This window comes from Larimichthys crocea, chromosome XVI, assembly GCF_000972845.2.
Source record: "Larimichthys crocea isolate SSNF chromosome XVI, L_crocea_2.0, whole genome shotgun sequence".
NCBI classification, from domain to species: Eukaryota; Metazoa; Chordata; class Actinopteri; family Sciaenidae; genus Larimichthys; species Larimichthys crocea.
In genome coordinates, this window is record NC_040026.1 from 2,740,880 (window position 1) to 3,000,112 (window position 259,233).

Genomic DNA, 259,233 nt, shown 5'->3' on the forward strand with positions numbered 1-259,233 from the left:
ATTTGGGAGACAGCGTTTTCAAAAGAAACTGGGTCATGGTATACTAATGGCAGAAGAACATGGCATGTATAAAGGATCGGCCCCTGGAGAGAAGAGCAAGAGGAGTCAAGAACAATGGTGGCCTGCTCCGACGGGGTTGCGCTTCATTGCTTTGGCAGTGCTGTAACAGCAAAGTCTTGTCAGCTGAAAAAAAAAGGTTTTCGTCAGCCTGCCTTTTGGTTTCCCACACATAGGTAATGTGGATCAACTCAGGGCAGTGTGTGGGCACAGAGCTGATCCCAGGTCATTTCATAAACAAATAAGAAGCTTAAAGTGATTCTTAGCCTCTAATGATTGTAAAGTTCAGAGCTTTCTCTGGATGGAAAAAGGCCCTTTGGTGGTCATGTGGAAAAAAGGAGAAATTCAAGCCACTCTGAACGTGTCTGAAGCCTTTATTCTGCATGGCCAGTCATAATTGCAAGCCTAAAATTACTGGGAGGGGGAGTCTAAAGCACTCAAAAAATCAGTTAAAAAGCCTTTATTCTGCTCAGCTGGTCACTGAAGTTTTCAACTTGCAGAAAGAGAAGCTTTGAACTGATTTTTGCAGAGTCTTGAATCTTTTTCTAACTTGACTATAAACAAATCTCAGAAGTGCCAGACTGTATCAAAGATAGAAGAGAACAGATTGGCATGGGTTGACAAGCATTTATAAGGAGTTTATGACTTAATATTGGTTTATAACAGACTGCTGGTAAACTGCAGGTCTTTGACACATCCTGTTACATCCTGAATGTGGTTAACCTGAGGCAACAAAGTACATTGCGGTTGAGGTTAGTGAAAGATTGTGGTTTTGGTTAAACGTTAAAGAAGTCAACCCATCAAGTTTCATTGTCCAAGTGACTTTATCTTTATTCTTTTTTGAAGGACCAGATGTGTAAATGTAACCACAAGGTGTATTTCCTCACCTCAACCACCACCCAAAGTGTAGCACCCACCTGGGTGATGCGCGGAACACATTTTGCCCCATAACACTCATGACCCATCAGCTTAAGGTGGAGAGGGAGGGAAACAAAGAGCCAATCAGAGTGGAGGATGACAAGGTGTCCAGATGGAGAGAGAGCCAGGTTGAGAATTGTGCCAGAACACCGGGGAACCCCCCTACTCTTTGCGACAGGTGCCATGGGATCGTTAATGACCACTGTGAGTCAGGACCTCAGTTTAACGGCTCATATGAAGGACGGCGTCTCCTACAGCACAGCATCTATGTCACTGATCTGGTTTTTTTTTAGGACCAGAAAGAAGGCTGCTTACTGATCAACCAACACCACATCCACCAGATGCATTCTGTATGAAGAGTAATGCAATACATTACTCTGCCTTCACTCCACTCAGCTCCCTCAAAGCCTTTGAAAGAATCCAAAATGTCACATTTTTGTATTGAACACTTGTTGAAATAAAAGCTATCGCACAATTCAGAGGGATTTACTGAACATCCAGCAGCGAGATTAGCCTCACGACTGCTCCTCAGCTGTGGGATTCACACACCCTCCAACTCTGATAAATGTAGTTGACTCCTGAATATACATTTACCATTGGCTAATATTAGCAAGCCAGGTAAGAATATCTAGCATGTGAATACGACAGCACTTCTCTTATGGTGCAGGTTAATCTAACATCAAACTCCTGGTAAGACAATTAAATGTGTGGAAGGGTCAAACATAGTGTTGCAATGCAGATTAGAATTAAATATATAATGAATGCCACCCATATAACACACCAAATGCACTCTCATTCAGGTCATTCACGTCTATTGCAGGAACAGATGAGCTACAATGATCAGTCTTTGCTCTTCTGGAAAGTGGGACAATTTTTTTGTCTATCTATTTGGAACACTCAGAATTTTTTAATCTGAACCTGTGGTTTGACAGTTTTTGTTGTTTAATAAATGAGTCTGCTTGAATGTTTTACAGATTTCTGCTGCATTCTTTCATAAATGTAAAAAATAGGTGAGTAAGTAAATAGCCTTTATAATAAATATTCACTGTTCACCATGGGCAGTTTTAGAAGAAGCATTCATTTGTTTTATTTTTGGACTGCACTTTGTTGTGGTGGGATGTTTTGTCAGGACAAAATGGCGGAGGCATAGCTCTGCTGCAATGGAACGAGCAATCAAGTTATTTGGTATAATTGATAATGCTAACATGTTAAAAATAGTAAGTACAGAGGAGTCATAAAATTAGCAAACTTTAATATTGTCAGTTTGCTAACAAACATTAGCCACCATATGCTACTGGTCATACCAGACCAAATTAAAGGTGCAGTGTGTAAGATTCTAAGGGTCTTTATTTTCAGAACAAGGCAGACATAGAACATAATATTCATAACTATGTTTTCATGCATGTATGATCCCATATGATCCCCTGAAAATAAGTAAACATGTAAGTAAGAATGAACATAATGCAACCAAAGACCATTTTAACCTACAGTAACCCCACCGGGAATGATACACCCATAAGAAAAAGAAAAAAGCAGAGATGTGATTATCACACCAAATGCAGCCTCATGCAGGATGCATCCTCAATCATGTTTATTGCAGGAACAGAAATGGATCTGAAACATTAATTGAACATCATCCCAGACGGTCACAAACCACAGCACACAACTGTAGAAGACTCGGCCTGAAAGGAGGAAGGTCTGTATTCCCACTATGTGCTTTTATTTGATGTTTGGCTTCCAGCCCTGATCCATATGTCTCAGAGCACATCTATATCTCACGTCCAAGTCCCACAGAATAGTTCAGTAGTGAGTTTAAATTTTTCATTACAACAAGTATGGATGGCATCGTAAAACGTGGTTACCAAGCAACTGCTTCTCGGTCTCCCAATCAGCGGCGTTGTTGGTTTCAGATTCAGACACAAATATCATCACACTCTCTTTTCCTCCTCTGCATGTCACTCAGTGTGCAAAACATACACTGAATGGATTAATTTGATACGTAGTAAATGGAAAAAACAAAGTGCCACTGATCAAGTCTTTCAGTTTGGTCTCCCAAAGGACAAATCTGTTTCCTAAAGTCACGCTATCTACTTCAGCCTGATGTGCTCAGGGTGTTTAAGCCATTCAGGAGATACTGTAAGTAGAGGGAAGGCTCAGACTTTAAATTAGGATCTTTTGGTACCCTAACCTGCTGCCAGTCACCCCACTGGTGATAGTGAAAAAAGATGCTTATGCAAAGCATTTTTTCCCCCTACTGTTCCTGTCAGAGAGCTTTTGAAATCCCTTTTCTAATGAGAGCTGGCATTCCACCTTCCTTCAGTATTTCCTCAGGAGGGGAGGCAGGGAGGGTTAGCGACAGAAGGATGACAGCAGTGAAAGTGCCGCAGTCAGGAAAAGTCTTCTGCTTTCAGTTTATGCAGAAGTCATAGTGAGGTTTGAGATTTATCTTTTTTATAAACAGAAATCTCGGAGCCATCGGCTATCGCTTGATGACCACTTTTGCAACTACTGATGTTTCTGTGCTTCCTGTGTAGCCAGCAGATAACCAGAAAATTGATGAACAAATAAAACTTCCTCTGTAGTACGATTAGCAACTTCATATGCAAGAATGACGATTAAGACATTTCTGCTGATCTCTATGAGCAGATATTTTTAAAAGAGCGAATACAAAGCTCTCTTTTGCTCTCTATGTGGACTGTTATAATCAAAGATGCTCAAACGCGATTGGTCAATATCACTCGAACTACAAATGGAAACCAGAACACTTCTCATGCCGACATCTTCATCTCTCGCCTTCAGATTCTGCATTCTTGTGCAGATATCTTAGAGAGATTGTATGAACAATATCATGATTTCAAGGCAGCGGTCGGCTGTTTGACCTCCATCTGCAAGCAGCGATATCTGATCTGGCTCCACTGGCTGGTTCCTGCTGATGGAGGTGCATTCAGGCAACTTTTAAATGTCCCATAGTTATCAGTTGTTTCAGTTGTTCTTTTGTTTTCGATAATACAGAAGCTCAGAAAGGATTGTTTTGTAAAAAGAATATGAAATGTATTTGTAAATGTAGTTTAAGTTAAAATATTTGAAGCATAAAACTGGTGTCTTATGTTTTTTGAGTTTTCTGGCTTCTCAACACTGACTTTGACACTCATCAGCAACCCATCTGGTTCCTACTAAAGATATAACTTTTCAAAAGAGTATTTAAAGTGTCATTTAAAAAGAAAGTTTGATTTTCTAAAACAGCTGGATACTGCAGTTTAACAGAGGAGCAGCAGGAAATCGTGGGTGTGTTAGGTATTACTTTCAGCTGTGCATTAATACTTCTCTGCTCCAGTGGGTGTGTGTGGCAGCAGGACAGTTTATGTGGGACTGAGTCAGAATCAACTACAGTGTGTGTGTTCATGGTGATGATGGCTCATTGATTTACGGCATGGAGGAAGAAGATATATCAGACTTTGATACACACACACAAACACCAATAATATAACAAGCTGAAATCTGCATAGGTCGAATAATAGTAATGCTTTATCCTGATTGGCCGACACTAGGTCACACCATATGATTTAAGACTTGATTTTAACCCTTTGACAATGAGCATTTTCAAGATCAGTGTGAGTCTGCACTTATTATCAGTGAATAAAGCGTCATCCCGGGCAGTTGGTACATAGTAGCTTTAATTAGTATGTTGTCATCTCCTGACCTGAGTGCTGGCTTTCCAGTTCAAGTACTGCAAACTGGCCATGCTGCAGTAGGCTTTAGTAACTGTTCAAGGCTGGTGCATACACAGATCATGCCCAACTCAGCAATGATTTGAACTTGAGCAGAGTGGAGGCAATCAGTCTACGCTAGTTGCACTTACTTAGTTATACTGGCTATTTAATGAGGAGAGTGGGCAGCTGAATCTTTCATGTGATCAGTGAAACACGTTTGTTTTGAATCCTTTATCCTATATTTTTATATACCCAGAACTGAATTTGCAATAGAAGAGGAAGGACTTAAAGCTGCATTAAGTGATTTCTTTTGCCACTTCAGAGCAGTGAAAAAAGCACAACTACACAAGTGTGTAGTGTTGCCTATTTAAACATCTTGCAGACACAAAGCTAGCATTATTTGGAGTTGTGTAAATCTCTCTTTTAACTTTGTTTTTGGTCTCCACCAACTCCAGTGAAAACTCATCTGTCTCTTTAGCTGCTAAATGCTCTGCTACGTTCACCAGCTAGTCTCTAACTGTGTCTGCCATTCACTTCTGGGCATGTAGTGTACAGTGGATTTATCAGAGCTGCCTGCTGCTGCTGCTGCTGCTGCTGCTGCACACAAGGTTGGCGAGAGCGGAGTTAAGGGCCAGAAAAACCACGAAAAAAACTATTAGGCTTTGAGTTGAGCGGTAATCCTCTGTGGGTTTGTCACTACAAACAACCCTTTTCACATTAAACACAGTCATTTATTTAATCTTTAAGTGTCTATTAGTGCAGCTTTAAAGAAAAATCAACAAACTCAGTGTCAGTTTTGTGACTGAATATTTTCTGCATCTCAGTAATGATGTGAGTAATGCTTTCTTTGCACATCATAAGACAAGACTACCGCTGTATGGACTCTATGGACATTTTGTTTTAGAAACACTCTAATGAGGCCGGGTGCATCACAAAACTACTCTTTAGATTGTAGCAGTGTCTTGTATAAGACTGCACGGCTGCAGATTGTGTTTATCTTTAAGCTTTTGCACTGTTCAGTCTTTCTAACAAAGACTAACAAATAGCACTTTACAGTAAGGATACAATTTATATGCTTAAGTAATGCATAACTAATGACATGACTCATGATTATTTCATTCTTATTGCTCACCACTAACAAATGATCTCGACAGATTATAGGTTAAGGAACGTTAATATATAGTTACTTCATACATTAATTGACGTGATAAAATCAGCTGCATTCCTAATACATAGGAGTTCATTCTTTTTGTAAATTTTGGGTTGTGTTTCTATATGTATGGAAATAATAAAGGGTTACAAGAAAGAAAGAAAGAAAGAAAGAAAGAAAGAAAGAAAGAAAGAAAGAAAAATGTATAACATGTTTGCTTCTGTCAAAGACTGCTTTTTATTTCTATGAGAACAGGAGGTACTTTTCTTCTTTCAGAGTGGTGTGAGCAAATATAAATACACTTCTTATGTAACTTGAATCCAGATAACTTAATGACATTTCTTCACCTATGATCTATTGTGTGAATGCATCACATGAAGTCATAGTGACGTGGTCATTCTTTAGAGGTTGGCATCAGGAATTCATGATACATCCTGCATGAATTCATGTACTAAATCATCACGAGTCATGCATTACTTATTATTACTATATAATGTGTAGCCTCATTGTAAAGCGTTGCCTGTGTGTTGCGATAAGATTGCTGGAAAATGGATTCTGGTGCAGCACGTTTAAATGAAGCCCCATAAACACAGGCACATTTTAACAGTGTGTACAGTAAACACATGTTAACTGTATAGAAATAAAGACAAACTCCTCCAACAGGCTCCCTTTAGATTATTTTCCAGCATGCTATCTCTCCAGAGTCTTATGACACTCTCTCCCTCCTCTCCTCTCCTCTGATCTTTACGAGCTCCTCTTTGGCCCACATCATCACAGCCTCCTGCCTGCCAGAAACACTCCCCAGAAACAATGCGCTGTATTCTCATCACGTTGCACGCGTTTTCCCAACCAAGGCAGATAACTGCGATTTAAGGTCCCTCTTCTCACCCTGCAGCTTCCACACCTCTCTGTAGCTGCTGATGTCAAGACACCCTCTGTAAGCTTTTGATCGAAAAGTGTCCAGTGCAAATATGGTGTGCAGTGCTCTTCAAAACCCAGAGAGCAGTTATTCATCATAATCAAGTCTGCTACCTGCTGGTCTGGACTTCCACTCTGGTTAATAAGGGAAAGTGTCAAAAATGGAACATGTGATTTTGTGCTATATGAATAAAATTGTAATTCAATTTTATTGAATTGAATACAGTAGACACTGCATGGATATTGATGTTGCCCAAGAAGATTAAAATGCGTTCTTTAACGAAGAACAGAGTTGTGTGTAGGAGTGTGCTGTACTGTACAGCTTTGGTTTATTTCAGTGCAGCATTGTTGAAACACACTTCACTGGTAATTTAGCCCTATCAGTTCTCCATAATCCCCCAGGTGCCATTACTTGGCTGCAGACCAATATGAACGACTTTATCTGGAATGAAGAGTATTAACCGAGAGAGCGCAGCCAATTACTGTTTCATCCTGAAAACGATGCTTGTTTACAGGCATGTAGCTGCGACATGATAACAGCCAGCTGTGCGTAAAGGTCGAGGGATTGTGTGAGTGAGAGTGTTGAGTCGTGCATAGAGCGCAGAGGTTTGTTTGCAGGAGGCAGCAGCTGTAGCGACCATGTTCTGGCTGCGGACAGAGAGGTCTGTGCGGCCATTTAATTTGGAAGTGTTAATGCCAATAACCAGGCTCGCTTTCTTGCTTGCTTGGAAGAGGGAGGTGGGGAGGAGGTGGAAAGGGGAGGGAGGAGGGGGGCTTGCAGTTTGCCGATACTTGGCTGAGTTCTGACGCCAGCACTGAAGTGATGTAAGAGACGGAGGGAGGGAGAAAGCCGAGAAGGAGGGGAGAAGAAGCAGCGCAAGAGAGAGAGAGAGAGAGAGAGAGAGAGAGAGAGAGAGAGGGGGGAGGGAGAGAGGGGTTCAGGGCTCTGATATTCTCCTCACTTTCGGAGACCCAGACAGAGAGCAACTCCCCAGCGGGTCTCCTAACTGAGGTAGGCTGGCTTTCTACACTCCCACCTTTTTCAATATAAATGAAGAAATTATATGTTAAAGTTATATTTGATATTTTTGTTGTTAAACATTCATATAAATGGTCCACGTTCAGGTTAGCGCACAGAGAGGGTGTAATGCTTAACAAACAGATAACAGTCGTTCATGTGGAACATGCTGCTGCTGTGTGGGTGTCACGTAAGTTGAATGCGTCGTGCAAAACAGCGAGAACGACCTGAAGTAGGATCATTTCTCTCGACTGAAATCTGCTGTTTGGACGTGTAGAAGCCTACTTATTAATTAATGACGTGACTATGACGTGAGGATAATACCTAATGAGACCATTTGGCTTGTGTGTTTTTTTTCTCCAGCATAACTTTGACTTGAGCACAACTGACTGGGGTCTCCGGGATTCAGCACCTTGGACAGCGACAGAGCGCGGACTCTCATAGAGAGACCCGGGAAGAGCGCACAAAGCCCGGCCACCCGTCAGCATCACTCCCCGGTCAGGATATGGTGCGCTCCTGCCACTCATTCCCGATGGGTCGCGATGGGCTTTAGTTTGTCCATTGCGTAATAAGAGCCGAGAAATGCCCTTGACAGCAGCAATCTGCACAGAGTTGTATTCAGCATGACGGCGGCACAGGACACTGAGCGAGTAGGGGAAGACTCGGCGGCGAAACTTGCACAAGACTAAACCCCCTGCGTGTCTAACCAGAGTTAAAGTGTCTTTGCCCAAACAGACTTCTTGACACTACCATGGGGATACGGCACCTTTTGTTGCTGCTGATATACCTGGACCCGCTGAGTGTGCTGAGCGCCGCTACAGGCGGTAAAAAGCCCAAACAGCCGGCCAAGAAGGTTCCCAAAGCCACTGCGGTCCCCACGGTGGTCCCGCAGAAGACCCCGCAGCCGGCGCCCGCCAGCAACCACGACACCTGCCTTGGCTACTACGACGTGAGCGGACAGTATGACAAAATGTTCGAGTGCAACAACACGGACCACCGGTACTGCTGCGGGACGTGCTACCTGCGCTTCTGCTGCGAGTACAAGAAAGACCGGCTGGATCAGAAAGCCTGCAGGAACTACCAAACACCAGTGTGGGTAGTGACGGCCGCCCCGTCGCCAATCCCGACCGGTGAAACGTACGATCCGAGCATGGATCAGACCAACACGGCGGTCTATATCACCTGTGGGATCATAGCCTTCATCATAGTGTTGGGAGTGTCGGCCAAAGTTGCGTACGACAAAGCTACAGAGCCGCCTCAGGAAATGAATATACACAGGTGAGTGGGCAGAAGTGTTTAAAAGCACATAGAATGTGAGAAGTGGTGAATCCACGCAGTGTGTCTGCAGCACAAAGGCTCAAGATTTTCTCTCAGATCGTCTCCCCTCATAGAAAAAGACATTCTAACCACTAACCTCTAAGCAGACAGGGGTCAAAGGTCAGAAAACCTGTCAGATGCAGCATTTCAATGCACCAGAATACAACTTATCATCATTACTTAGTCATATTTCTGTCTTAAGTTGAGGTCAGAGTGTTTTTTCCCACACATCAGAGAGAAGGAAGCAGAAACCAGGCTGCCCATGTGTTTTAATTAATGAACAGATTGTTATTTAAAATCAGACCTGTGTGCAGTTTTTAGATCAGATTCTATCAGATTTGCAGCAGATGTTGAATCTGTGACTAAAATAATCACCAAGGTGCTCAAAGAGAACTATTACAGTTATCGTGGTGGTGGTGTGGTGTTCATGAAGCGCGTGCATGTGTGAGTGTGCGTGCATCTGTTGTGTGTGGGAGAGAGTAGGACTGATGCCCAACGTTTACACTGGATGTTTGTTAGTTTGTGTTGCAGAAAATCGAATCTTTTAAAAAAATGCCCTCTCTGGTGTTTGAATCTAACTATAGTTCAGATTCTTTGCCAGGACAGCTGTCAAACATCATCACTCACACGGCCTAAACCCCCGCCACACCCGCCCCCACCCTCTGCACACATCAGAACATGGCTGTCTGGTGTGTTCAGGTGGGGGCGGTTTGACAGGAGTGTTTAGCAGAGCTGGGATACCATGGCGAATGTTTTCTGCATCTCACCCTCTCAACTGGCTCTCATATGGTGCTTCCTCCTGAGGCTGCACCATATGAGAGTTATCATACATGAGTGGACCACATGTCGTAGACTGTACCCACATCAGTGAACAAATGCTGACACACATTATTTCCTCAAGATTGAATAGCGTTTTTTTTTCATTGGATGCATTATTCAACACTCGGGCAATCTTAAGACTGTGAATAATGGATAGTGTTAACGTTGTGGCTGTATCAAGGTCGTGTGACATGCATGCACCGCTGCACATTCAATAAGTAACAGGAAGAAGGGAAGGGGAGGATGGAGGTGAAGGTGGAGGGGGGCTAAAATATTAATTTAAAAGCAAAGGTTACGTCGGTAATACATTTGTTGTACAAAAGCTTTGAGCTGCTGCCGTGCCGCAAAAGTAATTTGATTTCCTCTTTCAAAAGCGATGCCAAAAAAAGCAAACAAACACTTTTTGAACTTTCTTTCATCATGATTGCTTCTCCCTCTCTCCCACTCCCCCCCCCCCCCCCCCCCCCTCCCCCCCTCGAAGGGCTCCATCCTTCCATATGCACCTGGTGCGGTCTGAAAAACATTCAAATTCAACCCAATTAGACGAGATGCTCGCACATCCAACGTTGTTTCTCTTGCAAATGAATATTCGGCATGTTCCCAGACGTAAAGGGAGAAAAAAAGACAGAGAGAAGAAGAAACAGAGCAGTCCCGAATCACCCATAATAGCACAACACTGTCTTAACAATTAGCAGCCATTCGTCGTGCGGGAAAACAGACGTGCTATCACTTCGTTTTTAACTCGGTTCAGCTGCACCAAGAGAGGGGGGAACACTGTACAAGGAGAGAAACATCTTTTTGGTGCAGTACTAACAGCCGTTCTTGTTTTCTCTTTGCTTTCCAGGGCCCTCGCAGACATCCTGAGGCAGCAGGGGCCCATCCCAATATCGCAATATGACTGTGAGAATTTTGCAGCGATGAACGGCTCACCCAAAGACAACACACCGGTCAGAACCTCATCCAAAAACCACTACACCCCTGTGCACACCTCCAAATCCAACCACGGTAAGAGCTCTCGCCTCTCCTTCCACTCAATACTCAAAGCCTCACAAGCATCCGCTCCAGTTTATGTGTCATGACTGTCGGTCCAAAACAGCTTGAAGGCAGATTTCAGCAGTTCAGCCCTTTGCCAACAACCATCTCGCTGTGTATGTTAAGCATGTGCCATATATGCATTATATCTATGCAAGATTCTGCATTTTGCCTCCAACGAGCACCCACTGTGCTCACCCTTTCAGCTGTGTAATCTCCAATGTTAACATCCAGTAATCATCCTATTTGAGCGAGGGAGTGCGAGGGAGAGAGCGACAGAGGAAAAGAGGGGCCTGCTAGTGGAGATAATTACAGGCTGGCGAGGTAGCGCGGCCCTGCAGTCTCTGACAGGCTGGAAGTGATGACCTCTCAGTCACTCAGTGGGTGAATCACGCTCAGCTCACGCGGCGTGATTTAACCCCACGATGCAGCAAACAGACAGGGAACATAAATCGGCAACATGGCCGAAAAAACTGTGCGGGAGTCCATGTCGTCCAGGTTCTTCCGACAAAGCAGAGCGGATATCAGATGCACTCAGGGAGAGGACACAGATGAAAAATCTTGAGATATTAGAAACATAAAGAAACGCTGAGATGGACAGGAAAGAGAGAGAGCCTCCGTGTGCAGGACAAATACACATATTTTCAGACATCATCTTAGTGGCTGCAAATCAACACTTGATGATATGTGATGTAGCTGCACCCTGATCTATTTGGTAAACACTTTTTCCAAAGCTCCTAACATTACACTATGTAAAATAGGACGTATTGACTCTTTCCCCTGGTGTAAGGCTCCAGATACCTTCTCATCAATCAGGGAGACAGGAAAGAATGTGTCCGGAGGAGGAGGAGGCCTCTGCTGGTTCTGAAAGTTCTGAAAGTCAAACATCACAGTAGCCGACACAATACACGTAGCTGTTTCAGTTGATTTAAGCTACAAGACAGCAAAAATATTTTTGTATCCTCATCTATGAATAATAGATTGCGCAGACTTCCAGCTTTATTTGGATTTACAGACTCTTGTGCGTGTGTGTCATGTAAACTTGGCCTCTTTCTCCCACAGTCCCATCCATCAGATACTTACTGGGGACATTTTCCTGTAGCTCAGTGTTCGTTTGTGACCGCAGTCTGCGTTCATTCACTTAGTGTCTCCTCCGCTCAGACGCCGCATCAGTCTACTGCTAATGGCCGCCGGCTGGCCATGCAGGGGACAGGGCTGGTACGTAGCTGCACGTGCTTGCAGGCTGCCTTCAGCGCGACCTTGCGTGCATTTATACTCAGTAAAAGGTCAGGCATCACTTTATCGCTGTATCTGAAGCTCTGCTCGGCTGCGACTGTTTTGCCTGCTTGCTCACAATTGCTCAGTCTATCCCAAGCCAAGCTCCCTCCCCACTGCTCATCAGGGACCACAGCAGTCCTGATGGGGTTGGACATGAAGGGCAGAGACAGCTCAGGCGAAAGCGTGGTGAATGCATGCATATAAATTGGGAGCTCCGCTCGGGCCCCAATGAACGGGCTCCAAGGTGGTGTGGAGAGGGAGCCCACTCCCTGTCACAGAAAATGCATATTCATGTGCGCCTAAATGGCCATTTAATGAGAGGGTCCTCGGCTGGTGTCGTCTCTGCTGAGAATGGCACTTCAGATCCGGAGGCTTTAGAGACTTTTTAAATCAGGTGGAGAGACCTCATAAAGAAGTGGCTAAAGGGCCAGAGAGGATCAACTTCAAGAGTGGGAATAGCATCCGTTTCTCCTTTTGGTCCTCAACATGTAATGATGCCCAGTTGCTCTGAGCAGTAATCACTTCCTCACCTAAGCTCCGTTCTAAAAATACACTTTGATTTATTTTTCTCCACATTGCGGGCATGTGTGTTACCCTTGGTGCACTGGAAAACTTCCCTGCATTTTGAGAAAGATAGAAAAAAAAAAAGAAAAGGGCCTAAAGCGAAAACACTACAGACAGCATAATATGATACCAGCGCAAGTGCTGCTATATTTATTCGCATCCACTCTGCATTGTCGTGGAGCTCAGATCCTCTTTTAGGTCTGGGGTGTAAACACAAAGCGCCCCACAGCCACAACACGGAGCAGACCTTGAAAGGGAGGAGTAGCTACCTTTACAGGAGTTCGCCTTTGGTTAGAGTAAACAATCACCGCTTCTCTGAGTAATGCAGTTTGGCCCGCAGCTCTCTTCAGATGAAGTTGATTTATTCACCGCACACCGCAGGCAAAGATTTGCCTCCTTTTTTTTTTCTTTTTTTTTTTGGCTTTTTTTTTTTTAAATGCTTGGTTTCCTCTCTGACATTTTCTTAATGCGCAGAATGATGAAATATAGTTTTCAGGTAGTGCAGAGAGTAGCTGTTTCCTCTGTCTCAGTTTACTCAACAGAAACCAAAGAAAAAACAATTACTCCCATATAGCAGTTCTGCAAAAAAAAAAAAAAATAGGCAAATTGGATTATGAGTTATGGAGCTGCGTTTACTGCACCAGAAGAATCAGAATAAGCAGAATGGGATGAATGTCTGTGTGTGTCTGTGTTAGAGTGCACGCTCATGCTTCAGCTGGTATCTCTACGTGCTTGAGCTTCCTATACAGCGCTGCAGGACCTGAGCGCTCACTTCCTTTAGTTTGAAATGAGCAACCTCCAGAGCTGAAAGGTCAGCTGCTGTGGACAATCAGAGGTCGTGATGATAGAATAACATTTCCAGCTATTTAGCAGCTTTGACATGACCTTCAGATATTTTTAAAACACGCAGCTTTGTGTGTGTGTGTGTGTGTAGTGTGTAGTGAGTGGAGTGTGTGCTCTTTGAGTTACCCAAACAAGAAGTTTTGCCTTAATAACAAAACAGTGATTTAATTACTCTAATTATTCGCCAATAGGCACTTTTATAATCATATTCAGTGAGCCCCCCCCCCTGCCCCAACCACTACCACATACACACACACACCTCCGTCTTCTGCCCGCAACCTCCCTCCAATTAATCCTCAACGTTTTCAGCTATAACATCTCCACTGTGGCCCCGCTGGCTCCCCATTGGCTGGATAATCATCACCCACATGTTAAAAACAACATTTCTGTGCTGACTGCATCAACATGTTTAATAGAAGCTTCCTCCTGAGTGCACCTGTGTTAAACCTCAGCATCTGAGAGACCCCCACCTATTTGTCTCTTGCCCTAGATTTCATTACTGCACCTTATTATGCAGCTGGACCTTGCCTCCACCCACCCAGTGTTCACGTGTGCTTGTGTGTGCATGTGTAAAGTTTCAGGTGTAGAGGCAGGGATCCATCAGCATCTCTTTTCTAGTGACAGTACCAGTTAATTATGGAGCGGTGTGGATCCTGACTTGCTGCACTGCACCATTAATTTCATGAGAGGGCAGGGGCAGGGTTAAAGGAAGAGAGGGCCTTGTATTTGTCAAGATGGCATTTAAGAAGCTCTGATTTTTTTCATGCGTGTGTCTCAGACAGAGATGGCGAGAGGAAGGTAAAGATATGAAGACGCTCCACCTGGACAACTCTATTGAGATGATGTACACAGCCCCACGTCTACTCCAGCAGATCAGCATCTGATAACGCTATAAAATCAGTATACCATGTAAATTACCCCTGCCCGGCTGTGTTAAAACTTAATCGACCTTGGAGTCGGATAACCTCCCCGATGACAGCCACACAGCATCACATGGCATCACGGTTCATGATATAATTATCTTATTATTCACATTTTCCCACTCTCTGAGGTGTCCAGAGAAGAAGCCTGATTAAAATAGTATTACCATATGAATCCTCTGCACCCGGCAGCCCCGGTGCCTGGTTCATTTCAGTGGCACATGTTTGAGGTGAAAGTCACGATTTTCTTTTATTTTTTTGGTATCAAGGACGATAAATTCACAATGCGTAGCCTTCCCCCTGCAGTCTCTTCATGCTACCTCACCTTAATGAGCTGGGAATGGGAGCAAGGGGATGGGGGAAAGGAGGGGATTGCTTTTGAAGGGTCTTTCAGATTCGTGGGTTGTCGCAGTGGGTCGTGGAGGGGCCTACCAATGACAAAGGTGACAAAAGAAGACAACAATAAGGTGTGTGTGCTCATGCAACATTGCTGGTGGTGTTGGGAATGGGAAAAATAAGCCCAGCAGATTCTCGATCTGCAGCCATGAAAGCAGCGCAGGGAGAGGTGTGATTGAGTTCAAAGTGCAGTGGTATGTGAGTGGTTGAAACATATTGCTTTTTTTTTTTCTTCTTCTTCTGATGTTTGTATAGTTCACTTTTCTACCTTTTCCCATCTATCTGTGCCCGAGGGAAAGACACCACAGGGAAGTTCCCTCTCTGACGCCATGACAAAGACACAACTGGGGCCACTGAGGATGATGGAGAAGCACTATTTTCTTCTTGTTTTGACAGGAGCCCTGAGGAACTTTAATTCTTTATTTTAGCTTAGGGATCCCCAACCTTTGTGTTATGTGACCCTTCAAAGGTGCATGTATTTGATTTAAGCCGTAACACTGCACATATTATATTACAGTATATAAATATACATATGGTAAATATCCTAAAGGGAAAAGACGCCAATTTTACACATCAAAGTGTGTTTCCAGGTGTTGGGGAGTACGACTGCATATGTATGAAGCCTTTATTGTCTCCACAGGGAGCAGTGTGGAGTCCTCAAGTGATGTCACTTGAGTCAGTTGAAGAAAATAAAGACATGAGCTTGCCACACCTCTGGAGCCTCGCTCCTCATCTCTACTTCAGGCTACATTAGATGCCAAGAGCGCAACAAACCTGAATCTCTGACCAAACTGTTGGTGGTAGAGTTGGATTGTGGGTAATGCCAGTATTTGATGTGTGAAATAAAAAAAAGACGACGTCCCTGCAGTACTGCTGTATTGATTTTCTTCTTTTGAACTGTTGTTGGACCAAACAAGAAACCTGAAGAGTCAAATATTTCCTGACATTTTATAGACCGAACTATTAAATGAAAATAAACAAATTAACAAGAAATATGTGTTATTTGTTGCCCTACAAGTGACTTAAGCCCCTCACACAACTACCAACATCTAGCTTACAGTCAGCATTCATTCACGGGTCAGATGATTGCAGTGGTCACAGGTATCAGCTCCTGCTCCAGTCAGCACTGATTGAAACATGATGCTCGGGTGTAAAAACTCATTTTCACACTGGTTCCGGTGTGATGCCGTAATGTGAGTTGAAAGTTCCATACATTAGCACATAAAGAAACAGAAACATTACTTATTGTTTTTTTGGAGTCTTTGCAACAACAGTTGTGTTCTTACCATCTTGCATCATGCAACACTTTAAAGTAAAAAATAAAGTCACCACTGTAACTGGACCCTATGCTGCTTATCAACCATGTTTCCCAGCAGCTTTTGTAATGTCAAATGTGAAAAGCAAATTCGTCTACAGGCAAAAGTAAAGGAGTCAGTCAGCTCATTTAGGGGCTTTTAAAAAAAAAAATTCTCAGTCTTGGTTGCTTATAAAAAAATCAGGAAGCTGCTGACTACGACACTCAACCTTTCCTCCATGTCACATAGCTGAGTTAAAACAGTTTAATAAAAATTGAACCTTTCTCAACTTCCCATCACTGAAATTATCACATTTGAAGGTCACAGTGAATGTCGGGGGTGTTCTCAACATGGCTCATGCTCCTGAGAGAATATTTATGTTTTAGTCTCATTAAGTTATTTATCTTAGTCAATTTTATTGTTTTAAATATGATTTTAGAATCACATTTCTGTTGAATTTATTTGAGTGTTGTCTGTCTGGTCTGTAACCTGTAGCTGTTGTTGCCTATTTCGGTCAGGACGCTCTTCAAGGAGAGGTTTTGAATCTCCTGTGTTTCCTGCTTAAAGAAAAGAACTGACGTTTCCCATAATGCAACGTGATAGTGTCTTTTGTTAGACCTTCCCCATGTCCCTGCTCACGTCTTTCCCCCGGTGTTATGTTTACATGAAAGTCATCCTGATGACCTCACTGTGACATCCTCAGGGTTACAGTCTGAGACTCGAGGAAACACAGAATACATGAGACAAATGTGTTCACACACACTGCCCTTAGTGTATAAAAATGGTTGTATTGGCCCTTTAAAGCTGGGAAATCTCTTCTTGTCACATATTGTCATTGGTTAAATACCTCGATGGGCATGATGAACTCTTCAGGATATTAAGACTGTGTGTGTATGTCTTTGTGTGTGTGTGTTTCCACATACATGTGTGTGTGAATGGATCTGCATGTTCCTGTGTGGTGGCCCTGCATGTATGTGTGTATGTGTGTGAATAGGTCTCCATTACGGAAAGGAGAGTGTCCGGAGCAGTGGGGGCACCGAACTTCACAACTTCATCTCCTCTGGCTTTGTGACGTTGGGTCGAGGCCATCCGAAAGGTAAACTGCCTTTTCTTTCAGTCTTTTCTCCTCTCTCCTCACACAGCAGATTGAATGAACTCTTATCTAATCTAAACACCATGCCGTATACCTGCTGAATGCTAAAGCGACCTGTGTAATGTTCCACTTGCAACACCGGTGATCAACAATAAGACACCTGACGGAGGTGAAATGTTTCCAGATTCAATTTCCCTCCCGAGCAATTCACATGAACTCCTGCCTCCTGCGTTTTTGCAATTAAATACAAGCAAGCACGCACTTAGTGCTGCTGATGGGCGACGACGAGGTGGAGAAGGTGAACTCACGCACACACATATCCCACAAACACACACATACACATGCAGCCATTAGTCGGGAGGCAGAGTTTTCCCATGGGTAATACACTGATTAGTATGCAGCCATGTTGGCCGAGCTCTTGTGATTTATTCCCATCCATTTTGGCTCCACAAACTAGACCCTGTATGTGTGTGTGTGTGTGTGTGTGTGTGTGTGTCTCACCTCGTGGGGGTTTGCGAGCCGAGCTCCTTTACCTGATACTGCTTTCCAATGTTTAATTGAATGTGTTTGTGCCGGAGCGAGTGTGTAAGAGTGTAATGTTTGATGGTGGCTGACTGCTTTGGTAAAAATCGACATGATCTGAATGTGATCTGGTTCCACTGCTGCGCACGCCTTTCCACTGCTTCCTCTTTGCTCACTAAAACCCCGCTGATTTCCTGTTCATCATCCTAATTACTGCAGCTGATGACCTGTCGTCGCTTTAATAAATACCCGTTCAGATTTTATGTGTCGCTCTGCGGGCATGTGTGGCTTTTTCCAGTGGCAGAAACTCATCTTTTTAAACAGAACGGCTTTGTTTCACAAGTGCACAAAAAAAACTGCAGGGGCCTGGAAGCTTCCCTCCACTTTTATTTCTAATGAGGAACCATCGTATTTATGTTTACATGAAATTAGCTGTTTTCCTCCTTGCTTTTTGCTTCGTTTGTTTTCATCCCCAGAGGGGGTCCATTTCACAATGGTATTCATAGGCAGCCAGAAGAAAACAAACTCTGCTGATATTCTCTGTAGTCCCCCCCACTGCCTACCCCTGCATCACTTCCAGAGATTAGTAATAAGAGAAAAAAAGATTAGGTTTTATGAATCCTGATTATTTTAAATATATTTTCCCCTCTGCATAAATATCACAACAGAACCACTGTGGCTGCATACTTGTCACAGCTGCAGTATGGGGTACGGTTTAAATCAAATCAAATCAAATCAAATCAATTTTATTTGTATAGCCCAAAGTCACAAAGTACATTTGCCTCAGAGGGCTTTACAATCTGTACAGGGAGTGACACCCTCTGTCCTTAGACCCTCGGTTTAGCGTTCAGCATCTGTGCAGTCAAATCTGTTTTCTTGCAGCGGGTAGCCTTTGATTCCTCGGCTGCAAAAACAAATGAAACGTGACAGATTGAGATCTTGGAAAGGTCTGCTGATGCTAAAATTCAGTACAAAAAACTAAAAACTGTATGTGAAGCAGCATTCAAGAGCCTCAGTTTTTCAACAGTATTCTTCTTTCTAACATCTGTGTTTGACTGTCTTGTGCCCAGAGGCGAGTATTACTGTGGATTGAATCCCAAAATCAATGAACACTGGTCTGAAGTTTGGTTTGGGTATTGTTGCAGCTTGGTATTATCTTTAGCATTTCACCAGTGTACAATCACTTCAGGGTGGTGCAGTTTAACCAAGCCTCCCCCGCTCTCTCAGAGTCTTTACAAGCACTCTTCAAATCCACCAAAGCAGAATGGCTTCAGCTGCATAACATACTACCTCTCTATGTCTGACTGAAGGATAGAAACTGTTTACACTGACAGTATATACAAGGTTTTGACAACACACTATCATTTCTCTTTGCAGTTTAATGATTCACAAATAGTCAGTAAATCACTTGATCCTTCACTTGACCCAGCTCTGAATTTATCCAAAATCTGTGGACTGGATTTGAACGTCCAGAGCTGTCAACCTGTGGGCTGGTGTGAACTCGCAACGATGAGATGGAGTCACGTTGAGGTTAACAGCAAGTAAACAGTCCGGTTGAATTTAAATCAGACCGAGCTTCATCATTTTTTGAAGAGGTTTGCACAGCTTGGTTTGCTCTGGATGAGAGTAACAACATTTGTTGGAGAAAAAAAAAGAATGCAAATAGACAGTCACCGGTAAGTCAGTGGAATACACTCTGTTTTCACGTGAACCTGGAGACAGATGTTGTCTCCTCTGTTCTTCTGTCGTCTCGGTTTGGCAGACTTACAGAAAAAAGGTGTAGGAGTCATGATGGACTCCTCTGGCATGGGTATGGCAGCTCTTACGTTGCTTAATTATACAGGCGGAAAGTGTGTTTGGTTGTTAATTATATGGCAAGCTGTGTGTCTGTGTGTGTGTCTGTCTGTGTTGCAGCACAGCCCTTGGGGAGGAGATGTGAGGTCAGAGCAGCTGGATGCTTCACATCTGTGTGGTGGGGTACAAAACAACCCCTGTGCTGAACTCTAAATGAGATCTGCCATGAGCACTGGTGAAATAGGGAAACTAATATCCAGCCTCTCATACTGCACTCCGAGAGTTTGTTTGTTGTAATATACGTTTTGGTGTGGTGACCTTCCCCTCAGCTTACCCTGCGTAGTTCTACTTCAGTTAGTGGTGTCCTACATTTCCCAAAATGCCTTTTAGCAACCTTTATAGAAGGGTCAGAAACTTGTTGTTGCCATCTCTAGGGTACACAGAGTTTTCATCTGTGTCCTAATTTCATACCACGTATCAATTCTAAACTAGATTGTGTGTTTACGCTGGAAAAGTAACAGAACTGAGCTTTTATTGTGAAGCAGCTGGAGGAAATGCAATATATCTGTCAGCAGGATTAGTGGAGCTTTGTTAGCAGTGTGGGATGACAGAAAAAAGAAGAAGACAAAGTAAGTACATGATGTTTTCTACATGCATTGTGTATGGCTGTGTTTGTTTCCAGCTTAAAATGACACAGGTACCTGTGTATGGAAGATAATTGAAAAAGAAAAAAGTATCACATTAAAATGTGAACATTTATTGTTAGAGAAGATATTTCATGACATACAAAGTTAACACATTATAGCAAGAAACTTTTCATGTTATAAGAATATAAAATTTTGCTCCTTAGCCCGACTATATTTTGCCCACTTGACCAACTCCGGTTCTGGCACGACACCAGCTCCTGTCATGCAAACACTAACACTCCCTCGGTGCTATGAGCTCACAGCCCGTGCAGCCCGGATAACAAACTGAGATAACATTAGCTAACAGCAGCTACAGTTGAGCAGTTTACTTTACTGTCGATCAGAGGGAAAACCAGAAAACATTTCCCCCATGAAATATGTATCCAGTTTCACTAAAATCAGTCAGATAGTTGGTGGTGTGTGACTGTAAAGTGTATTTTTTGTGGGTGATTGGTTGCCTGAATGGTGTATGGGGTGCAGAGTAGAATCTTTCACCTGAACATGTTTTAAAATCTTTATCATAGAAAAATGAAAAACATCTCATGTTTAACAATAATCTGTAATAACGTTTTAATGTGATACTGATCTAATTTCTTTTTCTGGTGTGGTAGCATTACTCAACCACCAAATCAAAAACAGCACAAGTATCCAAAAAATGATGCTTGATTCCTGAGTGTGCTTTTTGATGCATATCATTCTCCCACAATGCAATTCTCACAGAACCAGAGGGGCTACACACATTAATGCTGTCATCACTATTTATAGTTCACTATACAGTGTACGTCATGTCGTCTAAATGTCTAGTAAGAATTGTTGGACCCTGTGGTCGACCCGATTCCATGTGAAAACATGAATTCATGCGTTCAATAAATCAGCAGTCTCTGCTGTTGTAGCGTTCTGAATGAATGATTAGTTTGTGCAACATGGAGAAGGAAGGAGACCAAGACACACAAAATCAGAGCGAGGGCCCTTTTTTCCCATTTCATTTGCGGGCACACTGTGTCTTTAGAGTCTACTTTACACCAGCTTACAGACCAGAGCCATGTGACACTTTTACGTCCCAGCAGTCAAAGCACAAGCAAGGGAACACTTTTAGTGTAAGAATATTTAATTTTCACAGTTTCTTGACTCCTTACGAAACCTTCTCCTCCTGTACAGAGTCAGGTGTAGCGTGAGGGTGGGTGGCCATCTGTTTCCCTGCATGATCTCCCTTTGCTCAAAGTCCCGGCTTTCTCTCAACAGTGAAGAACACCAGAAACGCAGCCTGCAGAGTTGGTTAGAAGGTTGGATTTTTTGGCCTGAATGCTTTCTTTGGCCTCGTTTTGAGGCAGGACTTGACGGCACAAACACACAGGGTCACTTTTGTTTTCGATTTCATTTTTTGTTTAATTCCCTTCTAATTGTTTAACTCCAGTTGAGTGTTTTCCTAGAGTGACAATCTTTTAGTCATGCTAAACTTTATTTAGCATGCACAGCTGCTTAACTCACCCCTGCCCCCTCAGCCATCTGTCCAGATCGATGCACCGCCTCGCAGATTCCTTTGCTCCTGTGTATTCTGTTGTCCTCTTGTCCAAAATTAGGAGGCAGCAAGGTTGAAGCTTCTGTCAAACTGAGCCAAACTAATGAGGATGCTCACTGATCTGTTGTGTGTATGTGTGTGTTGGTGTTGCTGTTAGATGGGACTGCACTCTTACACTGCCTTGGGTGTAAAAACTGCAGAACTCAGTTTGAAGCTTCAGAGTGGCGAGTAATTGTATAAAAGTTCTCTGGAAACATAATCTTAGAAGATAGATAAGAGGGAGCAACTTTTGCTTTCCCCTGTTTGCTGGCGGTGGTGATGCAAACGCTACACCACATCGTCGCTTCGAGCCTACGCAGACTGAAGCCCAACCGCCGGCTTATATTAATTGTTCTTGTCACAGAAGAACTGCGGTATACTTTCCTAGTCACTCACTGTCACCGACTAAAACTCTGCACTGTAAATCACTGTCACGTTGTCACACTTCTTTCTCTGTGCTGGAGTGGGTTTAAGAGAAGGAGAGTAGGTGCTTCGGATTGAGAATCCCTGCTATTGATGTAGCTAGTTTACAAATCAAAACACCTTGATTGATTGGAATTTCCTGCCTCTGTCAGGAGAGTGGAGTGACAGCCGGCGTGCATATTTTGATATTGTATTAAAAATGCAGCTTGCCAGCTGTTATTGGTTGAATGCATCCGTTTTAATTATTTTTCCATATGTCAGTCTTGTTGATATGAAACGCAGCCAAGCCACAGCATCCGGAGAAGTGATTACTTCAGACAAAGCCTCCATCCTTGACTTAGCGTGTGCCATACTTCATTACCTTGCTAAGCCCAACTTTTAATTCTGCCCTGTGGAGGAAGTCAAATTGGTTTTCATGGCAGGCAATTATTGTTTTGTATGAATATGATGTGTCTGGAATGGTGGATAGCGGCAGAATTAGCGGGGGATGTTATCACAGAACTTTTATTTACAGTGCAATTTCGGCGCATTAACCAGTGCAAGAGTCACTAATTGGCATTCTCCTTATGTAGCAAGTTGTGCTGTATAACAGTAAGAGACCATAGGGACCGTCAAGGGAAAGGAAAAGAATCTAACAAAGCAAACACTAATCATTCGGTTGTGCTGTCACAAACTAACAGCTGTTTGCCTCTAAATGTGTCCTTTTTGTTTACCTTTTGTGAAGAACTTGATGACAGGGTATAAAAAGCCCCTCTCAGCATTTCAGTACGTCCCTCTGATTGTGAAACAGTCATCTCCTGTTCCTCCGAAATGAATCAGATGCCTTGGAACAACAAGCCCACAGGCAGTATCATCATTTCCAGCCTGTGTAATCAACACTCCAGGCTAATGAGGCAGAAGATGAAAACATCCTCTCTGTGAAAACCTTTGGTGTTGTTTAAGGTACACAAGGAAAAACAAGCCCAGAAAGGAACTGATTCATATGTTGACCATGAAAAAAAGCTTCCAACGGCGTCATCAAACCGGCGACAGAAAATTAAACTGTGATGCAAAACGCTCATTTTCCAGACAATCAAATAGTGTTACAGTCACTCACTTGAACTTTGTGCCCAATTTGTTAGCTACTACAGACTTGAGGGTTTGTGAGCCGGTGTGTCAGTTTAGACAAATATCTATGAAATAAAACCGCAGTAAACAACATAGTAAGTTGTACCAAAAAGATTTATTAATACTGTATAATTATATGCGTCTGAAAGGACTGCTACAAGGGTCACATTACAGATCGTTGTTACAGAGCTAGTGCTAGTAAACTAATGCCACATTGTGTTTACAGCCTGCAATAATCAATATTTTTATTCTTAGAATATTTATAGAGAAAAGAGCTTTGCGTAATGTGAGAGGGTGTTACTTGCAGTAATGAACCCACAGAGCTCGATGGATCTGCACTTCCGCACGATTTCAGTGTCGTTCTGATCATTGTTCTGGTTTTACCTCCTGCGATGTAACTGTTTTAGCTCACAGTCTCGGCACTTTCATCAATTTTCCAGCAGTGGAAGGCAGCTGTTTTCAGTAGAAAAGCTCCATTGTGCACTACCTGCTCAACACCAAACATTAGACAAAACAAAGTTAGCACCTCTCTGGTGAACATAATGGAACATTTAGCAGCTAAAGAGCCAAAAGAAATCAATGGAGGTTTAAATAATAAAACACCATTGGCTCTACAAGCTATTATGTCACAGTTAGATCACTGTCGGCTTCCATTTGTCTTTTCTTAGAAATCGTTAAAATGTGTGCAGTCACATTTACTGAAAAACAAAGTCTTGTTCCTGCCTTGTGTTTGGGCTGTGCATCATTATTATCACATAAACCAGCAGACCAGACTTGGTTGAAAGTTTTCTCCAGCAGCTAAAGAAAATCGTGTCATATGGACAAATCCATCAGCTGATTTATGTGTTGGTGGCGGAGTAGGATGTTTGTGTTTGTCATGGTCAGACCGCCTCGAAAAGAGAAATTCACAGCAATGTGAGTGATTGTATGAGTTGTCCATTGGAAAAAAACACAACAAAGAAACTTTTATCTGACCTCCACAGTGTGAACGTGAATGAGCCGGTGCATTACTTGTTATTTTATGATTCTAAATGTTTAAACTTGCAAAGGATGGGTGGATGGATGGAATACATCGTTTAATAAAACACACTGACACTCATGAAAGTGTAAGAATGATAGTTTAGCTGGTAATTTTGCACAGAGAGCATTTTTAGACAGAACTAAATCCAAGGGAGACAGATTAAAATGAAATTGAATTCATGTAGTCTTGTAGATTTTGGTCTTTTTTTTTTTATATAATGGGGCCGTCCAATAAGAGTAGGTTAAGTTACTTTCAGGTAAAAAGACATCCATCTTTTAAATGTGGGCTAAATTTTGTAAGTCTTAGATGATAGTTTTCATCTGGGAGGTACTTCACTGATTGTATTTTTTAATATGTTTCAATAAGTTCTGCAGGATCTGGGCATATTTTCCATCAAAAATCAAACAAAAGCAGTGAAAACCTAAAGCAATTTTTTACAAGCACCACAGTAATGTCGGTCTGTTTAATTCTGCCCACAACCTGGGAGGTGTCGTTACCCTTTGGGTGTCAAAACATGAACAAATAGATGTTATGTTAGCTGTTATGTTGTTATGTTAGTTATGTTATGATATACCAATGCAATCAAACATCCCTGCATGTCCAAAAGTGACGCTATAGAAGCGTACCTGCATCCTCACTTCTTGAACCGTAGGGCCACTGACCACACTGCAGTTTTAGACGAGTTGGGAATGATAACGTGTTGGATATACACAAATATATAAATTTCATGGTCTTTCAGCTTTCAATTTGTTCGTATCATGATGACAATGGGCATTTCTTTGTATGTAAAACTTAAATTTAAGGAAATCGACAGAAAGACAGCTTTTTTTTCTGAAAACAGTTATGTTTTACATTTCACGGTCGGTTCTGTTTTGTTTTCTTCACTGATTATTTGAATTAAAAACAGGTTGTCAAGTTAGCAAGGCTACTGACAGGTAGTCATCATAACAGTCCATAACAAAAACCTTCTTGAAAATGAGTTCATTATCTGATAAGATATTGGTGTTTGCTTTTCCTCGCCATGATAAGAAGAGCTCTGAGTGAATCTTATCACTGCTTGCCCTTTTCTTCCCTCACTGACAAAACTTCCTATTTAAACACTCTGAAACCAGGTCCCACTTCAGGGAGTGATCTGTACCCCCAAATCACTTTTAGGGGCTTAAAAAGTCCAGGCCAGGCTGCTCACTTTTTCACTCAGTGGCTGTTTTTGATTGACAGCACGCTTCCTACCGGGCAAAAGTGCTCCTGCTCATACAAATTGATGGTCAGGTTCAGGGGAGGTGGCACGGCTGACCTGCTGGCTAAGCACTCTGCGGAGTAACCAATAAAAAAAAAGTGTTAATAAGGTCCTGGGGAGAGCAGGGCTGGGGCTGTGGCACTCATTAGTGGAAAGAGAGATCAAGACAGATTTCTTTTACCCACAACACAGAGAGGTGATCGGACATCTCTATCCTTTGCCCTGTCTCTGGAGCTTCCTCTGCTGAATATGGAGGAGATGCCAGGATAAGGACAAACTGTGCTGCTGTATAGTAGAAACGCAGGAAGGAGCAGCATATTTTACTGGTAAACATACCGTCTGCTCAGGTAGGGGTTAACAGGGCGTTGGTACAGTAGGTAAAGTAAGTGAGTGTGACATGCCTGTTTTATCATTCACTTTGAGCTGCAGCAAGAGCAGAGCAGAGTGGAAAAGAAATTGAGTGGTAAAGAGTGACTAGCTGAGCCTTTACCTCCACTCTGAGAAGGGTTCTGTTCACCCTCATTTACACATCTCACAAGCGATCCTCGGTGTCCTTTAGCCGAGGACTGAATTAACATCTATCTGTGGGTATTGAGAAATTAACACATGTGACAAACACCTCGTAGCATTTTCCGAAATACCACCCAATCTCAAATATGTTGAGGTCGGTGAATGACAAGCCCCCCTACAATTCCTGACAAGACTCTCGGGTATCCTGAGGAACAATAGCACTTCCAGATACACTGCAGTCAATTACAGTGATGTGAGATGTGCGGGGGCAGACAGAGGAAATGACAGTTGGGAGACAGCTCTCTTATCATTGTCCTTCTGTTGTGGCCACTTTGAAACAAGTGGAGCTATTTGTCTGGCAGTGAGGTACGCTGTAGGGAAGAGAAAGAAGGCTTTTATCTCAGAGAGAGAGTTGGGAGAAAGGAATATGCAAGGAATGTAGCGCAGACAGAATATCTGAGCGCTAAAAAAAAGTGAGCGAGCTAAACAAGAAAAGGAGATTTTGAGAGCAGGAGTCTGGCAGGTAAAATGGCAGGAGAAGAGATAGAGAGTCCTTGCAGGCATGTAGTCGGGGACAATAGGCTGACAAGGCTGCTGTGATGTTTGCTCGGGCACGGTAGCGTACTCTTAATGTGCAGCATCAATCAAGATGCTGCCCAACGCACAGCGTGGCAACTTTTATCGCCGCTCATTAAAGTAAGTGCAGATATTTTATGCATCAGTTGGAATGCAAGGACTTTTTCATGCTAATTTCCCTCCTTTAGATTCGTTATTCATCATCTTTGATCAACGGGGTCCTGTACACAAATAAAGTGGAGTGGAGGCTGTGCGCCTGATGAATCTGGAATCTGCCATGTGCTGAAGCATCACATCTGTGGATTGCTACCACTGCTTAAGTTTGTTTAGCAAGCTCAGGACTTTTATATATGTTTAACAAAACTGTATAATATATTAAACCCTCGTCCAGTTGTTTAACAAGGCTTTTCTTTAGAGTCAAATTAAAGAAGTGGTTGCATTAACTTCTTTTTAAAAGGGAGCATCTATTATCCTTAAACAAAGATTTGGAATCGAGTCGACTTGAGTCACTCTTTTGATGACTTTCAACTTAACTCGATAGAAAATAAATGACTTGAAACTCAACATGGACTTGGAAATTAAAGATTTGTAACTTTACATGAGACATGATGACTCAAATTGCGTGTCTGTGTTTACATTTAAATATTAAATATAAGAAATGTTCAATGTTGACGGTGTTGACATGACAGTTTCCATGTAAAGTTATCTGGTATGCAAACGCACACTGGGAACAGAATTTTCATGACTGGATGATGACGCCGTTAGTTCCTCTCCATGCTACCTGATGGTCCCTGGATCACATCATCATCACCGTCAGTATCTTAGGGCGAGGCGGTACTACTTGACTTGCCTTAACTAATGACTTGACATATTCTGTGAGTTGACTTGCCCAAGAAAAAAAATTACTTGGGACTTCAGTTCCATGTCTGTCCTTTAAAGAGAACAAATAGAGTCTGGAAATCAAGATTTCTGTCCTCCAACTGACCCTCTCCCCATGGGAGTGTGTCCCTGATGAAAAGAACATTTAACAATTTTAAATCCACACCTTCTTTGCCCCAACTTCTGCAGGTCCATCCAAGACAGATAAAATTATTTAAAATGCCACGACCTGCTCTGAAATACAATGAACTTGTGAACTTTGCCCCAAATATCCATCCTTGTGGACCATTTTACTTCCCTTGCCAACGCATTGGCAGATGAAAGAAGGATGTTGAATTGTGCTTTGGGTCTGGTCCCAGTCTTTGAATTTCAAGATTCACCACACTGGGGCTTTCTTCTTCTTCTTCTTCTTCTTCTTCTTCTTCTTTACATTCCTCTGCATCACAGCATACACAATGGGAATTGAATCCAATGTTTAGTTTGAATTGATTTTTTATGACCGAACGTGAGCAGTGAACACTCATTAGACACATGTGCGCAGATCTGAGAGCTGTTAATCCACTGCTAAAAGGAATGTTTTAAGCCTTTGAATCAAACAGTCCTCTTTGAACCCTCCTTTTTGAGATTCCTCTCAGTCCTGAGTACATTATTAAATCACACTTGGCAGTTGTTTGAATTTTTGTTTTCTCTGAGTAGCTCTAACCTGGTAATCAGCCATTGTCGCTCCCCACCAGCTGAGAATTTAACATAACAAGCACTGAGGCGGCCAAGTCTGAAACTGGGGGGATAAATGTGCACAACAGAGAAGTGCTCCACAGCCTTGGTTACCAAATATTTAGCAAGGGGAGCACCAAAAATAGCTGGCCCAAGCTGTTTATCATACTGAAAAGCGTGACATTGTTTATTGAACAGCCATGTCCTTCACAGAATTGCTGGAAGTGATAAACCGGCCGATATAAGTAGTCATGCTAAGGGTGTTTTGAGGATACTTCTCCAAGTGTTTCAGAAAGGTCTGGTAAAAGACTGATGTTGACTGTGCCGCACTGACCTCATGCAGCTTTATACCCACCTCCCTGCGAGGCAAAGTCCCGCTCTCATCTGTAATCTATTATTCATAACGAAGAGGCAGAAACGAAGACTGGGAAAAGCAGATAACTTGGTCGCTTTTTCCTCCATCCACCTCCACCCCCATATTACTATTATCCAGAGGGCATTGTGTGGGAAAACAAATGGAATGATTGCCTTTTGTTGTATAGGAGGGGGGGAATTTTGTATTCTGTGCAGAATTTGAATGTAGACTTGCTATTCAGAGCACACAAGCTATGACTGCCAGTTGCATTGTGCAAATAATGATGCATGGGAGGGATCAAATTAAAATTTATCAGCTCTGGGTTGGGATCCATCTCCAAATCTATTTCCAGCAGATGAAAAATTGAAAAAGGCAAAGGGAAGCGCGTGTTTCGAGTTTGGTGTTAATTTGCCCTGTCACTCCGTCTTGTTTTTGATCAATTTCTGGTTAAATGTTAAGTCTGTAGTAGATTTTACTGTTGATTTAATCTCTTCAGTTAAGGCATGCACATTTTGAATATCCTTAAATACTGTTTGACTTTCAACAGTTAACCTTACCTGATATGTCTTAACGCCAACCCTGACCCTAGATAAGACTCTAGTCTTAATCTTCACACTTTACTATGTGGGGACCAGCTTTTTGTCTCCAAATGGTTGATAAGTCCTCATAATGTGGGTGCTGCAAAAAATTATTGTCCCCACAATGTAGGATATACAAGTACACATCTAAATATTAACATGCAAAAACAGTGGACCTGCAGATGCAAACCAACAACCCTTTATAGCAGCCCTGGTCCTATTGTGGAGGCTGATAAATGTCTCCCGTTGTGGTGATAATCAGTAATCATTATCAATTTACAGTGGGCAATTGTTTACTGAGCACCTAAACAATTCGCTAATTCCGCATTCACAGATGATAAACCATTATGAGCCACCTTTTGCTCATTGCTCTCAGTGAATTAGCACAGTGATAATCCAATTCGCTGAACTGGGCCGACCAAACCTTTAAACGTACTTTTTCATTATCTCTGCAATATATTTAACAACAAGCTGAGTCTCTCTGCTTCTCCATAAAGCAGGTGGTGTTTTCCTGGGCATCAATTTCACACCGTTGTTCACTCAACACGCAAACTGGAGGGACGAGGGATCAACACCTTGTCAAGGCTGGCATTAGGCCCCAATTTGAAAAATCACATGAGACATGAGAGACTTGACATGCTGAGAGGAGCCCTGTTGGGCTTATAAAGCTACTCCATGAGCTGTTGGTTGCAGAGAGAAAGCAGAGCCATGTCTACATCTCTTAGCTGTCAGTGACTTTATTCCCACACTGCACATAACGCCACAGTGGTCCCGGCCCTCTCCGACCAGAGCGGCAAAATGCCTCCATGTTGTCGCCGGTGCGGGTTCTGTGAACTTTTCACATGGCGGGGCGCTTGAATTATCGCTGATAGAGGCTACAGGTATTCAATCTACACGCCCTGACTGTCGGGTAATAGACAGGGAGGCTGAGGTATTATAATTGAAAGGCCTCTTCAATAGCGATAAATAATGAAGTTTCCCTCGGGTCCATTAGAGGTTGGGGAAGGGAGTGTGTCAGATGAAGGGGGGTGTTCTCACATATATCGAGCCAGCCTGTTAACCCCCCTCTGGGTGAGGCATGGTGGGAATATGATACGGGTGTGAAAACACAGGAGGGGGAGTCACTCACACTGCTTCATTATGAATCAACCGGAACAGGTCTATGCATGACATAACTGTGGTATTGCTGTTAGATGAGGTGTTATTTACTGGCATTATCATTTCAGCTATAAGTAGACATTACGGGACCACACCAGTGATTTTGCGTGTTATAGCCCATGTACTACAAATCATACATACTTCAAATGCTGCTGGGAAACATGTTCAGATGTTGGAATTTTTTTTTGGCAAACACTCAAATATTATATCACACTATAATAGATTACAGAAGTCAAGCAACGTTTGAAAAGCGTGAAAATAGATTTCCATATGGAAATGAATGGAAACAAATGGCTGTCAGAGTGGTAGCCATTGACTTGCCATTGACGATTCAGTTTCTGATGGTGTGACCATCAAATTAAACTGTGGTCTTGTAAAATGGAAACCAATGGCTCCAACAGTCATTCGCTTTCATTCAAATTCTTCTAGTAAAAAAAAAAATGGTACATAGTGTATGTAAAATATCGACATTTGTAGTTAAAGAGTGTGGAAACATACTTGTTATGGACCTTTAAAATAGTAGCCTGTCCTATGTGCGTACTTAGTATAAAAAAATTAAAGTATAAAAAAATAACATCAATGTGTTTTGAGTGATGTTGGAAAGTTGGATCTACCATTCCCTCTGGATTTGGAGCAGGAAGCCTCTGCAGAAGTATTTAGTTCATCATGTGACATCAGAACCACTGACACCTACGCTTAGGAAATTCTATTAGGGGTTTAGCAGGCTCATAAATCAGAGTGACCCACCCTATCCATTCTGTATTAGGGCTGTCTGTGGGATGCATGCGGCATTTAAATGGAAATTACATTTTTCAATTTCATTGCAGGTTTTACAGACCTTTTTATGTAGCTGCTGTCAAAGAGAAACCTTAATCTCATCAGATGTGGGCAAACTGACGTCTGATATCTCAGATTTAATCAAATATAAACATCATGACTGACTGTTATCTGATTTTTATTACAAGCTGAAGATCATGACTTGCTGCTATGTGAATTTTAATTAAAAAAAACAAAAACATATCTATCTGTAGCCTGTAGTTTAAAGCATTGCGGCAGAGGAGGAACATCATCAACATGCAAACAAACTTTTCTTTTTCCCAAACGATTGCGCACTCCTGCCATGCAAGTCACATGCCACTGCCTATAGTTTATGCACATAGTAATTGGCACACCCTTGAAGCGCTTTCAAATCAGGCAAAATTAGCAGCATGCTGCCGCTTCTGACAGATATGAGCTTTTCAATCCTCTTCCCAACTGAGTGGAGGAGTTTTCTGTGTCTTAATTACCTCACATTTTGGCACAGTGCACCGCAGTGCTAGCGGGAGCCACGGGGAGATGGGGGACTCAGCTGAAACACTCCGACAGCGGTTGGTGACAGAAGCCAGGGGAGGATGCGGTGGAGAAAAAGGCTCACAGCTAGCATGCCTAGGATGACAGGAGCGGTGGTGGAGGGGGCCAGAGATCCCCGAGGAGGAGCAGAAGAAAGAGGAAGAGCTAGCTCAAGGGAGAATTCCCCTCAGGCACATATGGCAGATTTGAAACATCCATATGCTGGCGCAAAACAGAAGATATGTGAGAGTGTCGATGCTCTCAGTCTCTCGCTTCCTCTTCCTTTTGAGATATTGTGTACTAGCTGGTCTGTTTTATTTTGCATACAACTCCGAATCCCTCTGACAATAGCTGAGGCATGGCAGGGATGTTTCAGAAGCTCTACACTGGGAATACAATGTCATGGTCAGTGTGTGGATGGAGTTGTAAAATACAGGCTGCTGTAGACCAATTTGTAAGAGATGCTAAATATAAAAATATGTTTTTTTTTATGTTGTAATCATTTTAGTTAAGTTACAGCTAAGCAACCCCTGCATTAGTGTTCTCCAGAATGTGTGAATTTTGTGTTGGTACTGTAATTTAATTGGCACAATATCCCTGTAGGCCGGCACTAAAAATTGTGTTTTGCATCACAACGACCTAATAGGCACTTTACCAGCTGGGGGGCAGCTTTTCATTTAAACATCCCATGCCGTACATTCTGGGATTTGAACCACAGAACAATTTCTGCAATCACAACACTACCTGCTTTAACTTTTGACACTTATCCTCATGTCATTTTAACTGAAAGGAGCAGCTAGCGGTAGCTGGACAGCCTTCCGTCTGTTATGCTGGACAAACTGAACACGGGGGGAATCAGTGCTTATATAGTTACTTAGCTTCTACTTTCTGAGTGGAATATCAACTGACCAACATAATGGATCTTTTCAAGCGCTGAACGCCGTAAAGACTGAATTACTAACTGTGCCTGTGGACTTGGATAGAAAAAACTGCATTGTTTGTAGGTTACGCAGTAGACCTGTGACCTACATCGTTCAGGCTTCCAGCATTTTGTTATGAAATCCTTGTTGTACCAGAGGCAATGCAACGCAGCAGAACAACCTTGTGAGTGCTCTTACATTTTGTATTAAAGTAAATCAGTCGTGTGTATCCATGAATAGTTGTCGATAAAACCATCAAGTTAATGAATTCAGCACCAGTTCGCTAGTGAGCGGCACGCCAAAAAAATATTTCATTTAAAGGTTTAATTGAAATCTGTGAGGTTTGATGTTAAGGACAGATGGATGGATGTCGATGTGGGAGGAAAAAAAAATTGTCTGTTAGGCTTGTCTGGCCGGGCAGGAGGGGACAGAGTGGGGGTTCCGTTTCAGGCATGTTTCCACATGAGCTGCTTACAGGTCCCCCGACGGTACCTAAAATGAAATGTGGAAGAGGTATGCACTTCATTCAATATTAAATAGAAAGGGATGAGGGGAGGAGGGAGGAGAGGATGATGGGGATGTGGGCAGGGATGAGCAGAGGGAGGGATAGGGTAAGAATGAGGTTAGGAAGGTGAATAGGAAGGGAGGGTGAGTCAAGAAAACTGAGACAAACAGGTTTCCGAACCCTGCAGAACAACTGCATTATAAAACTCAATATGCACAGAGTGAAACTGCAGTGCAATGCTCTGTCTATGTGACGCACTCCATCCATGTCACACTCTGCTTCCACACATATCTCCAAAACTGGTTTTATCCTCTTTCCCTGAAAGGCTGAGAATGATGCAGTTTGACGTAGTATGCAGCAATATTTGGAGCACCAGCATAGTTTATATTTTCACCCACATATTCTTACTCAGCTTTAATACAGTGTGCTTTGGCTGCAAAACGGCTACAGGATCACGTCCATTGTCAACATCATACCAATCAAATGGCAGATTTAAACAAAAATCCTCTCAGCTGGTGTTGAAGCACTACATGACTCACTTACGGGCACTTAAGTCTCATGTTACAGTCAAAATTAGTACAATAAAAGCATCTACTGAAAATCCATTACATTTAATAACTCCTTTTAGGTAGAAACTTAAAATAAAAGACTAATGTACTGTACACATATTACACTCAAGTAGTTTCCAGCCAGTGTTTTCTCTGAGCTAGTTGATAGTAGAAAAGCACAAAAAGACCCTGCAGAGAGAATTGACTCCTGCAGCCGTGGGCAATGAACCGCAAAGGCTGACAGCGAAGCACTCTAGGTGTTAGTGTAAAAAACTGTTCCTGTATCCATGCTACAACACTCTGCTACCCAAACCCATGTTTGCTTGCTCAGTCTTTTAATTACAATAGTCAGCTGATTGTGGGTAAATCGTGCATGAAGACTGCAGTGACATGACAACACTGATGCGAGATGTCGTGACGCTGCAGAACACAGTTGTCCACATAAACAAGTGGACCCGCGGTGGATGTATAGCAGCGTTGTCGCAGAGGCTGTTTTTGTTCTCCTGATAATACACAGCCCGCTGAGGCTTTATGTTGTAGCCTGGCGTGTATAGTTTCTGTCCATTTTAAACCACACAAAGTAGATCTGCCTCCAGTTCAATTGTGCTCCCTTCACTAAACTGCCTCTATTCCCTTGATGTGGCATTGATCCGTCTACTCAGAGCATTGTCTGTGCCAGCCTGACCAGCGCCATCAATATTGCATCAGGTTCAGTCTAAACAGCTCAGAACTCTTTTGCAGTCCATCTCGGGAGAGGTAATAAAATTCATGCCTGTCTTCATTCCCTGGGCGAGAGGAGTCACATGGCAGCTGATCTCACCCTACAGCTTTATTTTGTACACCAGAGGACCCAATAATTCAGACACTCTCCTTTTGAGAGAGGTGAGGTTAGGAAATGATACTCTTGGGCCGTGCAAAAAGTGACTTTTACATTATTAAACGCCTCAGACATTAATTAGTAATCTCTGCTAATTAGTATTTGGTCCTTTCATCACCCAGATTCAGCTGTTGAGAGGAAATTAAATGTTTACAAGAGAGTTAGTCAATATTTGTTCGCTGGAAGTGAAATTGAATTATCACAAGAATTGCTTCTGTGCGCTCAGACCCACCTGAGCAGCATGGGGAGGTGATGGCGTCCAGCTCGCTCCTCTGGAACACAGTTGGACCTGATTTTGGCCTAAACTCCGCCCGACTTTTCATTGTTCTTTCTCTTCATATCTCCCACAACCACGGTGGTTTATCTGGCAGACACAGCAATCTAGGGAAGCATGAAGATATTAAATTATACCAGGAGGAATCAGCCATGCAGCTGCCACAATGCCTCCTGGGAAATATGGTCAAAAATGGGAAGAGATTCCAGAGGATGATTTCTACAGTGCCGGCGGTTCATTGACTTCAAGCATTTTAGCTAGCTCATTAGCCTCTTAGCTGTAACTCACTCTGCAGACCTTGGTGGTTGTGCTGATGTTATACTGTCTTGTTTTTAATTAATGACCTGAGAAGATCTCAAAACCCCAAAGTGTGTTAGGATATAACACAATGTAATTTGATAGCCATGAATGCACAGCGAGGGTCACGTGGCAGATGTGACTCATATCTAAATTGGTTGTTTTGGTTGAGCAAAGGGACCAGCCAAGGGCACGGCCTCGTTCTGAGGGCGTTGTGGCTGAGCTGGCTAACGATCTCGTCCATTGCAATAACCCCGGGCTCTATTTTAGGAACACTAATTGAGGAAATGTCATTTTCCCATCCACTTAAGAGTTGTGAATCATCTGGATTTGATAGGCCACAGATCTGCGTGGTGAGAGATCTAAAATGTATTTGTAAAAAAATGTCTTATGTAAGTGTTCTTTGAAGTAACCCTGCTAATCATTTAATAGGCCATCACTAATGTCCTCTAATTTGTTCTAATTGGATTTGACTATGCTGTTTGACTGGAGATGCATTTGTGCAAAGAAGAGCTACTTGTCTTTTTCACTGTTCAACAACATGAAGGAAACAGAGCTGCAGTATCAGGATATGTCACTTTAATTTGTATATTTGAGTGACAGTAATGCTGTTTAGTCTAGTCTAGTTAGTGTTCAATTAAAATCATTCATACTGTTTTTTAAATAAGAGTATATAAATAATGGCTTTATTAAAGGTTAATATTAATTCTTCATAGAGCAGATAGGTTGTAAGTCATTAAAGGCCCTGAAAACGTGCTTTCAAATATTCCTACACCAAGTAAGAATCAATCAATTATAAAAAAATATTCTGGTATTTTTTTGGGTAATTATTTCTCACGTCAATTCTCACCAATCTGCCTAATCAGGATTGCGACCAGACTAACTTTGAACTATCACCTGATTGACTGTGCTTTGAAGAATGTGACATACCCTAACCTCTTTCCAACTGCGCCACAACCACTTTAAACCAGTGAGAATTTAAATAATATATCTAGATATAATCAAACCCCCATCACGCAGCTATATAATGTATCAGATGTGAAAACAATGCAAGGTGTCACCACATTACCACATGAAACAGCAGCTTTCATTTTGTCTTTTTGCTGTCCGGCCACAACTTTACCGTTTTGTTTACTCTTGCTGCTCTCATGGATTCATTTTCAGCCACAACAGGCCAAACCAAACGACAGACAATCAACGTCTGCAACTAGCTGGTGACCACGGTTGAACATTCAGCCACTAAAGAGCCATATATTTCCCTCTGGAAAGACACTAACTGTTCACTAACCACCAATATAAAAGTCACAACTTGTCTTTGTGGCCCAGAAAAAATCTGATATTGAAGGTTTAATAAGTATAATAATTGCTTAATGAAATATTCAGTATGAATTACTTCTCTCGATGGCTTATTAATAACTCACCAGCAAGAGAGAGACACAACAAAAGTTGTTTTTTATCGGTGGCATTGTTTAATGATTCAACAGGATGAATTAAACTGTTAGCTAAAAATATTAATCCTTTGTAAAGGGCGAGTTATTCGCTGGCAGTACTGTCTAATTTGAAATGATGATTTTTTTTAAATTATTATTTCAATTTAAAAACCTCTGGAGTAAATGAATAGTTGACCTGTAGTGATATGTTTGATTTCAGCTGTCAATCTAGCAAGTCTGCAAAACACTGAATTTTGACACAGACTGAGCTACATTCAAACCTAATTTCTTGAAACAGCCTCAGTGGTGTAAATCTGTCAGGCTGCTGTCAGTAGACGTCACCTGTGTGAAGGGTCAAGCTAACACTTTGTCACTGTTGCTCTCTCTCTGATGGCATGCAGAGGCTCGCCAAGGTCAGCGCAGGCACAGTTTCTCCCAAAATACCTTTGACAGGTAACACAATGACATCCAGGAGACAGAATGCGAGTAATATTTCTAAAAGTCCTCCAGCCGCTTTCATAAATAGCACGGCTGCCGTCCGTCCTTCCTGACTTCGTTTTCCTTGGCAGCCTGATTGATGGGAATGCACATAATCCATTATTTTGGCCCATTGATTGAGCCCAGCAATCAAAGATCAGTGTTGTGGCAGAGGTAACCGGACCCTCCTTTGAGACGTCTGCGTCGCACAGGCGCAAGAAGAAGTGTCAGCCGCTGGCCTACTAATCACCCTATGCTGTGAGTAATGGCTATGAAAGCAATCACAGGGGAAATGCATCATCTCTACAGACCCTCGATCTATCAACCTGACTCACTCTCATTTGACTGAAACGCATGCCAACATGAAATATGACGCTTTGTCAAAGGAGGCACGTTGGCTCCGGAGCTGCAGAATGTAATAATTAAACACACCCATAAAGAGCCATTGTATTTCATGCATCGACATGTACGTGTAGCACAGTTCTGAAGCTGTTTCCCTGGGTAAACATTTCATGCTTGGCTCCGGTGCATAATTACAATGCCTCACCAGTTTATACAGAGTTACAATATACTAACAGTCATTTTCCACTTCACTCATCTTTCAATTTGTTTCCCCGCACGATATCAACAGAGTAATGGTGGCAGAAGAAAGAAATGCCTCGCTTGCACAGCATCAAAAAACTATTTGTCAGAGAGTTTGATGTGTTTTCGCCCCCAAACAAAAGCCACGAGCAGGCGTCCTCGGGTAACTGTTGCTTTTGCTTCATGAAGGAGTGACTCCCTAGTTTTTCTTTACAAATCCGGGATGTTTGAAGTTGTTTGTGTTGCAGTTTTAGCTGTGCAGATGTAATTTCACACAGTGGGGAAACGTTTTCCTCTCCAACCACAGGAGTCCCCGGTCCCATCACCTCGCAATCTGCAGGCTGGCCTCTTCCTGCCCTCTTCTCCAAAGTGCCTCTCCATTATGCAGCATGTTGTAACTCTCAACAGGTGCCCAAAAATATTTGCAGAAGGAGTCCTAGATTTGCTAGTTGAGGAGAAAAATAAAGCCAGACGACAACTTCGAGCCAGAACTGGAAAAAATCCAAAAAAGACAGTCTGTCTTTCAACAAGTGCTAATGCGCCAATTTAGCAAAGCAAAAATGACCAACAATGTCAAATGGGGTCTGTTGCCCTATAACAAATTCAGAAGATGATTTATGTTTTTGTACGTCTAACGAATGCAATCTTTGTCATTTTGAAACAAATTGCCACTGCATCTCTGGAAATGAATTCTATAGATTTTCCTCACGGCCCATTCTGGTTTTCTCTCAGCGAGGGTTATTACTTAATTAGATCGGAGGAAGGCTCTGTCAGATATCAACCCCTGCCTCCGACTGAGACTCACTTCTACCTCAGTCACTCATGCAGAATACTGATCACTCGGTAGAGGCTTCAACCAGTTACCTGACATCAATAAAATATGACATAATACATGAATATATTTCCACAAAAACAGTCTCAAACTCCTTCCTCCCTCCTCCCCATTGTTGTTGAGGGGTGAGTCACCCTCTTTCAATATTTGATGGAATTTTAATCTTCAAGTTTTACTGCTCATTAGTGAAAACAGTAAACTTGATTTGGGAGCGGAATCATTATAATTAGAAACTAAATATCAAACAAAGGAAAGATTCCCGCAGCATTTCATGACATTTTCATGCTCATGATGTCTGAGTGTGTGCAGATCATTTCTGAAACACAGTATGCTATATCAGAGCTTCATCCCAGGAAGGGAGCTAAATTACCAACCAAGAACATTTTTATGATTGCTGAATGCCATTACCTGATCCATGTGGAATAAATAATTTCAAGTGTGAGACAGTACACAGCGCATACATAAAAAGTTATCGCCTCCATTTGGAGGTTTTCATTTTAGGATGTAAGTTCACTTTTGACATCAGGAGAGATATTCCTTCAATTTGACCTGACAAATTGTAGAATGTAATGTGTTTTTCTTATTGTCACTCTCCACAAAACTGCGACTAGTGAAGCCTCAGGCCAGTTTTTGTACAGGCGATTTCTGATCTGAAGCCCCAATCAGCAGGGCGTCGACATCTGTCTGTGCCTTTTATTATATATATTATAGATGGTGGTCAAACAAGTTTGGTTAAAATGACTACCTCTTCATTACTACTTCATGAAGGTTCAGAGATCTTTGGTGCTATGGTTACAATAGTAACCACTTAGTTAAGGCAAAGGAGAGATCATAGTCATGACTTAAAAATGTTGACTCACAGCTGGAAATGGAAAACAGCAGTATCCTGTGTTCATTCCTTCCCTCCAGTCCTAATTCGTAAAAGTCTTTGTCACTTGAGCGTCAACATGTTTCGTTGTTGGGCATTTGTTCAGATGACTCTGATTTTCTTGAGAGAAGTTGTCATAGGTCACTTGGTGTCCTCCCTCACTAGAGTCCTCCTTGCAGGCTCAGTCACTTTTTGAGGACGGTCTGCTCTCGGCAGATTTACAGCTGTGCTGTACTCTTTCCATTTCCAGCTGACTGATTTAACTGGACTCCAAGGGATCCGTCCTCTGACTTGTGTTTCAATCACGTTTGTTCTTTTGTCTTCATTTTGTCACGACACTGACACGCTAAATCTATATATAGAATATAGAAAATATATCTATAAACCTATAATCTATATAATAAGAACAGCTGATCTCCATCTAACTAATTATGTCACTTTTATAACCAATCATCTGTGCCAGTGATGATTTGATGAAAAGACCCCAGTCGAGGTTCAAATCAGGAACCTTCTGTGAGGTGACAGTGCTAAACACTGCACAGACACAGTGATGTTTTGAACTAAATGCTAACATACTCACAATGACAGCGCTTATATGCATGCTAACATTTACTATTTGATTAGGCTATAAAGAACTGGTTCATTTTGTCCTGATGATGGCCAGAGATGAAAAGTCAGGGCATCACCAAAGTCATTAGGATTCACCATCCAAGTTTCATGAATATCTATTCTATTCATGAATATCTATATATACAAAATTTCACAGCAATCCATCTTAGAGTTGTTGGGATATATACGACGTGAGGCGTGTGTGTGAACTGCAAATGAAAAAGCAGCAAAAAGAGAAAAGGATTTACTTCCCAGTGAGATCTAATCATGATGAAATATTCAAATGTCTACACATGGTGCCATAAACCTCGCCCCACCTACCTCTCTCCAGTCTGATCTGGCAGGCCACAAAATTAATCACCATTCCTGTGATCAGTGCAACTGATGTGACCAGTAGCACTTTTTCTGAAATGTTAATAAAGCCATATTGAATGGTGCACTATTCTCGGCAGGAAGTCCGTAGCCTGTGGCTGCTCACTAAATCTCAATGACTTCATTAACTCATTACCATGAGTCACGGCGTGCAGTGCCAACAGCAATTAAAACATGACAGAAAAGAGCGGTGTCCTTGGGCCACTGTTCGGCTCGCGAGACTGATACGCTTTACTAGATTTAGCAGGATGATTGACATATCAATAGGAGCCGAGGTGGATTAAATGGATTCAATCAATATTCAGATTTGTCTCACTCACACCTCGCTCCTGAAGCAAAATGTGCACGCTGAGTGCTGTTGGCTTTTCTGCTGCAGGCTGTGTGACAGTGCTGCTATTATCAATATCCTGTCTGTCACATTCCGCAATATGACGTGTCTGTGAAGATTTTATTAGAAATTTTTAAACGCTTAAAAAAAAAGACTTTAACTTATGATAATTGAAAAATTATCAAGTGCTAAACAAAGTGGAAGTCTGTGAAAAAATCCTATAGGGCGTGAAAGGTCACAAAGATTCTCTCCCAGTGCAGAGACGACTGGTTAATATTCATCCAATTCTTTTGTCTTTTTATTCAACCAGGAGGCCAGAGGAGACGTGGAAAATCGTAACTTTCAATGAATATGTCAGGGCTTTAATTCAACTCTCTCTTCTGTCTTTTGTAGAAACACATTTCTATTCATGAAGCCAATCCTCCGTAGTCATGACACTGCATACTTATGTTTCTTTTGTAAAACTCCAGCAAAATGGTAATTAAATTGCAACTGTGGGCTTCTGTCCCCTATGCAGACTTAAAGAAGCCTTTATCTTAGCAAATGACTGACAGTTGATTATGAAAAACTCAACATTCCTTTTTCTCCCCCCTCCTGCATGAAGGCAGTCCACCCACACCTTCTGCTTTTGTGCGCGCTACAGTATTGTTATGGCTCCATTGTTAATGACTTTAGAATTAACTGGCTGTAATGACTGGAGACTGGAGCCCCTGCTGAGTCTGATTGTGCTGTTGAATGGGGAGCTGGAGGAGTAATGTATGGACGGATGATGTGCGCTCTGTGTGCAGGTATCTGTGTCTGTTGCTCGCTCACTGGGATAAAAAAAAAAAGAGAAAAAAGCAGAGCTCTGCCAGAGCTGGGAGGGTCGTTTTCAGGACCGCCACGCCTCGATGCTCGTTGCTGCTGTACAACCTGACATCAGGTGTCATCCTGTGGCCATTCATCCACTTTAGGGGATTGGTTTTATTGTGATTTTTGATATCAGGCAGACATCAGCTGGTAAAGCTGTGGCCTGGGGACATTAACCTGCTCAAACTAATCACTCTGAGACACTCTGAAATAGTGCTGTTGGCTCATTCAGAGACTCGGTATTCCAACATTATAGATGTGGATACATTTATTAAAGAGTGCTTATATTTTCTTGGGTTGTTGGGTTGTAGCCCTAGAGTTTCCTCCTCTGAGTCTTAGTCCCAGTTTAACCCCAACCACAAACCACAATCTAGTAATTTAATCATAGTTTCCTGTTTTGAACAAGCATAAAATAGCGATTGGATCATGGTTCTTTAATGGTGTCTGTAACTCTGGTGCATCTGGTCATCACAACATTATCCTTTGACCATGAAGTCATCTGACAGAGTGTGTTAGAGGCTACAGGTAGTTGAGGAAGTTTTGTTTTTATTTTAACTGCCATGCAGCGCTCGATGAGGCTAGTTTCCCATGTTTATACTACAGTAAAACATGTCACCAGCATTTTTTGAGATTTATTAACTGTGGAGAACATTTTGTGTGCTGAAGTCCAAAACAGAGAAAGAGATGTGTTTTAAAAATGTAGCCACTTTAGTGTCAATGCCTTCCAAGTAATCGTGTTGCTTATTATGTTATTAATACTATAGTCTCATATTCCTCCACACGAGTGCTAAGCTTAGGAGGAGTGATAGTGTCTTTGCAAAATAGTGTCAGAGGGATCCATTGCACAGAGGGGAGCCCTGGAAAACAGTCATAAAACAGTCAAATCCCTGCAAAAGAAAAGGTAACTGCGGCTCGCTTGTTTACTTTCGTACTGTTAACAACCAGGTTTAGGGTGTGATGGTTGCTAGCTCTGTGGTTGTTGAAAACGACAACACACTGACAGTGGAATGGAAGGAGAATGCCAGATGAAATAGTCGGCCAGCGGCAGCCTTATCCCAACAGCCCATTTTCTGAAACTGTTAATCCCAAATTTGTTTTTTTCAGTTTGAGTTTGAGGGAGTTTGATAGGAGGATTCATATCGACTGGAATCCACTAAAAGAGAAAAAGCACACCTTCCAGTAACTCCTAAGTTTTCTTAAATTCATGCTGTGTCTTGTTATCTGGCTAAATAGCCTCAGCTAAGACTACATTTAGCAATAATTGGGTTTGTTCAAGATGCAACCTCCATGGCAAACCAATTTGTAAATGCCAAATTGAAACTGCAGTTTCTCAAACAGCCACTTGAATCTGGCTACAGAACAACTCCATAAGTCTCCATGTCCAAATGTCCAACTTCACAGCAGAAATGAACATGTTTACAGCCTGGTACAAAAACAGTTTTTGCCTCTATAGCTCATCATAAAGTTATGCAGAATTAAGAGTGTGGCTGCTTTGATGGACAGGTGGGTGGGAGTAGAGGTGGCTTGTTTGAGCACCCAGACTTCATTCAGCCTGCCTCAGGTCCACTGATGATTCACATCTTTGACCATTCTTGGATTTGGCAGGAGGCAGGAAGGCCGGACTGCCAACATGGCGATGAAGAGGGTGAAGTCACTGATACTACCTCCAGGGTTTATACAGTCTGTGGTTTTGTTCAGTTTTGTTGAAGGGTTTGTGCGTTAAACACTGGTACTCTACTGTGAAGACTTTCAGACGGCTGCAAGCAGCCATCACAACTCTGCTGACATCAGTTGTTGGTACAATAAAGACCTCCATAACCACAGGCAGGCTGCTCTTTAAACACCAAACATGGAGTTACTTACTGTACAAGTGTAAAATACAGAGGCTATGGTGTGCAGGTGTGGTGGATTTAGAGTACTTGGAAGGCAACTTTGATGAACCTGAGTAGTGGAAAGCAATGAAACGACTAAGGCAGCTTATCACTACAACTTACTTACATGTGCATATCAAAGTATGTTGTATTGAAGCCACCCCCCCTGCTAGGGCTGCCCCACTGTGAAATGCTGCAGGGTTGAAGCAAAGGTTACGAGTGCCTGTTTACAACATCTCAACAGTCCAGTAAAGGTTAGCTGTACATCTGTGCTTAACAAATGAGTATTTAGTACTCTGTGGTAGATTTTGGGGTCTTTCTGTGTCTCTTCTGTCTCTCCTCCTCTCTTCGTCTCTCCCCTTCTGTCCTGCAGCATAATTCTCTATAATGAGCTTGTGGACAGGAGATGAGATATGATTCTTGGAATTAAAACAGCATTTTCTACTTTGATCATCCAACAGTGTGTGAAGCAGTGAAATAAGACTCTCCCCTTCTTTATCGAATCTTTGCTCTCACTCTCCCACTCTTAATCTTTCCCATGCTTGCTAGCCCTGCTCTATCTGAGCTTGGGGGATTGCTGTATGAGATGGAGAGTTAATGAAGAATGCTTCTTTTTTTTTCCTCCCCTGCAAAGAAGACTGGTAAACTCCAGCAACTTTGTACTAGGCTTTTGTTAATCGCATCACAATCTGCTTTCGTGCTTTACAATCCCAACCCCTGAACCAGTTAAGCATACATATTTAACATTGAGCCCCTGAGAATCTGTCTTAAACAATGAATCAGAGGAATATTTCACTAAAGTTGGCTTCAGTCTTCCCAACGACATCACCCCTTTTATTCTTTTTCATTACACACCATCTTATTTTACACCACTCAGGGGCAAAACAGCAGTCACGTGGCCCTCTGGCTATCACGCACACACTCACACACATAAGTGGGCTCGTCTGCTTAAACTGCAAGTGAGATGCAACATTGTCAAAAAGCCATTTAAGATGCTATCATCTAATATGGAGGCTGACGTGGGCTGGTGCTGGCAGCGTGGTTATGTAAGCAGCTTTCTCAGGGACTGATAGCAATCCAACACACCCAGCAGGGGAGCAGTGGTGTGCGTTTATGTGTGCGCGTGTGTGTGTGTGTCGGGTAAGGGGCGGGGGGAGGGGTGTGTGTGAAACAAATCACACATTCAGTACACTACATAATATTGCACACAGTGTTTTGCCACAGGTACAGACAGAGGCACTCCTTCGTGCCAATTGATTTGTTAATATGCTAATGCACCGTGATTAGCGAAGCAAGAGACCAGGCGCGTCTTTGCTCAGTGAGGTGTTGATTGAAAGAAATCAACAACTGGGGTGGCAGACGAGAAAGAAATGCACATTTTGGAAATCAAAACTTTGAACTCTTTACTGTAGTTACAGGCCAAAGTAGATAGTTAAAGGATAGGTTTGGATTTTTTCCAGTCTTTATCTTGATAAAATACTTTGTAAACCGGTTACTGTGAATTTTACCAACTGGCTTGCTGGTTACTGTAGTTTTCACAATAACTCTATAATTACTGTAGTTTTAGACTGAATACACTATATTAAATGCTTTACAGTAATTTAAATGGTCTAGTCTTCCGACCACTCAAAGCGCTTTACACTATATATCTCATTCACCCCATTCACACACATTCATACACTGATGGCATTGGCTGCCATGCAAGGTGTCAACTGCTCATCAGTTTGAGGAGCTAACCATTCACACACATTCACACACCGATGGCACAGCCTTCAGGAGAAATTTGGGGTTCAATATCTTGCCCAAGGACAATTCAACATGCAGACTGGAGGAGCCGAGGATCGAACCCCCAATCCACAGTCATAGCTGGGCACAAACACAGTAAATCACTTTAGATTTCCCAGACGAAATTTACAGTGTTCTCACCTTATCTCTCTATACTTGTTATCAAAGAATAACCCTAACCCTGTGTCATGACTACACTGAGAAATGCGGGAACAGTCCTATTGCTAGCAGAAGCTAATATGAAGCGTTGGCAGCCCAAGCCAAACTGTGTGGATATTTTTCAATTTTCCAACATTTTTAGCACAAGTTCGCTCTTTGACAGTATTCTATGTGAGCCACAGTGGAGGGATACTTTCTGGTTGTCTTCATGTGGCTGCCAGGCATCGATTTGGCTAACTAAGACCGCTGTAATTGATATTATCTTGCCTTACCTTATTATGCCTTGGTGTCATCTTTGACGCAGTTCTAAACAGTGTAGGTTTCCTTCTTCTCAGACTGCAGCAGCAGGACGGTAAAACAGTGAAGTGTGCTAACAGCAGCTTGGCATGCTACACTGCCAACTCCGAGTTAGCACATTACAATGATACATTTGTGGCGATGAATTAATAATCAGTTTGTTTGAATGCGGTTGCAGCTTCCAGGCTTGTGAGCTGAATGCATCAGAACCATTAGCAAACATGGTTTATGAGATATTACATACACTACATTGTGTGTTAATATAAAATGCAAGACTATACAGTATGAAGTCTTACAGTCATAAAAAACATTAAGCTTTATTGCAGCATAGATCACGGGATGGCAGCAGCCCCTGGAGTCACTATTCTTTAGCCTTAACATCACAGAAATGCCCATTACTATCAATGAAACTCACAGCTATGATAGTTAGATGAAGTTCCAGCTAAAATAGTTGAACTTACATGTGTTTTTCTTAAATTGGAGTTAATTAAAGTGTGCCCTCAGTTCTTTTGGCTGAATTTGTATCTTGAAGTCTCAAAAAAAGCCTCTTACCTTGGCTCTGCAGACATTTTGAACGCATGACACGTTTTGCGGCTGACATTTTGGCTGGCTGAGTCCATATCATTGATTTCAGGAGATGGCCCTGCTGATATGTCAAGGCCATCCGGGGTAAGGGTAGCTGGAAATGCAGTGGAGCCCTTGTAGAATGAGTTACCTTGGGCTGAAAATTTGAGCAAACATTGTTAAGTGTTGATGGTGGGCATGCTGGCAAGTAGATTTGCCCTGGGAGGGAGGTCTCCTCAGTGCACTGACTCCTCTGCAGCGCTTCACTCGCAGTTGGCTTTCCCCTCTGTGTTGCTGCACCAGAAAGTCAGGAATTTCTGCCTGTTAGAGCCAACATCGCTCCTGCTGACATGTAGGTGTAGCAGTTGGATGTAAAAACACAGTCCTATTCCAATTAAGGAGCATAACCAATGCTGTTTACTGTTGAGCTGCCAAATACACTTATGTCATTTGTAGCCATGCTTTAAAAGCTTTATAAATTCCATCCCTCGACTGACAGTCAGTTTTAAACCTTTTGATTCATCTCCTCTGCCTGCATTGTAAGAAGACGTCAAATTAACTGACTGCTTTACATGGAGGTGCTGTTGAATGAGACGATTGTTTGCTTGTGCACCGCTGAAGGGAAATGCTGAATCTTCCTGTAGTTCTCTTCAACCTTACAAGTTTTTGTTGACTAAAACACTGCACGCATCATAAATATGCTGCATAATGTTGAGTCAGGAGAACTGTTACTAGGTTGTTCAGGCATCAAGGTTTCTTGTCACATTTTGGTTCTGAATAACCGTGCAGGAACACTCAGGCCAGTAAACTGGTGTGTGAAAGACCACAAATGGATGGGTTTGGTCTTCTGCAGCTCGTATAGCAGGGTCACAAACTGATGAATCACCTGCATTATCTCAACCAAAGCAAAGGAAATACATTCTGCAGCCACTGAAGCTGAAGGTGTGTGGCAGATACAGATTATCCTGAGCCTTAAACCACTATAGTGGAATTCGCTGGGATCACCATGCCCCTCCCACATGATAGGGATACATCTACATCATCTTCATTATCCCCCCTCACCAGAAATAAGGCATCAGATATGGACCAAAGAAAAGATGCAGGAGATGACAGAGTGTGTCCTCTGGGGAAAACATTCACAACCATCGATACGTCAGCCTTGCGTTACGTGTCTGATGGATTTATCACGCCATCGATAAGTTATTGACCGGAATAACGCTCAAGGTTATCCTGTACTGTAGGATTCTCCAGTGTCCTTGCTTAGCATGGTATGGGCAGTCAGAGGTAAATGTCAGTGGCCTTTTCCTCTTCCTGTGCAATGAGTACAGATTTCACTGCCTCAGGAGGTCAAACCACCATAATAAATCTAAGAGGCTTATCAATACCTGCTGATCAATACTCAGTATGGAAGCTCAGGGATGCTAAAATAAAATATTCTGGTCAAAATGGATCGCTGTGTATGACACAATGATTAAAATAAAACAAATTACATGACTGCTATTTGTCAACAAAGTCATCCCATTCCACTATTTCACACTTTAATACAATACATCTTTGGCAGACAGTTTTGATGGATGTTTGCTCTAATTAGCTAGTATATTCTTCACTAATGAGCAGCCTCATTATTTATGTCAATTACAGGCAAATGTCATTGTGTTTTATTCTTTGGTTTCTCAATACGGGTTTTAAAGGATTAAATTTAACAGCAACATAATAACCTTTGTTCAGTTTTTTTTTAAGCGCTCATTAATACAATTCTTTAGAGATACATATACAAACAATGAGTACATAATTACTCACACTTGTACATAAAACATACAACACATATAGTGTTTGCAAGATGTTACATATTATTACATTTTATTACTAATTTAGTAACATGAATAAAAACATTGTTTCATTTTTAAATGTAGTGAACTTACAGAAAATAAAAAAGAAAAGTCATCTTTAGGGAGGAAGCATTTTCCTGTAAATAGAAATAGTGTATGTATGCAATGGTTACTTTAAAGTGTGCCTGTTACAGTATGTTTACTATTAGCTACTGGTCATACCAGTCCAAGTAAGCCTGCAGCAGTAAAACTAGTGAATGTATTAGATTAAGCCAAGTGTTATGAATTAAGCTTTTTAATTGCAACAAAATTGATTTCAAATGCTTGAAAAATAAATTAAAAAAGCAAATATTGAAGACCCCATGCTCAGGCTTTCCTGAAAAGGAAACACTAGCGTGCACTGAATCTAGCAGCGCAATGTTAATCTGCAGTGTGTACCCTCTGCGTGTTATGTGTACTTTAGCATTTTAGTGCAGAGATGTGCTGTTTGCATATTCCTCTCACTGGGGATTTCACCTAAACCTCCCACCATTATCAGTACAATGATGTGGAAAAATCTGCAATTCATGCTCATCAGTGAAGCTACAGCAGCACTCCCACCTCTTATCGTGAATGTAGTCCAGACCATAAAGGATCATTTTGGTCACTGGGTTTAAGGTCAAAATCAGTGTGCATATCGTTCAGATCCGAGGGAACGCATCCCTGTGGCCGTGCTCTGCTGCGTGGGAGGCCGTGGCGTTGAGAGGCTGATGGTAAATCGATAGTGATGGATCAAAGTGCCGCATGGCTGGAGCCCTGCGGTGTCAGGGTGCGGGGAACAACAGTGACTTTTTACACCTCCTCACTTCTTCTCATTATCCTCTTTCCCTCTCCTCCTACCCCAATTCTCTCTTTTCATCTTGAAATTCCAAATCCTCTCTGTCTTCCTCCTCGCTTGGTGGCATTTTACGTGTGTGTGTGTGTGTGTGTGTGTGTTTGAATGTGTGAGGGAGAGAGACAAAGAGAAAGAGAGAGGTGACTTGATGCTTTGTGTCATGGTGTCAGGTGGCATCAGCCTGTAGTTGATGGGAAAATAAAAAAACACAATCGATATCCGAGCACTAAAATTGTTCTCGTTTCCTGTAGCCTTCTGCCCTGTGTGTGTGCCCACATATGTGATGCTGTAACATGTATGCAACATTTGACATTTGAAAAAAAATGAAATGTAACTCATAAAATGTATTTATTGTACTGCTTTATTGTTTAATGTGTGAGTGCAACAAAGACTGGTGCTGTAAATTTAACCCCATCCCTGCCTTTCAGTGTAAATACAATAATTGCTGGTTGTTCATTGTCACTGCATTTTCTGGTATATCATCATATACGTAGCACAGTCTAATAAATAACCACTTGGTTCTGTTTTCTAGGAGAAAAACATTGGCCGGTCCGCTCCCAGAGTCACCATGGTAGGGATGGCTGTTCTTTCTTAAAGGGTCAAAGTTGCCTCTAACCACTTCTTCATGATTTCTGTACTTCTCTTATGAACCTGTTAATGATTAATAGTATTAATCAGAAGTAACATCTGGTCCCTAATCAGTGTTTGGAGGCAGCTTATACCTGGAGTGTTAATTGTAGTGCAGTGCCTTCCCGTTGACCTCTATCTATCTATCTATCTATCCATATGCCTAACCTGTGTATTTTCCCCTAGACATTTAGCTCTCCTGTCTGTGTGATGACTATGTGTGCAGTCTGGTCTGTGTGCACTGCTTCTAAGGGTGGAACGGTACACAAAATTCATGGTTTGGTCTATTAATATAAGTGCATTAGGTTTATTATTAACTTACACTTTATGCCAAGAATATGGAGGTGGAATCAGGAGGCAATTAGCTTAGCTTGAGTGAGTCCAAAGTTCAAAAATATGCCTACCAATAACTCTACGGGGAGGTACAACTGTTTGCCGAATATCAGCTAGCAGCTGCAGCTTTCCAGATTCTTGTCACTAGGCGGATTGGTAAACTCCTAATTTTTAACACTGTTAGATTCCACTCTGTAGTCCATCTACTGAAAGAGTCGCTTGTACTTGTTTAAACTTTACTTTGAAAGGACTGCAAGCAGTTTTATGTTATGTACGTTTCAAGAAAGCTCAAATCCAATTTGACATGTCAACAACCAGATTTCTTGTCTAACCCATCTCTTTGTCTAGTGTCATTGTAGCTTATTGTGAAACCCTTTAGAACAATAGATATCTCTAGAGGCTAACTCAACTAGCACAGTCTACTTGGGGACTACCTGGGATTCTCATTCTTTGGATTCTATGCTCCCCACGTACCAGAAGGTAGATCAAATTAAACACTATTAAGCTGATTCAACTGTAAACTAAACCGAAGACCAATTGTGGCCAAACACATGTACCGTTACACCCCTATCTGGTTCAGTTCACTCAATGGTGTGGTGATGTGGGCTCGCTTACAAAGAAACATTGTAAAGAGGAAATTTCAACTGCAATGATGTTCTTGTTTACGACTGCAAAGTCCATTCTATGAGTTTTGGGCCTAATTAATGAAAAATGTAACCAAACTAGGACATGCTGTACACTATGTAAATAAGAATATTATGTACCTCTTGGTGTTTGTTGCAGCTGGCCCACATTTTCTTTTCATTGTGTTGTGCCTTAAAACCCAAACTGGTCCCATGTCACTCTGTTCTAATTCCTGCCCTTTAAAATGTATGTTTTGAACTGTTTCACTGAAGCTTTTTCTATGTGTCATCCACTTTACTCTAATGAATGTCCTAACCTCTATGGTGTGCGTGGTCTTCGACTCTGTCCGTCTCAGTGGAGAGGAGGGCTGGTCTATAAAGGCATGGATAAAGGCAGTTTTGATGATGTTACTTCTTTTATTTTAAGAAGACATCAGATAAATCTGTGCTTATCCTTGCTTAAGATATACGGACCCTCCTCTTCTTCCTTCTACCTCTTCCTCGTCCTTCGCCTCCTCTCAGAGGAAGTCTGCTTTTCAACAGCCCACAAATGGAACCGGGTTGGTATGTCAATCAACTGTTGAGAGAAATGGCTTTTTTTTTTTTTTATCATGTGACATCCGATGAAAATGCAGTGCTCTTACATTGTTTGATTTTCAGGAAAGATTATTGCCCTTAAACCCTGTGAGTCACCTCTGCGTTGTAGTGAGAGAACACGGTGAAACCAGATGAGCTCTGCAGGAACATCATGAAGCACTACTTCAATAAAATGGATCTCTTATTGCCTTTTAACGCACAGGGTCACGATAGTCCATGTGGGTTCACTGTCTATCACATTTCAAAATGAACTGGATATGAAGTCCATCTCAACCTCCTGCCCTTCCCCATCCCTGCTGAGACTATCATGGCACATTTGTCAAGCTGCAGAGGCAGTGACATGTCAAGTAACTACTTGGCCTTTGGTGTCCTGGGGGTGATTGTGAGTTATGAGATAAAGAGTGATACTTACTGGCAACATGGATAGAAACAGTCTGGACTGGGATTTTTATTGCACTTGGAAGACCGCAGAAACTTTGCAATCTGCAGCTCTGCTGACTCTCATTAATGGAGTTATCTATGAATGCATAATCATATCTGAGTATTTCAGTGTAGCTATTTCATTTCAGTCAACATGTGTAATTGGTTTTAACTCATTAGCAGACATGAGATGTAGATTAACAGACAAGCACAGTCATTTAGCAATATACTGTATTTGCAGACCTGCTATACAAGTGGTTATAGCAGCAATACAAAACTATAGAGCCAGACTTTGAACTATGTTTCTTAAATGGCACGCTCTAATGAGGGCCTCTACTACAGAAATGGCTGAAAACGCTGCAGTGGAACATAAAAGTGACCTGTTTTTGTTTTAATGTTTCAGTACTTGTTGATAGTCATCAGTTCCACTCAGTTCTACAGAGCACCACCTGCCAATTTGTCAATTTTGGCAGAAACATGAGTTATGTCTGGCCAAAAAAAAAACAAAACAGAAAGTGTCTTGTTTTAAATAAGCTGTCATAATGAGCTCATTGTTCCTTCTAACATCTGTTTTAAGAGTGTTGGAAAACATGATTTGCCTGTCTGAGAGCTGATGGATTCAGTGGTGGGGAACGTTAAACAAAGATGAGGCTCTTCATATACGTAAGCTAGCTGAGATGGCTGGTGGAAGGACGAGCCACATCACTCATTATTTTTAGCCTTGTTACAGTCGGCTTTGCACATAAAGTACACTGCTGCTCCCGGCACACAGTGCTGTACCACAGCATTGTGAAACTAGTGGCCCGAGAATAAAATTAAAACAATTGCACTTAGTATTTGGACATTTTTGACATTATTGACATTGTGCCTAACTAAAATAAAACATCATGCCATTACTCTGCCCAATCTGACCCCAGCACTCTGACATAAATGGGGCAAATCGACAAAAATACCTGGATTTTCTACCAACAAAAACAATGTCATCAGAACAATTAAAAAAAAACATCAAAATTCTACACATGGCTTTAGACTGGTTTTGTTGGAGCCAGATCATGCTGAAGTTGGAGCTGAGTAGTTTCTTGATTTTGTTTTCTTTTTCCACAGCACATTCAAATTTAAATTTTTATGTTTGCAAGTATTGACTCTGAGTAGAATTTCATTTTATATTATTGACACCTTTGGTACCAAACAGTTAATGCAATTCTACAGTAGTTTTGTACTATGCTGCTGTGATATGAATTGTCAAACCGTGTTCCCAGTTTTTTAATTCAATTCAATTTATGTGCTTTATTGGCATCCCTCTTGTTAAATACAGTATTACCAAAGCAAGTACGAGGTGTACAATGTAAATTAGTGTTGTTTCAAATCTGTTTATGACATCTGAGTTTATTTCGCTGGCATTCTTTTTGTTGTTAATTATGGTAACTGCTCAATTTAAATTACCCAAAGGTTGACTCATATCAGACAGTGACAAAAACAATTAGAAAACCTTTGATTTACAGATATGGGTTAAGCCTTTTATCAGGATACATCCATGTTTTTAGAACTCTCACTCATAGTAGCCATTCAGTTAAGAATGTGCAGTGGAAGCTAAAATTAGCAGAGCTTGGAGTGCTATAAATATAGTATATAAGCATAATCATAAGTGCTGCAATTGGGTCAGAGTTAAGCCGCCTGCTCTTGCCAGTGAAATCAATGAGGAGGTGGGAGCTACTTCTGTCCAGGGGCATGAAGCTTTGTCCCCTACTAACCGAGTGAAGTGGGGCTATTATGGCAGTTAACATTTAGCGATTAAATGTGAACACTCTTTGTCAGTTGTTAAATGTCAAGCCCACGGTGGCTTCCCTTTCCTCCGCTTCTTTTGCTGCAAGAGGAGGGCAGGGACGTGTTGGTGGCACCGGGCTGTCAACAGAGCCACTATAGGACAGAGACATTCATACCTGTCACACTCATTTTGCACACACACACACACACTTGCAAACACACACACACACAGTGCACTCTGTACCCCCACCGCCACCTCCACCTCCTCTGGGCCTTTCATAACTCCAGTAGCTCCACTTGGCAGGGCTAATGGGATGGCAGTGCTGTTGGTTTTAGAGAGGGATGTCATGAGCAGAGTGGAGCAGAGTGCTGAGGATGGCTCTCTAATAGATTCTGGGGTGGGTGGGTGGGTGGGGTATGTGGGGTCGGAGGGGTGGAGGGTTGCCTTGTGATCACTGGCCCATGTTGCTGTTTCTCTCTTTTTTTTCATCCCATTGCCCCACCACATCTTCCCTTTTCATACTTTTCCTTCTCTTATCTGCTTCATGTCTCAGTTGATCTTGTGTCCACTGTATTTCTGTCCCCACCGAGCCTTTCACTTACTTGCCCCCCTCCTCTATGTTGTTGAGATACCAAGCCTTTAGGGTTTCCATTAAGTTGTGGCTGTCTGTCTGCATTGTCAGTGTTTTGAAGTCTGTCAGTGTTGACCATGATTTCCACTTAGAGTTTGCATTTTCAGAGCAGTGAAAGGGTTTCCTGCTTTCTGGTGCATGAAGCAAACGCTGCTGAAGTTTTTATTTATTTATTTATTTATTTTAATGTTATAAACATAAGAGACATAAAAATATGAAGCTGAAGATTTGAGGGAATTAAAACTATCTTGTTAAAAAGAAGAAAAAGTGACACAGGTAATGCCTTCAAAATACTTCAAAATAAGATTGTTGGAACACCCAAACATCTTAAACCCCCTCCACACCTTTCCAATGTCAGAACTGGGGGGATTGTAAGATGTGACGTACAAATTCGATGCTAGTTTCAAGCATTCCCTGGCCTAAGGTGTTGTGCCATTGACTCTACACATCCATGCACATACAGACCCCCAAACCTTAGTTTATACGTTGCTTCATATAGGATCCTTCCTGCATTGTTTTCTTTGGTTTGTATCTGTCTGTACATGTTGCTTCTTAGTGACCCATTGTGTTGATTTTTGGTCTTACTTGGGTCTGACATTCAGCAGCTCACATCTAGAGGCAAATACTCTGTCAAGCAAATATTCTGATGACACTGTTTGTTCAGGTTTTACTTGCTTTTAGTTCTCACAGAGACGATGCTTTTCAGGGCTCCATTTTGCCTCATATCCACTCTCAGGATGATGTCCCTATTCACAGAATTACAAGAGATTGTGGTTAAACACACTCACACACAAAAAAAACCTTTTCACAGAGATCTGGTTGGACATCATGACGTGGCTGTTCAGTTGTTGGACAGAATGCAAATTCTTAGAAATCAATGTTCTGATGCTTTCCAAGATACCGCTTAGCATGTGACCGCAATCGATTGTGCAAATGCTTATTTAACCTTGGCACAGGGTTCAAGGTGTTTTGTGGTTGGCTCAGCATGCCTTCTTTTGCCTCCCCTGTGTACTGTATGTGGATGTGATGTTTGGAAGTGCTATGTGAAACAAAATGCCACGCCAAATGTCAGATTAGTGAGTCACTTGCGTGCCATCTGGATGCTATTATGCAAACTCTGCATGGAGGTATTCTCCAGACATTGGTTATAACTGAAGGGAAATTCAACACGAGTAATCTTCTCGCGGAGGTGAGGTCGACTGTATCCAGCAGACAGCGTCTAAGACTGGGCTCTGCAGCCCACCAATGATAGATATATGGTTGATTCAGACACTAAATCTGACTGACACCATCTGACAAACACACAGCTGCGTCATCAACATACTGACAGAAAAACATCCATTTAGCAATTTAGATAGGGACCCTGTTTAACCCAACAATCTGGAGAGCATGTCAATCATAAATAATCAACCCACTGTATGATTAGACAGCAGCACGGGCTTTGCATCTATTTTAACATGCCAATTTAAGGAGATGAAGGCAATAACTAATGGACAGCAGTGTATCCAGGAGGTCTCACCCTCCTCTGTGAGCTCCCCTTCATCATTGACAAATAGTTTTCTGCAGCTGCTTCACACTGACACGGTGTGTGGAGGTTATTTTGCGATGTCAGCTCAAAGAGTGGAGGAGGAAGATGGTGCGGTGGGGTGTTCGGAGACGATAAGAAACCTCACGGCTCTAAAAAGTTGGGTTGCGACGAAGGGCTGGGAGTTTTTCTTCAATATGGCTAATTGGCCCCCAGATTACAGAAGAGATCACTGAGCATGGACGTCCAGGTTCTTAATGAGCTTCAGTCTTCTACGTCTTCTCAGTGGGCCATTCAGCCAGGCCTGTCTCTCCAGACCCCTTAGACCAGACTTTGAGTGGAAAATACCAGACCGAGGCAGAGATGAACATATTGGTCCATGTCTGGGTTCTCAAGCTGTACTTTAAGTGAAAGACGGATAGCTGTGCTGATTTTCAAAAACATAATATCATCATGATGAAATGTGGGAAAGTTTACTTATTAGAGTGACCACTTTTGTGACTCTTTCTTCTTTTTGTAAATTATTTTCTGTGGTTTCAAAGAAGCTGCAAGTTGCAGAAACTGTTGATTAACTCCATTTTCCAGTAGCATGTTGCAGTTTATGGATTTTTTCACCTTTTATGTCTACCTATATTTTGCTATTTATTGTTGTTTTTAAAGCTACTCATCACATCACAGTATGCACATACTCATGCAAGACTGGTGACAGACTGATGACATGTTCAGGATTGCCTGCCTTTCGGTAAATACATTTTGGACATGAAGAATGAATGTTTGGATTGAGGCACATCACAGCAGACCATTTTTCAAAGCATATAAATAAATACATTTTCTAACCCTGCAGTCAGCTTTTTTTATTCAGACCATGATGGGATGGAAATAACAACACTGTCTGCAAAAAAAAAATGCATTCAAATACAGTCTGTTCTGCAGGAAACATGATGCTGCCTAAAATTGTGTTTTTATCAGCATGACATGAACATTTACATATTGAACACATCTGGAAAATGTTCACTGGCATTTTCCATTTGTTTTCCACTGAGAGTTAAAGAATGATTATCATTATCATAGCTGTGTGTAGGCACTCTGTTCAGATTAGAAGAAGAGCATGGTCTTGATTAAATGTCAAAAAATGTCAATGTTTCATATTTATCCAAAACAATTGGCCTTTTATGATAAACTGCAATTTGTGTGTTTTAGTAGTTTTAATCTGGCAAACCGTCAAAGTCATGTTTTACATGTTGATGTGCTCTGACTGACTAGACTTAAGACTCAGACAAAAAAACAGACAGAAAAAAAGAAGAGGAAGATAACCAGCAAACACTTTAGCTTTGTAATAACTGTAAATCCTTCCAACTACCAACCTCTCAGCATAATAATCTCAAAGTATACAGGTTTTCATTTTTGCATATTTGTTGTCTTCCTTCTCACATCAAATAAATTGGCTTAGTTTCTAATCCTGTGATTTATTATCACGGTTTTAAAATCCTAAAGAGACACTGATCAGTTTGTTGAGAGAACAACTGTCAGGTCCCCAAAAGCAGTGTGCACTGAAATATGATAATTCATAACATCATTTATTTCAGCCCAATATTCCTGCAGAACTGCACAGGAACAGGACATATGGGTGGTTAGCTTCTACCACCCAACATTTTGACCAGTACATGTGTCTCCTTAAAGTACTTTGCTTGGGCAACAGGTGTTATGACGAAATGTAGCTGAACTCCAAGACTTTCTTTTGATTAATGAACACGTGTTTTACTCACAATACATGATATTCAATATTTCTGGTGATATACCTGAATTCAGCTCTTTCTTCCAGCTTCCTGACTTTTAGATTCTTATTCCAGAGTGCGTTAAATCTGACCTCGGATGTTGTTTATGTTAGATCTGTTAGACACCAGCGATGTATCTTCACTGTTTTTTTAATCCAATTAACAAGCAACTTTAAATATTTAAAAAAGTGAGATTTTGCATTTGATTTGACCATCTGTAATTTAATCAATCAGATTTAATAAAGTGTTGTTCAGAGTAGGTTTGAATTCTCAGCCCATTACAGTCACATTACAGTGCTTTTGATACTTTTATCCAGACCGTTATTGTGCTTTTTATACATGTATTTTCAGTTTTTTCTAAAAATACACAGGCACTTTTATGTCAGGAGAGGAACCTGTTTTGAAATGAGCAGTGGTTTTCAAAGAGCGGACCGAGAGTTTTCATGGACTTTAAATTATTAGCGGCGTGATTTGTCGAGGACAAATTCTGTGCTCGGATTTTTGCTTTAGAAATTACAGACATAGCAGAGATGTTTAATAAGTAATGACCTTCACAACTGAAAAAAATTCACAAAGTTAACATTCATCCACTGACGATCTAATTTTATGTGATCGGGGTTGTGGTATAACGGCATTTTCAGCACTTTTAGTGATCTTTTCCTTCTGCTGGAAACATAAACAGCTTCTACAACCCGGCTGTGGCTTCAGTTCATCTTGTTACACAACAGACAGTAACTAAACAGACGTATATTTATATTACAAGTCTGTTTAATATATTTCATATATTCAGGAGACTGAGATTCACTGTTAAGCAAATATGAAAAAAGAGAGAAAGGCAGTGAAGGAGCACACAGGCGACATCTATCTCCATAGCTCGAGCAAATATTGAAACCCATGATGTGAGAGCGCGGGCCTCCCTCTCCTCCTTCACTTCTGTGACAGATGTAAATGGACGTTTCAGCAGTTGGCTGTAATGCATTTTTAAACAGGCACAGCAGCAGACAGCAAATGAACGTGTCGCGACGGCAACACTCCGCGACGGGGTCTCCATCTATCGCCGCCTCCTCCTCGTACACAAATATACAAACCCACACTCACACATACACGTATAGATGCACGCACACAGCCCTGCACACTGTCGAGAATAGCCGCCATTCATCAGCTATCTCAGTACAATGGGCTCAGTAAAGGTCCCATCTTTCAACTAAAGCACTTCCACACTGCGGTGCCCAGCCGAGCACTGTACCACTGCATCACATTCCCTGTCAGCCGCAAACACTCCTGCACAGTAGGATGGATAGATGATTGGGCGAAGCTGCTGTTTATTCTCTGAATTAAAATGGCTCTGCTTTCCCCCACTGACAACACAGAAGACTGTTCCTGCTGATTAGACCACACTCATACACACAGAGAAGCCGGAGAAGAAAGACCAATGACCAGAGACGGCGGACGAGTCTGTGTGTGAATCTTTTAATGAATTTTACCGCGGCTGAGAGAGCTCAAAGGATTGCAACTTAAGAAAACACGTATCACCAGAAATACATGCAGCTGAAACACAAGCACTTCAAAAACACGTTCACTCATCATATTCAAACGTTAACAGACCAATAAAATAATGAAACACAACTTCAATACAGACGTGCTTTTGTCCACATGTTGTGCATAACAAATATGATTTTTAATATGACTGTTTAGTGCACCCATTGGGCCATAACTGAAGACTGGGACTACATCAAGGGTGGAGGGGGGACATTAGTGCATAATAGTACGGACACATTATCTCCACAAACAAGGCACACACGTTTACCTCCTATGTCGGTAAGCCTGTGTGCCTTGTCAGTAGTAGTAAGTCCCTGTTCTCAAAGTCAACTTTTGGTTTGGACATTTTCTGGGGGGCTTTAATGTCGCTGTGCATTCATCCGCTGACCGCTGATTAGTGTGTCAAACAACCAAAGCAGCAGGGCGAGGGGTGGTGCACAGGTCTTGACCAATGACAGTATCCTGACCTGTGTGGCAGCTGTTGCAGTGCATTGTAGGATTTGTAGTATGAGCGGTGGGAGTGCGATTTACCGGCGGGTCATTAATTATAGACATATGAAATTATTTCTGGCCCCTGAGTTTGACATGTCTAGGTTGTCGTTTAGCTCAGTTGGTAGAGCAGCCGCCCCATGTACAAAGGCTCAGTCCTTGCCGCGTCAGCCAAGGGTTCAAATTCGACCTGTGGCTCTTTCCCGCATGTCATTCCCCATCTCTCTCTCCACATTCCTGTCACTGTTCAAAGCTGTCTCCATCAAATAAAGGTCAAAAAAGCCAAAAAGAAAAGAAAAAAAAGCATTTGACATGTCTGGTTTAGTGTATGGAGGACAATAAAAGATGAAGACAAAGATCGCATCAGCGTCTGCTCAGTCGCTTCAGTTGTCATCAAATAACCTAAGTGTGGAACGGTCCTTGTTCATCGTACAGAAACTGAACCAACTCCATGTCAACCCTGAAAGCCTGTGTGACTGAAAGTCCTATTCTAAAGGTTTGGACCGATTTTTCACACAAACTGCACATTCTGAATGCTGGAGCTAAAAGGCTAATGTTAGCTGTGAGGCACTAATAAACACCTCGGTCTTCCTTGTTCTGATAAAGAAGGTGCAAGCTCAGGGACGTAAAGACACTTTGCTTCAAATTCTGCTCGATGCACAGCTGACAGCAGGCACAAGCTTGAGATCACACTGTAAAGAGCTAATAATACAATGTGCACTGTAAATGAATTTACTCTAGATTCTGGATCTACTTCTTTATTTATTTTTGCTGCAGCTCTGATCTGTCGTCTTCTTCATAGTGAAGGTGACTGAGGCTCTTGGGTATTGTAGTATTTAGCCTACCCTGTGTTCCAAAGTGACAAAGGTCACAACTGAAACAAACTGATGGTCATCACTGAAACATTTAGCCACTTACCAACACTTTTGTTTTTTTTTAATTGTCCAAGCAAGAAATGTAACATTTGTGCATGAGTGCAAGTTTAGATACCTGTGCAGGTGTGTTGTTGTGTGTGTTCACGTGAGTGTGTATGAGGCAGGTGTGTCTGCAAAACAAACAGTTTGAATACTCTGTTCCTCTGCGTGCTGCACATGTTGGTCGATGTGAGTTATATTAATGTGAGCTGGGGTTTTTTCTGTGTTGTCAAGGTGATAAAGAACTGTATCATTTCCTTGTGTTTTGATCGTCTGCTTGTCATTTCCTAACTTGAATCACGATGCCCGCTACAGAATGACCACATTTTAAACCCGCTTTTTTTCATGATGAATGCATAGATTAACATAGTCTCTGTCTTTACATGCAGTTTTCAAAGCATATGAAGGCCAGTGAGTTCCAGGACAGGATGTGATAAATATTGTATACAGCCCTGTTTTCTGCTTTGTTTGTTCATCCGTGAGGATTCCACTGTAGCCTCTGACTGGGATTCTGTTTGATGTAAACATGTTTCACAGGGTAACACCGAGGTTACAGCCGACTCCTCCTACTGTAGTTTCACTCATCCCACAGTCTCTCTCATCTCTCTCCATTGCCTTCATTTGAGGAAATTAAAGGGATATTTCACCCACTTAATGAAGTTAATCTGTAATTGCAGAATGGTGATGTGGCTTGTCTATGCCACATTTCTCCACATAAATGTGAAATATGTAAAGGCATCTCTCAAAATGCCGCCAAATTACAAGTTCAACATCATTTTAGTGAAATATCTCTTTAATTGTGCCCCTCACACAGACAGTCTGTTTTTGAGCTTTCCTCATGGACACTGAACAGATCTTTCATTGCTTTTGTCATTGCAGGTACCCATCAGCACAACTATAACCATGTGGCTCTAGGTAGCCCCACACGCACACCTAAGAATGGTAAGACAAACTAGCGGGAGAGGGGAGTGAAACCACAGCTCAGCTCAGTGTTTGAGATGAAGCCTGGACCTGGGCTTTAACTTGAATATAGCGCGTGACATGGATGTGTGAAAAACCTCTTGGCACGGTCCTCTTTTCAATTCGTCCCACTGTGAAACCATTCTGTTATTGAAAATGAGGCTTTTTTTTGGTTGGAGATTGAATCACAGGAGTGTCACATCCCATAGTGATGAACATTTTTCTGAGAGCGGGGATCAGGCCGCGCTTGCTCGTCCATCTCTTTCTCTTAAAGCGAATACAAGTGGCCCAGGATCAACTTAATGTTCTGTCAAGGTCATCCGGTCCTCTGGTTGACAGACCATGTAAAACCTGTGACGCTCCCTGCGTTTTTTTCCGAGAACAAAAGTTACCACCGAATTCTCACACTCCCCACGAGGTGCATCACCCTGAATCGTTTTTATTACTGATGTCACGCAGCTGTTTTTTGTTCAAATGGTTGTTGTGAGCGAGCCCAGGCTGGCCGGGGGTCACAGACTGGCAGATGTGAAGAGTGTAGGTTGCATACGGATGCAAGGTGGAATCTGGTGGGAGGAGAGAGCATAGATAAAAAACAAAGAAAGGAGGCCATACAGTGAATATTAACTGCCTTCTGTATTAATTAAATCACTCTGATCTTACCATGTGATTTATATTTTATTTGTTTCAACCACAAATATATATAAAAGAAGACCCGCTTGCTCTCGGGGACTCGGGGGCTATGTTTGAATTCTGCAGCCAGAATGCCCCCTTCTTTACGGATATAACTGACCATGTGGATCATTTCACATGGTCACACATACACACTCACACACACTGATAAGCAAAAAGCAACTGTGGAGAAATGCCTTGGAGATCCATGGAGAACATGAAAAATCCATTTCAACAACACATCTATCCCAGAGACTTTGATCACAGGGCCCCTGAAAGACTTCAAATTTCAGCACACAGTGTATTTTCTAGATAAAAACCCGCTGCCTTGACCACCCCCTCCCATACAGCCTGCGACTGAAAACAACCAAGGATATACACAGCTGCCAATCACAAGCAGAAAATGTGCATTCGTACACACAAGTGTACATCACATGCCGCAGGAAGTAAAAGCTGATTTGAATTCTTTTTTTGGGGGGGTAAGGGAGGGAGGGAAGGAGGGGACTGTAGGGTCTGTACTAGTCGTGCTGAATGTGAAGTCGCTCTTAGGTAGGTTCTGTTTTTCTTACCATCAACATGTTTCTGAAATATTTGTTTTTCACTTGGGTTTTGGTAGCTCACCGATCATTGAGGCGTGGTAAGTCATACATACATACGTTTAATTTGGTGTTAAAGCTCATTCATCACATTCCAGCACACCCTTGTGTACGCACCAACCCCCCTCCCTACTGTACGTTTGTGTCGTCTTTTCTGTCACTTAAATTAGTGTTTTTTTTTCTTCAGACCTGATTTAAGTAGCATTTGCTAAGAAGTCTGTTTGTCTGAACATGCTTTAACAAGAACATTTGTGGTTTGTCATGTCTCAGAATCCTTTGAACACATGAAAGTCAATTCATTGTTAATGTACAGGACACACGCTGATGCATTCATCTGTGTTACTCTATATTTTTCTTATTGTCAGCACAAACCAACAATGTGTTTGTCCATCTCTCAATACTATGTGACTACTACCCTGTAGTACCACTCATCTCTACTGCAGATATAAATCTTAACATAATATAACTCTTTAAAATATATAGTTTTATTTTTAAAAAAGGACTCTGTAATTTCCTAAAACAGCTGGTCACTGTAGATTTTAACAAACATTACTCAAACAGTATGAAGTAGTTAGTTGGGGCTTTTAGTCGTAGATTAATGGCATCAGGTTTGTATATATTTGCCTGGTTACATTTGAATAGCTGCTCACATATTCATCTTGTTCAGATAGTCAAATAAATCTATTACACTTACAGATGGCTGTTTCCACTCGATGGAGAACCAGCCAATCGTTGCATCAACTTTGTATTAAGGAGTAAGAATGAGGATGGGATCTTCCTACATTGCTAGCTAGCTCTAGCTAAATCCATAGAACAGTGATAGGAGGCCACAAAAATGGCAAAAGAAGTATAGATGAAATCTCTCTGAAGCTCTAAAGCTTGTTGCAGGTCAACCTAGAGATAGAACATCAAATGGTCATCTTTATTCAGCTGTTCCCAACAACTGCTAATGCAGCTAGCACCCATGTGGAAGGAAGCTGGGGTCAGCATATTTCTCTTCCTGCTGACAGACTGAGGCAAAACAACAAAATAAACCCCATCCAACAAGAAATTGGATAAATTGAACAGAGTGTCAGGTAGAATGAATGAAGCCAAATGGTAACTCAGTTTGAGTATCAGGATATTATCAGGTTATCATGAAACTACAGCACCCATGTTTATCTCAATGTAGGAACGTGTCATTGTTGGTTTTGGTCTTTACATTCAATTTGTTGGCAATAATAAAAATATAAAACATCAGCGGCTGTATCCTTGAAGCACACATGATTTGCAAAGACTATTTGAGCCAGGTCTGTGTGGTTGTACTGTCCATTGTGATGAAGCAATCAAACGTGTTTGCTATTGACGTAGCTAACAGCATGCCACAGTCTGAGTCGATTCTCCCCGTATTGATGCAGTGTGGCAGACAGTCCACTCACTGATCGTTCACTTCCTTCGAACCCCCTCCCTACAGCTCCGAGGACCCCCTGCTGTCGCCCCGGCCCTGTCACCACCCTTCCGTCCTACTCTGTCAAGCCTCCTTCTCACCCTTCTATTTTCCTTCCTCCTTTTATTTCAGTCTCCTTTTCCCCTTTTTAGATTCTCTTATCTTCATCTCTTCTCTTTCCTTTCCTTTCTCTCCATCTTGCAGCAGTTACTAAAGCCCTATTTTTATCTATCCATTGGAGGCTGGTCTGGAGCCGCACCCATGCCCGCTGCTCTGCACTGCGTGACAGACTCACGGTCCACTGGGGGGAAGGCGAGATAGAGCAGGAGCGAGAAAGAAAATGAGAGAGAAGGGAATACTGAATGGACAAGAAAGAAATAAGGAGCCAAGGAAAAGTGGGTGGCAGCATGACAGGACAGATAAGATTGACAGAGCAGGGAAGACGGTGGTGAATGGCACAGACTGCTGATGTTTGTGTGCCTGAGTGTGTGAGAAAGAGAGATAAAGAATGAGACGAGGACAAGAATAAAAGGGGGCTTTGGTCGAGTCACCCATCCCCCCCTACCACATCCTCTCACGTCTTCCCGGCATCATATCACGTCACATCAATGACAGCCAGTCCAGGCACTGCTGCCTGCCCCCCATGTCCCAGATCACATCACAGCACTGTCACGAGCAGGGTCACTCTCCAGCACACATCTGTTGTTTTGTCATTTGGTGTGTTGTCTCGTTTTTTTTCTTCTTCTTTGGACCACTGTTTCCTCCCGTCAAACCACCACGATCACCTGTCAAGTCAGTCCCGCACCACACACTCACTGAGTGCCTTATGTGACCGCCTATACTCCCCCATCACCGCCACCAGCAAGCTGGAGTTTTAGGTATGCAACCATTTCTCAAAGGCCGACACACTCAACTCATTGGCTCAGGCAGAGAAACTGTTTTCTTGAATAAGTGATGTTACACTTAAAGGCAAGAAGAAAGAAAGAGAGACCCAGTGCTTGTTGTAACTCGCCTAAAGTGCAGCAAGAACAACTGAGGCAGGACACAGGATTTAGCAATACCAAGGTCATAGTCCAAACTCCCCTCAAAAATCTTTTTGACTCGTCTTTCAAGCATTTGTTCATTTTCTGTAAATTCTATCTACCTGTTTCAAAGCTTCCACAGTGCCAGTTTGTAGTTCCTGGTGGGGATGCACTCAGTCCCTCTTTAATTTAGTTTTTGGCCTAAAAATGGTCCAATAATCAAATATTTGACTCTAGGGTTGGATTCCGATAGCCAGTTTCATTTTTGGACACAACTTCAGGCTAACAAATCTCTTACTGAGCCTTTGGTTCTCCCAAACGTTTAGGTCTCTTTTTAAAGTGTGTGCTGCGGCAGGTTATTTGAACCAGAGCTGTCAGCGATACACAAAATCTAATCCAAACTAACACGTGATTCATGCTAATAAAATGGATCTTAAAAGAATTAACATTGTTCTGTGAGGCAGTTGTAATTTAAAAACAGCCTCCCTGTGAACCACATTTTTTTCTACAATGCTGAATCCAAAATCTCAGATGATCACATGCCATGATTATCCATTCAGCTGATCAGCTCGCTAGTTTTCTGCACTTTGCCTGAGCAAAAAGAACAGGAATAGTCTAGTTTATTATTATTTCCCAACACATTAAAATTCCAAGTAGCAAAGTTCCTAAAAGAGCAAAATAAAACCTTGATAACTGTGTGATCTGTTACTATGTTGGCCGAAGATCACTTTAGAAAAACAAGCACCAGTCTAAAGTCACTTTACAAGTGAGTGGTCTGTAGTTCAACAAGCCAAACACAGCAATGAGTTTCCTGTAATGAAAAGACTGATGATTAAGTCTCATGAATTTCAGAAAACTTCATATAACATCATATATATTGCATCAGTAATAATAAGTAACTCATGAAAAACAAGTGTGACTGTAGATAAGATGAAATGCAGCTGAATCCTGGTCCTAATCCTAAAAACCTGTACGTTAGTGTCAACACACACCTGTGTCCTCAGTAGTAGCTACAGCCCTGGCAACAACACGAATTTGAAGAATATCTATACTTTGTAGTATATTAAGCCAATTTGACTTGCACAAATTGTGCGTCCACGTATCCAACCATGAAATCCTACTTCATATCAATCAGATTATTGCTGAGATTTTTGTAAGAAATATTTGTAAAACTAAAACTCCAGCCTGCCCGCTGGCTCAATCTTCTCCTCTCTGCCTCAGCAGGTGGTCTTCCATGATGGTCTGATCCTGGCTCTTTTTTTTTTTTTTGGTTGGTGGGTTGTGGGGTGGTTAGGAGAAGCCGCCTGCCCATTTTCTTCTCTTCCCTTTTCTGTGTCTGTATATGTATGTATGTGTCTCCAGAAAACAATCGGATAAGCGGCATCCTGACCTCGCAGACGGAGCCCTACGACCTGTCTTTCTCACGCTCCTTCCAGAGCCTGTCACACCTGCCGCCCTCGTATGAGGCGGCCGTCAAAGCCGACCTCAACCGATTCTCATCCCTGAAGAAACTCAGTAGGTCCAAGTTCACTGCACTAATGCGAGAGTAGGCTCCCTGCCCCAACGCCCTGCATGAAAAAAACAACCAACGACTGCATTACGTGTGCTTTCCTGACTCCTGACTGGGACTTACTGAGTGTTTCAGCTGTGAAAATCATTTGCTTGCTTACTGAAGACATCAAACAGTTAAAAAAAACAAGTATTCACACATTTTTCTTGAGATTTGCAACTCTCCATTAAGTAAATATTTCAGTGGATGGACGTAGCCTTGAATCTGAATTAGAAAATACCAATTTCTCAACTCTGATCCTTCATGAAATCAGCCCAGTCATCTCAAGAAACTATGAGTCATTGAAATTCCATGCTTCCCTTGTCTCCACTTAAAGGCTGCAGCCACTATTTCTCTTGGAGCGTATAAGTACATTAAGCGGCTTCTTATGCCTGGCCCAGCTCGGTATTGATTTAGTGGTGCTATGCTGGATTTCTGCTGCGTAATGAGGTCTCATCTCATGATATTCTCCGAGTGGAACGCAAATATTCCTTAAGGCTTGTGTAATTTCATCATGACTGCCCCACTTCACTGCTGGCTCGCAGTCAAAGTGAAGGATGACAATCTACAACTCATCCCGTCAGGGCTCACTCCACACTGGCTCCCACTCGTTGCTGCCAGGCACCATTTCAAACTAAATGGAAAAACGGGTTTGCAGGATGTGGTGCTGTTTACTGGTCCTCCATCTTATTGGGAGAAAAAAAACAAAGCATTACCGTCCTTTCACTTGAAGAATGCTCGTGAGAATTAACATAATCGCTTTTGATAAGCGGTAAAACAAAACCAAATGAATTCAGTTGTCAAAGATTGTCGCCCACAAAAGAGACACAGTGTCAAAATGGGAAGATATCCTTAGGCAGCGTCCTTCGGTCTTCGCAACTTTGTTTCTGCTTCCAAAGCAAATTATTTGTTGGAGCAAATAGCCAAAAGCATGCGTGGCTTCTTTTTTTGTTGCACAACTAGTGTGCGCACACTGATAGATCATGTTGGATTGTGCTGGAGGGAAGATAGAGCACCGTTTTCATTGTCGGGATAATAAAAGAGAAGAATGCTACTGCTTATTAATGCAAATTGGTATCAAACTGGAGAAAAGCATTTAGCTCATTGCAGCGCAGGACAGTATATATCACGAGTTATTCATTCACTCTATGGTAATATGGTTGATGAGTTTGCAATACCGTGCGCAGATCTTGAAGACTATTATGCTTGAGAAAGGAACATCTTGTTTTTATTATCTCTCATAATGAATCGATTTGCAGCAAGCACTCGTGGCTCGCTGCTGAAGGGGATTTTGGCTGGGTGTAATCTTGACAGGTGGTGCGAACACTGCTGCACCCATTATTGAAAAAGACAGGCTCGGACTCAGAGTCATCTACGAATTCTCAATACGGTGGAGAGGTCTGCTCTCCACAGTTTATTCCAACCGCATAAATGACATTATTATTATTGTTCACCTGGTCAACATTCATACTGGTGTAACAACAGACTTATAAATGTTTCCATTTTTGAATGATTCGTATTGCATTTTGTCTCTTTGTCTGATACGGTTCTTGTAAATGTGCGTCACTATGTGTGTGGTTTTGTACTCAAAGACAAGTCTTTATGCATGAGTTTGTGTTGTGTGGCATGAAGTTGGAGCTACATTCACTCCTACACTCTACTGTCTCTGGAAATGTATTCTTTTTTTTCTACATCTGCTTCTAAATGCATGTTTGTACACACGAATCAGGTTAAAACATCCACAAGGACATCAGAACACACAGCAATTCTCAATGTGAAGTCATTGTGCAATAATACAATTAGCTTTCCAGCATGTGTATATGAGGTGCCTGCGTGCTTCCCACCATATCTGTATGATATGATCGTGTTTGTTTATAGACTTTCACATGACCTTTGAAAAGTTTGCCCCCACAGACAGAACTGCCTGTAGAATCCCAGATGAAGCCTGGATGTGTGGATGTTATGTGCCTAGCATGTAATACAGTCGGACTGTGATTCCTCTGTTTCTCTCTGTTTTCTATTCCCCTCCATGAGCTTGGAAAGGTGAAACACAGATGGCTCCGCCAACACTATTCACTGCATTGTGTGCAATGTGCTCCTATCCCACTTTATCCGATTTCTCCCCTTGCATTCTAACACCTACCCGTGTTTTCTCTTGCTTTCATTCGCTGAATCTCCTCTTCACCTCTCGCTTCTCTTTTTTATCCCCCGTCTCCTCTGCAGCAGATAAAGACGTGGAAGACTACTACACTCGTAAGCGCCATCTGCCCGACCTGGCAGCGAGAGGCACTCTTCCCTTGCATGTTCTCAAAATCAGTCAAGACCAGGTGGGTATACAAGTGGTTGGTTTAAGTGTGCAGGCGTCTAAACAAGGTCATGTTTCTTGCTTTTTGTGCGTCTATGAGGCATAGCAAGTGTGCTTTCTCTTGGTCTCCACATTTGAATTAGTTAGAAGCTATAGCTGCAGTGGTGGGTGGCGAAGCCTTTTACCCCTCAGCTTGTGAATAAACTCACCTCATTCATCTTTTACTCAACAGCACCGAGAACAGCAGCAGCTCCAGAGCCAGCCCCCGCAGTCCTCCATCTCCCAGGCCCCTCCCCAGGCCCAGTCCTCTCAGCAGCAGTCTCAGCAAAGGCAGAGGCCCCGTCGCGTCCAGAGGGCCATGTCCCAGGACCGCGTCCTGTCTCCGCAGAAAGCCCCGCAGCAGGAATACAGCATGTCTTCTAATGGTATGTCGCCGTACGGAGGCAGGATCCTCTCAGACGAACAGCTCTTGTCCGCTGAACGCCTTCGATCCCAGGAACGTCTTCTTCCACAGGACCGCCATACTTCCCAAGATCGCCTGTACTCCAAAGACCGCATTTACTCCAAGGACCGACTCCTGTCGCAGGAACACCTCTACTCAAAAGATCGCCACTACTCTCAAGACCGCCTGTATTCACAAGATCGCCTGTACTCACAAGACCGCCTCCTATCCCAGGATCCTCTGCTCTCGCCGGACAAGCTGATGATGTCACTAAAGCGTGGCATGGTCAGCAGCATCTCTGGCGGGTTTCGTGGCAGCGACTTGTCAATGTCGCGCGCCATCTCGCACACAGACGTGTTCATACCAACCACGCCTCTTATGGATCGCTACAAGATGACCAAAATGCACTCCCATCCCAGTGCCTCTAACAATGGTGGCAGCGGGTCACAGGGAGCAGGAGGCACTGGGCACTCCAACACTTTAGCCATGAACCAGACAGCATCTAAGAGGCAGGCGTTTGCCTCCAGACGGACTCATACTGTGGAACAGCTCCACTACGTCCCACAACAACACCACCAGCAGCAGCAACAACAGCCACAGCACTACCGCACAGGCAGCAAGACTGAGGTGACTGTGTAATGGCAGCCGGGACTACCTGAACTGCACAGGAAGAAGCACTGCTGTGTGCCATGGGGTGGGATTGATTGAGGTACATGGGTACACTGGCCTTCTTTTAGAGTAGGATGGTGGCGATTCACTTTCTTTGACTGAGGTTCCTGCAAAGTCAGAGATTCCAGGACCAAGAACATCCACTAGCTTACTGTGAGAGACCGGAAAAACGTGCTACACTGTACACTGCATACACAAGCCCAGCTAGATCTGAAGCCAGAGAGGGTCGTGGATGACGGAGGTGTGGTATTATCCAGCTAACTTGCCTAATATTATTTCCACTGTCTTGATTACCCTACTCATCCACAGGCTACAGCCTCATTCTGTGTATGTTTTAGTGAGAAAACACTGATTGTGTCCGTTCGAACCTTTATCGGCCCCCTTTGTCCAACAAATCTATTCTGTGACCTTTTCTGGCAAATCTCAAAGGGCTTTGCATGGTTAAACACATAGACCGATTCCTCCGTGACTTCTGTTGTGCAACACAACACCACTACAGGTGATGAACAAGGATGAGCCTGTAATAACTTTATAAATATATAAATAAATGAATAAAAAACAACCATTTGTACGCCCTGTCCTACTCATAGCTCTAGAGAATCTCAATGAGAGAAATCGAAATGGATGTTATTAGCACTTCTATCTGGTGCCTCTGACAGATGTTCCATTTCTACAAACGAAGTGGTTTTGTGGGTTACAAAGCACAATCAATAAAAAAATATTCTGTTCTGTTCTTCATTTTGTTTTTGAGTTTGAATAGTGATGGCTAGTTTGTTTTGTTCTTGAAGCAATGGCAGGTTTTTTTTTTTTTTTTTTCTTCCAGTAGATGATTGTAAATAAGCTATTCTAGAAACAGTATTATGGACAAGTCTGTACTGGATGGACTTTGTATTAGACTGTCTGTTTTCAATAGATTCTTTAAAAAACAACTATAAATCATCACTGTTTCGTGAGTTCAGACTAGAAAACCCACTTAACCAAGTATTTGACAGGATAAATTAATACTATATTGTGTGTGTCTTTGCAAAACTGTTTGTAGGATGAGAAGTGAATGAATGTGTTGTTGATAACAGATATACCACTGTTCATATTTGGATGTAGACTGTGTTCCATTGACATCGGAGGAGTTGAACATCATGGAAATGGATTATAATGCTTGTTACAGTAGGGTCAAATAAACCATCCATATTTTTCTAAACATTCAACATCGTTCCCTGAGAGATGTTTCCTTTGTGTGTTTGCTTCAATTGGTACACCACATGAGCTCTACATATACAGTCAAATGTATTGAAGCCAGTCGACAACAATCTCTGCTGGCATTGTTGATTTAACTACGTTTTAAATGTGCAGTTTGTCAGATTTAGCGGGGTCTATTTACAGAATATGGCAGGAATTGAATAAAATATTCATAACTACGCTTTCAGTCCATAATCATGTGAAAATAAGCATCATAATGTTTTTGTTACCTTAGAATAAGACTTTTATATCTAAACATATGGTGTAAGTGTTTCTACAGTAGCCCAGAACAGACAAACTAAACTATGGCCAACATAGTTTCTCCTTCATGATATAGGCAGGTGAAGATGAGGTGAGGTGTTCGCAGCCTGCACCTACACTGTGTCATGACTTAGCAAAGAAACCGAAAAATGAGACTCTGACTGACAAAAGGAAAAGGTTTATTTGAGATGAGGGGAGTGTGGGGAAGGAAGGGCACTGGTCTGAGGAGGGTGATGAGTTGTTGTGAGCTGGTCCGGGGGGGGGGGGGGGAAAGGGGGGGGGGGGGGGGGGGGGGGGGGGGGGGGGGTAACAGCTGGAGGGCTTGAGGAGATGGCTGGGCTGGCAGGCAGGGAAGATCTGAACAAAAGACAAACAGGTTTAACTTCGACACTGACTGGCACAGAGCACAGGTTCTAAAGGTTTAGCTCTATAAGAAGTCTTCTTCCAACAAACCGTGTTCACATAGTGACGATCCGGCAGAGGCTCAAGGTAAGGACAAGGAATAAATGCAGACTGGGTGATGAGCTCATGGATTGAGCAGGGCAGGTGTGGAGTGGGAGGTAGGTGGATCCAGCAGAGGTGACAGAGTGCAGGGGGGGAGGGGAAGGAAAGAGACATGCAAACAGGTAGAGACAGAACAGAAACAAACAGTACAGACAAACACCACACCAAAACTGTCACGACGCTGGCCTCGTGACTACAACCTAAACACTGGTCCTTAAATGTTCACGTTTACCTTAAAATATGTTTTGTGACATCTAAAATGCTTGACTAAATGCAGACTGGTCTCTAACATGCTTACAGTACTTGGAGAAATGTGGCGTTTGAAAAGCTTGGGCATGGCCATGGAGTCTGCACTGTTGATTTGCTTTATAGGAAGTGTAGTGTTTTTTGGAGCTTGACTAAAAATCAGGATAACTGGACCTCTGCTTCTTTAATTTTGACTAGTCTCTTTCAATCAGTCTCTTGTTAAATCTGCCTAAATTTATGGAAATGTAACACTAAATCTCTCGACTATTCAACCTTTAAGATTTTAGCAGTGTGAGATTGCAACTGTGCTTCCTGCTCTGCCACAGAACATAGAAATAGTTTGTTTAAAGCAGTTTGAACAAGCGACCAATGTAGTCATTTTTCTAGTGGGGATAGCTGCTAAGATTAAATTCAATTTCTTCTTTATAACCTCCAGTTAACAAGCTTGCGGCGTGTCGACATCCTTTTTGTCCCTGCCCACTGAGGTGTAACGCAGCCAATGAGATTATTTCTGCCTCCGGAGCGGCTCTGCCTCAGACAAATGTTTGTATAATCACAACTCCAATGCAAACTTTAAAAGGTCTGAGGTGAAGCACACCTGAAGTGATAGCCAGATCTACATCTTTAACAGACGGTGTCACCATGATGAGTGGCACCAGCAGTGGCCGGGGCGTTACTTCAGTTTGACATCTGAATTAATCTGACTTTAATTCTGGTCAGTGCAATTTCAGACCTTTTTTAAATTCATGGCGGTCCATGGGTGCAAATTACAATTCTCACAGCAAACAGCGGCGCCTGGAATTGCACTCCTCCACAAACACAAAAGGAAAGAAAAAACTGGACAGGAAAAAAATCAGAATAAGTTTGAGTTTCCAATTTACACTGATCCTCTAGCCCATCAGCATTTAAATGAAAATATGAATCTGCAATCAAAAAGAATCTATGGCTGGGAGAGCAGCTGAAGCGTGAGAGGTAAGATGACTACGATAGCCTGAGACAAGTACGGCAGCTCAAGCGGAGGGAGGAGGCGGAAACTGGCCAAGAACAAGACTCTCCATAAAATAATCAGCAGCTTTCAAACCATCTCTCCACATCTCTCATGCTACACGTTTCTTCAACTTCAATGTATTTCATTACCCGTCTATTCCACTTTAAAGCAAACACGACCCGGCTGCAAAGGGCTTATTTTTTTGTTGGTTAAATATTTAGCTCGCTCTCTCTGAACTTCTCCATTTGTCCCGTGCTTCTGCAGTCCCGGCGGTGCTGTAGGTGAACTCTACACTCTACTTTCAATTCTGATCATCAGAAAGTTTTACAGTGACATTCAGAGGATGTAGCTTTGACCAAAAAAAAGAGACTTATTGTATTTATTATATTTCACTTCTAGTCTGCAAACTCAAGGATGAAAAAGGTTACACTCTGATATAATAGAGGGAGACAACAGAAGTAAAGGATTTATGCTGTTGCTGTTTTTCACACTAACTGAAATTGAAGCTGTAGACACCTCACAAAAGGTCAAGAGAACACAACAGTGTCCCGACCCCCGCCAAAAGCTCCACTGCCTCGAGCAGACTTCCAGTAGACTGCGTCGTTTAGTTCAACTGCCTCCTGTTGGAGTGCATCGTTTCTTCTGTCTCTTGAAGGATTTCAAGTGCTTGCCACTTTCCAATCTTGTCATTTTTTCCTCCTCAGCCACTTCTTTCTGCTGCACTTCAGAGCGGCTGGCAGTAAAACTCCATCGTTTTAGTGCAGCGTACACACACGTCGAGTAGCACACACAGGAGAAGTAGATACAGAAACTGAACAGTGCAGGATGGCGTCAGATACAATGCCAGGAGAAGGAAAATGCTCATGTCCCATTTAAAAAGAATAGAGCATCACTTAGTGACGCACTGTGATCAGTGGGTGTTCACACTGAGCTGCTGGGTCAGACTAAAGTTAGCTCACTTCAGGGGGCGTCGGGGCCAACGGGAGTACAAAAACAAACCATAAAGTCAATCTAACAAACCTCACAATATGATGAAAATGGTTACTGTGCTCTCCATAAAAATGGGAGATTAATGCTAAGCATGTAACCCTCTGTACTGTGAATGCACTTGTAATGTTCTGCTCTAGTTCTGAAATAGAAATATCCATTTTGTTTTTCTGGGGTGGTCAAAGTTCTCTTTCTGCAGCCCTGAGGAGTGTCTGCAGGTCCTTAAACTTTAAATTGCCTCAAAAAGGTAAGACAGACTGTGACCTGAGAGGCCAAACCCAGGACAAAAAGTCCTCAACTGTAACTAAACTACTCAAACTATAAAAGTGAAGGTCCCCCCAATCCCAAGTGCAAATGATGTCCTTCCAAGTTCTGCAGCTTCCGAGTTGATGTGGACTCCATATCTCTGGATGACTGTGGAGGTATCTCCTGCTGCTGATTCGACTTTAAACAACTTGATAGAGTTTTCCACTGCGCCTTGTGTCTCATTAGGACTGTGCACTATATGAAAAAGTAGTCTGCTCCTCAGCAGCACTTTTCTTTCTAAAAGCATCTCACTAAAGCTGCCTACATCACATTTCTTCTCAAACAGACCTCCCGTTCGTCAGAGAACTCGTCGGTGAGCCACCGGTAAATACTGCGCTCTGCCTTCAGCACTTTGCACCTTCTGAATGAAGTTAACTTCAAAAGGACGCTGAAAGCGGAAAGTCTCTTGTGCAAACTAAATCTTGATCTCAGTGAGGTTTCCTGATTAAATAAAGGTTACATAGCTAGAGAAGCAACTTTTCAGCTGGCAGCGACCAAAAATATCAGATCAGACGAGTACCAAATGTGGAATCAACCAAGCAAGAACAAGAAGAAGAGTGTCTGTGATTAGTTCAGGTGGAGCGCCGAGGGAGATGACCTCACATATGCTGTGCTAACCCAAAAAATCATTACAGAGAAGTATTTCTCTCCAAAAACAAGGACTGGGGATAATCAACACCTCTTATACAGACGAATAAGACAGCATGTTCTTAAAAGCAGATCAGTCTTTTCCTGACCCTCGTTAAATATCTAACATCTAATGACAGTCTGACTTTGATTGCAGAATTTCTTATTTCATTTTTCATATTTCAAACTTCAAAATCAGACAATGATCTGTGACGCAAATGATACAAGCTGCAGCCACGCTAGTCACATAAATTTCAGAGTGTGTTAGTGCACAAGTGCCAGCTTGACTGTGGATGGAGATAATCATTGCCATTATGAGTCACAGTAAGCTCCTAACATGCACACAGTAGGTGCTGTTGCTGTGACTACTTTCTGCCTGACTGCTCCAAACGTGCCCCAAATCATCGTCCTCTCCCTGCTTATCTCCCCACATGCAGGGACCCAACCCCAGTTATTTGTGATAATCCACAGATTGTAGGCAGCTAACAGACATTTGTTTTACGACAGATGCCAGATTTAGATAAACATTTAATTAGCAACTCATCAGCTCTGTCAAAGCCAATTACCCCGGTCTCTGGCACTAGCCAAAAAACAGGCTCCTCTCGCAGTTGGTCTGCACAGCAGCCGACTTTGCTGGCTGCGGAGGGACGCGTGGAGCCAAAGGCGGCGCCGAGCCGAGGCCCCCATACTGCACCAAGATGGGCGAGAGGCTAATCCGGCCATTCTGCCGACTCTCGGCCCGAGCGGTAAGGAGAAAGATTTAGATAGAATTACAGGCCGAGACAACATTGTGCTATTTATCAGCACTTTACACTCCTGTTGTGAAAATTATTGCTAGCGAGGTGTCTTGGCAGCGCTTTCGGTTGTCACGACAGCACATTTTCTCAGCGCTCAGAAGGAGTGTGATTCGAATTCTGGGAGGCGCGATGGACACACTGTTTGGCTGACAAGTGATCTCCGGGCAGAAACGGCACAGAACTGACGGCTTAGCTGAGGATTAAAAAAAAAAAAAAAAATCTGAAAGTGACTGAAAGTAGTGATAGCAATCTGCCTTCCACCAAATGACCACAGCATAATGAGGCTGGCCTCCTGTCAGAGGATCGCGGTGGGTTCATCTGTATGAAGAAGATGTGAGGAATGGCATGGTGGACAGCCTGCGTGGTCAGAGAACAAAGGTGGTGTCATCTTAGTTATTGTTGAGCTGCACAATCGCATTAGAACTCTGCATGCTTACATATTATACACACCATGGCATCTCTATAGCGTTCACATTAGAGGCTTCTCTGCACTGACCTGTAACCTAGCAACCGACTGACGTCTCACACAAGCGGATGATTAAAGGTACCTTCTTTTCCATTCTGAGCATGAACCCTTTGATAGATCCCCCCTCTCTGACTCCGGCATTCTCTCTTCACTGGCATGTCGAGAATGCTCATATTACATAAAAATATGAAATATGAATCTCCACACTGTTTTTTAGCCTTTTTGAGGCTGGAGGGTCTGGAGCTGCCGCAGTCTGCAAAGCCCCCGTCATTAACCGCTCTGGAGAGCTGTTATGCATCTGGCTTTATGTGTCACGCCACGACAGCAGAAGTGCTGCGGAAGGGGTGGGCTGAGAGGACTGTGGGGTCCAAAGAGGAGCCTGGAAGGCGGTGTCATTTTTTTTAGCCTTTGCAAAACCAAAACGACAGATTTGTAAACAGAAGATTCCTCAGCTCTGATGTAAATGTTAGCATGCTGTAATAACTGGCTACAGTAGTGACCTAGAGTTCATTTCCAGGAGCCTCTCTGAAGACGTCCACGTGATGCACGTGTTCACCTCTGGATGAACTGGAAGAACTTTGTGATGTCTTGATTTTTCATCTAGCACAATCATGAGGTCAGAGTTTGAATCTGTCCAACCCATAATGACATAATACCTGAAAATGTTGAGCATCGCCGTTGTTGAGTATGAAGATAGCTAATCATTTGCTCCACAAGCATCCAAACTACCTTACACTACATTTCCACGTCCACATTCTGACAGGACATTAATGCAAAATCCAAACAGTGTGAAAAAATATCTCATTGGACTGAAAGAACATTTGTCCAACAGTCTATTAATGCCCGTTGCTCAGAGTTCTGTACTGTCCGCATCTTGGTGAGGTCAAATGTGAAAGTGACACGATAGCTATATATCTAAAAAATAAATATGTTTAAGACTTTCAAAATAAAGCTTGCTGAGAAACATTTCAGGAACCGGTAACAGTTTGGTTTAGGGAAACATGGCGGTCATAAACAGCCTATTAAGAGCAAATCCCCACTGACTTACAACCATGGACCGACAGTCACTGAACAACTGCAGTGAGAGTGTAGCTCCTGAGCCATGAGCATTTGTTTTTGGGATAATGGGCTGTCGGACAAATGGGCTTTTGGTCCAATGGGACATCTTTGGAACTATTGGGTTCTCAGAATAACTGGCAATCGGAACAACAATGGCGTGACACCTAACTATCTACACAAGAAACACAATACTGAGGCTGCTCTTCTCCATGCCTTACACATGGATCATCAGCTGGTGAGGATCCCTGGGATGTATCACTTTAGACTTCCTCCCACGTATGTAGCTGTCAAGTGCATATAGAAGAACTCTCTTACTGGGTTCTTGTTTAAAACTTGTCACCTGGAACATTAAACTCGGCTGCAGAAGGAGCTTTCACGCAGCTCTCGGAGTTGGGCAATTAGTTGATACTAGCTACCGACAGCTGATCTGTTGGAGCTAAATCTGTTGCTGACAGTCATTATCTCAGGCAACAAAGTCGACGGTTGTCAGGAACGAGGAGCCGGCTACAAATTCTGAGCAGTAAATCTGCCTCTGCTATCACTGCAAACTGCGTGCGCCGTGTGGGAAGAGCGCCACGCAGAGAGCTGTAACTAAGGGAGTAGTTTAGCAGAGAGTCAATTGGACGAGTTAGTAACACAGCGCTGCTGCAGGTCAAACTACTTCTCCACACTGCAGGTGCATGGGGCGCTGTGCATGCGTGCACAGTAGAATCCATTTTCTGTAATGCCACCTGAAGGTATAATTTGGGGGTTGTACATAAATTGCCTCACCCCGCATCATTGTGTTCTCCCCTCGTCCACTCCTCCTCCCCCTCCTCCTCACACCTCTCTGTCTCTGAGTGCATTGTTAAGGCTCTCCAATAACCAGATAAAGGAGACGCCGGGGAACCTGGGCTGAGAGAGCAAGAGAACGAGGAAGAAAGAGGGAGGGATTTATAGAGCTGTAATATGTGTGTGTGTGTGTGCGTGTGCATCTACTGTACATGCTGTTGAGGGATATCTCTGTGAGGCTCCACACTTTCTGCTCTGGAGAGGGGTTACTTAATCTCCAAACGGGGAGGAGGGAGGAAGAAAGGAGTGAAGTAGAAGGAGGAGGCGGGAGAGGTAGAAAGAGTTGGTCTAAAGGCTTGGAAGAGAAGAAGCAGGACTGTGAGACTGGAGAGTGGAGATAGGGGAATGGCTGCTTATTGGCACTAAAGTGAGATTCATTGTGGAGTATGTGAAAATAAAACCAAACGCACAATCTGGAAGGACAAGATAAAGAATCTTTATTCTGGAAGTTTTCTAGAAGAAAGTGGAAATGAATGCAAAGTTCCATATAAAAAAATACAGACTGTATATGATGACTTGATTATGTCATTAGAGGATGTGTGCATGGTGTAGGTAGTTTTCAGCTAAAATGTGTGAAATCACCCAATAGTTTAATTTATTCTGTGATATTCCCCAACCAGCTTCAGCTCTACAACACCTCCTCATGAAGTGACTCACAGATACATGATATGACTAGAATTCATCCTCAAACACACACACTTATAGAACTTATAGTACTCATGGTCATTTTAACTTGGACACCCGGAGGCTCAGAAAGCTGCAGCTAAAGACAATTCAGGAGACGTGCAACAGTGAAAAAAGAAAAAGTGAAAAAGTGAACTGGTACTTTGTGTCTTTGGATTTCACTCTCGATATGATGTGTCACTTCCTGTGTGTGGGTGAAGAGTGCTTTCCCGCCACTCGATGTGACACCAGACATTCATTTGGGCGAAAGCTGCAAGACTCAGATGTGTTTTTATAAAGGAGTGAGATGTAAAGTGAAGTATGCAACTGTTGCCTCAGTGCACTTACAGCACATGGCACAGAGACTCTCCATGGACCACAAGGCATGCTGATCAGCTAACATATGCAAACTAGTTTTGATGTTCATATGACTGTTCATGAAGAGTACAGTATGTCATATTGTGGAGAGCAGTTGGCTTGATTATTACACATATTCCTTTCATAATCGTTCATATTTGAAAATGTTTGGCTCTGATTTGTCTTACATGTTTCTACACTAATTATCTTACAGTACAAGAATGCCTTTAGCCGTGGAGTCCACGAGCAGGAAAGCAGAAACACGTCTCCTCATGCTAAAAGTAGACATGAGTCATAAAGTTAGTAAACTGACTCGTCTAACATCCGCTGACATTTGCTAACAGTAGCCATCATAAGCTGCTGGTCATACCAGACCAGGTAAGATGCTGCAGCAGAAGCTTTGAGAGCACTCAACTGAGCATGACGTGCTTCATTTCTCCTGAACTAACCTGTCAGTCTGTGGGAGGATGACTGCGTTCTTTCTTCTTTCAAATATCACACTCTGAATCTGACCTTTGACCCTGTTGGCACCGTAATGCCACACTAAAGCACAAACTCCTGCTAGATCTGCAGAAGCAGCGCCACTCCAGCTAAAGTCCACTTGGAGGGATTCTCTTTGGTCTTCAGGTTGAAGGTCCACACATACGTGGGTCCCCTCTGTCGGGTCTTGTAGACGGGACACTGGTACACATTCCTGTTCTCCTGCTTGTCCACAGGAATGGCTCTGATGAAGATGACCGGCATGGTTGGCGTGAGCTCCTTCAGCCGGGCGTCTACGATCATGCCAGTCTGAAAGACAATTGTGGCAAGAAGAGGGAGGGAGGGAGGGAGGGAGGGAGGTGTGGGGGGATGACAAGCCAGTCAACCACAGACAGAAACATTTCACAGAGTGGAGGCAAGTTATAAATTAGTTTGGAGGTGCAGCGAAAAAACTTCAGACACTGTCCAGACGCTGTACTCGCACCGAGGCTGCATTTAATAAAGTTCTACTGTCGGAGAGAGAGAGAGAGAGAGAGAAAAAGATATTCCACTAATCTCAGCTGGAACAAGCTGCTTTAAACTTCCAGTTTGCAGAGCGCTGTGTATGGTGGTACCCTTGGAAAGTGGTGAAAGTCAGCAGAGTGGAAGTGGAGCTGCCCTGCCTTCGAATAAACACTCTCCAAACACCCTGAAACAGAGTGGTCTGTCTCATTAATTAATCCTCCTACACTTAGCGCCTGACAAACAGACGTTTCTCCGTGCGTGCGCGGTGACTTTCAGGAATGAATGTAAATCCTGGTGACTTTGGAAAGCTCCGAGGACGAAGCCCTAATTGCATCTGCATTAGCTGTAAAACTTTAAAGAGGCGTTAAACACCAATAACTACGTCTGTTGGAGTAAATACAAGCGATGGTATGTTAAGGCAGGCCGTGTGGGCTCATTCATTCATTATCATTAGTTTAATGACACTGTGTATACGCTGTTACTACGGTAACACACATCTATATTTATTGAAGAGTCTCCAAACATATTGAGAGAATAAAACATGTCCATCACATAAACACACTTCCTGTGTCTGCTGTCTATATTTTTATCATGTCTATTCAGCACACACACAGACTGTTTATCATATACACTATCTGACTGGCTTTGATGTCTGATACACCTGTGAATAAAATGTATGCTTCATTAATATAGATGAGCACGTTTATCATATATCTTTGACTTTTATTGCTGCACAGAGCCGTGTCCAGATGGAGCGCTGCTTTCTCTTCCATTCATTCTCTGCTTCTCACAGCCAGTGACTCACAACTGGCCTTGGGGGGGCTGAGGGGAGGACACAAAAAAGGGAGGAGGAGGTAGAGGAGGACAGTGGAGGAGGAGAGTGGAGGAGTTGTGAGGAGAAGCTACCCGTACCGTCTGTCCGCCTGTCTATCCGCCTGCATCTCTGACTTTAATGAAGAAGAAAAAAAAAAGGAACCTCCTCTAAAGGGCGATCTAAGTGTTCAAGTGCACACTCTGCACATTCCCTAATTAAGAAGTCTACAGGGATGCTCCTTGAAAGCTGGGCGCATACACACTAGCTGTATGTATGTAGATAGATAGAGCCCTGGGAAGCTGAGTAATGCACTGCGCTGTGAGAGCTGAACGCACGCAGGATGCTAAGCAGAACATTGAGCCACAGAGGGAGGGGGCAAAATATCCAAGTTACTTTAGTTTAAAGACGCATTCTGAGGTCCACTCACCTCATGTTCACGTGTTAGTCTGTCATCCATCACTGGGAGTCGTGTGTGAAGGAATATTTCTGTATAAGGTGCTTGTGACTTATTATTCAATTATTTGAATTGGAGTTGTACTTTTACACTGTTATATGATTTGAAATCCATGTGTTGCTCTGCACCACTGAGCTCACAGTTGGAGGATCACTCAGGATCTTCTCTTTGTAAACTCTGTGACAGTCAGATCAATGAATGGCTCGTACCTGTGTGTCCCAGCGTGCACCCTCCATGTACAGCCCGTGTACGTAGGCCCCTTCACGAGGTGGCACGCTGAAGTCCTCGCGATTCTTCTTGGTGACGTCACACTGCAGACACATGCGGTCCAGAGGCCACTCATTCCTGGCACAGAGACACACACAGATTTACTTTATGTCGCACCAAATGCTTCATATCAGATTCAAACACCTCATGTCCAAATGCACGGCAGACCTACCGTCGAGCCATAGCCTGCATGATGGCTGTGAGGAAGGACTGCGGGTTGAAGAAGCCAGCCAGCCACACTACAGAGGGTAAGACGAAGTCCGCTGACCAGGCTTCCAGCTCCTTGATCCTGGCCAGCAGGTCAGTGAACCACAGGGCCAGGCCAGATATGGACGGGTACGCCCGCTTGGTCCAACCATCCGGCACCATGTCCAGGAAGACAGCATTCTGAAGGTTCTCCATGTCGCTGGTCATAGTTAGCTCTCCCTAAAGGGTGGAGGTCACAGGTAAAGAGAATGTTTCATGTCCAACTGAAATCATCCAGTTGCAGTTTATTTCCATCATCAGAATGATTTTATAAACGATTGTTAATATTTTGTATTATTGCTGAAAGGAAGAAAAAATCAGTGCTGCCCCTTTAAATGTCAAATGTGGGATTTAGGGACACCTTGTGACTGTGAAACGTGCGAAAAACACAAAGACTAAAGCAAATGTTGAGTTTGTCCATCTTGGGTTACTGTAGTACATAGTGGACTCTGTGACCTGCAGCGTCTGATATTAAAGGTGAATTCTAAGGTAACACAAACATAACCATTCTTATTTTCAGGTGATTATACACCAGTGGAAACATACATATAAATATTAGTTTTCATTTCTGTCATATTCTGTAAATCTGACACACCGGTCCTTTAGGCCGTGGTCACACCAGAAAAAGGCACAGTGAATTTCTTCCACGTGTCCTTGTGAAATATGGACATATAGTAGTATTACTAAGTTCATGAACTTCTGTAGCTGGTGTAGTAACTGTTCACATGCAGGATAGATGGGCTAAGCTACGTTAGCTACTTCTCTCTTGGAAGGTCGACTTATGTCGAGATAATGTTTGTGTTTGGATGAGATGCTTTGGTGAAAGTTAAGATAAGGCAGTACTGGGGTGGTTTACCTTGCCGGGTGGTTACCTTTGAGTGTTTTTGGCTTTTTATGAATAGAACGATAAATATACAGAAATGAAAACAAACAGTGACAGTGTGATGTATGAATGTGGCTCTTGCTGTGTTAAAAAACAACCCATCAGACAACAGTCAAATCTTTTGATTTGTCGATGCCTTTGAAAGTCCCAAAAAAGCTGCCATATGTTTGTGTTGAGCTGGTTTTGTTACTCCACAGGTGTAGAGGTGTGTTGAATTGTAGTCACCGGAGCCTGACTGAGCTTGGTCATGTCAGCAAGAACACTATTGTGCTGGTTGCTAATTGAATGTACTGCTACCTCCCAAGGACAGAGTTCGGACTTGGCGTGCTCTGTAATAAGAGGCCTCATGTTTGTAGATAAGAAGAATACATTAGCTAAAAAGCTTATGTGGGTTGCGGTTCAAAGTCTGTGGCTTTTTTTTTTTTTTTTTTGTGTTGTGTCACGGCTGCTGTCCGACTATAAAATAATATTTCACCCTCTTGGGAAGTTATATTTGGCTCAAAGGAGACCACATGGCATGTAATTGAAAGATCTCTTTGCTGTAGCAGAATCACAACATGCAATTTCATGTCAGATGGACGTAAACTTTATTACTGCTGCAATTCGAATTTCCCAGTGTTTGCCACACTTTGATGAACAGGCTGCTTGTGGATATTAGAAAAATCTGTTGTATAATTTGTTTTTTATCCTCATTTTGATCATCTGGATAATAGCTATTTTAATTAGGACAACTGTTCTCAGTGACAGACTCTTAGCTGTGAAATTTTATCACAGAAAGGGTTCGACGTGTCACTTCCTGTTTGTCTCGGCAGCTAAACGCTGGAGGTGACACCTCCCAGTCACATAAGGTGTTGAACGGTAACAAGCCCTCAGAAGCTATCGATGCATACACAAAGATGAAGAGAGGCCAGATAAGGAAACATGCTGTAAGATAGCCAAGAGAAGAGTAATGAGACAGAAAACAGTGGTGTCCTTCACCCACTGATACTGGAGCAGATGTATTGCAGATGTACAGATACCCATATGTGACAGCCATAACAATTCTTTATAAGGGTGATAAGGTGCTGTAAGATTGATCTACATCTGTGCGTTTACCGTGAACCTTTCACCTTCCCAACACCCAGCCAGCCACAGCACGGTCTGACACATCATGGCACTATGAAGCTGCACCATCTCACCAAGGCTAACATTCTGAGAGTTCCTATTTATTTCACTATAAAGACGAAATATGATTCCATTTGCTGGTACAATAGTCTACATGGCTTTTAAATCACTGAGCCGATTTATTGAGGCTTGTAGTGTCGGAAGATCGAAGCCTCATAACTCCTGACAAACGCTTTTACACATTTTTTTCCCTTCCGTCTTTCTCTTTTTCGTTTGTTGTTAACATGACTCAGTCAGGCTTGACACACACGGCGCAGACGTCTCATTTCTTTCTGTAAGTCAGATCTCTGAGTCATTCTGAGGACTGGGCTTCTGACAAACAACACAGTAAAGGTTTGGGTTATGCAGGAATACTAATGCAGCAGCACGTCACTGTCAACAGCAGCCGAGCCGACGTGGTGGTGTGAATCATAGGTGTAGACCATAGTTGAGGGTTTTGTGGTGGATTTTGATGAATGGTCCACTTGTTTTACATATAAGGTGTTTAGCTCTTTCTTGCTGGGTTAGTGGGTCCCAGGATGGGATCTGTGCGACACCTCAGGGTGATTTAGGTGATCCCAGGGAGTCCCTAACCAAAGAGAAATATGTCCCATACAGACAGGATTAACATTACAGGGGGACGTGAGGAATGAAATAGTCACTGTGCTCCTCTGTAATTTAATTGTTCCGGATAGCATTTTAACCAACGTGAAATTATGTGATATGGTCTGTAATAGACATGGACATTCAGCAGGACAAAGCCTGAAGCCTCCAGGGGGGGGACACGGGTGAGGCAGAGATGCTGCGTGAGGTGAATTAGAGTCAAAAATCCTGCTCCTTCTCAAAGTCATAACTCAAATCCGAACACACAGGCACGAAACGCATATTGATATCATTCAGTGCGAGGATATCATTATCTCTGACGTCCAGCGCAAATAAACATCAATAATTCGGCTTAGAAAGACGCTTCTACCCTAATCCTGCATGGAAATCATCACGTTTTCTTTAGAAGTTATCCAGTGATCGTTGTTTGTGCATCCATGGGGCAGAATTGGCACCACTTCTATGGGACACTGTAAACAGGGACTGCTAATGTGGCATAGTGGTGCCAATATTGGCAAAGCAGGGCCTAAAAAAAGAATAGCAGAACCTACCTGTAGCTGAAATGACAGCTTTTACTGGGCCTTTAACTCTTTCTTTCATATTGGTATTATTGGCCATAAAACCACCACCGACTTTTGGCTGCCTCCATTTTTATATAAAAGTCAAATTTCACATTGAGCTGATAAAAAAGACAGAGAGAAAAAAGGAAGCTATTTAATAGTTTATAACTATAATACAGCTTTAATAGCTTTAATATATATTTAAAAAAACTGAAATTTAAATGTATAGAACAAATGTTATGTCATGTTATAACAAGATATTTTGATGTTATTACAATAACAAACTCATCCTGTTATAACAATAAAAGTTTCATGTTATTGCGTTATAACGTAAAATGTTATAGGTGTGTCATAACCATAGACAATATAAATGGACATCGTATCCGTGACGTCACCATAACACAAAGTTAAACAGTAGATTGTTATAACAATGAAAATTCTCTCATGTCATAATAATGTATCACATATCATATCTTGTTATAATATGAAAAAGATCTAGTTATAACAATAATTCTAACTATATACAAAAATAGTCATTTTTATTTTACACTTCTTTTTATACTTGTTTATACTTCTGTAGACATGCAGCTGTTTTTACAAAAAAAACACAGTGATCCACCTTAAAAGACGGGGACACGTTGCTCCAGACGAGATTTAAATTACAGGAGGACCGGCGAGTCCTCCGAAAAACAGGAGGTGATTGCGGCTGTAATTATGATTGGGGTGGGGATGAAAAATCACAGACATACGGGCTCTGGACGTGATTCAAATCACTGATCAGCATGGGTGTATATACCCTGCCACCTCAGGTTCTTATTAGATGGAGTGTGCACATCAGATTGATGGCTGGTTCATTTGACTACACATTATACATTATGATTATACTCATCCGATCTGAAGTATTCTGGGACACCAACGTCAGCTCGTTTTCCTAAAGACGATCAAGTGCTGTGTATTTGTCTTTACCACAGCTACACGTGGGATGTTCAGTAAAACACAGGGGACGGAGCACAACGCATGTTTTAGAGTGACTGAAAACTGGATCATCCTCCAGAATGACAAACATCTGAGCAGATGTGCAATTTAAGCAAGTAGAGAATTCAGAACGAGCAAAACTAAGCTGCACACACAGCTGTTGTGTTCACTGTTGCTGGCTCACCAAGCTCATGCTTCATGTTGGTGTTCATGTTTTACTCATCCAGCCTTTCGGAGTTAGTTTTACACTGAATATTAATGGTAACGAGCAGCTTCTTTCTGACAATCTAATGATGGTAAATGGTAAATGGACTGTACTTATATAGCGCCTTTCTAGACCACTCAAAGTGCTTTACACTACATATCTCATTCACCCCATTCACACACATTCATACACTGATGGCATTGGCTGCCATGCAAGGTGCCAACTGCTCATCAGTTTGAGGAGATAACCATTCATACGCATTCACACACTGATGGCGCAGCCTTCGGGAGAAATTTGGGGTTCAGTATTTGCCCAAAGACAATTCAACATGCAGACTGGAGGAGCCGGGGATCGAACCACCGATCATCTGATTAGTGGACGACCCGTTCTGCCTCTGAGATGATGTGTGAGGTGTCCGGTCATTACAAATATTGAAAACAGGGTTTACCACTTTTTATATATTGGAGAGGACATGACCCCCTGTGCCTTGTTGTAATTACACGCTTGAATAGAGCTTAAAGAAGAGTGAACACTGGACTTAACATTAGTCGGGTGACCAGAGACATGACACCATATGAATGCTAATGTTACTGGATGTGTAAATGAGCAACTGTTTGCTAACACTCATTGTCAGTGTTGCGTTTACAGTTACACACTGCCCCCAAAATGAGCATGAATCAAATGATTCAATGCAGCTTTAAATAGTTCACGTCACTGAAAACCAAAAGGCTGCCCACTTTATGACATTTGTGTTACTCAAGACTTTTCTGTCGCTCACTCAAATGATACATTTAAAAGTCTTGGTTGATGAAGAAGCTAATAATTATGTTTGATATGGAAGCAAAAACAAACTGAGGTTAAAGAACCTCCACATGATTCTGACTGAGAGTGTTTTATATGCATGAGACAGTGAGGCCAGGCATGGATAGATTTCAATCAAAAAAATTATAAACTTGGTTGAACTGATGTCACAGTATAAAAATACTTATTAAGTTCTGTTTTTAAAATCCTTCAAGTAAAAGTTGCAGAATTATTAGCAGTTAAATTCATTTTAAGTATGAATGATAAAAGTATTACGTTTGTTAATATATAAATGAACTTCTCTGAGTTTATTCTTGGTGGAACTACTAACAGAGCTTCAGCTAGACACCTTGAAAGTGAAAAGTGACACGTAGCTAAAGCTGTACTATAAGCTCCTCACCTTGAGTCCCAGGTTGAGCTCTCGGAGGGAGCGTCTGATCTCCTGCGTGAGGAGGTTCATGCGCTCGCACTCTTGCAGCGCCACCACCTGGTAGGGAGTCCTCTCCTCCGCCTTCCCCAGCAGCTCGGCCATGTTGAACTCCTCCGGGAGCTTCTCCATGATCTCCTCCAGCAAAGCGCGCACCTGGTAATGTTTGAAGGAATGAACAAACCTATGCATGAGTTCATTGGCAGTAAAAGCAACATTGTTTGATTCATCTTACTGTTACAAGACACTCAGAACAAGAAACACGCTCATTGAAGTAAGACTCACAAGAGATTGAGGTTATCTGTGTCAGATGATTTCAGTGCTGCCAACGCTGACAGCCTGAGAAACTGTTTTAGTTTGAAATAGACTGTTCCATAAATATTCATGAAGATATATTTTGCAAGGCAGCACTTTGTTTTCAATAACAGTCTAATCCCTCCAGAAAATCAATGCTCACATCATATTTTTGTGGGTAAGTGATGAAAGCTAACGTCTGTGTCAACATTTTCCCAAGGCAACCAACATTAGTGATCAATCAACGGATTATGTGCCGAACAAAGGATATGAGGTCATCATATCTATGGATTTTTCAGTTCAAATATCTGATCCGGGTTTGGCAGCCACTGAGCATGCTGAATACAAAGTGAGCCTGGTTGGTAAGCTTAGCATGGCTGTCTGTCATCTGTTAAGACAGGAGTATCTAGGCTACGGAGCCAGAAAGGTCACACATCACAATGCATTGTGGAAACAGAAGCGCGCGCACACACACACACACACACACACACACACACACACACACACACACACACACAGTCATGCAGAAAACACACAACATGCAGCGGCTAAACTGGTTGATACCGAGTGGCAACCTCCCAGACTGTGGAGTGAAGCCTATACGAAAACACCAAAAACTGCAGTTCCTCAAATGGCCACTCGTATCCATAAGTCCCCATGTTCAAATGTCCAACTTCACAGCAGCAGAAATAAACATGTTTACAGCCTGGTACAAAACCAGACCAGTTTCGGTCTCTTTTATAGAACTCACCTGTTCAAATGATATAAAAGCTTAAAGTTATGCAGAATAACCACTGCTGCTGCTTTGATTGACAGGTAGGTGCTGTTACAGGCGGCGTGTTTGAGCACCCAGGCTTCATTCAGCCCACCTCAGCCCCACCAATGATCTACATCTTTGCTGATCTTAAAATTAGCCAGGAGGCAGGACGAGGCAGGACTGCCAACATGGCGGCAGCTATCACAGATTTTGAGCCTCAAATTGGTTCTTCAGAAACCTACAGGCGACGTCACGCAAGCACTGTCCATTCTTTATACTGTCAGTTAAACTCATTACACTATACTCTATGCACACTACATTATACACTATATCCGTAATATAAGTTGACATCTGATCTAAGTTACAATAGAAACTTGCTTCCAGACTAGCTTGGTCCAGTCACTTATTGTGAAAGGACTGCCTTGATTAAGTCTAACAAAGTGAACCAGGACTAAACTGTTTCATAAGTCTGACTTAGAGCTAATGACACCATTGAGCCTATAACTATATATCACTGAATTAAACATGGACCAAAATAGAAAACCTTTGGCAACATGTGGTGAATTCAGACTTCGTCTCAACTCAACTGAACTTCTCTGTTAGCTTCAGAAGAGTAATCTGGAAGGTATTTGTATCATTAGTGCAGAAAATGAATAATGTTTGACATTAACATTGTCTAAAACTCCTCTGCTTGGTTTGTATAAGTAATATAACAGCCTCCATATGGTGGAAACAGTGTTTGAATAGCTAGCTGTCTGCTTGTCTGTTATTTACTGTAATAAACAGATTCCAGAGTGTCTGTTTCTCTAATTTATATCTAAAGAGAACAAATGGTGTTAATGTTTACTATGACACTACAGCACTTAGCTCAAATTACTGGCTTTATCTAAAAGATGTAATGCATGTTTGCTTTAGACTGAAAGAGTTCGGATGAGAGAGGTCGGATTTGAAGCACAAAACAAGTGCAGGCCTGGTCAAGATGTGATCAATTAAACATGCGCAGAAAACTGAGTGGTGTTCACAGTGCAGCAGCACAGCGGAGCTGTCAGGGAGTGTTTCAGTCTGTCATATTGATTGAGGTGAAGCCGAACGTGAAAGCCAGCTTGATCAGTACCAGGGTACACGGATACAAGCTCATGGTGACGGGTCAGCCTTATTTAAACCATCTTTATGAAACAGATTTTCAATGAAAATAGGCCTGGTATATCTTTGCTTTACCTCGACAGTGAGATTCTCAATGTGAGAAACAGCAGACAAACATTTTTTTTCCATCCAGATGATTCAATACATGCTGTGAGCCTTCTGGATGTGTCAAACACTTCAGAGCATTTATCTTTCAGAGAAACAGATCAGAGGAATGTAACTCTGCACTGGTGATTTACATGGTCTCTCCACTGACCAGAAAGCAATCATTAGTGTTTTCATTCCTTTATTAACATCCACGCTGATGCTGACTCCTCAACATTACTGTCTTCTCTTTTTAGCCTACAACAGGCTAAATCTAGAGTGAAGATACTGGTATCATATGAGACTAGAAGACCTGAGGCACTGCTACGTGTATTGTCATGCTCGCTTGTCGGGATGGGAGCAGAAAAACACCAAAGTTAGGCTAAATTATGGAAAAACTGGCATGGCCGTTTTCAAAGTGGTCCCATGACCTCCCACCTCAAAATTTCTGAGAATGGGTTTCACGGGAGTGTCCTCTTTACAGATGCTAATCCCATGCAGCTTTGGGCAAAATCCATGCAGTTTAAATGTCATTTTCGCCTAGTGTATTTGAATATTTCTGCATACTGGCATCCCTAAACAGCGTGAGAATTGCATAAATTGGGTTTGACGGGAAAAGCTGAGACTCAGCGAGCACAATTTCATTCATGTGTGATGATGTCAGTCCCCGTAGAAGCCATTTCACTGACGTGAGAACAGTTTTGAAACCTCACAACCAGAGGATGGATAGCTTTTCTACGTATTTCAATTTCCAAGTAGTGCTTGTTGCAGTCGAGTCGTCAGTAATGCAGTTTTTACAGAAATATGGTCCAGAGTGTGTATAAAGTTCAAAACACAGAAACGATTGTGCTTTGAGGATATTTGTGGTTCCATTCATGGTTGAGACACAGTGGGTGGTAATAGTCTGCACCTGTGGGCTCTGTGGATCCACTCTGAATGAGGTCACAGTAATTAGTGTTTGCATTCATCCGTCAACTGACCTGGCACCCTTAAGTAGGGATTGTATCCCTTCACAGATGAAGGCCGGATGTCTGAAAGCATTTTGTGTCATCCCAGACAGACATTTTTGAACTTACTGAATGACAGTTTGAGCGACTAATTTTCTCTCTGAATGAAAGGTTTTTGATGCCAAATCACAGCATGAACTTTTCTGTGGTGGTCCTCAAAGTCTTAGTGTCTGAATGTGGTATTCTGGAGGGTGTTTTGACAATTTCTATGAATTTTCCAGCGGTCAAAAAGGTTACATTTTGTATCAAATCTGTGTAACCAACCCAAAACCTGCTGCAACAACTTGAGACAAAATAGAGAATGGAGATGTCCATCATGTACCTCAATAATAATGTTCTAAGTCCTCAGATGATATCATATCTGTGTGGCATACTACTGAGCCGCCATATCAACATAAATGTCTCCTGCTCCCTCTACAAAAGACCAAATGTGCTTTTATAGGAGGGACGGAGAGGAAGAGGTTAAAAGATATTTTAGAAGTTAAATCAGAAACATAACTCATATTATTCTGCTTGTTTCAAGCAACAATAAGCATAAACAAGTTTTTAACAAAGCTAACACTCAGACAACCAAGACCCTCATTTATGATATTAAAAAAGTGACACGTAGCCGGTTGAGAGAGTGCGCAAGGCTGCACTCTGACAGAATAGTTGTTTGAGCTTTTACACCCAAATAAGCTTTATTTCAGAGCACTGCTGGACCAGAAAATGCACCAGAAAATGCCATCCCTGTAAAAAAACAAAAATACCCTGGGTGCTGTCACAGGCCCCAAACAGTTGGTCTGCAATTTATTTTCAATTCAGTGTGCAGCGGCTACAGAAAATGTCACCTGTTGTCATCATACATTTTCATACATTTAAGATTTGGCGCTCTGGCCCAGAGTTAAGTGAGACGGACGACTTTGTGAGCGGCCTAGGTTTACAGCTCAGGATATCGCCTCATGTACGAGGGCTTGACTTTTCAAGTCAAAATATCACATCAGAAACATAACAGTTCAAATGCCACCTTTAACCTCACCGACCTGCCACTGGATCTGACATCATGAATTCATGTTGGGCAGCCAAACACTGTTCAAACCTGCAGAAGCTGATTTTAAATTCTAAAGGAGATCCCAAAGTTTCCGAAGGTGCCAAATATGTCAAACTGAATTCTAGGGAAATGTCTGTAAAATGATGCACAGAACGTCTAGAATGTGTCCAGCTGAGGGAATGGTGCAACCATACAAAAACATGGAGCCTTAGGTATGAATATCACACTCATACATCACACACAGCATTATTTGTTGCTTATTTAAAAAGGTCACATTTGGTTAATGAAACAAAATGAATCATTATGCTGTACGCCTCTGACCTCAGTGTTTGTAAAATCCATACCCAGATCAAATAACGGCAATGAGAAGCTGCAACAGGCAAATATTTCAATGATACTGTTAGACCGTGTAAAATTAAGTTGAAAATTCAAACCCTAAATCTGCTGAGGGATGAAATAGAACATTTCACTGTCAAACTCTCAGTTCAATATTGTTGCTTTGGGGTCCCTGTGAGACCACTTTGTAGTCCAAAGGGAAATAAGGGTCAAACTACCAAAACAAATCCAATGAATAATGATTGAGCACCTCCTGACCACTCAATGTTTTATGAAGATTCCCTACAAGGTTTTGAATAAGTAATGTCTAAAGTGACCACGCAGACATTTGTCTTTGTCAGTGTAGAAACAGTGTTCAGATCCTGGAACAAACAACTGAGGTTTGGAATCTGAGAATAAGAATTTCTACGAGAGCCTGCGAAGCATTTGGCCGAGAGTATTTCCTTATAAGAGTCCATCATTCTGACAGGAGATTCATTTTGAACTCTCATGATAACTGATTAATTGTTGCAGTCCTTTTTCAAGCAAAAACTGCAAACATTAACTGGTGCAGCGTCTCAAATGTGAAGATTTGCTGCTTCTCATGGTCATATGTGATTTTAATGTTCTATATTAAATGATATAGTATATAGTAGTATAGTATATATGCTTCAAACTCTGTTACAAGTTATTTTCTTTTTTTTTAATAATAAAGACAGCTCCATAAAGAAGTTTGCTGACCTGAACCTGCAATGAACTGGAACACTGCAAGCTTACTTCACCTTACCTTGTTTTGGTTAGCCACATACCTTTGCAGATGTGGTGTACAATATATACTGCCTATCAAGCAATGAACCGAAATGCCAATATCAACCAACCCACCCATCAGTCTATCTCTTGTATCGACAGATTCTTTTTACCTTTTCTTCACGCGTTGTGCCGATGCCCTCACCGGCTCCTCCGTCCCTGGGTTGCATCTCCAGCACCGTGCGGAAAAGCTTCTCGGAGGTTTGTGTGAGGAAGCCGATCTCAGCGTTGGGATGAAGGCCGTACAGGTAGGGTGACTCGGCAGGTAGAGTGTCATCAATGTACTGGAGCAGAAGAAATTCACGTCAGAACTGTGCAGAACCGTGTCATCAGAAACCCTAACCAAGATTTATGGATTGTTGTTGAGATGAATTCAGGAGTTTAAGAAAGTTTTCAAGAATTTCTATATTTATCTTCCTGTCTGTCTGAAACAGTGCTTTTTACCTGAGCAGGACTAGGGTTGCAAAGGGGTGGAAAGTTTCTGGAAAATCGGAAAATCGGAAACTCCATGGGAATTATGGGAATTCATGGTAATTAACTGGAAATTGGGGGTAATTTAAACAAACATATCAATGTATCATATCCAAACATGAATCTATAAATTTTGCTTTGTCATAAGCAGACATGCAAAATAATACAATTTAAAAAACAAGAGATTGTTTTTGTAAGTAGAACTTTATCAAGTTTGAATTATTTTATTGAACAATATTATGTAGTCCATGAGCTCAAATGTGTGTCTTCAATAGTCTCTGTGTGCTCTGGGCTCTAAAGTGTGGTCCAGGTCCAGAAATCACCTGTGCAGGTAGGGGGCGTGGCCTCAATAGCCCTGCAGTAAGCAGTGTGCTATGTGGATGTGATTGAGGAACAGCAGATATTCAAGTGGACCAGCATGACATCTGGTTGATTTAGTCAGGACTACGCTAAAATATATTTGAACAACTATATATAAGTTCCCTGTTAAAGGGCCAACCTTCAATTTTGTAAATTCACAGTTTGTTCCCATATATTCCCATTAATTCCCATGGAAAGTGTCCAACTTTGAAAATTCCCAGAATTTTGCAACCCTAAACATGACAATATTCACACTAACCATAACTTACCCCTAGATTATTTTATAGTAATAGCATAAAGATTCGGAAGTGAAGATTTTCTCTCTCTCTCAGGTATTTGTTCTGAAGTACTGCTGACAAAGAACAAGAACGGAACCATCTAAGTGAGGAGATATTTCTGGGTGAGATTCAAACACTCAGGATCAATTGACAGACTGTTAATGACCATAACAAGGGGAAGGAAATGTGGCATTTTCCATCTGCTGGTCCATAATGAATATCAATGTGCTTTTAAGTTAGTGCAGATGAAAGTGGAAGCTTTTTTTGCGGGGCACTTACATTAAATAAAAAAAAGCTCTTCTAATCATAATGTCCTGATGAAAGTTTTGATGGAAAATATATTGGCCTTTAATACAGAAACACTTTGTAGTCAGCTTGTTTGATCTCTTCTGTACTCGCTGGATAACTTCTGCTGATTGCATACACCTGTATATTGTTGAAAGAGGAGTAAAACTGCTGAGTCACCCTTCTTCACTCCAGCCCTCTCCTCTCCTAAATATACTGTTTGCTCCAGATGGTTGTGAGGGAAGAGATGGCCTTAACAGACCCCCGGGGACATGCAGGCCTTTACAGCCCCTGTTCTCCGGCCAAATCTCAACCACTGAGCCCTCAGTTTGGCTGTGTGGTGACAGCCAAATGTAAAACGCTCTGGCCCTTCCCGCTGGATTCACAGTGACAGCCAGGATGTGCCCGCCAAACAGCACCCAGACTGAGAGAGAAATAAAATACAAGTCCTACTCCCTCTGCCTCCGAGGGGACGTCATGGGGGGAATCTGGACAGTCTGCAAGAACACATTTTCTGAACCACCGTTATTCATATCAATGTTGGCAGTTGTCAGTTTTTCTTAAGGGACACCAGTGAAGTCGGTCCCTGCTGTCATAAAATGAAGCCTCAAAAAAAATAAATAAATAACCACTTCAAATTCAGAGCTGAAATGTGCACAATATGCTCGGCTTTGCTTATTTTTTTTTATTTCTGAGGATGATACATAATATGTGAGCTTTCGGTGCACTGCAGCAGTTGACACAACAACCTACATCATTTGTGATTTCACCCTGTCAATCAACTTTTGTGTTAAATGATAGATAACAAGGTGAAGCACACTGAGGCGAGGCAGTAACTCGATGCTGCCTGGAGCTGTCAGGACTTGTGTATGAAGTGCTGTAAAGAAAAGTCAGCCTTATTAATGCCGATCACAGGGGATGGAGCTGATGCATGATGTTTTTTTTACTCAGCATTATTAATGTTTTACTACCAGGGCAGCATGGTGGCTCAAGCTTGTTGGATCTCAGTCCAGGCACACCAGAAGGTTGTAAAGCCAAATTCATCTGTGCATCTTCATGAAATAAGTGGTGCTGGACGGTTGGTGAATGAAACCAGACTGCCAGATCAAATCTGTTTTTTGTGGCATATCCAGATATTTGTATTTATTGAGAGTCAACCAAAACACATGAAATGTGATTGTTTGCAAATCGTGTCAAGCTGTGTCAGCTCGTGTTGGATTTCACTGGATCACTGACAACAATGTCCAAAAAATGCACTTTGTGGGAGGCTTCTGTACAGATGAAACTGCTCCACCCATGCAGATATATATACATATATATACACACAAATTCAATCATTGCTAATCATTTATGAACAACTGCCTTAAAGCAACATTGTGTAAAAAGCAGTTTTTAAATCATGTTGGTGCAACAATGACGTGTAGTCAGGTGAACTGTGTCTCTGTCATTCTCACTATGTAATGTGTGCTCCATAGATCACCCAAGTATGTAAGGCTGTCCTGGACTGACCCTTGGACTCCATAGAGGAAGAGGCAGAGAGGATGATGATGATGGATGTCAGCTTTGCTAACATCCATCATGAACAACTCCTCTCACCCCCTGCATTAGACTGTTAGGGACACCATGTAAGAAGGAGCGCTTCTGCAGGTCCTTCATTCCATCAGACTTTTTAACACCAGGATGACTTCACGACTTTCTTCTATAGATTTCTTATTTATGAGTCATTCATTATCAACCTTGTGTATACGAGATGTTGTGACCTTAACTTAACTTAACTTAACTTAACTTAACTTAACTTAACTTAACTTTTTCTCTCATGTCCTCCACTTCAACAACTGTGATTTACAGTTTCCTGCTGGACAGTAAAGTAAACGGCTGCCTACTCTTAGCTGCTGTTAGCTAATGTAAGCTCAGTTTGCTAGCCGGGCTGCATAGACTGTGAGCTCAGAGCACAGAGGGAACTCAATGGGAGTTGGAAGCACTTTAATTTAACTTATGACTGATAAGCTGTTTCTGCTCAACAGATGCCTCAGTGCTCCCATGGCTCTATAATCAGCATCACTGTTCACATTACACTTTGTCATTTAGCACATTGCAAATATAAAAATTGATTAGTGCAGCTTTAAATGTGCTGAATTCTGACTGTTTACATAAATGCTGATGAGCTCTGCAGTGGACTGATGTGGTCTGTTTATCCTAAGGCGTGCAGAGATAGGCTCACCCACCTCCGGTTTAGTCAACGGAAAGACAGAAGTACATCGCTGCTGGCATGGAGTCGATTCTTTACACCATTCTGTTGTGGATGTATGATGATATTTTGTGTGACTCATCTAGTTCCTCTTATTTTGACTTACCCTGTTAGATGACTTCGTAATCTCAGTTTGCTAACATTCAATATTTGCCAGTTAGACTTACTGGCAAACCCTCTCCACCCACAGAGCTAGCCCCACCTCTGAGAAATATTTATATAACTCAAACTACAATCTGTTATGTCCCAGGGACCCATATGGGAAGAGTTTTATTGTTATTGATTTAGCATTGAATTGCAGAACTCCACACTGTACGCGGGGAATAGTGATGGTGAAAAAACTTTTAATTATAGTGATTCAATTTAAGCAATATTAAAGCAGCATTTGCTGGATGCCACACTGAAGTCCCCTGGTGACCCAATCAAACCTCAAAAGTGCCACTGGGGCAATCATAATATTTTAGTGTGTTGTACTGTAAATATGGCTTACAGTGCCTGAATTCACCTTTTGCTTTTTTCTTTCCTGTTGCTGGAATGAGTTTATATTTCACGCAGTCTGAGGCCTGATCTGAGTCACTGTTATATCCGCCTCACCTCGTGGTAGCTGTTGTAGTCCATGTTTCCAGGTAAGGGGAAACCAGGCGCTAGATACAGCTCTCCCTCCATCATCTCTGGCTTGATGTACTCCTCCAGGTAGGTCCGGCACAGACGGCGGTCCCAGTCGTCCGTGATGTGACCCCCGTACATGATCTCACCGAACAGGTAGCGCAGGTCATCGAACGGCACCTGGGATTCAGAGACAGAGGGGATGTTGCTTTGCTAGGAGGCGGCCTGTGTGTGTTTAGCTGAGGTCACGTGTTTAGATTTCCAATTAAGATTACACACGGCGGTCTTTGTAATCCTTTGCAAAGGGATAAAACAGAAACACGTCTACCTTAGGATTGGCTTCCAGGTAGTTGTAGAGGACGTTGATAGAAATGGTGAGGTCTCCGGTATTAAAGGGGTATGATCTGTTCCAGCCCTGAGGACCAAACTTCCTCCTCTCTGCCACCACAGCGTGGAAGTAGCACAGGGCAAACAGGATGCTCTTGAACTCGTTCTCCCGCGCGCACATTTCCAGCGTGTCCTGGAAAAGAAAGATGACAAAGAGTGACACATTCAAAAGACACCCTCATCTCCTGAACTGTACAGCTGCATTACCGCAGCCACGTCAGCGTGTTACGTGTAAAAAGTTGTGGCAGTCAGCCCCTGTGATCTGTTTTATTTTGTCAAGCCCCGGCACTGCGGCGCACTAACAGACAGGCAATGAGATGACTAGATAGCAATAAACCGACGATGAGATTCCCTTTTAATTGTCACAACTTGTCAGGCGCTTTCAGCCTCCAACTGTCTCCTGGGCTCATTATTCCAGACAGGCAAATAAAAAACTGGACGTAAATGGCATTGTAATCTCTAGGGGGGAGAGACAGTTAAATAAGCATGCCAATAACCCCTATGGAAACAGAAAGGCTAAATTCTCTTTATTCCAGCATGTGTGGTGAGTGCGGCGGTGAAGGCCCATTCACTTCCCCTCTGGTGCAATGCCCCAGGGAGCTGATTCCTACGATGCACACACACACGAGTACAGTGCAGGCTGACTACTACGCGCACACGCACACGCACACACACACACACACACACACACACACACACACACACACCCTCCCTCTGAGGTTTAGTTAATATTCTGTGCGGTACTCCTCTGCTCAACACAGCTGAAAGAGATGCATAGCCTCCCTATTCATGACCTGTGGACCGGAGAGACACGACATGCAGTCACATCGCAGAGAGAGAGAGAGACGCATAAACATGCATGTGCATGTACATGACAGACACACCTCCATATCTGTGAGCAGACAGAGCTTTAAGATAAACACCAGGCTACGTGTGAGTCTGAATAACCGGAACATTTGAAAGATAAACTGAATCGTGAAGTGTGTGAAGTCCATCACAGCTCATCTGACAACAGCACTACACAAACCTCACACGTTTTGTCATGCAGTTACTTTCAGCACACACAGACTAGCTGCTGCAGACGGAGGCATGCGATGGAGTCGTACGCATCTGCCTGCGAAAAGGTCAGGAGGGAAGACACTGTCATTTCTCGGGCTTAGCGCTGGCTTTAGTCGCGCAGGTGGGCTATTACAGAGAGTTAGCCTAACATCGATTATCTTTCACAGAGAACACATGACTGGAATACCCCCCCACCACCCTCACCTCAGAGGACCTCCCCGTGGCTCTACGTAAGGCGGGGCTCCCAGGCATGTCGCACTTATCAGGCAAGATACACATCGGCAAAGTAAGGATCGTGGAAATGGAGTGGGAGGACGCCGAGCACTCAGGTGATGGTGCGGGTGGTGTGGAGGAAGAGATGCATTGGCAGCGACGCACTGAGGTAATGGTATGGCTTAGATAGAGAGGAGAACTGATAAGCTGGAGAAAAGCTGGGAGAGGCCACTGCAGTGCGCTGATCCATTCTGACTATAGGCACCGGAGAACAGACAAGGATCACGATATCGTCCGGACACTCGCCGATAACAAACACACACAGTAAGCAAGCTGACTTTGTTGTGATCGCCATGCTCACATAAAACCACCGCCTCCCTGCAGAACGCAACCGCAGATGTTTTAATGTTAGCGCGTGCTGCGCTCACATCTGTCCTCCGTGGGCCAGAGGAAACTCCAGTGTGAGTGAAAGGTGACTCCCGCCATCTGCTAGCTGCTACAGTTCTGCAAATTGGCAACTTGATGAGAAATCTGGAGTTGGAAAATTGGCATGTGTTGCCTCAACTGCCACTCACAACAAAAACATGTACATGAGTCTGTCAAAGGAAGGTAGCATGTATCGACATCAGTCGCTCTCACATGTTAAACATCCCATGAAATGTTCACTGGAAAACAGTGGCTACAGTCACGGGTCAAACAAAAATGACTACGGCACATTTATTCTGGCCATTGGTTTCCAATTAAACGATTTCAACAGGAAATACTCATGTTAAGAAAGAAATGTTACTATTTGATGGAACCTTTAAAATCAAAGAACCTCTTTAGAGTGTCTAAGTGTTATGGGGCTCTATTTACAGAATATAGCAGAAATGTAATATAATATTCATAGCTAAGTTTTCATTTGTGTGTAATCACCTGATAATAAGATCTGATATTGTTTTGTTAGCTTGGAAACAGCCTTTTATTACTACAGATGTGCGTCATCTCCCACTGTGTCTGCCATGTTCAACCTTGATGTTTCTACAGTAGCCATGAATGGACAAAGTAAACAGTCCCTCCAGTTTTTTGCAATTTTGCGATCGCGTGGATTACCGCGTAATCAGCAATATGCCACATATTTTCGCATATTTCCTACTATGTTGCACAATTATTGCAAAATAACCAAACATGCCGCTCCCTACGACACATATGTTTTCCACCATAGATCAAATAAACGGCTCTGCCATAGATGTGTCTTCCACACCACCTGTTTGACACACACACACGCAGCCATTTTTACACACCGCCGTGGGAAGTTAGTGATGGCGACTAAGTCCCACTGGCCGCCATGTATATCGGCAAATGACCGAGCAAAATGCGTAAATGCGTTTTTACACTCCAGTACTAATGTTAGGAAACAGTGTTTCTCAGTTTGTCTGCCTTGTTTTTGTCTTATTAAGCCTGTTTAGACTTTTAGATGCGGTTTAAAAGTAAAGAAAACAACAAAAAAGGGACGCAAAATCCTTCACATTTTGTCGTCGCAAAATCAGTCATTTTGATCGCAAAAATCACAAAAAAAAAAAAAGGTGAAATCCTGTTGGGACTGACTAAAGACTGCACATTTTGTAGCTTCATGCTGGGAAGGAGAGGTTGAGGAGACAAGGTTGCAATTAACGACTACACTGCTAGACGCCATAAAATCCTACACACTGGACCTTTAAATACATTTTTTATGTAAATCAAATAATGATTTCAAGTGATGCATGGCGTTTTAGGCCTCGTGTTAAGGTTGACGTGGTTTTAAAGTTAGTAATTGATTTTTTTGGCCACAGGGGCAGCAAAAAAGGCTGTAAACACAACACTAATATATTATCGCCTCACATAGTTGTTGTGAGGAACAAACTGTTGCCTAGTTACAGATCCACCAGCATTAATTTGGATTTGTGAAACCAACACAATCAGCTGAGGATGCGAAAACACTCTGTAGAGCCGAGAGGAACAGCAGAGTTGGGTGATAATTGTCTCACACACATTACACACAGTGATTTGATCAAAGATATATTGATTAGTGCAGCTTTAATTGAGGTAACACTTGATTGGATAGTCAGTATTTGAAACATCTTGACTTATTAGTTAAGATTCAACACAAATCAAACTGTTTTCTGATATGACACCACTGTACAAGATTTGCCACTGGAGAGTTCATTATTATTACATAACCTCCACCTGTGGGTGGTTGTATTACCTGGGTGAAGTTGTCCAGGGCCTTGTGCAGGTTGGCGAGCATGCCGGTAGGCGCTTCGTTGGTGATCTTGATGGAGTTCTCCAGGATGCCCTGCGGGATGATGTGTCCCTCGGGGGTGGAGGAGGGCTCAGCGCTGACAAACACCCTGAAGTTCTCGTGGCTTCCCTGTGCATGCTGCTCCAGAAGTTTCTCTAAAGTCCCCAGCCAGCGAGCCACCAAGTGGATATTCTACAGGGGGAGGGACAGGGAAAAAAGGATCAGCATGTGCAGGGTTAAGAAGAATTGCAGTGTTAATGGTTGGGATCAAGTTGTTGCTTAAAATGAATTCTCTCGTGCTGGCCAATCTAGACCGAAATAATGTTTTCTGTAGGATATCTGTGAGGATAACAGATAATAGCTTAAGAAGGTACTTGATGCTGAAATCGGCTGTAAAAATGTTTGTAATGACAACTAGCAAAAAGGAGCAATTAAAATGCTGCATATTCTCCTCTCCTCACTGTGACTTTGATGTGGCACCAAATTAAATGGTACATAGCACTTGAAAGCCATTTGCAGGTTGCTGACATTAAGCGACCGCTCTTCGGTGTAACTTCAGACCCACTTTTCTGCATATTCATCTCTTGGTGCGGTGGCCCAGCCGTGGAGCTGACTTGTACTATCACACAAGCATGGATGAGCTCAATTTTCCATCTCAACTGTCCTGACACTTACAGGATATCCTGTGAATGATAAGGAGTCAGCCAAGCCCCCCCCCCCCCCCACTACATCTCACACCATGCAGCACTGCCCATTCCCTAAATCTAATTACAGCACTAATAACTCCAGTCATTAATTCATAAGCCTCTTTACTTTCTCATTTCCCTTTGCTCTCCATATTTAATCTTCCTTATGATGGCTGAAGTTAGCCCTCTTTCCGAGCGACGGGACGGGGGCAGTGGAACGTCAGGGTTTTTTTGGAGAGTCGCTGGAAAACAAAAGTTTTACATCGTGCGAGAGCTCGAAGCTCGAAGCTGAGAGTGGGATAAGTTAGTTTGCCTCTTGATGCCTTAGAGAATAATGAATGGTATACAAATTAAAAGTCTAAATTCAAGCGCTTTTTCATCAAGCCCGAGTACAACCCCTTCCTCTTGGCATGTAAATAGTTTGGCAATAAAGGGAGCCAACAGACGAAGTGAAAGACTGCCTCAGAACTTGTCACTGTAATGAAACCATTCATCCTCTGGCTGCGGGGGGCGACGGGGGGGAGGGAGAGGAAGGAAGGGAGAGACAGAGAGACAGACCAGCAGGCCGACAGACAAACAAACAAGACGGAGGAGCAGCCACTATTTTATGGCTTTTTAATTAACTTTCAGGTGCAACATTTTTTGTTCCCTCAACGTCGTCTTGATAAGGGCCTTCCAGCCCCCGCGATGACTGCGCCGATACTACATCAAAGAGTCACCTATTTACATAATAATATAAAAGTTGAATCTAAAACCCATTAGAAGACACCACTAGCAAGGTCTGTGATGCATTGCTATCAAACATAACCTGAGGGAAAGCACAATGGCACATCGAGCTGCCTGTCACACACACACACACACACACACACACAGCGTGCACGCTCGTACACAAGCATATGTAAAGCGACGCAGGTGCACGCGTTCCTTCTCTTTCGCACGAGCAGAGACACATTCGTCAAGGAGCGGTGGCGAGGACAGCTGCACAGCTGGGCTCCGGCGCTGAGGAGGCGGCCCTGCAGTGGAGAAGCAGTCAGACTCCAGACTGACGTAGGAACGCGGCTAACGGGACTGAGGGACAAACAGGACTGCCGACACACTGCAGGCGCTGACAGCATGACAGACTGCTGAGTCTAAATTTAAAAACGTCGCGGAGAAACTCTCAAATATGCAGGACACAGTTTGGCTGTTCTGGGCTTTCAGGGTGTTTATATTTAATGGTCGCCTAGCTCTGTGTAATTCATATAAATGATATTTCACACACACTGTCATTATGTAAAAGGACAAATCTCAGAACAAACAATCAATGCAGGAATAAGATACTGGAGTAGTAAAAGTGCTCTGTGTGTCCTTTTCACTTCCTGCATAAAAACTGTGAGATGACTGACACTTGGAGCTCCTCCAACAGTACAGCAGATGGACAAACACATTAGAATGAACATTGTTTACATTTCTGTTAATCTCTATAATCAGATATGTGCCTATGAATGTAGATGAATAAAACAAAATGTAACACACTGATAAAAAACTAAATGAAAGCCTGCTCTAACATGATTGGTCAAGATGACTCATTCTGCATTCATATGAAGACATCTGTTTGTTACAAAATTAGCAGTGGTGGACAAGGAAGGCTGCTGCTGCACCTCTCTCTACCACCCTGACCTCCTCCTTATGTAATATTTGTTTATATAGTTTTATATATTTGTTTGTCTGTTTTGGGGGGTTGGGTTTGTTCTCCCTACTTGTTGCTGCTCTGATTCTTTGGGAAGTCAAAGAGCAAAACCTTTCCCAACCAATCTGAAGACATACTCTTTGATATAAATTGCTAGTTCCTAGACATAAATGACTTTGACTAAATATATTTAATCAAATACACGACTATAAATATATTTATATACTCTGTTGCTGAATTATTAACTGCACAAATCAGACAAAAAGAAAACATGTATTACTCAAATCACCTGCAGAGTCTAAAGTTCACCTCAAACAGTGTCTCTGTGCTCCGGTCCTATTTGTACATAATTAAATTAGGTGAGATGTGTACATTTGACACCAAATTGGCCCCTTTCTATGCAAATGAGCCTCATTGTAAAAAAAGTCCAATTCACAAACACCAGCTCTAATAGCCACCTGCAGTTAACACAGACACAGTCGTTCACACTGCAGAACATCATGTGCACGCAGAATGCACAGAACACCTGATATTCACCACAAGGGAATGAACCTGTAAAACAACATAAAACATACTGTTGTTAGGAGAGGAGACGATGGTTTCACTCGCTCTGTACCAGCCCAGCAGAGAGCAGAGTAGAAGAGAAAAGAGCTTTCCATGCACCAAGAGGCATGAGGGAGACAGTTAAAGCACCCCAAATAACAATCAGCCTGACACAACAGTCAATACAGAGTGAGTCATAAAATAACCAGATGAAGGAGCAGGGAGAGTTAATAGATCATTACAACAGTTCTAATTATAATTGGAGGAAGTTCAAATCAAACATCTTCATCTCTGACTGATAAGTATTGTTCTTCTGTATTTCTAACATGATATGCTACATGAATACACATTAAGGACAAATATTACTGGACCACTACAGAAAGCATTTCATCAACATTACACACTGCTGCTGACCACACATGTTCCAGCCACATACTTCCACACCGTCTGATTCTCAGATGCAAAACTTCATGGCTATGTTTGCACTACAGTGTCATGAAATCATGGTGCTATCAGCAGCTGCAGTCCATTCTGTGTGTTTCTGTTGATGAACATTGCAGTCACATTATCACTAAAAGAAAACTGTAAGGTACTGTACATTCAGAATAATATTTGCAACTCTATTATAGAGTACACAATGCAAAATAAAAAGGTTAAAAAGGCTCATCTCTTCAACAGATGAATGAATTTTGTCCAGTCTTCAATGTAAGATTTCAGAAAAGAGAACGAACGAATCTTTTATGTTTCTAAAGAGAACAGAAGCTATCTGGCTCGTCCTTACAAAGTAAAGTAAAGCGAGACAAGAGAGGACATCGAGGGAGCATTTTTCCTCAAATTGTCTCTCCAGCTTTTCTCTCGTTTCTGCACTTCTTTCTGCCGCCGCCTGCAAATAGGGGTGGCTTTAGGAGTAAATGTGTGAGGAGGATGGAGAATTTAGGCCACTCCACTCGATTCCCGCTGCCCAGCCAATGTGGGATATTCAACTCCAATCTGCCCGATTGATTGCCTCTCCGCCACCTCCCTACACCTCCTCTCTCCCAATGGGCTGCTTTCAAAGTTTCTGCATCCCTGTCTCACAGGCCCGTTTGAGCGGGAGCTGCTGTTCTGCAGTATAATTACCCGTCACTGAAGGGGAACCTGCCATTGACCTGGCCCTCTTGCTGATGGAGCCGGGCCTGGCTGCGGGCGAGTAAAGGTGGACTGTGAGACAGGAAGGAGGTTTGAGCGGGGGGGTGTTGGATAGGTAGGTGGATAGCTTAGATGAGAGGGTGAGGAGGGGAGCGAGTGATAGCAAGGTTTGTCGGTAAGGCGGGAGGACGTGAGGATTGATAAGAGGGTAAGATGAGGTGTGAGAAAATGATATAACCAAAGTATGAACGTTAGGTGATGGAACGAGAGTGTGGGAGGAGGAACAGCGAAGGGAAGATGGAGCATTACATGAGGAGAAGATAATGTTGGCAAAAACAGAAGAGAGACGAGGATATGATACCTCCCCTCCCCTCCCCTCCCCTCCGTTTGCCTCAGTGCCACAGGGGTGGCTCTCAGCAGGCTTACAAACAGGCAGCCGATGATAAAGCGAGTGGGAGGTTTGTTGCCAGGGGGACGAGGCCTTTTTAAGCCTATCGATCGGGATTCTTATGCAAAGGTAATTAAACAACTGCTTGTCTTTGCTATCCGGGGTCTGGAGCAGAGAGTGATGGCGTCCCAATCTTTTTTTTTTTTTATTTCTACCAGCTGTGTGAACTAAAAGAAAAGGGTGTCCTGCAGTCTGTGGTTCATATCTGTCGATACTCCCCATTAGAATTCAACCAAGGTTTCCACTTAAAATGCAAACGCAAGCCTTGCCCTCCAGATAAGAGGGGAACAGACACCGCGCCTGTAGATATTGTTACTGTATAATGCCGCTGCCCTTTCAGTTAGGAAATTTCCGCTGGAAAATTAAATTCACTTTTCCCATGCAGACAAAACCTGGGAGAAAAGCAAACATTCAGTTGAGTGTGCGATGAAAAACAATATGATAATATGCCTCGTTCACAACGCACACATAAAAGAAATGCCACATAAACCCACTCCTGAGTGAAAAAACCTTGAAACAAAATGAACCCTGTATTCATTTTGCAAAATGTGTTTCAGATAGACACGTTTGTTTCCGTGAGTGTCTCTAAGTCATTTTTTATTGCAACTGTATTTTTTATGATTTGACATCTTTTGTGTGAGGTGATGAGGTTCAGCATGGAGGACACACACACATTCACTGAGAGCCAGAATGTTTTAACAATCATATTGAAGTGTCATTTTATACATTTCATATTAGTGTTCAAATATCCCCCAACTATAATTGGATCTGCCCGATATGATCGTCGGAATGTTCTCATGAAAACAAATGAGGTGCTGTGCGAGCTCTCTGTGAATTTATGTGGCGAGCGTAAAATGCACAGCAGTATTTATTGTACATTATATTTATTACTACGGTGAGATGTGTGTGTTGGTACAATATGTGTGTATACTGTACCTGTAATATAACCCAGTGGCCATTCTTAGCTGCCAAGTCGAGGGCTTGCTCAGCTATAACCTCCTGACCCTGACCCAGAGAAACGTTGTGGAAGTTCTTGTTGTCAAACGTGTAGCCCAGCTTCTTCCCTGAAAGAAAACCCACAAGAACATTTCAAACAAAAATACACTCATATAACAGAAATTTGGTATTTTTAAAGACATTTTATCCTCCTAAGAGTTCAACTAAATGATCAATGTTTATTTTTTGTCCATGGGTTCAGTTTAGTTCAGGTAACACTGACACAGTGCCGTGCTAGTGCCCATTATTATTAGAAATCCCCAAAGCCTAAGAAATGTCCCATTGGACCAAAGGCCATTACGCTCAATGCTCTAAAGACTCTCATATCACCAATGTATGCAAGGTCACTGAACTGACCTAACTAATGTATTTATTATGTTTTCCTAAAGCTAACCATTTCACAACGTTAAGCAGGTGTTTGTTATTGTTACCAGAAGACAAAGGTCATACTTTGTCTTTCCCTACACATCCAAAAGCACTCAGATATTAAGGACAGGCCTTTGCTGCAGTCAGCTTTGGTTCAATTAGACATTTTTCTGACTATAATAATGGCCAGTCCACCTCTGAGAATCTGCTGAGCTTAGCAAGTCACAGTTTGTGTTTTGGAAGTGTCCCTGTTCAGGTTTGCACCTTGATAAATGAACCTGGACACCGGCTGCTCTGCACCCCCTCTTCTCCACCCACATACCCACACCCGGAGCAGACCTCCACTCTACAGAGTGCACTTCTCTAGTTCTGTCTGTTTCAATAAAACTCCAACCTGAAACCAGGGAGACAGCAAGGTTTTGTCTCAGAGATATTAGTCCCCTGCAGAGCAAACAAAATCACATCATCTATCTAATGAAAATCTAATTGAAGCCTAATACCAATGAGAAAGCCAATAGTCACAGTTCTAATGGGAAAGCACCTCTTTGTGGCTCAGTGTAATGTGGCTGCTGCTACTCATCACCACCACCACGCTATCTCGACAGCGATTGGTTACTTTGAGCTTTGATGTGATAGGCTATGCTCAAAGTGAGGGTGTTGATAATCAATAATCACACCCCTTACAGGCAGTTCCAGTAAGAGTGCTCCCCCTTTTATCATATTAGGAAAGGATGGTGGATTTTTCATGGGGCCAAAGGTCTGTCCATGGCAGCTCTACGGCTGATTTAACCACCTGCTGGTGCCTGGGCTCCAAGTTTTTGTAAAAAATCTCTTGATACAATCTCTGAAATCTGAATATTTCATACAGCTGACTTCAAATACAGTCTGAATGACTTAGCAGATTCAAAAGTGTCAGCCTGTGATGGCGCCTCGTTCCAGGTCAGTACAAAAGCTTCGACTTTTGGCATATTTGTGGTTAAAAATCAAAACAGCACGTCCTGCTGCCATCCGCATTATTCAGACAGGAATGTAAAGTAACTCTAAAACCAATGACATTTACTTTCCGCTGCCCCTAATATACCAGTGGTGTCGTCTCATATATTCGTGACCTTTAGTATAATCCCTTCAATCTACCCAGAGCCTGTTGTGCATTGGCAGTGATGGCTGATATCACAGCAGAGACACATAGCAGATGTGTTGGAATGACTGCTGTTCTGACTGATAATCCCATGCAGCAGGAATCAAAGTGGAAATCTTGCATGTAGGTATGCCTGCACTTGACTTCAATAGGCTGTTCTGTGAAAATCCTGTATGTTCCCACGGCAAAGAAATGAAAGATAAACTGGTATTATGTATGCGCTGATAAAAGTCCAGGACCAACTCAGAGGCTGAATTTTATGGCGTATTAAAGATAAAACAAGCGAGTGTATTACCATGTTTCTCCACATCCTTCAAAGGGTCAACTCCAGGAGAGAGGATGAAGAACATGGGTGTAGCTGGACCCGACTCTTCAAAGGAAACGGCGAAGTCCAGTGATCTGCCAATCACATACTTGCTCCCCAGTTTCTCCTCTACGAAATCTCTGCGGGGAGAACATGACTCAGTTCTCCTCAACACTTTTTTTTTTATTATCTTTGACCGACAAGCTGAATAACTTGAAGAGTGGGAATCTTGTGCAGCACAGAGAATTATACAGACAGCTGCTTATAGATAAAAACTCCAGCCACGACTGTGTTGTCAGTAACTAGTGTCACTTTCACTCTTAAATAGATAGACATTACATGTTTTTATAAGGAAATACATGCTGGGAGAATATGTGAAGATACAAATGCCACATAAATTATATTCTGATGGATGACTCAGAAGTACAGCAACTCAATAGCTTCATCATGTGTGACGCATACCACAAATCTACATGTAAATTACATAGTGGTCTACCTCTTAGCTCCCAGCTTACTTACTTACGGCATATCACATCTCTCTGGGAGCAAGAGATTCTTGTCATTAAGCCATTTCCACCTGCTATTGACACGTGATTGGAATTTAAATACATTACCTGGATAACATCTCCACTGTGAATGGATCTCAATATGAAAATGACACATTCAGAATTGGTGGATAACAAATAGTGCGTGTCAGGTCAAGGGAAGTGAAAGAGAACGCTCTCAGGGGAGTGGTGCAAAGAGGAGGGTCACAGATGGAGACCGACAGCCTGAGGCATCTTTTTGGCAGCCTTTTTATCTTGGTGAACATTTCATTGCAACTTTGCAACCCCAGTCAGTTTACTTATAAGCTCAGCTTACAAGACCAGTCAAAAGTGTGGACACCTTCTCATTCAAAGGTTCTTCTTTATATTTATTGCTGTCTACACTGTAGATTCATATTGAAGACATCAAAACTATGATATATATATTATGCATCTACCTATAACTTTCTGAAACTGACAATCTGATATTCACACCCATGCAGGGATTGGCTGGGCATGCTGAGGTGACTTTTCTTGCTCACAGCTCAGTATACGATGAATGCTTTTAGGAGAGACTGTCATTCCTATGTTGAAATGATTACCCCCCTCTATGACAGCCAGCTTTCCACTGTCACTTTTCTTTCCAACGTTGTTGGACAACACATTGTATAAACTAGTTCTTTTAGAGGATAACCCACTCGAAAATCCAATAATTACTGTTTCACTCTCCCCTGACTCTTGAGAGAAAATATCGGGTTCTTAACTGCTAAATGACACTCACACAGTTAAGTCATGTACTTTGTCTGCTGTTTGGTGCTGAGCAGGTAGTTTATGGCGGGTTTATCTGAGCTTTTTAGTTGAACAACTGTCTGTTATGGCTGGGTACAGGGCTGATGTGAGCCATGGGAGTGAACCAAAACAGCAAAGTTAGGTTCTGCAGAGGGAAACTGTAAAGTGCAGCTTTAATATTTTGTTCTTACAGTTAAAATCAGTGTAAATATATGAGTCGCTCCAGGCGTTGCTTTATTCTTTATGCTTCTTTGTGTTTTAATATCCAGGTAGAGATTGCATGTTAACACCAGATGGCTGGATGACATTCCTAGACAGAGGTTGAGCGTTTTTTTTACAGCCTTGTTGAATAATGAGGCTCATTGATTGTACCCGCAGAGTGGTGTAATCTTCTCAGCAACAGACAAACATAGCAGCAGCGAGCACAGGTGCCCTGTCAACTCAAACTAGAAGCCAAAGGTTAAGATGTTTAACCTTTATCCTTTCACCGAACAGCACAGGGCAGTAAGATCCTTCACAGATCACAGAGCAAAGGGCAAGTGATGATGCTGCTTCTCACCTGACGGCGTACGTCATGCGGTCGGGCCTCAGGGCTCTCATCATGCACAGTCTCTGCAGCGAGGTTTTGTTCTTCCATTCCTGTGGGAATTTCTCTTTTTCTGGACACTCGCACTCCACAAACTTCTTCCAGCGTTTGGCCGAGCCCTCGATGTCTCGGTCCAGGTTCCTAAACTCTTCCATGGAGCACAGGGACTGGTGGATGAGGGAAAGAAAATGATCCATACAAGAAACTGTATTTTTTTTAAAAAAGTGCTGCTACTGTGTGATCAGTGATGCACACTAAAGTTTTTTGACCGCCTCAGAAACATTTCACAATACACAGCAAAGGGACTAACTTTGTTTGCAAAAGTTGGCAGAAAAAAAGAGACAAAAAAAGAGTGCTTATCGTTCCTCACGCCTGTATAAATAATATTTATTCAAACAGAAATGCTGAGTAAACACGATCCCTTTCATAACGGGACGGGGGGTTGAGGAGGACTGAATATGCATCCTTCGCAGAACCGGTGGGAGCTTCATGTGATGCCCCAGCTGACAGGCACCTAATCTCATCTCTGGAGAACAGCAGTGTCACGCAGTGCAGCCTCAAGCAGGTACACTCCATGACGAGGATACACACACACATGCAGTGTGTACGCTGTCTCCCGTACTGTATAAACTGTGACAGGGGGGTTCTGAAACTTTCCAATAGCAAAAAATATCCATGTGAATCCATAAAACCTGCTTTTCTACAAGCAGCAGTGGGCTCGAGAGTGGCTCAGCACACACTTCAACTCGGTTTGTTTAATTACCACAGGCGGCTGGCCTCAGTGAGGAGAGAATACACTGGCTCTCATGGGATGCCTGCTCCACTAATATCATCAAGAGGGCCAAACAATCAGAGGATCTTATCCTCCTTTAAAGCTTTCCAACAGATTATGTTTCCAACGGCGATAAGGAAATCGAGTGACAGGATTTGATTAGCGGGGCCTTAAACAGCCACAGTAGGTTGAGTCCAGTTGGGGAAAGGCCGTCTTCCAACCCTCAGAAGGGTTTAGGTTAAGTTAATATTCTAGGCGGTACAGATTGAAAAATTCATGAGAAGGAGAGGCTAAAAAACAGGCTGCCGTTAGGGTTTAGTTTTCTGCTAAATTGATCTGACAAGAGAGGGAACCTCTGCTGCTCCACTAGGACTGCGTTGCCAGGCGTCTGTTCTTTAAGAGGAACTGTGGTATGCAGAGTTTTGTTCTGGTGCCCTTTCAATGTTATAGCGTACCAGGCTTCACAGAGCCAACCCAGATGCTGTCAGAGTGGAGGTTTGGGGTGGAACAGAGAAGACAGAGTTGTGCTGCCAACTCTTTTAAGTATGTTTAATACAAAAGTTGTTGCTGGGAAACTGGGCTGCACAAATTGAATCATAGGAAGCAACTCCACACAAGTGCTCAAATAAGTCTCTCATACATGACAGACTGGAGGGTTAGTTTACTAGTGGAGACTTCAGATCTTTCAGGAGTGTCCAGGATGGGACTTAAAAGAGCTGACGTAGCATTTAACACTCTTCCTGGCCCCGGGCGATCCATAAGTATCCATAAGTATATGCTAAAAGTTGACTCTGGGCCCTTGTTCACACAGGGCTATGTGAGTCACACTGCACTTCTACCAGCCTCAGGTTTGAATGTCCTTTGGAACACTGATGTTTACATGTTTAAGTTCTGTTTGCTTTAGCTCTGTTTCACACTGTTATACACTGTTTATACTGCCACATATTAGCCCTGTGGGGCTCCGGAGCAGGGGCAGCAACCCCTGTGCTATGTGCAATATGAAAAGCCTTTATTTATACATGCATTAAAGCAACAACAAAAACTTTTAACTGAAAGTTTTTTTTGGCATAAGTCAGCTTGAACAAATGTCAGAAATCTAGCTTAGCAACAGAGAACTTCATTCTGTGTTTATATTTACAGTTGCACCAGCAATTCAGTCAGTCAACTCATACAGAGTGGAAAATGTACTGCATTAATATTCTGTATTGTGTCTCTGACCTTGTCACCCCCTAAAAGGTAGCACAAGCTCAGCGCAGCAGAGTTGGGAGTGTCGATGCTGGTCTACAGGTGGATGCTGGGAGGAACTCTTTACAGTGTACATGCTATTAAAACAGGATCTGTATCTAAATAAGTCAGAATAAAAATAATAAATAAATGATCAGATCCTGCCATAGTGATATACTTTTCTGAGAAAGGTTTAATTTTTTTAGAAGATGAAATTCAACGTAGAATCTACGACATATGCTTTCAACTTTCTTCATATAAAAACATTAATACTAATTCGACCGTGTGTTACAGTACTGTTGTGTAGACTACTTACTACTTTGACTAGATAAATTATATGCCAGCAGATCTACACAGATCAGTGCAATGCACAACGTCATGCACATGTCCAGATAATATTTTAATACCAGGAGTAAATGGGGTCTAAATGGTAGCTTGAATTAGCTGGCAGAGAAGTTTCAGAGCTAAATGAATTCATCTGTGCAGCTTTCTTGCAGAAATAAACTTTTTTGCCATTGAATTATTGCAAACATTGACAGTGCCAACTTTCCAGGGGATGGAGAGCTGGAGAGTAAAAAAAAAACATCTTAGCTCTGTCCTAAGATCCAATTTTCGCTAACTCTCTAAACCTGCTGGTTCCCCCTTTGCATTTCACAACAAGAATTCAGCTCTTCTCTATTGTCATGATATTCTAGTGGTGGCAAGAATACAGCCATCTCTGCATCTCTTTCTACCTTAATCCCACCCCAGGAGTGGTTGGATAGGAAATCCACCGGTGATGTTACACCTGGTTGGACAGGGTATCTCAGAAGGAAGTCCAGCTCGGCAGGGTTTATTTCTTTATTCATCAGCAGGATCTGGGGACACAACAAACAGGAAGCACTTCGAAATGTTGTATTTTCAGCACAAACCACATTTCCTTTCCACTTGATTAGATCCAAACAGGGTCGCTGGTCTCAGGAGCAACTGATTCAGTGGCAAGCTTGTTCTCAAAATAAACCATGCAGAAGATGAAGCCGGCTTCCTTTCCTACCTGGAAGGCGAGCTGAGCAATGTACGTGAGCTTGTCACACTCAAACAGGCCTCTGGTGGTGTACTGGAAAACCGAGGAGGTGATGCTGTCAATTAGGTTGGACACCCGCTGCTTCAGAGCCTCGTCCGGCTCGGCCTTCAGAACCGCTTTCTGGAAGACCACACTGAACGCCTGAGGACGCACGAACACGAGCAGGAACAACACTGAATATCTCTGACCTCAACATCATGTTCTCAGTACAAAGAAACAATACTGCGGAGTCATTTAGAGGGAACAAAATATAAACCAATAAATCAAATATCAATCAGTAGCTGTGCTGTGTTCATTTGTTTCGTATTGATTATAAATCAGATATCATCAAGTGAGTTATTCACTTCTGGCTTGATGGATATGATGTGGTTTGTTCTAAAGATGAACTAATCAATCCCACATACAAACATTCACCAGAGGACCACATGTGAATAAATCCGCCGCTGAAAATAGTCCACAACTAATGCAAAACACAACATTTCTAACCGCGTGCTTACCACGTTTAAAAAACAATCACAACTATATTTATGCGATACGTTTTTAGAACAGTTTTCTATTATTTTTTCTTGGCCACTTGGGGGCAGCACAACAAGAGCTGCGAACACATCTGACATATTATCACTGTACCAGTTTATATGGTGGAACATCCAGCAGACATGGAGCAATATTGTTTATATTTGCCACGCAACAAATGTGAGGCTGATATTCATTTTCCATACAGCTTTGATTTGGTCTCCACAAGGTCAGAAAAATATAAAATAAAGATGCTAAAATGCTCTGTAGAGATGAGGAGAATGGAAAATTCAAGATTGTAAGTCGCTGTTGGTGTTCTCATTATGAGTGAGTTTTTTCACATTGCACTGACACAATGACACAATTTGAACCTTGAACCTGTTAACGTAAAGAGATTAATTCATGCTGCTTTAAACATTTACATTGGTATCAAATTTACAGTAAGATCATGAAACCGCGCTGGGATCCATTACGCCAGGCTTCAGGCTACACGTTTGTCTCGATGGTTTGGGCTAATCAGCAAAAGCTGTGTGTGATGATGGTGTGTGACATGTGACTGCTTCCTCGAAAACAGAGGCTGCTAAAGCTTTTAGTGTGGATGCTGCTAACATCAGTTATATCAGAACTGAAGAGTATTTGTTAACTGAAAGACGAGCAAAGAACCACACTGAAGGTTTTTCTTGATGGAAAATATGATTTCAAGATTGTTACGTGACTCTGTGCAACAATACATCTGGGGTAGTGAGGTCAAGAACCAACTCACAATGAGCTCAGAGGCACAGACAGTGTAAGGAATTCAGAGAAAGACCATTGTTGGTTTTGACTGATTCATGGAATTTCTTGACAATTCAGTTGCAGTTATCCTTGGTACAGTATGCCACAGACACCGGCAACTGCCGTGGCACACACACACACACACACACACACACACACACACACACACACACACGTAGGTGCTGATTGGCTGAAGAGGCGTCCTGTGTATCTGCACTCGATCTGCCTCAACTACCTGGATGTTTGTCACAGAAAATTAAAATTTTGAGAACTAAATTTAAATTGTGAGAATTGAATGTATAACTAAACTAATAAATTCAATTTCAAATTACAATTCAGATTCAGTTTTTCAATGCAGTGATTCAAATTGAACAATTTAAATTCAAATTATGTGATTCAAATTCAGTTTTTTGATGCAATTATTCAAGTTAAGCAATTCAAATTTTAAAAAAAATGATTCAAATTCAGTTTTTTTCATTCAGCAAAAAAATTAGAACACATTCAGATATATACATGAACATGTTCTTTCAAGGGGTTGTTAACGAGGAATTCGTAGCTCAGTTGCAATTAAAATGATTTTAAAAGATTCAGTGTGGGCCATTCTGAGCTTGTAATTATTACAGCACGATTTCTTGAACATACCAAGCAGAGTACGTGTGATATAACATATATATGATATGATTACTAACCAAAGGTGCAAGTTCTAGTCTAAGTGTAATTTTGAAAAGGTTCTACTGGACTGACTGTAACACAGCTAGGTAAACAGAACACATCATTATCTTCTCCTCTGTGTGCTCGGGTGTTATTTCGGTCAGTTTAGCAGCGTCACGCTTTGCTCTAACTTTGTGTGAAGAACACATATTATAACGTATTTCATTTTATTCACAAGGTCAAAGGTATATATGCTCTGAATGTGTTTTCATTTGATTATGTTGGGAAATAACTTGGGCCAAGGCAGCTACCTGCAGAGTCGGGAGTGATTGCAAACCATATCTCAGGCTGCCTCCTCTCAGCGCTTGCTGGCTGACAATATGAAAGACATTACGCTCTACATAACCACATTAGGGAGCCACAAACACAATAAAAGCAGGGCAAAGAGCATAAAACATGGTGAGCAAATGGAAGAAGGAGGGGCGCGACAGAGGAATGAGTGTAAAGAGGGGTCTCACTGAGGGCCCGTGAGATAGAGAGGAAACATGGCGTGTCAATAGAGAGCCTACCTTGAGAGAGAACTGGTACATGGGGTGGATTTTATTGAGGTCGTTCATTATGAAGTACAATAAGGAAGCCCTCGCTGCCGCTGGTCGGTAGTGCTCCCGTGCCTCATTGATTTTAGCCTCTGTCACCTTGGCTTCTTTTACCTACAGTAAAGAAGCAAACAGAAACACAATCACACTCACAGACATGAGCGTACACGGGCACAGATATGCACACACACACACACACACACACACACACACACACACACACTCAGGATCCATCAATCAGCTAATGATGAAACTGTGCACCATCCAATAAAACACCCTCCAGTGAAGAGCAGAGCTATTCCAATTTCACGGTTCCAGCCAAAATGTTCTCACACTGCGTGGAACACGACAATTATGTGACTTTTTTTTAAACAGCAAAAGCCTGCGCAGTTATGCTTAAGAATGAACATCTGCAAAGGCAGCTCAGCCACTCGCTGACAGAAGGCTCGCTCACATCATCATACAGCTCGTTCTCTCTAGTATCAGAAACATCAGGAACTCTTTTCTGAACGGACGTGATCTGATCTGCTGACCAAAACAATCTACATCATGTGTATCTGTTAATGACTTTGTAATTACTTTAGATTTATGGATGACCAATGAAATACTTAGCGTGTATCTGCAAGTAGAGAAGACGTATGGAGGATAAGGAGTCATGTTTTTCAAATTGAGAAATAATTTATACTGTAAAAATGATTTTTATTACCGGTTATATATTAAATAATGACGGGACCGATAAGCTTAGCCTGTATGTCATTTTATGACAGCTGTGTATAAAAAGTCAAACTGTATGAGACATTTTCAGGATCGATAATCAAATAAACTTGAATATAAAATGTGATGTATTCACTCTCACGCAGCTGAAAATGGGTCTAAAATTATAATAGCTACAGAAATATTCAAAATAATAACAACAACACCCAAAATACCATTATATATTATATATATATTACACTTCAAGTCATCAGGAGGTTTCATTGTGCAGGAATTGTTATTTTTGGTGACTGAAGAAGAAAAGAAACCAAAACTGGATCTGGCTAATATGTTAGCCCTGTTAGCTTTAATTATCTTTATCTAGAATTCTCTAACTTTGATTACACTTTGGATTTATCAACATAGAAATATTTAGATTTTTACTTACAGTTCATATTTAGATTTATTTTCATCTATTTTAACACTGAGATGTATATATTTTGTTTTCTGTTTAGCATTTGTTTTGTTGATGGCCACTACTGTGTAGTTACAGTATACTGTTATTACTGTGTAATAAATCATGCTACACTGCATATCCAAGATTTACTTAGTAAATCAGCAATATAAGCACATACCCAGAAAATAAACTGTGATTTCTGTATAAAAGGTGTGAAAAGAGGACTGGGTTTGTTTTCACAGTTTGCTCCCCATAAATGTAACACTGATACTCTGTAATCTAAAGGTAATTACAGCATAATTCATTTCTAAATGCCTCGTAAACCCAGGGTTGTTAGCCCCTCATGCCCTAAACTATTCTTACATATTCTACTTATGTGTTTTCCCCAGTATAGGTACCCAGGAAGAATTTTATTGATACTCTTTATTTACTAGTCAATTTGCAGGCTGGAAGCAGAGATGATAACTAAAATAAAAGCAGCTGTAAAGATAAAAACGAACAGGACCTTTATTTCGATCTCGGCGGCCGTGCGTTTGGTCGTCTCCAGGTTTTCCACCAGCTCTGTGTCACCCAGGAAGTTTCCTGAAGCCGTGGACAAACGGGACAGCAGGTTGTCCTCCAGTGTCTTCAGAGTGATCTTGAAGCCATTTTGCTGCTTGGTCAGGTCGGACTAACAAACACAGAAACACACAGAAACTTTCATTTGACAGCTTGAACGTAACCTGTTGATGTTATATTAACAATGAGGGTATCTCAGATGCACCACACATGCTCGCCGCGAGGATCTTTACCGGCTTTATCATCATAATTGGAGGCGGTGGGAGCTGTTCAAGGTGTGGGTCAATACGAGGACATGAATACTGAAGGGCACCTCAAAGGCGGAACTAATCAATATGATCTGCATCGGCTATCCGGACCCATGAAGGGAGCGCTCTGGGCTGGATTAGCCCGGCTTCCACGTGGTTGCCTACATCAAACCTCTGCCGGGCGACCTAAAGCCTTGATGGGCTGAGGCCGTCGATTCAAGCAAGAGGGGAAGGAGCTTTGATGGTGGACTACACACACACACACACACACGCTCTCACATCTTCTATGGATGTTACGGGACATTATGTATTCAATTATGAAGCAATACAGCCATCACACAGAATATGCACGCACATGCACAGCTCAGCGATAATGGCTTTTACTCACACCTCACCATATGGATTAGTGCACCCCGTCCTCTAATAAAGCTTCAACTTTTTTTCCCCGTCTTTGTTCTTGCAGAAAAAAACAAAAACGTGAGAGAAACTTTCACAAAGCCTGGCGTTCGGGCAGTGCTGAGGGAACAGTGTGGTCGGGTTACGGTGACTTCTCTTTATTGCTTCATCCTTCTACAGTCTGTCGTAGCTTCTTGTTTCTGCTTGATAACCAGTTTGCTTTATTGAAATTTCCTTTCACAGACGCCTCTGTGACCTTTGAATTGTTGTAATTATTGGAGGCTGGGCCTGTTGTGAGAATCGCCCACTGCAGTGTTGTCGGTGACTGATAATAGTTGAGGGTTTTTGAGTGGCGTGATCCCTGACAGACTGCGCTAATAAGTTTCTGGCAGTGTTGTATCTGCCCCCAGTTGCAATCACCGGGGGAGCCTGGAGGCTGCTCGCGGGGGGGTGGTGGTGTTGGAGCTGTTCCTCCTCCCTGTGGCATAATGTTCCCATGACAAAAGACATACTTAGCTCAGATCACACCAGGGGAGCAGATAGTTTAAGAGATCACACTGCTTAATTGCTCTCTTTATGACAGTATTTCCTATTGCAGTGATGAGAGGTATTTTACACCATTGTTAAAACTAATTGAGCCTCTGCCTTGTTAAATCTTACATGCTCTGAGTTTGAAGTTATGACTCTGTAGTTGAAAAGTTATCCTGTCAAAACTGCACTGGAAGAAGAAAAAAAACCAAACTCCCATATGTGACATTTTTTAGGAAACTTGACATGTGTACGCTCCGAGTGGAGAGAGAGAAAAAGTAGAAAATGCGTTTGAGTGGTGGACATTTAAGCCTGCGTGAGTCAACTGTGACCTTCTTCGTGCCCAGACTTGGTCGGGCCCTCGAAAGGGGGAAAGCCATCCACGCTAAAACATTCCCAACTGGATCCAGTAATGAGTCAGTTCTTTAACGATTAACTCTCCTCTGGCACAATGTTCTCGTAATTACCCCTGCTTGGGAAAAAACAAACAATTAACCAGTCAGCAGAACACCCTAATTGGGATTAAAATGAGATATTACATCTATCATTTTTTTTAGGCAAATGATTACTGAGTGCCACGGAGCAGCCCTGTTAAGGTAATTTGGGAAGTGGAGCGGATTTTAAGTCTCATTAACGCTCGAAGGTCTGGGTAAGAATTGTGCCGGAGAAACACACACACACACACACACACACACACACACACACACACACACACACACACACACAAAGATGTACACATGCTCATACGTGCAGAGGGAGGGTCGATAGAGGTAGCTATTGTGCTGAAAGGTTGTAGACTGATCCCCCCGTGCTCCCTCCAAAAAGGCAACTTGACATTTTAAGCTCCTTAGCCCGTCTTCCCTTAGACGAGAGCTCTTTCACGCGCTCGTCATCGCACGGCTCAGTGGCACCGCTAACCTCATTAAAGGTATAATGGCAGCGAGTCATTGGGAGAATATAAACAGGTAGAGCCAATTTGAACTTCGCTATCAGTCTGATGATTGTTATCAGTCCGGGGTTGTTTACTGACAACAAAAAAGGCATTCAGCACTTCATTCCACGGGCCGTGCTGTGATAGGAAAGTGCTGGGAGTGTACACAGCGACCCCCCCCCTCCACCACCCACCACCCACCTTCAACTTTCAGTGTTAATTAAAATGATAAGTGAGTTCCAGATCTTGCTTTTTTTTTTTTTTGTGCCTCACCCTCCGATCTCAGAGAAATGCTAATTGAACAAGCTTCATTAAGTCACATTTCACTTCTCCTCCGTTGGATTTCGCTGAGGGGACACAAGGCTTAAAATAACTGCTATTTTGACGTTTTTTTCGCCTCCGCCTCTCTCTGTTTATTAAAAATGCTGATTTTCCACGGATGAAAGCCTACAGGTCTGAATAAAGCGCTGCCTACAGAGGCCCAAGGACACCTCCAGAAAACCATTAAAATGCAAATGGGTTGTGTTCTGGTAAATCTGCTCGACCCGTTAAACGGAGTTCCCGCGTTATCTTCGGGTTCTGATGTCTTGGAGAAGCTGCCGTCAGCCAGACAAGTTCTGAACCCAGAGAGAGGGATTCGTGATTCTTTCTCCTCTCTGCGTGGACTAACAAGAGCCACATTTAACGAACAGTGGAAGTGTGTCAATGTGTTGTCTAATTGCTGTGGTACAGTAGCGCCACTGGCCAATCCATTTGGAGCAGCTGACATGAAAAGAGCAGATTGTCGATGAGACGAGCGTGAGGCTTCATTAGGCGCTCCGGCTTTGATCAAGAGAATTTTCATTTAATTACGAACATTTACATTCACACCGTGCACCATACTGTCTATGTATAACTATCTGCTGCTCATTACTCCTCCAAAGTTGGCCGTACAGCTGCCAGGAACCTGCTCTATTTGTACACAGTGTGCCGGACCGGCCATTAACTCTCACCAGCGATGACAGCTTAAAGCTGCCGCTGATGACGCCGACGCTTATCAGCCAAATGGAACAACAGCGCTCCCCTCCTCACAGTCAAGGGTCCAAGGTCCGCACAGCAAAGGCAGTCATTTACATCATAAAGGAGAACACACCTTAACGCGTCTCCTATCTGCCTCGTCGTTTGATTTTGGAGAGGTGGATGTGGATGTGTGAACATAAACGAGTCTGCCAAAGTGATAAGGAAAAGATGAAACTCCCTTGGGGATAGCATCCAGACACAATTACACAAATCCTGGAGCTTGGTGATAAATGGAAGAGTGTCACAGGAACGGTACCCAGGGTGACTGTGACACAATGGTAAATTGTCAGTGCTTCAAAAGTTAATTAGATTTTTTGATTTAGGATTATTGGATTATTGCTTTTATGAGTGATTCTTTACACACACAGGATCTGTGACATTCAAATAGAAATACTTTATCTATTGCTAATTGTCTATCATCATCTAGGATGTCGATACTGCAAGCCAACCTGTTTATGACACCTTCTGGATGTTTTATTTCAAACTATTTGTTGGGTGGGTATTAAATCATAAGCCAAGACAGTTAGTAGCTCTTAATTTAAATGAGATTCAAGTAAATCGGTAAAAGAAGGTGTAACGAGGTGATTACAGTGTCAGCTGAAGCTCAAGCAGTGGAATAAATGCAAAAAAAAAAAAGGATGGAAATGTGACATTTCAGTTTGTTTCATGTGTTAATGTGAGGAAGGCCAGATCAGATCTGAGTGGAGCGATCATGGATGTATTTTAGAGAGCTGATCCCAAACTTAGTATTTCTCCCGTTAAGCACATGAACTCTTCCAAAAGTTTGGATCATTTCCATCAAACCACTCCAATGCAGTACTTTAAATTGCTTATCAGAATAAGTTGATGTAAACATGTTTACTGAAAACGGATAAGGCCGCTCTCCACTACCTGCTCAGCGGCGAACAGAAGACAAAGTTAACGACTAACTGGCGAGCCATGAAGAGATTATTCATTTGCTTCAAATGGAGCTGAACGGCAGTCTGCTGGAGCTCCTCTATAAATACAGATGGTTGACAAATTAAAGGGAAATCATGAATAAATGAGTGGCAAACAAATGCAGATGCTCCCCCCATACATCGCTCAAAACCTCACTGAATGGTTTGATGAATATGAAAATGATGGGAATCATACGACGGCCTTCACAGCCATCATGTCTCAACCCAGCTGAACATCAACAGTATATACCAACATGTTAGACATTTGGAACACGGACATGCTGCCCTTTCATGCCTGTTTGGTGAACTTATGAACAAAGACTCTCAAAGACTACTCTCTTTTAGCTCTGTTTATGTTCTCCACCAACTCCTAAACAAATATATCTGTCTCTTTAACTGCTTAATGCTACATTATGTTCACCAGCTAGTTGCTAACTGTGTCTGTCTGTCTGTCTGAACTGACACTATGAGATGGTTGCAGACAGACAGACGCTGTGCTGAAACTCAGTATAAAGCTCTGTGAAACTGAGAGGAGAGCTGCACATTCAGATGATGGTTCATCACAGCAGTGACTCCTTCCACATGTCACTGTTTTCATATTATCATTTGATATGTTGTTAGTATAAAATGAATATTATAGCTGCTTTTAAGTGCAGCTGTAAGCTCAAAACATAACACATACTACTGCATGTCAAGTTCCTGAGAGATCTGTCATTTTTATGGATTTTAAGTTATAACAATTTGTGATTGAAAATAGGCTAAAGCCAGATTTATGATACTGACGGATGATTTTATATGGCTTATACAGAGTGCAGATAAACATGCAATATCACTTATTTATATATTGAAATGAAGTCATGTTTTATATAGTTCTGAGGTCAAAGGAGTCCTGTGGACTTCTTCTTTTACATACAGTATTTGAATGAACATATGTATACAAACAAACGCTTCCTTCTATAGAAATCATTTGCAGTTTTGAAAGTTTTTTGACTCCATGTTTTATAACTAGTGGTCTTCTTCTCCTGTCTCTGTTGCTGCGTATTTGTTACCTGTAGCTCACTTAAAAAGCGTGAAATCATTAGCAGGAATATGTATTGTGTCATCTCTGCATGTACTGTACGACATAAACAAACTGGAGACACAGTATATACAGAAGCAGCTCTATAGTGTGACTACAGGTCTGAAACTCCACAGGGAATTCCCACAAAATATCATCGGAATGTGGAAAATATGAAGTAAAGCTAAATTATTCCAAGTAATTGATGTCCATATTTCTTTTAAAGGAGTAGGGTGCCCTATCTGGAGTCAGAGTTTAGTTTGTCCTTCCTGGGCTACTGTAGAAACATGGTGGACTTTATATAAGAGACTCAATCTAAACTCACAAAAAAAATATTTTCTGTTGATAAAAACACAGTAAGATCATTTTCTGCTATATTCTGTAAATAAAGCCCCCTGAATGTGACACACCGGCCCTTTAAAAACATGATTCACTGCACCTTTAAAATAGCAAACCTAATTTACTGATTACTCCACGTGAACACTCGGGCACCAAGTGCTTATAGTGACAAACTCAGACACACACACTCAGCTGTGCAGCGTCCCAATCTCCCTCAAGTGAGGAACCCAGAGCCCCGTAATTATCACACATCCACTTAGTTTGCTGTTAATCAAAGGCGCCAGCTGATTGTTTTGGAATCAAAGAGCCTGGACCTGCAGCCTCCTGTGATGTTTAAAGACAGATGATGTTTTCTTGCCAATGTGCAGCTTTAAAGGCGGATAATGACGAGAGAGAGTGCAACGTGGTCCTCTGGAGGTCCCTGACTCCTCTGACTGTTTCTTTTAATTATTCCTACACAAAAGAGATATTAGAAGAGGAACTCAAAAGAGTCCACCGTGGACTGGTTGTTCTCTGATAGCACCTGAAGAGTGTGACAGATCTCTCTTTCATGTCTGCTCGGGTTTGTTCTTACATTCCTGCGACATACCAGATGAGACGATCTGTCTCTAACTGCTCCTTGTTGTTAAAAAGCTGCGTGGGGTTGTGTTTCTTCTCTGCCTTCCTCACCTTCAGCTTTTCCAGGTCAGGTCTCTCCATGCTGACCACGGCAGCCAGCAGCTGGTCCTCCAGACCGTCTCTGGTCACTGTGAAATTTATCAAGGTGCACTGGGCCTGCAGCTCCGGCTGGTAATGAGGGCTGGCCAGCTTGGTGTGCAGGATGAGGCGGAAGCTGGGGTTGTACTCACACTCCTTGTCTCCGATCTTTATGTACCTGTTTGGGTAAAAGAGCACCGGAAATCTTCTGATCACTGACAGTCGCTACATGAAAGTGAAGATTTTGAAATGAAAGCAGACAGATCCATCATTAACGGCAACACTGGTCTTTTCCATAACTGTCAGCATGTCTAATACTTTAGTGTCACTTGAAGTTTAAAGCTGGCTTTAATCTATATTTTTCTTACTAACAAATACCATGAAAAGATTTAAACCAACAAAGTTATTCAGATGATGAATATAGAACTCCATCAGATGAACAGCAAGCGTCTATGAAGCAGGAGGAATTTTTGTCAGTGGTGGACTAATACACATTTGGCACTTAAGTAAGTCTCTTTTTAAAATGTGTGACAAAGTTTGGATTTTTATAGTTGTAGCTGTTCATTTACTTTCACTGATCTGATAAATACAGTTACTGTGCATCATTGTGGAGGCTGTCAAAGGGTTGGTGGTCCAGAAACTTTATCTGAAATAGATCGACTGAAGAATAAAGGCTGATACTAGTGAGAATATTTTTAAGTGACGCTGCAATCATCTGATATTTTGAGCCAGTTTCATTTTTTTTGGCTGTTTTTCTCAGCGTGACAACATAAAGCAGTTACAGTGATAAATATGATGATATGATAAAAGTTTGGGAGTGGAGATAGGATTAAGATTGAGTAGTGTGTGTGTGTGTTTAGTGATGGTTGTTGTGTGGAGTGAGGAGTTTACCATGTGTGGAGGAAAGAAGTGTTAATATAGTGATAATAATAAATATACGATGAACAGCAGTATCATTATAAGAACAATCATAAAAATTCATAAAATATGATGGAGATATAATTATGATTATGCATATTACAGTATTATATCATAAAAATCATTGTAATAATTAACATTAATAGAGCATTAGGAGTGAGGTCAGACTGGTGAGTCAGAGGCTCCTCCACCTCCTGCTGGGAACTCCGGTGTGAGGCGAGCAGGGCGGTCAGCTCCTCTTTAGTCTCTCCAGTTTAAATCTGACTTTAATGATGAGAAAGTGTGAGCGATCAATGTTATTGTACCACAGTGTGACACTGAAACACCAAATGTATTTCAATCAATTCTGATTTCCATAAACAAACCGCAGCTCATCGATCATCTCTGAAACAAACTATATCTATCTATGGTGTCAAAGTGACACCATGACGTGTTTGCTAAAGGAGAAAGAAACAAAACTACAAAAACTACAAAATACATTTGAGTGGTTGACAAGAAGTCACGTCATGTCTCAGCCGGGCACGGTGTCACGACTTCAGTCACACACTGTGCAGGAAAACAGGAAAGAGTCAAGTCTGACACCCTCTCACCATCAGAGACGTGTCAAAAGTCACAGAGATTTTAAGATTTTGTGAAGACTGACAATCTCGCAGGGTCACTGTTTACAAGACTACTAGATCCATTTTAAAATCATTTTCCATCATGCAACTGGTGGAAATTTACAAAAACAACAACGGAGCAGAAAATAAAGCAGCTTTTCAACACAACAATTTCTGTCCACTTATTCCATCTCCTCTCGATGGTGGTACAGATGGGAGGACACGTCAAAGAAAGCTCTCGCTCACTTCACAATCTGACCATTAAGACGAGAAAAGGACTGACTTCAGACAGCTCACACTGAGCTTTATGACCATCCTACACCAAACACTCAAGATGACGGGAACACGCCTCAAGTCGAGCAAAACCTTTAGGATTTTAGACTGAAATTAGAAATTTGTCTGCAACAGTGAAACTGTTTGAAAAATGGTCTGGTGTAAGACCAGCATAAATCCTTTCACATCACCTGATCGTCACCACCCACCTGATCCCACTTTACTTTCCATCATCCGCCCTGCAGTATGTGTACTGTAGATATTGGCCCATTTTCACTCTATCTTGTTTCCACCTCTTCTGTCTTCAGATCTTCCTACCTTTTTTGGACTTCCTACTGTTTTAGACGGATGTTTTACGAGGAACTTCTTCCTGACTTGCTTGTTTCTGAGTCAAACCTGTTTCCCTACTGTGCCATTATAGCATCGCTGCATGTGGTAAGCAGCAGCTCTACATCTCACACTGTGGGTCCACAAAGATTTCACCATCCTTTAGCATCCACAGTTTTCACATGAGGCAGAAATCTGCCACGGAGGTGAGGTTGTGCGTGTGTGAATGCATGAACGTGTGAATGCAATGAATTAAAGATTATTAAATAATAAAAAGGTGTGGCCATACTCGACACACAAATCGTTCAGATCCTTGGGGCCACAAGTAGAAAAAAACTGTGTTTGATACTTCTTTCTTGTCCCTTTGAGACGTTTGAAAAGTTGAGTTGTTCAGCTGTTTCCAAGGTCAAGAAGAAGTTCTGACAGTCAAACTCAGGGACCTTAGGTAAGATTGTCTCATCAGCAGGTTCTGAAATATAAGCTTCAACCTGCTGCCCTAACTCATGATGTGAAGTTGTTTTTAAAACTAGTGTTCTTTACCTGCCCTTCTTGATGGTTTCTCTGCCCAGCAGAGGTCCAAGAACAGGATCCAACGTTTCTTCCAAGTTCTCTATCAGAACCACATCACCTGCTGCCAGCGCTCTCTCGATGGCATCCAGGTACCTTTCAGGGCAAAGCAGCAGAATCCCTCTGTGAGAATCTCCAATAAAAACAATCGCCACATAAACTTTTCAAAGGAAAGCCTCTTACCCTCTCTGTCCAATGCGGATGACGCGTAGGTTTTCCCCATATTTGTTCTTGATCCACTTGATGCCCTGCAGCTGGGGGTCCACCATGAGGGGCCAGCGCTGGCAGGAAGTGAGAATGGTGGCGTTCTCGGTGGACATCCTGTCGGCCGGCAGCCCCTCGTTCTGCCACGCCGCGATGTCCGCGTCGTCCGTCAGCATGGTCAGAGGGTCCAGGTCAGGGGTCGCTGGGATGGGAACCTTACAGAAGATATTGATGAGTCAGTCAAGTTTGAATCGAAATTTCAGTGTTATACGATATTCCTGTTTCTTTGGTTGGGTTGTTTTGATGCTGTTGTCCAGCGTGTGATTTTGTGATCTTTAATTACTGTATCATTATACTGCACATTTATTCTTTATTCACTCTTATAATACTAATACTAATATAGAGCAACTATGAGAACATTGGCCTCATCTTACTTCTGAATAGGATGAAACTGCCATGTAATCAGCAGCTGATTGTGTTTACACTGTTTGAGGCACCATGATAGACAGCAGCGATAGAATCCAGCGGCAGGTTTGCAGTCACATGGTTTTCCTAGATGTGCTTTACTGAAAAAGGAGAAACCTGCAGCCCCTACTGACCAATCACAGCTCTTGTTGTCTCCATGCAGAGGAGTTTTGTGCATTAGTGGTAGTGTATTCGCAGCTGTGGATTAATACACAAATGTGATGTGATAGTGGGTATTTCCAGCAGCAGATAGTACTGAAAAGGAGAAGGTAACAGCCGTTCTTGCACTTGCTGAAAGAAGATTTCTTGCAACTTGAATTTTATTTTCATATCTCGGCTATCTGCTCCAATGTATTCAGCAGTTCAAGCTGACAAACCATAGTTATTGAGGTTTCCAACATCCAGGTACATGTCAGGTATCACCTCTTAACACATAGGTATGAATCCCACCTTCAGCTGACTGAGATAAGGCCTCCAGGTGTTGTCCATAAGCTGGAGCCTGTAGCGTTTGGTGAAGTATCCCAGGTATGAGATGAAGGCTGTGATGAGGAGGACGTCCCCGCAGAGAGTCCTCTCCTGCTTCTTGAAGTTTTCCACAGCTTCCGCCCAGCGAACGTTCTCCGACGCGAGGCCTCCCACCTGAAACACGATGACAGAGATCACAGTGTGTCGCTGCGCTGAATCTTACATCCTTGCAGTGCGTTCCTGGTGGGCCTCCTATAAATCAAATCTGAATGACTTTACAGCTGCCAGTCATCGACGCGCGGCCTCATGAATGTCGGGAAATCTCCAGACCAGCAATGCCTTGCTACCTTCAAGTCCTTTTTTATTAGGTTTTCATATCCTTTATCACCTCTCTGCTCGTGTAACAACACCTCTACTCTTTACTGCAGCAATGATTTCCCTTCAGGGATCAATAAAGTTCACCTTAATGCCTTATCTCTTCCAAACTTGAGAAGCCTCGTACTTTGATGGTAACTTAAATCATGGAAACACTGTATACTTCAGCAACTTGGCTGAATCTGCATTGATATTTGTGATTGACTAGCAGACGAGCGCAACCTCTCGTCCTTTCTCGCTCCTGCCAGGCCTTTTGAAAACTCCTCTGAATAATTTACATTACCATACTAACAGTGTCAACACTCATCTTTCTGTTGTGCTGCTGTCAGCAGGAGATTTACACACCCGGGATTTATGTATATGTGTATGTGTGTGTGTCTGTGTGTAGGTGTGTCAACATGTGAATTGTGCATCTAAGACAGAGACAGCTACAATAACAAGCCGAGATAAAAATAGATTTTTGGGTATACGTTTGTATAAATGCAGGTTTGTGGACAACAAAATAAAAGCTACTCTATCTGTGCCTCATGAAATATTAAACAACATATGTGCATTTATTTCTCCATTCAAATCCATACCAAATCATCTGCTTCATTTTCATTCAGTCATTCATAGCCCTCATATATTCTGTATATATATAACTAAAGCTGCATTCATAGGATAATAGCTTAACCATTCAGCAGAAAGAATCAAATAATAAAGTATAATTTGTATTTGAAGAGTCCACAGTCACACCAGCAGCTCTGTGAAGCTGCACAGTAGTGCTTTGAGCTCACATGAATGATGCTAACATGTTGGTTCTAAGCAGGTATAAAATGAATCAAACAGTGTAGGGCATGAAATCTGGACCTGATGGTCCTACAGGAAGTTAATGGTGATTGTAGGTCTCAGTGCCTACCAGTCATCGGGGGGATTTCTAAATGCAGAGCAGCTTTTTGGAATGGTGGAAAGAACGGCTGCTAACAAACGTATTCTCCTGACTTCAAGGACACGTCTTACCTGAAACAATGTTTTCCCCTCTTCTCTCATTTTTACGAGCACACAACTTCTCCTCATCACCGCCCTAAAGAGCTGGGAGAAAGTCCCCCTGCAGTCTCGAGGGAGGCATTTTGTAACTCTACCAAAGTGATAGCAGTTTATCCTGAGGGAATGTGTGTGCTAAACTTCATACCAATCCATCTAATAGCTGTTGAGAAATTTCAAACCTAACCAGAAATGTCAAACTCGTGGAAAAGCCTGAAATCAACAAAGATACATTTTCTGGGAACTATTTGTCCAAAATGTCACGGTGATCTATTCAACAGCTGTTCAGATATTTCATACTGACCCAAAACGTCTATGCTTCATCTTCACAGGAGCTGTGTAGATGTGAACGGTGCAGTTAGGAATGAATAATGAGAACAGAACATTTCAACATCCATCCATTTTCTGTAACTGCTTATCTTCATCAGGGTCAGAAAGACCTGGAGCCAATCTCTGCTAGCATTGGTAGAGAGGTGGGCTACACCATGGACAATCACCATCACTTTAACAGTGAGAATATAAAAGCCATAATAACTCATTTGGGCCATGTTGCATATTTTTTTATGATTGTAAGGGAAAGCAGTCCAGAAAAGGAGTTAACCAACATCCGGTGCGCACTACTGACGGCCCCTAACTTCTGCTTGTCATTTTTTCATCTGCCGCCACGTTGTGAAAGTTGCCATCCTTCAACATCACACCACGAAGTCTGAATATCAGTCCAGCTTTATCCTGCACTGCACAGCACATCTGGAGAGGACTGATAAAGTTACTGAGGATGAACCACATCCAATGTCTGAATATTGAGCTCAAAGTGATGCACACCGTCATGTAGTTAGTTGACACATTTTCATCATGAAAAGTCATGCTGCTTCAGGTGCCGGCACTTCCTGTTTGCACTGTACACACATCAACTGATTACTGTGGCGCTGAAAAAAAAAGTTTGAATCTGATGACTGTGAGCCAAGTTCTGAAGTTATTAGGAGTGCGTTTTTTTTTCTCGATTATTTGGAAGCAAATCTTTGGACTTTTATCGGAGAGATCCACCAGTGAAGTGTGGTGATCTGACTTTGAGTTTGACTCTGAGAAGTTGTGGGATGTTTGTGGCACAACTGTGTCACAACTGTGGACACATATTTTTGTAAAAAAAAAAAAAAAAAACAACATATCATAACATTTAAGAAAGAGTCACATTAAGAAGCAGAGATAGAAAAAAATGTTTGTAGTGTATAAATGCAAGTTTGGACACATCTGTATCTATCTGAGGGAAGCACAGGAGGATGGGGAAAACTGTGCGTGAAGGTGTGTTTGTGTGTATGTGTTTGTGTGTTTGTAGCCTGATGCTCGGCGTGACCCTGCTGTTGCCCTCCTCACCAGACGGTTGGCCAGGGAAATTGTGCGCGCGGTTGACTCTGCTTCCTGTTGGCACTTGAGCTTATCTGCCGTGGCTTTCTCAAACTTGGCTGTCAGCTTGGCCAGGTTCTCATTAAGGTGCTGATAGGGCACACACACACACACACACACACACACACACACACACACACACAGAAATAGAGAACATTTGGCACTTGTTAAAATACAGCTTGGTCATGAGGAATCTTCAAAGACAGAGAACAAGGAAAGCTTAAGTCTCTGAGTGTGTAAAAAGTTGGGTAAAACTTATCATTGCCTGCACTATGGATTTATTTGGCATATGGAAGCAATTAGCACAAGGACAAACAGGATTAATCGGTGGAGAGGCACACAGGTTCAGTAGATTAGTTTGAGGATTGCTAATTCCCTCTGGCTCCGTACCCACTCTCCGCTCAAGTGATCTGACTGAGGGCTGAAAAATGACAGCGAGGAGTCATGCTGGATCTTATTAAGAGTCGTCACCCTGCACTCTGCGGGGTTTGATGTAAGCAGCAGCAGCTGCCGCCAACCGCCGCCGCGTCCCGAGCATCGTGCTCTGCCGGGGGGGCTTGCTCCCGCTCTGATGTGCTGAATGTCAAACGGCAGCGAGAAACAATTATTTACAGCCGCTTTTATCAATAAAGTTTTTAGGTTGATGGATATGGTTTTAGATTAATGACCAGTAAAAGCTTTTAATAGCACTCACACCAGCTTTCTATTGATGAAAAGCTGCTGGCGGTGGCGGTATATCATTACTGGCAGAGCTCATGTGTCAACTGTCACTCAAGCCTTGATAAAATAATTAATATCCGGAGTTTTTGCTTCAGCTTACAGCCTCTGATTGTTGTTTTTTTAATTTTATTTTATTTTATTTCTGCGGCAACAAATTCTTATGATGCTGCATATCTTCTGGGTTTGATAGAGCAGCTGATCCACACCGATGTCTCAGAGATCTTTTATAGCGAGCTGCTGAGATTCCAGGCTTTTACAAGTCATTTCTCAGTCCACATTCAGTTTAGCACAACAGTCGATAAAGTTTTAAGACTCTTTAGCGTCTGTGTCAAAAGATGACAAGAAAACAAGAAGAGGACATGAAAGAATAGTAAGTCCTTTCTTTAATAAAACGGTAATAGGATTTCACAGAATATATCCTCTGGATTTGAGATATTGAATTGCCTTTTTTTGAAAGAGATACTTGGCACATAACAAACAAACTTTTCATTTCCTGTATGGTCGGTGCAATGCGATGGCTTACATTGATCTTGCTCTTGATGGCGGAGAGCTTCTCCTGTGCAGCAGCCAGCTCTGCGTTGGCCTTACTCAGAGCCTGGCGCTTAGGCTCCACCTCGCAGTAAACCTCGTAGAACTTGACAATGTTTAAAACCCACGAGCACAGGCCGGCCGCCGCGTTAGACTTGGAGGCCACCAGATCTGGCTGGAACTCTGGATCCTGAGCAGACAGGTGCAAGTAAAACACAAAAGTAAAACACAAGCTGTTGGCATAGTAATCTAAATGTCCTATGACATTTGTTCTATAAAATAATTAGCCAACTGCACTCTCAAGAAGGGTCCAACTGTGGACCTCATGTCTGGGGACACCAGTTAGATAGCTAGCTAAAACATAAGAGCGACATTAAAATAAAGCTAGCAGGTGAGACAGTTAAAGGTAGTCTTGTAAGAAAATGAAAACACTGTGCGGCTAAACTAGCTAGTAGCCTAGCTTGAATAAAGTAGCAGCAACTACCATCTTAGCTTATAACTTGGAATTTATACAATAGGTCGTGTTAGCTACATAAACTTAAGATTTCACATATAATAAATTATGGAATCATTAATTAAACTAGTAACAGAAATGTTAAAAAAGCTGAACGAACATATTTTTTGTCACTGTGTCACTACAGTGATAATGAATGCAACTAGAGAATAATGCTAATGCTAGCTGTTTGTAAGTAGAATGTAGCAGTTAAGCCTGGGTGCTGATGATTTCAGCTGTCAGAGGAGGACTGTGATATCTGTCACAGTTGAGATCAGGTGTGGGTGAGTGGACTTCATGGTCCCTTTGTCACACATTAACAATGATGGGCTACCGCCTAACAGCAGCTGCAGCTGTGGCAGAGTGAAAGAGTTTATATAAATGTAAATGTGTGTGCTTCATCAAATGACATTAATCTGTGGGTCTTGATATTATTTAATAATCATTGAATGTTTGTGGAGAATAAAATAGAATAATACATTCTGGACAGGAAGCAACTCTGTGCGGATAAGATGACATGATGAACTACAGGCTATACGCTCTGTTATTGTTCCTTTAGGCCTAAAGCAGACTTGTTGGACGTGTCTTTATTCCAATAAATCTTAAAAACAATAATTATTGCAAAATGGAAGTGTTGTTGTGTCTGTGGGCAAAACGATGGTCCTCCTGTGAGAGTCTGGTTTGAAAAGCACTTCAGTAAGGCATTATGAGTTAGAGGTGTTGTTGTTTTCAAATTAGCATTTGTTCATGACCACTACAATAAAATATTAACAGAATGGTCTGGGCGCTGAGTTTGTGCGGTTCACAAAGTGAATTTAAAGTTAATTTTGGCTTTATCTGCTGCACCGATTTACCTCGTCTCCGCTCCACTGAACTTCATAATCAGGGCGGCTGTTAAATTTGTAACGCTTAATTAACTGGTTGATTTTCTCTGGCTGTCATCTGGACGCTCGGCAGCCATTATGTGCCACTGTCATTGTAGTCACGCCCCTGCTAAATTTATGACTTATTAGTTGAACTTGCCAAGCGGCAGACATCGCACGCAGCGCGCCGTTAGCGCTGATTTTAATGAACAGGGGGGCTAATTGAAACGCTCACCTGCAGGTAGGGCTGAATGGCTTTCAGGCAAGCCTCCGGGATGTTCTCCTTGTTGAAGTTTATCAGAGAGTCCAGGAACGCGTCCACTTTGGCCATCATCACCTTCGCCGCCTTCCAGCTGCGATCCTTCGGGACTTTCCCACCGGGCGCCGACAGGACCATGACTGCCGCCGTGACGTTGGTCACCGCTGCCACTGGAGAGCCAAACGACTTCAGCTCTGTCAGGTTGTTCTGAAGCGGGCGAGATGGAGGGGAAATGAAAGAGCTATGATTTAATTGAGTTGGAGCAAGTGCATATCTTTGTGGTCTGCTGAGGGAAAACGAGAGCGAGGAAAAGGAAAGGATTAGAATAAAGGAAGAAGAACCTGTGCTGACTTTGAGAAGACAACAGAGAATACTAATTAGGACATCTTAAGAGAGCTCTGAGCTGTGATTGAACTGTCGGTTCTGCTTGTTTGAACAGAGAGCACCTTTTAAACACAGAGGCTGCTCATAAACCTACACGGGATGCGAGGATAAAGCAAAATGCATGCAGAAAAATAGAGAACATAGAGAAGACATTATTTTAGCAAAGACCAGACTAAATCCTCTAATTCAATAATCTTTTGTACAGTTCAAGGCCTGTGTGGACATAACTTATTCCACTGAAGCTGGTGAAAACTAAGTCAAACAAAGAGAAAAGAAGACAAAGCCTCTTTAAAAACAAAGAAAACTGAGAGAGAAAAGTGTGATGGAGCAAATCAATAAGACACAGTGAGATGCTGGAGAGTAACTGACCTTATTTAGAGTGTTAAGGGCGTCCTGAGCAGCGAGGAGAGCCGGTTCAGCCTTGGCTAAATCCTCCTCACAATCTCTCTGTTTGCCTGTGACCACCACAGCAATGGCCGCCACCTTTTGCTCTTCCTCATCAGCTACCGCTTTCTCCTTGGACACCTTCTCAGTTTCTACTCCAACCACCTGGGGACAGCACACAGGATTTATCGCTGTGTTAATGGCGCGAGTTCAGTCAGCAGCTTAGTTTTCACAGCATGGATGCACTGCAAAAAATAACTTCCCCAAAAGAAGCTATGTTTGAGTCAATATGCAGCTAAAAATCTGCACTGGGCAAAGTTTGACATACAGGAAACACCCAGCAAACCATTGTACAGCTCGCTGATGTTTACCCCTTCGACCTGTCTGAGATCAATCTATAACAGAAGATAACAGAAGATGAAAAAGATCAGAGGTTTAAGTCCAGCTTTCTCTGAGTTTCTCACGCTGTGCTGAGCAGTGTCTACCCCCAACAACACCAATCCATCTGTGGATTATCCACAGTAAAGGGAGGACAGTGTTCCTGGAAGGACAAGCTGCTGCTGAATTTTTTAGATCAGTCGTTTTTCATTTCTCTGAGCACCACAAGCGAAAATCCATTCATCCTCCACTATTAGGGTCAGTGCAGAAGACAGATATGTGAGCAAACCAAAACTATCTGCATGGCTGGATATGCTTGGAGGTACTGCGAGTGAGAAAATATAGACATTTTTAACAAATGTTCATTTCTGTTCGTGTCCAGGACGTTCTTGCCTGGATTAGCTTGTCGGCATCCTCGTTCTTCTGCTTGAGTTCGACTTCCTGAGCAGCCAGCTTGGCCTTGAGGTCGTCTACCTGTCAGAGGATGAGACAGAAAGACTGAGAGGTCAGGAGGATGTGACTGGAGATCTGGATGAATTAACTGGGGATCAGAATCACTGCACCAGAATGAAATAGTCTTGTCTAGTTGAAATTCCATATAGTGCATCTCTACATTATGTATGTAGGGTTATCAGTCCACACTTCATTCAAACCTTGAGGTAAACTGTGGAGCTTTCTTGCAAACACACAGCAGTGGTGGAGTGGATTTGACTTTACTTTACAGACAGTTAATTAGAGTTATTTTGCAGATGATGTCCTATACAAAAATATGATCTTTTTAATAAGCACAATGTATTTTGATACATTAAACCAAAAAACAAAACAATGTAGTAGAAGGTCGAAAAACATTTGAAGAAATATTGCCAGCTTCCAGCCCATTAAGTTAACATTATCAGTTTATATCAGTAGTATAGATGTGAGGCAGTACGGCCCTGCTCTAACTGCTAACTGCCTCAGGAGGCCGTTATCATCTGATGGTAAGCTGGAAAGTGCAGTACCAACAGGACGGGGGCAACAAACAAGCAAAGTCAGTGAATAGAAGAGGTTTGGGTGGATGAATGGCTCAAACTAATGCAGTTTTGTCAAGTCCCATGTAAAACCAAATGTTAGCATTATTACTACTCAACTTGTTTTAAGTTAGATACGTACATACATACATTTTATCAACAACAATAACTCATATTCACCTCCTGGCCTGCTGGTAGCTGCAGTCTGCTCCATCTGAAGCATTATAAAGGTGGTTTATGGCGGATATTTAATGAGCTGATCACATTTAAAACAAGTGGAAATACACATATTCACTTTCTTTACAAGAGATAAAATAACATCATCGATATTAGTCTAATGTTTGGTATCATCTGAGAGGCCATTAGCTTGAAGCAGAGGGAAAGAGTTAGCCTGGCTCTGTCTGTCTTTAAAAAATAAAATAATATACACCCACTGACACAAACACTCATTTGTTTTATCTGTACAAATTGGGTGGAAATGAGCAGTGAGAGTACAACTGAGGGGTTTAACAGTCAGAGTTGATTTGGGCAATATTTCATGAGATTTCTTTAAAAATGTATTTGTATATGATTAAAAATGTGCTAAGGTTACAAAAAACTAGCTGTAATAGCTGGCTGAGTCATACTGTGTAATTTTAAAAAAGAAAGTTGAAGTGTTTTCAAGTTTTTGAGCTCTAAAAGTTGCTGTAAAGCTGTATTCGTTTGCATTATCTGTTCATACCTGAATATTCAGATATAAACAGATCAGTTAGTACAGGCCTGATGAGCCTCACTGCGGCCACAGCACTCCAGGAAGTCGCTGCTGTTGTCATTTGTTGTGTTAATCAGTCAGTTTCAGAGGTGTGGCTCTTCTTAAAAGCTAAGCTAGACTAACCTCTTTCATACACCACAGACTTGAGGTTCGTATGAACCATCTCAGAGAAACAGAGCAATTTAGCTCATTTCCAAAAATGTTGAACCATTGTCAAAGCTTGTCCACATAAGGGAGAAATAAACACACGTGTTACTATGAGTGGAGCAGTCAATAGAGCATATGGACGGGCTGCTGATAATCTATTTTGGTCTCATTAAATGGTATAAGTAGCAATCATTGTGTATATTATGGGCACTAGTGAATCTATTGCTATCATCTAATTGAATCTCTCAGGCGGTTTTGAAGGACTGATCATTTGTTTTGGTTGCTTGTATTCTCGTTGGATCTTATTAGTAATGCAATCGTAGATCGAGCTTGATGGTGACTTAATTGAAACCTAAAACATGTCTTCAGTTCTTCAAAGCAATAAAGAGGATTCTGTGGCTTAGCCAAGTCGAACCACGAGCCTCACAAAGGGGCTAAACCTTTGCGGATAACATTTTGTGCTCTGCAGGATTGTGCCGTGGACCATGCATGTGACCTTTAATCCATTGCTGGGGAAAAAAAAATCTGTATTCTGTCCGAGCAGATAAAAGAGAAATGGCATACATGTCTGGAAAAGAATAAAAGCTTTAGGATCAAGAGCTGCTATCAGCACCACACAAAAACACACACACACAAATGCACAGACCAAGGACGGTCGTAAAGAGAAATTAAAGCTGTTACAAACTCCTCATAACTCCCTGACAAACAGGGCTCTGCATCGCCGTCCGACTTCATCAAAATGTTGCACTGGGGAAATAAAAACAGACTGTTTTTCTTCACGCCTGTCTTTCGGCTAATTAACAAACAGGAAATCAGGCTGGAGGGGAAGACGAGCCCTTTCGGGTTGTGACGATTCAATGCAAAAAGATTCGGTGGAACATTTAGACGAGCGCCGAGTGAGCCATCAACTTGATGAATAGGCAAGGGGGGAGACAGAAGCGGAAGGGTGGGGGTGGGGGAGAGGGAGAGACAGGGATGGGGAGAGGGAGCGAAGAAGGACAAACTAATTGGTGTGAGACATGGGCGATATTCAATACATCTGAGCGGCTTCTGTGTTTATGTACTGCAGATGGAAAACGCGTCTCTGTTTCTGCTGCTGCAAAACAAGAGATTCTTCTGGAAAGATGCGATCTGATACCAAAACACGAGACTTCATCTGTTCATCCACATGTGATGGCTGATAGTAACCAAGTACAGTTTCGTTCACGCAACAGAGACACACATGGTCATTATTTGTGTGGCTGCAACTATCACTAACTATTGCAGCTGGAATACTGCTATTACTGGTACTACTGTTATTACTACAGTACTATAAGTACAGCTGCTATTAATGTTATTATTAGGTGTATCCTCACTAGTATTAATATTATTATTACTGCTACTAATACTTCTACTACTATTCACTATTACACCTGCTACTAATATTACTACTACTTCTACTATTACTATTTGTACTATTACTGTTCTTCAACTAGTACTACTACTATTATTACAAGTACTACAACAACTGCTACTACTATTACAGTTTAGTACAAGTGTTGAGGTGTGTGTGTATATGCATGTGTGTCTCAAAGAGTGTTTATGAGCCGATGAGTGGGCGAGCCCTGTGGTGCACTAAATCCACACACACACACACACACACACACACACACACACACACACACACACACACACACACTGCTCAAGACAGCAGCCAAAGGTAGGACACTATCTGCACAAAATTGAAGAGGAAAAAAAAAACATGGAACTAACGCGTCCTCTGGGGAGCAGATGACTCATACACTTATATAGCACCCCTATACAAGCACCCCCCCGACCACACACACACACACACACACACAGATCCTTTGCTCTAACCCTCCTTGTTTATCATGACCACAGCAGCCCCTGGTGAGCCACAGATTCTCTTGCACAGAATGTTAAATAACAGCACTTATAGCAGCGCGGCCATCAGTGTGGCTGCACTAACAAACACAGGGTGCGTTAATGGTTTCTTGCTGCTGTAAAGGGTGTGCTCTCTAATTAGACAGCTCCTCCATTACCATACTGCCCCAATATGTGTGTGTGTGTGTGTGTGTTTGTGTGTGCGTGGGTGTGTGTGTTGGCTCTTTCTACAGTAAACGGGTGACGGGAAACAAAAACACGCGATGCTCCGGGCACATTGATGTCATATATGTGTAAAGGCTGTTTATGTGTGTGTGTGACTGTGCGGGCGGGTATGTGTGGGGCTGTTTATGCAAAATGAGTGGAGATGCATGGTATGCAGGGATGAAATTATGCATATATGTGTGCATGGTTTTACATTCACTTGCACAGTGTTGTAGACCCTCTATAATTAGGGCTGCCTCGCACGCAGACCTCGCGTTGCATAATTCATATCTCTCTTCTGCAAAGGTGCGGAGATGGTAAACATTTGGACAAATGGATCCAGGTGTCGATATTAAAGATGGAAACATCAAATGATGCAAACAAACTCTTGTAATAATAGAATGAAGAACCAGCACACGGTCGAGCTGCAGTTTGCTTCTCTAAGTGGACATCAGTGGACTCAAAGTCTGACTGTGGATGAAACACATACAGTGTGGACGATACAACCGACCACATACTACCACCACTAATGATAGTAAATTAGAAAAATACTTCACTAGTACTGCATTACTAATACTATTATTACTAATTTGCTACTACTATATTACTAATCATTTAGCACCTCTACCTGACCTCTACTAATGCTACTACCGTTATGACTAAGTCCACCACCATTATTATTTAAACTACTTCTACTGTAGCCACTATTACTGTTATTACTACTACTGCTATATTACTCTGTCAGCTGTGCAGTCTGTAGGCAGACACGCTCTACACTTTACACAGTAGATGTTCCTTTTTGATAAAGTTCATAGTTAGGCCTGGCTCTGCTGAGTCCTGAACCATTCCTTAGTTATGCCACTATAGGACTACACTGTTGGGGGACTTCCCATGATGCACTGAGCTCTTCTCTCTCCATCTGTACACACTCATGATCAATCAGTGTATGTTACTAACTTCTCTGCTTTCTCGTCCTGCAGGTTGATTACACCTAGATCAGCTGTGGTCCTGCTTGACGTCCACTACATGTTCTATCATTGCTACCTTTAGTCATATCTCCATTAGAGTTTATAGTCACAGTTATCGTTATTTTGTTACTGCTGTGCATCTGTGTCTCTACTCGTTTACTGAATCGCTCTATCTATTCATCGCAGCAGGTGACCGTCCACCAATGAGCTCGGTTCTGCTCGAGGTTTCTGCCTGTTTAAAGGACGTTTTTCCTCGCCGCTGTCAACAAGTGCCTGCTCATGGTGGGAATTGTTGGTCTCTGTAGATAATATAAAAATAACGTCTAGACTTGCTCTATATGGAAAGTGTCATGAGATTACAGTTTGCTGTATACATCAAACTGAATTGAACTATTATTATTATGCATACCACTTCTACTACTACCATGATAGCATTCTACAACTTCTTCTATAACTGCTGACACTAAAGCTGTGACTGCAATGACTATTATCATTTATAATACTTCTACGACTGCTACTATTACTACTGCTGCTACTCCAGATCATAGTAGATAGTAAAGAGTTAAAATCTTGCTGATTGAATGATGAAATCTGGCATCTGGCACTGATCATGTAAACATTTGTAATATATCGAATTTGGAATTGCAATGTCCAAGACCTGCAAGAAGCTCAGTAACGCCTCTGGAGTTATCAAGGAGGGACACAAAGCGTTCAAAGAAGTCCAGGCATGGACCTACAAAGATGCATGAATTATGAAAATACTGTTTACATGTATAAACAAGATGTCAACCATTACTGTAGATCAACAGCTGACACCTGCAGCCATTCTCAACTGTAGTCGTTGCCATGGTGCCTCATTCTTGTCCAAAAAACGGCAACCAATTTTCACCTGTGCTGTCAGGTGAGGGACATTGATTAGCTGGTGTGATGGGAAACCGGCAGGAGTCAGAGCCCCAACAAGCAGAGCCGGAAGCACTGTGTGAGTGAAATAAAGGAAAGTGTGGACATTTTTGGTCTCATTGTCAGGACTGTGGTGATTTTCACACTGAACCCTGCTAACATTGCAATCTCTACCTGTAGAGATCCGGGAAACACACGCTTCAACAACTGCTTCTAACAGGTGCACACAGAGAGCGAGCCGCAAGCTTCACACATGAAAACAGGCTGGTGTGAAGCCGGTTTGTTTAGCCAGCAAGTAGATCTCAGGCAAAAAATAGCTAATGCTTTTAATGGACATAAAGTTTAGAAAGCGCAAAGTGCAAATAAAGATTTATTGTATTGGCCCATTTTAATGCCAGAGTTTTACCTTGGGGTTAATCAAATTTGAAATATCTTTTTCAGCTTCTTAACCAGAACAACTACTAACTGGACCTTGTGGTGAGATTATTTTGAAAGTTGCTATTTCTAAGAACAGGAATAAACTTTTAAGCTCAACATTCATGCCAACATGGACGAGAAGCTCGGCTCTTCAACTGCTGAGCTCATGAGAATTCTGGGAGGTGAATACGGAGTCCTAGCATCTGAATGCTAAAAATGTAAAAAATGGATGTGTGTCAAAAAACACAGTACCAATCTCCAATGGGTCAGTGTGCTGTGTATGATAGAGTTTTGGGGAGGTACCTGAGCCGAGGTGCTGTTGAGCTTCTGCAGGCCGTTTTCCAACCGCTCCATCTTGGTGGTGAGGTCTTTACTCCTCTGGCCCAGCAGACTGCGATACAGCTTGATCTGCTCCAGGAAAGACTTGGGCGTGGTGTAATTGTAGCGTCGCTCGTTGGCCAGGTACTCCTTTGACGTCTGATTGACACTCGTGTGCACGTATGCCATGAATTTACTGACCGACTCCTTGACTTGGGGCTGCAAGAGTTGTAAATCACAGTGCTGGTTACTTCACATTAAAAGCAGATGAGTGTGCAGATTTGACTGAAAAGCAATATTTCCTGGGGCTCAGGCTCTGAATTAAATTTTCGGGGCCTCCGGTCTGCTCTTGAAATTAATATCACAGTCATTGTGTCACGGTGCCTGACATTTTAAATTATATTTTCAGAGTGTGAACATCATTTTTGTGGGTGGCTTCGTCCCCGTGTGTATATTAAAGTATGAGCTGTTCTCACTTCAATGTTCTCCACCTCCTGGAGGAAGCGGAAGCTGACCGACTCCAGCGCCTCCTGCGGCCACTCGTGGAACCAGTCGATGGCCGTGCAGTTCACCACTGCGGGGAACTTCCTGCTGCGAACCCTGAGTTTACTGCCCACTGGAGAGAAACACAGAGCCACCTGAAGTACACACACACACACACACACACACACACACACACACACAGGTCAAACAAAATCCAGTGTGAATTCTGACACAGCAGCAAGAACGTCATGATTTTCTTGTTTTCTCCGCGAGCACGGCGAGAAGAGAAAGGCAGGGAATGCCTGCTCTGGTTAGCACTTCTTCATGGTCAAGAGGGAGAATGGAAAACTGTGAATTAATTATTTGCAGCTACATCATTAAGCAAATAAAGCCTCCAGCAAGCATGTGAATTAAAAAGAGTGTGCGGAGCTGTGGGCTACGTCAGACTGATTTTCACTGTTGGAGACTAACAGCTGGCTTGTTGAGAAACTCAGCCAGATGCTGGATGCCATTAGACTGAAGAAACAAACAGAGAGAAGGCACACCCACAGACACCAGCTATGATAATCAACTCTGGAGAAAGAAATATCTGCATACACATTTTACGCTTCTTTAATACGCTTCTTTCATCCAGAGGGAACACTGTCACAATGTTAAGGCGTTCATTTTATTCAACATATATCAACCAGCTCGTCCTGACTGCAAGCTTTCTGCTGGTGATCTCATTATCTGAAGGACAGCTCGTCATGCAGGCCTGAATTAACCTGCCAGGATCAGAAATGATCATCGGCCCCCTCTTTAACCCCTCTATTCTCTGTATATCTTCGAGATTATTAAAGTATTATTAAAGTATCAACACACATAGTCCACAATCCAGGACAGCGTGCAGATGTATTTGTAACGATGAATGATTTAATACTATCTCATAACAGATTCAACAGCACTGATGGCGTTGATTTTACTTGAAATACAGTAAACTGGTTTTGAGCAACTCATTTTATTTTCAGCTTTTTTTTATTTCGAGTGCTGAACCATAAATATCTCAGAACATTATGTTTGCTGCCTCTTCAGCTGCAGTAAAAATGGGCAGTGATACACTGGAAAAGCTTTTTGGCCAGTCGCTGAAGTGCAGGTGTGTCAGTGTCACCCACCGGAGTTTCAGCTGGGTTATACACGAGCACGCTGCTAAACTCAAACAGCCTGTGGTCCGGGATGAATTTACTTTTGAAGTATCGTTAGCTGCTAATGCTACCATTACTCACGGGTCTAATGTTAGCGTACAAGACACCTTAAAAATCTAAATACCACTGCATGGTTTTAAGAACTGAAATACTATGACACGTACAATGTTTGTATGTCTGTTTGGTCTTCTCCAGGTGTGATAACTGGGGACCGTAAAAAAGCAGTGATGAAGTGCGGTATGGCTTAAATCAGTTTGACGTTATTAATATCTTGTGGTCGTCCAAACTTCAAACTCACTCACTTGGTAGGTGATGCAGTTTCTTGAAGAGTTTCCATAAACACAAGAATCATTGCTTCAGATGGCTTTCTTTGGGTGATGAGTACTGTTACTTAACTTTGTTTACTCCTATGGTATACAGTGTTTTTTCTTATCTTGCATGTTAAACTGTTAGAATCGTGTGATTACACCTACCAACCCAGAACTAACCTTAAAGTGATCTACTTATACTCCTGATGCCCATCTGTAATTACTGACACAAAAACAAAACTTCCCCTGGTGGTTACATCAAAATAGAAACACAAATGGCTCCTATATGTCTAAGCAAGAGACCAAGGTTTTGGCATCAGAAGAATTCTGGTTTCTGTTTGCAGTCAAAGTAGTAAATCGTCTGTGTGGAGAGCAGAAGAGGCTAAATGTGGATGTCGAAATACAATCCGTCTTGGAATCCGTCACCTAACAATGATTTAGCCCCTGGGGGTAACAGACAATATTTCAGGGCTTCCAGTGTAGCCTGCAGATACCTGGATAATGAATATTCAGGCCATGACATGAACTCCACAAACTAATACAAAGCTTAATTGTCTGAGATTGATATATAAGCAAAATACCAGACTGGTAATACTGAATTTTACCTCTGGTGCGTATGACTCAGCTGCCCATGAGTGGAACATAATTTGAGCCTATGGATTAGACTGCAGCGGCACCACAATCACAACAACTAAGTTATTTCTCAAAACCATCCAACCCGGTGAGTTTCTATCTGACTCCAGCTATTAGGATCAAGACTTATTGTATACCGTGCCAATGCCTGCTGGCTTCAAAACAACTGAAAGTGATTTTTGCCTCAAAGATTTGCTGCACTCCCATTCTAGTGGGCACCACCTTAGAAACAGGGTTCCACCCTGCTGCGAGGCTGTGAGCGTAAAGCTGGAGCTGAAGCCACTCATTCGTTACCTGTTACATTATTTTTTGACTATTGCTAACTGAACAATCATTTCAAAATTCTGTCTGCTATTATTTCTTCAAAGCACAGACAAAGGATCAACATATTAAGAAATCATAACTTTGGTTATAAAACTGATTCATTTAATTTCTTTAATGAAATGATGCCCCAACACTTGCAAATTTTAAATTTTAAAGGTCCAGTGTGTAGGATTTAGTGGCACTTATTGGTGAAGTTGCAGATTTCAACCGAATGAATACTCTCTCACGCCTCACCCTCTCCTTCCAAACATATAGGAAAAACTTCGGCGGCCATATCTAGATCAGTGTTTGGTTTGTCTGTTCTGGTCTACCATAAACAAAAATGGCAGTTCAACATGGCGGACTCCATAAAAGAGGACCTGCTCTCATTGTAGCTCTAAAGGGCTCATTTCAAGACAACAAAAACACAACGATTCTTATACTCCGGTTATTATACACTCATGGACACATACTAATAAATACTGTATTCCATTCCTGCCAATAAACACTCCTCAATCTTACACACTGGACCTTTGAAGTAGTTAGAAAGCTACACCTCCAGCACAGGTTGCTGGTGTAGGCTACTTTTTTATTTGCCAGAATGTCTCATTAAGACGAATTCTGATTCAGTCGTTCTGCAAAAAAATGAAACCGGTTTGAGCTTGTACACCAGATACGACAGGCAGAACTGGGAACCGACCAAACTCTAGAGTGCAGAGACAAAGTTTTTGACGTGTGTCAACAAAAGTAAAGGTGATGGTCAGATTCCAGGCAGTGGTGGACAGGGTGAAGGCTGAACTTTCTTTCAGTGTGGGAATTTTTCCAGGATTTGGACAGCTTGAAGTCATACCTGGATAGAATTTACACACATACTTATCTACAGGAGCCAGACAGAAGAGTTACTTTTGACATGGGAATCGATTTATACATAATTTGGTTCAGATCTGTGGTTGTGTATCAATGTAGCTGTATCTCTGACTGCTGTATGGGTTTTCCAATATTTATGGGTCCATCTTTACACCCAATACAACTATCCATCAAGTGCAATGCCCACAGCAGAATACGCATGGAATCCTAATAATATTTTCCCCACCGTACTGTTACCCTGGTATCATACTGAGCTCCAGGTTTGCCATGTATCAATGATTTTGTGATACTATAACAACTTCAGCTTCACCGAGGGGCACTGAGACATGCCTATGAGCTGTGAGCACTTCATTTAAACAGTCATTTTCTATCTCATATTGTTTCACTTTTAAGAGGCCCAAAGAGGTAGACTTTCACATGAAAAAATAAATTCATCATCTTCATCTTGCAGCCCCTTTTGAATCTTTCAACAAACAGCCATGCAGGGAATCCGACAGCTACTTTGGGAAGCGCACACCCTCAGCAATTTCCGTGCAAACATTCTGGAGCAGATTACCAACATTTTTAGTCTTTTCCAACCATACAGGCAGACAATTTGAGAGACACGGAGCCAAATAGTAAGAAATCCACTCTTTACAGGCCTGTGCCCATGGGATTGCCTTCCCCATTTATTCATTCTCCAACTCGGGGAAGCTTGAGCTGGGAGCATGGTGGGGGGCTGGAGGATGTGGGTGGTGGTGGCGGCAGTGGAGGTGGTACACACTGTAATAATGACAGGATAAGCAACCCCCTGGAATCCCTTTCTCCCCGGGGGGAACAAAGCGGCTACATGTTGAAATTATCTGCAGCTAAACGCCGGCTTTTCTTCTCATTCCAGTGATTTATAACAACGTCCACTGTCTCCGAAAGAATTCAAGTTCATCAGAAAATGTCAGGACAGAAAATTGTCTAGGGAAAGGCTTCATCATAAAGCCAGATGTTTATCCAAGTATGCAAGGCCCTTTTTTATTCAGGAATGGTAAATTAGAGTGTGATGCGGCATGCTATAGCTATATTAAGAGAGGGTGGAGATCAAATACTGACGCAGTTCTCTGAGACAGATTAATGGCAAACTTCCCCTCTGAGGTGAACAACCAAGAACAACTCTCTTTAGATAATTAGTAGTGAAATGCAGAGCTACAAAGAACACAGATATTTGTCTGACTACTTCACCTTGAGCTGTCTGCGAACCCGGTCAATGAAGAACTTCCAGCAGTTCTCCCTTGTATCCATCAATCCAGAGCCGCGGACCTCTGGCCTCACACTGCCAATGATGTTCTCCACCTCGTCGTCTGGGAACAGGTCAGGAATCTCCCCTTGAATGAATAAAACCACCCACATTAGCAACAAAGGAGACCACCAAGACTGTGGGAAGCATATTTGTGTTAGAGAGCTAAACTTGTGCGAGAACGCTCGAGAACTTCGAGATCTGAACTGACCCTGAGACACTCGTATCAAATCTAGGTATGTTAATAGAGGTGATGGCAGGAGGAGTTCATACAGAGGGCTTATGTTAATGCAGAGATCTCGCCTAATGCTTTAAATCAGAGCCTCACAGGAGCAAAGAATGTGTACGTCCACATATATGCACCAGCTAAAAACTCTCGATATCCAAGCCATAAGTTTGTGCTCTTTTTTGAAACCTTTATTCCACCAGGCACCGCCGGTAGATAAAGTTTTGGATTGCCCCATCTGCTTGGTGCAAATCCCCCTCTTGACCCTAACCCTAAACCTAGCTCAGTTTTCATGTCGATTAAAGACATTTCTATGATTGGTTGTTGATTCAAACGGTAGTCAACCCCTAAAAAATACAGATATGAATTATGGTACATATAAAATGATATTTCAGAACGCTTTGTGTTGCACCCTTCAAATGTTGAGCATAAATCTCGATTGCGAGGCTCAGGCTCGGTTGCAATTCTTCACAATGATGTGTTGTAGTTGATGAGTAATGCTGCAGAAATGGCACCGCGGTGATTTGTTGCCGAGGCAAAGCAAAGGCATTCCTCTCTCGGAAAACATGACACGCAGTAATTAGCGAGGCCTGCTGTTACCCGATGCCAACAGATCGTTGACCAGAACGAGGAACTTCTCGTCTGCCACTTGGGCGTCAGTCATTAGAAACACGGTGCCAATATTCTTCACGCCAGCTTTGATGTAGAGGGATGCCAGGTCAGTCTGGGTGACAGGGAGAGAGAAAGAGATGCAGCAGGAGAGTGACACACTTAATGAGATTGGGCTGTGAGCTGCTAAAGATTTGTTATTTTGCAGTTGAAACCTGTGAGGATAGTGCGTGGATTACCACCTCTGTGTTTACATACTGTGGGGATTAAGTCTATATTTCACTCAGATCCTCTTCCATGTTTAAATTTAAACCTCAATGTCAAACCTCGTCTAGCTGTAAGAAACTTTACAACACTTAATATCAGACTAATGAGTTGTTTACATGAATGTTGTTGGTTTTTTTGCAGTGTGGTGTCTTTCCGGTGTAATCCTGCTCAAACCTTGAGGTCGGCGATGCTGTAGCCTTTTCTCAAGGTGATCTGGAAAACCTCCAGATTGGAGATGAAGGCAGCCAATCGGGTCAGACTCTGCTTGCCGCTGCCGCCCACTCCAACCAGCAGCGCGTTACCCCGTGGAGACTCCAGGATTCGGTTTATGCGGCAGCTACATGTGGGGGTGCAGACAGTCGGGGGAGGCAAAAGGTGTGAAGGAGGAATCGGTGGAAGGGTCAAATAAAAGGTATGGGGGAGGCAAGCTGGATAAAGACAGTATCTGACTCATAAGACAAACAAGCACACAGTGTTTCCGTCTCTGCTTTTATACTGTCATTGTTTTATTCAGAAGTAGCAGCACAAAATGTATTAAACATTAGACTAAACGCTGCTGTGCTCCTGAGAATCTTCACGCCTTCAGTAGAACTAATGTTCCCCGTGTCCATGTTTAAAATTAAATGACTCCATTTGAATTTTTGTTGCTTCATTTAAATTTGTTGCCAATAGGAAAAAACAAACAGACTTCAACTGACATTTCAGCCGCTGTCACAACTTACATACCCACTTCAACGCTTCGGTCTTTTACAGCTCGGCTATTACTCTTCAGCTGTCGCTTCAACTGTTTCCTGTGGTCACAAGTCAACTGGCATCGCAGCTGCTTTCGACTGACACTTCAGCTGCTTTCATCTCAGCCGACAGTTGAAGTGCTTTCAGCTCCTGATACGATGTTTCCACTACTTTCGGCACTTCTATTTACATTTCAAACACCGGGATTTTCTCTAGTTTGCTGTTTACTCTTCAGCTGATCTCTCTTAACTTTCAAATGGCAGTTCAACTGCTTTCATCTGCTTCAACAGACCATTCAGTTTCTTTCAGTGTTTACACATTGACTAATATTTCATTTGATTTTATGGTTAGACATTAATGACAGACACTTCAGCTGCTTTTACTCCTTGCAGCTCTTACTCTTTTATTGCTAACATAAAAGTGACGACTTAACTTCCTACATGGCTCAAGTTCAGCTGAAACCACTGCTTTCAACAAGTACACTTCAGCTGATTTCTGATTCTACTTACACCTCAGCTACACTCAACGACTCCACTTCAGCTGACACTTAAGGCTACTTCAGTGCTTTAACTTTAACTGACACTTCAATTTGACCTGTTTATAGTTTATGCACACTTCCGTTTCCTTCATAAAATGTAGCATGTTGTACATTTATTAGTCATCTCACCCTTTAAATGACGAGAACCTGAATTCTCCTGATCCTTCAGCTCTGTGCTAACATTTTAGAAAACACAGTGTTGAGCACTGACCTTTTAAAACACAAACTGCTTGTGTGTGTTCTTGGCTTACAGATTCATGATTACAAAGCAACAGAATATTATCTGTTAGTGTCAGTAGTGTAAGGGCAGCCAAACCTTTAAACTGTTCAGTCCCACAGGACATCATTTGTACCCACATTTTCTACAGATACCAAATATGTCGACTCGCGGTAACCATGGTGAGGGATTTTTTAAGCAGCTGACAAGTCTCGGGAGTCAGATTCTCAACAGATTGACAGATTCCTGGGAATGATGAGAGAACACGCCAGGTTTACGGGGACACACACACGCAAATTTGGGTCAAAACACGGACTTAATGTGACACAAAGGCCTATCAAGACGGACACGTTGGAGGACTAACTTCTCTTCACTTGACAGCATACTGACTCACCATGAAGCGACGTAACTGGGATGGACTTCACAAAAGCGAGTAAATCATATCACTGGTTGACAGGTGTGGGGGTGTGAGGTAAGTTAAATAAAGAACATATTGTAATACTCGTTATTATTTCTAACATGATTTGGACCATTGTCACAATCGGTGTGTTCAGACCAAGCTGTAACCTTCTCAAGATGGCAGCGGCCAATGCTGCATATTTTGAGCTTCAAACCAGCGCCTCGGAGACCTATGGGTGAAGTCACTCATGCGTCCATTCTTTATACTTTCATTGGTGTCATGGTTTGGTTCTGTCTGTTTTGTGCTGTTATTTTTCCCTTTTGGTGCTCTTTGTTTCTCCCCTCCCCCTTCCTGTTCTCTTGCAGGTGCAGAGGTGTGATTGGCTCCTCCCTTTTCCTGCCTACAGACTTACCTATCAGCCTATCAGCTTCTTCCCTCTCCCTTTTAGGCCTGGCTTTCCCAGACTCCCAGTGCCAGAGTATTATTCCCCATGAGCTCCAACCGCATGTCTGGTTCCTTTGTTCTCCCGAGAGAAGATTCTTTGGCTGAAGTTTTCCACCTGAGAAGGTCGCTTTATGTTTGGTTTTTTGAGGACATTGGCCCATTGCAGTGCCTATCTACTTGTTTGATTTGGATTTTTGTGGACTTTGCAACATTAAAGTGACTTTTGGTTAAACACCTTCTTGTAATCTGTCTCTGCTTCGGGGTCCTACTCTGATCTTATAACAATTGGTTCAGACAGAACACAAATTGCATATGAAATCAAAAGGAAGATGTGATTGGATGTGAATTTAACTAGCTTGTCACAAAAAACAAAACAAGTCGGCACGCAATTATAAATGTTTCAATTCAAGAAAGTAATTGTAATAATAGAATAATGATAATAATAATGGATTTATAAAGGTGTAGCACCTGAGAAAAAAATAAACAAATAACAGGAAGAAGCAGAGTTTCTGGTGAGTTCTGAGCTGAGACTGAGGCAGAGCTGAACACTAACACACAGAACACTCCCACATATTGTACATGGTGGATGCATATGCTGCTAACTAGCTCACATCTGTTCAGTTAGTACATTGTTTTTGGCAAAAAGTCAAACTTGTGTGAATGACGCGAGTTGAAAATGTGAATAAAATGATGCGCAGGACATTCAGAATGATTCATTTTGATAGAACGGTGCAACTAAATTATAACTGAGAACAAACTGACACGGAACAAATGATAATGACAAACAGGGTGCACTGAGGTTACTTTTTCAAACCTTAAAGCTACTTGAGGGCAGTGGATAGAAAAACTAGATGTTTCAGGTTGGTACTTTTTAAAACTTTTAGCCTGAAGCAAAAACCGGACCTGTTCTGTGCATTTCTGCTGGGCCACCATGATGTATGCTGCAAGACTTTTACCGATTTGCCTGTCTGCGCTTGACAGTCTGTGAAATGGAACTGCAAATCCGAAAATACCTGGGAAGCCAGGTGATTTCCCTGACAGACAATAAAGAAACACTCTTTCTTTTTTTGTACCCCCCTTCCCACACACACAGGCACACAAACACTGTCCCCGGGGATTCCAAAACTTCCACTCACATGTGAGCCATGGCGTCCTCAAACAGCACCAAGTTTAGTGTGGCGTTGACCTCGTTGTAGCTGTCCAGCACCTCCAGCAGGGTTTTATTGAGGCTGCTCCAGGACTCTGCAGCCATGTACCTGGCCTCCCCCACCCCGCGGGCAAAGTGGCAGTACAGGTTCATCTCCCTGGTCTGTTCCAGAGTCTCCTCCATGTCCTCGGGCGAACACACACACACATATTGCGGTGGTAAACATACAGCCCCACACACTAACCCTGTCAGCATAACATTAGTGTTAAGCTTAAACAGTCTGGACAGGGACACAGCTGAATATCACAGCTGCACAGAGGGTGACCTAGTTCATTTTCACCCTGGCAACTGTTGGGCTGCGAATATTTCACTGGAAAGATTTTGTGTGTCTCTTAGGGATGCTTGTTTTCTCTGCTGGCATGAAGTCGCAGTAGGTGTGATAAATGAGAAATCTTTTTTTTTACAAATTCACATCTTTATCATGTTCAGGTGCAGTCCTCTTTGTCGTAGTATCAGGTGCACTTCCTCTCAGTGTAACAGTCTCTAAAGACTTCCTTGTTTGCATGTGAAAATAGCAGGAAAACATACTGCATATTGCTCTGTGGCACCGGGGCAAATTGTCCTAAGTTTACACAAGGTGCCAACTCTGAATAATACATGCTGGAGTGGGTAGTATTATTCCCTCTCTCTCTCTCTCTCTCTCTCTCTCTCTCTTCCTTCCTTTCTGTGGGTGTGTGTACACATATACTTGTCAGGTTCTTCATTGTGGCATGACTAGTGTGCATGCGATAGAGCCAGAGAGGCTAGTGAGGGGAGCAGTGGACAGAAAACCATTAAAATGTTTTCCAATTTGCCGGGCTGACAGTACAGACCCTGACAGCCAGACCTCCATACCATACTGATTAATATTCTCTCCAACCCTCTCCTGGCTCTCCGCCCTCTCTCTCTATCTCTCTCCCACCCCAACATCCCTTTTTCTCTTCGCTGTGTTGGCCACTGATGTCCAGGTCCAGACACAGAGCAGGCAGCCTAATGATTTCCCCCACTTCCTTCCCCCACGACCCCCAACACTCCAGCCTCTCTCGTTCTTGTCTTCCTCCGCTGAACTTTGTAAAACTCTCACCTCGTAGAACTTTTTCACTGTGTCCGCCTGCAGCTTATCAAAGACCTGGAAGTCCTGCTCCTCCACCAGCTTGTCTCTGTAGACCCGGTTGGACTCATGCAGGTAGATTTTCAGCAGGTCCGGAGGGGCTTTCAGGCACTCGCTGGTACAGAAGAGAATGCCCTGGGCAGAGAGGGAGAGGGGGAGGCTTAGAGCTTCAATCCAGAGGTTTGATTTGGAGTGAACAGGGAAATACAGCACAGTCACTGTGGGCGAATCGATGGATATTGAGTGGGCAAGCTGTTAGTAGGTGTGTCGGAGAAATAATAGCAGGGCTTTTCTTTCATCTCACTATCTCAGAAGTGTTGTTGCATGTGGAGATAAGTTGTGTGTGCAGGTGCTGGATAGAAGAATGAATAAAAACTCAAGGAAAAAGTCTGCATGAGACTGTAATGCTTCTAGACAGTTTATTTCTGTGTCTGTCATTTTATTGGAGTGTCTGAATTTGAGTAGGAATTTTACTGGGTGGGAACATATATGAGAAAAAATGGTGGTTACCAAGTGGCGACCTCTGTCACTGTGAAGTGAAGCGAATGCGGAAGTGACAACAACTGCAGCTCCTCAAACGACCACTTGAGGCTGGCTGCAGAACCAAGCCCCCATGTTCAAATGTCCAACTTCACAGCAGAAATATGACTCAGCTATCAGGGATCAAAATGTTGATCATACATAAGAGTCTGAACTCTACACAAACCCACAAATTGCACCGGGCCGTGTTACGTGTACGCTGCGGTCGCTGCAGTAATACGCGGTCATTCTAGTTAATGTTTCCAACTCCACCAGCCCCGCTGCAGGCCAGTTCACAAGCTTCCCAGAACCGGGCCTCCGCTCGGCGCTGTGTTGAATATGCGGTTGCTTTATTTTTGGCGGACGCCACGAGCAGCCCGTGCAATTTACACAGAGCACATTGAGCTGACAGGAAGCCAGACACAGAAGAAGCATAGAGATCCGGTTGATTTTCAAAATAAAACAACCCAAGCAAACTGCTGGTCATAAAAACAGACAAAAGGGGAACAAATTAACTATGTGACATATTTACACACGTAGAATCATATTTAGAAGCACATAAACCAAGAAAATGACCAAATCTGATCAAGTAAACAAAGTCTGGTGGGCTTCTGAAACACTCCCAGGGTTTGAAGACACGTGCAGGACCAAAACAGTGTCCTAGCTGCAACATGACAGAGACGTGGCGCGTGGGGTTTTGGGGTTACTGCTACTGTAGAGCACAAGTGACAAAAGTACACACATTCTTCACAAAAGTATAAGTGTTGATTCAACTTTTTAAAGTTTTTTTTTTCTTTTTTAAGTAAAAGTATAAAAGTATAATGTATAAATGTAAAAAGTCTGTTGGATTCTCTATGGGACATTTCTTCTGGCTCTTTCTTTAGCTTATCTTTAGATACTCAAGCAAAGTACAGATGCCTGAAAAAACTACTTAAGTTCTCCAACAAATGATTTGTACTTTGTTACTTTACACCTCTGCTATATAGTAAAGAGTTTTAGTACATTTAATCATTCATTCAAGGTACAATCTGATGTAGGGAGGCTGAGCCAGATGCTAATGTCAGTATGCTAACATGCTCACAATAATACTAACTGTTCAGCAGGTCTTTAGTCGGATTACAGTGATCACCATCTTAGCTTAGCGTGTTAGCATGCTAACATTTGCTAACTGCCAATAAACATGTATGGCCGAGGACAAAGAGGACGTCATTAGTTCTTCAAGTATAATGTTCATAAACCAAAGTCCCGGACAGACAGCAATCTTGACCTGATGATGGCGCTAAACACATCGAGGACGTTACTACAGTTCATCATAGCACTTAAATGCTTCTACCATATTTCATGGCAATACATCCAATAGTTGCAGAGATATTTCAATTAAAACCAAAATTTCAACTTCATGGTGGCGGTAGAAGAGAAGTCAGGGAATCATTAAGTCAACAGGATTCATCAGAATTTTGTTCCGAATTGTAGATGTGGACTAAATAAGTGTAAATGTTGACCTGGTGATGGCGCTACATGAGTCCTTAGGATTTATCCTCTCTAGATATTATTTTTTCTATACCAAATGTCATGGCAATCTATCCTGTAGTTAAGACATTTTACTAGAAAACAGAAATGTCAATCTCTTGGTGGGACTGCAAACAGTCAGGTGATCACCAAAGTCATCAGGTTTCATCCTCTGGGAGACAATCATCTAGCATGGCTGAAAATAATCTTTTCTTTTGCATACTTCTGTTCATCGTCTGTTCACAAACAATCTGAAATGAATACAGAAAATGGTGACAATGAACAGATGAGATTTAGAGGATGATTGATGATTAATGTGTCTCTGGAGGAAGCCTGTGTGACGTGTTGGCTCTCCCATGGGACCGTTCGGGATGCAGTCAGGCAGAACTCGACACAATCTAGGTGCCTCTCATAACAGGTGCCATATAGGATGACGAAAGGGACAAAGAGGCTCCCAGGCACTGTTTGTTCCCCTCTGCGCACTGTCACCCAGGAGGCAGAGACAGAAGCAGAGGCGAGCAGATGTTGTGTGTTTCCAGCCCCAGAACTTATTCTAATCAACAGAATCATCTCCGGGGGTAAAGCCAGCTGAATCTGATCTGCTTCATATCTGAGCTTGCCGAATGTGACAATTGGCTGCTAAATCCACTGTGTAATGGTGCAGATGGGAGGTGCGCCTGTGTGTGAGTGTGTGGACATTTGCGTTGATGTGTGTGCTTGAAGATTCAGACTGAGCCAGAATTATCGCCACTACTCTAGATCTACAATAGCCAAGATGTTTTTCCACAAGAATGTGTGGATGATCTAATCCCTTGACTTTTAATAGATCTGTCTTTTCTACTCCATTTCATTGCTTAATGGTGTCAATCATGACACCCTGCATTTATTGTGTGAAAGTGTGCCTCAGCAAAACAAAACACCATATGGCAGCTCTATATAACAGTCATACTCGCAGGATTAGTTGTCCGTTGTAGCAAACGAACAAACGGCAAAGCGCTAACAAACTGAGGAGGAGAGAGAACTTTGTTTTCCTTCTATCCAGTCGACTTTGGCAGACAATCTCATCCTCTGTGTCCCTGATCTTTCGTTGCTTTGTTCGACTCAGAGGAGAGGGATTAGAGAGTTCTGGGTGTCGGCATGTATCTGTCTGTCTGTCGCACTGTCTGCAGCGGGCACGCTTTCCTCGTAGCCTGACAGCTGCTCTGAGCCCCAAACAATGCTTCCCCGGCTAACAACTGCACCCAGCTGACTATCCACGGAACATCATACAGACATATCGTGCAGTCAGTAGAGTTCGCCTCTCTGCACCACAAGTCTCATCTACACTCTTTCTTTCTTTTTCTTTCCCTTGTCTCTTCTCCTACTCTTTCATTTCGTCCATCTTTCCCCCCTTTGCCTCCTGAGATTCGAGGAGCTCATTTAGGCTGACGTGGGGAAGACAGGCCCTCGGATATGCCCGCTGGTCATGGCAGAAAATGAACATTGGCAAATAGAGCTCTCTGACAACGCTCCCAGTTGGATGCCAAAGTGTTTGTCTAGCCCTATAAGTGGAATTTGGCTAGTGGCTACTGTACTTCACTTATAGTACATCTAAATTAACATCCACGGGGCGCAGTGGTCGTCCCAACGCTTGGAGAAAGTAGAGTTTTATGGAGACAGATACAACGGATGAAAGAGAAAGACAGGGTACTGTGAGAAAGTAAGTGGTGAGGGACCAAGTGAAAAAAGAGGCGGAGAAAAAAAAGAAAATTTGTTGGCGCTAGCTCCTATTTATTATTCAACAAAAAGCCTCTAACCTGAGAATTTTGTCAGCGACAATACTCTCAAAAGATGCAACCTTAGGTATTGTCTGGACCTGCTACTTTTGTCACTTTTTAAAATACCTTTGCAAAGAGTGTTGCGAGCTCACACACAGTCCCTGAGCTCAGTTTTTCTGGCTCATTAGAGTTGATCATAATGAGACGGCAGCCTTTGGCTACATCTTCCAAACTTCCAAAGTTTTACAAAACAAAGTGAATCACAGTGAAGACCCCCCCAATTATTTCGGTTGAGGCAAACATCTGAGACGTCAAGCCAGAAAATACTGAGTGACAACCATTTAGGCTGCATGCTCGAAAACGAGAGGGAGCGTTTGTACTGTCTCACCAAATACTTTTCCACTTCTGAAGGTGCAAAAGCACAGAGGTACGGTGGGGGAATTACAGCTGAGGCAGAGCTGTGAGCTCACCTCTTCCCGGCTGTTCTAAGGTGTTAGAGCCAGGAGCTGAATAAGTAAGGATGAAAAACTTCAAACGAGCTCCGCTGAGTGTCTTTGTTGCGTTCTTTCTATTGTCTCTATGGGTGGAAAAAGGAACAGTGAAAAAGCTTTGACACTGTTTCCTTTGTGTGGGTACTGGAGGTCCAGTCACACGGTGCAGACCCCTTAAAACACAAAGACTTCTTTCAAAGGTTGCCTTCAAAGACTTACGAGCGCTAAACTTTCTACTATGATCAAGGCTCTGGAAGGTAAGTCTTGGGGTCATCAAGGCCTTGAGCTTTGGGATAGTAATAATGCTTAACTGATAGTGCAGCGGGCTCAAAGCTGCCACAAATCAAGTCATTTTTATGGATAAAATCCAATAATTATACAGGAATTAGGGTTAATCATATCCTACTTAATAAAGACACAGTGAAATGACATCTTTAAGGCCTCCTACTTAATAAAGACACAGTGAAATGACATCTTTAAGGCCTCACAAGCCTCCTCAGATGGCAAAACACTTATTTGACATTACACACTTATTGGTCATGTGTGGTGAGATGTGAAAGTAGGCAGCAGGGTTTGAACACAATAACATTGGTCACGTTACTTATATGTGACACAGCATGAATACCTTCAAAAGCACAAATGCCAATGCCATGGTGGCACTGCAGAAAAAGTCAGGGGATCCCCAAAGTCATCTAGGGAATCATTCTTTTCTCAGCAAAATTATGATGATATGAAAAAAAATGATAGAAATATGGTTCTGTGTTTGTTTCTAGTCTTCTCATCCCTCAAGATCGGATGTTTTTGTCTGCCACTATTATTGGCTTCATGTAGGTCATGTTTTACTCCATTTAGGTCCGTTCCCATTAAGTCTGGGAACCCATCGGCTATCTTACAGCGATTTAGCCAATGCTTCTTCTGGTTCTGTGTAGTCAGCAAATATTAGGGAAGCAAGTAAATGATATATCTGGTCCAATCCTTCTCTGCAGTCATATTAGCAACTTTATATGCGAGAATAGTGAGAAAGACACATTTCAACAAATCTCTGTAAAGAGATTTAAAGCTAAAAAAAAGCATTGTCAGATGCTAGCTGATTCTGAGGTTCTGAGATGTTCTGCCTCCATTGTTCTTCACATGGAAGTTTACCTGGAAACACTTTTTCAAGTTCCCATTAGGCTGAAGTGTAATCACTTTAGTGCCACCCTAAACCTTTCCTCTACCAACATTATCATAAGTCCAAATTTCAACTTGCAAGCTAATCATGTTCCCATCAGCCTCAGCCCAACTTGGTGCCATTTAGCAAATGTTAGCATGCTAACACACTAAAGAAAAATGGTGAGCATGGTAAAAAACACACCTGCTAGCATGTTAGCATTGTTATTGTGAGCATGTTAGCATGCTGACATTAGCATTCAGCTCAAGCTTCTGTTGATACATCCTCTTACACAACCTGCTGTCTATGTGCATGTTTGATGCTGCAGTCTGTGCTTCTAACCACCGTGTTCACTATGATTGTACATGTATGAATAACTTAGACATGACACAAAATTTTATCTATTGTTATATAAAATAATTGAATAGGTGAATATGAAGTGATACATTTTGACCCCTGTGCATTTTGTATGTGTGTAATAGTAGTTTAGTGGGAACTCAAAGCTGCATGTAAAAGTCCTAGATGGAATTATTAAATATGAAGTTCCTATAGCTGAGTGGCTTAAAGCATTAATTATACAACGGAGTGTGTTAAATGAGAGAGCCTGCCCTCCATGAAACCGTGGAGGATTTTGACAGAAATATGGCCCCAAAAGCTTCTCCCCTGACAGCCTCCGCGCTCTGATATTATATTCATTTAAATACATTAAATCATCACTAACACCCGTGGAAGTGCAAATCCATTCTATTTTCTGTTACACTTATTTCAGACTTATTTCCAGCTTTTAGACCCAGCTCTTAAATCAATAATAATTTAGATGAGAAATTAGTGACAGAAGCCTGGCTCTTTCCACGTGGGAAGCAGAGCCGTAAAAACAGAGAGGATCGGGGCAGAATATCCAGCTCCTTGTTAGAAATGGAAAGAAGAGTGGCGTGAAAAAAAGTGCACGACTTCTTCAACTTAACTTCTGATGTTAAATTGTGAAGATTAACCTGAGCTTGTTCTTCCTGTCCTGTATATTTTCTATCTATGTGTCACCTGGAAGATGTTGGAGAGGTCTCGCAGGTTGAAGATGTAGTGGAACTTGACTGCGGTGGGGAGGAAGGTGGAGGAGATGCGCTGGTGCAGGGCCAGGGCTAACTGGACCGCATTGGAACAGCTCTTCTGCAGGGCGGCGCTGAAGCCCTCCCCTCTCAGGTGCTGAGACAGGATGGAGGTGTAGATGGTGCTCAAGGCCTCGGCTCCGGGAAACGACAGGGCGAAGACGGAGAAGTGCCGCTACAGGGGGGAGATAACAGCACAAACAAGGCGACGGTAAACATGTTGCTGCCCGCTAATGATGCAGTCAATTATCCTCCAGACTAAAAGCGAGGGTCACCTTGTGGGTGTTTACAGCAGTAAGTGAAGAGGGACTGTCGCTCGGTGACAAGCGTGCCTTTTAAATTCAAATAAATTCTAATATGACCATCTTTAGGTTTGACCTATAATTATATTATTCTCCTTCAGGAAGTCGTCCTCCAAGTTTAGTCCAACTTGGGTCAGTGAGTATGTACTGTATATCCAGTTAGAAGGATCCTAGCTTTGATCATACACTGCATGCTATATAATTATTATAATCTTATTCAAGAGTCTGATATACTGTCTGCACATTCTATTTGACTGCTTGCAAATCTGTTATGACACTAATTTACTTCATGGCTGCCACGGGCGAGAAAGTAGAGGTGCAGCAGATCACAAATCTCAGATCATATCACGATTTTAATCACTGATTTCTGTATAAGCAAAAGAAGAAAAACAGTAGGGTTAAGCAGGGTTTGATTTGGGTTAAATTTGCTTAACTTGTGTGTTTGGGCTTTTAAACCAGTCTTCTCTAGCCAAGTTTTTGCACTTCAAAGTAAAACATGGCATTTCACTGCAACTCTGCATCAAGAATTAGATAATTGAAAAGACTACGATGGTTAAATTTTGCAGTTAATCCACGTTTCACATGCGTGCAGAAGTGTGCGAGATCTGTGCATACATAACTGCTAGAAAGTGTGTGTGTGTGTGATCTTGGTTTGTGCCAGTCCCTAAAGCTAACCCTATGGCTTTAACTTCAGTCCAAAACAAATGTCTTAAAAAGCTTCAACGTCTGACATCTGCTCTCTCAGAAAGTTGGGGGGGGGGGGGTTAAAGACTCACTGCTGCTCATGTTCAACAGAATTTATGAACATCTTGAACAGCTCTATAGCTTTATGAAAAATCTGATTTTAGAAGTTATTTTAAAGGTGTAAGGTTTAGAAGTATCTCTTAGCAGGAATGGAATAAATGATTCATTAGTATGTTTTCATTAGTGTATAACAACCTGGAAATAAGAGTCATTGTGTTTTCATTGTCTCAAAATGAGGCCTGGAGATCTACAGTGAGAGTGGGTCCTCTTCATGGAGTCAGACATGTTGAACCATCAAACCAAACACTGATCTAGATATGGCCTTTTGCTTTTTGTGTGAATTTGGCAGCCAGAGTTTTTCCTACATGCTGGAATAATAAGGGTGAGGCGTGGGAGAATATTAGTTTGGTCGCAATCTGCAACTTCACTGCTAGGTGTCGCTAAATCCTACACACTGGACCTTTAACACCATTTGGCCTGAACTACTGTATCATGAATTCATGAATTCATCATCAGCATGATAAACGTGAAAACACCTGAGACCAGATGTTTCCAGTATTACTAATTAAGGTTCCGTTCCATTCACTCATTTGCTGTGGTTCATGTCGGCTCACTGGAAAGGCTCTGCTGTAAGAAATGGAAATGTCTGTGTTGACCCTATTATTTCATGTCAGAATGGCTGCTGTGAAAAAGTCGATTGTGGACTCGATAAATATTACTTTGGTTGCAGGCAGGAAGATTCTATACTGTCATCTTAAAGAATAAGCACCTGTTGTGTGCAACCCCAATTCCAAAGAAGTTGGGACGTTGTGTAAAATGTAAATAAAAACAGAATACAATGATTTGCAAATCACTGCAAACCCATATTTTATTCCTAATAGAACATAAACAACATATCGTGTGTTGAAACTAAAACATTTTATCATTTCATGGAAAATATTAGCTCATTTTAAAATTGATGGGAGCAATACATCTCAAAAAAGTTGAGACAGGGGCAACAAAAGGCTGGAAAAGTATACAGCACAAATCAAAAACAACTGAAGGAGCATTTGACAGTTAATTAGGTTAATTGGCAACAGGTCAGGCCTCTCAGATGTAAAGATGGGCAGAGGTTCACCAATCTGCGACAAACTATGTCTAAAAATGACGTAACCATTTCAGAAAAATGTTCTTCAATGTAAAATTGCAAAGACTTTGAAGATCCCACCATCCACAGCGTAAAATATCATCAAACATTCAGAGAATCAGGAGGAGTCTCTGTGCAAAGGACGAGATCAAAGGTCAAAACTGGATGCTCATGATCTTTGGGCCCTCAGATGGCACTGGATTAAAAACAGGCATGATTCTCGACTGGAAATCACTGCACGGGCTCAGGAACACTTCCAGAAATCACTGTCTATAAACACAGTTCACCTTGCAATCCACAAATGCAAGTTTAAGCCGCATCAAAAAGTGAACACTATCCAGAAATGCTGCAACATCTTCTCTGGGCCAAAGCTCATTTAAAATGTTCTGAGGAAAAATGGAAAACTGTTCAGATCAATTAAAAATTTTAATTCTTTTTGTAAACCATGGGCACTGTGTCCTGCGGACTAAAGAGAAGGACCATCCAGCTTGTTATCAGCAGACAGTTCAAAACCATCAATGCTGAAAAGTACATAGAGGTTTTAGAGCAACATATGCTCGCATCCAGACAATGTATCTCTCAGGGAGGGCCTTGCATATTTCAGCAAGACAATGCTAAACCACATACTGTATCCTTCACAACATCATGGCTTTGCAGGAAAAGAGTATGGGTGCTGAACTGGCCTGCCTGCAGTCCAGACCTTTTTACCAATGGAAAACATTTGGCGCATCATAAAACAAAAAATCCAGCAACGAAGGCCCAGGACTGTTGAGCAGTTAGGATCCTGCACTAGACAAGAAAGGGACAACATTCTTCTCCCAAAACTCCAGCAAGTGATCTCCTCACTTCGCAGACATGTACAGACGGTTGTTAAAAGAAGAGGGTTTGCTGCACAATGGTGAGCATTGCTCTGTCCCAACTTTTTTGAGATGTGTTGCTGCCATCAATTTCAAAATTAGCTCATATTTTTTCATGAAATGATAAAATGTTTCAGTTTCAACACATGACATGTTGTTTATGTTCTATTGGGAATAAAATATGGGTTTCTGTTTTTATTTACATTTTACACAATGTCCCAACTTCATTGGAAATGGGGTTGTACTTGGTGCATAAACCAATGGCAGCCCTCTCATCCATTTTTTACTGACAGCATTGGCTTAGTTTACTTTTAAATCTGTTGTCGAGTCTACATTTATTTCTAGAAAGAGATAAATAAAAATTTATCAGATGGTGCAAGAATAACTCATCTATCTCGAGCGAGGTCAGAAAACAAGGACACAGTGATTGAAGGAGTCTCTGAGTTTAAATACAAGAGTGCAGCCGTGAATGTTTTTCTTCAGTTAAACGAGGTCAGAGTGGATCATCGTGTCCTTAAGCTTGTTTACAACTCTCTGTTTCACTTTTGTGTTGAACGGACAACAAGCTCTTTTTAATGACTTTGAGTTGAGCCATGAGGGATGCCGTTACAACATAACCACAAGATCTGAGTATTCCTCTGTACATCACAGTGTTTAACATTCATCAGTCATCAGGGGAATCCACAGTGACCGTAACTTAAACACATCGGTATACATGTACATATGTTGTCTTTTTATTTTATCTTCAGTGGGTACAAATGGACTTGAGGCTGAGTATTTTAAAGTGTTGAGAAATGGACTCTCACACTGTTAGTCTAGGCCTTTTAGTTTGTGGGCAATGATAAAAATATGAATGAATAGCAGCTTTGTGCTTCAGAATAGGTGTAAGTGCCTAAACGTAGGCAAAAACTTGATCACTAAACACTCACAGTTGTTTCTGGAACACTCACATGTGAGGCAGCAGACATACTGTAGTTTGTCATTTCGAGGTGAAGATTTCTTCACCAATAAGTAGAGCATAATATCATTTTCATTTATTTGTTTTCTATCATTTCACTCTATTTTCTGTGTGGATATCACACAGTGATTCAACTGCAACAGGTCCACACACACCACAGCAGCTGGGCTGCAGTGATCTGATTCAGGTTTCCGTAACCAGAAAGTAACATTGAGATAACACACATATGAGCACTGACAGTATAAAGAATGGACAGGGGATGTGTGACATCAACCACACATTTCTGAAGAGCCGGGCCGAAAGAAGCCTGATTGTTCAAACAAGCCACCTGTAATTGCACCCACCTGTCAATCAAAGTGGCTACTCTTTTAATTCTGTATAACTTTAAGCCTTAATATCATTTGAACAGGTGAGTTGTTTATAAATTCACCCTCAGTACAGTTGTCATGAACGGGGAAATTAGCTATAGAGACCAAAACTGTTTTTTGTACCAGGCTGTAAACATGTAAACATGTATAGGAGTTTTTGGCACTTCTGAAGTGGCGTCGTGTCACAGTCTGGGGGTTGCCGCTTGATATTAACTGATCTGACAGCCAGGATGCATGTGAACATACTAAGTAATGTCTGCATTAATTTCTTCATAAGTTTTGGGTCTACTGTGACGACTGTACAGATAAACTTTTATTGTGTTATATAACTTTCACTTCTGTGTTTTTTTGTGCTCTAAAGTTTCGGTTTAATTTTTGCTTTCATGAACAAACAAATGAACAATAAATAATGTGCCACCACCCTCGGGCAAAGCGGCCCAAATTCTGAGACATAATGTCGAGACGCGTCATCATTTAGCTTCATCTGAATCCAATCCATCACACATGAACGGCTGCGTCGATGAATGAACGGGCAAATGAACAAACAAACGATGAAGACAGACAAACAACTGAACAAAGTTCTGCGGAAAACGTAACGTCGTCTGCTTTAGTAAGACAAGATGATAACGTGATAGCATGTGCAAGAGGAATTAGTGCACATGTAAGCTCAGCAGTGTGTTGCGTAACCAGTGGAACACAATGTCCTGTGAGGACATGCTGTGTGTGCATGTGTGTGCATGTGTGTGTGTGTGTGTGTGTGTGTGTGTGCACCTGCAGTCGTGGATTGATGGTGAAGCTGCCAGCTGTGGGGTTCATGCAGGACACGTACTGAACGCTGTGTATTTCCTTCAAAAGCAGCTTATTACGGTCATACCTGGGAATACACACACACACACACACACACACACACACACACACACACACACAAACAAGCAGCAGAAAAAAAAAACATTATTTAACAGCCTTCCCTGCACACACACGTCCTAACTCACACAAACACACACACACACACACGCTCTTTCCTCATGCTTCTGCCGATATGGACACCTTAGCTCCTACTTAAGCTGCTGTGGCTCAGTCGCGTCCTCCTTCCTCTCAATTTCATACCTGAAATCCTCCCAGCATATCTCTAATGGGCTGACCGTGTCTAAGCCAGTCAGCCTGTGTCTGACGCAGTGGAACCATGTTCAGAATGGCCTCACTGTGTCAGAGAGATGAGCAACAAAATCCTTTTAAGGGGAATCACACAACCCTGCACTCACCTTTGACTTTTGACACGTGAGGCATTCGAAAGGCTGTTCATTTAAATTACACCTATGAGCCGCTGGGACTCTGAATTCTCTGAATTCTCCTTTTCTATGTAAATATCCGGTGAAACTGTCCATCATTTAATCAATTCCACTGCCGTGTTTTCTTCCTCTTCAAACAGCCCAGGCGTGTCCTCATGTTCGCTCATACATATAAAGTATTTTGCATAGCTGCATGTAAATGACTCTCACCAGTGATTGTAGTCCATGTGTTGGCGTATGAGTGTGTGAGGTTGCACCGTGCCATATGCATCCACCTCGGGCATGTTCATGTCGTCTATGAAGTAGATCAGTCTCCTGCTGCCCGGAGGTCCGTAGTTGCGTCCCGCTTTCTTCTCGAGGGGTTTTTCCAGCACAGCTGTGTAGGAGACGAATGGACGAGGAGAGAGCGGAGATGTAGGAGAGGAAGAATGAACACATTGAATAGCAATATTTATGGGATAGTTTGCTGTTGGCGAATCAGCGTGGAGACATTTGATTTAACTCTAAGAGAACATAAGCCAGTGGTGGGTTGGGACCCGTAAAGGGGTCATGAGACGAAGCAAAGTTTTTTGCTTTTTTATTTTGAAATTCTACATAGTTTTACTTTTCAGGCCTCTAGATATTATTCACATGGATCACACTGAGGAGAGAAAATCACACTTGGACTGTTCACAGCTCACAGGCATGCAGCCTGTTCGAGAGTTCGCCGTTTGACATGTCTTTGGATTAAACAATCAGGAGCTTGGGAATCACCCAAAATCACAAGTTTATCTCAGATTGGTTCCAGAACTCTGAGCCACATGTAAATATCTCTGACAACACATTTTAGGGGGTATTATGAATGGCATCTTCCCATATTGCTATCTAGACTCAAGAAAAACAGTGAGAGGAAAAACAGCCTTCAAAACAAGGATCAACCAGCTGTACAGGTTGTTTGTGGGTCAATTTACAGAAATAACAGACGGAAAAAAAGTTAGCTACTTGCAGCAATGTAGTCTGGTTATCAGGATGTACAGCATCTATCCTTATTTGGTATATTTGGTTTAAGTATCAGGCCGATCAGTGAATTTTAGTGGGATATAGAAAGTAAATGACTCGGTTGTGTTCTATATTTTCTATATTAGAACAGCTCAGGGTGCATTACTGTGAACAATAAGTTCATCATCAGTATTGTTTCAATGATTACATGTAGACTAAAATAAGGAGCACTTATTTTGAACTTTTTTGAAACACAATTTTGGACACACACATTTCAGCCAATGAGAAACAAATATTCTACATGGGGAACATTAGTTACCTGATGTCTCTGATTCCTACCTTGGAGCATCGCAGACGTGGTGTAATAGTTAAATGGGACATTTTTAATCATGTATTTCTCTTGGTCCAGTGAGCCCAGCTTGTCACCAACCAGCACAGACTTCCCTGTCCCAGCGTTCCCAACCAGCATGACGGGCCGTCGATGCTCCAGGAGGCGGTCCATGAAGTAACGGACTCGGATGGTCTCTGTGGTGTGGACCAGACATGCCTGCACATGGAAAACAAACATTCAGTATGTATCTCATCCCTGTTACTGTCAAGTAAGAAATGACAATATATGAATTAAAGAAGAAGAGAAGAACTTTTTTGAAACATCTTGAATTTAATTAACAAATATTGGTGACCAAAATATTTACTCTCAGTCAGAATATTTACAGTTAACAAAGAAACTTGTCAGCACTCTGCTAGTAACTAAGACACTTCAGAATTAACTTAAACGTGTCTTTGGTGTCTCTGGTCATTTTTTCCTTCAGTGTCTCAGTATTTTATGTATATATAATACTGATAGAACTGTGGTGAGATATAAATGATTGAATCACCGTTTTATATTTTGGTGACAGAAAAATTGAAGAATTGCACCTGTGATGAATCATGAACATATAAATATTGCATAAGGAAACATGTTAGACACTGCAGACACAGAGCAACATTAGCATTATTTTGGACTTGAATAGTAGTCTGTGTTGTCACATGCACCAGCTAATGTGTGGATGCTGCTTCATTGTTTTTGATGTTTTCATATGTAAAAAAAAAATGTATGTATGTAAATAAAATGTATTATTATTATTATTATTATTATTATTAACTATTACAGGTTATAATTTAAGGAAAAGTCCAGAAATCTGTGAACTTCCACCAAAAACCTTAACACTGTTGTACCTGAAGTGGTGCATCTGCATCCATCTCAAACTTGGGCACCATCTTGGACCAGGGTTCGAACTTCTTGGTCTCGGGGTCGATGTAGTAATCAAACACGGTGCCCTGGGACGGGAACTTGATGGTTTTGAACTCGGCCACCCACCACTTGCTGAACTCCACTCTGTAGTCAACCAGCTACGCTCACACAGAGCACACACACACAGAGGGTAGGAGGTCGGTCAATACTCTAAAATGACTTCCTCTCTGCTTTTTTTCTCCCCTCCCTGTACAGTAGCTATAGATCTGTGCATTTTGATTTACAATGGTGTGAATACAAACCGGAGGACAAATAAATGGCGACAACATAGAGATACAGCGGCAACAGTTGAAGGGTAGAAAATGAGAGATGGCAGGCCTATCTATCCATCTGTCTGCTTCAGACAGTGAAGCAGCCCCATCGCTGCTGGCTGGCAGATCCTCGCCCTCCTCTCTGCCTCCCCACCCCTTGGTACCTGTCTCCTCTATTCACTACCAACTCTCCAGTCAATAAAACCACTTAGCATTTAAATGCATCTGTGATGGGAAAATAAAGTGGAGTACATTTGTACCGAGGGGAGAGCGGTTTTATCCCATAACTTATATGGACGCGCTTACTGTACGGCGCTAAGTGGATTGCTTAGCAACTGCTTGCCGCGGCTCTCCTGCTGATTTAAATTCAGCCAGCCTGTGTTGTTGAGCAGAAATGGAGTCCACTTCATTTTGAGATGGAGATCTCCCCCTTTTTCAAAAAAAAAGCTGTCATTTCTTCAACTGGAAATAACTTTCAAATGACTTTTCATAAATAGAGACACAAAGTTGAGTTACATAAGAGCCATCAGGGCTCGAATAGGACCAAGAAATACCCATAATGCAAGTGTAAAAAACTCTTTCAAGAAGGAGTTATGAGAAGAGAGAGAAAATAATCATTCAGCTGTTTCAGTTGTGCCCCCTTCTTTTCCCCCTTTATGCAACCACTTAGTAAGCATCTCACATGGCCACGGGCCCACGCAGTACCTGGTCTTGGAACATGGCTCCCCCAAAGGCCCAGACAGCAGCAAAGACAAAATAGAGCTCATAAAGTTCTTTGGCACAGTCTGGCGGGGTGTTTTCTGAAGTCAGCAGACACTCCAGCAAGTAGCAGAGCATCTGGACCATACTCTGCTCAGGGATAGGGATGATCTTCTTAAACCTGAGCAAAGACACACACGCAACATCACTACATTCAAGCATTATGTAAAAACAACTACTGCGCTCAGGGAACAATTCTAGTTTCGGCTTATGTAATTTTTGACCAAACAAAATTCTAATATGTTCACTTCCAAGAAAGCGGATGACAAATGTGTCTATGAATATCTATGTGGCATTATAGTTCTGTGCAGTGGTGCATTTTCTGGATTTTTGGCCTCGCGCTGAGGACAAATTATTCCTCCTCTCTGTCTCCCTCCTCTGCTTCCTGTTTTTGTTCTCTGCTCCAATAGCAGTGGTGATGGAGGTGTCGGAGGAGGCGAGTGGTCCTGCACAATAGAATGCAGGATGGCATCCAGTTCTTCTGAGTCAGTCCTGTTTGCTTCAGGCCCACTATTGCACAGTCCCTCCCCGCGTTATGTCACACCCCCGACATCCTGTGGCGACTGGACGTGGCTGTGAGAATGTCATTTCATTGTGACATGGTGCTCCCGAGGAGCCGCCTTACCTTGATCTGAGGGTGTCCAGGCAAGAGGGGAGGTACTTGTCGAACAGTATGGTCAGGTTGGCTTTCTCTGATTGGACCTCCCTCCTGTCGATCCAGCTGGACACAGGCGGGTTCCAGCCGAGGTCAGCTGGGTTTATGTACAGGATGCCTGGAAAGAAAAAGAGGAAATACAGTACATGTAGTTTTTGAAGTATCAGCAAACATGGCTGGATTGACCTGTTATGGGCTCCTGGAGCAAAAAACGTATTGTTGGAACTTTTTTAGATTGTTTTTTTAACCTTTATTTGATAGTAGCAGCTGACCAGGTAGGTGGGGAGAGAGAGAAGGGGTGTGAATCGAACCTGTGCCACTTTTTATTTGTACCACATAAGCAACTTTTAAATGATGTTGTCTATGTATGTCTACGGCCATGCTAGCAGCTCTGTGAGGCTGTACTCAACATTTAGCTCAAAGCAATATTGTACCTAATACAACATGCTAACATGCTAACATGCTGACATTTAAACACAATTTGGTGTGTTAGCTACAATTTGCTAATTAGCACTGTGATGCAAATCACAGCTGAGGCTGATGGGATTGTCCGTAGTTTTTCAAATATCTGGTCATGAACCAAAGAACTGGACAAATTTTTATTTTTGACCTGATGATGGCGCTACATTTAAACTCAACAGATCATCAAATGTATTAAACTTCATCATGCGGAAACGTTGTGCTAATGTTACTCTAAGGTAGCTGTACCTTCATCTAATGCTTCCTTACTTTACTTCCTACATGGTTTGGTGTCATGACTGAGAGGTTGCTAGTTTTCTTTACTTATTAGCAAAAGCAACATGCTAACAAACACTTGAACATCCAGCAGATACACAGCAACGTTAGCACTGACTGGAAGCTGTCTGTTTTGCTCCACTGTGTTCACCAGATAATGTGTCTGTCTGCTGTTTGGTGCTGGACAGGTATTGTACGGTGAGTTTTAAACGTCTGCCACCTGCAATGCGGCAATGAGTGAGTTATGCTGAAATACTTTGTGTCCATGAGTGGATGCATGTTTCCTTCTGGTGGGTTGGTGGGTGTAGTTGAGTAGAAATAAAACTGTTCCAACATTAAACTGTTCATCACGAGGTCTGTGCATTGACAAAGTCATGATTTCTGGATTGGAACGTTGCTTTTGAGGTTTTTTTTACTCACATACTGAGTGACATCTAGTTCCATTTTATTCGAGCTGGTATCTCCAAAACATACAAAAATAATCAAGATAAATAAATAAACGTACAAGAGGAAAAGTATTTTGGACTTTGGGGTGAACTCTCATTCTAAAAATTTGATTTTGACACAGACAGATTGGACAGGTTCACTTGTCCTTTAGCGGTGCAAACTAGTGTGAACAAACTAGCGGTGAACAAATTAGCAATTAATCGAATTATGAACAAAATATTGACACAGATGGGCCTTGTTTGGCCTCTGTGGGTTTGTGGCTGCTGAGCAGTCGGTAACTCGGCCTTGCTGCAGAGAGACAAAATAAATCCACACAACGGCAGTGTTGTGAAACGTGCTCAGGTAAAAGGACACAGAGGCACAGAGAGGAAAGTCAGGACTACCCGCTCTGGACACGGTAGCCGGGGTGGCGGTGCGAAGGTGGCTGATCTCAAACACCAGCCTCATAGTGGGATTCAGGGGGATCCGCTCATTACTGGCCAGAGTCAGCACCTAACAGGGAGGAGATGGAGATTTACACACACGGCACATAGATGTGATTGACAGAGAATGTGTGTGTTGGTCTGGATTACGTCACCTGTTCTCCTTAGCTCTCTGTATACAAAAACACTGACATGTAGTGTACTAGCGATGAGTCATATCTCTTCATATCTATTCACACATGGACACACACACATGGGCAACCTGCTCACACCTTGTTGTCATCCATGACTGTGTTGAGTGACTCAATCCACATTGGGTCGATGTCTCCATCCAGGACAATCCACTTAGGTCCGCTGTGACTGACATTGGCCAGCTCACGCATGATATTAGAGAAGAGGCCTGTGTGGAGACACAGTTTGGACACTGGACTCAGGTCACTGAACACTTTGCAACCATCAAACACTGTTTCTGCACGACTTCGCTAATCACCATCTTTCCACTCTCTGGTTGCCGGGTTGATGATGCCGAAAAGCTCGTCATTGGTCACAGCCTTTGGGTTAAGGTCCGCCCACACGGGCCTGCGCTTCATGTTCTGATAGGTCCTTTGGAGTGACTTCAATACCTGACTCTTTCCGGTGCCCGCGTTCCCGATCACGAACACGGAGTGACGCACTGCCAGCAGCTCCTCCAGCTGCACCACCTGACACACACACACACACACACACACACACACACACACACACATTTTATATGATGCTTTGTTTAGATCACATGAAGGACACTGATGACATGGTATACAAATAAACGGTGACCCTTCCACAGCAGCAGTAGATAATGTAGCATTTCACGGGCTGCTACACTGTAGCGCTCAGTCTACTGTTGTGCTTTATGGTGAATAGAAAGTGATGCACATTGACAAGGTGGTGTGATGCAGTGCAGTGCAGCGCAGCAGCTTAGTACACTGTTCACACACTACAATGAACGACAGCAGTGGTCTCCTGGAAGGACAGATATCTGCACCCTCATTACTCTGTGTTTGCACTTAAAGGGCTACTCCACCTATTTTATACACCAAGATCAATTCAGTTGTCATGGAGACCAGAGTGCTTAATATGAAGTCAACGTAAAAGATATGAAATGTAGAAGTAAATAGAATTACTAAATATAATTAAAAAAAACATGAACAAATGCAGACAAGGTATGTAATATCAATATGAAGATATGGCACAGTCTGGAAGAAATGAATATGACAGAAATTAATTCTAATTTTTATAACTAACTACTACCATTAGCATATAATCACCAGTCCAGGGCACAACTCCTGAAGGTTGTCTGTTACACTGAACTGCCATGTTTCTAAAGCAGCAAACACTGACTCAAGATAACACCTTTCACTATTGCCTTGAGTTCCAAACCCAACGTTTCTCCTACCTGCCCGTTTGGGTAGAGTGAGGTGAACTGTATTCAGTTGGTTAGTACAACTTGGCCACTAAATGGCTTTAAATCCTATAAACTGGATCTTTAATTGGGGGAACCTTTCAATTAAAGATCAAACACTAATCACAGACGTACATTATTTTAGGGCCTAAAATAATGTATGTCTGTGATTAGTGTTTGAAAAACCTGGACCTGGTCTAAATCAAACAGCCAATTAGGGTTAGCTCGCACATCACTAGCCAGTGAGCAGTTGGTGCAGTGAGGTGATCAGCTAGAAGACCTATCACTGTTGGGGTTGTCTGAACTACAGGAACTACAGGAGGTGTACGCTGGTGTTACAAAGTGGAGCTTCTTCCCTCACAAAGAATCAGCTTCTTTCCTCTGAGTCAGACATAACTAGCCGAGTGGAACAGAGGTCAGTTTGCTGGTTAGCTAAAACGGTTGACAACTTGACATCCCGCTTGAAGCTCAGCAAAAAGTGTGTGTCATCGGGTGGGAGGAGGGGCTTATCAGAGTGAAATGAGGCAGCAGAGAGTGGTGGAAGGTTTTTCATTTCAGCTTCCATTTCATTATGCCACTTTTCATCACAAAGTCCTCTGTCAGTCAAGACAAACAGACAAGAGACGGTAATGTGATTGGCTGTTGCTTTGGTCAGAGAGAGCAGATGGCCAATCACATAACTGTCTCATCAGTTTGTCTTGATTGACAGACTGAAGCTTATTTCATCCCCAGTTCCAAAAGGGACAAAATGAACTCAAAAGTCAGCGTGCATACTAAATAATACTTGGTTTGTGAGTGTGTTGTTGTTGTTTACTATTCTCCATCAATGCAACACACAAAAGAAATGGAGGAGCCGCCCACAGCCTCAAAACATGACAAGAAGATGTGGACGATGGTGAAAGAGCTACAGGAAGAGGAGAACCATTCAGTTTGTGAAGTCTGTTTGTGAAGTCGCAGTCTGATTGAAGTCTGTATCTGTTCTTTCTACTTGTTAATATCAAAGGGACTGACTGCACAGATATTATTAGTATGTAGTACATACTGTATACAACCAGTATGTAGTTTGGAATTGTGACTTTGTGATAAAAACATCACCATGAAACAGAGTAATTAGTAACTTGGGGAAAAAAAAATATTCAAAAAACAGAGTAATAAGCTGACATGAAACACAGATTATCTGCATTATTGTTTCATATGTTTCACTAGTCATATATATTGGATTATTTCACAATATGATGATCATATACCAGCCACACTCTACCCACCAGCATGCCCCTGTTTACAAGATATATATTGTGAGCCATAACAAGTGAATTTCCTGGTGTGGGATCAATATTTTTTTTTTATCTCATCTCATCTTATATTTTGTTTCTGTTTATTCATATTATTACTCATCATTTGTTCAACATTTAACATTAAGCCATTGTTACATAGTTTGAAAGACATCCAGTCTTTTTATTTAACTATTTTTTTTTTATTATTACTATAATTAAAAATTCTACTTTGTTTTTCCAAAATCATCCTCCATATTTTAATTTCTCAATAAATTAAACTTTTCCAGTGAATTAGTTATTTTCAATCTTCTTGTGATATGCTTGAGTGCTGTGGTCCTGAAGTTACTAAATAAATATTTATTTTTGCAGTCTGACGTGTTCTGTGTATAAAGCAGCTACAACTTTTAATCTGATTTGATTCTGTGGACAAAAGTGGCAGTGTTTCCGTGGCTTTGTTTCTCTGATTTGAATGTTGTGCTCTTTTTTTTATCTAGGTCATATGGAGACATCGGTATTAATTTGATAGAGTTAACTCCTTATAGTTTAAATACAATGGTTCTAAAAACATATGAGGAGTTTCACTTTCAGCACAGTTTCTACAGTCAGAAATATTTCATGTTGGGCGGCTGTGGCATCCCTCAAAAGTCAAGTAAACACACACACTTGACTTTTTGATGCAGCATTTTCTGTCAATGCAGGTATGTGAGGTGACACCGCAGAGAGTGTAACAGAATAACAGAGAGAGAGAGAGATTTCCTCCCAACTTCCACTCAAACACACGCACGGCCAGCTCAATCAATGCCATCGACCGGGCTCCTCACAGCTCCTACTCACCATCCATTCAGCCGGAGCGCAGGCGGCTATGCGCTGTCAAAGGCCCAAGGCTGATTACTGCTCTGATGTGGGGAGGGCTAATGCTAGCACAGGCTAGCCGCTAAAGGTATGCTTACACCTCCCCTCCCTCCCTCCCTCCATCCCTCCCCCTCTTTGTCTGAAATCAAAAGGTTGGTCGCAACAAACAAAGACAGTAAAAGTTCAGGCTCTGGGGTGGATGCTTGTTATTGACCGCTCCGCCATTCTCTCTCTATCGCTCTCGCTGTGTTTCTCCTCCTCTTTGTTTATTTCTGTGGCTGTCTCTCACAATGTCAGGGTTAAGTGGCATGGTGCAGCGCCAGCCTCCATTGATGGAGTGTTATTATGTGGTTCCCGTGTCTATTTGACCTGAGGCAGATTGCACTTATTTCCCCTGGTCCTGCGTTCATCTGTCTCTGACATATACCGCCTTCTATTGTGCATGTGTGTACGTGTGTGTGTGTGAGTGTGTGTGTGTATGTCACATAATGACTAGAATTAGGTCAGCAGCTCGGGCACCTGAACTCTCATCGTAACCAAACGCCAGCTTTCTGCAATATTTGCCCGATTCATCCAGATGCTGCAGACTTGTCTGACACTAATGTGTATTTCCCAGCGGAGCATTATGACGTGAGGTAAATAGCTTTTGGAAAGAACTAAGATAAATCTGAGTGAAAGTGCTACGGCTGTAATATCTGTCTAAATTGTTAAAGATGAAACCCCCATGTGGGGACTTCACAGACAACTTGTGATTGTGATTGCCTTCATCTTTGGCTTGTGACACTTAAATTTTTTGAGGTGTAATCAAAACACAATCCAATAAAGTGCGGCGGACGAGCGTGTCGGGAGGCTACCGAGGAAATCACATTTACCGTACCTTGAGTACAAAATTGTCCTCCGCCTGTAACTTCAAATCCAGAATGGACTCCTTCACATGCTTCTCAAAGTCCAGGTCTCTTTTCCTGGGGACATCCAGAGCGGGAAACAGGTCTCCAATCAGCCCCATGAACACGGGCATGTCATCGGTCACGATCTTCGGGATGTTGAAGTCTCTCAGAGCTCGCATCAGCACCTGGTCCTCAGCTCGGCCAGGGTCCCCCCTCTTCAACGAACCGGCCACAACCAGGACTGACTTGATGGCTCGGAGGCCCCAGTCGTAGTGGTCCTGTGAAATAAACAGAGCAGTATGTGCAGAGCTGGCAGTGACATTTAAAAGATATAGCTAATTAAAAATGATGAGCTGCGTAGGTGATCCATCTAGCATCTCAGCTGTTAATATCCTGAACCTCATCAGAGTTTATCTGTATTTTAGTTCACCACTGAGATCCATCAGTCTCCAGACAGACTAATGTTTCCCTCCAGCTGCTGACGGAAATCTGAGGAGAAACGCTCGCTCCATCATCTTAAAACATCAGGAAATGTGTCCACTGTGACATCTAAGTACCTCAGTTCAGTAAGAGGCCTGTTCTACCAATCTGTGTGCAAATAGGAAAACAAAGCAGTACTGGAACACTCTGTCAGCCCACCACTTACTGGATGGATTGTAATGAAATTTATCAGATATCTGATGCCCAGAGCATCAAACCTACCCATTGTGGTTTTCATTTATCCTGTGAAAGATCTCACAAATGTACTCGTAAGTTTGTACAGGTATTCATATTCTCCACAGGATAAACTGGAATTGTGAGATGTTAACTTTTCATCCAGCAGCAGCATCAGGACACACTTTACTTTTGTCCAGTAACTTAAGTTTATGACCAGATCTGCAAAACTATTGACATCCATATCAGCCTCCGCTGTACTCTGTGTTTAATGTAACTTAGCAAATGTTTGCATGCTAACATGCTAAGCTAAGAAAGTCAACATGGAAAACTTTACCTGCTTTAACACCATATTAGCATACTAATGCTAGCATGAAGCCCAAAGCACCTTGATAGCTTAATACAGCCTCACATACTATAGCTTATACCAGAACTAATAACATTCCCATCAGCCTCAGATGTGTGTATGATAAGCTACATGCTAAGCTAAGAAAGTCAACTTGGAAAACTTTACCTGCTTTAGCATCGTGTTAGGCAGGTACATACAAAATGACACTTTATTCGTCGCCTTCATTTTGAAGCGACTTCAATTAAATATGACGTGTGGCACAGCTGCTTTATCTGTCCACCGCCACGCCTCTTCTTAGGTCACAGGTGGCACTCTCACTCCGCCAAGCCTCCTCTCTCCTCAAGATGCATTTTTAGGGATTGAGATGTCTTTAAGATGGCATGCTTAAAATTGATTTTCAGCTCTGAGGCAGGAGGACGGAGGAGAGAGGAGACAAGGCAGCACAAAGTAGAGAAACGAGAAGAGCGCTCTGTCCTGATTATTTATCAGAAAGAATCAGTGTAATGTGTGGACTGTGAATCTTTACATCCTAAATTAGACTGGGAGCCTATCAAGCTCTTCTTCTGTGGAACAAACTCTGGAGGCAGACACCGTCAACACCTTTAAGAGTAGACTTAAGACTTTTTTTGATAGAGCATATAGTTAGGGCTGGCTCAGGTCATCCCTTAGTTATGCTGCCATAGGACTAGAGGCCTATGTGCCATCAAAGCATGTTACTGAGTTTTTCTGCTTTCTCGTTGAGTGATTGGTCGAGCATGCTGCTGTGGTCCTGCTGCCCTGACATCCACTCCATATACTATCATTATGATTATCATTATTGCTACCTTTAGTCATATCTATTCGATAGCATGACTACGTTTCACTGTGCTGTCTTAGCTGCAAGGTCAGGCGTCAGCTCGCTGGCAGGAAAAACAGCAGCGGAGTCGTAGAGCAGAGAAACTTATGTAATATTAAATCCACAATTACAGTACAAACCACGAGACAGTAGTTCTCTGAATCTGCACTGTGATTTGCAGTTTCAGCCCTTGTGAATATAGCTTACAGAAGCAGTCTGTTCATTATCATTTGACTTTGGTGCCACATAGTTGCTAATGTTGGAAAACTTGCAATGAAGCTCTGCAGCGGCTAAAGAGTGTAATTAAGGTGATATTCAAAATGTCTGAAGAAGCAGATCTTCATAAAACAGCCATAAAAAAGGAAGCAGTGTGCTATGACACTTAAATGGGCCTGCAGTCATGGGAAATTCATTCAGAACTGAGGGCTCATTAAATCGCTTACCTTACCTAAGAGGAGCTGCGCTCTAACTATTAGTCAGCACTGCAAGTGATTTCATCGCTTTTCTAAATCATTCTAATCGTGGCACAACATGTAAAACAGAGCTAAAAAAAAAGGATTAAAGGAAAATTTAGATGGACTAACATCCAAACTCCCTGCAGCTCCTTATTCATATGCATGTTAGCACTTCACCCAGACAGTTAAGTTAGCTCCTGTGTGGTGGCTCTGAGTCATTGCTTCATCAAAAGCCTCCAACAGAAAGAGAACATTGTGTCAGTTGTTCAGATTTGAAGTGGAAATAGATCTTCCGTTTTTTCAAACCGCATTAGATGTGCAACGTGGAAGAAGGTAGATAATACCTGTTTGGACAACAGCTCCTTACACAGCGTGTAGAGGGTGATGAACTTCCTGGCGAGGACGCGAGCGTTAATGAAGCCCTCTGCCACCAGCATGATTTCACAGATCAGCTCGAAGTCTGGCACCACCATGGCACACGGTCTGTGGAGAAACGGACAGACGGAGGTAAAGCTGGAGTTCAGAACTGGGAAGGAAAGAAAGGGAATCGCTGCAAATTGCACACTACAAAGAGCAGAAACGTAATGACTTTTCAGGACCTGAGAGAAACACGTGGACTAGAGCGTGAGGATTTGTTCAGATACTTACAGGTAAGGGATTATTTCAGAAAAGAAATATGGAGCTCAAAAATCTCAAAGGTGATATCTGAAATATCTCCAAACCTCAGAGAATGTCAGGACTCCTCTACCATGTACATTAGGCTCAATGGGAGAAGGAATTGAGCACTGGCATTAGGAGTGAGGAATATTAAAGTAAGGGAAGTGGCGGATACGAGGGAGCATAGAGGCCAACCATGCACATGTTTTCTGGGTATGGCCTAAACTGTGCTCGTTTTGGGATAATGTCAAAGCCACAATTAGATAGATATCCTGGGATATGAAATACCAAATAAATGCATAATTATGTACCTTAGAAACTAAATGTGTCACAGAAATGATATAGATATAGTGAAGATACCATAGAACAACAGCTAGGAATTGTAAAGCCACATTGCTGCAGGGTTGTGCGGCGGTGGGCGGTGAGGGGAGTGAGGTGGGTTGATGGGGTGCGTGTTTGTCTGTGCTGAATGTAACTGCTGTGAAACAATAAATAAAGGAAATAACTTTTTATCTCTCTGATTAAACGGCTTTATCCAGGTCGACGCTCGCTCACTCTCATTCACTGTCTATGTCTCTTAACTAAAGCGCTCTCTTTAACTAAAGTGCTTTCTCTACCAGAGTCAGATGTAGAAGCCTGGTACATGAAATAAACAAAGTCAGAACAGGTAGAGTATCAGAGTTTAGTCCATGAATCCACCTGGATAGTCTCAGACACATTTCAGGCTGACTGGAGGGTTTGTCTCTGCTATTAAATGGGAAAAATGGGTGACAATGATCTATGACAATATGAGAAACATGTATGAACTAAATACTGTATAAACCCAGGAAACCTGATTTGTATTCAACCAAAAAGAAAAGTTTTAGTTCATAATTATAAATAAGCTGTAGGATACAGCTCTGCACCTGATTTATGAAACAATATTTATGAAATTTATGAAACAACAACCGCTCCACTGAGGAAGCCATATCCACTGCACTTCACTTGAGCCTTGAACACCTGGAGAACAAGAATACGATGTTAGCTCAGCATTTAACACCATAATCCCCCAGCATCTGGTCAACAAGCTGGGCTCAGACGCACTGGGCATAAGTTCTACACTGTGTAACTGGGTACTGGACGTCCTCACAGACAGGCCCCAGTTTGTGCGGGTAGGCAACAACACATCCACCACCATCTCACATAGTACTGGCTCCCCACAGGGATGTGTTCTCAGCCCTCTTCTCTTCACACTGATGACCCGTGACTGTCGTGCACACTCAAGCACCAATCACATCATGAAGTATGCAGACGACTCGACAGCGGTGGGTCTTATCAAGGACAGTGATGAGAGGGCATATAGGGAGGGGGTGAAACTCTTCGCAGACTGGTGCAGGACAAACAACTTGGCCCTGAACGTTGAGAAAACCAAGGAGATGGTGATTGACTTCAGGAGAAATCAGCCCGTGCACGCCCCGATCCACATCAATGGGTGGAGATTGTTCATCACACAAAGTTCTTGGGGGTTCATGTGGCTGACAACCTGTCCTGGGACCTGCACACCTCCTGCCTTGTAAAAAAGGCACACCAGCGTCACTTCCTGTGGCGGTTCAAGAGGGTCCACCTCGGTCCATCCATCCTCACCACTTTCTACAGGGGCACCATAGAGAGTGTTCTGACCAACAACATCTCTCTCTGGTTTGAAAACTGCAGCGCTGCAGAGAGAAAGGCGCTGAGGAGAGTTCTGAGGTTAGCTGGATGGACTATTGGTACAACTTTTCCTACTGTTCAAGAGCTGGCCCACGGAAGATGCATGTCTAAAGCTAAAGGCATCATCAAAGACGCCACCCACCCCGGCCACTGTCTGTCTTCCCTTCTCTCCTTTGGCAGGAGGTACCACAGTCTGTGGACCAAGACTGCAAGACGACTGAACTTAGAATCAAACTAAACCCACTAATTCTCAAATTTATTGTGTGGTGTTTTTAATCTGTGAGTTTTTGCTTGTTTCGTTTTACAGTGCTGTGAAATGACAATAAAGAGATCTTGAATCTTGAACAACACACCGTGTTGCAGATGAAACACGCTTAAATGTTCAACTTCAAGTGTTTAGAAACCCCCAAAATCACTGAATCCGTGCAATGACACTCAGACTTGTAACTTTAAGTTGCATTGAAGTGCGTCTTTTTGATGAGCTGCACTTAAAATAGAGTGAGAAACACGTTGTTGTGCTTCGCTGAGGATCTTTGTCATTCCGGGTGGCAGGCGGCAGCTGCAGCGCTCAAACTCTTTTCCAGGCACAGTCTGTTTCCCGGCTTTCAGTCAGCGCTGCTCACTGTGAACTAACATCACCATGAACATGACTGTTTGCTGCTTTCTTTCTTCTTCTTGTATCAAACTTAAGTTTTTTACTGAAGAATTATTTAATGAATTATGCTTATTATTAAATTAACATATTTTGACCTCCTGAGGTACTTCAAAGTATTCCTCAAGGTGTTAAGACCCCTGTTCGATGAGTGCTGATCTACAGTACGTGTAATTCACTGAACTTGTGGACGCTTTGATACAAGTCACAATCCATCACAATTAAACGGTCACACAGCTCCTCTGTAACGTGCCACGCTGTAGATATCTTCCCTGTAGGGAAGTAACTCCTCACCTAACACTCTCTCTCTGTCTCCTTCTCTCTTTCTCTCACACACTTGTTTTGCTTGTATCAGGTGACATTTGTGGCTCTCATTATAAACAGCTTCTCCTTGACCTATTGTGGTTCAGATTTGTTCGCTACTTTGGAAAAAAGTGACTGATGTAAATGTAATCAGGGAGGTAGACGAGGATGTTTTTCATCTGAAATCCATCAAGTGAGAGAAATAAAGTGTAGATTATCATAAATTGTGTTTGTTGTTCTCACAAACAGAAATATTTTGAGAATAATATGAAGAGCAGTTAAAGGACAGTTACTCAAAATGACTATCTACAAATGTAAAAAGGTTCACTCAAGCCTATCACCTGTTTTGGTGTACAATGAACGCAAAGTTTTTTTGTTTTTGTGGCCCTCACAGAACTGAAGAATCACATTTAAAACACTATACTGTCCCTCCAATTATAACATCTGTTATAACATTTTAACACTTTATACTGAAAAAAACTGTTTTTCTGATCTGGGTGAACCCTTTAGATATCATAAAATTATGGACTCATCTGGAGGTTGATTGAAATATTGTCACGTTTCCATCTATTGATGGGTTCAATCCACCATCCATTTCTCAATCTATTTATTATGTCAAGAGAAGTAGTGGCACTCTACTTATTAGTGAATTAAATTTACATTGATGGACTAATAAAGCCACCTGAAAAAATATCAAATTAAAATAAATCATGGTGTGTTGAATTAGAGTTGTGTGACCCATGATGGACCTTGGCCTACCTGAACAGAGCCTTGAGGTTCTCCGGAAGCTCTGTCCTGCCAGCGTAGCCTGGATTCATCGTGATGAAGATGCCGACAGACGGGCAAAGATTCACCTCCTCTCCCATGAAGTTAAACCTCTGCTTCTTATCTCGAATGGCGTCCTGGATGCTTTTGACCTGCACATACACAAGAATGAACTGTCACGTTTGTGCTAGCTACTTTCTTCTCGGTACCAACCAAAACATGTCCACAACACTGCGTATTAAAAACTGCTGCTTATTGTTAAACAACACTGAACGTCTACAGCCATGCTAGCAGCTCTGTGAGGCTGCACTTAGCAAGAGTTGCTTTGAGCCACATGTTAATGTCAGTATGCTAACATGCTAACATGTAGCAAGATTCTGATGCTAGGAAGGAGTAATGTTTATCATCTTAATTTAGCAGCTTACCACGCTAAGCTAATAACTGCTAAACACAGAATTAAGTACAGCAGAGATTTTGCAAGTATTTGGCCATAAACCAAAGAATTTAAATGAATTAAAATGAATACAACGTGATAATGACACTAGAGAAAAAGTTAAAAGTACTACACTCCACATTTATCAGACTTCACACAGCTCCCTCTGGAGACACTAAAGGCTTCTTACAGCTTTTCATCACATATGCAGTAGTACTCTTGGTGGTCCCACCAAAGTTATTACAATTCATCCTGAGGGGAACGTTTATGTACAAACTTTTGTGCCAATTTATCAAGTAAATGTTGAGATATTTCACAGGAAGTCAAAAGTTTGACTTTCAGCACTAGAGAAAAAAATCAGGGGGCCACCAAAGTCAGTAGGAATCACACTCTGGGGACCATGAATGTTTGTACAAAATGTCATGGCAATCCATCTAATACTTGTTTAAATATTTCAGTCTGAACCAAGGTTATAGATCAACCATCCTAACTACTTTGCTGGAGCTAAAAATCATTTTGGAGAAACTAAAGTTTATTTTATTGGCACTACTTTTAAATGTTTTAAAGCGTACCTAATCCTAGTCTCTGTCTTTTAACACTACACAACTAATAAAACCCAGGATGTAGCCACAGAAAGTTTATCACTGATTAGCATATCATTAATATCACTAAGCACATACCAGAGTTAATTTGTAACAGGCTGTCAAATTGTTATGCGATATGCACCTTTTTCTTTTAGGGACATATTTTCATCAATAAAATGAGCATGCTATCAGCCAGGGTTTACTGGATGGATGAACTGCCAAGGCTCCGTTTGTCTGCATCATGATTGAATGAGATATCAGAAATGAACTTTGTGTGTGTGTGTGTGTGTGTGTGTGTGTGTGTGTGTGTGTGTGTGCGCGTGTGTGTGCGCGCGTGTGTGTGTGTGTGTCTTGGCCTAAAACTCGGAGTCCCAGTCTGTAAGAGGCTTTATGAATTTAACATGCGTGTGGTAAAAGAGCGGAGCGAGTCGACAGCTGGAAAGAGGAGGAACATCTCTTCATGGATGAGTACTCGGCTACAGATCACTCAGTCATACTAAGACAACAGGGAGAGGAGGGGTGGAAGAAAATAAAACAGCAAAAACAAACAGTGCAGCTGCAGCAGAAAAAAAAAGAACAAAAGTTTTCATGGGAACATCAGCGGGACTTGTTTTTTTATGTGAAATGACAGCGGGCCACCACGGCTATCCTACAGGGACACGAAGAGAAGTAAAACAACAAAAACACATTTTTTTAAAAGTTCAAGATCTGACACGCTTCTGAAAAGTGTGATCCATGGGGGTTCGGCTCTACTCTTTGCTGTCTCTTTGAATGTACAGGCTTGTGTTTGGCTGCAGCAGAGGCAGAACTTCACCAATTTATCTCCATGTTGTTATGTCTGGCCGCCTTCTGTTTGTCTCTGCTTTATTTAATGTAGAACCCGTCCCGCCACCTGTGTTAGCAGAACCCGACCGGCAGCCGAGTATGTCGGTGCTGCTCCCTCTTTAAGAGGATGGATTAGGTGTGTTTCGCCACGGTGAGGGATGGCTCGGCGTTGGCTCCACTGAAGCAGGCTGAGCGCCGGAGCAAGCTGCCAGCTGTCACAGCAGGAGTTTGACGCTCCTCTGTTCTCAAGGTCTACTCCTCCACGTATAAGCCACCGTGATTTATTATTCATTGCGCCACGCAACACCTATTCATTCTTCTGGCACTTTAAAATTCTCTAAGCACTGTAGACTTCCACAGCTTATAGAAGAAGGCTGCTTGACTTTCATTGTTGCTTAAGAGCGATGGAAGGGAAGGGCACTGAAGTAAGCGTTGAGTCTAGCGATGAATAATGATCCTTTGAGGAGCTCTATCTCCATTATCATCAGGATCATGATCAGCCTCCTTATCAACTGTATACATTTTGCTGTGACAGTATCGCACCTGCATGAAGATAGTGTCTGGGGCAACAGCATGCAGGATTTCAGTACACCAGAGAGACTAAAGAAACCACAGAGAGAGGCTCTGTTTGATCCAAGATAACAGAATGCAAAACAGCAGAACAGCTAGCATCAGCTGAAACGCACAGAATATGGCTGATTTCTCAAAAGACTCCTGTAATCAAAGGGCTAGCTTCTGTAGGTCGCCCAGAGTATACACTGTTCAGTGTGCACAGTATATTTCCATTCGCTTTAGTCTTTTTTTAACTTTACGTCACTACACATCAAGTGGAGGTAGAGGAGGAGAAGGAAGGCAAAGTCATATCCGTGATTCATGATCCATTCGATCATCCAGGAGCTCAAAGAGCTCGCGTTATACTGAGCTAATGATAGAACTTAGAATGACAAGATTTAAACCTGCATCCACTGCTTTTTCTAGCCAGGACCGACTTCACAGCAGCCACTTGACATGAAATAGTATAGTCAACGCCAAGAGGCAACCTCTGGCAGAAAATAAAGCCAATGCAGTTCCTCAAACAGCCATTTGAGGCTGGCTACAGAAGCGAGTCAGTCTCCATAAGTCCCCATGTTAAAATGTCCAACTTCACAGCAGAAATAAACAGCCTGGTACAAAAAACTGTTTTGGTCTCTATACCTAATTTCCCCGTTCAAACATCTAAGTGAACCATGCCCAACAGCAGCACCCGGACTCTGTCTGACCTGAATAGAACTGGAGTTTGGAGTTTTGTTTCTGTCCACCTAATGGATACAAGTCAATACTTTTAGACTTTTAGCTCTGTTTTTGGTCTCCACCAATTCCTGCATCTTGGACTCTTAACTGGAGGTATATTCACCAGCTAGTTGCTAACTTTGTCTGTCTTGGGGCTGGGCAGTAGTGAGATATCTGTCCTAAGATTCTTGGCTCCTGAATTTTCTATCTTGAAGGTTAATTTATCATTTAACACACACAGTGTGTACTGTAAAAAGGTATTATGTCTGGAGGATTGTGGAGGAGTGTCAAAGCCTGAGGTTTGAAGCTGCTCTGTAGTCTGGTGGTATGACAGTGGATACTTCTGTACCACTTGTCAGACGGCAACAGGGTGAACAGGCTGGCTCTTTTGGGCAGATGTGCAGGCATTTCACCTCACCGATATGACTGATGTCTCAGTAGATGTTCACCTGCTGTGATGTTTCCAGTCAAGATGTTTTCCATCACTCTTCTGTAAAAGTTAACAAGAAGCTGGCACTGGAATTCTGCTCTTAGAAGTTTCTTCAAGAAACACAGCTGTTTCTGTATATGAAGTGTGATGGCCATGACAGCTTCTCTGTGATGCTGAGGATTCTAAACCTGCTCCACCTCAGCTCCACTGATGTATGACTGGGTGGGGTTCTCTCCAAATTATCTATTTTTTTATTTGATTGTGCAGGTAAAAATAATAATATGTGCTCCTTCTTTCACCATTGTTACCCATTGAAAAGGGGTCTACATTCCAATGACTCTCTTCCGTCTCCTGTCTAATTAATATGATTGGGATTGACAGGGTCAGTGAGTCGGCTCGACACCTGATAACTGATGACAGAAAAATGGTATTTCGGCTCATTAAGACCAGACTGGAGCTTTTTTATGCAGTCATAGATTCGTGATTACAGTCATCTAAAAGTGTGTCTGTTTCTGTTTGTTACATTATCAAAAGACTCTTATGGAGATAAATATTCATTATTGTGACCTAAACTTCTACAAATGAGATAGAGGCCCAGAGGCGCCAACACTTGATTTCTTTTCTGCACTTGTATTCAGTCACAGAACATAACAGAGACACTCTAAATTACTTCCCAGCACCATGAGGCAATCCCAGTGGCCCTGACTGATTTTATTAAATTGTTATTAAGTTAAAATGATTACTGTTGTCTGGATGCAACAACACACTGCATCTGTGTGTGTGTGTTTGTGTGTTATTACGGAAGAATGTTACCTCACTGCAGACTAAAAAAAGGGGGGTGAAAAAGCTTTTAAGGAGCCATTAGGACTTCTGTAAGGTTATGATGTCACAACTTTCCCGGCTACAATCCATTACCTGTGGTTGGCCTGGTCGCGTGTCACTTCATATCAAAGAGACAACACTCAACACAAAAAGCTGTGTTCTTTCTACAGCTGTGAGATGTGAAACTATACTGATGTTTTTTGGTTTCTTAATATGTCTGATTATGGATATCAACACTCAAATATGAGACCTTTAATACAATATGTGGGACGGATAAGAAATCATAGGCTATAGGCTAGAGATAAAGATAAAAAACTCTGAGTGGACGATTTGGTGTCAGTCAAATCTGGCTGACAGATCTGAAAGACTGTAACTCGACAGAGATGATTCACAAATACAAAGAGTTTGTTAATCGAACCACATTTGCAAATCGAAAGCATACTCAGACTGCAAACACTGAGCCAATACTAATTCAACCTTCTTTTTTTGTATCTCGTCCTCCGGGAGCTCGCAGCTCGTCCATTCAGACTTGCTGTTATTAGTGCTGAAAGATGCGAGCGTCGTGACCGTCTCTGCAGGCGAGCAAAGGAGCTGGTTTTTCCATCCTTGACTCTCAAATCAGATCAGAGAAGGCTCCAATTATGAAGAAGCTCTACGGTGCAAAGGTGCCGGTGTGGTGGATTAGTCTTATAGCTGCAGCAATTTATGCTCGCAATCGGTGATGAAGAGGCTATTTACTTCGGCGGTGATGTTTTCAAGGGCTTATTTTCACCGCAACTTGATTTGGATAAGACCACTTCTCAAATGAGAAGAAAAGTCACATTCCACCCACCCGGGGTGAAAATACACACAAGCTGCCATCACAATGATGTTTTAACCTGAAAGGGATTTCGGGAGCAGCTGAGGCGGAGGTACTGAATCTGTTCTTACCTGTACGGCCACCACGGACAGCACCTCCACCGAGATCCTGTTAAATTCATCAAAGCAACCCCATGCCCCCGTCTGAGCCAGGCCTTTGTAGATGTTCCCACAGGACTGGTGGACAGAGAGAGACAGAGACAGATATTCAGATGGACACAGCGGGACAAGTCGGAGAGGCGGGCCTCACAGGTGGAGACCCTATGTGACTGACGGATAAGGCGTGCGGCGAGGCAGACACAGTCGTTATCGCCAATTAGACAGAACCGCGGCGCAGCAGGCTGAGAGTAGGCGCATGATAACAGGATGATACATAAACAAGGCCTTGCTCTAATAAAAACAAGGCGTTGATGGCAAAAAGGGAAAGGCTGAAATGTCTGCCACCCACATTTTACTTCTCCCAACGCAGACTTTACAGCAGGTGAACAGCCCTCCGGAGAGCAGCTGGACCACGATGAAGCAGCCAGCTGACTTCTCTTTCCAATTACAGGGCCGAGGAAACCTTCTCTGACGCAAACCGGAGCTGACTGGAGGATTGATTCAACTCATGTGTGTGTGTGCGTGACTGAATGTGAATAACAGTGTGGGGCTTTGAAAGCAGCTTCTAATGCCTGTGTTCCTCCTGGAGTATATTAACACTTCTCTCTGACACGTTGTTGCCGTGTGTATAGCCGGGGGTTGTGTACGCCTCTATACTGTAATGACGCCCCTGTGAAGATTATGTTTATGTCTCCCTTAGGCACTCAGTATGCAGAAAGTGTGTGTGTGTAAGGGTATACAAGAGTGCATAATAAAGCAAGGTGGATTCTGGGTACGGGGAGGGCATTTTGACGAGGTCTAGCAAAGAAATCAGAATCAGAGTTTAACTGATCAGTTTCTCTTTCAAGGTGGAAGCAGACAGACGGCAAAGATAAGAGGATGGAGATGAAAAGAGGAGCGCGTGAAGGCGGGCTGACGACTTTAATGACAAACACGGAGCATATCGCTGACAAAGGCAGAGATGAATGGAAACATGCTGAGAGTGCACGAGAGCTGCGTGCGCGCTCGCTCACCTTGTAGTCCATCTGCTCAGAGCAGTTGAATACGTAGACCATTATGCCCAGAGCTCTGCCCAGGTCTTTGGTAGTCTCGGTCTTCCCTGTGCCGGCGGGACCCGCCGGAGCTCCGCTCATTGTCAGGTGGAGGGACTGGGTCAGGGTGATGTAGCACCTGAATGTACACAAGACACACGTATGATCCACCAACGAGGAGCCAAGCACTGGAACTTTTTGAGTTATCTATCTATGTCAGATTACTTTAGAATATCAAAACAAATGTGATGTAATCTGATTACTTTTTTAACACAAGTAATCCTTTAACAATGTAACTGTAATCTAATTCTAACTGCAGTTCCGGGAACTTTTTCTCTGCAGTTTACACTTTTTCTATGGAGTCCAAAGAAGTGCCATCAGAATATTAATAGAAGATTATTTTCAAACAATCACATAAATCAAACAAGAATCAAAGAAAACATTTGTTAATTTAGATCGGTGATCAATATTAAATAAATGTACATTTAAAATTGAATAATACGACTTCAGTTAGCTTCAATTTAGTGACTATATTTAAAATGAATTATTCATTCATTACCTAAACTATAGCTGGACCTTTTGGGAAATATGATCATCTTTCTTTCTTTTTATCTTTTTGCTTACATGCAGGCATGATGGTAAGATCATGTCTGTGTCTACGGTATGGAGAAAGGAGGTTAGCTTAGCATGTGAAGTGATAGCAGTGTCTGCTATCAGAGTCTTGTTGCTGTGTGTTGTTTGTTTGATCTGTACACACACAGAAATGGGAACATTTCCGTGGCTGTAGAGGAAGTACAACAGGTTCTGTGAAGTGTGTTGGCTGGTTGCCTGGCAACTTCACTGTGACAAAACCAGGAAGTCGACTGCTCAGTTTGAGAGGCGTTTATACGTGTACTGTGGAATTTCCCGTCTTTATGCTAAGCTAGTCTTACTCCATCTTGAGAAACCGTCTTTAAACCACCAAGTGTGGAAAAATATTTTTTTAGAATGAAGTTTAAATGGAGTGCAAAATCTGTAAACAAACAAACATAGATGATTCAACATAGAGTCAGAGTGCACATTCAACAGGTGGAGCACTGAGAGCTGAGGATCATCAACAGCGGGCTAAAACGGCTGCACGTACTGCATTCAGTAAGACAATATGCTGAAGACAACACAGATGGTGCACTTCAAAGAGGAATTCAACTCCAATACGACCACATCATCTCATAAGTATGAGAACAATTTGAAAGAAAATACCCATTTATGATTCATTATCTGTGTTCAAAGTCTCAGTTCAAACTAAATAGCAATATACAGTGAATCATTTCAAAGTCCTGGCAGACGTTTAGTTAAAATCTCCCCATCAGGATGATGAAAATGATTCCATTCCACTTTAAAGAAATTCGTCCTGGAAAAAGTGCCACTCCAAAAACTGCACCCGGCCGTAAACAGCGCCAGTGACTGAGTTGACACCGTCTTGTAACCAGCACTGACAACCCCTGGGTGTCGCCTCAGCCATCATCGTACATAACCTCATTATATGATAATATAATCTGCTCCTGTGCTTTGATTATCACGCTGGCTGATTAGCGACACCAGTGATTGCTTCTCCCGTGGAACCTGTCAGGACTAACAAACAGCGTGCCCATCTAGCATCAATAAAAACCAGCAGCAGCGCCGATGTGAACTGATGGAGACAATCAGAACTTTATTGATCAGGGCAATAAACGCAATGGTTTGCCTTGAATATCAATATGGCAATGATTTTAATGAGCTGCTGGTTAATAGATGATGTATGGAAGGGGAAAATATTGGAGAGCATAACGAGAGGCAGAAGCTCAGAGAAGACAAATGATCCCATCTGTATACAGTGTATCATCCGGATACCAGCGCCAACGGGCTTTATGCCTCTCCCCTGAAATATGGCCAAAAATCTCACAATCACTCGGAGGCCGGATAAGGATGTCCTGCACGGAATAACTAAAGCCAGATAGAAGACGAAAGTCTGAACTGGGCGGTTGTGACAAGGTGACTTGTTTTATTACAGTGTTTTTAAAAGAAACAGCTATATATCAGTCTGTCTGTCTGACTCACTCTCCCTCCATTCCTCTCTCTGTTGCTCTGTGTGTGTGTGTGTGTGTGTGTGTGTGTGTGTGTGTGTGTGTGTGTGAGCAGGGTAGAATATTCCTAACACTGTGCATAATGGTGCAGCTCTGGAGATCCTGCAGTACATATTGAGCGAATGCTAACATTGTGCCGATAACAGTCCTGCTGTTATAGATTAGCGAGCGTCATTCCTTTAGCCTAATTATACTGCTGCAGAAGGTGAACAGAGCATAGTGACTACAGTCAGCCTGTGGTAAACAAACATACAGACCTGGATTCAGTAGAAATAGTTTCACAGCAGATGCACATGTAATAACAACGATGATAATTAACTTTATCTATGCACCGCTTTGCAAAACAAAGTGCAGCACGTGGTTAAAGCAGGATTCAAACATTTCAAATTGGACTACAACACCCAACAGTAAAGAACAAACAAAGTTTGGTGATGAAACGGCGTGTTTGAACTCTCTTCTACTTTTTGAGAAGTGATTTAAAAGATGTCACTGATTCTGCAGCCTCGGGTCTTCAGGCAGGGGGGTTCTACAACTGAGAGGTGCTGACTGCAGAAGCCCGGTAACCTTTAGGTTTGATCTGGGACTTAGGGAAAGCCGGTAGAGCACTGCCTGAGGATCTGAGGCTGCGCCATGGCTCATAGGGGAGTGGCAGTTCAGCAATGTAGCTTTGAGCTGAACCATGAAGTGTTTTAAAGGTAATCAGTAAAATCTTAAAATCTGTTCTCAAACTGACTGAGAAGCAGTGAAGAGGCTGGAACGGGGCTGATAAGGACTATTTGTTTGGCTAAACTGCTGTTATTAAGATGGTTTTATGTTTGAACAATTAGAGTTCAGGTTAGTGTTTATGAACAATATAAAGAGTGAGTTCACCCAAATTAAGATCAGATTTGACTGTGGAAGTTTATTTATGACCAAAATGTTTCAACACAAGGTCCTCTGCTGACTGTTTTTTCATAAAGCTTCCATGCGCTGCTCTTCATTAGCAGATGTGCGACCACTTAAATGATGTTCCACATTTATGATCTCCTGTCACAGTGTGTTATGAACCGAACATAACCTGTCTGTCAATCATAAAATAACTTTATTTCTCTAATTAGCTGTCTTAATCGAGGACGGCGCTCGCTCACTCTCATTCACTGTCTATGTTGCACCTCTGCTGCCTGCACCACGGCAGCCAAAGCAGACAACCTCCACTCAAAAATACAAGAACCTGCTTTTTCACCACTGCAACAGATTCTGTCTGAATGTTGCCCTATTCTGTTTCAGCTTATTTATCGACCGACTGACCGTATGTCAAGTACTTTTAATTGATATTAGGTGCTAGTATAAAGTAAGAATAAATGTGTGTTCTGACTTTGTCAGACCAAAGAAGAAGTTAACCATCCAACCAAATTTGAATGATTAAAAATGTTTATGAAATTAGTTAGTATTGGATAATCAGTATTCTGAGCAGTATTCTCAGTCTGCTGAATGTGCTGAAGCCACACCCACTCGTGGGAGCAGTCAAGCAGACATTTTTTTTAAACACTTTGAAACAGTGAATTCGTCTCTCTGCTCAGTGTGGCCTCAGTGTGTCATCGACCCACCCTTTAAGGACCACCCACATTTCACTAATATTGTTCAAAGTCTTTTGACATGTTTTCAGCAACTATTTTCTAACATATTTACTGTATTTTGAAAGATTTCTCAGAATTGTCTTTTGAAGAAGATTTGTCTTTACATGGACTTTAAATGAACTTGTCAAGTAGTAAGTGAGACATTATTTGAGTGAACTGGCTCTTTAAAATCCTACAGGAACACTAAAACATGCAGAATGTCACAGTGAAAAGCTAATGTGATATTTGGTGTTATACTGTTTTCACTTGACGGCATCAAGATGAGTCTCTGTCGCAAAGAAAGTTGTGTGACAATATCATGAAGCAAACATGCTTTTAGCTGTTTTCTCTGTTTTAGTTGCGGATTAAAGGATTTGAAACCCAGCCCCTCGATCCATGGTCCATTGTTGAAACGAAAGCCAGCGTCAAACTGTGTGAGTCGCAGCGAGCCGCGGCGAGGGCATGCACCATATGGTGAAGTGTTGCTACGCAGCCGCTGATCCGCCCATCAAAGCCCATTGTTTTTGTTTGTTCAGGCTTCAAAGGGAATACTGGTCAGTCTGGAAAACCACACAGTCAAACGCTGCAGTTTTGCCAAAGGCCTCTGACAGGCAGGTATTCATCTCTGTGCATTTCAAACTTTATCAGAATCCTGCAGAAACATGTGCGTGTGAACAAACAAGATGCTGGCAGAGCGCCCGAGCTGAGCTGCCCTAAAAGGTTTGGATTGAGGTGGGTGTACATAATGATTCAAATGAAGGTTGTTACAATGCGTCACACAGTTATTATTAGATAAGACGCTTGTATCTTCTCGTCTGTTTTTCAATTACAGGAAAAAAAAAAATCAGTTTTCATCAACACAAATGGATTTTTGAAGATGTCTTTATAATGGACTTTGAATGGGCCTCATGCAAACTAAACTGCATTGGACGACATGCAAGATATTCTTCCAATTCACTTCAGCTTCTTTAGGATGCCAGCCTGTGGCCGACTGACATTCCGCTTAACCCTTTCCCGAAGTGCAACTGTCTAATCATAGCTTAGCAACCGTAACCAGGCACAGCAGGCCTGTGAAGCTTTGGACTTCTGTGCATGCTGAAGCTGTGGGCATGAGACTGTAGTAAGAGATACTCAGAATTTTTGGAGGATGGTGTCTAAAGAATGGATTAAACAGTGTTTCGCCAACCACTTACAGTATAAAAAATGGACAGCGTATGCGTGACGTCACCTACAGGTTTCTGAAGAACCATTTTGACGCTCAAAACCATTTTGATAGTCCTGCCTTATCCGCCTGATAGCTAATCTAAGCACCCACCTGTCAATCAAAGCGGTCATGCTCTTAATTATTCATAACTTTAGGCCTTAATAAAATTTTAACAGGTGAGTTCTATAAAAATTCACCCTGACTACAGTTTTAACATGGGTACTTATGGAGACTGACTTGTTCTGGAGCCAGCCTCAAGGGGACGTTTGATGAACTACAATTTCGGCACTTCCGCATTGGCTTCACTTCACAGCCACGGAGGTTGCCGTTTGGCTCTAACACATGTGTCAAACTCAAGGCCCGCGGGCCACATCTGGCCCGGCGTGTAATTATATCCGGTCCACGAGATCATTTTATATTATTGTTATTAATGACACTGCCGGTAAACCCAGGTGTCTCATTTGTGGAGCTAATGTGGCTGTAATTAAAGAATTTAATCTAAGACGGCACTATGAGACAAAACCTGAAAGACCTGAATGCAGAGCAGAAGATACAGAAAGCAGAAGAGTTAAAGAAGAATCTGACACTTTAGCAGACGTTTTTTACCTGTGCAAAATCACAAAGTGAAGCTGCTGTGAAAGCAAGTTTTATCATGGCAGAGGAGATCGCCAAATCAGCCAGGGCCATTTACCAAGGTAGAATTTCTGAAGAGCTGCATGATCAAGGTGTTTGACGTCTTATGTCCAGACAAAAAAGCAGATGCTGGCAAATGTAAGCCTGAGTAGAAAGGCTCAGATAAAATGACATAAGAGCAAAGAAAACTGAATGATTTGATTTGTTATTGCTGAAAAGCACGAATTCTATTTATATTTCCAGGTTTTGTTTGTTTTGTTATGCAGCATGTTCATATTTTGAATTTGTATAATTTTGACAGGATTATATTTTTATGGAGAGCAAAATCTTTTGGGATATTTAAAATTGAAGTTTATTTTTTTATATAAATAAGACATAAGAGTAAAGAAATTTGAATGTTTTTTCTTTTAACGTTTACTAAGAGTAAAGAAATTTGAATGTTTTTTCTTTTAACGTTTACATTATTTCTAACTTGTATAATTTTGACAGGATATATCTTTATGGAGAGCAAAATATTATAAGTTATTTAAGGTTTAAGACTGATTTATTACAGAATAATATTCCTGTCTGTTTTTATTCATATTTATGTTCAAAAAAGTTAAGTTTTAAAAGTCTTAAAGTTTTATAAGTTTAGTTTTAGTGTGTTCAGTAAATGTTTATCCTGTTCGGCCCGCGACCTAAAGTGTGTTTTGGATTTTGGCCCCCTGTGCAATTGAGTTTGACACCCCTGCTCTAACAGAACATGCAATAGCATTAGCATGTCTAGCTAATTAGCTTACTGTATTAACCTCTCCTAGCTGCCAATTTTTATTAGCTAGCTACATTTTGCTTAAACTTTACCAAAACCCTGATCCAAAATAACAACTTCAATGAGTAGCCACTGCATGGCTATCCACTATATCGACGTCAAAATTTACGACTATTTAAGATACAGCTACAGCTGATAAAATCTGCCAGCAACTAGTGTCATTTCAGTAAAACTGAGTCCTATTTAAGAACGCATTGTTTCAATAAATACAGAGAATCTTGGTGTTAAATCTGCCACTACTGTCATTGTTAACGTCATGGAGAGCTTGCTGGCGCAGCAAACTTAACCGCTCAGCTAAAAATGAGTTCACCTATCAGTCGGCTGACGGGCGATGGTGATGTTTTGTTGCCTCTCAGTCTGATCAAACACAGCATGAATGACAGCTCCATACCTGTCTGTTAGAGGAGTGATGACTAATCGTGGTGTGTTGCCCAGGTATTCGTAGGAGTAGAGAAACTGTGCATCGCAGATGTTGGCGAAACAATGCTTCTCCTTCTCGTCCCAACGGTGTCTCAGCTGGGAGAGCCACACAAAGGCCTGAGAGTTCTCCACCTAGAAGAATATAAAAGAGAGAATACCAAAACGTGAAGTGAAGCCAGACATAATCTGTGCTTTTCCACCCTCTAATTATGGTGATGACAAACCTTACTTGAATATCTTAAGTGCATTACTCACTGGTAATAGCCTCTCAACAATTATAGCCGCAATGGCAGAGTCTGCATAAGAATTTATACAGTGTAAGTTCTTGGCCAGACTTGTCCATCATGCCACCCCCACCCACTTCCTCACCTTCTGAGCTATCATCTTGGCTACCACGTCTCTGGCATGGACGTCGATGGTGCAGATGGTCATGACCTTCTGCCGATCGCCCGGTGTGAGTTGCCCAACCAGCATGGAAATGAGGGTGTTGAGCTGGAACACCTGTTTCTTGTAGTACTCCTTCATGGCATTATCGTAGCCCTCTTCCAGACGGGCGAACGCCATGCCGACATCAGACGTCCACCAGATCTGAGTGCAGGTCAACGCCACCTGAATGAGAGATAATGAAATTCATTCATAACCAGCTTGTGTAGAGAAAAAAGATTTATGTAGGAGGTTACTCAGATGTTTCTGGTGGTTTACTTCTATCCATTTCAAACAAAATCATTTTAATATGAAACAACAGGAATTGAGCCAACTCATGAATATGTATATGTCCATTTGTTTCATGCATTAAACTAGCAGCTTATCATTTGTACAACAGTTTCCTCTTCATATCACTGGTAAATTTAGGTTGCGATGCAAAGTTTACATTTGCTGACAAGTGTGGAAAGCCAGATTCAAGTAACACCAAACAGGCTGAGCAGGGTTTATGTGTTCTGACATTAATGGGTATGGAACGTCAAAATAATCTTGTTCTTCCTCTGGAAAACAATATTCAAAATTCCTTTTCTACAGTCAAGCATAATTTCAACTGAAGATGGGAGGGAGATGTCAGCCTCACTTCTTGAGAAAATCCTGTTTTCTCTGCGATTCTCTCACTAAATTCTCTCTATTCAGTGTCCTTTTACGGTCCAGTAGGGCCTTAACATTATCGAGTCAATCCATCCACCAATCATGCTTTCATTTGTGTTTATGTTACCGATTAAAATGCACCGAGCTCCCCAGATCGATTATCAGGTCGAGCCAAAGTCAGCCCAGCCACCTCTAGGAGGCTTGCAGTAATGTCAGATGGACTACGTCGGATGTATAAAGATTCACAGGTCTGTGTGTTTGACAGATGAGCAAAGCAATGTGGCTTCTTTGTGTGGGATTGTGCAGAGGCTGTGTTTATTTGTGCATTAGAACTGTTGTCATTCACTGTGTTGCTTGCGGAACCACCAATGCTGTTGCTCGCTCACTTGTACTTGAACAACAAATCTGACTTATTCTGCCAAGCACTGGGCTTTGAAGCCAATTTGACATCAAACCATGTGATGACATCGATGGCGTCCATCATTTGATAAGACCCATAAGTTTATATTGGTTGATACAATATTTGAGCATTACAACAACTACAAAATGTCTGAATGATAAGAAATTGATCTCGATCCAATTGCCATGTAAATAAATCATGTCATGCCCATTCAAGTTGGCGAAGGGCTAAACCATAGGATTGCATCTATGGGCATATACAAAGGATCTCAATAATTCTATATATTTGGCTTCATGCGCCACTGAGTAGCTATTGTAAGAATAAAAGTAGCCCTGCCTCCAATGTTGTATGCAGATTTCTTTATACATCCATGACCAAGACATACCTTCAAGCGGGTGGCCCTGTTATAAATGGAGGTGCAACTCTTTTTGATGCTAATCAGAGCCAAGGCAGCACATGTGTATGGAGAAGGGCTACAGTTGTAATGATCCACAAGAGAAGATCTTAAGCTGAAAAAGTTGTCACATTCATATTTACAGCAATAAGCTTTATGAGGGCTCATATGCAGCTGGAAAGGAGGACCTGCAGGCACTGCTGAGAAAAGTACACCTCATTCTGTGACTTGTCAGATTCCGTGACCTGATCATTAGATGCTGGTGCCAGGCAGTGTATGGACATCACTACCTGCCTGTTTTTCGAAGTAGAATCTTTACGTAGTTGCACAGAAAGTGACGAGTCACAGATTTTGGTGCAACATCGGACCACAAATGAACAGCGGGAAGATTTGCAAAAGAAATGGAACACACTCAGGGCCAAATGTAGCAGACTGCGGTCACAGTGTGCACGCCATTTGCTCGAATGTCTCTTCTCATTTCATACAAATTTACGGGGAGGGTCATGCAAATAATAGGGGCAGACATGTAACGGAGATTGATCATGTACTGAGGTCACGCTATTTGCAAATGTCAGTATTTGTCAGGGCGACTGGCACTGATTATTAGGAACAAGTAATTAGGCTGATATTAATGAGCACGATATGTGATGACAGTCATGCAAACGCATTAGAATAAACTCCAATGTGAACTCAAGCAGACTGCAAATACACTTTGATTTGTTCAGATATTTAAGAAGGTGTCTTGTTGCATTTACCTCAGACATTCATCTCCACCTCCACCTGCTCCACTCTGCACTGCTCTCTGTACATTTTGTGCTTTTTTCATTTATCTAACACTTCACCTTTCTTTTTGTTTACCATGTCTATTGACCCCAACTGTAATGAGAATTATTCATCAATAATAATTCAGTATATGCTTAAAATTAGATAGAATATCATGATTCTATGAGTCATATTTGCAGTAATAGTTACAGTCTGGAGCTGTCCAAACTAAATATTTGTAATCATATCACTGTGTTATCATTCTGAGCTGAGCGGTCTCACAGAAATTCCACCGCTGATGTGTTCCTACGAGCTCTCCTCCTCTGGCAGGGTGCGTCTGGAGGGCAGCACCAGGATCAGTCCAGGAGCTGACTGCGTAATGAGCTGCTGCATTAGTAACTCAGGCACTCAATGCACAAGGACTGAATGCACATATTTGTGCCATTTCTTACACTGTTGATTTATAACTGACATCACTCATGATTCATGCTGCTAATCCACTTCTAATGGGAGAAATATGAAGATGAAGAGGAGTGATGCAGCACTCAATTAGTTTCATTTTTTTTATCTGTGGTGGTGTGTACCTGGTTCAAGGACTTTTCAAGGACATTCCAAGGCCAATTCCATCAAATTCAAGGACCAAACACAGCATGGTTTGAGACACGAAACTGTTACAACACTGAGAGACTAGTACAATGTTTTCACTATTCACATATTTACTAATGTTACTTATACAACAAGTAGTTCCAACCGAGCAATCTGACTGGTCAACTCGACATTTAGAATGTGCTCAAATCAGCATGACAGCACACTTGACTCATCACTGAATATAATACTCTATATATACTCTATTTCCACATCATCACGACCTGAAAATATATAACATATAAATAAATATGAATAAGTCCGCTAGAAGCACTTCAATAAAGTAATACATCTGAATTTACAATTTCAGCTTTCTTTAATAATTATTGCATGTGTTACGGAGCTGTTAGAGTGCCTCGTTAATACAGGTGTGTACCTCGTTAACATAGGTGTGTACCTCGTTAATACAGGTGTGTACCTCGTTAACACAGGTGTGTACCTCGTTAATACATGTATGTACCTCGTTAACACAGGTGTGTACCTCGTTACCACAGGTGTGTACCTCATTAATACAGGTGTGTACCTCGTTAATACAGTTGTGTACCTCATTAATACATGTGTGTACCTCATTAACACAGGTGTGTACCTCGTTAATACATGTGTTACCTCGTTAATACAGGTGTGTACCTCGTTAATACAGGTGTGTACCTCGTTAACACAGGTGTGTACCTCGTTAACACAGGTGTGTAGCTCATTAATACAGGTGTGTACCTCGTTAATGCAGTTGTGTACCTCATCAATACATGTGTGTACCTCATTAACACAGGTGTGTACCTCGTTAATACATGTGTGTACCTTGTTAACACAGGTGTGTACCTCATTAGTTTGCAGGGCATCAGTCAAATGTCAAACAGTTTAGTGAGGACAGAGAAAATGTTGTTTTTGAAGACTAAAGGTCGACTAGTCAAATATTGATTGATTTTCAAGACATTTTTGTACTTTACAACACTGTGGAGTTGGTTGTTTGGATCATTCTCCATCAGCTGAGTCCCAGACACGGCGCTATTACCTTAAAAATAAATGCTGAAGTTCATGGACTTCACAGGAAAAACTATTCTATAGCAGATATCGTCATCACTACAACACTGAACTAGCAAGTCAGTTTAGTGTTTATACGCGTGGTGTTTCTTCAGTTACTGCACGATCTCTAGAAAGCTTTAACGATAGTTGTTACTAAGGATCGGACTGCTTGTTTTATTTGAGTGGGTAAGTGTTGTATAATCACAATACCGCATGACTGTTGGGAAAGTTAGTAAAGTAGTTATTGTTTTAAACTGATGCTCTGTGTGTACCACACCCAAAGCAGTCATTGTCATTCAGAATACTAACTTTCAGAAAATCATTAGCATTTCCTGTCAGGGACAAGAGCTCCAGTATCACAGACACATGCCCATATTTATACTCACTTCCTGCCACACTCTTTCTCGCTGTTCAAAATATTCAAAACAGAAACTGGCTGCAGACTGTGTATGCAAAGCATTAGTGAGTGTGTGTGTGTGCAGTGGACTGAAGTATCAGTGAGAGGCTTGGACACGATTCCGATGGTGATCTAACTGATGTTGGATAAAGCGAGCGGCGTCCGTTAAATCTATACATACACCAAGCCTGTTTACCTGAGCCGGATAGTCAAACAGCCACTGCTCTCTGGGTTTGTCCTCATAGGCCATGACCGCCTCGGTCATCTCGTGTCGCACCGTGGAGCGCATGCTGTCCAGAACACGGTTCAACCACACCTCCACCTTTGACAAAAAAAAACAAAATAAAAGACTTTGAATAGACATGGAGAAAAACATTGCAATGTGCGTCACGTGAGCACCGACGGGCGTTCTTATCAATGGACCCTAATGAGGTCATTAATAAGCATTAGAGTGGAAGTGAAGTCAGGCAAATACTATGGAATGTAATGGAAAATTAATGGATTTATAGGCTTTGATATGCAAAAGCCTAGGGGCAACGACAGACTCAATTTCATTTGTCTCCTTTATCGTGGGGTTGTGATATCTATATCTGATATATATTTTCTTCCATTGCGGAAAAGGGCAGGTAAGTGAATTTCCTCATCTGTCACATCTACAGACAGCCGGAGCGTTACTGTCAGCGTCACATCTAATGAACATAATAAATGTCTTTAGCATTTAGCTCAACCTGCGGAAGTTTGAGCTGCACAGTTTCAAAAACATGAATAAAAGATAAGCGGGTGTATTTTACCTGTCCAGAGCAGTCGCAGGACTGATTAAAGGGGACGTACTCCTCCTCTTTGCTGTACATGCCCAGGCCGATCTTAGAAGGATTCCCCTCTCCATCTGCTTCAAATCGCATCTTAGCCATGTTGTCAAACAGCTTAGACAGATGCTTCTGGACCTGAGCAAACAAACAGACACATTCGGCTCGGGCCCAGTTTACACTCAGCTCACGGACCGGCTGCTATTTTCTTTGCCGTGCCGCGCAAATAAATAACATTTCATTACTGTTTTTCAAAATCATTTAGAGGAGGGCAAGACCCATGTTGTGCAGCATGCCTGCTAACTTCCTCTTAGAGAGATTTAGTGGCAAGTTGGGCTTAACAGTGATTTATTTCTCCAGGGTGGAAATGCATAAGACAACGTCCTGATGATGGAGGTTGGGCCCGGGCTGCAAAACTATGAGCGACATTGCCCCTGTGTGGCTGCCGCGGGTACTGTGGAAGTCAGCAGCACTGGAAGTTGGAGTGAAATAGTGCAAACGAAGACGTTTTTTAAAAAAGTGTTAGAAAGCAACTTGTAGGAAGTGCTATGCATGTTGCAAAAAAAACCCTGTGTGAACAGACTGAAGCATTAAATTCATTGCTAGACCTCAGGCAAAAATTAGTGGAGCCACCTGGTGCGGGTTGGTCCCGTTAGACAGGATGTCCAACAGATCAGCTGAAGAGATGAAGTAAAACCTGGGGAAGGCCAGACGCTTGGTGTCCAGGTATTCTGTCAGAGCTTTTTCACACAGAGACAGCCTATAGAGAAACACACACAGTCAGTATGTGTGTGTGTGTGTGTGTGTGTGTGTGTGTGTGTGTGTCTGTCTGTCTAAGAAGCATAAACCCTGTATGAGAGTGCCCCTGGCAACAGACATAAGGAGTAGAAACAGAAAGAACTCTCACCTGCTCTGGATGTCCTCCAGTTTACCAAACAGGCCCGCTTTATTGGTGGCCTCCACCACGTTGGGCGTTTGATGCGCGGCGTTTGCCAGCTCTTTGAAATCTGCATCAATCCCCTCGAAGCGCCTGGAGTCCTGCGGAGGATTTCACAAGGGAGCCCAGCCATGGGGTTTAGGTTCCCCAAGGAGAAGGGGGGTAGAATCAGAGGTTTAATAGCAAACATCTGGGTTTAAGCTCAACCCGAACATCGTGGGAGCAATTAAAAAGTCGTGTAAATCTCCGCTCCTAAACTAGGAATATGAGCCAATTAATGCATCCTTAATTAACAGCCATTACTGTCATGCTATCTGGGCTCATATGGCAAAGACAAGGGCGCAGGTTAAGTTCTGCATGCATATGAGCTTGTCACTGAGGCATACCTATAGAGCTGTAATTAACTGTTACCTCAGGCAGCTGTGAGCGGATGTCCTCCGAGCCAATGAAGATGCTTTCCAGGTGGGTCCATGTGCGCTGCACCTCGAACCAGATGGAGATGACGGAGTCGGCCACAGACAGCTTGCTCTGCCATGACGACACCTCGTCCAGGAAGTGGGCGATGTACTTGGACGTCATGAGGTTCTGCAGCTGCACCTGGTTGTCCTCCAGAGTCTCGATCAGCTCCTCGTCCGTGCGCAGCAGAGGGATCTGGGTCCGGTGGTGGGGCTCGTACTGGAACTGCATACCTGGGCGGGAGCGACAGAAGTCAAGAGGTCATAAACTGTGGGTGGCGGGTTGGAAGACGCACGTGTCGCGCCTCCTCTCCCTGTACCTGTCCACGTGGAGTTGAGCTCGGAGAGGACTTTCTCCATCCCCATCTCTTTCACAGCTTTGTCCACGATCCCCCGCACCTCCTCTTCAAAGCAGTGCAGGTTGAGCTGCAGCAGGTCAGCCAGAGTGGTCTCCTGCTCACACAAAGCCACATTAGTACCTCACCTGCAATTCATACAAGCTGCATATATATATATATATATATAATATAGATATATATATATATATATATATAATAAGATAATGTTGGAAACACATTACTGCAGGCCCCGGCTCTGAGTTTAATAAGGACGCACAGTGTCATGTGGAAAGCAGACATAATAAAACCGCAGAGCTGCAGTGACAGAGGGGTCACTACCTACAGGCCGGTACAGTCTTTTAGGAATTTAAACTGTAATTTCTATGACCAATGTTAAATTATTTACTAATTCATCATGAATAATTAATGCGCTCCAGGCCGGTGTTTGTGGTCTACATAGTATCATCACATCAAATAATAAAACTGGAAGGAAGAGAACACCCGAGACAAACCGAGCCAGCACTTTCTTTTATGTTCGGCCAACTAAAGGAATTTACATTAATTAGCTACAACTGAGTAAATATTAATTAAAACCGCAGCTCTCGCAATGTGACTGTTCCACTCTTTCAATGAATGATTGCTTTTTGGAGGGAGGGACTGTTTTATGGCTTCATTTGGATGGTGACAGCTGAACATAGACAGACAAACTGGCCGCTGTGTTAAGGACTCAGTCTTGGTACTCGGTGCACACGCTCTACTAGATGAACTACCTTTCTCCAACCTACTAAAAGTGGAGCAGTGAGTCTGTGACTAAATCATAACACTGGTTCTATAAGGCTGATTTAGTCTCTGTAATACATTTTTGTACAAACTAAACAGCTGGAGCAGAACAAACAGTTCAAAGACGTCCAGCGAGGGTGCAGATGGAGCTGGGAGAGAAAATATGAAAATAATTGGGGAGAAACGCCTCCGCTCTTCAAGTGAGCCTTTAAATTATTGGCACCACCGCCTGTTTTGGATATTAAAAATAAAACTTTTATAGGAGTCCTGAATAGAGCTACATCATCTATATCTCTGAAATAAATTGGGAACCTCGTCCATGGTGAAGCGGACTCCAGTAGCAGCCATCAGCTCATGCCAGTGTCGGGCTCGTATGGCTGGATTCTGGAGCTCTCCCACGGCCCGGAGGGAGATGAGGAGGTTCTTCACCCTGCTGTCCAAACCTGTGAAGGCGTCCCACGCTCTGACCTATCGGAGATAAAGACCAGGAGTCAGTACAGAGACTTTTGACAGAGATGAGGGAGCTTGCAGCTGCAGATCAGGATTTTATTTTTGTTTCATTCATTTCAGTGAAGTTGACATTCGTTCCTCCATTTACACACATTTAGCATTCCCAGCCTTGCTCGAGGGCCTGTAACTCCCAGCTGCAGTTAAGAGTAAAGGCAGAGGGAAGTTATTGCTCTCGTTTCCCCTGACAAACTACTCTTTTTGCCTTTGAGCAAGGCACTTAACAGTGCACTAACTCTAAATTGACTTGCTAAGCCCTAGCTGCCTTCTTCATTGTCGCTACACTTTATGAGCTTGCACAGCTGAATACAGGCTAACGGGTGGATTTACTACTTCAAACCATGAATCATTTCTTAAACAGTGGCTCTTTGATTTCACACACCGTGCACAAGATCACTTTCTGATGAGTTTATCAGCTATGCAGCTAGCTAGCTAGCTAATTATGCTAACGTTGGCTTCATGAGTTGGTGGAGAACTCCTGATTTCTTTAATGCTTCCAGCTGACTCGTTTGGGAATATCTAACTTAATTAAAGGCTAAAGTTAAAGATAAATGCCTCAGGGGGGAGTTAGCACCCTCACCAGTTAATTATTCATGTGGAAGAAATAATGAACAGTCTTGTTTTGCTTTGCTTATTATTTATTTAATTCTATTCTTGTTTTGGCTGCTTAACTTACATACTTTTTTGTATTTTCAAACAGTACGTTATTCACATTTAACGTAATGTTAAGAGAACATGAGTAACTGATGTAAATATGTCAAATAATGTGATGCTAATGTTGCTGTGGTTGCTGGACTGTAAGCATCAAATACAAGAGCAGGAAAATAACGCTGCTAACGTTAGCTTCAATTTAACAGCTTCTACACCAGCTTGTATCATGAACTGGGTTTTTGAAGTAGTAACAAGTAGTAACCTGTAACCAAACAAACTACTTATCCTTTGGAAGTAATGCTCTGTTGTGTAGGTAGTAATAAGCTAGTTTGTCAGTTGCAGGTTACATTTGAGCAGATACAAACAAACATTGTTTAATCCATTCCTCACACGTTTGCTCTTGTGATTTTGAACAGACTAAAAGAGGCACCATCACTCCTTTAATTCAGATTATCTCTGTCACTCCAGCCCTCTGCACAACCTGTGGAGAAATCCAAAGCATGGCAGGCCTGCTGTGCTGAGTTACATTTTCTAAGGTTATGATAGGATAATCACTGTTATGAGGGGTTTAGCAAACGGTCAGTTGCAGTTGGAAATTACTTATTCATGCACTTTTCAAGATCGGATTTTTCCTATCCACCTTTTTTTTTCAGCCTCCCACACTTTTCAACATTAAATATTCTCTCCTGCCTCCCCGCTCTCCTCCCTCACCTCTTTATCCAGCCCCCGTATATCTTTAGAGAAGCGTTTGCACTCCAGCTCCATGTCCTCCACATGAATCTCTCTCCAGGGGGTCGTCCTCCAGGCTGCCATGCTGGATTCCACCACGGTGATCATGTCCCACAGCTCCTTCAGCAGGCCCACCTCACGCCTGGGGCATGAAGGAGAGTGGACAAAGTGAATTAAATCAGCATGAAAAGTGGAACTCTTTAGATACTGACTGTGAATATGAACGAGCAACTCTGCCATAACGGCTCATTAGTTTGGAATTTGGCACAGGCTTATGGTATTTTCAGCTCTGGGCTTACCTGCATTGTCGGAGCTGTTTGTACTCGGAGACAGTGACCTCGAACAGGCTGGCAGACTCCACCAGGGAGGCCATCACTGCCTCCCGCTCCTGGATCTGCTGGTGGAACGAGTCCAACATCTGGTAGGGGCTTTTGCTGTCAAACCTGGACAGATGCATGAGCCCCCCCACACACACACACACACGCACACACACATTTGCACAAGCCCAATATGAATCAGGCTGTGTTTAGGTAATGGAGGGCTGCAGATATGCCAACCCGGACTTGGCCAGTCCGGAGTCTCCAGCACTAAATGAACACGCTGACAATTAACAATGACTTCCATGACATTAATGGGGAAATAATCACCAGGTTATTAAGAGACCAATTACACACATAACTAATTTGACAATTAGACATTATGACGAAGCATCTCTACCTATGAATTAATTATCATTATGGTAAGATTCAATTAGGCTTGTCGAGTGTGAGAACCTCAAGATAACACTCCGCTAATATGGAGTGAGAAGGCAGAGAGGTGACACCCTGAACTCAGGAAAGGAGAGGAAACAGTAAAATGTGTGACTGACTCTGGAACACTCCAATCAAATGATATAACCTCCCTCCTATTTAACATTCATTTTACAGCTGATGAATAATCTTGCTTTGCTTGTAACACATAATGAAGTAGTTGTAAGCAGACATTTTGATTTAACTAGAACTCCTCCTCTGAATATTCACAACAGGTGTACAATCAGATGATGAATGAGACTTCATATAAAATATGTCCTCATACGTTGTATATGATAGAAATGAATCATATTTCTTATATTTATGTGACATGAGGTAGAAATCATAGACACAAGGCAGAAATCATAGACATGAGGTAGAAATCATAGACACGAGGCAGAAACGCAGCCCAGTCTTCGCCTGGCCTGTGGAGGGTGGTCAAGGAAAGGTAAAAGGTGAAATAAAGTTGAACAGGGTATGGGCGGGGTGGGCGCATGCTATGTCAGCAGTTTTGATATAGATTTGTTATGCTAGTAGTTTTAGAAAACCCAGCCCAAATGATTTGATTGGATACTAAGAATCATGTGATCTTGATATTATTATTTTATTGAAGGAGAATGAAAATGGGTGGTACCAATGTTGACATTATACCATGATGTTTTGAACAAAAAGCGCTTGTATTCTGTGCAAAGAAAACAAAACCTCTGCTGGGCTCAACTCTGAAGCTCTCCGGAGCCTTAGTGAAGATCAGATTGGAGTCAAGACTTAGTCTCTGGCTCAAGATTTAGACTTTTGACACACAACACATGATTAACTTGTTGAACCTTAAATAGTGCGCGGTCGCCTGAATTGAATCTCATATGTAGCGCTCAGTAGGGCGCTGGATAAAACAGATGTTGATATGTTGTTTTAATATACACTCTGATTGGATTTTTAGTCGTTAATGTTTTAGAACTGGGAAAAATTTCATTATGACATTGAAATGTCATAATGAACATTTATGTTCCAAACATATAAAATAATCTATAACATTATATTTGTTATTGTGTATAATCATATATAATTAATTATGTATACAGCTGTGTTATAATGTCCCCTGTAATCAGTTATAGGACTTGGACCTTATACCTGCTTATAACTACACTATAATGAGTAACTATTTGTTATTGTTTGCTAATAATTTATACATAAAGGTGTTAAAAAGTTCCCAAACACGCTGATATTCATTGTACCTGAAGGGCCCGTTGTTGCGGAAGTGTTCTCTGAAGGTGTGCTGCTCCACGTCGAAGGAGGCGCACTTCCGACGCAGGCCGGCCACCTCGATGGCCTGTAGAGGCGCCACCTGCTGTTTGACTAACACGGCCTGCTTTCTTACGTTGTTCCACTTTTCTGGCAACTCCTGCTCATGGAGAAGATAGATAAACAGATAGATACAGAGAGCGGGAGATGAAAAGAGGGAGATAAAAACAAAGCAGGCAGCAGTGACAGATGATGAATTGCACAGAACAGAGATTGGCGATTGGTAGACACAGAGAAAAATAAGAGGAATGGCTCTGTCTCAGGCGAAACAAACAGGAGAAGGAATACGTGCTGCAGAAAAGAATGTGAACATCAGTCCCTACCTCTAACTGTTTATACACCACGTCAGGCAGCTCCTGCTCGTACACCTTCAGCAGTGCGATGGTTTGTTGCAGGGGCTCAAACATGGCATCTGTACTGTTCTGTCTTTCCTTAACAGCCAGCAGGTGACCCATGACCCCCACCAGGCCACTGTAGTCACCCTCCTCCACCCGCTGGCTCAGGCCAGCCTCGGCCACACTGATGAACTTCTCCAGATCTGACAGACTGGGGATAGATGGCAATGATCATTAAAGGGGCATGATGGGTAAAATTAGACACAGTCAAGGTCAGCCATGCGTCACAGGGAATAACACGCAGCGTGTGAAAGCAGATGTATCATGTGACCTGTGGCGCTTTAAGAGTTTTGTGCAAGTCTGAGAAAATAACCCTGATGATGTCATCGTCTTTAGTCACCAAGCTAAGATGATAACATCATCAGGGTTTTATTTTTATGTTCTAACAGAAAATATATATAAATATAAATGTAGTATAACAAACTGGAAGTGTAGAGTTTGATACAGATGTTTGTTCAACAGGGAAGGTTTAATCGAGAGACACAATCATGTGTCATTATGGGAAGTGTAGGATAGAGCTAGCTGATGAGCCATTGTAGCTGACAAACTACCAGTTAACACACTGATAAGCCTGGAACACGCTAGTCAAGCTAGTGCTAGTCAGCTACGATTGTTCTCCAAGCTAGGTCCGTCACTAACTAGACAGTAAGTTCACACACTTCATATCTTGTCTCTACCAGCAAAAACACCTGTCAAAATCCACTGATGTTGAACCCAACATAATTGTGTTGGGTTTCTTGTTTACTGTTTTATTTTGTAATTCTACTCTTCCGCGTGTCTGTAACTTTACTTCCTGTTGTTGTGTTTCCTGTTATTTTTGGTCCACAACTGTGACAATAATTTGGCACATTTTTTTCTTTTGGATTTGTGATGTGACCAGTACAGAACAGTCAGTTTACTTTGATGTACAGCCTCAATAAGCCACTGGTCGGACCAAATGAAGCTGTAGCAGCTTTAAAAACAATATACTTCACCTGTCAATTACGTGGTCGATGAGGTGCTGTTTGAACATGAAGCTCCACTTTTTGATGATGTTGAGCAAGGCACTCTTCATGCTCCGGCCATCCACCCTCATCCATCCGAGGAACACATGCACCGGCTCCAGACCCTGCACCTCCTCATAGATCTTCTCATACCTACAGTATGACGAGTTTCACACAATTAGAAGCTGAACCAAACCCAAACTTTTCTGAACCTGACCTCAGAAAACAAACGACCCACTGGTCACTCTACTCTTGACCAGTACAGACCTGTCCACCTGCTCTCTGAAGTTATCCAGAGTTGGTGGGCTCTCTGAGATATTGTCATCAGTGTCGTTCTCCGTCTCCTGACTGCTGAGAACGTGACCATACAGAAGGAACTGACGCATGAACTCCTTCCTGTCATCCACATAAAGGTAGCTGTAGCGCTCCAGAGAGTTGCGAAACTCGCAGCACGTTGCCATGACACCCTGCACACGTTCCATGAGGAGATGGCGCATGTCTGCCAGATCAGCCATGTCCTCCATGTCAGCCTGAGGGAAAGTTTTGATAGTTTGGAAATGATCTGCATTTCAAGATATCACAAATGAAAAAGAATTTATAGACGGGGCTGCATCAAGCTGTCAGTACCTGGTAGTGCGGGAAGGGGCTGTGCTGGGCCAGGCGTGGCACCAGTGATGAGATTCTGAACACGTCATTGATAAGGCCCTCCACCAGCTCAAAGAAACTGTCTCCAGATCCATACTCCAGAGGTGGAGTGAACACCATATCAGGAACCCTCAGATCCAGCTGAGCCTCAAACAGAGGGGCTATGGACGCTCTTTGGTCTGAACCCAAAGGAAAGAACTGGAGTTAGCTGAAATTGTGACGAAGATTAATCTGAAGACTTCATTTTCAGTGTGTTACAAACTGGAAACATACTACTGTTGTGGTTTATGGAAGAAGACAAACAAATGACAGGAAGAAAAACAAGTGGAATAGAAAGTAGGAAATAGAGTGAGAGGTGAATTCTAATACTCAAAATACCACATCCTTTTTCATTCATAACTGTTTATACTTGACAGTAATAAAACCTGTCATGAGGTCAAGAAAACATTCAAAGGAGAATCCATAATGAGAAAAAGACAGACGACTATGTGGTTAAAAGAAGTCAAGTGAATTTGACCTTGATGTAAAAATCTAACTTTGGTTAGAAACATTTCCCATCGATTGTTGCTCAGTCCACACTGAAATATCTCATCACCCATTGTATGAACTATCATGATACTGACATTCATGGCTCCCAGAGGACGAATCGTAATAGCTCTGGTGATCCTTTAGTTTTTATTTGAGCACTGTATTTAGGTAAGTTTGCTAAAACACGCTAAGATAATAAGATGGGGAACATGGTAAACATTACACCTGCTAAACATTGGGATGTTGTCAGTGTGAGCATGCTAGCACACTGACAGAGAATAATAATGAATCCAATGAAACAAGGGAATACATAGAGCTTGAGTTGAGGTTGTTTCGTGAAGTGATATTATCACTTCAGTTGACTTCTGTTGGTTATCATTTATTTCAGGGATTGTGTTGATAGAATTGTGCAAGTAAAAAATGAAAAAAAGAGTCAAAGTTCCTGAAGGTCCAAAAATACTGTAATGAATAAAGAGATTTTCCAGGTCCAGGTCTTTCTCATTTGAAAATGTTTTAAACCAAAATCCTTCTTTCATAAAAGATGGCCCTGTGCTGTTCAGGCTAAAGTGAATACTGTAAGAAGGAAAGACTGAAGCTTCATTCCTTAACCTCTGGAGGATTGCTGTGCTGAAATATTTCCAGGTCAGTTCACTCACTACAAAACCCTCCATAATCATAAAAGACTGTCTGAAACCACGCAGGGAAGAGGAAAAGGAGGAAGGAGAAGTAAAAGAACATGTAGAATAAGAAGGCGTAGAAGAACTGGACACAGTAGCAGCCTGGCAGCAGTCCACCACATCTTGAACCACATCCCAGTATATCTAAACTGGTTGACAAAACCTCTGCCAGCAAGCAAGTCCAGATCTATTTCATGTCCACAGCCAATATAGGCGGACACCCAATTGACATCAAAACCCCTCAGGATGTGTTGGTAAGAAGCTGTCCAAGTCAGAGCTGGCTGGGGGATGGTGTTTTTGCTTTTCTGTACGATCAGGGTAGCAGGGTGGAATTTTTGGATATTACATTCAGGATTGGCAGCACCATTCTGGCTATGAGACAATGGCAATAACAGTATGGTTGTATTAGGATTGTAGTAACACCACGGTAGTAAAGCCAAGGTAGTAACAGCATGTTAATGAAACTACCTTATTACCACTATGGTATTAACACCATGGTATTAACAATGTAGTAGTAATTGTAAAACAGTCACAGTAGTGACTATACGGTAGTAATCGTAAGTTATTAACAGTACGGTAGCAATACCATGGTAGTAAGATCACGGTAGTGAAATCACCATACTACCACTATGGTATTAAAACCATGGTAGGAACCATACAGTAGTAACAATGTAGTAGTGATAGTAAAACAGTGTACGGTATAACACTGTACGGTAGTAACCATAAGTAACACCATGGTAGAAACACTATTGTAGTGACCATAGGTAGTAACAGCTAAGTAGTAACAGTATGGCATAGGGTTGTGAATGATAAACCGAAGCGACCGGATATTCGGTTTAACAAGTGAGGGATGCGTCGGTAGCAGCCTCCTCAATCGATGCGAATTAGCCAAGAATTCCTAGATGAATCGGTTGTAGAGTCATGGATCAGGTATCGCGAGACTTGGAGTCGGTAGGCGGCTTGACCATTTTCCCAGTGTATGTTCTTCTAAACATGCTTCTACATGTGTAAATATGCTACGTAGTTAATTAGTTTCACTTTTGTCTGTTTTTACGACCAGCAGTTTGCACGGGGTATTTTATTTTGAAAATCCACCAGATTCTCTCCAACAAATGATTCAGCCAGATTTTTTTGGGTCCATGTCTAAAAATAAATACACGTAATTTTGACGTGATTTTGTTGTTGTTCTTTTTTTATTTTTTATTTTTTTGCCAGTGCCATAAAGAAACAATGCTTGGGGATATGTGGTCTTTTACATATTTGAAAAGAAAATATTGTACTGTACTGTATGATAGTCACTTTTATAGAATTAGCTTTTTTATTTTATAAAATATCTACAAGAAACATTAACCGTAGATTCAAATCAAATCGTATCGTTACTATCGTTTCGTATCGAATCAGTCTGTAATAAAAGTATATTGTTTTTTAATCGTATCGTAACCTGTGTATCTTGATGCGTAACCAATCGTTTATCACAGAGAGATGTGCAAACTTAGTATGGCAATAACACTATGGTAGTAACAGTGCTGTCGTAAAACTACACTCGTACCTGGACTGTAGTAAGAATAGTAACACCTCTGTAGTAATGGTAGTAGCAGCACTATCGCTATAGTACTACTAACAGTAAGTGGGAGTGATTTGTCTGTGTATCGTCTGTTCATCAACCACCCTACCAGTATTATCCAGGAAGAACTTGAGTGAGCACTCGATGCTGTTGAAGAATCCATCAATGATCATGTCATCGATGTACTCCACATAGGCCTTCCACTCCTCAGAGGTCTGCTCACCTTTGAACAGCTCCAGATTGCTCTAAGACAGGACAAAGTGTAACACGCATGCTGAATTATCTCTACCATAGCTGAACATTACTGTTAGCAGCTGCTAAATTCATAATAAGAATAGAAGAACAGAATGTACACAATTTGTGAGAAATTTAAAGTCAACAACAATAAGGACATAGTTTTTTAATCACCTTAAGCAGGAAGTGGATCTTTTCTCCAGAGGACTTGATCAGACTGTAAAACCTGTCCACCCTCTCAGCTCTGTCCTCCAGACTGAGCAGTGTGTCCTTTTTGCCCTCCTTCCTGTCAAACATTGGGCTGGCCCAGGACCTCATGCAGCTCTGAATCTCGTCCACGTTGTCCTTGGTCCTCTGGAGTCGGCACTCTAGGTCGCAGACAGAGTTTCGCACCTCCTGGATACACTGCCAAATATCTAGAGGGGGATGGATGATGGAGTTTAGTGTTGGAGAGGTGGAAAGCATAGAAAATAAATGTAGAAATGAGTGTGTGAGAAAAATACATCGGCCAGACAAGAACTTCTTTTTCTGACTCTCTCTGACCATTCACATGCCTTTTCTGTAGTTTTATAGCATGTTGTATGATATCCATGTATGCAGGATGTCGTTGTGGATGTGATGTGGCAGGCAGACTTGAACAGTATTCAGACATTTTGAAACAAAGGAAACACTGCTGAGGTTTCATTCATGCGTTCCTAAAACAGATGCAGAGTGACTGTTTTTGAAGGTGGCTCTGCTCACATCGCTCACTGGAGCTCGTATCATTAATTGAGACCGCTGCCACCAGCTTCATTATTCTGTGGCTCCACCTATTAATCAACAGCACTAAGAGTGCGCCGCCACGCTATTGGCTCTGTGGTGCTTTGAGCAAAATGCTAATGTCAGCATACTAACATGTGTAGCAGGTAATATTTATCATGTTCACCTTCTTAGTTTACTGTTTGTATCATAAGCTCCATCAGTCATAGGGTTGCAAAATTCTGGGAATTTTCAAAGTTGAAAACTTTCCATTGGTATTAACCAGAATTTATGGGAATTTATGGGAATAAACTAGAATAAATTGGGAATTTACAAAATTGAAGGATGGCCTTTATCAGGGAACCTAAATATATTTGGGGAAAATATATTTTAGCATAATCTTGACTAAAACAACCAGATTTCATGCAAGTCACTTCACATCTGCTATTACTCAATCACATGCTAGCTGCTAGCTGCAGGGCTATTGAGGCCACGCCCCCTACCTGCACAGGTGATTGCTACAACCTTGGACCACACTTTAGAGCCTAGAGCTCATGACTATAGATGCCACACATTTGAGTCTACGTAATATTGTTCAACAAAATAATTCAGATTTGGAATATTTCCAAAATCCCCAAGCTTTACTTTCCAACCTTTTGCAACCGTAATCAGTCAACACTTAATTTATAACAAGTCAAGGGCACTTGATCTCATAGTTCACATACAGTAAGTCATAAGTCATGTCTGTAATGTTTTATATTTACTTTTAATGTGCATCAAAGTGCATCAAAAGGTATCTTGTTCTCTTGTGCAGTTATAAAGCATTATGCATGTATTATAACTCACTCTGAATGACCTCATAATGCACTATAGATGTGGTCTTCATAGAAAGTACAACATCCCTTGAATCACATCACTACAGTGGCCAAAAATACTCAGATTGGCTCTTGATGCAGTTGACTGGCTCCGGCCTTTCTTACTAGAGCCAGACCAATAAATCAGGCAGGTCAATATATCAGCTGATGTTAGCGTACCCAAATATAAAACAGTGTTGCCAAATATGTCAGGTGATAAGTAAGAAGAAATGCCAAAGGTATGCTGATTTAGAAACACTGGCACGGTGACAGAACGTCTCCACCAGAGAGAACTGGCAAGTTCATCCCTGAACTGCAGAATGTTCCTTTTAAAGAGTTACTATAGGACAGTATATGGTCAATGGCCACTGTTGGTTGGTCTATTATCCTTAATTTCCCAGCATCAGGTGCCCAATGCAGGGTGAGGTATGCTAGGAGGTTATTTAAACATTATACAACAGTTAGTTCAGACCAAGTAATCTGACTCGATAAGAGTCGTTCCATGAGTGCTGATACGGAGTACAACATATTTGATGTGTATGTATCACACATTTTCATCTGTCTTCACCACATGATCCACCACATAATTTAATGCACACTGCTGTGAGATACTGAATACGATAAGCTGATAATAAACCTGATCAGCCACTCAGGAATCAATACACAACCATTAATCAAACCAATAACTAACAGCAGTCCATGTCACACAACCTTATCACCTAGTGTTTCTGTAGCATTGACAAAACGCTACAGAATATGACACGTGTCCGTAAACACATCACTCTTAAAGCACAAGATAAAGGCTGCTGTATGGTGACAGTGTACTTGTTCATTCAGCATCAATATAACCCATAAAGATAAACTCTATGGCTGGTTTCCTGCTTCTTGTTTGGTGCTAAAGAGGACCCACGTACCGTCTGATAATAATACCTGTCAACAGACAGTTATTTCACTGCTTACCTGACACAAAGCAGCGGGCCTGTGCTAATGTGTGGACAAAATAGCTAACAAGCCAACAGCTGAGCATGCTTGTTAGGCAGCGGAAGCTCAGGTCAACTTTCTCACTTCCTGTACTCAGCTATGCAACCACATTTTGGGTACTGTATAAAAGATAAAGGATTGTGCAGATGGGTGACACATTAAAGGAAAAGCCTGAATAAATGAGTGGAGAAACATAAAACATGCAAATGCTTCCACACAGGTGCACCGCATGCTACAATTCAGCAGCCAACATCAATGTTCTGGTCTGTGGGAGATGTAAAAATGCTGAGCAGGCCAAGATGAACTTGATTTTGTCTCAAGGTGGCAAAAGGAAAAGATCTGAGTGAGAGAGAGGGTTTATTGCTGGGGCACAGCTGGCTTCAGTCACAAAGACTGCTCAACTGGCTCATGTTCCAACAGGAACAATGACTGAAGTGACGTCTGCGTTTAGATCTATGGGAAAGACTTCAGTACAAAGGGTCGGATGCTGTGGTCGAGTGTGATGCTCGTGCATTAGTGTGATACGTGAGGAAACACAGAAGAGCAACTATTCTTCAGGTGACTGAAGGGTCAGTGCACGACATGACACTCTGCTTGTTGACAGTCCATCAGCAGTTCCATGCAGTGCATGAAGCTCTCATTACAAAGAAGAGAAGAGTTCAGTGATGTGAAAACCATTAGCACTGGTCTGCAGAGATGTGGAATGAAACGGACCCTGGTCAGATGAGTCATCCTTGAGCATATTCTTCACATGGGGACGAGTACATGTGTGGCAGAGAGAGAGAGAGAACAATACAGGCCTGAATGCTGGACACCTACAGTGAAGGGATCCAGTGGCTCTGTTGTATTATGGGGGGCTTTTTTCAGACATGGTTTGGGTCCACTTGTCTCCTTGAAGGGAAGGTCCACTGCAGATCGCCTTCATCTTGTGATAAAACATGTGTATCCTGATGAGAGGGGTTTCTCATTTACAGGTCACGAGGGTTCACTGAATGGTTTGATCACAGTATAAAACATTGTTGTAAAGCTCAGAGTGTGGTGCCTCTGGCCATCACCATCTTGGCAGTTCTGCCTCTGCCACTTCCTGACTAATCAAAAAATGGGTGAGTTGTATATAAATTCACCCTCGGTACAGTTGTCATGAACGGGGAAATTAGCTATAGAGACCAAAACAGTTTTTTGTACCAGGCTGTAAACATGTTTATTTCTGGTGTAAAGTTTTAACACGGGGACTTATGGAGACTGACTCACTTCTGTAGCCAGTCTCAAGTGGACGTTTTAGGAACTGCAGTTTTTGGCACTTCCGCGTTGGCTTCACTTCACAGCCACAGAGGTTGCTGCTCGGGTTTGATAAAGTTGAAAATAGTGTATAATACCAAATTCAACCAACCAAACTGAACACCCGCAGGAAATTTTGGACTGACAAGTTGCGGCCAAATTTTACTAGGTACGGATGTGATGCGTTCCGTTCGTGGCCCTTCCAGTCAATGTTTAAACCACTGGAAGCTGGTTCAGAAGCGACCCAAAAGTAACAAGCAGCCCACATCAATCTGCACAGGGCAGCTCAAGATGGCTGGAAGTCGGACATAGGAACCAGTGGCGATTTTGGGGCCACCCAAGATCTGATAGGTAGTTGGTCAAGTTCGTCAACACGAGAAACAAGAGAAATGCTGTCAATCAATGATGACAGCCGATCAACTGATTTAGAGCCGGATTTACATTTTGAAGTATCACAGTAATGGTCATACTGAGGCTGTGACAGCTGATCTCTGTTCAGCGTACGTTTGGCCAATGGCCAGACAGGTCAAGTGTCAGGTAACCGATGAGACGCACAACGTTACTGCTGCAGCTGCTGAACAGGTCCGTGAAAGGAGCTTCAACTACTGGATAAACCGGTGAAATCCATCGGAGGTATGGTAATGTAATGTTTATTTATATCGTAGTTCCCTCTTAAAGTGTAGGAAAACTTTATCTAGCCCTAAGTAGCAGCTAAGTAGAGTTTTGTTTTACATAACATTGCTTTATAGTATGTACTTTGTTTGGAGTTAATATTTATTTATTTTATTTGTTTATATTTATTTGGTTTATGTTACAATTGTTTATGCACATTTTTAGTTACTTTATGAAAAAGCATTGTTTTAATATTATATTGTTTTTAAGCATTGATTTAAATAAATACATTTATGCTGAATCAAAGCCAATGTTTCAGTGTATATCTTCATCAGGAACATGAATACTGTCTGGGCTGAAAACCACTTTTTGCACATTTTCAAAGATCACAAGGCATCCTATAGAATGCCATTATTCAGTCACCATCATGTTTACTTTACTAATTTAAATGCCATCTTGTGATTAATTAAAAACACATCTGGCAAAGAACAAATCAAAAAAGTTTTGGTTTATTCTGTTTCCTCGATTGCTGTGTTTTAATATAGCCACAAGATGTCGTTTCAATTAGTAAAGCAAACAGGTAACAATACAGGTGACACAGATGATGAGCTGATGGCTGATAGTTCTATTCTATAGGATGAGTTAAGAGCAGTTGAGATTTTTCTAATCTAATTTGTGAAGAGATGAGTACTTTAATCCACTACAAGAAAATGGCTCTTAGAAAATGTGTACCCTATCCTGAATACATTTTACTAAATAACCAGATATACTTGAGGACTGTGAGAATCGGAAATGGAATTTAAAATATTTTTTTTACCAGAAAATACACCTTTGTTTAACACTTATGAGAGAGGAAATGATGGGATACAGAGGGTATGTGACATGCAGAAAAGGACTGGGATTTGAACTGTGGTCGGCTGTGTACATGGCATTAAACTCCACTATGCCATGGCCACCCCACACTAGCTTTGTGTCCCATCCTGGCCACCCCGGTTAAAATGTCCTGGATACGCCACTGATAGGAACGTCAAAGAGAATCCAGTAGATTTTCAAAATAAAACACCCCACGCAAACTTCAGATCATAAAAACAGTCAAAGGGCAAATAACTAAATAATTTAATAACTACGAAGCAAATGTACAGAGACGTGGATGGAGGCTTTGTATTTAGACATCACTCTCCGTCATTATCAATCATCAAATGTACCTGGTGGCCCAACACCTTAATGAGATTATTAAGATTTCTTAATAATAAAATAATAAAAACATTAGCTAACTAGCTAACTAACAATTGACGTAGATTAGTCTTTGATTAATGGAGCACATGGATATAAGCATAATATACAGTGCATGTGAACATGTTATGAGCTCTGACATGGAATGAATGCTATGTTTCTGTACATGTGGGAAACTCACTGCAAATGAATTTTTCACTGAACTGTTGTCAGAGCTGTCAGCACTCGTCAGATTCAGGCAGTATACAGTGAGTCTATAGGGAAAGTGGTCAATCTATGCAACTTTCACTAAATCAATCTACAGCAGACAAAAATCCTCACAAGCTTCCCATAAGCATCTGGAATGCAACACACACACATAAACACAGCGTAAGGCAGATAAGCGCGCGACTACTGTGTGTTCTGCAGAGGGACTGTGAGTTTATCCCCACAGACAGTCCGATGCACTGGCTCGTACCGTAAACACTCGTCTCATTTCTGCCACGTTCTTCTGGGAATCCTGGAGTCGGAGAAAAACTAGCAACACGCCTGCCAGCGGACTGTCAGGCAAAGCTTATCAATGATTGAACACCTCTGCTGCTCTTATTTCATATGTTTTTCAAAATGCAAAGCGTCTCCGTTCATGTCACATCTCAAAGCGGCCGTCTGTGCCCGAGAACTGACAAGGATGGAGGCAGAGACTAGGGAGGAGGAATGGTGGAGGAGTATTTCTCTGATAATAAGCTGCAGTGTAGATTACCACTTAAAGGAAGAGTTTGGCATTTTATGAAAGACTCTTACACGCTCGGGTTAACAGGCCCTTTAACAGGAGGAGAGGAGACATTTAAATGTGTCATCAGTGAAGAGCTGTGTCTGCTAGTGATCAGTTTGCGTCCTGACCTTGGCTGTTCCAGTTCAGGCTCTCCTCCGCCTTTCTGAGCTGAGCATCAATGTCCCTGAGCTGGCCCTGAATCAGAGGCTGCTCCACGTCGAGCAGCGAGTACATCACCTGCAGCCACAGTGAGAGAGAGCGGGAGAGAAGCAGAGAGGAAGAGAGAGAGAGAGAGAGAGATGTGATTTCCAGCTCCGATTAAACGCATTCAGAAATATCATTTTAATTCGACTTCTGTGTGGCTGCTGAAAGGCCACGCAGAGGCCCAGAGCGCCAAGACAGGGTGTCATCCTCATTAAAGCCGCTGTTTCTGGATGGGTCCGTGTTTGCCATGACTTAATTGGACTTGAACTTTTAGCTACCTGAAGCAATGAAATGCTGTATTTTTAATATGTAATCATCTCATTGAGGCGGCTGCGATACGTGTGGTTGAGCTTTGTGGGAGCTGTCCTGTTAATTACATCAGCGACTGCTCCTCCACTGTTTCATGCTAAGTTATTAAAATTGCCATTTTGCCCCCATGTCCACTTCCCATTAAGACAAACAATAGAATTAAGTGTTTGATAATGTCTGCGGCACAGAGAAGCGTATTTTATGCACTAAATTTCATTAAATAAGTACACACACACACACAATGCATGTCCTTATTTGCATAATTTGATAATAAATTTGAATACGTCTGTTAGCTCTCTGCATGCACAGCAATCACTGCAGGTCAGCTAAACAGAACGTAACTGATCCGAGCCGTGATTGTGACATTTCTAAACACAATCAGACAGCACGAGAGAAATTACAGCAGCCCCACGAGGCTGTGCTGGTCTTTGAACACCGGAAAACAAAACCAATGGATGGATGGATGAAAAAATAGAAACTTTATTAATCTCAGATGTTTACCACTGATGTCCTAAGGGTGGAGCTACAGGTTAGGGTAGTGTGGTTAGTCAGCCGTCACACTTTGTCTGGCATATAAATGCAAATGTTGATCTGTGGCGCTAAAGACTGAAGGAATAAAATTATCCGGATATTCAAAATCTAACTCACCTTTGAGCTCTGATGCTAACATAGCTAAACTGACACTGACTGTTTTCCTCTGTTGCTGCTTGTGTTTGGAATAAGACGAGTCAACGCACACATGAGGATTCACTAATTATTTTGTGATTGATATAGAAATATTCACGTATGCACTCACACATACAATATTTCTTGGTTTAAAGGTCCAGTGTGTAGCAGCTAGCAGTGAGGCAGCAGACTGCAACCGGCTGAAGAACAACTGTAGAAACATGGCGAAAGAGGGCCTGTGTTGTATTGTAAGGTAATAAAAACATAATTTTTATGAATATTATATTGTGTTTCTGACATATTATTTAAATGGAGTCCGCTAAATCTGACACATTGGACTGCATTTACATGAATACATTTTGTAAAGTGAATTATCTCTGGCATATCAGATGTCTCCGTCCATCCTGGTGCAGACAGGAAGTCAGAAGACAAAGTACCTGAGCGTGAGCACTTGAAACGCAGAAGATCAATAAAACAACACTGTAATCAGAGCTAACATTAGGATGCTAGCATTAGTGTTAGCCTGACTACACCTATCATATGACCTTCTCCTTGGAGGTCATAGCAGTCCAGTTTAGATGCCAGATGGAAGCTCACCTTGTTATACCCGCCCACAGTGAGCTCCAGGCTGGCCACATACTGCCACAGCTGCCCCCTGGTGGTGTAGATCTGCACCGCCGTTTCAGGGATGGCCTCGGTCTGTCTGGCCTCCAAGTACTTCACTTCTCTGAGCACAGACGCCAGCTAGGAAGAGGTGGAAGAGGGGGAATCAGAAGCACTGGAAGACTGCATCTTTAAACGCAGATTAATGGCATGTAGATCAGTGGTCCCCAACCCCCGGGCCGCGACCGGTACCAGTCCGTGGATCAATCAGTACCGGGCCGCACAAGAATTAATTAGTTATTTCTGTTTTATTTATTATCTAAGTCCCCCGCAAGTGAGGAGAATACGGTCATTTCGAAATAAAAAAACGTTTCAAAATAAAAGACCGCTCGACTTAGACTGGGACTATAATAAAGGGGGACTTACTACTTCATCCACAGTTGGTAGGAGAAGAAGAAAATATTAAGTATAAATGTAAATTACAAAAGATAATTAATTGTGCGAGGTAGTTGTTAATTATTTTTGGGTTGATAATTTTTAATTGACTCATCGGATTTCACGGGCAACAAGCTACAACGCCTACTGCATGTTCTCCGCGCATGTTCTCAGCACCCCCCCCCCGGTCCGCAGTAAAATTGTCAAGCGTCCGCAGTTAGAAAAAGGTTGGGGACCACTGATGTAGATGAATAATTCTTTAGGGCAGTGTGACCAGACATAACTAACTTTAAATGAAGAACTGAAAAACTGACCCAGCTAATTAAAAAGATGAATGTTGCAGAGAAAATACAGCTTTATTTATTTAGACTCTCTCATGCAGCTGTGGGCAGGCATATGACACTTTGTGGAAGATATTTAATGTATCACCAAACTAATAAATCACTCAGATCGTGTCCACAGAACACTGAAAGCAAAAGGATTACAAGCAGCGACACATCCAACAGCCTGTCTTGCATCACTTTTTCCAGCGTGTAAAAACCTGTGGGTTGAAGTTGACCGAGATCAGCCTGGTGTCCGGGTCTCTGCTGATTAATGGCAGGCTGAGGTTGTACTGAGAACTCTCGCCCACGGTCTCTGTCCATGCCTCATAAAGGCTGGTGGAGTATCTGGAATACCAAAAAAAAACAAAAAACAAAGAACACAATCTATGATCACAATCAAAACAAAAAGTTATTATCACAGCCAAAAAACAATTTGTACTTTTCCCGCCAGGGTGTAACAGTGCTTCATATTCCCATTAAAAAGGGCCGGGGCTTTTATTTCACAGGGCCACAGGCGTGGAAGCGGCTCGTATTATGTAAATTAACATAAGTAACAAAAACAAGCAGCTAAAAGGCATATGATTGAGCCATTTTCCCAATCCACTGAGGTTGTAAACAGAATGAGAGACGTGATTCGCCTGTCCACATAAAGCAGACAATAAGGGCAGAGGGAGAGACGGCGCTGAAGGAGGGTTAGCTGTAGGCGTGGGGGGGGTAATATGAGAATAAACGCTGATTCATCTGGCTGGGAACAGAGAATATGTCAGGGCTCTGTACAGCTATATCAATCTGTAAATAGCCACGATTATGATGAGAACTTCAGTGCGCACTGTGTGCTCCTTATTGGATTTCTGCTGTGAGCTTCATTTCCTGATAGTGGCACAGCAGACGCAGAGGCAATCAAACGCCTTGGTCATGGCCATAAATCACGCTGCATTTTGTCTGTGGGGGTAATGAGCGAGCATGCCCGTCCTGCTCCTGACTGGAATATGTATAATAATGGTGGCGCTCATCGGAGGCAGCGGCAATGATTATTACAGTATAACAAGGGCTCTAATTTCTGATGGGAGTAAATTGAGGGCAAAGAACTGCTGTTGTTCATCATTCCATTACTCTGAGTGAGGGGTGGGAGAGAGGAGGGATTGATATGAAGCGTGTGAAGCTTTAAGAGTGTGTGTGTTTTGTCGGCGCACACTGAGTTGTGAAACTCATTCACAAAAGACTGATCTGCACTGCGGGGAGGCCTGACTAGAGCGCTGTAGTACGAGGCCGTCGACAGAGAAACATTGCCCAGATAAAGTGGCACCATGCTACACATGGAACACAAATATGTAGAAAATAAAACAACAAATAAAGGTTAGCTTGGTAGAAATGAACTTGTTGCACTACTAAACCTACACACAAGCCAACATAAACAGACCACACATCGACATAAATGACTGCTAAGCTCATTCACCTCCCCCCACAAACTTGGGCTAACCTAGTGACATCACTTATGATGTCACCCAGGTCTGAAATACAGGAAGTGGATGGGCACACCTCCCTTTGTCCCTGGAACACCTGGTGGTTTGGTGAGTAGCACAAATGTTCCAAAAACTACATTTAAACTGTTTTACTTTCACCAAAAATGTTGGTAAAACTTTGGTAAAATGTAACCACATAAAAACCCAAACAAACCTCGGACAGTCTGTATCTTCACGTTACTGATCAATGATGGGACTCTGGTTGAACAAACAATTAACAAGCATCTTTAAATGAACACAGTGTGCTATTTATGGTAGAGCTGAGGACAAAATGGTGGTTTGTTACAGTCACACACACACACACACACACACACACACTCACACACACTTTAATATTACCCTACTGACTATATTGGAGTGTGAGTGTCATTATTGATCATTTTGCTAACTATTGATACTCTTGACTCAATCAATAGATCAATCGTTTGGTAATGAAATAAAAAAGTGAAAATGTTCATCATAATCTCTTTGAATGTATGTTAACTTGTGTCATATTTAAGCAGAAACTGTTTGATCTCTGTTATCTTTATGTTAGTGATGAACTTTGATCAATTCTTGTTTAAAAGAAGGACTGATTCTTAAAAGACAATGTGGTAGCAATGCACACACTGTCAGGGACTAAAGGCTAAACAGACTGCACCAGTTTTTACTGGACTTGTCTCAGCAAAGTCTCTCAGCAAAGACGTGGATCATGGGTGGACTTAAGGCGGGCTGAATGATACCTGGGTAACAGCACCTATCTGTCAATCAAAACGGCCATGCTCTTAATTCTACATGAGTACAGTTGTCATCAACAGGGAAATTAGCTATAGAGATCAAAACAGTTTTTTGGACCAGGCTGTAAACATGTTTATTTCTGCTGTGAAGTTTTAACATGGGGACTTATGGAGACTGACTCACTTCTGGAGCCAGCCTCTAGTGGACGCTCGAAGAATTCGTTTTTGGCACTTGTGCATTGGCTTCATTTCCCAGCACCAGTGGTTACAGTACTGTCTGCTAACAATCCCATGATGCAATGCATCACATTTTACTGACATGAAGATCAGAGCTGAGCCTGTCTCTCAGGCACAGTAAATGGAAACACCTGTGGTGATGGTGTTACCTTACCTTACCCCTAAAATCAATCCAGCTGTGAAAAGCGGTGAAACACATTGACTGTGTGGGATCGTCCTCCTCTCTGTGTGAGGGCGTTTCCTCTATAGAAACAGAAAATCCCTCGGTGTCTCTTTCTCTCTTTGACTCGCACAACTCAGTTTGAATCCATACAAACACTAACACCACCACCCCCCTTCATCCACCCAATGGGATCCTTTATCTTGCAGGTTTTGATGTTGGATGTGGTCTAAAAGGCCATTTCTCACTTGGCATCAGTGAGCAGCGTCAGAGCATATGGGATTATGGGAGTCCTGTGAAATAATCTCCAGAGCAGCGCTGCAGTAATGAGAACATAAATCACGCCCCGAGCTGCATGTCTACACGCTATTCCGCGGGGGCTGCTTTATAAACGTTATACACTCAACTAGCAAAAACATAAATGTTCATCTTGAGCGGCAGCGTCTGTGTGAAATTACCGAAAAACTTCATGTCAGACACACACAGAGCTAAGATCTGATTCCTGTTGCTGCCTTTTACATTTATAAATCCAATAATGTGGCGTCCTGTTCTGTCACTGTCTATTCTGTGTAATCCTCCTCCCTCTTCTTTTATTCAGCAACACATCAAAGCATGATGACATATTGGGTAATACACTGCGGTAAGATCCACGCACACACCTGTCCAGCAGTTGCATCATCTCCTCATACTTTTGGATGACCCTGGATCCTTCTGCAGACTCCAGGCACCTGCAGAGAAGATGAAATTTTACAACCCATGCAAAGGTTATATCCAATATCTTTCCAGTAGCCAATATTCCAAAGCGTCGCTTTTATGAGGCCTTTAAAAGAGCTCACAGAGCGATTAATTCTCACTGAGACCAGTGGAGATGCACGACCACACCGGAATTCTCCTTTTTTTATTTTTGAATCTGCTGTGTTGGAGAGAAGACTCACGGGTAGGACAGGTGTCTGAATTTGGAGAAGGGGGCTTGGATACGCTGCTGTAGCTCCTGGGCCCATCTCAGGCCTCCAGCTACTGCTGGCATGTTCTTATTGACTGGAGTCCAACCTGACGAGGCAAGCAATCATTACTTCCACACATAATGGGCACAGAGTCAGCAGGAGATCGAGCTATGAAGTGCACATGTTAGTATTTTATACATAATTCACAGACTGTGACTGCACCAGAGCAGAGACTATACAGTTTTCAGTCATCTTAAACTGGGAAATCTAGTCACTAGTAATAACTGTGGAGGCTGCCTGAGATCCAAATCCTGTACACGTATGCTATTTCATCTCAGTTCTAAAGTCAAAAATCATTCTCTGTGATTTGGCCTCTTTTTTCTGTATCCAGAATTATGGACGCTGTGTAGGCAATTACAAATGAAAGCTTTGACGGTGGGCGCTCATGGAGCTACGACCTATGATAATAAGCTAAGGCTAGTCTTTTTGCTTTGGAAGGTCTTGACCTCCTCTAGCACAGGACACCTGGACCATCTGTTATGAAAGGAAATTAAATAATGCCGTCCCACAATTCTTTGCAGCACCATTCTGCCATTCAATTAATAATTCAAGGAATTATAAAATTGACTGACTGAAAAAATGGTGTGATGCAGACTGGTAGTATAGCGTGCTGAAGCCTGATGTTACTCTACAGTTGTGTATATGAGTGCGGCCTGGAGCCTGCAAACACAGCAAAGCGAAAGTAATAAGAATAATAATTTTATACGATTACTCGATTAATCGATAGAATATTCGACAGAATACTCGATTACAAAAATATTTGATAGCTGCAGCCCTAGCCATACACACTAATATCTGAGTGAGCTGAGCAACCATTCTTCTTCACAGTAAGAACACATGGAAGAAGTATCTAACGTGCTGTTTGTAGTCCATCTTCTGATTTTGTAGTTTCAACACACACCATGCCAACATCCGCCGTTGGATAAGAGCAGTCAGATTCTCTGAGCACTGCGGTCTCTTTTTTAAGTCCTTATGAATTCTCTTCACATCTTTCCTTGACCTCATGACGAAAGAAGTCAAGGAAAAGTGTTTAGGAAAGGACATATGATGTCATTTTTTGGACTATTCGCCCGCAGCCACAGTCCCGACAATGTGTCTAATGAGGCAATGTAAGTGAAAACACACGGTGTCACTGTGTGGCTGGAATGTGGCTGTGTATGAGCTTTAAGGGTTTTCAATGACTTCAAGTCTGCTCCATTTCAAGGATCTCTTGATCTCTCTCTTTTTAATTAAGACATTTGATGAAATGAAGGCCGTCCCAAGTTTAATCTCTACAACAACCAATGTGCCCTTTCAAAGTGTCCTTGAGGCATTCTAATAGATCTGACTGTGGAGATGAAAGTCACAGTCTCACTCAAACTTCTCTTTAAAGTATTTTCAGGACAGTCTGTGTCTTTATTAAAGAGTAAAGTCACAGTACAGACAGTGAGGAGAGAGATGAGGGAGGACAAAGGTTCCAAACCAGAACCACAGACCCTGTGCTTCATGCCAGGGGCCTAACATTTACATTTAGTAATTTAACTGATGCTTTTATCCAAAGTGACTCTCAAAAAAGTAAAACAATCATGGTACAGTGTGATGAGGACATGTTAGTGCAGCAATGAGTACTGTGACAGGTGTAGAGGGGACATAGATTTATCATGTCCAGTTGTTGGTAGTGTTGGAGAGATCCTCTCTGAAGAGCTGGATCTTCAGAAGGTTTTTGAAGGTAGAGAGGGACGCCCCTGATATGGTAGGAACTGGTAGGACGTTCCACCAACGGGGAACAACAGATGAGACGTTTAGATTGCCATGAGTGTACAGGTGGCAGAACCAGGCATCATTCATTGGAGGAGCGCAATGGTTGTGATGTAACATATGTCTGTATAAGAGCATTTAAGTGTGTTTAAGTAACTTTGTATGCAAGCATTAATGCGACTGCTACATGTAGCCAGTTAAACCTCTGCGTCCCCTCTCACTCAAACCTAAAAGAGTTTACCTCTAGTGCTATTTAATCATGAAGATGGTTTGGATTTTATTCAACACAGTTTTGACTTATGTCTCTGAGATTTCTGGAGGTGAATTAAACAATAGTTTGTTTGTGTCTGAGTCCTAAATCACTCTTTAATTCTACACTGGTTACAGTGAATATATATTTCAGATATGCAGCAACTCTGATCATTTAGTGTTCTGTATAGAATGCAGGGCATTGCATTGTGGGAGCAAAGTTTGTGTGTTCTATTGAGAGAATTTCTGATGGCAATGAGTGTAAGTTTCACTCAAATAAAACTCGAAATAAAGTGAATATGCTGCACTGTATTTTAAGCAGGGATGGATTTTGAACGCAGCCTCCAGCAGCTGACTGACTGTGTGTTTGTGGATTCTTCACAGTAACGGGGACACTGTTTCTGCAAAGATATGTCTAATGTAATTCTCAGTGTCTGGAGCAAACACCTTCAGGCTGAAATCTCAGAGACCTGGATGAAACCTGGACAAGCAAGACCAAAGGTATTTGCATAGCAAGCCAGTGCTAGAGGCAAGCTGGAAAATGTATTTGGTTTAACCACACTGAACACTAAATTAACCCTGCTCACCTCTATTCTCATCTTCATACCCAACCTTAACAATGTAAAGGATTTATGCCCAAACCAAACTCTCCACCGTGACCTCCCCATCACACTCTAGTGGGATCCATACATAGACTTTGCTCACTCCTGCGTCTCTCTGTGAGGTGATTAAATTGAACAAGTATTGAGTAAGATGCAGTGGTTGTTGTCTCACCCAGCTCCTCTGCAGCCTGGATGTGTTTGCTGTAAAGGAGTTTACAGCAGTCCAGCTCTTTGTCGAACATGGAGACAAGCTGAGGGTATCTGTCCAGAGCATCTGCGGCCACTAAGGGGTGCTCCAGCAAGCTACCGAACATATCCAGAACCTGCAGACAAGAGACAGGGCTTTAAATAAACATCTGTGAATGTGTGTGTGTGTGTGTGTGTGTGTGTGAGAAACGGGGAGAAGATTAGGTTCTCAGACCTTGAAGGCGTTTTCCAGTCCGGAGGCGTCCTCAAAGGCCTGACAGAAGACGGCTCCTAGTCGTCGGTCTGTGTCATCCACCTTAAGTTTGAACTCCCTCACATCTTCTTCGTACTCCTGCGGGGCAGATAGCTCAGCTAGACGACAGCCATAACACCACACAGCAGCAGGCTAACGCCTAGCCAGCACAGCATATTCCTTTTCACATCTCACTGACTCAAAGCCGTCCGGCGGGGAGCACTGACTGGGTCTTACAAGCAAAGTAAATTGCTTTTCTTGCTATAACTCAGGAACATCTTGGTTAAGCAACTAGATGGTACTGAAAAAAAAGGATCTATCTGGGCAGAAAAACAATTTGTTTCACAAACGCTGGGGTGACCAGGCTGTGGTGGTGTTTGCCAGCTTGATGGGGGGAAAGAATTGCATGTACTGAGAAGTATTCAGGAGTAGAAATGACACTCGGCTTGTATCCTGTCGAGTATTTCATACAAGCCTTGTGAAAATGAACCAACCTTCAAAGTTGACGCTCTATAAAATTACAGCCCGTTTTCTCCCAGCAGGGAGGCAAACCAAACCTTCATGTACCCTGTGATCCTAACACCCCGTACCTTGTTGTCGAGGTCCATGCAGTCATAGGGCTTCTCTGTGAAAAGTTTGTACGTGTCCGCAAACTCTTGGTGGAGCAGCTGGACCTGCTGGCTGAGGGCTCGGCCTTGGACGCCTCCAATCTCCAATTTCTCGAGCTTCAACAGGTCCACAGCTGTCAACAGGATGTCCTACAGAGAAAAAGAAATTGAAAATAGAGGGCAATCAAGCTAAACTGCAGGGACACTGCAAAGAAAGTTTTTTGTTTTTTTTAACACTGGGAAAGTTTATGTTTGATCTCTCAATATCTGAGTTATTGGGATGAGATCGAGAGATCAAACTTCTCAATCATTCTGCACCTTTTGAATAACAAATACTGTTTCCATACTCACCTTAATGGTCTTGACTCTGTTAATAAAGAGTTCGAGTCCAGAGAAGACCAACAGTGGTGAAAAGTCCCAAGGCCTCACCACACTCCCGTTCCTCTGGTACTGGTTCAGGTTGGCCTTACGGTCCTCGTAAGTGCTCCTGAAGAGCTCCAGGACCTCCAGGCTCGTCTGAACCTTCAGGAGGCTCTCTGCAACCTCTCCTCTCAGAACCTCTTCTGGAACCAGATACACCCGGGCCTGGTGTTGGAGAGCGGTAACAGGTTAGCTCGGGTTGTGCTCATGCTAATGATCCCAAGTTCATACCATGAGCTTTTTTTCAAACAGTCAGGGGTCGCCAGTTTGTCTGCCACCCAATAATGGCAGCAACTGACGGACAGAAGGAACTGTAGACGATGCTATTAGCTACATCCTGATGCTAACATTACAAAAGCCACAGAGCTGCTTCTTTATGTCCACAACTTCTCAACTGAGTGTATTTGACCACATATAATAAACATGGATTTCAATTTGTGCAACCTGATGCATTATACAGAGATATAGCTAAAAACAGCTGGTGTGGATGCAAACGTCTTGGCTGGAAAATGATTAGCATTAAGTAGCTAGCTAAAGCTGATCGAATCTGCAGTAACAGTAAGTTAAGGGGAGCCGTGAACTCAGATAACCATAAATTTACTTTAATACATTATATTTATTTTGTGGTGGCTTCTGTGGTTGCCTTGGTTACGAGGCATGCTCAACTTTAAACCGAGCAGTAGCCATATTCACAGGAAACCATGGAGGCAAAGCAACTTTCTGAAAATGCTGAGTGGCTTCACATTCCCTGTTCACATTTGTTGATGGTGTGATTGACCGCAGATTTGATGGGAATATGAACCACAAAAGCACAATATTTGCTAAAAAAAAGAGAGTTCACCTTTTTTTGGAGTTAGGTCAGAAGACTGATAACCCCTCACTCGAGTTTTAACAAACTGTCTTAGCTTAGCATAGAAAATATAAGCAGGAGGAAACAGCTAGCCTTGCTGTCACTAAAGTAAAAAAAATCCATCTACCAGTACTTTTAAAGCTTATAAATGAACATGTTATAATTTGTTTGTATAATCTGTACACAGACAAATGTGAAAAGTTCAGAGTTGTCCAGGTGATTTACGTGCTGGAACTGTTTCTTTCCTGGCACAGTGACTTCTTAAAACATCTCGACTGACACATATGGAGGGGAGGTTACACTAAACAGCTCTGGCAACAAAAAAAACGAGATTTGTTCCCAAAAAAACTGAACACAAAAGAACAATAGAGAGTTTGATAGCACGAACAGTGAAGGATTTCTTAGCTGAGCAGAGAAAAGAAAAGAGTTCCACCCACAGTAAAACTTCATCAACAGAAAAAAAAAGAAAATCAAAGCACCACCCACCCACTCCTATTTCCTTTATACTGACAGGTGATCTCTGACAAGTGCAGCACAGAAACACAGTAATGACGTCTTAGCAACAAAGAGTGTAACTCCAAAAATAGCACTAAAAACAGGCTTGTGGGATTGGATTGCCACTTGACACTAAGAAAACGCTGCAGATGACCTGCTGTATGAGGAGGTTGCAGGTCTCCTGGAGCAGAACAATGAGTCGTGCTGGGGTGTTGTAATATCTGGAGTTGGCCCACACCAGGCACACTGTGTGCATCAAAGGGCCAATTTGACCCCTGACTTCAGGGAACTCTGTGTTCTCCATGTCCTCAAACAGACGCTGCAGAGGCTTCAAGTAGGTGCAGATGTCCTTTGCTTCCTCCAAGGCTGCCGAGTGAAGATGTGATGAAAGTCAGTACAGGCATGAAAGCGGGCCTCATTTCATATCTCTAGGTATATATTTTGTGTTATTACCTGCGAGGACATCCTGTTGTATGTTCGTAAAAGCAGGGGAATAGCTGCTCTCTACAGCCTCCAACAGCCTCCCCATCTTGGCCACCTTCGAGGATTTTAACTGGGTGTGGATGCACTCTAGATCTGCACATCTTTAAGAGGACAACAAGGAGAATGAAAAGGTTTCATATCTGTAGAAGGCCACTGAACTGGGCTGCACCAGGAGTCTGCATCAAACTGTCCACAGTGAGCTCTGTTGAAATTTGCTCAAAAAAAAAAAAAAAACACCCACCACAGTCTAATTCTAGCTGGTAATTGAAAATTAGCAACCTCACTATTTTCAAACTAGTAATTAACTGAATCTAATAATGAATGCGATAGCTAGTGAAGCACTCATTTGCTAGCAAACATCTGTGCTGCAGTGCAATCAACAGCAATCAGCTATGTAGATGGAAAGTTAATGCAGCATCACAGACTAACATAACTGGTAAAAATAAAACAGATTTATATATAAGTTATGATAAACTTAAACATCAATCATTTGTAAATGTAGATAAGACTTTACTAATGTGCGTATATATGGCAGAATATTTGCTTTAGAGATAGCATTCATGTAGTTTACAGCGAGATGGAAATATCCAATTATGCTAACTATATTTAGTTTTTGTTTAAAGTAATTTCTCAATCACTTGTCAAGGTCAGATCAGCTCCACCTGCCAGTTATAAATATTTAGTAACAATCAACAATTTGTGTCATGCAACCGTTTTTAATTTGGTAATTTTTAAATCTTAATTTAGTAAATACTTCAGGTATAACTAGACTACAACATTTTCATCAAGTGTCATGTAAAATATCTCATTTTCCATATTAGCAACTCTTTCACTCTCAACATAGATATATTAACAAATAATATGAGCTGATAAGATATACATGCTGCAAGCTAATGTTCATTTTATCAGTTAGTTCGGTTCATATAAATAAATATTTAGTAACAACTGCATGGAAAAACTAATTTATGTGGTGAAACCAGCTTTGGGTAAATCTCCACTAAAAGACACATATTAATAACGTTAGCTTATGTAAGTCAACATTTGTTTTGTCAGTTAGCTATACAACAGTTACTCCTGGCAGTACTTTTTTAGTTATAATAAATCTCTGTGTTGGACCTGGCATATGTGGTGCAACCAAATTAAATTTTGTGATGAGTACTGTATTTTCTGGACTATTGAGCGCACCTGAATATAAGCCGCACCAGCTAAATTTTAAAACAAAATACATTTTGTACATATAGAGGCCGCACTTGAATATAAGCCGCAGGTTTTCATGTTGTAACATGAGGTATTTACACAGAAAGACGGTACACGGAAGATTTTTTAGGTTTTAATTTAAGACATGCTTTTTTCAAACTGTGCCTGAAAATTGGCAGTACGGCATCAACACACCATCAACACGGGATGCCAAGATTACGTGCAATAGCTCTATTTCCTTCTTTGACGGCCAGATCGATTGCCTTTAACTTAAAAGCTGCATCATATGCATTTCTTTGTGTGTTTTGCATGATGTGCAAAATGACAGTTCAAAATCAAAATCAAAACGAGTGTCTTCTTCAGTGCATAATCTTTCCCCACATGTCTGTCTCACTTTTGTATTTACTGCTAGAGAATGCCCCCCTGTTGGCCATTGGCCAGTAAAAAATAATATATATAAATAATAATACTATAAATTAGCCGCACCGTTGTATAAGCCATATGGTCTAAAGCGTGGGGAAAAAGTAGCGGCTTATAGTCCGGAAAATACAGTAAATCTCAACTAAATAAACACTTCAGACATAATATGCAAACATTTTGATCAGGTGTCTCACATCTAAGACATCTTGACAGTATTCCCTCTTGAATCTAAATGCTCATATATTAGCTGTTATAGAATTACGTTAGCTTGCTATAAGCCAACATTAATTATGTCAGTTAGTTTAGTTACACAACTGTTCCCCCTGGCATTGTCGTACATATTGAGTTACAACTCATCTCTACTTAGTACATAATTACACTATAGCCAGGCTAAGTTTGAACTTATCGAGAGCTAGTACAACCAGAGTGGATGCACCCCATATTTGCATATAAATATAAAACAGATGGAGAACAAACACGTTTCTGTCAGAGCACACAAATGATAAAAGTGGTGGATATTGGCCTCATAAGATATAATTCTGCTGCGTTAGCACAACAAAGAAATAAAAAGGAGCGCTGGGCCCTAAATAACATTTCTCACTTGATAGCACAGGTGTTCTGAAACTAGAACAATTAGTAGCGCAGCATAAACTTCTAAAACCATTTTAACTTTGAGGTCCTGTAGGGACGTGTTATTTCAACACAATCGTGACACTGGAACAAGTGCTTCTCAGAAGTTGCCAGTGGATATGCAGTGTCTGTAATAACAGAGGTGCTGAGGTGCTGACCTGTTCTTCCAGAAGAGCAGCTCTGTGTGTGGTGTGGGGTTTTTGCCTTCTAGCAGAGCCTCACAGGAGTCTTTCTTCAGGACGGCTCGGATCTGATGGCTCCACTCAATCACTGCTGACTCCAAGGAGTGGATGATGCTCTTATCCACTATTTCCCCCCTGTGAAGGTGCACAAGAAAACGGTTTTGCAGTGTAGAGGTGGGATAAATGATGCATTGGCATAAACCTTTAGGTCTCCTGTGTTTGTTTACCTTTTGTCTGTCTCCAGGGCAGCTTGATCTACTCGCTCTGAGCCTGCAGGGAGAGGCAGCAGTGTCTTGCCTCGGACTTGGCCTGACACCACAAACACATTGGTCTTGAGGGAGTGGACGTGGCGTCTGACATCCTGAGACACTACCTGAGGCCACTCAGTGTGGTTCTTACTGTTAGACAGCAGTGGGGCCACAACCTGGTGGAATATAAGGAAATAATATGTGATAACATACAGTGGTGGAGAATTATTTAGATCTTTTACTTAAATTAAAGTCACCAAATTAAAAGTTTTGAATTAAAATTTGAACATTGCATATCATAGTTTATAAACTCATCCTAACTTCTGTCAGATAGATCCAGTAAGGCTGGATTAGACCACAGCACAAGACCCTCAGAGGCCCCAAGCCACTGTGGTAATTAGTTTGTGATAATGTAATTATTTGCCAATTAGCTTAATAGGTCTACTTTGTGTACAACTAAATGATGGAGACCTTGAGGCAACATGTCCCTACTCCTTATTTTAAATACATCTGGGTTTACTTTAATTACTGAAATTCATCTTACCCATCTACTGTATGTTGTCATTTATGTTTAACTGACCTGTGCAATACACTATGATAAATAATATATGATAATAATTCCACTCGAGGAATTCGTTTTTGTTACGTGTGGGTGATGTCCCGGATACGGAACATCTCTATTTATAGTGTTTATGCCACAAACCAGTATTAAAAAGAGTATTTTTACATAAGCAAAAGTAGTAATTCCACAATTTGTGTACTCTGTTACATGTAAGATTAAAAATCTCACTTAAAAGTATAGCAGTATAGTATATAGTAGTATAAAGTTGTAGTATTGGGAAGCATTTAAATGCTGTACACAGATTAAGCTAACGTAATTTGTTTGCTATTAGCCACAGGTAACGAATACATGTACTTCCCTCTAAAATGTAGCCTGGCAAACATTTAACCATTTTCACCACCACCACCAACTGTTTGCAAATTAGAGACCTGTGCACACAATGACAGAGAGTGAGACAAACAGTGGGGTGGGTGTCAACAGGGGGACATAGCTCATTTTTGCCCTGTGGCTGCTCCCCGGCTGTCCGGCCCTGGATGAAGTGGCGCATAAAGTTTAATATTTGCTGTAGACATGTCGTGAACTACAAGTGCCAACTTTTATAGGTTACTTAAAGTACCTGAGTGTACGTATATGTAATTCAGAGTAATTTATCTCATTTTAAAACGTGTGTGTGTGTGACAGAGAAATGTGAGTGGTCACGTTAAGACAGCCAACAATCATTAACATGCTCTGCTCTGCTGCTTACCTCCTCAACCAGAGCAGAAAACTGGTCCAGTGGAGCGTAAGACAGGTCCCCGTACACCAAGTTATCTTTCATGGAGTCTGGACTCAGCGTTACTCTGCCGTGTTTCACAAAGTACACCGCTTTGGTCTTGGTGCTGGCCGTGAAGGCGGTGGCGGGCTGCAGCATACCGCCCGCGGTCACTGACACCACCAGAGTCCTCTGCTCGGCTCGGTCCAGGAACTCCTGCAGCACCTGCCTGTTCTCCTCGCTGGACACACATTTCTGCCATTTGTCCTGCTTCAGTTTCAGAGTCCTCAGCACGTAGTCCGCTATAAAGCCCAGTCTCCTGTCCTCAGCAGGTGACTCCTCCATGTCCGCGGGGCGCTCTGCTGTCCCAGGTCAGTCCCGGCGAGTGTAATGAACTGATTGTGTCTCGGCCTCCATAGTAACGCAGTGTTTGCATTAATCAGGCCGTTGCTTAGGGGACATGAGCGACCTAGAGCTGACCCAGGACCGGGACATCCCTCTGTCTGTCCCGCTGCTGACTGACACACCTATTGTTACTTTTGTTTGAGTTTCAGGGGAAGTTGTTGTCAAAGTGTGACCACCAGAAACGATACTGTTAGGATAATAGGAGCATTATGTTAAACTACAGTGGAATTTAAGGCCCCCTGCACTTTAACTCCATTTGACTAGTATAACCTTTAACCTAACCTAACAAAGGGGCTAATCAGAGGCAGTATAAGTTCAAGTTGAGTGGGACAACAGCAACCTACTGGTTGTGAATCAGGGAATGATGTAAAAACTATATTAAAACTATATTATACTATAAACTATATGATTTTTTTCACGTAAAAATATAACTATACACTACACCTGAAGTCCCCTTTTTAAGTTTTTGGTGAGAAATTGATTTGTGTTGTGAGGTCAGGTGAACTGGTAGAAAACTGGGCAGGTGCCCTGACTGTCAGCCATTTTGACATGAAAGCAGGTGAACTCAGGTGTTACCAATGAGACTAATTACAGCTCTGTTCCATTCGGGTCAGGACTCTGCTGTGCTGCGTGTTGGCTCGCTCTCATAAATGGAACACAATCTTAATTAGTGTAATTGTTAATACCTGTGTTGACCCGACTATTTCATGTCAAAATGGCTGCTGTGAAAAAGGGCCATAACTAACGGTCTGTTCAGGCTACAGCACAGCTAGTACTGTGGGAGGACCGTGGACAGTTAACCATGAAATAAACTAATGTGTACGTATCAGCTTGTCATATCTAATGCTTAATATATTACCACACTGTTTTACTATGTACAACAAGCATGACAGGCATGACAGAGATTTTCATAAAAACTTAACCCATTTAAACTTGCATCTTAAAAGTACAAGTATCACTATGTAGATAAATAGTAAAGTGGAGACAATATTAAAGCTATTAAATTCATTGTCCCACATTTGCTGCAGGTGGTAGCCTTCACTGCTTTCATGTATGGTAGGACACCTGTATTTATTTATTTTTGCAATATTATATATGTTTGTATTAAACGATGGCCAAGGTTGATGCTGATGAAGTGGCTCAAAGTGTATTTCCACAACCTGTTATCTGCATAGTAACTATACAACATTATCCTTGAGATATATAAAATGAGAGTGTTTTTTATATCATGCAGGAAAATATGTGTGTAGTAATATATCGGTGCCAGTTCAAAGTTTATCCAGCACAGTGAACAATGGCAACACAGAAGAAGCGAGAAGAAGCAGCTCACAGCAATTCACTTAGTAGATTAGAACTGGCACAAATGTTTACTGCGGAAGTAGTTTTAGAGTAGTAGAGTATGTACATGTCATTTTATTATATGCAGTCATGAAATTATGCATGATGCAGGTTCATTGAATTAGCAGGACAAAACAGGTATCCATCACGCAGTAGATGGCAAAGCTGAGTGAGGAATTAACAGCACAGTACAGGACACAGTTGCCACCAGGTGGTATTAAACTGTTACTACACAAAGCAAGAGAAGTTCCACTCATACTGTTACAGCTTCATGGGGATAATTATTAAAAATATTTTTTCATAATTATCATTCAAAGATATCAAATCTTTAATAATTTCAAGCATCTCACACTGATGTCTCTGAAGATTTAAATTCTTCCTTTTCTATTGAGAAGTCGTGTCATCCTGTTCTTGGGCTGAACAAAATACTCAAAATACTTCTTGATATATGTAAATGCAGTCACAAAGCGACATTTGCCAGTTTATTGTACTGAACAGTTTAACTAATGGACTCTCAATATTCTGTTTGAAAAGAATCAATTGGAGAGAAATTATTGAGTTTGAAGATGGATCCTAATGGAGCTGCATGAGATCAGCTCACACAGGAAATGTTCAAAGTCATGAGCTGCTGTGATACATGTCATCCTCATAGATTAAATAAGATCATCACATCAGTTGCTTATGGTGCATATGATAATCTGAGGAACATTTAAGCAAACACCAACTGCATTTCAACTTATTCTGTGTCTGCAGTGACCATCACACTCATACACACAATTCCGATTTAGACTTTTACTTTCTGTCAGTTTGTGCCTTAAAAATGGCAAATTATATAATGAATTAATGTTTTGCAATATCAGTTCATTCGAACAAATTGATTGTTAATTGAAAAGTATAATTAAACAAGAGCCTGTGCTCTCTAAGAGGACATGAAGGGAAAACTCCCTGAAGGTGATGAAACCTTTGGAGACACAATTCAAGGAGAGATCCCCCCCTTCATGCATGGCCGGGAGAGCAATAAGATATGTAAGTGGGAAAATAGTGGGAGTGAAGGAAGCTGGGTGAGGGGTTAGCTTGGTAGCAAATTCTCTTCTAGTTCACTGGAATGACACCATCACACCTCCCATCTTGTCCCCACAGCTTTCTCCTCCTCCTGCAGGGTGTTCTGGGTCAGAGTAGCCCTCACTGTTGCTCTCCTCTGTCCACTGAGCCGGCCACATGCTGCATTGTTTCAACTTCTCCTTTTGCCTTTAAGGAGCTTGCTCCATCTGCTGCATCTTATGGAGAGCCTTAGACTCAGTGGCCTTTTTTCTTTCTGGAAAAGCTGAAGGCAGCTGAGGTTCAGACTCAGGGACAAGAAATGTGTGCAGGTGCACTCTGTGGGGTGAGGTATGGCACTGTCCAAAAAATTTCTCTGTTGGATAGGACTCCTTTTTACCCTCTAGGATCCAAAGCAATTGATAGAGCCATTGAAAGGACCACAGAGTGTTAAAAATCAGTGGCCTTAACCTCACCACCCTTGACCTCACCTGAAGGTGCTTTCCAAAGGGTGTTGGTGGTGTTGCCTTTTCTCCTGGACAGGGCCCCTTATTCATTCAGTGGCCAAACAAGTCTGCTGCGCTGTACTCGCTTGTTGTTCACTCTGGTGTAGCAGCCTGCTGTAGAGTGTCCTCAGGTTGCCTTTGGATGATGTGATAGCTGGGCACTGTCTCGCTCTGCTTGCAGTTTATCTCCCCCTTCTCTATCTGAACTTTTTTCCCCTCTGCTTCGTGGAGGCTACAGTCCAGAACAGGTGGTTAATAATCGCTGTCCTCCGTAGCTTCAGGTCCTCACACTCCCCTCGCCTTTGTTTGCGGCATCCAGAGCTTCTCCTAGATCTGTTTCTGAACAGATACAAAATGTAATTATAAAAACAGACCAAAATGAAACTACCAACATCAAGATACACACATCTACCAATACACCAGACGTTAAAGAAATGGTTTGTTCCTTCTGGACAGAACTGTTCCTGCTCCCATTTGGCAGCCTAAAGAGATTAACACAACACTGTAATAATAAGAGCTTTACTTTTATTGAACTTTTGAATGCTATATTGTAGTTTAATGTCTCTTTTCTCTAGTCATGCTGACCACTTATTCATTGCATTCACAAGTTAATGTAGCCAAGTTCACTAATACAGAACAATCTGTAGAAATAGTTCCACCAACAAAGGTGCTTCACTGACATGTTGATGTGGAAATATTTCAATGAAACAAACATCACTATATTTGTTAACTAGAGAACAATTTTCACCAACTGTCCTACTTATGAAACACGACAAAGCTGTTTTCACATTCATCTGCTAAAGAGCCTTATCATTGCCTTAACCGTCGGCATGACGGCCATGGTTTAATAGGATAAAACATTTCATTAAGTAAAAGGTGCCCTGTAGTTTTGTTACTGTTCATTTATTGACTTATCATCCTGGTGGTTTTATGACTGCTATTATTTTTATCCTTTAATCCATTCAGTTTTGGTTGCTTCAGAAGGATGTGGTTGCCGTAGTTGATCACATGGTGGCACTGCTGTACTGAAAACATGTCAGAGGCCTGTTTAATCTAGATGACTATTGCAGAGCAGGTCTTCTACCATCAGGACATAGTTCAGATGTGATGGGTTCCTGGTTTTACTCAACACAGATATCCAGAAGCTCTGTAAACCTGCTTCTTGGAACAGGCCTCATGTCTGATCTCAAACTTATAAGGCCTGAGGATTCAAGTGGACTGCTCAGGGTTCAGACTCAGTCACAAAACTCTGTCTTTGAGTCGGACTATCATCATACTCACTCAACTTGTAAAACAAGTACAGAATACACATTTAAGAGCATTCTGTGATATCTTGGATCCTTGGAGAAATGATCAAAACACACACTGCATTCACCCACGTGAAGCCGCTCAGTAGAATTTGGCCACAGAAAACACAATGCGTGTGTGTCATCTGTTCAGTTTTATGATGTGGGATGTGAAACAGGATTATCAACATGACATCAAATGTTTTCTTTGGCGTCTTTATGGGGGTGGATATCATAGGGGGGCCTGACAGACCTCCAAAGAAGGTAGGTGGGAGTCTTTGTCAATGAATATGCATGCGTGTGTGTGTGTGTGTGTGTGTGTGTGTGTGTGTGTGTGTGTGCGTGCGCAGACCGGAAGGTGTGAGTCATTCAGATTGTCCAGAAGCAGCAACTAAGGAGGTTCAGTTCCTCTGAGTGACTTTGAAGATTAAGATGACAGACCAAAGAGAACCAGCACAGCCAGACTTTCCATTTTAGAATCAAACGGGCCGCCCGGTCACTGATATGACGAAGCTGCCGGCTACATCCAGCTGGGTGGCTGCACACTGAAATACATAAACCAGCAATGTTCGCAATGATCTTTAGATCAGAAGGTTTAAAGTAAGACTGTTGGAGCACAAAATGACAGCAGCAGGGTTTGTTGCTGATCAGCCTCGGTCACTCAATTCAACTGGCATCAAGTGATAACCAGGCAGCGTGGATACACTTCTTGTTTGGCAAAGTTTCTGCTTCTTGAAGCAAGTGCTATGTGTTGTCATTGGACAGGCTTTTGGTATTTGATAGATGCAGTTACAGACTGTGTTTACTTTAATAAATGATTATTCAGTTCTATCACTGATGACTATAAATTTATGAAACTTTATTTCGGGATTATGCTCATTAATTTCCCTGGAATTCTGTTATACACTTGAGATGTGTAAACCTTAACTAACTAACTCAACACAGGTCAAACTGTTTCTCTTAGTTTAGGTTACAATGACGCAGCTGTGTACATTTGCAGTTTGTAATAGTGAACAAACACTCAGCTCACATTATTATGCCACCATACTGATGACATTTGTATTCTTTTAATCACTGTTTAAACACACTGAGCTGTTCCCACTGCATTTAGCTCTTAGAACATCTGTAGCCCCGGGCTAAATGAGCTGTTAGTCCAAGGCTGAGGTAAATGTTAGCCTCAGACCAGTGTTGTGATCCACTGTGCTCGGAACTTGGCCGGGAAAAGTGCAGTGGTTCACTGACATAAAAACAACCATTGAGAGTGAACAGAACAGTTTTCATCAACTTTTTATTATGTGTTGTTGCTGCATGCTGCAACGATTGCAGTTTCCATTGCCGTTCAACTCATTTGTGCCTGACAGGTGTGTTTGCAAGCACTGTGGTACTTGCTTTTACCTCTTGTCTCAATTCAAGTGTGCTAAGTAGATGTCTTTGCAGTTCAGAGACTTGCGATACAAACATCAGTTTGCTGCAGGCGACCATGTTTTCCCGAGCAGATGCACTGGAAGTGGTTGGCCCAGGCTAAGAAAACTGCTAGCCCAAAGTGAAGGAAATTGTTAGCTCCAGGCTAAGGAAGCTCTTGGCCCCAGGCTATAGAAGCTGCTGGCCCCAGGCTAAGCAAACTGTTGAACCTGGGGCTAAACAAGCCCTTACACTGGCACAGCCCTGGCATGTTCCAGATTGGGCTAGCCAGCTTGGTGGCTTGCTGGCCCTGATCTGGAGCAGGGTTATGCCCCGAAAATCAACTAAACATAGGGCTACAAGGTGCCAGTGTGAAATGGGGCTAAATCAAACAAAAAGGAAACATTAGTCACATGTTTAGATGGACATTTAACACAGGACTAGTAGATGTGCAGTGTGACTTATATAGCCCTCTGGTTGATGTAGAGTTAAGAGTTTTTATAATAATCAAAGCAACACAAACAGCAGCCTAAAATATGACAATGACGTTACATTAGCAGAAGATAGAAAGTATCATTCATTCCAAAACAGGAAATTGATAAAAACATTTAAAAGCTCCTGAATGCATTGTGTGATATCGATTACCACTTTAACATGATATATCACCTCATTACCTCTTACCTACTACTCAGAGTATGCTGTTGTACTTCAAACCTATCACCAGCAGAGGTCGGTAAAGTTCTTAGATTATTTCATTCTGTATTTATGGTTGAATTTGGGCAAAGGCATCATAATAGTACAGTCCTAAAGTCTTATTAATATTACTTTATAATTATAAAAACATATTTTTCCTTTTTTAGATGGTGAATGCTCCTCACAGAGAACAAGACGTTCTCCTGAACCGTCTGACCGCAAGCATCAAGCACGACTACTGAATAAGACAGATCCAGTTGTCTTGCCCACGGGTCGTCTGGAACACTTTCATAACATCTGTGTTCATGTTAGCTCAAAGCATGAATATGGATTAAAACTAATTATAATATTGGAATATTACGTGAACAAGGGATAAATGTCCCTGCAGGTATGGCACAGTTTTGGTAATGAAGCTTTCTTTTATTGTGTGGTGGTGCATCAGTTCACTGTTTGTCCATCAACCATCAGTTCCATCAGCGCCACATAAAAACTTGTAAACACGTACAGTATAAAAAGCTATTTAGTAAGTTGTTAAAATTTTCATTCACCATCTAAAATTCGCCAGTCCCTCTCTCTTTCTTGTTTTATTGCTTTCAGATGTGTAACAGCACCAGCACGAGAGAGTCGAGCTGGAGTTGATTCAGGAGGACTAACAGTGTTGGTATCTGTCCTAAACTATCCATCAACACATCCTCATTCCTCTAAAATAAAGCTAAACTGAGTTCATAGGTTGGAACACGGCCAGGTATCAACAGAGCAAACATGTATAAAACTGTGAGTCTTTTATATATTTCCATACATGTTAGCTTACTCATACAATATCAACAATCTGGGACATCGCAGACATTCCTCTACGTCTAACTGAGGTTTCTAAATGACTTGTTCTTGATTCATGTCCAGGTTGTCTGGTTTGGACTCTGGGTACACCTGATGAGCAAACCTCCCCTTTCATCTCTCTTAATGTTTTCTAATTTAGCTCTCTCTCTCACACACACAAGTGTGAAATTTTAAATTAAACCCTATTTAGGAGTTTAAAACTTCAGACTTCATTCAAACTCGATTTTCTGAGAATGACAAAGCTAACAAGTGACCAGTCAGACAATCACACACGGTTAAACAGTTCAAACTGATTTGTGATTTGGAAAGAGAAACCAACAGTAAAATTATTACTGAAACAGTCTGCTGTAAACATCCATCGCAGTTTACAAACCAAATTCCTGGTTCAACTTTCTCGAACACTTTATTTGGATAGTCCGCCTACAGATAGTTTATAGTGTATTTGTAAAATTTCAACAGCTTTATTAGTTGAGATTCAACAATGGTTTTTCTCTACAGTGGAACAAAAAAAAAAACTATCTTGGTTGGGGTTTGCTTATCAATTGTCTCATATACTCTATATGATAGATAATCTGTTAAACATCTCAAGACAAGCAAAGCAGGTGAAGTTTTACAAATACTATTTAAACTATCTGTAGGTGAACTATCCAGATAAAATGTTACCCAAGCAGCAACCTCTGTGGCTGGGAAAAGAAGCCAGAAGTACTGCAATTTTTTGAAAAACTACACATACACTGTCCCTAACCCTAAGCCTTTCTTTATACTGTCATTGGTGTTACCCAACTTTGAACAAACCTTCCTACAATACTGTATGTGTGCACTGTCACAGTTTTGTTTTTTTGTGCCATGGGAGAGTGTTTCTGTCCTGTCAAACGTCTTTTTCTTGATGTTGGCATGCTCCCAGATTTCACCAGTTACTGCAACAAGCACAGCATTATTATAACCAAAAGAAACATATAGCTGTGGAATAATCCTTTAAAAGATCAGTGTGGAGGATTTAGTGACATCTAATGGTGAAGTTATAGATTGCAGCCCCCTTGCTTCACACTCTTCGTCCCTTGCGTGAAGGAGAAACTTTGGTGGCCACAATTTAGAGCAAGTGTTTAACTCCATTCAGGGCTGCTAACATGGCGGGCTCCATGGAAGAGGTCCTGCAGCATCTGTAGATGTAGAAGGTTCATTCTAAGGTAACAAAAACATAATGATCCTATTTTCAGGTAATTACACACTAATGAAAACATAGTTGTGAATATTATATTCTGTAAACAGAGACCCCTAAATCTGACACACTAGACCTTAAGGATGTGTGTGTGCCTTACTCATTGGTCAGATCAGGGTTCCTCCTTCATCCTTCACTCAGGTCACATTGTCGTACTGCACACGAACCATCACAAATTTCTTTTATAGGGTGCAAACACATTGACACACACACACACCCACACACACATAATTCCTGTAGCAGAACATGAACTTGTAGCCTAGCTATGATGATGATGTGTAAGCCACACTACCAGCACTGTCAGCTGCAACAGGAGGGGGGCTGCAGCATAACACACTGACAGCTCCTTTTGACACACACACACACACGGTGAGATTATCAGAAGTTTTATGCCTGTGTGTTCCTGACAATGACCTCATGCATGTGACGGTGAAAAGCCAAGCAAAACCAGCTCTCGTCGATAATGAGAGTTAAACACACGGAGCTAACTGGGACTATTCGATTTCAAAGGAAACAATTTGAATGACCGGCTATCGAACGCCTGAAAACACCAAAACCACGCGACGACCACAAGTGGACATAGAAAATATGATTCATTTTGCATCCGGTTTCCCTCAGAGTGCGATCCATCTGTAATTTCAGTACACGCACACACATTTCACATTTGCATGAGTTGTGTAGCAGGATAACTTCTAGACTCTGTTTCCAAGTCATTCCTGGCAAGGCTGGCTAACCGAGAAATGTGACGCAAAGTCTAGTACTGTGGATATGCCACAATTCATAGAGGCGAGCATCTGTTTCAGTAAGAGCCTGGTTCCTGGTGTGTTGCCAGTTGCCGCTCAAACCCCTTGCAGAGCCAAGCCTGACGTTCTTAACGATCCTAACCTGACGCTGGCAGGACTCAAAGCAGCACCTGACACCTGACGCTGTTTGTGCATGAATGTGTTTGAGGAATCTGGCGAATATCTCAGGCTCTCAGGAATGCCAGTAATCCCAAACGCTTCTGAATGATGCTTTTCCTTCTTGGTTTGGATGGAGCTTGATTCATTTGTTCACTTCATGTCAACAGCAGCAGCATTAATCATACTTGAATCGGTCTGGTGAGGGCAAATGTTTTGTCAAAAATCAAAGGAAGACCTATTCATAGAGTTTTTCTTGACCTCTGACAGTGCTTGTAAATGCTTGATTCTCTTGAAAGCCTCATTGAACTTCAGTGACAACATATTTTTAATGCAGCACTCAAGTGGTCCTTCCATGGCTGTCTATTGAGTTTACACTATTTGGAAGCCGCTGCAATGAGAGCAATGCAATGCTTAGTAGCGTCTGGTGTTATATCCTCACAGAAAGAAAAGGAGAGCACACCCAGAGACAACATGTCAAGCTATTTCTGGGCCCCCGACACTCCAGAGGGATGTGACACGTTGAGCGAGGCGGGGGTAAAGCGCTGGCCAGCGAGTGTATGAGAAAGCTGATAACAAGCTGAGAGGAAGCCGATGCTGTTTATCTGGGCTTTCTGCATGACTATAATCGCCAGGCCTCGCGGTCGTTGAATTATGCGGCCTTACAAATAGCTCCAAACGACCTTGTTCCTCTTGAGGGGGGGAAGGAGGCAAGAGGTTTTGTGGTCGGTGCTGTCGGTGGGCAGAGTTGTGTTCTGCCAGTCAGATCTGGCCCCTGAGCCATGTGGAGGTTTGTCAAAAGGAACGCTGATGGCTTTTAAAGAGCTGCAGGCCATGACTGGATGGGTAATTTTCATACTTTTGCGATTTGGTGAGGGGCCAAAAGCAACATGCTGGAGGCTCACTCTCTCTGAAACAGGATATTGGGTTAGTAATGGCTGTCAGGGGACCAGCAGAATGACATAAATGTAAGACTTTTTTCACACATATTATTGAGAGCTAATAGAACCCATTTTATTAAATAGGACTGTCGGGCACATGTTGGACTGATATTATGAAACCAGCTCAGAGTTTAGGTCACGTTTGGCCTTGTACAACATAAAAGTACTTGTTCACCAATAACAATAGAATATAACATCCTTAATACAGAGTTTTGTTCTCACACACTCTCACATGCATTCTCTCACTGAAACAGCTGTAATCCACATATTTATAGTGTGATTATGATGTGTTTACAATGTGACAATATTTGATTTCTAACCTTTTTCATAGAAAACAAATAATGTCATCAACAAACAAACAGTACCTGCCTCATCCAACCCCACCCGTCACACAGAACAAAGAAACAAAATCGTTGGTGTACTCTTCTCCATAGGTTTCTATATATAATTATAAAATAGATAAATGTTTAACTGAAAGATTAAAAAAAGACATTGAGGTGTTGTGAGGGTCCCCTGTGCTGAGATGTAGTCAAGAAAGTGTTGCACATATCTGTTTAAACCTGCTTTCCTATCTGATGTTCTTCATGTATAAAATGCTAGAGAGCTGTGTGAGGCAGCGCTGTGCTTCAGGATGGTAGAATGAGTTGTCCACTAATCAGATGATCAGTTGTTTAATTCCTTCCAGTCTGCATGTCCAAGTGTCCTACTGAACCCCAAATTGCTCCCCAAGGCTGCACCATTGATGTGTCAATGCGTAGGAATGATTAGAACCCATAAACTGATGAGCATTTGTTAGTTTATGAATGTGTGTGAATGGGGGAATGAGATATGTAGACATATGTATGTTCCAGACCTTAAGAATTACTTTCTTTGCAATGATCATTCCATGTTGGACCAACAAACCTCTCCAGAGACCAGCCTAGAATGGCCATTTTGGTACAAGTGGTTGAGCAGATTCTAAGTGAATTTCCAGAGAAAATCACTAAAGTTATGTGAAAATCAGAAGCTGGTGTGTTGAGATAAACGGCTAAGTTCTCCCGTTGGGTGCCAACATAACAACATAAACACTTCAAGGAAATATCACCATTATCTTTATTTCATGTTTTAGTTTTTGGAAGGTCACAGTCTCCTCATCTGTCCACACACCTTCATGTTTTTTAACTGTCACCATTTCTCTTTTCTTCAGTGACATGTTGGTCACATGTTTCATGTACATCTGTTTCTACTTGGCAGCATTTTCATTAATACTTTTATCAAAGTTGCCGAATCGTCTGTTACTGCAGGTTTACAGAAAACATGTTACGTTTTGAGTTAAGAGGATAAAGTGATGACTTCACTTCAGTCAGATGTAAAACCAGAGGATTTTATGGTATTCAGTCAAATGGTTGTATTTCTTCTTTTGCCTCCCTGTAAGTCTGCAGCTCAGTATGAAACAAATGAACACAGAACACAAACCAATTAAATAGAGCACACAGACAAGATGTTTAATGATCAAACTGATAAACTTTATTGTTTTTTGCTCATTCTGAATGTGATGCATTCTGTTTTTATTTATACTGCACACAGCATCCCAGCTACTCCCCGAGGATGCACTTCAAAAGGCAATTCCCCAAACTGTCCTAAAGGCAAAGACAGAGCATTTCTCCATGCTTTCACCAAATCACTGTTAAACACGGACATTAATATTAGTCTGTGTTAGTATCTTTTAAATGCCATGCCTGATCTTTTCTTAGATTACAGAAATTGCAGGATACTAATTATGATTAATCACTTTGCAGAGAAATTAAAGAAGGTATTCTGTTATCCTGGAAGAAAAAATGATTCCTTCTCTAATTGTCACATTTTTTACCATTAGAGAGATTAACTCCATTCTTGTCATATTTGAAAGATTTACAGATTTTCAGGTATGAGGACTTTAGATTCATCCAACTGTGGAGGTTGAGGGGATGTTAGGATACACCCTCTCCCTCTGCTGCCAATCAACCATGCCAACCAACAAAGTGTATAAACCATGCTGTATAAAAATTCTTCCAGACTTCTGAAGATCGTTCAGTCACCTTTGTGTTACAGCTGCTACTCTGCTGTTTTTGGTACCTGTTTCTTTGCTTGGTTAAACTCCCAGTAACTTGTGTTTTTTGGCCTCCAGGATCACCTTGCCTGCCTGCAAGTTTTCAATCTTTTGCCACGTCCAGACATCAGCAGTCTGCCCTCGCTGTTGTCAGATTCAAACACCCCAGTCCAGACCAGAACCTTCCTTTCACTCTGCTAACCTGCCCTCATTCCTCACCATCAGCTGAAGACTTTCCGGCCAAGCCACCATCCACCATCTTACCTCTGTAAGAATAAGCTCTTTTACTGATTATAGTCTTCTGGTCTGTGTTTGCATGTGGGTTCACCATAACATGGGATTCAGAATTGTTTGGTAGGTTTTATTCCAGTGTCCATCAATTGGTTTATGTTTTTTCAAACTGCAACTTCTGTGGCTGTAAAGTGAAGCCAATGTGGAAGTGCCAAAAACTGCAGTAGCTCAAACGTCCACTTGAGGCTGTCTACAGAACAAGTCAGTCTCCATAAGCCACCATGGCATAATGTCCATCTTCACAGCAGAAATAAACATGTTTACAGCCTGGTACAAAAAACAGTTTTGGTCTCTATAGCTAATTTCCCCGTTCATGACAACTGTACCGAGGGTGAATTTTTATAGAACTCACCTGTTCAAATATTAAGGCTTAAAGTTACAAATAATTAACAGCCTGGGTGCTTTGATTGACAGGTGAGTGCTGTTACAGATTGCTTGTTTGATACACCGGGCATCATATTGGCCATTGTTCACACTTCAGAGATTCTGCCTTTTTTTTATATATATATATTTTTAGATATTGATATTTGTTTTATTGGTTTTTGGATGGGTATGGGTTTTGATCAGACTGGATCTTATTTATGTACATGTATCGTGAGTGGCATGTAAAGAAAGAGAATTTCCCAATCCATATTGAAGCAGGGGAAAAGAAGCTTAAGTGCACCAGACTACCGTTCTACAGTTTGAGGTAGTCTTCAATAACCGCTCTGTAATCCTTTAAGAATATTATTTATTAAGTGATTATTCTTTTTTGTCCATTTTTAAATTGCATAAAATTGTACTCAGGAATAGTAGTAATATAATAGCCTCAATTTGGGCTCTAACTGAGGGCCCACTGGGTTTTAGCCTTGCACTGACACCTTAGCTGGGCTTCATAACAGTGTCTGGCAGCGGCGCTAACCCCACCACAGGGCTTGGCCTGGCCAGGGTTTGGAGAACTCTTCCTAATAGCCATGTAATCAAGGCCAATTAGGAGCCAATTAAAGGCAGAGTTTCACCTATGAGGTCAGTGTCCACATCAGTCCTGGATGCTCACCAGCTCATGATTTTATAAATCATTTCTGGGCCTACAATGTAAGTAAGAGTAAACGTGATTTTTTACTCCTTTTTTCTCCATTGAACTGAAACACAGTGGTAGAACTGGCAAAACAAGCATGATGGAAAATAATGATACAACATGTATCATGTGTCAGATATAAATCAGACAAGCCATGTGTAGACGGAGTTTTAAAGGTTGAAAACTGTTCTTGTTCTTGTTATGTCATACAACAGCCACAAATCAGCTCCGAGGCCACCAAAGCATACAGTAGTAAGTTTTTGTAACAAGTTAACACAAAGGCTGTGCTGTTGATGAAAAGACATGACATGACATTAAAGATACTGTCTCTGGCATGGCTGGTAAGTGTCCTTTACCTCACAGATTCCTGTGATACGGCTAAAGTAAATTTGGGGCTTGTTGTATATGCCTTACAAAAGTATACTGTTTATTTAACATCTCCAGTGTGTTGAGTTATGACTAGTAATGATTACTCAAATGCCCAGTGTTTGGGCTATTGTACCAGGAGTGCCTCCAAACAGGCCCACTGGTGTTTATTTGAATTTTCCATTTTATATTGCCACGTGTCATTAGGCTGTTTAGAGTTTACTCTGAGTGATGGATCATTTCCTTCACCCCTCTCCACTCACTAAAAACCTGCTGGATGGCGCGCGCTTGTCCTAAAGGTGGAGAATATGTGCAAGTGTGTGTTGTGTATCCGTGGCCAGAGATAATGGCACCCAGAGTGCATGACAGATGTCTTATTTCATTGCAATATAGACAACACAAAGACAATCAGTGCCACGTCTGACCCCAAAAGAAACAAAAGCTGGACTTCTTTTCAACCATGTTTCTACAAGAGGGGACATAGTAACCATCTAACAACCATGCAATCAAATGCAACAGCAATCTTCAAACTTTTGTCCATCATTTTTGGTGTTTATGGATTGGACTGCATGGGATCACACATGGATTCACTGTGGAACACCCATATTACATAGTATATATGCTAACTAGTATAGCAGGGGGATGAAAAGGTCAGATGAGTCATCCTTCACCATATTCTCTACAAGTGTATGTGAGGCATACACCAAGTGAACAGAACAGGCCTGAATGTTTGATCCCTACATTGAAGGGTTTATGTTGTGGGGGTATTTTGCTGCCATGGTTTGGGACACTGCCAACACCACTGCTGTTTGGTCTGCTTTAACCGGACCAGAGTTTGTTTCCATGGATAGTCCGGTTCGTTTGGGCAGGTGTGAAAACTCATCCGAACTCTTGTTTTGGGCAATACCTCCACCAAACGAACAGCTGTTGTAACTGCATGATGTTGTCCAGATGGTTTGGTCCACTTTCAAAATGGCATGTTAAAGTGAACCAAACCAAATGGAGATGTGAAATTTTTCGGCATTCCCCGCCCAATTGAACCAAATACCCCGCACTGTCCTGGTGTGAAAGCAACATAATTCAGAACTGTTCTGTGTGATCACCTTGATACCATGTTGTGCGTGAGTTTCTTCCAGGGTGACAATGTTTCTATCCATCCATGGTTACACGCAGCAAAAAAAATCGAATTTCTGATTGTATCAGACATAGTTTGGACTTTATACTCAGACAAGTGATCCAGTCGTATGCATGTCTTTATCTGATACAATCAGAATTTTTTGCTGCATGTAAATGTACTGACAAAATGGTTTGATGGGTATACTGCCTCAATAGTCATTACATCTCAACTCAACTGAAGACCTAATGCTGATTTTGAACTGATCTGTTTGGCAGCATTGTCCACTACTATGATTAATGCACCTAATGGAAGAATATCTTGGTGTTCCATCCACCCAGTTGAGTTCACAGACTTGTAGAATAAATGCCAAGAAGCACTGAAGCTGTTCTGGCAGAGAGTTACTTACACACCACTGTGTTAATTATTGCATGCTGACTCTAAATAAAGTATTTTGAACACAGTTGAAGTGATGAATGATGTGTAATGTTAGTTACTTAGTTTTGTGTCTTTGGAAAATGTGAGACAAATACATCAACAAAAAACATGAAAATTAAAGACAGACATCAACAACAAGACCTCAAAGGTGGTCGGTATCCAGTACCACTATCCTGATGGTAACAAGTCTATTCAAAATAGAAAGGTAGTGATACATCACCAAGGATCACCAACCCTTCCCCCAACACTTGGGACTCTCTAAGTAGTATCATAGTAATCTCAGAGACATTTCTTCTACTACTACAATCCTATGGAGTTTGTTCTAGTTAATTACGGACAACAAGCACCAAATGGCCAACAAAGTTAGCAGCTAGCTAATGAAGGAAGTAGAACATCTAGCATGAGACATTGGAGACCAAACCAGAGCTTAAAGGAGACTCAATGTTGTATGTACATTTGTCAGGTGACCAGAAACAGAAACAAAAAAGTAGGTCAAAGCTCCAAATGTTGCTCTATGTCTGTTGAATGTTTAAATAGCAAATAGTATTTCAATGTGTTAGCCAGTAAAACAAGCTAGTTCTTCCCTTGTAAGTTGCCCAAACATCAATTGATGCACCTTTATGAGTGAATAAGTTTGTTCTTCACCCAAACTTTTATTTTTTTACTTTTGACCAATTCTGATTTTGGACTTGTGGTTCCAGAACACTAGCAAACACAGTACCAGGTAGACCTAAGCTTCTGAATATCCACATTTCCCTGCATTATATACTATATGGCCTATGTAGCCTTATACTTGTCTGTTTTAAATCTTTTAAGATGAGCAGCAGCAAAAGATACTCATATAATGTTCATGAATCATGGTGTTCAGGTCATGCATTAGGTAAAGGATTGAGGGGCCCTAAATCAAGCCTGCTTCTTAAAGCAAGTGTAACAGCGTATATATTCAGTAAGTAACAGGTACATAAAAAGGTTTTAAGGTCAAAGGTCTAAGAAAATAGTGAAAGAACACTAACTGTACCTGCTGGCTGAAACATCAGGGATTTGCAGTGTTTCTCTTCAGCCCTGAAACTACAGAGTCAGACGAGAGAAGGACTCATAAATTAGTTTCCCCTGTAATCTCTACACCCTGGCTGGCTGTCCCAAGATGTCCTCCTAGATTTAAAAGCTACAGTATAATGTTTATGTTGGCCCAAAAAGAATATGCATCAAACTTCATTTGATATATTAAAGACTCTGCTGGATGTTGTTTACACACGCAGGTGAAGGCTCGGTGGATGAAATCCTATTTTCTCCCTGTTTGATGTCAGCGCTTTGAAGGCAGAAAAAAATCAATCTTGAATCAAGATAAGAGTTTTTCAGGTCTGGGGTTTGTGGAATCACTCAATATCATATTTTAGATATTTGAGTGGAAAATGGGCTCTGAAGGTCTCCTAGCGTATGAGTTCATAACATTTTGTCCTTTGATTTCCCATGGACCGTTGTATCTGCTCTACTACTTGCATTCATTTTTCGAACAGAGGGCTGAAAAGAATGCTACAAAACCTAGTGTATCTCTGGAATTGTCAGCAAAACAAAGTTAAATTTATTGGTAATTTGATATTTTTTGTCATATTATCAGGAACTTTCAGATGAGTAATCCTTTGGCTGCCAGTGTTGCTGATAACCCCGAAGAAATCCTTTCACTGCTCAGTGTTAGAGCTCTTCAAGCCCCCAAAGCCCTGTTTCATGGGAAATGGGAGCATGCTTATTTTGAAAGCCATGCCTGATGTGAGTAGCACACCATGCCTCCTGTGTTTCACGTGCGACTCCAATCCCGAAGTGTGATGAAATCCCTTTTGAATGGTCATTATACGAGTTATGTCATGAAATATTCATGTCATTTATGGAACGTGTGAACACTATGTTTGCTATTGCTCTAAAAATAAAAAAGATTTGTCTCTTGTTTCCCTGAAATATCCCCAAAAGAAATAAAGAACTTTTGAGAAGAAACAGCTTGTAACATGCACATTGCACAGGTTGTAGAAAGAAATACTCTTAACATAAACATGGCGTCATTACACATGTTAACATTGGATTCTTTCATGCTATTTAAAGTGTGAAATGTAATAAACATGATTGAGATGAAGCATGAATACAACAATAATGTTTGACAGAACAAGACCTCATAGGTTGAATGTCTTTAGATGTTGACAATGCATTGATTCCCGTACTCTGAAATCTCATTTCATGCCTTTGTAATCCGTCTATAACACGGAAACATGCATTTCATTACCGGATAACCCCCCCGTGCATTCAGCTCCAGTGAGGATGAAAGGTATTTTTACAGAGCTGTATGAACATATTATTCATTAACATACAGTGAGCTGCTTATTATGCACCCTCATCACATTATAAGCTCATTTTGGAAGTCAGGTGCGCTCTATAGGGGAAATTCAATGCAACATAAAACTTCTACAAAGAAGAGTTGGTGCAGCATTTGGAATCGATTGCTTGTTCCTCGAGGGTGTGAACAAATGAAACCGAGGCCTTTGTAAAACAGATGAAAACAACTCATAACGTTGCCTTCTTGCTTTGATGCAGGCTGCATTGTTTTGATATGGAAAGAGCTTGGTTTCTCAGAAATATCCTCGCTCCTGTCATTATAACCGTCCTCGTTACACAAAGGCTGGTTTTAGTCCCTGCTAAAGGTATTAATACAAAATGTGAGCGGTTCTGCCATCTGTGTTCAGTTAGTGGGCTTGAGTCGAGCTTGTGGGAGGCAGCTTGGTTCAGTCAGTGTGAGAACAGGGGTCCAAATCCACACAGTTAAAGGATGATTCTGATTTATTACAACTTTAGTCTAAGTAGTTTGGGCCATCATTTCCAAGGGTTATGATAACACTGTACTCACCAAAGTAAGTGCTGGGATCTGGGAATGTGGTGACCATGCTACAAGAAAATCCAACTAACATGAGCAATCAGACATATAGACAAGCTAAGAGTTTAGCCAGATTATAAGAACTGTGCACAAAAACCACACAAGGTAAGAGAGGTCGAAGATGAACCAGGAAGCTTTTAAACTGTGATGGACGTTTATAACAGGCAGTTTGGGCAATAATTTACCCCAAGTGGGATTTTAGCTTTTATATATTGCCTTATAAAACTGTTACAGTGAATGTATTAGCAAACACGGAGCAGCATTAAAGAGATATTTCACCACTCGAAAGATGGTCTCTTAAAAAAAAACAGGCCAATCTATATATTAGAAAGAAAAAAAAAACTCAAATTGGTGTTACATGATCAGAGAATGATAATGATAAAAAGGGCTTACTCAAAAGGTAGAAAACCTACAACAACCAGAATGTACTAGACAACTGACTTGTCTGTTTTCATGCAGGAGAAAACTTGGTGGCCTGGTCACAAATCCTCTTGTGTTATAGCTAAACAGTACTCTAAATATATATTTCTGAAGAATAGAAAACAGTGGAAGTAGTTTGGAGAAGAACTCTAGAGCCATCAAAGTTGCAGGGAGCAGGCAACATGCTAATTTGCATATACAGTACTTGTTAATTTGCAGTGACCACAATGATTGTAATGATATAAAACTGGTTGAAAATGGACTACGTTTTCTGAAAATGATTGGAGGTGTTTGTGTCCACCTGAAAAATGTAAGTCAGATATTTCATTTAGCTTGTTAACAAGTTGTTGACCTGCTGTTTTTATTTTTATTTTTATTTTATTTTATTTTAATATGAAAACAGCCACTTGCTGTGTCTGGAAAAATAAGGTTTGTGTCTAGGTTGAGGGTGAATCGGATCACTACAACACTAAAAAGCAAATGGGAACCACAGAGGTAGATGATAATATTATAATACATTATACATTTATATTATGTATATTACACATTACTCATTTGATCCATTGTAAATATAAAAAGTTGATTATAGCAGCTTTAAGCACCCTGTGTATCTTTTAAGGTGCTTTTTCTACTTAGCAAAAGAACATTTTTCTGTTCCTATGTGACAAATAAAACTGTTTGATTTTGAACCACTCCACGCCTATAGATCTTTTTCCACACTAAACGTGATAAACTGCTCTTGACTTTGAGTATATGCATGTATGCATCCCTTAATTTAAATTCCGATAAAGTCCAAATAATATCCCAGGCTCAATAAAGGTGAATGTCATCATCTGTTTCTTTCTATCTTCTCTTACATCAACGTACAGCTCATAACATGGACTGCTCTTTATTCACAACAACAGGAACATTTGTCAAAATGCAAATAAAGATATATGAGTAAAAGAGAGGCGGTGAGGAAACCCAGACCACCTGGCTCCTTCTGGCTCTCTTTACCTCACTGCGTGAGCAGGCTCGCACTAACATGAGCATGTTTTCAGTTTGCAGCAGCAAGAATAATATATCTGGATGTGAACAATTGTGCATGCTTTGCCATTACAGTCCAGGCTGGGCTCGGTTCAACATTACAATAGTTGCTATTACGACTGGATGACAGCAGCCTCTCTGCCCAGTCTTCAAGCACACCGCACTCACTCAAAGCTCCATGGCTGAGGTAATGCCTGGGTCGCAGGCCAGAAATCCATGCTCAGAACAGGGATACGAAATCAGATCTAAATTTAGAGGATTGTTAAGTAGACTCTGTAACAATTCCATCAATCAAACAGGCTGACTTCTCCCTCTCGTGTTTTACAAAAGAGCATTTTCTACATTTTATTGCTATGTATCATGGATTACGTCACGGCTGTGGCTCATAGGGAAAGAGTTCTTATGGTGTCACATTTTAGATGCCTAACCTCAACGTCATGTCATGTCTAGGTTTTATCCCCAAATTTTGAGTTTCTTTTCCCCCTTGTACTATGTGTGTGTGCTCCTCCACATGACCAACAAATGAACCCCTGGTTGATAAGTAAAGGAGCCTTATCCTCGGAAGAGAGCTGAGAAGCAGGTTCACTGCTCATCCTCAGAATGTTTTTATACTTTGGTCTTGATCTCAGGTGAATGATACGAGCTTCTGGTAAATACCAAGCTGACTGTAAAATATTAGCCCTTCTCTTACAGGGTATCACATGAGCCTTCCCCGGGGCATCACTCAAAGCTCTTAATGCCTTCCACCCTGCTGAAATGCCACTTTTCCCAGGAGCTCGACTGTCTGTCAAACCAGCCTGTTTGAAAAGAAAATCATAGAATTGCAAAAGAAAAAACATGTTGACTTTATAAAAACTTATATACATGGAGAGACAGATAAATAAAACAGCCAAGTCTGAAAAAACACAATATATTTCGACCAAAGACCCTCATGGAGCGAGGTAATCAGGGCTGTAGCTCCCTTTGAGGATACTTTGATCACGTCCTCAATAACATTTGTGGGCTATTAATCTCGGGGTAGTTTTCTATTACTAAGAGAATGGAGAGAACAGAGACTAAGTTTAGAGTGCAGTTGTTTTGGGTTTATAAAAAGCCCAATGCGAAAACTTGTAAAAGTCAAATAATTATCAACTTATACTAACTTATAACTAACAAAATTATAAAATGGAAGTAGAGATGAATCTAAAGCTAGGTCCACATTCAAACAGTAATGTGTTTTGAATATGTACATGATAGTGCCCAGGATACTGTTGGGTAGATTCTAATGTATGTATTGTATATTACATTTCATTTTAAAGCTGCACTATTCAATGTGTTTACATAAATTATGAGTCAAATGTCTACATGTACAGTGACAGGGATTACATACTGTGACAAACCCACAAAGACCGATCACCCAAGTTTTCAGTTTCCTTCAACTCTACCAAACATTTTAGTGTCTTTCAGCTCTATGTTTTGGTTTTTATTGCCTTTTTATCAGAATCAGAATCAGAAATACTTTAATAATCCCAGGAGGAAATTATTTTAGTTACAATACTCCAGTATATGTAAAACGTGTATATATATTAGATATATATATATATATATATATATATATATATATATATACTTATATATAATACAAGGTCTATACAAGAATCATTTATGTCCTTGTTACAGTTTTGCTTCAGTCTCATAGTTAGCAACTAGCTGGTGAAGCAAAGTGGAGCATTTAGCAGCTAAAGAGTGAGATGTTCTGTCCTGTTTTCTACTCTGTTTTTGGATTTTGCCACCACCAGCCCTGTACCACTTCGGATCATCATCATTCATGTCTCATTCACCCTGCCACCCTGTCCCTGTATTTTGTTGTAACTACACCCCTGCTTATTCCATTAAACTGTTTAAATGATTCTGGTCTCCAGGCTTGTGTCAAACCTGTGGAAAATCAGTAGCACTTACACCTATTATATAAGTATAATATATTGAATATTAAGAGTTGACTTGAAAAGGAAACCATGAGGACGACAGAGACCAAACATCTTTCATTTATGAGTCCATTTCCCCCAAATTTAAAACCTGAGATAATCGTGGATGAGTGAACAAACTGTCTGAGATCAAGGCAGATAAAATGAAGGAGTGGTTAAGCCCGTCTGAATGATTACTGAGCCATTGAGCCACTGGAACTCATCAATTCCCAGTCAGTGCACGCTTGTTTTGTGGAAATTACTCTTATCCAATGACCTCACTACTCTATCAAATAACTCAGAGATAAGCGTGCAGAGGTAACAACCCAGTCTGCAAACAAAACCCTCGATTATAAATAGCCTGAAAGACTGCTTCAGGCTGCTGGGAGGAGAGAACACGTTGCTTTACACACACACACACAAACACACACACATAGACTTGTACATGTGGAGCAGCAGCAGGGCCGGGTGAGGACACCCCCTCGTTGGATCAGGATTATCCCGCTGCTGTATCAAGCCTCCACCGACAAGTCAGTGTGAGTTATGCAATATATCTTCCCTCATCTTCCCTGTCAGGAGCAGACTGAAGCTAATTTATGACAGAATTAGAATACTGTATGTACTGTATTTGGCTTCTTTTTATTCAGAACCACCAGTTTTATAAAGTGAAGCAATCTGGAATAGCAAAAGCTAAAACATAAATAACTGTGAAATAATATTGTGCTGTGTCATTCATAAAGGATTGCAAAGCTGGCCTGTCCTCTGCTTGACTTGTCCAGCTTTTGAGTTCTTGTAACAGTTTCTGTGCTTCACTCCTACTTAGTGATCAAAAGGATGAAGATATTTCACTAAAGTATGCATTGTGATACCGGCTTCAAAGGCGATGCAGTATTAAGATTCATAACCGTGGGCTTTGGATAGGTAACTTCAGAAGATGATAATAGCCTGAGCAGACGTTTGGGGTGATAATGCAAAGGTGAACTTGTTTTTTTAACTCGAGGGGAGAGGTGGCGATTAGTGTGAAGGGGTGGGAAAAATATGGTAACGGTGGAAGCGAAGGAGAACTGAAGGGAAAATGGTGGTTCAAGAGTGTAAGTGAGTGCAAGATGAGACAGAGGGGTGAGAATGAGGCAAGAAGAGGGGCAGGAGGCTAACGGCATGGTAACGGCCTGATTATCTGTTATGATGCAGTGTTTCTGCATTCCAGCTCTGAAATATGCAGACTGATGCTGCTGACATTGTCAATGAAAACATATTCGTTGATTAAGCTTGCAACCAAAGTAAGAAAAAAAAAAAATTTCAACGACAAATGGCCACATAAACGAATACTATTTCAATGCAAAGTTCAGTTAATTCAGTTAGAGAAACAGTGTCTTCCTCCACCTTAGGTACTGTAGCTAATTTCAGAAGCTGACGTAGCTTCCTGACCTGGTGCACTAATAAACATCTCGCATTTCAGTAACATTATTTCTGCCAGTAACGTTAGCTAATGTTCTTTATAAAACATGATTATACTGCTCTATAATCCCTCTGAACATTAGACCAGAAGTAGAAACAGCTGGGACAAACAGCGAAAAGGTAAGCTAACGTTACATTATTGTGATGTTAGCTTATGTAATGTTATAAAGGCTAGCTTTCATGTAGCTATTTGCTTGGTCTCAAACCAGACTCGGGCAGTGAATGGTATCAGAAAAGGTTTAGAAAGGAGAGCGTCGTTTCCTGTATCTCCGTCACATGGGTTTTGCCACTTCCCTGCCATTGATTTCAATGAGAGAGTGAACATGTGTACAGATTATGAGTGATTATTTTGCCTCGTTTGCCCACAATGTTCTAAACATTCTGACGCCAAAATGGCATTTTTCAGACAGATAAAGAGAAATGTTTCCTTGAGATCTGTCTTAGTAGCGATACAGATATTTTCTCTATTGGCAGAGATGGTTCAGAAAGTTATTCATTTGAAGTTATACACTTTGTTGTTTGTTTATCTACCAATAACATGTGACGCAAACCTTATCTGCTTTTGCTCCTCCACATAACGTTCACAACACTTCCAAACTCGTGGAAATAGGGGCAAAAGGTGACCTCGTGACCCAAAGGGTATAATCTTTCATACAATTAGTAGGCCTTGTAATAGGTCACCTTATATGTTTGATGATGTTTTAGTGAAGAAAATGAGATTAACACAGGTCTGAATGATCATTCAGCTACAAAAAACTGGTAAAATTGAACTAAAACTTAAAAGTCAAAAATGAACACAATGTTTTTTTTTTTGTTTTTTTTTCTGTATGCCATCAACAAATATCACAAATATTATTATTATTAGCCAAAAGTGCATCAAGTAGACTTCTTCTGTAGACTTCTTGGCGTAGGGGAGCATCGAGGGCCAGGTCTGAGGCCCCAGTTAGCTCAAGAACCAGAGGAGGCTTGTTTATAGAAGCAGAGACGTTCAGGAGGAACGTATCTTCTGGGCTGATCCCAGGAGCCGGACCTAATTAGAAACAACTGGTTGAAATTCACTTCAATGGCTACACAGATCTCTCTTTTTATGTTGCTTGGCTGGTCCTGCGCGTTCATCAGCTGCACCTCGAGGCTCATCTCCATCTCTTAAGACTCCCCTGGCTGCTGTGGCTGTTTGTGGATTTCATGGATGGTAAAAAGAAATTTGAGGCCCGCCACCTAACTCCCCAACGTTATCTCCCCTCTCTTATACACATGCGCACACACGCACTTAGCTCTTGTCTTGAAACAACAGGCTACAATCACACTTGTCAGGTCAAATCTGTTTCCAATTGGCCCTGGACTTTCATGTGTTTAGACCTCGCCCTGTTGCGTTTGAGAAACATTACATCATGGACCTGGTTTACTGTAGCTGCACTGTAGGTGCCTCGCAGCGTTTTAATCTCTCACCCCACTCATGTTTGGAGTTGAGTCAGTTATCATTAGCGATGAGATCACCGAAGGATCGCGCTTCAGAGCAACAAATGCCACTACTGAGTTGTTCAAATCCAACCATGCAATGTTGACCTGGTGCACAGCATGATTTTGACCATAATGCGCCATCCATACAGTGATTACATGTCTGGCGATATTGCATTTTGGCACACATGAACCCAGACGTGAACCCTTCCAAGCTTTCAAGTCAATCTGATCCTGTCATCAGACCATCTCATGAAGGAGCTCCTCATTCAATTGGCATCCGAAAGTTCTCTTTCAGACGAGCACTGGCAGAGGCAGTCGCTCATATTTGAAACAGGTGATGGAGTTTCACATCAATATTTCTCATAATATAGACTAAATAATCAAAGGGCGGACTTATCGTTGCTTTTTGGGCACTATTTCTACTCTACGGATGGTGTTACTGCTCAAAAATAAGCTTTATTTTCTCACCTGACACTATTAATGGGGAGCTGTCTGTGGAAATATATTGATAGAGTGAATGAGAACATTTGAGAAAGGCCTGTTGTGAAATTGAGTTGGAGATGTACTGCGAGTGTGAAGGATGAGATTGCATAAGATACACATACAGCTCATAACAGAGCTGGCCTGTGCAGAGCCTCAGGCCAGACACTTGCTGGTTATTTGATTCATGAAAGAAAACAAATCAATCCTCAGTTGAAAATAAACCCTTCACTATTGACTACCGAGCCAGTTTGACATTGTTGTAACCATAATCCCCGGAATTCACACCATATTCGAACCCTATCTCCTACAAATACATTTATGTAGTAACTAACCCTGACATCCATTTGTGTCCAGTCCAACAAGTGTGACATCGGTCAGGTAGCAAGTCATGGTCAACAGTTGGTTGATGGCTAAATATAACAAAAGTTATCTTACGATAGTTTCCAGGTAGAGCAGATCTAAACTGTGCTCTTTATGATAGTGTTTACAGAGACCCAACAATTCTCACCATGAGCAAGAACTTGTTGACAGTGGCAAGAAAAAACTTCCTTTAAACAGGCAAAAAACTTGAGTAAATCCAAGTTCTGCCATCTGCCACGACCGGTAGAGTTAAAGAGAGAGAGGGAAATTAATTGAGTGATTAAAATGTGAATTGACAATAATGTACCTGTGTTACTACGGAACTTTTTAGCTTCTCAAAAACTTTTAGCTTACAGTGTCGGCCCCC

General features: G+C 42.0%; 2 protein-coding genes across 8 annotated transcripts; one reads left to right on the plus strand and one right to left on the minus strand.

The window, feature by feature from the left end:
- Window positions 1-7,657: 7,657 nt before the first annotated feature.
- LOC104933664 (shisa family member 6) lies at window positions 7,658-70,568 on the plus strand. 5 transcript variants are annotated; one of them, XM_019259575.2, is made up of 10 exons: window positions 7,658-7,765; window positions 8,135-9,049; window positions 10,752-10,912; window positions 17,230-17,331; window positions 49,455-49,493; window positions 61,040-61,102; window positions 62,406-62,426; window positions 66,196-66,348; window positions 68,606-68,709; window positions 68,920-70,568. In XM_019259575.2, exons 2-10 carry the CDS (start codon window positions 8,523-8,525, stop codon window positions 69,766-69,768), a joined length of 2,019 nt encoding a protein of 672 aa, XP_019115120.1. In that variant the 5' UTR covers window positions 7,658-7,765; window positions 8,135-8,522; the 3' UTR covers window positions 69,769-70,568. The 5 variants fall into 5 exon arrangements, with proteins under 5 accessions (XP_019115120.1, XP_019115123.1, XP_019115122.1 ...); XM_019259578.2 differs by lacking the exon at window positions 66,196-66,348; XM_019259577.2 differs by lacking the exon at window positions 49,455-49,493.
- A 7,939-nt stretch (window positions 70,569-78,507) lies between these two features.
- dnah9 (dynein, axonemal, heavy chain 9) lies at window positions 78,508-233,785 on the minus strand. 3 transcript variants are annotated; one of them, XM_027289342.1, is made up of 78 exons: window positions 232,896-233,785; window positions 231,568-231,764; window positions 231,317-231,475; window positions 228,882-229,012; window positions 228,583-228,794; window positions 227,015-227,248; window positions 226,646-226,813; window positions 226,038-226,154; window positions 225,789-225,939; window positions 222,960-223,074; window positions 222,684-222,752; window positions 219,607-219,733; window positions 218,625-218,771; window positions 216,977-217,085; window positions 210,576-210,817; window positions 210,277-210,412; window positions 207,381-207,577; window positions 207,021-207,283; window positions 206,745-206,906; window positions 205,699-205,921; window positions 205,309-205,475; window positions 203,588-203,731; window positions 203,271-203,430; window positions 201,714-201,869; window positions 200,604-200,736; window positions 200,240-200,517; window positions 199,799-199,929; window positions 199,525-199,651; window positions 198,877-199,029; window positions 198,282-198,407; window positions 193,763-194,002; window positions 193,365-193,525; window positions 186,614-186,770; window positions 185,574-185,678; window positions 180,275-180,432; window positions 176,559-176,697; window positions 173,912-174,199; window positions 169,961-170,171; window positions 169,743-169,870; window positions 169,432-169,540; window positions 167,837-167,984; window positions 167,158-167,332; window positions 166,126-166,299; window positions 165,247-165,454; window positions 164,140-164,305; window positions 163,412-163,514; window positions 158,221-158,460; window positions 151,730-151,891; window positions 150,596-150,792; window positions 147,303-147,465; window positions 146,853-146,976; window positions 145,972-146,114; window positions 141,461-141,622; window positions 140,970-141,203; window positions 134,782-134,862; window positions 133,996-134,175; window positions 133,219-133,449; window positions 131,623-131,817; window positions 130,350-130,469; window positions 127,566-127,754; window positions 126,630-126,865; window positions 126,420-126,542; window positions 123,736-123,940; window positions 117,518-117,682; window positions 115,836-115,976; window positions 113,299-113,469; window positions 113,000-113,122; window positions 110,243-110,436; window positions 108,362-108,510; window positions 106,503-106,630; window positions 101,057-101,284; window positions 97,502-97,693; window positions 97,162-97,353; window positions 93,039-93,209; window positions 87,462-87,644; window positions 81,818-82,071; window positions 81,588-81,723; window positions 78,508-79,915 (listed from the first exon to the last, which is right to left on the minus strand). In XM_027289342.1, the coding sequence occupies exons 1-78, from the start codon at window positions 233,244-233,246 to the stop codon at window positions 79,688-79,690; spliced, it is 13,395 nt and encodes a 4,464-aa protein (XP_027145143.1). In that variant the 5' UTR covers window positions 233,247-233,785; the 3' UTR covers window positions 78,508-79,687. The 3 variants fall into 3 exon arrangements, with proteins under 3 accessions (XP_027145143.1, XP_027145144.1, XP_027145145.1); XM_027289343.1 differs by lacking the exon at window positions 78,508-79,915 and adding an exon at window positions 80,084-80,294; XM_027289344.1 differs by lacking the exon at window positions 78,508-79,915 and adding an exon at window positions 80,696-80,932.
- Window positions 233,786-259,233: the final 25,448 nt, after the last annotated feature.

Coding starts and splice junctions, on each gene's coding strand:
- LOC104933664 (XM_019259575.2), top strand. CDS start 8,523: ATGGGGATACGGCACCTTTTGTTGCTGCTGATATACCTGGACCCGCTG. Junction 10,913..17,229: donor CACCTCCAAATCCAACCACG/GTAAGAGCTCTC, acceptor GTGTGTGAATAG/GTCTCCATTACGGAAAGGAG. Junction 61,103..62,405: donor CACACGCACACCTAAGAATG/GTAAGACAAACT, acceptor GGGTTTTGGTAG/CTCACCGATCATTGAGGCGT.
- dnah9 (XM_027289342.1), bottom strand. CDS start 233,246: ATGGAGGAGTCACCTGCTGAGGACAGGAGACTGGGCTTTATAGCGGAC. Junction 217,086..218,624: donor CTGTGGGCGGGTATAACAAG/GTGAGCTTCCAT, acceptor CTGTGGCTGCAG/GTGATGTACTCGCTGCTCGA. Junction 126,866..127,565: donor CTTATCTCAGTCAGCTGAAG/GTGGGATTCATA, acceptor ATCTTCTGTAAG/GTTCCCATCCCAGCGACCCC.